Source organism: Zeus faber (assembly GCF_960531495.2).
Source record: "Zeus faber genome assembly, chromosome: 19".
Classification (NCBI taxonomy): Eukaryota; Metazoa; Chordata; class Actinopteri; order Zeiformes; family Zeidae; genus Zeus; species Zeus faber.
Genome location: NC_137206.1, coordinates 7537176 through 7825533, shown reverse-complemented (window position 1 = coordinate 7825533; position 288358 = coordinate 7537176). Strand labels below are relative to the sequence as shown.

General features: G+C 44.6%; 7 protein-coding genes across 11 annotated transcripts; 4 read left to right on the top strand and 3 right to left on the bottom strand.

Moving 5' to 3' along the window:
- Positions 1–29081: 29081 nt before the first annotated feature.
- On the top strand, positions 29082–47632 carry olfm3a (olfactomedin 3a; the record flags this gene model as incomplete). The annotated part of the gene is made up of 6 exons (XM_080019902.1): positions 29082–29150; positions 42190–42333; positions 43763–43918; positions 45402–45621; positions 46453–46559; positions 46955–47632. The coding sequence occupies 6 exons, from the start codon at positions 29082–29084 to the stop codon at positions 47630–47632; spliced, it is 1374 nt and encodes a 457-aa protein (XP_079876028.1).
- Positions 47633–100757: 53125 nt separating this feature from the next.
- On the top strand, positions 100758–113356 carry tecrl2a (trans-2,3-enoyl-CoA reductase-like 2a; the record flags this gene model as incomplete). The annotated part of the gene is made up of 13 exons (XM_080019835.1): positions 100758–100781; positions 104852–104902; positions 105758–105809; positions 107736–107780; positions 109615–109718; positions 111189–111304; positions 111807–111912; positions 112048–112120; positions 112228–112271; positions 112354–112411; positions 112491–112579; positions 112712–112757; positions 113229–113356. The coding sequence occupies 13 exons, from the start codon at positions 100758–100760 to the stop codon at positions 113354–113356; spliced, it is 936 nt and encodes a 311-aa protein (XP_079875961.1).
- Positions 113357–114193: 837 nt separating this feature from the next.
- abca4a (ATP-binding cassette, sub-family A (ABC1), member 4a) lies at positions 114194–180332 on the bottom strand (the record flags this gene model as incomplete). Its single annotated transcript, XM_080020088.1, has 49 exons — positions 114194–115065; positions 115895–116144; positions 119332–119424; positions 119587–119702; positions 120388–120522; positions 121548–121689; positions 122286–122392; positions 122480–122542; positions 122731–122851; positions 122971–123100; positions 125265–125388; positions 127208–127355; positions 127770–127885; positions 129115–129292; positions 131272–131441; positions 132675–132749; positions 132912–133017; positions 133293–133325; positions 133692–133786; positions 138161–138350; positions 139261–139359; positions 139444–139568; positions 140969–141138; positions 142809–142863; positions 142971–143176; positions 143535–143649; positions 144187–144365; positions 144698–144835; positions 145480–145619; positions 147763–147894; positions 147999–148182; positions 150844–151005; positions 151326–151403; positions 152224–152428; positions 153944–154165; positions 155464–155686; positions 156347–156523; positions 156715–156920; positions 160937–161134; positions 162272–162388; positions 165227–165366; positions 165771–166005; positions 167205–167294; positions 174372–174569; positions 177020–177147; positions 178995–179134; positions 179375–179516; positions 179684–179777; positions 180267–180332. The coding sequence occupies 49 exons, from the start codon at positions 180330–180332 to the stop codon at positions 114946–114948; spliced, it is 6876 nt and encodes a 2291-aa protein (XP_079876214.1). The 3' UTR covers positions 114194–114945.
- Positions 180333–180874: 542 nt separating this feature from the next.
- Positions 180875–228479, bottom strand: arhgap29a (Rho GTPase activating protein 29a; the record flags this gene model as incomplete). 4 transcript variants are annotated; one of them, XM_080020348.1, is made up of 22 exons in its annotated part: positions 180875–184637; positions 185005–185113; positions 185241–185538; positions 186037–186272; positions 187324–187461; positions 188866–189054; positions 191868–192031; positions 192509–192607; positions 195008–195136; positions 196592–196761; positions 198702–198904; positions 200028–200165; positions 200928–201131; positions 202263–202343; positions 202457–202567; positions 202676–202740; positions 204427–204582; positions 205412–205472; positions 206583–206655; positions 206870–206966; positions 210917–211060; positions 228179–228479. In XM_080020348.1, 22 exons carry the CDS (start codon positions 228477–228479, stop codon positions 183586–183588), a joined length of 4218 nt encoding a protein of 1405 aa, XP_079876474.1. In that variant the 3' UTR covers positions 180875–183585. The 4 variants fall into 4 exon arrangements, with proteins under 4 accessions (XP_079876474.1, XP_079876475.1, XP_079876477.1 ...); XM_080020349.1 differs by having other exon boundaries at positions 185005–185110; XM_080020351.1 differs by lacking the exon at positions 228179–228479 and adding an exon at positions 225231–225310.
- A 4400-nt stretch (positions 228480–232879) lies between these two features.
- On the top strand, positions 232880–245936 carry abcd3a (ATP-binding cassette, sub-family D (ALD), member 3a). 2 transcript variants are annotated; one of them, XM_080020602.1, is made up of 23 exons: positions 232880–232991; positions 233745–233778; positions 233947–234045; positions 235362–235450; positions 236908–236977; positions 237461–237558; positions 238450–238573; positions 239001–239057; positions 239215–239357; positions 239438–239507; positions 239796–239865; positions 239969–240066; positions 240207–240298; positions 240746–240837; positions 240954–241026; positions 242066–242129; positions 242227–242304; positions 242676–242741; positions 242927–243016; positions 243108–243227; positions 243367–243471; positions 244572–244628; positions 244892–245936. In XM_080020602.1, the coding sequence occupies exons 1-23, from the start codon at positions 232882–232884 to the stop codon at positions 244967–244969; spliced, it is 1977 nt and encodes a 658-aa protein (XP_079876728.1). In that variant the 5' UTR covers positions 232880–232881; the 3' UTR covers positions 244970–245936. The 2 variants fall into 2 exon arrangements, with proteins under 2 accessions (XP_079876728.1, XP_079876729.1); XM_080020603.1 differs by lacking the exon at positions 236908–236977 and adding an exon at positions 235743–235812.
- Positions 245937–248635: 2699 nt separating this feature from the next.
- Positions 248636–253628, top strand: LOC307245079 (tartrate-resistant acid phosphatase type 5-like; the record flags this gene model as incomplete). Its single annotated transcript, XM_080020489.1, has 6 exons — positions 248636–248740; positions 248847–249037; positions 249668–249795; positions 251570–251761; positions 253139–253286; positions 253389–253628. Exons 1-6 carry the CDS (start codon positions 248659–248661, stop codon positions 253626–253628), a joined length of 981 nt encoding a protein of 326 aa, XP_079876615.1. The 5' UTR covers positions 248636–248658.
- Positions 253629–254477: 849 nt separating this feature from the next.
- Positions 254478–260430, bottom strand: f3a (coagulation factor III, tissue factor a). The gene is made up of 6 exons (XM_080020320.1): positions 260074–260430; positions 259773–259884; positions 259200–259399; positions 258475–258656; positions 257401–257566; positions 254478–255269 (listed from the first exon to the last, which is right to left on the bottom strand). The coding sequence occupies exons 1-6, from the start codon at positions 260147–260149 to the stop codon at positions 255130–255132; spliced, it is 876 nt and encodes a 291-aa protein (XP_079876446.1). The 5' UTR covers positions 260150–260430; the 3' UTR covers positions 254478–255129.
- Between the last annotated feature and the right edge of the window lie 27928 nt (positions 260431–288358).

Here is a 288358-nt window from a genome sequence, read left to right as displayed (position 1 = left end):
CTTTCTTTCTTCGTCCCGGGGTTTTTCCCATACAGGTTGTGTCCCTTTGTGTTAGCGTGAAGGAATTTAAAAGACACCTTGAACGCTTTTTCTACTCTGTGCACGGTAAAAAAACAAAAAATCCCATTTCTCAGAAACAAAACATCCCGGACAGACAAATTAATCCTCATTCTCCCGTCACACTACTAAAAGAAATGGTTGCCGCGCTCGCCGGCGCCACATCAAAGCCGCACCCGACCCAAAAAGCCCTTTTATTTCTCCCTTGCCAAAAGTAAGAGGGGGCGGGGTGGCGGCAAGAGACGCGTAACAGCAGTCGACAACTCGAGAACCAACAGAGAATTTGCAATTGTTTCTTTAATCTTTCTCCTTTGTAGCCGCTGGAGTCTCTGCAGAGGACGGACAAAGGAGAGGCCCTGTATGGAGGGGGAGAACACGAAATAAAAAAGGGAAGAAAAAAAAAACCATGAAAAACCGAAGAAGAACACAAGAGATGATTGTCAAGGCGCGGGCGCATTCGGTGAGACGGGCAGGTCTCCAACGGGCGGAATGGGGGAAGAAAAAAAAAAATGTTATATTTATATAACGTACCTACATGCATATTTTATGATCCGTGCATCGCGCGGAGAGTTATTTGCATAACGTATATGAACATCGTTGGCCATCAAAGTGAGGACGTCCTGCGATCTTGCCGCTCGTACTGCTGGTAGGTTCTCCATTTCACGCTTCGCTATCGCTCCCTTTTTTTCCCCCCGCCGCTTCTCGGCTCTGTGTCCTCCCTCCCCTTCCCTCCTCCCCTGCTCCTCTCACCTCCTTCCCCCTTTGTCTCCCCCCCGCCATTTATCCAGCCTTCGCACGTTCTGTCGTTATATTCGATTCTGAGGCAGGTGGCGTTAAAAGGATGGACGGACAATTTTCTTTTCACGGGAATCTCGTACAACAGCCAGACAGGCCCTGTGACACCGCGGGGGGCGGAGGGGGCCGATTTCGGATTTTTTAAGGGTTTTATTGACTCTTATGCACGTGCACAAATCGTCTATTTTGGCTACGTCCGATGCTGGCGTAGGAGACTAGAAACAGGAAGTTGCGCCACTTCCTACTGGAGCCAGCGTTACGTTTTGGACGTGCTATAAGATTCAAGGTTCAAGATTAAGATTCAAGAGGTTATTTGTCACATACTTATACATACGTTCATACATATATGCAGCGACATGTCATGACACCCGGTGATTAAGCCCAATAAGCTCTAAAAATACTAAAAACACTAAAATGTGCGTAATCGACACGAGGCGTTCGCGCAGGCGGCCACAAGGGGCGGCGCCACAATCGCGATTCGGGGTTCTATAATTATATTCACCGTGTTCCAAATTATTATGCAAATTGGAGCATTACATTTTTTGTTTTTCAATTCAACTCATGGATGGTTTTGTGCCTCAGGGCTCTTTGGATCACTGGAATCAATGTCAGACACCTGTGATAATTAGTTTGCCAGGTGAACCCGATTAAAGGAAAACTACTTCAGAAGGACGTTCCACATTATTAAGCAGCCACATGGGAAAGAAAAAGGAAAGAAAAATCTCTCTGCTGCGAAAAGCCTCAAATAGTGCAATGCCTCAGACAAGGTATGAAAACATTAGATATTTCATGAAAACTTAAGCATGATCATCGTACTGTGAAGAGATTTGTGGCTGATTCAGAGCACAGACGGGGCAGATAAAGGCAGAATGAGGAAGGTTTCTGCCAGACAAATTCATGGGATTAAGAGAGCAGCTGCTAAAATGCCGTTACAAGGCAGTGAACAGGTATTTGAAGCTGCTGGTGCCTCTGGAGTCTCACCAACCTCAAGGTGTAGGATCCTCCAGAGGCTTGCAGTTGTGCATAAACCTACTATTGGGCCCCCACTAAGCAATGCTCACAAGCAGAAACGGTTGCAGGGGGCCCCGAAATACATGAAGACTCATTTCCAAACAGTCTTGTTTACTGATGAGTGCCCTGCAACCCTGGATGGTGCATATGGATGGAGTAGTGGATGGTTGGTGGACGGCCACCGTGTCCCAACAAGGCTGCGACGATCGTCGTCATAGCAACCGTCTCCTCACAGCACGCGCTACAACATCAGAACCACTTCCTGTTTGGCTCCGGGAAGAGAGGGAGGAGAGGGGAGGAGGAGTGGTGGGGAGGGAGGGCGGAGGAGGAAGATGAAGGATGGAGGAGGAGGAGGAGGAGGAGGGGGGATGGAATAGGAGGGAGGATGGAGAAGTAGGAGGAGGAAGGACGGAGGTGGAGGATATAACAATAGCTTTTGGCAGCTCCATCGGACTGCATTCAAGCACATTGAGAGGCTGCAGCAGAGTGGTAAGTGTCTCAATGAACTTACCACTACAAACGATAGTCAAGCATTCAGCGATGTCATGAACAGGTGTAAATTACGCGAACCAACTTAGGCAATCCATTAACTGGAGAGTGACGCCAATATCATTTCGCGAGTCCAAAGAGGGTACCCACAGGGAAAAACTCCATTTGCAGCTATCCCAAAAACCATAGCTACGTCGCCTCTCTCCACAGTGGAGAACGGGAACGGACGACACGCACCCCCGGGATCTGCGCCGTGGTCCCAGTCCACTCACTCCTCAGGCTGGGACACAAATAAGTGGAGCCTCTTTCTCCACTCCGACGGAGAACCGGCTCCACCCACCACTGGCGCCATCACCAATCGCTCCTTTTTGAGAGTCGCTCCTTGGCGACACACTCGGTGTTCAACCGACCGAGCTGGTTACTAATGCACGGACGGCGGAGAGGACGTCCGGCGGGACGAGAACACGGGGAGTTCCGCTGAGTCGTGAATGGACGAACCGCCTCGGCCTTTGGTTCCACGGGGCGGTTATTTAGTCCTCGGGAATTTGTTTTCGCGGGTCGCCCGCTCACCGAATTGAAAATCACGGCTCTGTTGCGTCTCGCACACCGACGGATCCTCGACTCGGTTGAGGGCCCGCGTGCCGGGCGGCGGTGATAGAGCCGCCGACAAAATGAGCGACGGCCGAATCCCGATGGATTGAAAGAGAAAATGCGTTATATAAATATTGTTCCCCTGCACCTTTGCCTGGTTTGAAACCGATGAAAACCGGGCCGACACCCCGACCCGACACCTGCGTTGGAGATGGCCCCATGGATTGAAGGTCCAGCAGTACAACCCCAGCACAACACCCATACCATAATATGGCGGCGCACGGTATGTCCCCCCCCCCCCCCATAACGCAACTTTGAAACCCTCCACCTGCGCATCTGAGAGACCTGTTCCTCCTCATCTCGCGCTGAAATGTCCACGGAACTTCTGGCCACGACAGATGGCTTCGTCTGTCGTGGCCATCTTCATCTTCATCTTCATCACTGGCTTCGTTTCTTGACTACTCTCATGCTCACAAGAACCCCCTCCCGGCGCAACACGGCGCGTGAACCACGCAGGGGGAGAACGCTCGGTCAGCGAAAAAACCCCGCTCCGGGGGGAGATCTGTCCTTCATCCTTCGAGGTTTGAGTCTGCCTTGCCTCCCTTAACCAGAGGAACCTGGGAAATCTTCTGTCACGGTCCAATAAATTAAGAGGGTTGTTTTTTTTTTGTTTGTTTGTTTGTTTTTCCCGAGGGTGTAGCGGCGGGGTATCCTTTCTTTGTGCGTGACAAACGCAACGTCAAGGAAGGAGATGTAAAGGAGCGAAGGGGATGTTGACAATTCTTTGTTTGCTCAGATATAAAGAGGTTCCCAATTCACAGCGGGAAGCGTGACGGCGTTGTCAGCCGGGACGCTCAGGAGCAGTTTTTTTTGTATTTTTGTCACTTTCTCCAAAATTGAGGTCGTCCTCTTGCGGAAAGTCTTGCACTGAAAAAGGTCAGAGTGCGAAGGGTCGAAATATTTTCCGTCCATTTCGTCCATTCACTCTGTTTCTCTGCTCTTATTCACTCTGCCACGCGAGCGCCGCCAGGGGTTCCCAGACGTGTTTTTTTATCACAAGGCTCCTCCATGTTATCCACCTATGATAAACTGCCATGAGGTTTAACATTTTACTTGAACCTTGAATTTGGGTATAAATATTACATGGAAAAAAAAGTAAAAAAAAAAAAAAGGATGAATAAAAGTGAGCTAGATGATCAAATCGCAATTAAATTGTAAATTTAAAAAGTACCCGAATTTGTCACTAAGAGATGCATTATTGCTGCTGCAGACCCCTGCAATTCCTAGGAGGACCCCCTGGGAGGCCACAGACCCCAGTTTGACAAGCCCTTTGGCATGAATGTATTGTTAACGCAACAGCCCCTAATAAAGGTTTGAGAAAACAGAATTATTGCTGTTGACTCCCTGCAATTCCTCAGTGGACCCCTAGGGGCATCTAAAAATGTCCTCTCTCATCGGAACAAATTTGCTTTCGCATCCAAATTGTCTTGCTCCCGACTGAACTAATGTTCTGAGTGAGCGCAAATTAAGCGACTTGCACCGGCAACGTTCGGCTCGTTAGAATATTTTGACAGTAATGTGTGATAACAGCTGACTTTCCTCTGAATGTACGCACACCTTACTCGACGGGGAAAGGAATAAGTGACTTGAACTCAACAAATTGAGCGAGTTGTTGAGTTGTTGAAGTGCAAGGAAGGAAGGAAGGAAGGAAGGAAGGAAGGAAGGAAGAAAGGAAGGTGACTTTGATGCGGGACTTTCTATGATAGACTTTGGAGTACTTGGTGTGTAGTGCCACTACAAGTGAAGCTGCAGGATAAACACAGAACTGCTCCAAGGTGACTTTGGATATTCTGCTTTTTGCAGCATTTCTTTTTTCCGCCACGACTTGGATTAATTATTAATTCTTATGAATAATAATTATAATATTTATTAATAATTATTTCTGGTTACTTTTGGGTTCTCCGTGTTGTGAGTTGGGGGACACAGTGAGATGTGGAAAAGTAGATATTGAGGTCGATCTCTCATTATCTCGTTATTTTCAAACCTTTACTTGCTCCCTGATCCATCCCTAAGGAAGGTTGTGTAAGTCACAGATGTGGTCATTATTGAATAACGGATGAAGCAATAGTACTTTAAGTGCTTAAAAAAAAAAAGTATTCATTTTGAATTTCAAAAACTTTAATTCCTGAATTCCGGGGACTTTGTCAACTGCAAATTGCCTGCATTTTCTTTTACTTAGCCTACTTATTTATTTATTATTTTATTATTCTAATATTTTATTTTTTTATTTGTATTTATATATTTTTTTAAAGCATGCTGCACCAGAAGGGTGCACGGACTTTGACGTTGAATGTAAAATTTATTTTGCAACCTGCTTTGTGCTACAGGTTATGATAAAAAAAATTTAATAAAAATAAAAAATAAAGTTTTGACCGTGGGAAAAGGACAAACTCTGGATTCTGGGACACAGTACGTTGCGGCGTCAGATCCCGGTCTTCATCGTGTCTCCTGACTGACTATGAAACGGTAATCGACAGGCCGGAGAAGTGCAGCCGACGTGCCGTTCTGACATCCATCACAGGAGTTGCTCCGGAACATCAGTCATCCTCCCGGCGGCTCAGATCCGCCCAGCGACGCGGCGGGAACGCGGCAACGTCGCGTCCCCCTGCTAACGACCCGATCCGCGAGGCTTACGGCCTCGTCCTTTCCGGGGCTTTGCCTTTCAAGCTCCTCCGGCGGACTTCAAGGCTACCCTCACAGGCCGGAGCGCTGGTTGCGATGGCGAGGAGGGGGGATGGGGTGGATTAAGAAGCCGAGCGAGGTGATCAGAGAGGTGCGCGGAGCGATGCTGAGCGGGCCCTCGGGCGCATGCCAAGGTTTCCCCTCGTCAGAAACAAGCCTCGGAGACCGACTCTTCCGGAACAAAGCGGCGGCGCATATATATATATATATACACGCAGGCCGCTTCAAAGACGCGGCGCTCTCATTTGAATAAGTTCAATCGGTGGGGCCACGCGGCGCCCCTGCACGGCCCCGCGCCTCCCATCCCGGTCCCGATGCCAGCGGGGCTACAACAAATAAGGTGTAGCGCGGTCCTGAACTTTCCAAAGTTATTTGGTCGCTTTAAAGGGGAAGAGAGCTATACCCCACTGTGCACTCCTCGGAGGGGGGGCGGTGTGGCGCCGCGACTCAGCGGTTCAGAGTCTATACCGCAGGGGCGTCGCACTGCTTTCGGGACGCGGTCAGAGGTCTCCGGCGGGGCCCACTCTGAGGTTCTTTCGGGCTCGTAACAGTCAACTGTGAGGTCACCGGCGAGGACGGTCTTTACAGCACATACGTTGTGTTTATCAGCCCCAGTGGCGAAGGAAATATGCTGAAAAAAAATTCAAAACTGAAGGAAAATAAGGGGCGAATATTGTTATGGGCTGGATTAGACACATTCCATGGGTGATGTATTTATGCAAATGTCTGGTATTTAGCAAAGTTGCAAAATTTGTTTTTATTTAACACAATGACTTTTTAATACACTACATGATAAATAAAAACTATATGTACAGAGTATGTACAGAGAAAGTGCCACAGGTCTGATTAACATTGGCCAATGCACGTTGATGCTATTAATTGTTTTCTGCAAAAGAAGCCTTCGACTGGCTGGGACAATGACCATGGAACGCCATTAGAGTCTATATTAAATAAATAAATAAATAAATACATACATGATAAATAAATAATAAATAAATAAACATATGAGGCTTTAAATATATAAATGAATGTAAATATAAATATGTTAATATAGTTAAATAAATCGATTTCTTTATTTTTAAAAGGTTGTTTTTAAATTAGTAAATACAGTTAAATGAATAGTAAATAAATAAATAGTTGTATATTTTAAAAAGGACGTTTTTCAAAAGGCTGTTTTTATCCACTTCAGGACACCTTTATTTCATAATTCCACTTTGTATTTATTTCAGGGGACTTTTATTTCATGATGCCACATTTCCAATCCTTGTATGCAAATGAATGGGGCGTGGTTGTCTCAGAGATTCAGAGTCGGCGGAGAGACGGGGAACACCGCACTGCCGTTGGCAGTCTACTACACAACAGTGGCGGTTGGAGCCAGGGGCCGGTAGCCAGCGAGCGTGGTGGAGGGCCACCACCCAGTTCCACTATACCAGCCGCACCCTGCACACCACGTCCGACAGATTTTCCAGCACAGTGCAAGGGCCGGCCCGCTGGCTCGGCAGCTTGGGAGAGGCCCCTCTTTCTCCCGCTGCTGGGGAATGGACTTTGCACCTGGGACCCAGGTGTGGGTCTACCGTCCAGAGAGAAAGAAGGGCCCCTCCTCCAAGCTGTCGAGCCAGTGGGCTGACCCTTGCACTGTGCTCGAACAGCTGTCCGACCTGGCGTACGGGATGCAGCTGGTCAAGCGGGTGGTGGCCCTCCACCTTGAGCCGCTCACCCCCTACTGGCCGCTGTCTCCAACAAGGAGGTATCGGGAGCTCGGAGCAACAACTCCTACCACTCTTGTGGCGCCGCCCCCTCTCTCCGCTGGCTCTGAATCTGTGAGACAACCACACCCCATTAATTAGTATATATTGGAAATGTGTTATTATGAAATAAAAGTGCCATGAAATAAATAAATGTGGCATTATAAAATAAAAGTCATTTTAAATAAATAAATGTGGAATTATGAAATAAAAGTCCCCTTGAAATGAATAACAATAATCTTTTGAAAAATGTTCCTTCTAAAAAATATATATTATTTATTTATTGAACTATATTTTCGCATATATATATTTTTATATTTGTATTTATTAAAATATTTATTGCCTCATTTATTAATTTCAGGATTTATTTCATATTTCTTATTTGGCATATATATTTATTATTATAATATTGACTCAAATGGCGTTCTCTAAATGACCTGCTGCGTTATTAGCCGGTGCACGCATGGCACTTTTTGTTCATTAATTTCCTCTCTCTCCCTCAAAAGTCAAAAGTTAGTTGGTTAGGCTTTTTTTTTTCAGGAATCTAAGTGGCCTCTCGCAATGAATTATTCATACCCGTGCTTTCGTGATTCTCCTGCTCGGCCCTAGATTTTCCGATCGTGACCTAGTTTTAAGACGCCCACCGCATTATTGTCAGTAAACTCAGGCGCTGCACCAGAGTTGCAATGCACTTTTTGAGGAGCTCCCTCCATCTACAGGTTTTCTGGGCGAGGCCATTTTGTGATTTTGGGGGGAGCAACAAAGACAAAAACCACCATCATTTCAAAAGGGATGGATGGGAAACAGCTTAAACAGGAAAAGAAAAACACCTTGACCTGTCTGATTCATCACATCTAAAGTGTAATTGAAAGATTGTGAAAGTTTACTTCACTGGTTCACACCTTCACTGTTATTCCAGCATGGTGTGTTGCTGAAATTGTCCATGCAATTTCCATCGTGGTCTAAATGTAATTTCTGCCTCCTAGTTGTACATGTAAATCTACTGTCACCCCTGAATGCAAATAATTGTGAATTGAGAGTATTCAATTATGTGTAAATTGTGGAGTTAGTTCTGTCAGTCAACTAGACGGCGCCACATGCTTTCACACCCTTATGGGCCAGCCTTTTTAAACAGCCATTTCCTCCTCCCCTACCTGCTTTGCTGCCTGTTTTGCTCTGCTCTCTCCACCTCCCCTGCATCCACCTGTGGCACTCTACTCTTCTACTTGTATTGAGTATGCAGCCCTCTTGCCTCTGTCCCATTAATATGTATCTTAAACAGATGACAGTGAGAGAAAATACGTTTTAAGAGGGTTGCGGGGGACCAAGGGGCGTGGTTAAGCCGCGGCTGCAGACAGCAGCATGGCTTCCTACCCACAGCCGCCCAGCTGCCCCGTAATCAGCCGAATCAGCGCCCGCGCAGTGCTGATTGGTCCAATTCGGGGCAGGGAGCTTTCTTAAGGTTTGTCTATCTTGAGCCCAAACTCATTGTTTATTATTTATGCCTTTGGCCGGCGAGCCTTTCTGTTCAGGATTTTAAGAAAAACTTGCACCATGTCGGCAAACCCACTGCGAGAAAGACTCCGTCCCCCTCCCTAAACCCGTACCTTTGGGCAGACACTCCCACAAGTGTAATCTGTAAATGCGAAATATGGGATGTAAGAAGAGAAGAATCTTTATTTGTCACATGACACACTACACATGCATATATATACACACACACACTTTTTGGGTGGTGGCCAGTGAAATGTGGCCTCTGCATTTCACCCATCCTGGCTTGTCCTTCCTCTGGGGGGGCAGCAGGCAGTGTTTGACGATGTGCCCGGGGACCTGGTTCCATATGTCCATTGCTGGTGATGTGTGCATGTTTTTGGTGGGGGTGTTCACTGATGTTAGGTGGAGGAAACCCCATGTGAGCACAAGGAGAACATGCAAACTCCACACAGAAAAGCTCCTATTTGGGAGATAACCCGCCGGAGCGCGGTGCCAACAGCGCCCCAGGCGGGAATCGAACCCAGGATCTGTGAGGCAGTAGTGGAATGCACTGCACCACGCGCCACCTGCCACGGCCATAACACTTCGATATAGTCAATACTCATTCAAAGAGAAAAAACAGTATGCTGTTTGTTAATTGCAAACGTACTGACTGGGAGTGTGACCATGATAGTTATAAGTTTGAAGTTGTTTTTCCAAACATAAAAAGTAAACCAATTGTGGGGTGACTAGCATTTCCCTGTCATTTGCCACTAAAGAAAACTGCTGACCAGGTCATTTGCATTGTTGCGCTTACTGACTCAGACAGATGGTGGACCCATAAGCACAACAACACGACAGTCCAGGGACTCTGGTTTTGGACAGAAGGTACAGGAAACAGGTAGTGTAATGCAAGAGACAATTTGGCAGAGAACAAAGGGAAGTGGACTGGCATACTGAGGGACTAATGAGGGACTGAGCTGCAGGTGGGGTAAACCAGGTGAAAGCGAATGGAGTGACAGCAAAGCAGGGAGGGAGGAGGGAGCAAAGCAGGGAGTGGCCGGATCTGAAATGACATGGAGGTTAGTGACGTGTGTTGAAATGATGGGCTTCCACCACCCTGGCCCTGAAGCTGAAACAGGGTAGGCTATGAGACAGGTAGCAGCCCGGCAATTCTTCTCGACAACTAGCCCAAGTATTTTTAGAATCTTGTTTCGTTGCACTGCCTTGCAGGCTAATGTCTCCTGTGCCGGGAGACATTTTTGGCGCCCAATGTGGGGCATGCATAAGAAAAAGAGACTTTTTCTTTTGGACCCGGCACCAGGAAGTGTGTGCGCCTGGAGACCCGCATACGTGAGCTCTCAGTGCAGTGTCGACCCGGAGAAGGGGAACGGCTGGTGTTTCGAGTTCTCAGTGCAGCAGCATTGAGAGTGAAGAGATCGTAGGGCACGCGTAAGAGAAATAGAGTTCGGAACAAGTGATCGGCGGAACTGATCTGAAAGAAGAGACTGATTGTGAAATTGGTCTAGTGTATGTGAAAGGGGGTTGCAATTTAACCCCACAAGTGACCTGAAACCCATTAAAACTGGAGGGATCTGGTTTGAATTGTGCTCAAAGTTCCCCGAACTGAGAATGATTCAGGCGTCCGAACAGCGAGCAACTCGTTGCTGATGAAGAAAACTGAGCGGCTGGCGGAAGAGCCATCCAAGACCGAGCCGGCCAGAATGCCGGCGAGAAGAAAAAGGTTTTCACGCCGTCACAAGATCTGCGGTAGTGCTGCCCGTAGATGAGGGAAGGCAGGCATGCAACCTGCCTGTCCAAGACTGATTATGCAAATCCACCCTCGAAAGTCGTTAGGAGGCAGTACGGTTGGTGAACGAAGGCTTCGACAAGAGAAAAGTAATCAAGGTCGTGTGGATGGGGGAGAACGGCTTGGAAGCCATGATAATATCCCTGAGCCCAACCAACTCATAGAGAATGGCTGGAGTGGTGGGTGAAGGTTCTTGAAGATGACCTTGCCTCCCACAATAACATTAGCCGCGTAGCGAGTCCTCCGAGAAAATGGGACGCAAGTGGAGCCGATATTAATAAAACCTTTAATTAGAGCTTCACGCATAGGACAAGAGCACTACGATGTACGTGGAGGGTGAGCTGTGGGAGGTGGGAAGTTGCAGAGAACCAGCCCCGGGCAAACACCCAAACTTCCCCCAGGCTCTCCCCAGGGTGCAGCAGGTGAAAAAGCTCGCAGAGAGGCGAGAGCCTCTGATCCTAGGGCAGGAGAGGCTGAAGATGGGGATGGCCTCGGAGGCCCTTCAGAAGTTCCGGACAGGAATAAAGAGGAAATCCCCCGAACCAAGGCCTCGAGGAAGGCCTTGAGACCCATGGAGTCATTAGGGTCAGTAGATAATGTCCTCTGAAACCGAGATTCGACCTCTCGCACCTGCTTGGGTTGGGGCTGGGTGGACAGCGGGGGTAAAAAAAAACACACCGAACAAAAACTAATTCTGTGGAAGAGGAACAATTACACACTGATAGGGAGAGGCAGAAGCTGTCTCCTTGGAGAGAAAAACTACAAGGGATTTTGTGAGTCTCGCCTTACATATTAAAAAGTTCTGCTTGGGGTAAAAGTATACCTAAACCACATCTACTTGCACTCGATTACAGAAGAGCTGTCGGTAACTAACCAGTTTTATCCTATTTTTGGTGAATTATGGTGTATAGCCTGAGCTGATAGGCTTCGGGACGGTAGAGAGTTAGCAGCAGGGTGACTGTTCTCAACATCTAGCCTGAGTATCTTAAGAATGCAGTCTAATAATCTAAACCCTTAGAAGGAGGGCCAGTCGCTGTAAGCCGATATTGTGCCAGAAGGCACATGGCTTGAGGAAATGACCCGATGAGTATAAAACATGAAAACAAATATAAATATTGGGAGATCAGGGAGGATTCATGACAGCTCGATGGCAGACTGCCTTAGAACAGTGCACGCGCCCTCGTGGATTTAAATCCAAGTATTAATGTAGCTGGAAAATGGAAAAATGCTTCTTTTTTTTTTCCCACCGTGTCGCTAGCAGGATGCAGGAGCAAATCTCAAAACCTGATCCACTGTCGTAAGTAATGGAGAGAATAGCTGACTCGAAAATTGCTCACAGTGAACAGCGTCAGGCCCCCCATTAATTTCATGTAAATGCCGTTAGCCCCCGCAACGATAAGGGGTTAGGGTTTTAAAGCCCAGCGGACTGAAGCAGTCGTCTGTCATTGTGTCCGAATTCACAGACCACGAAGTTCGAATAGACGAAGATTACAGACCTGGATGAGTGTGTGAGTGTGTGTGTGTGTGTGTGTGTGTGTGTGTGTGTGTGTGTGTGTGTGTGTGTGTGTGTGTGCGGTCATTTCATTAAAGAAAAAAAAAAAAGGAAACATACCGGGCGATTTGACATTGTGAGTTTAAATTAAAAACATTCAAGGACAGCGGTGCATTGAAAGGCTTCGCTGAAAGAAAGTTACATTGTATGAGTATGAGAAAATGACATGAGTATTTGCCCACCAGATAGCCGGGCGGACGTTTAAACGTGATGTTTAAGCGGTAGTTCTGAGCATCGCAGCACTGGGTCAGAGACGAAGCCTCGTCGTTACACTCAAGGTTTTTAAGGGAGCGTGCTGACCCAGGTACGACCGCCACACACACACACACACACACACACACACACACACACACACACACACACACACACACACACACACACACACACACACACACACACACACACAGAATATCACATGTTGTGCTTAAGAAACATTTTTGCAGTCAACAGGTTATTTCAACCCTTCTACCTTTTTCTATAACTACATTTTTGCTGTGGACAAGATGTGTTGCATAATTGCAGCCAACAGGAAAAATAATAATAATGAATTGTATAGAGAATTAATTCAATGGCCTCTAGTACAGAAGGTTTGAGCCTGAGGTTGAGCATTTCTGTGATCTCTGACTAGCCAAGAGCTTAACCAACCCCCAGATTCGTCAGTCATCTACAGTATGTCCTATTCTCTATTCGCTCCCATGACCCTAGATCTTACTCCTGCAACGACGGTAGTGGCCGCAGGCTTCTCTGCCTGCCAGTACATGACCCCACCATGCCAGTCAAAACCAGAAGGCCTCTGCTCCACGCCCCCCCCCCTCACTGTTGGTGATCAAAAGGTTCTCGGGGTGCTGTGCTGACTGGTGGAGCCGTGGCCAGGCTTGGCTATTGCAGGGGCTACTTGGAGAGGTGGCCTGGCTGCTGGGCTGCTGGGTGGTCCCGGCATTGGCTGCTCGGCGGAACAGCTAGCTGCAGGTCCTCCGCCAGACACCCTGGCTGCTGCCCGTTGGCCAGCTGGTGGCTCCAGGGCGTCTTCGGACGGCCCTTCTGTGTCCTTCCCCGTGCCGGAGAGTCCCTGTTCAGGTAACACTGTGGCAGTTTCGTCTGCCACACGCCACCCAAGTTCAGGGCCCTCCAGCACAGAGACAGAGACAATGGAGTCGAAACACACTAGTTTATTGAAGAAAGGGGGCTAGGTGGAGCCCCGGAGCAGATGGACAGCATGTCATGGCAAGGGTTCCTCTCCTGTGTGGGGGGATGGGGTTTTACCTGTTGCTCATTCGACCAATTAATGAGCAACAGGTATACGGCCACTCTGATCCTGGGCCCCAATTATCTATACCTAGGACAGGTATGGCTGCTCTAACCACACCATCCTCACACCACACTCTATGCACCTGTGCTTGCCAGGTCTGGTAACTGGGTTTCTTTCACCAGAAATTTGAGCAATATAAAAATAAACTTAAACTTAAAGTTAAAAAAACTGCCTTTTCCGTGTACATATAAACCGTTCAGCCACAACATTCAAACCACCTGCTTTATATTGGGTAGGTCCCCCTCGTGCCACCAAAACCGCCCTGATGGGGTTGTTGAGGCATAGACTCCACAAGACCTCTCAAGATGTTTGATGGCACCAAGACGTTAGCAGCAGATGCCTTTAGTCCTGTACATTGCGAGGTGGGGCCATCATGGATCGGGCTTGTTGTTCCAGCACATCCCACAGATGATCGAGCGGATTGAGATCTGGGGAATTTAGAATTTGGAATTTGGAAGCAAACCACTTGTGAACTTTTAATGCAATGTGGCACATTATCCTGCTAAAAAAGGGCCACTGCCATCAGGGAATACCGTTGCCATGAAGGGGTGTACTTGGTCTGCAACAATAATTAGGTAGGTGGTACGTATCAAAGTAACACCCAAGGTTTCCCAGCAGAACATTGCCGAGAGCATCACTCTGCTTCCTCCGGTTTGCCTTCTTCCCATTGTTCATCCTGGTGCCATCTCTTTCCCAGGTAAACGACACACACCACCATCCACATGATGTAAAAGAAAGTGTGATTCTTCAGATCAGGCCACCTTCTTCCATTGAAGACACTGACACTCACATGCCCATTGTGGGTGCTTTCTGCGGTGGACAGGGGTCAGCATGGGCATGTGGTCTGCGGCTACGGCGATGTTTTGTAGAAAGCTGCGATGCACTATGTGTTCTCACACCTTTCTATCATAGCGGCATTAACTTTTTCAGACATTTGCGCTACAGTGGGAATCAGCTGAGCCTTGGGCGCCCATGACCCTGTCGCCGGTTCACCGGTTGTCCTTCCTTGGACCATTTTTGGTACTAACCGCTGCATTCCGGGAACACCCCACAAGACCTGACATTTTGGAGATGCTCTGACTCAGTCGTCTAGTCATTACAAATTGGCCCTTGTCAAAGTCGCTCAGATCCTTACCCTTCCCATTTTTCCTGCTTCCAACAGAATCAAATTCATGAATTGACTGTTCACTTGCTGCCATATATATCCCACCCCTTGACAGGCGCCATTGTAACGGGATGATCAATGTTATTCACTTCATATGTTAGTGGTTTTAATGTTGTGGCTGATCGGTCAATAGTATAAAATAGTCTGTTTAAAACTGCCTGAACCCCTTGAATCTGGAGAAAATACATCTACCCGCCCCCCCTGTGCACCCATATGCCGATATCAAACGAAGTCCATTATTTCCAAACCTTCAGAGGGCATAAATACGCTTAATCCCTAATTCAATTTCTACAGAAACATGTACCATGGCGATAAAGCTGTCAACCTTCATTTGGAACATTTAATACTAATTAACTAGTGAACGGCCTCAAATTTGTGGGGGGATCCACAAAACAGGATTGAAAAAGGAGCATGGGGCGTGTATTCAAAGAAAACAGATGAGTCTTAATAGATAGAAGAGGCAATTTCACATGGTTGCACCACACAGCCTAATTAGCTGCACACATTGGGATCGATGTGTTATCATTCCTAGGGTCTGGAATAAAACAGTAACCCTACATCAAGGAGAAGAATGCCGGCCTCCTATTATTTCCTGCAGTGAGCACTCTCCTCTGGTTGTACTTTAAAAATCTTTTTGCTTAACTTGGCTCCTTTCTTATTCTGTTTTTCTTTCAACGACATGTATCTCAAATGGTACCATAACATTGTTCCAACGGCCCATTTTCCAAAACCCCAATAGTCCAAAAAATGTCCCATTGGACATGGACATGACACCTTAACCCTAACCATCTCTAACCTCATACCTAAACTTAACCATCTCTAACCTCATACCTAAACTTAACCATCTCTAACCTCATACCTAAACTTAACCATCTCTAACCTCATACCTAAACTTAACCATCTCTAACCTTATACCTAAACTTAACCATCTCTAACCTCATACCTAAACTTAACCATCTCTAACCTCATACCTAAACTTAACCATCTCTAACCTTATACCTAAACTTAACCATCTCTAACCTTATACCTAAACTTAACCATCTCTAACCTTATACCTAAACTTAACCATCTCTAACCTTATACCTAAACTTAACCATCTCTAATCTTATACCTAAACTTAATCATCTCTAACCTTATACCTAAACTTAACCATCTCTAACCTCATACATAAACTTAACCATCTCTAACCTTATACGTAAACTTAACCATCTCTAACCTCACACCTAAACTTAACCATCTCTAACCTTATACCTAAACTTAACCGTCTCTAACCTCATACCTAAACTTAACCATCTCTAACCTTATACCTAAACTTAACCATCTCTAACCTCATACCTAAATTTAACCATCTCTAACCTCATACCTAAACTTAACCATCTCTAATCTCATACCTAAACTTAACCATCTCTAACCTCATACCTAAACTTAACCATCTCTAACCTCACACCTAAACTTAACCATCTCTAATCTCATACCTAAACTTAACCATCTCTAACCCAACATTTTTCACACTATATGGGGTTTTCAGAATAATGGTCGCCCTTAAATAAAGGCTTGAATTGACCCCCCCCCAACAGAATTGTTTTAAATAAAAACTAAACTAAACTAAACAAAAAACAAATTCAAAAGTAACTCGCTCGCAGTGACAATTTGGGATGAATGAGCTCGAGTTCACCTTTCCACGCATTATTTAAATGCGCCGGGAGACGCAGTTGTTTGATCAGTGAGTGACAGACCGGCTCAGTAGATCGGCGGTCGTGTCGTTTAGTGCCTGCGGCATAAATGACTTCACTGCAGTGCTCGGACAGTGGCGCACCGCGATTTTTGCCACGCTTCGTCGCGCGCCTCCCAATTTCTGGTTCTCCACGCGGTGCGCTTCAGGTAATTTTATATGGAAGCATACCGAAGAAGGGTTGCGCAAAGAGGTCGGCAGGTACAATCTGCACCATCCGACCATGCCTGAACCAGAAAAAGGACCAGGTGGTGTTGATTTCATGGAAGGCGATAGCGCTGTCTCCATCCAAAGATTTGGACTATTGTAATACCTCGGGAACTTCTTCGTAATGTTTACGCCGACAATTCGCTCAAACGAGCTTGCAAGCTGCTTTGTAATGTTCATAGCAGTTCTTCCAGTTTCCCCGCGTGGCTTGCGCACAAGCCTCTGTCCATCAGGAGAACGCTGCCACGGCACCCGCACGGCAACACACAACTACATACTGTACGCTCATGCTCTCTGGCAGTTGCGCGCGCCATGAGCCGCATGACTCGCTTGCGGCGACTTTAACAGAGACCTTAGGGGGCTCCTGTTCAAAGATCTAAGCATGGAGGCTGTGACAAAGGGCTCCTCAGACTAATGTGCGATATTGTTGTTCTTCCCCTTTTCCCGCTCTATTTTGCCCACTCCGGCGGCCTCCACTTGATGTTGCCGAGCAACTAATGCAGGAGAAAGAGGAAAGACGTGGGCAAAGGAGCGGCTGAGAGAAGGGCCACGGCGGCAGCAGAGGCTGCTGAGATGGAGGAGGCTCTCCAGGTACGAGAGAGACAGAGAGAGGGCAGCAGGGTCACACTTAAACACCAAACACTGAGCGAGGCAGAGGGAGGTATAGAGAGAGAGAGAGAGAGAGAGAGAGAGAGAGAGAGAGAGAGAGAGAGAGAGGTGGAGGACAGGGGGGAAGAATGGAAGTGGGAATTTATCTTTCCAGTTCATGGACTGTGGAAGTCCACCTGTAACTATGGAGGTCCACCTGTAATTGTGGAGGTCCACCCGATAACTGTGGAGGTCCACCTGTAACTGTGGAGGTCCACCTGTGACTGTGGAAGTCCACTTGTGACTGTGGAGGTCCACCTGTAACTGTGGAGGTCCACCTGTAACTGTGGAGGTCCACCTGTAACTGTGGCGGTCCACCTGTAACTGTGGAGGTCCACCTGTAATTGTGGAAGTCCACCTGTAACTGTGGAAGTCTACCTCTAACTGTGGAAGTCCACCTGTACCTGTGGAGGTCAACCTGTAAATGTGGAAGTCCACCTGTACCTGTGGAGGTCCACCTGTAACTGTGGAAGTCCACCTCTAACTGTGGCGGTCCACCTGTAACTGTGGCGGTCCACCTGTAACTGTGGAGGTCCACCTGTAATTGTGGAAGTCCACCTGTAACTGTGGAAGTCTACCTCTAACTGTGGAAGTCCACCTGTACCTGTGGAGGTCAACCTGTAAATGTGGAAGTCCACCTGTACCTGTGGAGGTCCACCTGTAACTGTGGAAGTCCACCTCTAACTGTGGCAGTCCACCTGTAACTGTGGCGGTCCACCTGTAACTGTGGAGGTCCACCTGTAATTGTGGAAGTCCACCTGTAACTGTGGAAGTCTACCTCTAACTGTGGAAGTCCACCTGTACCTGTGGAGGTCAACCTGTAAATGTGGAAGTCCACCTGTACCTGTGGAGGTCCACCTGTAACTGTGGAAGTCCACCTCTAACTGTGGCAGTCCACCTGTAACTGTGGAAGTCCACCTGTAACTGTGGAAGTCCAGAAAAATTTCCATATTTTTGCAGGAGGTAAAAAAATTTTGTCAACTGCACACGGCCACGTAAGCCTTTTCCATAGAAACAGGAGATAAAACTACATGGAAATGTGTTTTTTTTTCAAGAGTGCAATACATTTAACTTCATTGTGGGTTGTTATAATGTGCACAAGTTCATCTGATTGGAGGGGAGGTCTCCAGGATAGTGTGGAAAGAGGGGAGGGAAGGGGGAAATAAAAAGCCATCCCAGGTTGTTATTTTCATTTAAAAGCGGCTTCGGCTCCACGGAGGTTGGGTCTGCGCGTCTCCTTCATTGTGTCCGTCTGGTCGACCCCCCGCCGCGCGTCGAGAACATTTTCAAATGTTTGTTATCAAATCATGTGTGTTAAAAACGTCGAAATCGCTGTTGTTTCCAACATTCCTCTCTCTACGACGCGTCTGGGACGCTTCACCCTGGAGCCGGTGGAGCCGGTGGAGAACCAGCCGCGTTAAGCCGCGCCCCCTTTGCTGGCGTCACGGAGCCACTCGGTCTTGTTATTGTTTACCTTTCAGCCATAGCCATTACCTGTGCTATTCAAACTATTCAAACCACAGCCAGTCATTATACCTATTGATTTCATAATCGTATTACATATTAACGATTTATTATATAAATATAAATACCTACTGTAAACATGTTGTAAATATGATATGTACTGTATATGATAATTCACATTTGCATTAATAAATATGATCATTAATTTGAATTATTAGTACCACTGCTAGATCTACTTTTTTGTTGTTAACTAGATCTTTACTGTTATTTACTGTTATAAAATCGAACTGGAGTCAACTCAACCAAATAAATTTCCGTCATCTGACCGTGACACCCTGCATCACAGCGTGCCCGCCCTCTTTCAATATTTAAAGACCTTTGAACCATTTGTCCTGAATTTCATTCCATGGTCCCTCCACGTCATGTTAATTGAAAGTGTATTTTATAGGCTTATTACTGCAACCCAAGCATTAGCATACAATTGTAACTATCAGATCATGGTTGTTTACATTTAGAGAACAAGATAAGTACTATAATATATCAAGTGGTTTCTGCGGTTTGCAGAATAAATATGATCTCTTTCTCCATTGGTAATAGTTGCAGCAAATGTTGTGTTGCACTTTCGTCTTGCAATTTTTGCTGTGGAATACATAATTGCCACCAACAGGCAAAATAATAGTAATGAATTGTATAGTGAATTAAATTAGTAGTATAGTAATACCAGTATAACCGGTACCAACCTTAGGGTCTTATCAGCATTGCTTTCTAACACTATGAACACATTAAGGGCGCGCGCGCACACACATACACACACGCACACGCACACGCACACGCACACACACACACGCACACACAGTCAAACAACATTCCAATGGACATCGGAGCGTATGCCGGTGTAAAGAAGGCATATCTCCAAATGCAGAGTTTTGTTTTGTTTGTGTTTCCTTGACGAAAGCGAGATACTCTGAGCGTGCTCGACTCTCCTCAGTGCAGCTTGAGAGAGAGAGAGCGAGAGAGAGAGAGAGAGGGAGAGGGAGCGCAGGATATGAAGGAAGGCGAGCGAGCGAGGGCCGCAGTGAGATGGACACCTTTAATTAGCTGAACAAATAGCGCTGTCCATTTAATGGCCTCTAATGGAGTGCTGAATAATGCAGTCGCCGTGCATACATGTAAACAGCATTACACAGGACAAACAGCGGGTGTGGGATCGGCGGTCCTGTCCAGCGGATCCGCGGTTCTCCAACGTTTTTCAGTAACGTTCCCCTCTTTGAAATATTAAAAGCGGCGAGTATCCCCCTGACCAGTCCATTAAACATAGGGGGGATTTTTGTGTGTGTGTGCGCGTGTGTGTGTTGTACGATTATTTACGAACAATTTCTAGGCGTGAGTACTTGTGATATGATTGACAGATAAAGTTCAATTGAATACATACACACGCAATACACGTAAGCGTAGGAGAGTGACTGGAAGCATTCCGGTTACGCACGGTGCTTTCTTTAAATTGTAATTATTTTATTTATTCAATAAGTAAACAGTCCACAATAAAATACATGTCCAATAAAAACACACTGTCTTTATTTGTTTCACAAACGGGGCACGGGGGACTAGGAGACCGCGGTCGCTATTTGGCGGAGGCGGACATGAGCAAGTGGAGCAACACAGAAAGTCACACTGTGGCTCCACTGGCGCCTAGTTTCCACAACGGATGTTATTGACACAGTTTGACCACAAAATGTAAGGTTATTTTCCCAGATACAGTACAGTAGGCCTGGTTATTTTCCCAGATACAGTACAGTAGGCCTGGTTATTTTCCCACACGTAATCACCGCGTTCCAACAGACCGTGCCTGCGCTGTCCTTTCAGCACCACAACCCGATACGGCAGCTAATGATTGCCTTGAAAACAGGAATATAGAATCTAAGAAGTGGTTTATTAAACTCACATTCACATTATTTTATTTCTTATAGTATGATTCTTTTCAGAATGATGCATGACTGTTATTTTTTAATTAACATTTAGAAAAAAATCTCACGTACCCGCAAAGTACCCCTAAGGGCACGGGTACCCCCATTTCAGAAACACTGCAGTAGATGGCCCTTTAGCAAATTTAAATGACTCACAATGCCTTTTGAACATGTTCAAAAGGCATTGTGTGAGTAATGTATTGTACGCAGAGCTGCATGGGAAGGAAAATAAATCCTGCTCCTTTTAATCTCCATTACCCCATTTATAAATCTATCTTTCTTCTCCCCCTGATACAAATCGAGCTTGGATTTATTTTCTTTTGGGTTAGCAAAATACCAGTTAGTTCTCGCTATCTAATCGACAGCCTATTTCCATTTTTACAAACAGTATATATACTGAGCATTTTACATTTTAACAATATACAGGAGTTTACAGTATGATATCTGAAAAATGTAACCGCTGTAGATATTACAGTAACAATTCTCATAGTTCCATTAATAAAAGGAAATTGCGAGACAAGTTACAGACTTCAGTCATCATTTGGAGGTATGGTCTGTGTTTTTACATGATCGGGGAAGGAAAGGTCGCCAGGTATTTTCAAATTTAGCCGGAGAACCCTGCAAAGAAAACCTTATTTCCTTGAGTTTTAGAAAGTGGAGGACATCTTTGATCCCCACTGTAGACATTTGCCGTTCGAATAAATGGGGCTCTGTCTCCGAGGAACTCTTTGGACAAGCTTAAGTAAAAGGGGGGAGGGGGGTCTTGTGAAGTGTTTTCAAGGCCCAGAGCTTTCCATGAGGAGGCGTTTGTGCAAAACAGGAAAGAAACACCCCGATACAGCCTGAACGGGGGAGAAAGCGCCAATATACTCACTGAAACACACGTTTTCATGCAAAAAGAAGCCTTCAGAACGAGTGGCTTTCATTGTCATGAATATGGAGTGGATATATTGACGGCTAGTTATTTTTTCATCAAGGTCTTCGTCGAGGTCTTTGTTTGTAGACACGTAAACACGTCAGAATGTGCTAGAAACTATCATCTAAATAATTTTAGCTTCACTGACTGCAACACATTCTGACAGCAGCCGCAGTAACCGAGGAGGGTACTGTGCACAAGGATGAAAGTACTTTGCTTTGGGACCCAGAGGTACCTATCCTGCAGGACATGCCAGAGGCAGGTTTTTGTATATCTATAGAGGAAGACTGGATAAGGAAGCTTTCCTCAGAATGACTCTCTCGGTGGGTGTGGTGGGTGTGTAGAAAGACAGGGAGTGAGACTAGACACTATGTGTTGTAGGTTGTAGGTGCCTTTGTGAAAAGTTCCACGTAAAATGGATAAATTATGCTAATTAGCGCTTGTGTTGCCACACCAAATTGCAAGGCTGTACTAAATCATCAGTTCCAGCCAGAATACCAGCTCTGTGTTAATCAAATTCCAGACTGAATGTGATAACTACTCATAAGAATGAGATTCAAAAAGATGGATCCGTCACTTATATATAGCAGGGTGTACAGCATGTAGTGATTGTTTATTAGGCAAAGTCCAGAGACTGTGCAGGGCAGAGTATTACAATAGTAAAATAAAATAAAAAAATAAAAAGTGTACCTATTGCTTGGGGAAGACGCTCGTTCTGAGTCTCTCTGTTCTTGTCTTGGGGCTGCAGGGGGGTCTGCCTGACCGCAGCCATTTGAACAGTCCATGGTTTGGATGGTGGGGATCCCTAATAATCCTGTTAGCCCTGGTCCTGCACCAGGTGGTGTATAAGCCCTGTAGGGGGCTGTCATCCCAGTGCAATGCTCAGCCGAACGCACCACTCTCTGCAGGGTTTTGCGTTCCAAGCCAGCAGTGATGCATCTTGATAAAATTAAAACTTTAAAAAATAAAACTTTATGATGGTGTTGGAGCTACTCTTGGCCACACAATCATTTGTGTAGAGAGTACAGCAGAGGACTTATGACGCAGCCTTTGGGGGCATCTGTGTTGAGGGTGCGGTGGGTGTGGCAGCCCACCCTCACCACTTTGGGTCTGCTGGTCAGGAAGTCAAGGACCCGGTTGCACAGGGAGGTGGACAGTCCAAGTTCCCTGAGCTTGGTAAGCCATCTGGGGGACACTATGGTATTGAAAGCTGAACTATGGTCAATGAACAGCATTCTTGCATAGTCCCCCCTCCCTCCGCTGTCAAGCTGGGATAGGATGGTGTGCAGCACATGGGTGATTTGGTCATCCATCAATCGGTTGGGGCGGTAGGCAAACTGAAACAGATCCAGGGTAATTGGGAGAAAGGAGCAAATGTAATCCTAAATTCAAGCTGCAAGCAGCGATGACTGGGTCCTCGGTGTGCAAGCATCGGTGGGACGCAAGTTTGAAGTCGATCAGATAAATCATGAAAATGACCACAAAGTGAAACTTTTAATCGTGAAGGTGTCTTGTAGACACTCGCCAAGTTTGAAGTCGGTCCAAAAAAATCGCCTAGGAGGAGTTTGCAAGTACAAAGCATAAAAATGAACAAAAAGTGACTAAAACCGCACCTTTAATTAAATATGGCGGACTTCCTGTTGGGTTTAGGTCATGGTGCCAATATATATAGATTTTTTTTTTCTTTTAAGTCTAGTGATATTACAAATGTGTACTGAATTTCCTGAATTTTCATGGAAAAATGTAAATAGGTTTGATTTTCTTCGGTTTGAAATTTCTAGGGGGCGTTGGCGAGCCATTTTGCCACAACCATGCATGGGACCCATAGAATATCAAATGGCTCACCGGGACTGACCAGTGTGCAACTAGTGTGAGTTTTCAAGTATCTTAAGGCCTCCAAAAGGCCGATTCAAAACGGGCGAAGAATTGGAGGAAAAACAATAAACCGAACAACAATAACAATAGGGTCTCAAAACACTTCATGACCACCGAGGTGAGAGCGACAGGACAGTAGTCTTTGACGACGGCTGGTTGGCTGGCTTGGGCACAGGAACAATAGTGGACATCTTGAAGCAGGTGGGCACTACCGCCTGGGCCAGGGAGAGGCTGAATGTGGTAGTGAACACTGGGGCAAGCAAGTCTGCTCAGGTCTTCAGTACAGGTCCAGGGAACCGGACCGTCTGCTTTCCTGGTATTCACCCGTCTCAGAGCCCTCTCCACGTCATGCTCTGAGATGCTGAGTGTGCACTCACCTCCTGCGGCAGAATTCGATTCTGTTGTGCTAAACAGGGAGCTAACGCTAATGCTAGTGCCGTTAGCCTCGAGGCGTGCAAGGAAAGAGTTTAGATCTTCTGCCAGAGAAGCGTCAGTACTCAACGTGGTGGTAGCTCTGCCTCTGCAGTCCGTGTAGTCCATGGTCCCTGCCACATGCGTCTGGTGTCAGGCAGCTGGAAATAAGACTCCCCTCTTTTCCAGTATAAACTATAAACTTTTGGCACTAAAATAAAACGGACACGATTCACACCTGTTACTCAGGAGCTGCAAGCAAACTCCATGTGTGAGGACACAAACAAGGAATATGTTTTTGACTGATTTGGGTGTGAGTAAGGAATTCAACAGTCAACATCCAACATTCAACATTTAAATTCTGCCAGCTTACTATGCATGTCGCATTTTTCTTATTCATCACATTTCAGTGTTTATATGTGCATATTCATATGTATGCATATATATGCATGTTCATATCGCGATGAGGATGGTAATAGGATTTCTGGTGCTCCAGAGGGCAAATATTTCAATCGACAGCTGGCATTTAAGTGGCACCACCGACGTATAGGAACCGGTGCCATATTGGCACTGGGATTTGGTGCCCAACCTGAGTTAGGACTGGCTCGAATACCGCCAAATAAGGAGGGACATGACACAGGGTTAAATGAGAACATAATGTGCTTATTTACAAAAAGGGCAAAAGAGAAAAAATACCAAATGAAAAGCTGGGTCTTGCGTCAGGTCGTCTAGATGCAACCACTACAGACCGAGACCCGACCCTTAATAATAATAATAATAATATTATTCATAATAATAAATACAGTCACAGGCAGCAAGACACGGGGTCCATTTTAGTTGTGTTAATTACGTATTACATTTTGCAGATTTTCGGCAATCCGGGATCAAACTACACAAATTCTGCCTGATTCTGACAACGCAGTGTCACAGTGATCTACACAAATGCAGCCAGTAATCAGCTCAGGATACGTTATTTGGAATGTTGTATTAAACATAATTTATCTTCTTGGCAATTCTGTTATTGCAATATAATCTCTTCCTGGAACATCATCTTATTCCAGGCTTTTTCATATTCCAATAAAGATTAGTTCCTTTAATCAAAACATTGTCCAAGTCATTTCGTGTGCATGTGCAAACATTCTCTTATCTTGTCTTAAAGCACTGCTGTTAAACTGATAGATGCACACGGCTTGTTCCTGGAGTCTCACAAACTGTGAATCATCCTGATGAAATGAGCCTCTTAATACCGATACGTATGGGGAATCAACAGTTATATTTAAAGGCTTCTCATCTACATTTACTATTTTCATAGACATAATTGCAATATTTCTCAGCCTTTTTTTCGGTTTGTGTTTCATAGGTTTTTAAGTTTTCTTTCGTGTTTTATTTTATAACAGTGTGATTGACCTCTAAGACTGGATGTTTGGACAATTGTTTCTTTATTGCCTAAGACTTTCGACTATTTTTCGGCACCTGGAACAAGATGAAACATAAACTTTGTAATTTTTTTATATCACAAACACAATAAATACATGTTATTTCACACACAAAATAGATGTTACTTTTAATTTGTACTTTATTGCACTTCTTGTGCTAACAATGTGCGATTGACAAACTCAGTTAAATAGAGTAATGCCTGTAATCAGACATTTTTTGGACATAACGTTAACTTGGAAAGGAGTCGTCACTCTGTAATGCCTCCTCCCGTTTAATTGTTAAACCCGCTACGTTTAGATGTAGGAAGTGGCATGTACATACAATTTCTTTAAAACAACCGTCTATGATCTCAATCAAACCTTGTCATTGTGAGAACTCACCGTGTCGTCTGTGGAAATAGAGCGGCACTCTCAGTGACTGCAGGTGACGTTTGGTGTCGCGTGGGGCAACAATGGCTAGCGATTCAATGCCTGGGCATCCAATCTTCTGACGGGTTACGGTTGTTTTGACATCTTTCTGTGAGTAATTACGATTTCCCGGGCACTCGTTTTCTGACGCGTTTCCAGCACATGAAACACAACCAGTGGAGATGATACACACACACACACAGCGTAGTTTGTAACCTCTAACTACGACAGAGGGATTGTCTCTACACCACTCACTGCGCACGACGCCAATGGACGTTTGGAACCACAACCTGCACATTTACAAAGAATCGGATGATGATATCACAAAGCGTCTCACTCCGCACACTGTGGACGACCGGAAGTTTTTGAACGTTTTCGACGTCAGCGACGCGCCGACGTCTGGCTACCTCCAGTCAAATTTTGTTGGTTTTTCACTAATACCTTCTCCGTATGTGGATTGATTTGGACAAAACTTGAACCACTAGATGTCTGTGACATCTCGGTTCAAATGACACTTCAACGTGTCTGTAGCGCCAGTGGGTGTCCTGTTCCAGACACTTTTAGCCCGAAAAGTGCCAAGGAGAGTAATAATAATAAAAATCCAAACAATAACGATAGCTTTCCATCCATACCCAATAGACCCCTAATATTAATAAATATAGCTGCAGACAGCAATACACAGGGTCCAATTTAGTCGTGTTGGGTACGTTTTACATTTTTCCTAGTTTCCATAACACACACCATAGTTTTGTATCTACAGCAATTACAAATTTCTGAATTTCAACAATTCCACAATTCCCGACTATTTCCCTTATTTATCATTGTATGAATAATTTGCTGTAAATGCAGTGAAAACTGAAAGGTATCACGCCATAATACGCACAATTCACAAGCCTATTTTTATTATTGAGGTTTTACAGAGGTTTTTAAATATGGCGGTTGCCGGTGCTATATCGACTCATTTGTTAGACCAATCACCGTGCACTTACGTCACTGCATGTTCCTCTTGTCTCTTTGGTCCCTGGCCTAGGGTAGGAGCCAAAAATTAGCTCCTAATTGTATCAATTACGATCGTTCCTACATCATGCAGGGCGGACACAAAAGAAAGGGACGGTTCCTCCAAAGGTTTTTAGAACTCCCTGTGGTGCAAAAACGCCCTCTGTGACCGATTTTGTTTTTCGGGGGTTTTGTTGGAACGCAGCCAGAGCTCCAGTTTTTTCAGAGTTTCCGTTAAACGCAGCGTCGTCAACTTCCGATGACGATGTCACAAAGCGCCCTGCTCCTCAAACGAACTTGAGACTAAAGTCGCGCCAACACTCTTCAATATCAGTTTTTCCACTCAGTTGGGCTCTAAATGTACGTCAATATCGGTCAAACTTGAACAACAAGACGTCTGAAGCGTCCTGGTTCTAAAGAAACCTCAACCGTGCCGGTGCGTACTGCGGTAGCCATGTTTCAGATACTTTTAGACCGAAAAATGCAAAGAAGATTATATATAATAAAAATCCAAGCAAAAACAATCCTGGTACCCTAATAATGATAAAAATAATAAAAATGGCTGCGAGCAGCAATACAATGGGTCCTGTTTAGGCATGTCAGACACGTAATACAGATTACGGAATCTGCGCTCTGCGATTAAATGCGGGGACGTTTGGAGCGGACGGAGAGACTCCCTCTTTCTTTCTTTGATCGCCGTCCTTTTTGCGGGGGCGGGGCCCACGCCGGGCTCTGGTTGGGACGCGTGCGGGTTTGAGTTCAAATCGCGTCGGCTCCGGGGGGCCTCACCCCTGTGCGCGCAGCCGGGGAGAGAGCGGGCGAAGCGCCGACGCATCCTGCTGTATGATTGGCTGTTTGTGCCACACGGTTGTTTCTCTGCTCAGTACGACTGGCTGAGTCCAAGGTAATCAAACAATTTCATTCTATTTTTGCGACCCGTTCCTGGTACGCGGACGCATCATTCATTCGCACGGGTCACGTGGACTCGACTCGACGTGGTCACAGGTTTCTTTGCATTAATGTTGTTCTGTGTGTTCTCATGAATCCGGCAAAATAAGGAGGAACGGAGAGGTTTTAAGAAAGCGTTCGGAAGGAAGGATGTGCGGAGAGGGCCGCAGGTACAATCTGTGCGATCCATCCATGTGTGACCACCAAAATAACCAGATGGTGTTGAATTCATGGAAGGCGTTAACCGCTGTCTCTTTCCAAAGATTTGGACTTTTGTAATACACCGGGACTCCTTCATAATGTTTGCATCGACAATTTGCACAAACTCACGACTACAAACAAAAAGCCTGCACCGACTACAATAAATATCCATACATTTAACACTTTTTAAAAAAAATTGTACTGTTCTTTTGTAGCCATTCAGATCCTTCCCCCAAGACCTCTTTGTAATGTTTACAGCAATTATTTTTTAGTTTCCCCAGGTGGTTTGTGCACAATGTGTTTTGGGCCCCCCGGTCTTTCAGGAGAATATCACCAGGGCATCTACACGGCAACGCACAACTGCGTATTATACTACGCGATTATAACAGAGCCTTTAGAGAGGTGCGTAAGAGGCAAACCAGCCATTCAGCAAGCCCCTGCAAATAGGCTTGTATCCAACCGTAATCAATCTTCCAACTCCCACCCTTATCTTTTTATTTACATGGTCTTTCGGTCCAAATGATCGAGACATACCTTGAATATCAATGGTTGCAATTTGGTGTGGAAGGCTACGGAATCACATCACACGCACACTCTACACACGCACGAAAAAAGTGACGTCACCATCTCACGCACACACACGCGCGCACACACACACACACACACACACACACACACACACACACACACACACAAAACTTTCTCTCCCCTCACCGCTCCTTCACCCACCGCTTCGCATTCGCTTCGCGTCAGCTCCGCGCAGGACGTGTCCACCGCACCGCACCGCACCGCACCGCACCGCACCGCACCGCACCGCACCGCACCGCACCGCACCGCACCGCACCGCACCGCACCGCACCGCACCGCACCGCAGCTCCAGTCGGTGTCTGTGATGACCGCGGACGCTGCGCCCGCGTTGCGCTCGCAGTTGCAGAGCACTCTGTGCGCGGCGGACACGCAGCAGTGAGGAGGCGGCGGTCGGAGGTGAACGGGACTGGTTGTTGTTTTTTTTCTCCACGCTGTGAGGAGGACTGTTGACGGGAGAAAGGAAGTTGAAGGAAGGAAGGAAGAAAGGAAGGACGGAAGGAAGGAAGGAAGGAAGGAAGGAGAAAAAAGTGAGACCGGAGCGCGTCAGCATGCGGCTCCTGTTGAGCGTCTTGTATCCGCTGCTGTCACTCCTCATCTGCGGCTTGTACCCGTCAATGGTGAGTTTTTATTGACATTTTTTTAAATTGTATTATGTCGTAAAAATAATTAACATATATTTTCATTTATTGTAATTTATTTTTCTATTATTTATCGTATTGTATTGGCATTTTTCGTATTTAATTGACATTGTTCATATATTTTGTATTATTTATTTACATTTTTAATGAAATGAAATTACATGTTTAATCTTCACATTGAAAAAAAAATGGGGCTTTATTTGCATTCTCAATCTTTTTCAATTGAGTTTAGAAATGCGTGCTGTGGTGGCACACGCATTTCCCACAAACGATCCCGTGTTTGTCGGTGTCATAACTGTGATGGCGTCATTGTTTCGTGCCAACTGTCCCGCCCGCGTACGGGAGAGGACGCGGCCGTCTCAACGCGGGGGGACACGTTGTCCCGACTCACCCCTGTTGTCCAGCTTCTCCCCGGCGCTGGAGCCTCCGCCCGCCTCCCCCGCTGCTTCCCATCCGTGCGCGTCCTCGACACCGGGCTTTCGTCGTCGCCCGTCACGCTCGCGTCGGCTCGGCCGCGCGTGCGTGTCCAATTATCTCCCAGGCAATCCATTTTAATGTCGCTTTTACGGCCATCGCCGTTATTTGAATTCTGGGAGAAGGGAGGGGTGTACTTTGGTCGGACTGTGTGTGTGTGTGTGTGTGTGTGTGTGATGGACACAATTAAGTCGGACCAATAGTTATCATAGCACTGAAGTGCTTTAAATGGGTAGCCCTAACCCTAACCCAAACCCTAACCCCTATTTCTAGTGAAGTCATACCTTTTGGTGCGGATAAACCACAGCAACGGACGCTTCAATGGAATGGAGCGAGGTGTGAGGCGGTTTTGTCGTTTTTGCGTTTGGGAAAATAACTCTTTGAAGGAGTGCTGTGTGGTAAAGCTGGCCGGCTCTATGTCCTGACTGACTCAGAGTCGCTTATGAATAATGGATAAATCAATAGGGAGTACTTGCACAATGTGTCGCCCAAGGCTTGCGAGAGAGAGAGAGAGAGAGCGAGAGTGTGTGTGTGTGTGTGTGTGTGTGTGTGTGTGTGTGTGTGTGTGTGTGTGTGTGTGTGTGTGTGAAAGTAAAGTAAAGTAATTTGGTTAGGGTTGAGGTGGGGGTTAGGTGTGGAACTCATTGTTTTTTCCCGGGTGGAGCTGTTCCCTCACGCTGGTGCTGATATTTGAGCGCCTAAAAAGGACGCAGCTGCTTTTTGAGTTGCCTGGGCAATGTGATACGATAGTGGATATTGCCTGGGATTTAGTTACTGTTACATCACCCCACAGTTAAACGCCGTCTCTATAAGGCTGCATTACAGCAAATGAATGGCAGGTTCTGAAATTCCTAGACTCTTCTAGCCGTTCTATTCAACGCCTCTACCTGCTTGGTTATACTGTCACGTCCACATTTCTAATGATTGATTTCTTGTGTGTAAATATCTTATGAAAGCACCAACAGTCACCCCCAAAACATCCTCCAATTATCAATATTGAGGTATATTCGTCCCAAAAAAATGCCATATTTTATTTTCTAAATATCTCACAGCCCTGGGAGCGAGTATATACTGCATATGCATCAAAGAATATTCCATACGTAGAGTTGCCCCAAATATAGTCTCATTTTAGCTTGTTGCTCATCTCATGGAAGGGCTGGCTGTTAAATTAAATTAAAGATGGGATTTTTTTTTGTGTGATTTTAATGTATCCCCGAAGCGAGTTTTCGACGCGGCGCCGCGATCCATACAGCCCCGCTACACTTGCCAAGTTGCCATCTCCGTTCGCTACGAACAGCCTTTTGTTTTGTTTTTTCCATCTTTGAATGCACGTCTACAGACATTGTCATCACAGTGGATATCTATGTAGGTATAATATGCTGTACCTGCTCTATTGCTTGATCTGTTCAAATCAGTGTGTGGAAGTAGTCTCTGGCCCTTGCCCTTTTGCTTTATGAATGCATTACCCACAGTCCTCTCCTCCTTCGCTCACTTCTCAAAGCAGCTTTATTATAGTTTCCAACCCCACAATCCTCTGATCTTTCAGAGCGTGGCAGCTCCGCTTAGGTCCACGGCCTGTGTTGTTTGTTTTTCTTTTTTTTTTCTTTAATTAAGTGACGCGGTGAGATGTTTACAGCGTGGCCTCTACCGAATCGCGCCGTTTTGATGCGAGAGGCTTTCAAAAACCCAGACGGGCAACGGTGGCAAATTTGTGTTTTTCTGCGATTCCAAATGACACCAGTGAGCCAGCAACTTTTGAGAATAGTTGTTGGAAACACCTACCGGAGGATAACAGGGGTTCGGATCGTTGGGGTCTGAGATTTGCATGGTTAGCGGAGACAAAGACATTATACATTTTGGATTTTACCTCCCTTCTTGCACGTTCGTTCCCACACCGCGATGCGCTGTCACTCATTTATCACAGCAAATGTCACGATGGGAGCGACGCTTTGATGTTGTATCACATTGCAGACCTCCGGGGATTGCTTTCCAAGAGCCAGTGGCTTTTGCCGTCGGTTTCCATTGGTGGAAAACCGTCCAGTCACCTTGGATGGGCTTTGGTTGGGGGTGATAAGTCTTCATTGGGTAAAATTTGGCACGGCTTAAAGGCAAGGGAATGTAATGATGTATTTGAGGGTTGGTCGTAGTCCCGCATTATTTTCCTCGGTGTTCAGACTCAGACTCAGTTTCAATCTCTCTCTCTCTCTCCCTCTCTTTTCTCTCTCTCTCTCTCTCTCTCCAACCCCTACCAGGCAGAGGGGAACAAAGGCAGAGTTTCATACATTTTAAAACATGAACGTTTTTCGCTGCACCGGGCCTGGATGAGGAATGACAACTTTTAACAACACGTTGACGCCGACGGAGCCCGGCAGCCAGGCCGCGCCGCGCGCCAACAAAGTCATTAGTTGTGACTCCATGTGTCTGTTTTAAGCAGGGCTGTCGAGGCCGGCGGGCGGGGAAATAAAGCAAGCAAGTTAAAGCCGTGATGGATGGGGGTGGTCGGTTTGTTCCCGAGACGAGCCCGGCGAATGCATTCCCTTCTGTTTGGGCCGAGGGAGTGCGACAGAGAGAGAGGGAGAGAGAGAGATGGTTGCATTGTTTGGACCCCTTGTCAGACCGTAATGGGATTCCTGTCAGTCCCTTGGTGCATAGCGGTTAGGGGATGTCTGATCTACAAAAAGGGGTGTGTGTGGGGGGGGGGGGGGGGGTCGGTTCCCCCCCCCCCCGGCATCTGGAGAAATAATTCCCTCCCATTAATGAGGTGTGGAGCAGCATGCCTGGCGACCTGAGAGGGAAGGGGACCTGCAGACCAGCTCACTGTTTGTCGCTTTCCTTGTCGTACCCCTCACCCAGCAACATACACTGTACGTAACAATCACTGAGTGTTAAAATACTTATGAACAACATGTCGGCGCGTCATTTCACAAGGTGCACTTAATGTTGTAAGTATAATTACTCGGGACATTATGTTGAAATTACTGGGGGCAGCGCTGCAGCGCTGTAATTGCAGCCCTGGAGGACAAATGTGTGTGTGTGTGTGTGTGTGTGTGTGTGTGTGTGTGTGTGTGTGTGTGTGTGTGTGTGTGTGTGTGTGTGTGTGTGTGTGTGTGTGTGTGTGTGTGCGCGTGTGCGTTTGCATGTGCGTCTGTGTGTGTGTGAGCGTGGCCAATTTTGGTCTTAAAACCTTCCCGCTGCACTCATCTTCCCATATGATTATAGGCCACCAATCTTGCTGATCCACTCGTAGCTCTGGGACAAATTGTCACATAGTTTGTTGGATCCGCGTCCCGTGCTTTGAATTTGAGCAACCGCTGCGCCGACTTTTCGACCCTTTTCGCCCGTTTTCCCGTTGACGATCCCCACCCGCGAGATAACAGAAGGGGAGGACTGCCACGGCAGGTTGAGGGCGGTTTGACGAAAGCGACGGATCCTTGATCTCTCGACAGGGCATCTGTTGCAGCTGCTTCTCCTCGACCGGTGGAAATGAGCTCGTCCTTGACCTGACTCGGAGCGTACGGGGCTCATTAACGGGGGCCGACCGGGACGTAAAATCGGCCGGGCATTTCACGGCCAAAGCGGGGCCACCGCCCGACGTTTGTCCGTGAGGGGAGGGGGGCGCAGAGAATTTCGCCAGTCACCCGACGGCAAGTCGGGGAACTTTAAATCAAATTAGACGGAGCTGTTTAGCATTCCGCCGGTGACGGCCTCCTAACGTTACAGTACCGCGCAGGTAATGCCCGGCGACCGCTTTGTCATCTTCCGTCCAGGGGGCTAAGAACCGACGCGTTGCCTCGCTCCAGCCGGGAAACCCATCGCGGCTGAACACACCCGCACAGGAGGAGGAGGAGGAGGAGCAGGAGGGGACGACAAGAATGTGAACAAGATAATAATGTAGCCCGGCCGGAGAGAATATGTCCCGGGCTCCTGCGGGATTATCTATTCAATCTCCTCTCCGGCGGGGTCAAAAGACACGGGGAAGGTGCGACGCCCTCTAGGAAATTAATCTCCCTCCCCGCGCGCACCTTCCGTCACAGTCATCTGAGGGACAAGGAGCCCCTCCGCCCTCTCTTTTACTCTCCTCTTTCCCTCTCACTCTTTTAATCTGTTCTTCATTCTCGCAGCGTGCCCCAGTGGGAATCCCCTCCCGTGATAATAGGCCCTGTCAGGATTCTGTTATTGTCGCCGCCTTTCAGGGTGTCAACATCTGTCATGGCTGGCTCGGATATCTGTATCAGTCCGGTTGCAGAGTCGCGCACGCACGCACGCACGCACGCACGCACGCCGTTCCGCCTCCACCCGAATCAGAATAACGATTGATAAACTCTTTCAGCTCACTCCTCCGCCCACTTAGCTTTTCCGCTCGGACGGTTCGACATGCTCGCCCCCGGAGGACCGCCGCAGCTTTCAGGCGCCGGCGGTGTCATGGGGGGGGCGGACGTCGCTCCCCCGACGCTCTGATTACGGGCTTGGCCGCGCGCCTCGCCGTGCCGACGCTGTGCCGATAGCGGTGCGCCCGCGTGAGGCGGCTTTGTGTTCGGCTCATTACCGTACGTGTCGGCACTCGGCTCCGCTCTTAATGGGCCTGACATTTTGGCTGCAGTGAGGAGAGCCTAACCAGAACATTACGACTAGATTGAGGCTCGTGTCTTGTAAGCTAATTACCGCCTAAGTGAAGGTTTTTGTATTCACCTCACCCTGCCATTCTCTCAAGACTGCCGCTGTTATTTTATTTTTATTTTTTTGGCAGTACAAAAAAATAAAAGAAAAGAAAAACAAAATGGATGTGCATATATCCAAAGTACCGCACAGCCTGGAAGACGTCCTCGAAGATCAACGCTATATCCTGATTGGCAGCTTGATCTCCAGGCTTCTTGTCTGTTGCTGACAGGGGGAAACTAATTGCTGTTGATACCTCCATTTAAAAAAAAAAATACAATATTTTCTATAATTTGACTCTGCAAAGATCCCTGCGGTTTCAATAAATGCTTTAAAGGGAGCCGGGTGCCTTTTTCACGCAAACCAATACAAGCGCCTATACGTGATGGCTCCTACAGCCTGTCATTTAAAAATCATTGAATAAGAGTGTACGGGGTATATCCTCGAAGATGCTTAGACTGAGATTGAGCGGCGCACATAGGGAATAGATCTGACCTCACAAGAAACCACACTGCACATCCCCGTATCCCAAATGTACCAAATGTAAATGTTGATTCACTTGTGCAAATTGACCATGATTAAACTTTTTTTATGCCATTTTTTATGTCATTTACCATATTCCTGAAAAAAAGAGGGGCCTTAGAAGGTTATTATTCGCGCACTTTAGCCTGTGAAAGTTTCACCGAATTGGCCATTTCTCTTGCAAATGTATAATTTTGTGTGAGTATGAAAATCATGGGGATTAAAACATCCATCCCAGAAGCGAATTTAGGAGCAGCCTCTCTGTAAATTGGCTCAGAAAGTCATGTCTGACCTCACCCCGCGTTATTCGCATCTCGAGTTCCAGCTTCTCCCGCCCGGAAAGAGGTACAGAGTCCCGAGGTGGGGGTTAAAACATTATAAGCACTCCTTCCTACCCAAGTTAAATGACTAAATGGTGCTAGGTTAGGAGTGGTGGCCTTGGGGGCTGTGCAGCAGGTGCCACCTAACTTTGGATATGAATATTTTATCTACATATGTGGTGGTTTGTATGACTTTACGATTGAATGCCGTCCTGACTGCATTATATTGGGTGTATTTGTTAAGTCTGTGTTGTACGTACTGAAACCAGCAGCACTGTGCCCAACATAAATTTCCCCAACGCGGCGACAAAAATGTTGTACATCCTATCGAGGAACTGAAGAAAATATTATCGGTAATTGAAGTCGGTTGGTAATGAAGTTGGTTGGTCCGCCTGAAATTTGCCCCAATGGCTTGGCTGGGTTTGGACAGGTTTCACCGATGGTTATTGAGTCGGAGTTATTGAGAACTTTTTTGTCTCCGGTTCCTTGATTCCTGAGGGCCGGCCTGCCGACTGGATAATGCATTGTAACACACCTGTGCATCGCATGGGGAAATGAAGAGGTAAGTGAGAGTGAGAGTAACTAAGAAGAGTAACTAACTGTTGAGTCAAGTCATTTAGGGCCCCGCCCGTCTTCCTAAGGTTCTCGGGACGATTGTTTGGCAAGTGTTCGGGGATTAAGACCTACATTGAAGCGATCGCGAGCCAGCTGCAACAGGAAGCGTTCACAGAAAGCAGTGGACAGCATGTTGGAACCACGCCTATTTTCTGAGAGACCACAGTTGAGTGTTACACTCACGAAACTTTCAGGCAGGTGACTGTTGATTGATAACAGTGTAATAGCGTTGAGGGATATTTCAGGGTTTCCTTCCCCCCCCCCCCAAATCACTACGGGGCTGTTCTCCCAACTTAAGGTGAAATTATGAGGGCCAGGAAACGGCAATACTCACCGCAGAAGGAAAACTTTCAATGGTCATAGAATCTTTGGTGAATTATTTCTTTATTTTTTATTTTTGAAATCTCCTGTCGATGTGCGGGGTGGGGCGGGTGTTTGGGTATTTCTTACACAGACATCCACTTCTGTGACATGCAATTTGTCTCAAGAGGAATGCAATGTCACGGCAAGGACGGAGGGAGGCTCCACTTTTCGATTCCAGCCCACTGAGGATGGCAAACACGGCGGCCCATTTAATAGAAAAATGTTAAGCATTGGCATTCATACGGAATACCTTGAGATGAATGAATCGCTGGATTCTCTCACCAAGTGCACCCCACTGGCAGAGAGAGCAGCGAGACGCGGCCGACGATGAGACTGTGATGTGCCTGAGCAGAAATGTTACACCTTGAGAGCAGGCGCGTCGACGTTCTGGGCCGCGCCTGACCCCTCGTCGGTGTAGCCGTGCACCTTCGCCAACGAGTACGCGGCCGCTAAAAATGTTGAGTCGTTTTGTTTATCCATGTCGTTGTTTGAAAGTTTATTCATATCACACGTTTGGAGCGTGTCCAAATGACAGCAAATTCGACACCCCAGCAATACGCCCGCCAAGTGTGAAGTGTGTCGGATGAACGGCTGGCGAGATAATCGAAGGACATTATAATAGAAAGTCGTACAGACAGACAGACAGACAGACAGACAGACAGACAGACAGAGATCCCTGCCTTTATAGATAGATTAGATGATAGACAGACAGACAGACAGACAGACAGAAAGACAGAAAGACAGACAGAGATCCCTGCCTTTATAGTTAGATTAGATGATAGACGGCCAGACAGGCAGACGGATAGACGGACGGAGACAAATACAGGCAGACGGATAGATGTACTGTACATACAGATGGAGAGAACAATAGACAGACAGACAGAGAAACAGACAGACAAAAAATGTGGTAAAGATATGTATATAGGTATGGTGTAAAGAATTATAGAGGTACTCCTCACTGAACGACCGAGGTCCGTTCCTAGGACCAGATCGTTAAGCGAACTGGTCGATAAGCGAGGACCCGTGTTAATGCACGGTAAGGGGGCGTGGCTGGTATATATGGTGCATATAGTATATATAGTATATATAGTATGTATAGTATAGATAGTGTGTATAGTATATATAGTATACATAGTATAGTGTATATAATATATATAGTGTATGTGTATATAGTATATATCGTATATATAGTGTATATAGTATATACACTATATATACACACCACGTTCCAAATTATTATGCAAATTGGATTTAAGTGTCATAAACATTAAAAAAAAAAAATTCAATTCAACTCATGGATGGTTTTGTGCCTCAGGGCTCTTTGGATCACTGAAATCAATCTCAGACACCTGTGATAATTAGTTTGCCAGGTGAACCCATTAAAGGAAAACTACTTAAGAAGGACGTTCCACATTATTAAGCAGCCACAGGTTTCAAGCAACATGGGAAAGAAAAAGGAAAGAAAAATCTCTCTGCTGCCGAAAAGCCTCAAATAGTGTAACGCCTCGGACAAGGTATGAAAACATTAGATATTTCACGAAAACTTAAGCGTGATCATCGTACTGTGAAGAGATTTGTGGCTGATTCAGAGCACAGACGGGGCGGATAAAGGCAGAATGAGGAAGGTTTCTGCCCGACAAATTCATGGGATTAAGAGAGCAGCTGCTAAAATGCCGTTACAAGGCAGTGAACAGGTATTTGAAGCTGCTGGTGCCTCTGTCCCCACTAAGCAATGCTCACAAGCAGAAACGGTTGCAGGGGGCCCGAAATACATGAAGACTCATTTTCAAACAGTCTTGTTTACTGATGAGTGCCCTGCAACCCTGTATGGTGCAGATGGATGGAGAAGTGGATGGTTGGTGGATGGCCACCATGTCCCAACAAGGCTGCGACGTTTTGGGCCGGAATCATGGGGAGAGAGCTGGTAGGCCCCTTTCGGCAAAGTATATAGAGTTTGTGACTGACCACTTTCTTCCATGGTACAAAAAGAAGAACCGTGCCTTCCGTAGCAAAACCATCTTCATGCCTGACAATGCACCATCTCATGCTGCAAGAATACCTCTGTGTCATTGGCTGCTATGGGCATAAAAGGAGCGTAACTCATGGTGTGGCCCCCATCCTCCCCTGACCTCAACCCTATTGAGAACCTTTAGAGCATCCTCAAGCAAAAGATCTATGAGGGTGAAGGCAGTTCACATCAAAATAGCAGCTCTGGGAGGCTGTTCTGACATCCTGCAAAGAAATTCAAGCAGAAACTCTCCAAAAACTCACAAGTTCAATGGATGCAAGAACTGTGGAGGTGATATCAAAGAAGGCTCCTATGTTCACATGTAACTTGACCTTAAGATGTTAAGATGCTTTTGATTGAAGTAGCTTTTGATGCCAGTAAATATGACCTAATGCTGCAAGTTCAACAAATGACCATTTTCAGTTCTTTACAACCTATAAAATGTTTTGAAACTCTGTTGTGCATAATCATTTGGAACAGTGCATTTTGAGTTTTTTATTTTTGAAAAAAATACTGTTATCATTGAGAGGTTTGTTCAATAACATTCGAATTATACCCTAACGGTTGATGACTTGAAAATTATACCGACTGTCATTTGCATCGACTATTTAGGAAAACCAGAGAAAAATATAATTTGCATAATAATTTGGATGAGCTGCTTGACGCTGAGACGCCGTGGTATTGCGTTGCATTGACATTTCACTGCATATATGTATGAAAGTATGTATATGTATGTGACGAATAAACCTCTTGAATCTTGTATTGTACACAGTGTACAATACAGACCGGTCAGAGAGCTGGTCCTAAGTCTGAGCGGTGGTTAACCAGGTAGGTCCTTAAGTGAGGAGTACATGTACTATGAAAATAGACTATTGACAATTAATTGTCTCCATTCGTAGCCAGAGCGCTCACCACAAACCCACACAAAGTTATGGAAACTCCGCGGAGACAGGAACCGCGACGGGGGTCAAAGTCTGTTGTGGAGTTTGGGTTCGGTCAAGTAGTTCCTCGCCCGCCCCGCCGCCCTGCCATCCAATCCATTAATGGATATGTGGGCTGAGGGCTTTTCGCCCACAAGTAAAATACCAAATTATTCCTCCGATTGTTTTGAGCCATCTCCCCCCTGTACATGGTGACAGTCCAATTTAAAAGTTGGCTCTGCCGTTGAAGTGCGGCATTACTCAGGATTACTCTCCATTTTTTTTTCCTCTCTCTCTATCTCTCTCTGTGCCTCTCCCGCCCTCTCTCTCTCTCTCTCTCTCTCTCTTTCTGAGCTGAATAAGAGAGGATTGACTCCAAGGCTACAGTGGTTTCACAGAGCTATGAGCCGGAGTCCGGCCATTAATCATCCCCCCAAAACGGCGTCCGCTGGCCCCCGAACAGTGCTCCTCAGGTGCGCTGTCTACACGGGCACCTGGAGTTGCCATCGACGGGCACATAGTCCAATGCGTGGACACACACACACACACAGGCACACACACACACACACACACACACACACACACACACACACACACACACACACACACACACACACACATGTCCTTGTTGCCCAGCAACCTTGTTCTCACTCGTCTCAATTGTCTTTGAAGTCTCTCTCTCTGTCCATTTCACCATCCTACATTCCTCGCTCGTTTCCTCTTCAGTTCACGTTGTTGCCCTTCGTTGGTCCATCGCCCCATCTCATCATCTCCTTTCCCCTCACCCCCTCCCTCCCTCCTCAAGCTGGTTATCTCCCTTTCTGTTACTGTCTTCGCTTCTTTTCCACTTTGCGCTGCTTTGTTATACTTTTCCATAGTTGTCGTTTTGCGGGCAACCGTATTTCCTGTCCACGTGTGTCCCTCGGCTGCCTAATATCCATTAGCTTTCACTCTTTTTTTGTTGATTGTTGTTGTAGCTATAGCCCAAGCTGACATGTGGATACACTTATTGGCGTCTGGGTTTATATAGTACATCAGTGATGTGTTTCTCTCGGCCAACCTGGAGTTGTCTTAGGAGACGATCAATTGGCGAGGCATGGATTTCAGCACCACCGAATGAAGGACAGCTCCTCATAAAGATGGATCTCTGAACAACTACTGCATTGTCGCGCTTATTTCGCTTCAAATTAAAACGAATGGACTCGAACATCACTTCCCTGTTGGTTAAGAGCATTTTTCCTGATGATTGTTGTTGTTTTTTTTTGTTAGTGTATTTTTTTTCACTATACCACTGTTCGATTCTAGACCATATAGGGCATGTGCCTATTGAAAGGTTCTTGCGTGTGGCCCTGGTGTTTCATTTGAAACATCCCAACATTTCAGGACTGAACAACAATTATTTGTTCAGTCCTGAACAGTTCCAAAAACAGTTTTGGGTAAATTAGGTTCTGCTGTAAGTCCGTTTTTTTTATCCATTTTGTGTAAAGTTTGCATTTCTCTTGTGCATTACAAATAATATCAATCAACTTAAGTTGTAACAAAATAGAATAAATTAAATATATATATATATATATTATTATAAGGAAAAGATTTTTTACAAAAGCAGATAATTCCACCCTTCATTTCCGAGCACTGAAGTGTGCCTTTAAATAGATATAGGTGACAACTTGGATATTTTTTTGAGAATTCAAACTTTTTTTGATATCATATTTGAAGAGCATGAGCACCAACTAGAACTCAATGGCTAGGATGAATTGCAGGTTATTGACAACAATTCATTGAGTGAGGATCACATCATTTTGACAATGAAAACAGTATATGAACTACTGTCATATATTAGAAATAATCTAATATCATTTTTATCTATATATATATATATATATATATATATATATATATATATATATATATATATATATATATATATATATATATATATATATATACATATATACTTACTACCTTGTGTATCCAGTCCACATCTAAGTTACTGGAGCAATAACAACTTGCTTATGAATTAGGAGTTATTCTGCTGTTATTTTAGCAGCTGGAACAGTCAGGGTTCTTGTTACAAGGAGATTTGTTGTTCAATTCCAATCAAGCATCACGCATGTTCCCTTGCCTGGCTATGTCCAGACCTTTGAATCCGCCCGCTCCACCGAGCGACTGATTCTTCAGGTCTGGCGTCATGACATGAAACAGCGATTTCCCGGTTGAGAAAAGTTGTCAAGCGTTGTCATAGCTGTGCACCACCCGGAGCCAAGGAGGAGTAACAACAACAATGGCAGCCGAGAAAACAGACGCTGCTGTTGAAGCTGTTCACAATCCGAACGGCACTCGTAGCTTGTTTTGCTTTGCTTGCTCCTGCTTGCTCTTGAAACCCCGGGAAAACCAGTATGGCGGCATGGCAACGCATAAGTGTCGACTTAAAATGACCTTAGATTCAGGCGGATACGTTGGTCTCTAGTGATTGGTTAGGGAACATCGAATCCTCAGCAAAAACCCGCCGGCAGTGTCAGGCTGAAGATGGAAACAATGTACGAGTTGACAATTCTGTCTGATATCAGGCAACATGTTCCTCGCTGAGCTTCAGTAACATTTCCCTGCCTTAAACCTATGGAATAAAGGGCCTTTAAATTGTATTAAATATATCTAACCCTCGTGAGAGAAATTCCTTGGTTGCAACGCTGTGATCTTAATTTTTACTCATTTTGCTTTTAAAAGCAAAGTTGAAGCAAAGCCCATATTAAGTTTGAACGGACTGTCGACTCGCCGAATTAAACTTTACCAATAGCAGAGGTTTTTAGGGCTGCTGGGTTTTCCAAAGTACATATGCTGTATTACATACGACAAGAGAACTCTCAAAAGTGCACTCGACGGAAATTACTGTAGGTGCTACTGTGTAATTTAGTCGTATTTCAAAACCAAAAAATAAATGAAAACCGCTTTAGCACAATTGTCGGCACAAAGGTGGATTTATTAACTACAAGTCATTTCCACAGTGCCTAGTTTCATTAAATCGGTCGCTGCAGGCCTGCCTTCCCTGGGACAGAAGCCCAAACAACATTCCTAATTCCGACCCGTTTCACCGACACAGAATCTGAATCGGAGCCCTGTGTAAATAAATGCATTCCCCGCAGACCATCGGACCCAAGGAGGGCTGGCAGGTGTACAGCTCGGCCCAGGATGCCGACGGCAGATGCATCTGCACGGTGGTGGCGCCCGAACAGAGCCTGTGCTCCCGGGACGCCAAGAGCAGGCAGCTCCGCCAGCTCCTGGAGAAGGTAACACACAACGCACGCACGCGCACACACACACACACGCGCGCACACACACCTCCGTACCGAGGCAGAAGCAATGAGCGTTCCCTTGTTCCTTCCAAAGTATTTTGACCTTTACGCATCAACGCTCAATGCCCTTGTATCTTCTCACAGGAGTTACATATTTAATTGAAATCATTATTGAACCCAGGCCCGTTGGCAGAGTACAGTTTTTGTGCAGCACACACACACACACACACACACACACATACTGTATATACACGCACACACACACACACACACACACACACACACACACATACACGCTGACCTCAGACGACCCCTTTCAATTACAGTCCTTCACTCACGTGCGTTATATTGTTAACAGAGCCCCTGTTCCTGCTATACTATACCATAACTGCATTATAACTATACTATCCTATAACTATACTGTACGACAATGTACTGTATTATAATTATATTATACCGACACTAACCTATAACTATACTATACTACACCACACTATACTATTACTATATGTTATACTTCTCTATATTATAACTATAACTATACTACATTATACTACACTATAACTATACAGCACTATAATATACTATAATTATACTATGCTATCCTATAATTATACCTTACTACACTATAACTATATTTTGCTTCTCTATACTATAACTATACTATGTTATACTTCTCTATACTATGTTATACTTCTCTGTACTATAACGTTACTTAATTATACTTATATAACTATACTAGACAATACTACACTATAGCTATACTACACTTCTATACTATAACTATACCTTATTATACTACACTATAACTATACTGCACTATAATATACTATAACTAAGTAAACTATATTACTATTACTGTACTATGCCAAGAAGGTGTGCCTGTTTTAACTTTTGAAAAAAATGGGCCCCCTCAAAGTTTATTTGTATAGCACATTTCATACACAAGGTTAATTCAAAGTGCTTTCCATAAAATAATTTATAGAAGAGCAAATGATAATAAAAGCATCGAGATGAAAGGCCAAAAATTGCTGAAGATTACTGGTTCGTGATTGCTTGCAGCTGCCGCACCTCCAGGTTTGTGTCAGCTGCCGTTCATAACATTGGTTGCTCAGTAGCAGGCCCAAGGTAACTAGGTAACTAGGTAACTAGGTAACTAGGTATCTAGGTAACGGCGGCCTGTGTTTGAGGGGACGCTGTCCATGGTACTGATCCCTGTGGAGAGCCAGGCCTCTTTCTATACCCTGTCACCCCCAAAACACCTCCAATCAGCTCAAACTGTCGGTCTGCGTTGATTAACCGTGAATCTGAAAGCTCCGTGGAGGGACGGTGTGGTTTTAAGAAGCCAACGTTAACCCTACTTGGGCTGTCCAGTCCTGTCCAAAACCAGTGCCCTCCCCTCCCCCCCACTCTCCCTCCCTAGGTCCAGAACATGTCGCAGTCCATCGAGGTGCTGAACCTCCGGACGCAGAGGGACTTCCAGTACGTCATGAAGATGGAGACACAGATGAAGGGCCTGAGGACCAAGTTCAGACAGATTGAGGACGACAGGAAATCCATCATGGCCAGAAACTTCCAGGTACTCCACTCGTGCGTTGTGAAGCAAACGGGTTGCGTCCCGCAGATCCTGTTTCCTATTCTCGCCCCGTGTGAGGATAATGAAAGTAAATAAATTTGATTTCCTGGTGCTCCAACGATCAATTTGGGCACTAATTTTGCGATATACCTCCTATTTAGCACAGAGAAGCCGCAACTGCGATGCGCCTCAGCGACTCTTTGACAAGTAATTGGATGCCGTTCAGCCGGGAGAATTGACATAAAAAAAAACAAAGCAAAATATAAAAGCAAACGCAGGCACCCAACCTCAATCCAAGAGCTACCGCTTTAATGACAGCACGCCGGGCTTTGGATTGGTCTCCAGGTAAACGATTTAGAAACTCAACAGTAGCGGCCTATTTCTAATATTCTTTTTGTGCAATACAACACACTTGTGCAATAACTTGCTGCGTACTAGGTAACTGCTGCCTAAATGTTGATTTATTTGTGTATTTATGGCTTTTCATAGTAGTTAAAAGGCTTTTACAAGCTGCTTCCGCTCATCCATAGTGAACGGGACTTCCTTTTGGTCGCCCTTAGAAACCCTGTGTGTGTGTGTGTGTGTGTGTGTGTGAGCGTGTGAGCGCACATACTTGGCTGACCAGGCCATTGCCTTCTTTTTTCCTCCAAGGGAACATAGCAAAAGAAAAAAAAAAACAACTCATGATCAGTTATAAAATAAGCCAAATTGAAGCCGAGGTCCGTAAAAAAAAAAAGGGCTTGACCGCGCACGAAATGCACGAATGTGGTCTTTCAACACCACTGTGCCTTGACCGGAATCACTGAGCTTCATTCAGGAGGAAATTAAGCAGCAGAATTTTGTCAGGCTTGTAATGAATCAATGCAAATAGACAAGAAAAACACAAATTGTGTTTCCTCTCAGGTGGCGATATCTCAAAGGGTGCACAAGTCCTCGTGGCACGTAGCCCACACTCCCTATCCGCCGCTATCCGTCTTCTTAAATCTCATGAAAAATCTGATTTCGGACAGATTTCTGACCACGAGTTTTACACTCCCTCAATATCTCTGAAATGTCTTGTTGAAAATCAAAACTAAATAATAAACGGATTTAACATTTGTAACAAGTTTTATCAAATATGAATACAGTGGTGCCTCGACTTACGACTGTAATTGGTTCTATAAGAACGGTCGTATGTTGAAACGGTCGTATGTCGAAGCAATTCTTCCATATGAATGATGAAATCATGAAGGGTGAAAATAAACAAAATACACAGATCAAACACAGTAGATATGAAAAAAATATCCATAAGCCACCGACTACGTGCACACACCATGTAGGTCGCCCGCTGACTGACCGCTGACTGACCGCTGACTGAAAAAAAAAAAGGAAAAAAAACGTCCACGTTCCTTACTTTTGCTCTCCTTCTAATCCATGCCATCTCCCCCCTTTCTTCCTCTCCATATTTCCACCCCCCGCCCCCGTCATGGCCGCCCTCTCCCTCCAGGAGCTTAAGGACAAGATGGACGAACTGAAGCCGCTGATCCCCGTGCTGGAGCAGTACAAGATGGACGCTGTGCTCATCTCCCAGTTCAAGGAGGAGATCCGGAACCTGTCTGCCGTGCTGACGGGCATCCAGGAGGAGCTGGGCGCCTACGACTACGACGAGCTCTACCAACGGGTCCTGCGGCTGGACAGCCGCCTCCGCAACTGCATGGGCAAGCTAAGTGAGTGGCGGATACTGTGTTCCGGGTAAACGGACGTAATTGTTTACCTTTGTTTTCCGCACGGCCTCCAGATGTTTAACCACAGACAAAGCAATAGAATATTCTGTTGTCGAAGACTCCAGACAGTCCCCCAGTCAACAGTTGTAGGCATTTTATTCCTCTACGTGTGTATTTTTATTTTATATAACCAAGTAAAATAACGGCAAAGATCCTTTAAAGTTTCTGCAAGTATTAAATCCAATATGTATCCAATATGACAATTAAAGGTTGAATTCGCTATTTTTTATAAGGCCTGACTATAACTCATTTATAGTTCAAGTTCAAGAGATGATTTGTCACATACATATACGTACATACGGTCGCACATATATGCAGTGAAATGTCATGACGCCAACTTGAACTTACACTGTAACTCATTTATAACTCTTTCATCACTGTTCTTAGCACAACCTCGCTGAACGGTTCAATATTGAAAAACGTACCCCTCCGCTGCAGGTTCTCATGGTGCTTGATTGCAGTCCAGTGGGGCAAATCTTTTGAGCCTTAAAAGAAGGCCCTGGGAGATGAAACTCAAAGGATGGCATCCGCTAAAACAAATAGAAGAAAGCGATATTGCATAGACATGCCACTACGAGTCAGAATTTGTGTTGCCTAGAAGCTTTGCTGTGGTGTGATAATACTTTAGCCATAACCAGGTCAGTTTACCGCGGCGGGCGTGGGTTAGTACTGGGGCGAAGGCGAACTCTCGTAATCTGACACAATGTGGTTAGAGGAAGAAGAAAGAGGAAATCCCCTCCGCCCGTCTTACCCACCGCTTTTCTTAATTAACAGCGTGTGGGAAATTAATGAAAATCAGCGGACCCGCTACGATCAAGACATCTGGGACACGCTTCGGAGCCTGGATGACTGATCCCCTCGCATCAACAACAAACAGCAGGGTGAGTTATGGAAGCGGGGCCTTCCGACGGCCCCGGGACGCACCGGTGGCCGTGAGGTTTAGCTTTGTGCTTCCACTGAAGCATGGATTTATCACCATAATCAAAGATTGGCGGGATTTATATCTCAGTGGTGGTGGCGGTATATGTGTATGAGGGGTGAGTTCAGACAGATAAATAAAAGAGATTCTCACGTCCCTTGATTTATTCTTGTCCCGAGTGCAGTGATTCATGTAATATTTATGGACTGGATTATGTGGAGAATAGCCTTTTATTGATTAACCTTTAGAGGTTTCCGTACATCGGCGATGCATGTGAATGTTTTGGCGTGTTTATCGGGCCGTGGCGGCAGCAAAATTTACACTATCCATCATCTCCCATCTCCCCTCCCGGTGTAGGTTTGGTATATGGACAGCTACACCAACAGCAAGATCGTACGGGAGTACAAGACGACGGCAGACTTTGTAGCGGGCGTGGTCTCCCGCACCTACAGCCTCCCGTTCAAGTGGGACGGCACCAACCACATTGTCTACAACGGCTCACTCTACTACAATAAGTACCAGAGCAACATCATCGTCAAGTACAGCTTTGAGACGGGCAGCGTGCTGGCGCAGCGGGCGCTGGAGTTCGCCGGCTTCCACAACATGTACCCATACACTTGGGGCGGCTACTCCGACATAGACGTCATGGCGGACGAGCTTGGCATGTGGGCGGTGTACGCCACCAACCAGAACGCTGGCAACGTCGTCATCTCGCAGATCGACCCCGACACGCTGCAGGTGCTGAAGACGTGGAACACTGAGTACTCCAAGAGGAATGCCGGCGAAGCATTCATGATCTGCGGCACGCTCTACATCACCAACTCACACTTGTCGGGCGCCAAGGTGTACTACGCCTACTCGACGAAGACGTCGACGTACGAGTACACTGACATTCCCTTCCACAACCAGTACTTTCACATCTCCATGCTCGACTACAACGCCCGGGAGAGGGCACTGTACGCCTGGAACAATGGCCACCAGGTGGTGTTCAACGTCACGCTGTTCCACGTCATCAAAACCGAGGATGACTCCTAGAGGTTACCGTAAAACGGTTAAAACGCCAAACTCCATCGTTTGTTATACAAGGACCTCGGTTATTATTTACCATGTTTTTTTTGTTTTTTTTTGGTTAAAAGTGGACTAGCAAACATTTCTAATTTATGGCTCCGGTTACGTTGCTGAACTAAGCATGGATGCCAGTGACTCAAGTAACTTTAGGGAAAAAATTGTTTTGGTACTTTTCCATTGCTGCCGATCTAACTGCAATGCCTCATACGCTTGTGTTGGTTCTGCCATCCAAAGGCTCTTGACGGCTTTTGCATGAATGTCTAACATTTTGTCCGCTGTGGTTTCCTGATGAGTAGCTCTGTTTCTTTTGCCAATATGTTCCGTTCACGGCTGTCTGTGCGTCGATTTAAGACTATTTAAACCCTTGCAAATTTGCTGCCATGTAAAGCTAGCTGAAATATAACTAATTATTTTAAAGATGGGCCTGTACAAGATCGCACTTATGTAATGTCTCTGTGTGAGAAGTCAATTTGTATTTTTTATAAACTCGACAAAAGAAACCATCTGCGCACATCGTTTTTAAACTGGAATGTTGTACGATCTTTCCTATAACACAATTTTCAATAATGGTAATAATCTATCTGGGATTGGAAATACGACTACATACCAGAAAACAGACCACTCACCATTTTTTCAGAACGGGAATTTATGATCAATGTGAACAATGGCGATGAATAGCAGTGATTTCCACTCCTACGTAGATCTAGGCTTGCTGATGCCTTGGGAGTTGTGCTTTGGCATTTCAATCACAGTGAGGCAACAATTGGCTCCGGTATGATTCAAGCCACTCACTGTAATTTCCACATTTTCCCCACCCACCCCTATCTTCGGGACTTGGACAGCCTTTGGTTTATGGCGCCTGATGGCAACTTTTCAATGCATTAAAGGATGTTTGTTGTACAGTAGGCACACACGCTAATATCTGTCTCTCACACACACACACACAGCCCCATATGCGTTCATGAGCCGCACGTATGCGCCTCACGGGGAAAATTACATTTTACATTGTTTGAACTTGCGTCCGTGCCATTTAATAGCCTTAATTCCAATCCCCCTTGCTTCATGGCTGAGTGAAAACAGAACAGTGTGAAGTCTTCCACAGTTATGAATCCATATTCATTTCCCCATCAAAGAAAAGTAAGCACTACACCGTTGAAGCCCACCCATCCCCTTCTGTCAGTTTTCCTCCACCCACCCTGTACCCACTGAAGGGGGAAGAAAAATAATCTCTTCACATCAGGGAGGTGGTATTAAAACTGAAATGGCTCTTATGTGGAACCCGATGAGCATTGATCTCCTTTTTTTGCCCCATTTTCTCCTGTTATGTAGGCATCTGCCTCACACACTCCCTAGCGGGTTAAGCTGAAAGGGGACTGGTTTTATGCAGGACATGGAGGAGGCTCAGGAGTTGGTGCAAGGGTAAAGGTTTTATTGAAGAACAGCTAGGGGCCAAACACAGGGGAACAGTCAGTAGTGAACCAGGGTCCAGGGAAACAGGCAGAGGATCAGGCAGGGAATCAGGGTCCAGTAACAGGCAGGGAATCGGGAATCAACACTGACCAATACAGAATGAATGGGGGACAGAACCAGAGACAGACAGACAGGGAGCCAGAGAGACAGAGGGAGCCAGAGAGATTCAGAGAGAGACAGGGAGCCAGAGAGGGACAGATAACAAACAAGCACAGGGCAGGATCCTGACAACAGGGCTCCCATGCGAAAAAGATTGGAACAATAGATCAAGGTACGCTTGTTTGACCGCGCTCGTGTCTTTATCTGTGCTCACCGGCCGTCACGCCAAAGGACTGACAGCGCCTCAGTGGGCGCTACTTCAGGGTAGACCATTGATTCAGGCGGGAGAGAGTCCTACCTTGACTTTGATTGATCACGGGTGCCTCTGTGGTGGTTCAAGCTTTGTGTTAAGCTAAATCAAGGCTCACTTGCAATTTTGGATATGGGGTGATAGTTATGAGCAAAGGTATGGGCTAGGCAAACATTTGAAGGTGAAAGTTGAAAAAGCACCATTTAAACAGCATGTAACCGCAATGATAAAAGCCTGCTGCTATATTAATATGCAACCAACTGGGAATACTGCGTCTCAATCTTCTGCCACAGACACAGAAACCTTTTATTTGACACAAAATGAATAACACCACTCCAATCTTATTCATTAGTAAGATCCAGTGTATTTTAACCGTGTGTTACATAGGATAACATAGGATGAACTTCAGGTTTTAAGCAGATTCTTAGGGCCTTGTCCACATGGATTTATATAAAAACGCATTATTTCCGTTTAGAAATTAAAAATATATATTTAAGACGCTCACATAAGCATTCCAAGCCAGTAGGGTCGATAATATCTCATAAAACAGAAGAACAATACAATAGGAGCGAATTGAGCTTCTAATATTCTTCTAATAATATTCATACGCAATACCATATTGCCGCGATTCATAAAGTTGGAAAGACTTTTCAACCCTTAATGGAGACACGGTCAACAACACAACTGTCGGCGGTCATCGCTGGTAGGTTCCTGACGCGAAAGTTGAGGTCCTGACGTCAGTGTTTTCAAGATGCTCCGCTTTACTTCCTCCACGCGAATACGCGGAAAACATGTTTTTGAAAATTCTCTATCCTACTCCTCCTTTCAAAATGCTGTTTTCGTGTAGACGGTAGGCCAAATCGTCGTCATCAGATCACATCAGCATATCGTTAAATCATACGTTATGTAACCGGTTTGATTCGGGCATGAAATGGCCAATTCTAGTGCCTTCTGCAATCAGAAGTGAATATAATAGCCATCCCAAGTAGCTTTAAAAGAACCTGTGGCATCCATGTTGAAAGCCATGATTGAATGTCAGTGTGCAATGAGGGGTGGGATCATATGAGCACTTCATCTCAAAGGCTCATTAGATTTCCTATCCTCACACACACACACACACACACACACACACACACACTTAGAAAACCCCTCTTATGAAACACATGGACTATATTCACAAGAGGGCGAGCTGTGACTGGGTTTACATCCCCCACCCCAAGTCTGAGAAACGGCTGTTGGCTGTTGGGAATTTATGTCCGAGTGCGTCCCTCATGCTTGGGTTCTCATGAAGGATTTCCATGAGCCTGAGCGGAGATGGGGCGGGATGGGGGTAGCGGTGGTAATTGAGCTCGCTCCAGAATATCAGTTGGTATTTTTCTATAGCTTGGGGCTTCAGAGGTGGCTTTGTGCGGCCACTGCTCCTGTTCCTTTTCAGTTAAATCAATGGACGTTGCCGCAGAAGACAAGAAAAAAAAAAAGTCAAGAGTCATTTTGTTCACGTGTGGTAATGACTCAGCGGTATCTGTCAATAGTTATGCTTAGCTCATAACTGACCTTAAATGCACCTGCCTGGACCAGGCTCAGGGGCCGGGCCGACTCCAAACTTCTCTTGTTGAGTTAAACTTTCACTTGTTACCTTGGAGGCCTCTCTGTCTGGTCTCCCTGGGAGTCTTTTGCCCACATGTCCTTGTTGTTGTTGGTGCTATAAGCCTGTGTCTCAACGCACAGACTTCTCTGCGATATCTGTAGGTTCACACTTTAGCTCAGGAATAAGGTTGTGTGGTGCAGGTTTCCCAGACCAGGGAAAATTCCCCAGTGCCCGAGATAAAGGGGCCAACCGGAAATGAAATGGTTCTATGGAGCGATGCCATCACAGAACAATATTTGGTTCCGTAAAGAACCTTTCAGATCCAGACTCCATTAAGATCCATTTCTTTCTGCTCCCACCTGAGTTGTGTTCTTGTTTAATTACCCTGCATAGGCTCCGAGTTTCATCTAATAGTCACCCACTGACGGGCCGTGCAGGGCCCTCAATCCCATTACTCAAATTGGAATTAAGGACCTTTTAATATCCCAAAGAACCATACGAGGAGCATGAGGAACCATCCAGTTGATGGAGTATTTCTTGAGTGGGTTCTCCGTAGAAGACAAGCCCCTGTTTTCTTGAGTGCACTTTCGGTCATGTGAGCGACAGAAAAGACTCAACCTGCCAACCTGATAAAGTCATAACGGTGTTGCAAAGTACTCTCAGTACCCTCATCTCCCCGAAGCCCAAATGTAATACAGCGTTTATTACCATGGTAACAAACTGCATTGGGCGACATCCGCAAATCCAGTGCGATGAGAGCCGAGGCGCCACAATGCGGATAATGTGAATTTTCCTCTTCCCCCTTCTTTGGCTCTGAATCGCACTGAAGACATTTAGAAGGTGCTGGCTTTCCGCATTGAGTAAATATCATCACCGCGGGGCCATGCTGTTCTCGCGATATTAAGTAAGCTGTAGAAATGACTGCAATATCCAGTTAGCTGAGGGAATGAAAGTGAATAAATGCTCATTCTCAAGCACGTTCACGTACCGTTGATGTAACTGCAGCAATGTGCGGCATCCCATTCTGTTAGAACCCTGCATTAGTAGGCCAGAACACAAGCAATTTACTGTTTATCTCCATAATGTGTTTACCGGGACATTAGTCAATACACTCTTGAAGATGTGCTCAAACAGAGCGGTGCACCGCAAATGTGACCTTGGCCAGTAAACAAGCTATTGTATTATCCTCCCTCATGCTAGCCCTCCGCCCCCCCGCTGACAAGACGAACCAAAATCCCTTTAATGATCTAATGGGGAAGGACGTCCGGGGAACGATAACTATAGCGTCTCAAGGGGGGGCGAATCAAAGTTTGCGCTGGCCTTGGAAGTGCAGCCACGGGTGTGTACCGGATGAAAGGACACGCTCTTCTTTCAACACGTTTTGCCGCGACGGTTCTGTGCACCACACGGCTGTTGAATAAATGAAGGAAATTGTGTTTCTTGTTTAACTAAGTGACTGAACGCCCTCACACCTTACTAAAGTAAAAAAAAATGATGTATATACAGTATGTACATATCAAATCAAAACCCCATATCAGCACTGAGGCTGCACTTTAACTTGGCATTGAGAAGCAGGTCCCAAAGCCTTTCGCTGATTTCCATATACTGTCAGCCATCGGCATCCGCTTTTTCATTCTTTCCTTCACTCTTTCTTTGAGACTGAGACTCGCGCAGACAGTCAGCTTCTCTTTCTGGGAGGGAGATTTGAAGGCTGCACTTGAATTAAATATTTGTCCAATCTTTCTTTCGTTTGCCCCCCCCGGGGATGGGGACGCGTTCCACTTACGCATGGAATGTATACTGATAGCTGGTACCGACAGTGGCGTCAGATTTCTTCAGGATTTCAGGCGGCACAGAGAGGGCAGCTTCCGAAGCAAGACAACACCACAAGTGACATCATCGGTGAATCACGGTGACTACATGATCCAAGGCACTAAGGCACTCCAGGGGGTGACAATCAAATGTACACACTTAGAAGCATCCTACACTATGTATTGTCATGGAGGAGTTCTCGAGTCCGATCGGACATCTCACAAATTTGATGAAAACTGATAAATTAAATCTATGCTAATACTCTTTCTTCCAGTGTCATGTGCAATTACGTGCTGGAAAAACAGTATGTGAACTAAACAGTGTTACACCGACACACATTTTAAAACCCTACAATAGGTGGAATATATTATTCCGTTGCATAAGGGATGGTACATGACTCTGCTGTGGTTTAGACGTTTACAACCATTTTAACCAACTGAACATTCATCGCTATTTCCTGGAAGTACTCGGCGTACGTGCATGACAAAAGGGGAGGCTGTTTCTTTGCACACAAATTGGTACCAAGCCTGCTTGGCTGACCAAGAGAGAAATGAAGGAGTTTGCTGAATCCTGGATGCTGAATCCTAAATTGAAAAGAAGCTAGATTCAGCTAGATTGAGTGGACGTAAAAGGTTTTTTTCTTGTGTCATCTGTTTTTATGTAAAAATAGAATTTGCACCGTTGATTAATTTCTTAATGTGTGCGTCTTGTCATGGTTCCGGCACAAGGGAACTGCAGGGGTTTTCGATGGAGCCATTACAATGCACCTTTGATCAGGGAAACCATTGTAACTATCTCTGACTTCGCTGTCTCAGCATGAAGAGACATAAATGTCCCATTTTTTTGCTGTAGAACTTACTCGTCCTTCATTGAGGTGGAGTGCAGGAACAGGCTCTCTGAAACGTCACTCCGTGAGCTCAATCGCCATCTACACATGGGCGATCGGACGCAGGAACTCCTCACAGGATATAGCACAAAGAAAAGTTTTAGGACTAAATTAAAACTACACCGAAGACTAATAATTTAATGGAAATTAGATGAAGTATTTCAATTTGGTCAGCATGTGGTGCCTTGATTGTTTGGCTCCGTAAATGTTAATCAGTTAGTTGTTTTGATGAAAATTGTTTTAGGAAATGGAACACTAGTCAGTTTGACTAAAAGAAAACGCCCCCACTCCCAAACAGCAGTACCTATTAAAAATGTTAGTCCATTTGTAAATAATAAATTGAGCTGCTTCATGCATGAACTCTAGACATGTAGCATACAACCGGAGATTGTCCGTGTCAGATGCGTTTACACCTACTAGAAATACTTGGTTTGGTTCCACCGAGGGGGGGAGCCTGGGTAAAGCGTGTAGGAGGCAGGACGAGATGCAATGACGCATGGTGCCGCAGAGTTTTAGCACAGCCAAGATGGTGGATGACGCTACCAACTTATCTTATTTTGCATTGATACTCCATGTGTTTGGACATATCCGCAATATAAACGAAGGAGTGGAAAGGAATATAAAGGAGACTGGAAAGGAGTACGAAGCAGCTACGCTCCGTGGACAGAGATCTGCAAGAAGGAAAATTACCCTTCTTCACCCTCGACGAGCGGGCGTGTTGATGATGTCACCAGTCATATGATAGAGACGTCATCAACATGCGACACACCCATTCGCTCGCTGTGAATGATCCGGACATTCACCTGCTCTGTTCACACATACGGCTCAACTGGACATTATGCAGACTTTGCATTGGGGTGCTGACTGGGTAAAGTCTGGTTAATGTCCGGTCCAAATGATTCAGACATTTGTGTTCACACATACAGCTCCTCCGGGTAATGTCCGGATAATTTCAGGGTTGCAGTGCATGTGTGAAATACTGTTCAGTCTCTGCGTGAAGAGGGTCACAGATTGGAGTGGTGTCCCAAAATGGAGAAGAAGTTGCGCGTGGAGAGAAAATTGACTTTCTAAAAGACAAAGGGTGTTTGTTTTGGGTCTTTATCTGCCGGACACATGGGCAAAGATTGTCAAAGCAGGATGTCAAATTTGTTGGAAGTGGCATTTAGTGGTGAACTGTTAGTGCAAGTTCAATTGGGAAGACTATTCCTATCAATCTTATTCAAGTATATAGAAGAATATCTGTGGTTAAACTTTTCTTCCAAATGTGAAATGATTATCTTTTGGGTGTAAATTGCATCCCTTTTTACATCCATAAAAATGTTGTGAAATATAAAGCTGTTAGGCGCATTGAAAAAGCAAGTTGTCAACACGTTTCTGAATGAAACTACAGTGGAAGTGTACGTGGCGTAGAAACAGTAGGTTTGTTTGTGTGCTCATGGGCAAAGTTGATGCTGGGTAGTGTAGTTCTTTTAAGCATAACTTGCCTCGGAAATACCTTAACCAACAAAAGGTACGACACTGTGGCTTGTGATATCCACCACTGCCTGAATGATATAAAAGACAAAGTCATTAATGTGAAACAAAAAAAAAAAATACGAACGCTACAACATGGTGAAAAGCAGCCCAGATACACACGCAGGCACGGTTGAAAAGCTGAGTGGCTTCCCAGATCCTATTGCCCCCAGCTGTTCACCTGTGACTTCCCTATGTAGGCTACACAACTACTGTGATAACCTGCCTATGCCCTCCAGTGTGCAGGTTAAGTAGCAACAGCCAAATTACACAACTTACCACCCACAACATATAGCACCCAACAAATTGACTGCAACACACCGTCCCCTAATTGTTACTGCAAAATAACATAACAATTCAACACAATACACACAATGGAGCAAATGAAAAGTCCATAGTGCAAGTATGTGTTTTCAGTCCATAATGTTTATGTATGTGTCCAAAAGGTTCGAGGTAACCCCAATGTTGGAATTTGGGTTTTGCATCAGTCTTTATTCAGATTCCTGCAGAAGACCGATCTTTGTGACTGGTCAGTCACTCCAGTATGTCGCGTTTGGTCATTTGACAGACCGCACAAGTCCTCGTGTGTCAGGAAAGTTGTACAGTCCTTTCCCCAACAACCGACCTGCGAGGGGCAGAACTGTCTGCTACAATGACAACGTTTTAGCGTACAAGTCACATTTCTCGAAAAGCCCAGGAGGTAGAGTAGGTTTGTTTTTCAACAACAGGGTGTGATTTGGAGTCAGGGATTCGAGATCATTAGCCCTCTGGAGCTCTGGAGTGCCTGCTGAATTCAGAGAAGGGTTGTGATTTTTGTGTGGTCCGATATTTATCGAAATTTAATCAACTTACCACTCTTACTCCAAAGTGGTCGATATATCTATATGAAGGAAAATCACAGCTACATTGATATGCCATCAATAATTTGGTCAGTATCATTATGCAGCTTTCAGATAGATCTAAAACACACAAGATATTAAGAGTATGTTTTTTTATTTTGTGTTGCTGCCAGAAATGTTGTCATAGCACACACAATATATTGAAGAACTGTTTTGTCAGTACAAAAGTTGTTCATCAAGGTCTTGGGTACATAATGAAGTCAGAATAGTTGATAAAATCTGATGTCTAAATAGGTAAAAGCAAGTTTTTATCACAATTTTATTTCAGTTGACCCAAGGTGTGAAATGGGCCATTGTCGATCTGCAGCAGGCTGGGCCCTCTCTCTGCCAGACTCTCAGACAAAGGAATGAGGCTGTAAGCGAGTGGGAGTGGGCCAATGCAAGAAATGTTTTTAGTTTTGAAAGATTTATTGAAAACATCACACAAACTACATACAAAAACTCAAAAAAATGGTTTTGGGTGATGGGTGAGAAGAGCAACTCTAGAACCAACAATCACATTCAAGTTAAATGAAAATTGGAATTAATCAACAAAAGAATGAAAAATTAAAAATATATATATTTATATAGAGGAGTAGGAGCATGTGGTCTTGGCCTGCTAGCTGGTGTAGGTGCAAGATTATTTTCTGTGTCAGCTTGTAGAGGCGCTCTCATACTGTTAAAACGAATAAATAAAAAAAAAGGTGTAAGGAAATGTGAAATTTCCTTACACCTTTTTCCTTTCCTCAGACAAATCTCTACAAACTACATACATCACACCAGGCAGGGGAAGGCCACATATTACATACAGCTCACCGGCTTATAGACTGCATGCAAACTCACACACATACAGTGCAAACATACCTTCGTCTAGGAAGACTGCGTGGCTGTTGTGTGGCAACTTGGGCAGGGGGGTGTTTGTCACTCTAACCATAAGTAAAACAAAAAGGTTGTAGGACGCAGGCTAGGGCTAAGTGGAGAGGAGAGGAGAGCAGATCTGCATAAAAGCTGCGTGCTACTGTTTTCAGCTATCGCCCGGACGTGCTGTACAATGCTAAGCTGGCTTGGCAAAAGAGAAATCCCATCTCCCTGGAGCTACCGCCGGTATAGCCGGTAACGTTAGCTAACTTGACAGTGTTATCGTCGTGGCAAACAGGATTCCTTGAAGCGGTCTCTAGCTAGCTTTGCTAGCTACTCATCCACCTAGTACTCTGACTAGCTAACATTAGCGTTAGTGAACGGGTGTACAAGACGCAGAAATCATTTCAACGTTAGCTTGCGCTAGTGAAAAAAAAGTTGGTTTGGAAAGACAGATAGAGAAACAAATGCAAGGTCTAACTTAATGCCAAATCGAACTTAATTCAAATAATTATTTATTCATTCATTCATTCGTTAATTAAAAAATTAATGATATTATTCTAACACGGAAAGTCGCGATTCTAAGCTTTCTGGAACTTTTTTTTCCGCCTGCGTATGATAAAATCACGCGACGGAAGAGGGAAATTTACGAATCAGAGCCACTTTTTTTTTTTTCCCCCTGCGATCGCGTGGGCGCGGTGGTCGACCTCAGAGGGCTCATCTGAGAGTTTTGTGAAGGAACGATCATTCAACGCGGTTTCTACCTCATACAAACCTTCATCGTCCACATGGTGCTGACGAAGCACCGGGTTCAGCGCCTTACCTTCACCTTCAGCTCCCTCATGAGTCGCTCAGAGCAGAAAGTGGCTGTGCTGCCAGCATCTGAGAAAGCATTGGTCTTCGGCATTTTTTTCCCCTTCGGGGTGAAACTGGCACAGCTGGGCGATGGTATTGCGGCAAACCGAGGAACAGCCATTCTGTATTCAGTCAGACTCTGTGTGAGCTCACCATTTGGCCACCACGACAAGCAAAGAAAGTCTACATCCGGTTTTCGCACTTTTGACTGAAACCTTGTGAGAAATCCGAGCGATGGGTTCGTCAAGTGGCGTCCCTGGAGTGGCTGACTGTGGCATCCCTTTGAAGCTTGCGCCGCAGTCAGATGTCACACTCAGGGTTCCTTTTTTAGGACGGTGCACGCCATGACGCCATTTCCCCCTACTTGATGCCCTGGCACCCTCTCTGCATACCATTTATCTGACATCGCTGAGAAAAATGGGTTTATTCCTCTTTAAATGTAATGTTTTTCTCCAATTTCCTTTTCAGGCAGGGGACCCTTTGTTCAGCAACATGGAGGTTATTGGGTATGGTAACATTATCCTCTCCGAAAAGGTGATCACCAAGTAATCTCCATCACTCATCCCTGGTGTTTCTTGCTGTGTGACCTCTGATTAGATTTCCTCCTCCTTTGAATGGATATGGAGGATGCGAAGATGTCTCAGGTGGGACAACCTGCAAGGCAGCTGCCCACGACAGTCTTTGCCCATGTGTCCGGCAGATAAACACCCAAAACAAACACCCTTTGTCTTTTAGAAAGTCAATTTTCTCTCCACGCGCAACTTCTTCTCCATTTTGGGACACCACTCCAATCTGTGACCCTCTTCACGCAGCAGACAAGTTACCTCCGTTGGCTTTGCGGGTAAGTTTTCCTCCTCTTGAGTTTGAGTTGTGGTCCCAGAATTAACAGCTCCCACAGCGGTAACAAAAATGCTCCCCTTTTCCTTTGATGTGAACCTGTGAGACTTTGCTTCTACCTTTTATATTTTGGTGGTGAAATAGATGTCTTGAATGTTTCCAAAGGGTGAATTAGAAACGATTGACACTCTCACGATGAGATTGACAATATCACTGACGACGGTGCTTCTACTGCAGCTCATAAGCAGCGTTTCTCCATTTTTCTCAGTTAATATTGTAACTTCAAGATTATAGCATGCATGTTGGATGGCATATTCATCTCTGACATATGCCCTCCATGGTGTTCTTCTGATTTCACTGGTGACCACCCAAGGGCTTTCTCCCATGTCCACAGCGGCTAATTCTTTGCTCATTTCCGCAGCGTTCTCGTAAGACCGTCCTTGCTCTTCTGATGTCCCTTGTCAGGTGGCGTGTGTTGACAGCTCTTGACCCGCTCCCTAGGTTGTCCTTTGGTGTACTGCTCTAAATAGTACAAGCGGTCTACCCTGCTAGCAGCCTCTCCTTCCATTCCCAACACCCTAATGAATGTGCTGTACTCAAAAGGGTCGCCATCAAAAGTTGGTATATCCCTTGGGGGTAATGATAATGAAGACTTTCGCTGCACTAGTAGAGCCATTATGTTGTTTTGCCTGATGCATGATGGTGAGAAGATTACATTATTCCATATTGGTTTGCAATAAACAAGCACTCTGATTGGGTGTGATGTGTGGCGTGATATGTCTGCTGAGATCCCTGAGGCATGCTTGGGTTGCGATTCAGAGCATGAGCTTTTGGTCTAACTCCTTGTGAAATGGTTTCCTTGGGCTGTGCCCCTATTGGCATTGCAGCTTTGCTGCCTCTTATTGGTGGATGATTGAATTGATGGTTTGAACTTTTGAGCGGTGCCGTTATTGGCATTGTGGCTTTGCTGCCTCCTATTGGTAGATGATTGAATTGATGGTTTGAACTTTGTGGCACAAATTCCATAGCAGAGGGCCGGAAAGAAGATTACAGATAAGAATTCATTGCATCTGAATAAGCTCTGTACATCAGAACCTCTGTGGGCAGCAATTTGACTTTGCAATTCGACTTTGCAAGTCAAGCAATTCCTTTCTTTGTCTGATTTGCTATTTTTCTTTGAGGGCAGCTGCCATTGCGAGGAGAGCGGCCTTTTTAGCCTCTGCTTTGAGGCATGTGGAGGAGTGTGATGACCTTGAAGACTGATGGCTGGAGTGGCCAGCTGATGAGCATGTTTTTTCCACCAACATTAGAGTGCTGTCACCTGGACCAATATTTGGAGCAGCATTCTCATCAACTTCATCATCATCATCATCATCATCATGTTTGCATTGCTCCCTGGTATCAAGCAACCAATCTCCCATTTTTTGTATTATTTCTTTGTTGCTGTGCATTCGGGCTTCAGACCATTCCTCTTGTTTCAACATTTTAGGTGTTTAGGTATTAACGGCTGCAACTCTTTTGTTTCAATTTAAAAACGTTTCATACTTGTTCTGTACCTCGGACACATCTTTCTTTGAGAGCTCAGAAAGTTCACTTGCTTGACTTTCTTTGTTGGTTCGTAAAGTTTCTTTTTTACTGGAATTCCTTTCCTTTTGATCAGATATTACTTTTGCTTTCAATGCTTTAACCGTGAGTTTAACCAGTCTTCTACCAAGTTCATGCTCTGTTTCACTTTGATTGACAGGAGCGTTCATTTCCATGTTACTCACTTTGATACTGATTTTGCAAAGCTGGCGAAGGCTTGAATGCAATGTAAATGCAATGGCTTTCATCAGTGGGCCATAGGCTCAGTCACCTTTGTGTTACCTCATTCGCAATAGTTAGTGACTTAATGGTTATTTATTTAAATGAAAATCTTAGAGGCACTTTAAATGCTCTCTATTAACAGTTGCTTCTTGCTGTCATTATACTGAAACGTCCACTCAGCCTCCTCCACCATCATTGTCTTGGCACTTTCACAGTGTAAATATGTTTTACTTCCATGTCCCCAGCGTAATGTCTTTATGGCGGTCAGGAAAATCCTAGGCCTGTTAATTAATGACTGGGGTGAACGTATCTTCTTGCCGTTTGCATTCAAATTGTGTCCCTCCCCTATGCATCTTGAACATTACAAAGCACGGCACGTCCGATTCGCACCGCAAGTGATTTATCTAAACCTGTTGATTTGTTTTGAATCAATGAGTGGGTTTCCTCTACTTTGACTGGCTACGCTCAGCTAAGGCTACGGCTCGCTTGTGGACCTAATGCCGACATTCAGCTCGGTAGCTGTGGTCAGGCCGCGTCGATGTGGGAGCAACGGAGTCTCCGCGGAGGACTGTGAGGATGGTGTCGGCCTTCCTCCATGAGAATTGATAAGGGGGTGTTTAGGGTTAATTGGCCATTAAAACAACGGTGAATGCCATTGTAACCAGCCACTGCGAACTCCAATCCACCTTAACAGGAGCACTGCCAAACTGCAGTCGTCTGCAATGGTATTCGCAGTGCCTGCCTGTGATGTAATTTTTCTGCTTGATTGCGAAAGTAAGGTGGTGTAAAGGAGAGAGGAGAGAGGAAGATGGGTTCAGCAACTTTGCGGCTAGTCTTCATCACAGTAGTAATAACAGAGGGGAGAGCGATAGCATTAATAATGAAATGTGACTTAAATATCTTCAATGGCTCCACTTGAAATTCCACGCACACTTGGCTGTGTGTGTGTGTGTGCGCTTGTGACTTTTCGGAATTAATTGATCTTTCCCGCTGTTTTTTCTTTCCATCCAGCATGTCAAGGGTTGTTACACCCCAATGTTGTTCTTATATTACCCGCTAACACGAGAGTGACTCACACGCCGACGTGTGGTCTTCACATTTGATTCTCCTTCCCCCAACCTGATGGAAATGTTAATTCCTGAAGCATGCAAGCCCTCCCCTCCACTCCCCCACACTCCTTTTGTTATCATCCAAAGAAACCAAACTCAGACTCACGCAAGAGCAAAGCCTTTAATGAGCCTCGTCCCCTCCCTCTGTAAAATACCCCCGATGATTAAACAAACGTCCAAACAAGCTTACTCACACACTTAAAATGCAAATTGGGCAACAAAAATGCAAATAAAGTAGCATTTGCATGGAAATTTAAAAGAAAGCCGCAGCTCACCCTGTGCTTAATTAGAAGCAAATGTGTGGCCCTGGTTTGTTCCCCTGTGGATGGATGGGAACCAAAACGTAGGTGCCTGGTGAACATGAGTGAAGATGATGGACCACCTTTGTTGCCCTCCTGTGATTATGCGGTGCGACGCTCTGACTGCAGGCGGAAGGTTACAGTCGGTCGTTCGCCGGCGGTGAAGTGAATTTGAGCTCAAGGTTTTTCGCCCGCAGCCGAGGGGAAAGCAACAACCTTGAAGAGATTTCAAAGACACCGACGTGCAGGAAGCGCGCACAGAGGGAGCGCCGGCATCCCGTAGCGAGGAAAAGGAATTTTTTTCAAACAGGTCAGTCAAAGTCAGCCGGGCAGTGTCCTGAGTGGGGAAGCGGAGTTCGGAGGATTATTCCGTTACTACGGCAATGTACCCGAAGAGATCGACGCCTGCGCCGAAACGCAGATTCACCCAGAGTCACCCGCACCTCAAGTGAAACAGCCTGCATACGGTGACCAGATGTCCGGGTTCGTCCAGGACTGTCCCCGTTTCCAGCTGTGTGTCCCGAGTCCCGACAGATATCTGTAAAACGCTAAAGTGTCCCGGTTTTCAACATTCACGACCAAATTGTTCAGCACAATTCAGATAACAATGTACAATAAACAATATTATAGTTGTTGATCTCTCTTACCATATATTATATATTGTATGTAGAAGTGGGCGTCGCCATCAATACCACCACTCGGTGACTTGCTTTCAGCGGTGTGTGTGTGTGTGTGTGTGTGTGTGTGTGTGTGTGTGTGTGCGTGCATGCATGCAAGTGGGTACGTGTGCGTGTGTGTGTGTGTGTGTGTGTGTGTGTGTGTGTGTGTGTGTGTGTGTGTGTGTGTGTGCGTGTGTGTGTGTGTGTATAGGGCCGGCGATTCCTACAGGTGACTCGGTTGCACGTCCCTGTGCCTCTCTGTTACCCGGGGAGTTGAAATGTTCAACGGATAGGCTACAAGGTTGCCGTTGATAGATCGACGAGTGAGAATAGCAGGTGAGGTTTAAGACCAGAGTTGGGATCATCCCACTGGTCATCCTACAAACAAGACAAAACAAAGAAAGACTGAGGATCTGAATAAATATCACAACAGAGAAAGCCGACAGCGCTTGCTATGGAGAGAGGCCTCGGAAATGAGCGAGAAATTTATTCATGTGCCAGAAAAGTGAATTCCTTGATAACATTAGGTGGGAATGAGAAAAGCAGATGTAATCCCAATGTCCCAGGCTGTAACGTGCTCATACACTAACATTCTCGACATCCATAGAGCTCAAGGATTAGCGGATAGAACTTTTTAAACCCAGTGTTGCACTTTGAAATTATATTAATAATTGTCCTTCCCAACGTATTATTTACATACACTGCAATTATATGACAGTGCGCAACACTTTGGGGACGAAAATGTAAAATAGAACATTGTTTTTAATGCAACGTGGGTCCTTAACTGTATTTTTCCTTTCATAAATACCCCTTTCCATTTGCATACAGGCAAAGGAGGATTATACTTGCTATTGGCCAGACTTCTGATGGATCTGTTAAACAACGTATGCCATTAGTTATTGTCCTATACACCCAGAATTAACCCATTTTCCTGGATGATAGTTCTTCACTTGGATGGGGCAAAAACACATACAATTGTGACAGCAACTACATCTCACTAAGTGGTCCATTTATCGGGATACGTGTGGCGTTATCACGCACGCATGGCAGAAGGTGGGAGGATTTGCGCTTGCGCCGGCCCTTGCGGTCGCCTGCGCGAGCGCCTCGTGTAGATTACGCACATTTTACTATTTTTACAGTTTATTGCACATAACCTCCAGGTGCGTTGCAACGACATTTAACTGCATATATGTGTGAACTTATGTATATGTATGTGACAAATAAACATCTTGAATCTTGAATCTTGAAAGTTCTGGCGACTCAAACCATCTGGAGGTGAGTTGAGCTCCCTTACTTTTGTCCACAATACAAGTGTTTCTTTTATTTCCTGTATATTTGTGCCTTACAAATCCAACACATTAATAAATGCAATAAAATAAATGCAAATGCTATATTAGACAGAAGCCAGAGATAACATCTGTCACCTAAATAACACTGTCACACTCCCCAGTGTGGTTACTCAAGGCCCAGTCCTAGACCCCCTTCCATTTCACACTCTCCCTTGACTAGATTGCTTGGTGCAATCATCACATTCCCCGACTTTCTCTGCTATAGTTACAGTTGCTGGGACTCAGTTCTGTTGTGCTGTCTATTCACACAGGTCAATATCTCTGGTTGGGTTGTGCACTATGCCTCATATTCAATGTCAACAACTCGGAGCAGTTCTGGGAAATATATTGCTTCATATGACATATAAATAGACTGGACGCAGTCTGGCCCGAAGAAAAAACAGTTTCAGTTAGATGGTCAAAGTTTACTACCACATCATTTAATTCTGGGATATGATTACTGCCACAAAATAACACGCCAATCTCCTTCAGCTCCTTTGACTTCAAAAGCCCTCTGTTCTGAGCCAACCGGCTTCCACTTTATTGATAGCACAACACAATGCACATACGTCACATGTATTAATTTCAAGAACGGATGTTAAATTCACTGGGCCAAAGGATGGCTTGGAAAGGTACATGAAAGCATTCCTCTCTTTAATATATGATGAAGCTTTATTTGTGCTTGACAAGTCCTTGACAATAATGAATACAGTCGTTATAGAGATTATTACTGTATAACTACAACATCCTGTCCCTTGACTGCAATGAAAAGCTTATATTACAGACGTATCCAGACCCCAGCAGACACACAAGGTTTATCGCTGCTGACAATTAAAACCAATATCTTCTTCATCACTCGTGAAAATGGAGACGAGGTGACTTAATGGATATTTTTTCAAGTTTAAGATAATCATTATCAGAGGTAATCATCACCTGGCAAGACTTGGTGAATTATATTTGATTTTCAATTGTGATTCAAGTTGCTGGGTCATAACTTCTTCTTAATCTAATTCAGATTGACAGTCTCATATCATTTCTTATTGCGCCTCAATTTTTCAACTGGCCGAACGCAACTCAAGAGGAGTCACAAAATGATTTGGATAATAGTGCAAAAAGAACTACATCATGGAATACAATTTCAGTGGAATACGGCTTTTTTTTTTGCCAGAATGGACAAGCTCGACTATTTTCTAATACAAGAGTGACATTAGAGTATAATTTAGCATTTTGATGACCTACTTTGTTGCAGCTTTTGTGGATGTATAGATCTTAATCCAGGCTTCTAATTGTTCCGGCATATGTATTGCGTTTGAAAGTGATAGTACATTCGAAAAGGAATGGAAAGGCCTTTACAATAGGTGAAAAAGGCTAAATAAATTTGAAATAGAGTTTTCTGCTCACAAACAAAATCAAAGATGTAATTCTAATAAATGGTATCAAATAGTAGAAAAAAAATGGAAACAAAAATAAAGAAGGCTGAAAACCCTTGTGCCTGGTCCCATCTCCAATGAAATGACTGCCCTTGCCCAAGTGGCCTATTAGGGCACTTAAATTCAACTTCAATTTCATATTAATTTTTTTTAATTTTAACGTAATTTTAATGCAGGTAACAAGAAGCCATTTTGGAAGAAGACACAGTGTTTCGCTCTGTGGTTGAACCGTGGTTATTAATGATGCGTGTGTTTGTTTTTTATGACAATGCGAACACAGCACCACTCAGGATGTCTGTCTCGATCTATCCTCCCAGCAAACAAGGCACACCTTTAATTAGCGAGGTCTGTAAAAGTTGTTCCTCAGGCTGAGAGGGCATATGACATGAGAATTCACAACATGTCACATCTGGAGCAAAACACCCAGATGTCTTCATTATTTCAATCCAAAACTTCGGCTCATTCGCTAAGCTCCTCCACCACCGCTGGTCATTTAGTGGCGCCACCCCGTCTTTAATGGAGGTAATCTGGTAATCTAGGTAGGCCAGAAGGGTAGCCTCATTGACCAACTTCTCTCGATGAAACCACCACTTTTGGGACCACGTTCTATGAAATAAAGAGGGAAATTGCCTTTTCGAAGACCCCTCGCAATATGTATGGGAACTAGAAGCCGACAGTATTAAACTTATCAGCTCCTTTCCTAGACTAACCCTTATGGTTTAAAGAGGATTCCATCTCTTTCTAATGAACTACAAGTCAAGATTACAATCAAAACTGTCTGAACGTATCAGAAACTCAATAAATTCATCAATATAGCCGTAGCAACGTCATCAATAATATGGTACCATTTAAATATTTTGCCCGACGGGCCGCTGTTATGGGGGCTGAACACAGTGGTAAAAAAAAAAAAAAAAGGTCTGAGCAACAGAAATTGTCTTTCGTAGCATAACATGTCATTGGTTTCAAACTAATAAGACGTAGACCAGTTGTCAAGTAACATGACGCAAGCCCCGAATAATGGCTCCAAAGAATTGACCGCGCCTTGACCGTATTTGTTAAACAAGGCTGAGGATCGTGAGGGCAGCTCAAACATTGTTTGCCGACCATAACGGTTTGCTCATTAGATCTTGTTGTCAGATCCGCTCCTGGTGATGAGACCCCGTGGGCTCGGCTGTGTATATGGAAGACATGATATACGGTGTGTGGGAGAGCACGCACCGATTTGTTCCACAGGATCTCCCTACTCTCCATGTATTTGTTTTAATTGATCGTTTCAATACATTTTCTTTGTGCGTAGTTAGTATCTTGGTCCGTCTCGTTCCCTGTGTTACAGTCTCGTGTCATCCGGTTCGGGGGGTTGTAAGAGTGCATTGTCCCATTGTTCCTTCACCGTGTGCGGCGACACAGTGGGTGGAGGAAAGTCAACACTTTTAAAGACTTGCTTCAGAACTGCAATACATACGTACGTATCATCCCACGCAACTTAGTATGTGATTAAAAGAACGATGGCTTCTCGGACGTACTAGATCGCCATATCGCCACTCAGTGTTTCACCAGCTGTGTAGCATGTCATCCTGGTACTTTTCGCGCACCATTTCAGAATACAATGGTTTGGAAAATACCCAACTCCGCCGAAATTTGGCATTCTTCTGTACATAGAAAGCTAGTATGCAATTCTGGAAGCAGAATCAGTGTCAGGAGAAAACCGGAGCCAGGGAAGAAACACACAAGGGGGCGTCATTGACACACACACACACACACACACACACACACACACACACACAGACACTCTCAGAAAGACCAAGCCAATTATAGCACTCCCCATCCTCATCAACAGACCTGTAATCTTGCTCCTTAACTTCCCTTAAAACTTCCCAAAACTTCCCAAAATTCATTATTAATGCCCACTTCAAGGTCCGGGCCCAGCCTTCATGAGGCTAATAAAAAGAACCTCCCTCTTACTTTGTTGCTGGCGTCCACTTCTGTCACGCGTCTTACCCACGGAAGACGGCCGCAAACACTCCATCCGTCCGGGCTTATTCTCAGGTTGGCGGGTTAATGATTAATTAAAAAAAAGTGGTGTTTGAAGAGGTGGAGAACCTGATCCAGCCACGACGGGTCCGTAGCGGTTCGCTCTAATCGCCTCACCTTCTGGAAGAAACACCTCCGCGCTGAGGTGCTGAGTTGGCTCCCAGCCAGGGTACTCGAGCGAGAGGCCACGGGCGCCATAATTACAATCTTCAAAAAACCAGAGTGGCTCAAAGATGAAGGACGTTAGTTCCACATCGCGGGGAAAAGGCGTATTGAGAAACGGGTCTTCTGGGGGATTTTTTTTCTTCCTTTTTTAAAAATTTGGTACATTAATGCTTGAAAATGATTTCCGGGGCGCCCTCATTAAAAACTTCAAAAATACTTGTGATTGAAAAAAAGAAGAAGAAAAGACAGCAAAGGCTACGTCACACTCACAGAACCGGCGAATCTCTATTTCTGAGATTGCTCCAAATTTCATCACCCCTCTCTTCCCAAAATGCTAACATACAATTAAGGGGCGCTGATATGTCTTTGGAGATTCCATAAATTCAAGCTGTGTGTTTGCTCGTGCTTCACCCAAAAAGCTAAGGGGGGGGGGACTGGAGTGCACTGGACTGGAGCTCGAACTGTTTGACAACTGCTGTGCTGAGGATTTCTCTAATTCTACTTAAAAAAAAATAAATGAAAATTTGTTTTTGTCTTGCAAGATTAAAGTTGCCAAGGCTGTACTCATTCATTAGTTTCGACCAGAAAAGTGGCTCTGTGTTCATCAGAACAACAAGTTTCACAGTGATGACATTTAGTGATCGATGACCTTCCATCAAAATTGATCCATTGTTTACAGCTATTTGTTAACTGTTTTCCTTTGTCACTCCAGCATTTGGCGCTATGCATCACTCACATCCCATCAGTATCCCAATTAAAAACAAGGCCCTTAGAGAACATGGTGGATGGAAGAGACAAGGCAATGAAACCCCATTTATATGAACCCCCACTCGACATTTAACCCTCAAGTCCTCCTTGAGCGGCTTAACTCTTTGAGACACTGAGTCTTATGAGGCTTGGTTGTCTCCCCCAATAATTTTACTCAAGGAACAGGACTTGGATGGAAAAATCAGGAGCTGAACCTGTGACGGCAGCGCCTGAACCATCATGCCAGCAGGGACGAGAGTCACGCTTGGACCTCAACCTTGGGCCGGGCCTTCAACACGCCCTCGGGGTCCGGCTATCAAAGGCCCACACCACATTGAGCCCTCAAGTCCTCTGACTGGGGCTTACGTCTTTGTGCCACCGAGACTACTGATCTTGGTCGGTCTCCTCCAATCATTTGATTGAAGGAAAGCAGTTGGATGGAGTTGTCTGGTATTGAACCTGCGATGGAAGGCAGCATCTAAATCATTGTGCCACCATTAGGGTCGACTTAACACTCGACCCTGATGTCCGAGCGCGTTTAAACACACCCTTGAGAGGCCACCTTTCAAAAATTCACTTGGCATTGATGTCCTCAAGCCTGCAACAGCTGCTTACCGCTTTGAGCCACAGAGTCTTTTAGCTTACATCGAGCCTTAAGGTAGCATCTGATTTAGGGCACATTAGTGGTGACTCGGATGGCAAAAACCAGACTTGAAACCGCTGATGGCAGCACTGAAAGGCAGCGTCTGACTCCATCACACTGCAGAGTTCTGCTGGTGGAGATAATGGAGCGAATGTTCACCCCTGCCCCTAGAATGCTCCACTGACATACACTGCAGTACACCACTGCAATACAGTAATTTTATGCCAGAGTATTGGTACCTTTACGTCATTAAAAGGTCTACGTACTTCTCGCATTACAGATGGATAGATAGATTGATAGAAGTGTGTGTCGCCGTCAAGTTGTCTAATAGAACTAGCTATGCAAGCTATGCATAACTTCTATACGCTTTTAGTGGTTAACAGGATAATGATTTGCCATGGGATTATTTCATTTTCAAATGTGTGCTGTGCCGGAAAAAGGTTGGGAAGCAGTAAGCTATGCTTTAGCGCCTGAGCTCTGCTGAGCTACTAGAATGCCAACTTATGCTTTATTGCCTTGAAATCAGATGGGGCTGATTAGCATGCTGAATATCACCCCATCCTGCATACATTCCCACTGATGCTAGCCACACATGCCAGCCGAGAAGCTTCTGATACAAGTTGCTCGAGTCCCGCTGTCGGCGACGCCACTCCGCGAGGATTTGACGATAAGAGATCCCCTGTATATCAGCCTGGGGCTGCTCCACATCCTCGGGGGGGGGGGGGGGGTGGTCGTTTGATCCAACACGGTCGCCCCCTGCTTTGACAGGGGAAACAAAATGTCCACTCAGCTCGAATCATCTGTGGGTTTTCTCAGTCAGTTTCTAATGTAGCCCTGACATGCTTTTTTTTATTTTGCTTGGCAGATGAAAGGGCAATCATATCTCTGTGGGATGTAGGAGGTTCGTCAAACCGGGCCCTTGCACTTGACACCTTGTCAATGTGTTTGATGTCCGTCTGCGAGCCAGGAAATGGCTTTGCATGCTAAACACAACCTTTTGTAGAATTGACTACACCTGTATATAGTTAATATAATATAATAGTTGTTGATAAATAACATGGTATCCATATTTAAAATACTCTTATAGAGTCGTTCTCAACTGGTCTAGCCTCAGGATCCATTTTTGTCCTCAATCATTAGGTCATGATCCAAATAAATGAACTGTATCGGAAAAGTTTGCAACACCTCAAAAAAATATTAATATTGTTTTTTTTGAAGAAACAGAATGTTGCAGTTCTGCCCACCACACTCCACCCGAGTGGCGTTTTCAGTTCCCTCCGGCACAGAGACACAGAAGACGATTGGGTTGTTTCATTGTAGAGAGGAGGCGAGGTGGAATAAGGCCCGAGCAGATAGTACATGTCATGACAGGGCTACTCTCTCCTGAGTGAGTGTGGGGATGGCAGTTTTACCTGCTGCTCATTAGACCACCCAGCGAGCAACAGGTATGCAGCCACTCTGATCCCAATCACCTAGATCCAGGTCAGGTGCGGCTGCTCAACCAGACCATCCCCACACCACACAGACCTATACATCTGCATCCACAACTATTAGAAATGGATGTGCGACCCAGTTTTGGATCGGGACCCACCAGTTGGAAACCACTCCTCGAATGCATCTCTAGTCTACTAGATGGATGTTGGATGTTGCCGGTATTATTGATCTTGTGTGCGCCCTGTGTCGTGTTGTGTCCTGTGTGTGTCCAGATGTTGATCTGGAATTGATAAAAAGTTACAATTCAACGGCAAATGACAAAAGAATATAAAAAAACATATTAAAACATTTTTGCTAACAAGTCCCATATGAATCAGAATGGCATTGATTGCTGGTGTACTTTTCTGAGCCTTATTATGCTCCTGGTGTAAAGCTCTGAAGGTTACAACAGCGTTTTGACGGTAGTTTGGATGAAGGTTCAGCATCCACCAACTACAAAAAAATAAAACACTGGCTATTTTGTTAAACAAAACAGCCCCACTCATTGCTAAAAAAAAAGTAGAGTGTTGACCTTTCATTCCTATAGGACATCCCAGGAAAGGGAGTATCTATAATTTGAATGAATTCGGTCTCAGACATGGAGGGGGATTCTAAATCACATTTGGTAGGAATAACACTTCAGCATCACAAATTTCATCCGGCGCGACTGCTTAAAAATGTATTCAGATCTTTTTGCTGTGAAGACAGATTAGTGTTGCCCTGCATAATGGAACAATTGAGGGTGTCCTTAGAAATAGTCCTCCATCTTATTGGCTAGTGGCAAGGCCACAGCGAATATAATTGCTATTGGATTGTATTACAAACCTGCTATCAATATCAACGTTTTGACCTTTGAAAGAAAACAACAACTACATTAACAAAAATGTAACAAATGACCTCCGATAAATCATCAAAAATCTTTGGGAAATTGATCCGGGGAGCGCACGGAGGCAAGGTGACCCGAAGACCACTGTCCTCAACAGAGTAGAATAAAAGATGGAGACGGCCTATTTTCGGAACCTAGCGATGAGCGCTCACGTCTTTTCTTTCCTCATTGCAAATTATCCCACGTGGGGATCTGCAAACGAGTAACGAGTAACATTCCCTTCTCCTTGTCATAAATACTTTTCGAGCAGCGGTGCAAACTAATGAGAGAGTCGAAGCGAGATAAATAGCATACACAGACCGCCTCGCCTCGACTCGAAGCCGCCGCCATGCTGAGTGCGGCCGCAGATAGGGAGCGCGGCGCGTTGAATTAGTAATGACACGGGGCTCTGTTGTGCTGCGCCATTACAACTATACACTTTCTTCTTTTATGTCGCATTGCAAATACGACCGGCCCGACCAGGCATTGGCGCAGGGTTTTTTGAGACCCGAGTGTAAGCGTGAGATTGCGTTACCATGGCGCCGCAGTCTGGGATTTGAAGGGGCCCCCAGCACTTTTCATCGAGTACGCCGCCGTGCAGCCCCTGAGGATTGTGAGTTGTGAGAAAAGCAGGGGCAAAAAAAAAACAACAAACAAACAAAACAAAGCACAAAGCTCAGCTTAAAGGTAACAGCAAGGCTGACTGAGAAACAGGAAAGTGAAAGGGTGAGAAACATGTCATCGCACCTAGCTTTTGAGAGGAGTTGGGTTAAGAGTGTTGCCAAAATGAGGAAAAATAACGGGATAACTGTGTTATAACTGTGTAATAGCTGTAATAACGGTGCAATATGCGTTCTTCAACCAACTGTGTGCGCTCTTTAACAAGATTACAAAAATATGGACATACACACACAAGTTTTTTGACAATTAAACAACCTTCGATGTTTCCGCAGGGTGTTTAATTCCTTTGTTTTTGAGGGTCAATGGTACAGTATCCTATCGGCTGGATGATTTAAGTGCTTTGGATGTTTGTTTTGAAATTGCTAACGGTCTGACTTTTTTGCTTTGAGCGTGTAATTTGCTGTAACAAAAGGTGATGGAAGGAAATACAGCCGCCTGCTGCGAGACCTGATGCGCGATGGAAGCAAACAGAGGAGCAAAAAATTTAATTAGAAAAAAAACTAAAAAACTTCTACCACCCACCCCCTCCCCTTCTCAGGCTACCAAGCACATTTTTCCCTCTCTCTCTCTCTCTCTCTACTTGACATTTCTCTCTCTCTCTCTCTCTCTCTCTCCTTGACATATCTCTCTCTCTCTCTCTCTCTCTCTCTCTCTTTCTCTCGCTCTCTCAAAAGCTCCAGTCTGCCGGAGCACGATAAGCGGAGGTAGAAACTGGGAGAATAATGATGTTCCTCCATCTCCATCCCCATTTACAGAGCAAAGTCTAATTGAACTTCCCCCTGCCGTGCGCTCCCTGATCCAGCACGGGTGTGGGTGTGGGTGTGTGTGTTTGTGTGTGTGTGGGGGCGGGGGTGGGGGGGTAGCTCGTGATAACGGACCTGCCAACACATACACACTGCTTTCTCACAACGCCAGTGGCCGACCCTAGTACTCAGTCACAATTAGCTGAAGTGCCAATGCCATCAACGCAACGAGAATCATGATGCATGAAAATCACGATCGTGAAAAGCATCGAAGAATGTGAGCTATCATGCCTTTGTCTGCAGCTCACCATCATGCACAGTCAGCTGGCTATCAGTGAGTTCTGACCGGGTAGGGGTTGGTTAGCGCAAGCCCGGGGTTTGGGGCAGACGGGGGAGCATAGCAGGCGTTGTTTTCCAATGACGGATCGAGCCCTCGATTACAAACAGGTTATAGCTCATGTCAACTCAAAAAGACCTTGCCAACTATGAACAGATGAACACAAATTAAGGGTTACTTACAGCATCTATACCGCCCTCCCAACTGCAAACCGTGTTGAGTCTCAAATTTATATTTCAACTTCCTCCGTTTTGGTCTCTGCAACACCGCTTCAGAGGTCAACAGAGGCAAAGCAGATCCGCTAATGGTCAACGCCACGGACCCACATGTCAACTTCCATCAAAGATTCACTATTATAACCAAAGATTTGTTGTGTAATGCGAATAACATTGCCCCACTCGGAATCCATTGCAGCCCGGCCGTCCCGGAAGGTAGATTCCTCCTTCTATGACCCCTACTAAAGGTTTCTTGGAAGTGGTTCCCGCGCCCGGGTGGAGGTTAAGAGGATGCTGATTTATTTCTATGTAATATGTGGAGCTTGTGAAGCCCTTTGAGACTGTTTTATGATTAAGGGCTAGGAGAAATAAGCTTGACTTGACTCGATCAACGTTGATCTCCATGAGCTCAACAGCACCGAAACGACCAAGTTGAATCCGGGTGAAAAACGCCTCCGTCATCAACGCCGCGCGACCTTAACTGTGAATTTTCTCGTCCCTCCCTTTGACTCTCCTGCACACAATTATCCCCTCTCCACCAGTAGTTTGTCTTTCCTCCACTTATGGTTTGTCCTTGTCCTCCCTCTTGTCCTCCTGAGCTTAACCTCCCCCCACCACACCCCCTCGTAATAGAATTGCGGAGCAAAAGCTCTGCTTAGCTCGTGTTTTTTTTTTTTTTTTTTTTGGAGGCGCTTATCTGATGTCTGCTGCAGCCTGTCTCCGTCCTACCTGCTCCTCCCTCTCTTCTAGTTCAGTGTTTCCCAACCTTTCTTCTGCCACGGGACACTTTTTACAATGAAATAACCCCACCGCACACCACTACTGCGTCGACCACGACAAACGCCAGAAACATGTAGAACTGTGCTTATTATTATGCCACACTTATTGTTAGGCTGGACTCGCAAATCTTTTAAATGATTCAGGAGTCCGGCAAAAGAGTGGGCGAGCGAGTCAATCTTCAATTCAGAAATGGAAAATATTTAACCGAATTGAGATCCAAGGCAAAAGTGGCGACTGCATTTGTCACAATTCACATTGAATGTGACCGATTGACTCTTTTTGTTCCATCAAAAAAAATAGTTTTTACAGAATTCACTTACTGTGCATTACACCAACTTAACCAAACTGACCAAGAGTCAGAAAATCGAATCACCCTTCCTAATGAGTGAGTCGTCAAGAACCGAATCTCAAAGAAAAACAGTGCAACCTTTCATCTCCACGTAAAGTCGTCACTTTCTGAGTGAAACATGTTCTGATGAACACAGAGCTGCTCCTCTGGCTGGAACTGATGAACTAGAACAGCCTTGCAATTTCAAAGAACTTTGCTCTTCACTTGCCTCGGCAAAAAGGTTCTGTGTTGGCGGATATGCTATACGTGTTTTGAAAAAGTCATATTCCAAGTGCATAAATACAATGCATGTGCCTAAAGGAACTGTGGCGGACAAAAGGGCCGCGCTGCAGAGGGAAGCGCGGCTTCCTTCCTGCGGCTGCACAGCTGTCCCGAATTGGACAGATAACCGCCCGAGCGGCGCTGATTGCTCCGATTCGGGACAGGGAGCTTTCTTAATGTTTGTCTGTTTTGCAGAGAGTGATCAGTGCACGTGGCTCATCAGCCGACCTGGACCCGGGGAAGCGGTCATCCTCCTGCGCCCCGACTTGATTGTTATTATCATTATTGTTCATTGTTTATCATTTGGCCAGCGAGCCTTTCTGTTCCCATCTGTAATAAAAAACTCATGCCATGGCGACGCCCTAGTGCCAGAAAGATTCCCCCCCGTCTCCCCAGCTAAACCCCATTCCAGCGGGTAGGGACTCCTACAGTAACCTTTATTTGATGATCCAAAACTAATGCCTCTTTGAAGGATTAGGATTATAATCAACCGCTAATGCTGCAATTTGTAACATTTGGCACCACAATTTAAAATGTGAAATTCTTCCTGCAGTGATGCGTTTCCTCGTCCTTTATTCACAAAATCCAAAGTAAAAACGAGGAGAGTGCTTGCTGTCACAGTACAAAGAGTACACAAAAGTGTGCTGCAAAAAATTACTTTTACATCTCATAATTTCTATTTTTTCTTCACTGAGTTGACAGTGACTTAATTGGTAATACATCATCATGATATTAATGAAGCATTGCAGGGATCAGAGAATTATCACTCCATTACTAGAGAATACATCTATTACATCGCCAACTTCCAGCACTTTTACAAATTGGCTACTGTCTGCAACAGACTGCACCTCCATCCATCTTCAAGTTTTGCCAGTTTATTGCTCACACACAGCAGCTTAGTTCACTAACAGCAATTGTACAGTACTGTATATCATTTTGGAAACAGCTCAGAAAGTGTTTTTTTTTTTTGTTTTTTTTTCTTTATGGTTCCTATAACTTGGGTTAGTCTCAATGACGAGAAGATGCCTAGAATATTAGCAAATCCACTAAGACAGTGGTTCTACCCCCTCTTGCATCTTTTTTCAACTGAGTAACCCCTTCACTGGTTTTGGGAGAAAAAAAAAGGAAATTAACATAAATGATGCACTGTATGTGTTGTTTTTAAACATTATATATAACCAATATTTTTTAACACGTATATATTTTTTCTTTTCTTTTTTTTTCTGAGTACTCCCTGCGGTACCTCTAGGGGTACAAGTGCCCCCATTTGAGAAACACTGCACTAGGAGACCCTAAAATGCAAAAGTTATTTTATTGGTTTTTTTACATTTACAATATAACGTCTTACCACGCGAGTGTTCCAACTTTTCTTTAATAAAAAATAATAAAACAAAATGAAATAATTATATTTAACAATATTTTACATTTATAATAGTTTTATGCCAAACCTTGCATTATAAATTCTCATGAAAATGTTAACGTTATCTAAAGCTAACAGGGCAAACATGTTAGGCTCCTAGGCACCTGTCTGCTGAACATGTTAAAAAAGCATACTTCCATTTTCTTTACGGTTTGTGGGCGTGCTTGCTGCTACAGTTCCGACAAGTCCAGTTTAATTATCAAAGCAGTGATGCAAGACATGCGAACGATTCGTTTGTAATGGACAAATCTTTTAGGTGACTCAGCAGTCGGGAGTCACGCCGTCAGTTGGAGGTTCATGTTAGTGTAATGGAATATTATGATTATTATGAATCTTCCATTTGTCTTTGTATTTGCTGTTTGTGTATCTTTCTCTCTGCCTGTGCTGCACACTGCTGGTTGGGTTTGGCCGGGAGTCCAAAGCAACTTACAATTATTCACACACCGATGGACACAGCCATCGGGAGCAATTAGGGGTTCAGTGTCTTGCTCAAGGACACTACAGCACACTAGCAGGACGAGCTGGGGATCAAACCGGCAACCTAGGTTACTAGACTGGTTACTAGACGACCCTCTACCTCCTGAGCTGTGTACGTCATTTACTTTTACGTGAATTTATTTTCATATGTTTTATAGACGTACGTGTTATATATACAGTATAAGCCCTAGTCGGTGGTTAGCCCTAGTCGGACACGTTGACAGGCTGTTATAAAAATCTTTATTTTTACCGCATAAAAGATGGAAATGATGATGGAGGCTGAGTCAATTATAGCACAATGCAGACACAACGCAGAAAATAAGTGCTACATTAGTGAATCAAGGGTCATAACCAGCCAGCAAGCTAAGTGTCCACGAACACTCTCGAGCCCGTGTTCAGAGTTGCCAGGTTTTCCCTCTAATAATCTCTAATAGTACCCACTGTCGACAGACTCCGCGGGACCAACGGCAACACTCTTAAGCCACCGCTTTGGCATGGGCCGCAGCGATAGGATGACGTGCAAATTTATCAAACTTAATTAACTTAAAATTTGCAGTGACGCAAAATAACATTTTTGGCTGATCACCTGGTTTGCTCCTTTGAAGCCGCGGTAATGTCTCCCCTGCCTCTGCTGACAAGGAGACAGGAATTAAGTAAAGCTGACGTGAGCCCCTTATGAGAATTTCACAGGTCTGGGTCTTTTGTGTGCCTGCCTCAGTGACATGTCACCATCAGAAGATATCATTGTCTGGGTGGTATTTTGTTTTCCAACCCCAATCCAAATACCTGGTTAAATGAATGAAAATGTTGCTACTATATAGTACTTATATACTTATTGATACCAGCATACTAATGGGCGAATTCACAAAAGGATTGCGTGGCTTTTGCGGCCAAGAAAGCTGTGCATATAATTCGAAAAGCGATGGAGCGAAAGTGGCTCCATCTGTGCGAAAAGCGTCTAATTCACAATGCACCCGCAAACGGTGAAATGCGCGCTAACTGCACTGCCACTCAAATAGTGTCTCGGATCCCTGGTGCTATTTGCACGTATGTAAATGAGGTATTATTCAAACATTGTGTGCAAGATTGCCCCCTTTCTTTACAAATTAGCCTAATCGCAAAAAACGTCCAATACACGGACACCGGTACTAATGCTGCATTGCCATGGAACACAGTAGACAAGCAAACCGGAAGTCATGTAAGATGGCAGACTGGCAGAAAACACCGGCCATTGTACACAGCATCTGCCATGCAAAGTAAAAATATTTTAACTTTTTGCCATCCTCCGCGACAGAATTACAGCCGGATGATACGTAGGCGAGGAGCCGACTCTACTACTGAGTTTTGGAGTCGGATCCGGTAGATGTTGTTTCCCCTGAAATATTGCGCCTAATTAGCTTAAATAAAAACCATGGATGGATATAAAAATAGTATTTATCTATTTATTAATTGCATCCTGTTTAGTGCTTGTAGCGAGGAAGCAGATGGAGGATTTGGACGCGGTGGTGGCATACTTGGTCCGGTAAAGTTGCTGCTCCAGGTTATGACTTATATAATTAAATATGAATAATAATTCTAATAATTAGAATGGCTTCTATTGCCATGGATAACAGATCATTGATCACTACCAGGAAACATATTTATATTGATGCGCTCTCTCTCGAAGCCCCATAACAATATCCATAAATTTATCCATAATGTGAAATAATCCATTGTCAACCTGTTTGGAGATGAATATGATACTTCACAGCAAGCTTGAGTAAACTTAACCAACTATGAATGACAATACGTTTTGGAGGATATTTAACATTCAGTTAAGTTTGCAATAAAATATAAATAGTAAGGTGCATTTTGCATTACTAAAATTTGAATATATGATAACAGACACAAAATCATTTAGTTTCATATATTTTATTGGAGTCTTTGTACATCACCATGGAAACATATCATCAGATTTTGCCATCGCACCCTCCCTCGCTCCCCTGTGCCGTTATCCCGTGTCGTTCAGAAAGTGCCGTTATTCTGTCTCCCGTCTACTGTGTTCCATGCCAGTGCACCATAATATCCATACGAAATTAGAGTGAAGTCATTACCGTCTGCAAAGAGTTGGTGGTAACCGCCTGGACCGCGTTCCAAGTGCTGTCTTTTAGACTCTTTGCATTCATTAGCCATTGATTTTCTAGGGTGAGAAGGGACCACTGCAGCATGACACATAATGCAAGTAGCAGCACACCTCATTGTCATGAATCCTCCCTGATCTACCAGTATTTATATTCTTTTCATGTTTTATTTTCATCTGGTAATTTCCTCATGCCATGTCAGTAACCTATGTAATTTCAGATCCGTCCACTCTTTTTTGCTTTGCTGTCAATTCCTTCCCCTCACCTGGTTTCCTTCATTCACAGCTCATGCCCGCGTTAGTCCCTCAGTAAAAATACCAGTCCAGTTCCATTTGTGCTCTGCCGGATTGTCTCTTGCATTATGTTGAGCTTTCCCGCACTACTACCTGTTTCCTGTACTTTCCGTCCGAACCGCTACCTGATTCCCTGGACTGAATCTCTATTTCTCTAATTCTGTCCCTGTTCCCTGCCAGATAAGTTTCCCTTTTCACTGATCTCCTGGTTTTGACGCCTGCTTGTTTTTTTCGAGTAAACCTTCTGGACTTTTTACCTGATTGTTTTTGTCGTGCTTTATGGGTTCAAAGCGGTTCTGCGTCAGTGAGCGTCACACTCATTGGCTGTGGCAGGACAGCCAGTCTCCTTACGAAGGCATTTCCAAAACTAAAATGTTCCAAATGCTAAGGTTCGGTTGCTGCGTTGGAGGATGTTAAGCACTGATTTGAAATCAGCCACTAGAGTGTCAGACCGTCGTTTGCCATCCTACAGTCAATGCACCCACACAGCACACACTTAGGGTCCTGATCATGCTTTTAGCTGCATGTCTTTTGTACTAGGAGAACACATCTGAGAACATGAAAACACTTTGTTATCCCAAGATTTATTATTGGCTATTACTATATTGTATGGCTATAATGGTTTGTTTTTTGCTTTTAGTAATTCCCCATTTACCTGAACTCAGGAATATGAAATGCAGTTGATCCAAATGTAACGAGGCCAAAATGCACAGCCATGCGCAGTCGTGGCATTGAGCTGGGCCGACGGACCATCTCGGCCGCACAAAGAGAAAAATCAATTTTATATTGTGTCACGGTCAACAACTCACTCAATCTATTTTAGAGGCCGATTAGGGTCAATTCACACAGTTAACGTGATTCCTTTCAACAATCCATTAGTTTTCTCTAAATTGAAAATAAAAGCATAGCATAGGCCATAGAAGTCTGCTGTCAAAGGCTCTTAGTACTTCAACTCCACTTCTGTTCTTTTTCTCAAAGGTGAGGCCGCTCTTTTGGAGAGAGCAAATGTGGTTAGAAGACATTGTTGGAGAAGAGTTTTGTCCTTTTGACACAGCACGAGAGACCTATTGTTACGCTCACTGACTCAGAATGGATGTGAACCCATATGCACCACACAAAAACAATCAGGTAAGAAGTCAAAGTCCACAAGGTTTATTCCAAAAAACAGGCAGGCGTCAAAACCAAGAGATCAGTCAGAGAAGACGAACTGGCAGGGAACAGGCAGATAATCAGGATCCAGAGAATCAGGCAGAGAATCAGAGTCCAGGGAAACAGGCAGATGTTCAGACGGAAGGTATAGGAATCAAGAAGTAGTGCGGGAAAGCTCAACGTAATGCAAGAGACAATCTGGCAAAGAACCAAGAGAAGTGGACTGGTATTTATACTGGTGGGAGTGACAGGGAAAGCAAAAGGGAGTGGGCGATCTGAAATTACATGGAGGTTAGTGACATGAGGAAATGACCAGATGCAAATAAAACATGAAAACAAATATAAATACTGGGGGATCAGGGATGATTTATGACAGCTATCCTCTTTGGATCCTCAGAAGGTGTAACTACACAACAGTCACCAATGAGGTTGGACTCTCTTGTGCAGGGGTCTTCAACCTTTTTCAGACCGAGGACCCCTTGGTGGATAGAGAAACAAAGCAGGGACCCCCTGGGCTAGATTAAAAAATAAAAATTGTGTTTTAAGCCTGGCCTAAAATAACATGCTTTTTGAATGATTTTTATTAAAACATATTCCAGGCTTGACTACTATAAGATAAATAAGATAGACAATTGTTATTTTTATTTTATTTGTCTTGTCTAGACCTGGTCTTAAATGGCCTGTGTGTAGAAAAAACAGTGAAATGGAATTGTTCCAGGGTGAATGGTTGGAGTTTACGTATACATTTTTTGTCTAAAAAAATACATTTTTTAAATTTAGACAAAAGTAATTTGGACATTTAAAAAAAACTGACGGACCCCCTGCAGTATCTCTGCGGACCCCTAGGGGTCATGGACCCCCGGTTGAAGACCACTGCTCTAATGTATCTTAATACTGAGAGTGCTGACATGTCCTAAAAATGTCACTCGACATTTGAGGAACCTCCGCAACAGATGCTCTCTTTTTTAATTATTTTGCTTTAACATAAAACAATAAAACGTTGTTATAGAGAGTGCAGTGAAATATGTGGCTCCATCTGTGCCTTGTGAACAAGTAGAAACCGGGGCGACCTGGTCGACTGAAGAATGACTCTGTGGAAGCAGATGCCCGGTTGGTCCTACACCAAGACATAAAGTATACAGTATGTTCTACATTTCACCAGCGCAGTGCCTCTCTGTCTCCCCCTAATGAACAGAAATCCAATTCACTGTACAGTACAGTATATTAATACAGTTTGGAAATGTGTGTTGTCGGTTCTACTTTGACTTATGATGGAGTGTAACTGATGCAGCTTACATTTTAAGGGTAGAAACCATTTGAATATTATTATTATTATTATTATTATTATTATTATTAATAATTATTATTATTATTAATAATAATAATAATAATAACCTTTATTTATTTGTTGCACCTTTCATACACGACATGCAACTCAAAGTGCTTGACATTAAAAGAAGGCCAAGTAACAATGAAAGAATTAAATGAATTTAAGACAATGGAAAGAATATTGCATAAATGTAATCACTTTCAGATTTGGGGTCATCAGTTGAGACCAGGAAGGATCGTGATCGTTTCAGGGTGCACAGACAAACTTACACCCACTTGCATGTCCCAGCCCATGCCTCCATGACCATTCAGTGTAATAAATGAAAAAAAATATACACAAACTAAAAAACGCCCGCTGTCCCATGATAACATGTGCTGGGAAACCTCTAATTTTTCTTCCACGATTGTTTTATTTTTTATTTTTTATTTTTTAACTTGCATCAAAACAGTGATAGCCTCCAGGTCCCAGGCCCCATTTACATTTCCCTCGTCTGTTGATGGGCGGGGGCTGCCCGCGTGGAGGAGGACCGACAATGAGAACTTCGAGAAGTAACTAAACAAACAAAATAAATAAATAACGGCCCAGAGACGAGGAATTGGTCCGACAGCCTCAGATGTTTGAGGACGATGCGGGCTGATGGCAAAGTCAATATGGGGCGAGAGCGCCGTCGCTGATGTCCCCCGCAATTCACCTCCTTCAGTTACGAGGGCCATCGATTTGTTGCTTTCTTTCTGTTTTCACATTCTGAAGTGCGCTTCGGAGAGGAAAAGGAGCTCCCTCTCGGCAAAGAACAGAGAATTCATTAATAATAAAAAAAAAAAATCAACTCATTTATTTCTTTAATAAAATATTTATATTAAAAATAATGATTCCCTCAAAAATAGCATTTGTCATACTTGCCATAGCACCAGAGTGGCCATTGACAATTCATCATATTTATTTATGCCTTAACTGACTTCATTGAGTGTTCAAAAATCAATTTCATAACCACTGTATACGCTTTGTTTCTGGTGCAACGTTCCCTCAATTTGTGCAAAATATAGGCCTATTTGATATGAGAGATAATGATATTGAGAGAGAGAGAGAAAGAGAGAGAGAGAGAGAGAAAGTGTTTTATGATAGACTCCTCAATTGCCACCCAAATCTTGTCCGCCACGGATTAAACAACTGCTCAAGCTTTTCGACGATCATTTTATTGCCTCCTACACCAACAGGACTCAATTTAAGATCCCATCGCCAAGTTAGTGCCCCTGCTCTGCCTTGAGGTCACAGTGGTTCTCCACCTCTTTTTCATCCCGCTTCCCCGCCACAGTAATAGTTTTTTAATCAAATCCATTTATTAAGTCCAACCATAAATCGACAAAACAAGGGGCTGTGAGCTTCATAAATAAAAAAATAACATTACATTATGAAGGACATGATGTCTGCATTCAGCCAGATATCGCTTTCCATTAGTTAAAAGAAATTTAAATAAGTTAAAGTGGTAATACGTAATACGTCCCATTGTGTCAGAACTTTGACATGTGCTGTATGCCCCACACTTATTCTGGGTTTTAACCCACACAACTCAGCCAATCTCTGATAACGTTTTATCACAAAAGATAACAATGCATATTTTTTCTGTTTTGGAATGGTACTGCTCTATTCATTCCGGAAAGCTCCAAGGATATCTCATAATGTTTTATTTATATATATATATTTTTTTAAATTTCATTCAATTGTTCATAGTTGTTATTAGTGGTGTAACGGAACGTAGTGGTCGTGGTGGAACGTGATCCGTGATCCGTACTCATCGCCCAACCATACCAGCGAAATACAGTTTTACTGCCGCTGTTACTTTTTAAAGTTATAAACTTCCCCAAATCTCGATGCGTAGTTGCAGTGAAAAGAAGATGGTGCGTCCGCCATATTGAAGAATTGCGCTCGCCCTTCACCTGCGTCCCCAGTAGGGGGCGGGCACCACACTTCAGGAACCACTGCTCATGGGCACGGGGTTCCCAACCTTTTTTTCCTCAGTAGCCCCCCTAAATTAAACCTGATTCAATCTGAGACCCCCACCCCTAAATTAAAGACCCAATACTTTTTCCCCCCATGAATGCATCCACAGTTACAAACTGATTTTGTCTGAATGGCTTCTATTTGCATGGATACAGAGAGCAAGGTTTTAGGTCACTTAACAATCACAAACTTAAAGTTTCTAACTTACTTTCAACCAATATTTGACTATAAGGAACCATACGCCTCGTCCAACATTAATATTTTTATTTACAGGATCCAAAGAAGGCTGACAACCTTTCTTTTGGACCCTTGGAAGTGTAGCCTCTCACCCTGGGGTAGCAAGCTGTACCCATTTGTCACAGCAGTCAAAGAGAGTCAAACCCGCCTACAGGTAAAAGAAATACAATGCCTCTATAATGCTGTCTACTCTTACATTAATTCCATATTCCCACGTCGAGATCAGTAGGTGTTTTACACAGGCGTGCTGCTTCGCTCCTTGTCACGTCTCCCAGTCTTGTCCATATCTGTGTGGGATCAATGTGAAAACAATGGATTTATTATTATTTTCTATGTTGTTATGAGAAATCCTATGAGATATTATTTCACCAAAGAGACTCAAGATGAAGTGGAGATGTATGCAGTGAGTTGGTAACCCTCCTCTCCCCAAATTCAATCACAAGCCATACATTTTTTTTTAAGGTTTTCTAACCTGTGCTGTCAGCATTCTGGGCATACAACACAGAGTATTTGTATGCTATTGTATCTAGGACAGAGTTAGTCTGCAAGTGGAGTTTTAAGTTCTCAACCTGCAATGCAACTCTTTATTAATTCTTAAATCATCAAGAACTGCTGCAATAACTCTGTCCTGTGGACAACCTGTAGGATGACAAGAGCACAGTTATTTGTTATACAGAACCGCCACCAACCCCCCTCTTTGGAGAACTATTATACCATGTTTGGGTCTATAAACAACTAATCATTACACCAAGAGGAGGATAATCACCACGGGTGAGACAGATGAACATAGAACCAAACAACAACATGTATATGGAAAAACACAAACAGTGAAACAAACAACAGCATGTACATGAAAAACATAAACATCGGACGACAACATGGATCAAAAAAACTAGCTAAGACAACAGTTAATTAGGTCCAGGAAAACTGGAACAGCAATTGGCCTCTTCCTGTCATAGTTATGGCAGTGAATGAGGGATGCAACTAGGAGGGTGCTGGGGTGCGTTCAAAGCCCTGCAGTCTCCAGAGAGGTGGGAAGCGCTGGCAGGGGGGACCCCCATGCCCATCCCAAGTAGGCAGATCACAATACAGCGCCTGGGGACCAACTCCCATGTCCATCGCTGGTCAAACGATGTTTGTTGTGCATGTTTTTTTAGTGAGAGTTCTTATGATGTTATATGGAGGAAACCCCATGGGAGCACTGGGAGAACATGCAAACTCCACACAGAAAGGCCCCTAATCGGGAGATACCCTCCGGAGCACGGTGCCAACAGTGCCCCAGGTGGGAATCAAACCCAGGACCTTCTTGTTGTGAGGCAACAGTGCAATGCATTGTGCCACCATGCCACCGAGTGTGTGGTGTGGGGATGGCCTGATCTAGCAGCCACACCTACCTGGATCTAGGTTATTGGGCTACAGTGGCGGCATACCTGTTGCTCGTTGGTTGGTCTAACGAGCAACAGGTATGGTGTTCCTGGCTAATTGGCCAACTCTCTGCAATAAACTGGTGTTTATAACCTACCGTCTTCTGTTTCGGGACAGACGAGAAGCATGTCAAGTCAGGAGCATGACGAGCAAGATCGCGGCCGCCCGCCACATCCCACCCACATAGCTTGCACCCCACCCGTCCCGCAAACCCTCAGCCTATTGTGTGGTGTATGTACTGAGTATGAGTATTGGCACTGGGAGAGGTAGGCGAAGCGCAACCAGATCAACACAGGGGCGCAGCAGCAGCAGCAGCACCCCCCACACATGTCAAACGCCCCACCAAACCAATAACATTGCATTAGGGTTATTGCATCGGGGGATGGGGGCTCCGTCCCCTCTCAGTCAGTGGAGGGAACAGTCTGTAGGGCAGAGAGAAAAGCGCTAGTCTAAAAATGATTTTCTTGCCTAGTCTCGCATGATATTAGACACCTCTTGTGTGAGCATCACGTAATGTATCCATAACAGTCATCTATGTGGGAACAGACTCACTCAGACAGACATACGTACCTTTTTCTGTAAAGGAGGCCAATGTCGAAATGACTACCTACTGCCTTATCCAGCAAAGTTACAGATTCCATGTGGATTGGGGCATTCGTGAAGTCCTTCACCACCAAAACGTACCTGTACCCCTGTGATGTCACAGGAAGAATCAAGATGGCGGCGTGCATGGACACAGTGGCCCCTCCAGGCTTCCACAAACAGTGCTAGTTTTTGTGTTAATGCTTGTTGTAATGTCTGTCCTACCCATCTGCCCTACGACTGTACGACCCTTTTCAAGATGGTTTCATGAAACAGCAACAAAACCACCGGAGAAACCAACAACCTACTATTATAAACAGCACTGACGAAGGAGCTGTGTAGCCACGGGCTACTACGCAGCCGCTCAGGAGAGGAGGCACCGAAAGCAGTGCCAGAGAAGGAAGAAGGGGAGCCGCACCACCACTACGCCGAATGACCCAGCCGCTCAGGAACTCACGTTTTTATCATGTGCCAGTTGCATGATAGAAGGGTCATCAACACGCCTACAACACGCCAACACCCACTCGCTGTTTTCCTGACAATCTGTTCTATAAACACATGGTCTCAATCGGACATTACACGGACTCATATGGGTATCATATGGGTACCCTGGAAAAAACAGAAGCCGCTTTCCACACATGCACTGCAACCCTGAAATTATCTGGACATTACCCCGAGGAGCTGTACGTGTGAACACAGATGTCCGAATCATTTGGACCGGACATCTGGAGGGGACACCTCCCCGCCCCCCGCTCCACAGTGCCCCCCCACTTCTCAAACCAAAGTTATGCCCTTGCTAAAAAAGGTTAAAAGTAATACAGTTTGCCGCTACAATGCCGGTTGGACGTTTTATTTAAAGAACAGACTCACACAATGTTATGCTATTTTTTTTAATTGATCTATTTATCCTTTATTTATGCAGGGAGACCTTATAATTTATGATAATCTTATTTAAGATTTCTTTGCATTCGTTCTGCTGTCCTTGGTGTACCTCTGTCTGTGTGATCTGAAAACAAAAGTATTTTATTTTTTATTCATTATTTATTATTTGATAAAGCTATTTATTTACTATTGCCTAGAGTCTGAATCTGTCCTTGTTTGTTTTTCCATTAATAAGGATGTTCACAAAAATATATATATGTCCTATGATGCAATAAAATATTTGTTTCTTAACAAAGTGTAAGGTAAAGTGATCCCAGTATGTTTTAGTACCATTTTAAGAGTTTTAAGCATATTTTGATAATTATCGGGGTCACAGTTATTTTGGCCAGTATAATCATGACATGAAATTTTCAAATTGCCCCATGACCCCCTCAGATTTCTGCAAGGAGGTCTCGCCGTGCTCTGCTCAAACCAAGCTTACGGCATACTAATGTTTGTGTGTCTTCGTGCTGCAATGACTGCAGTTCAAAGTCACTGAAACAGAGAGTACACAGGCCACTGGCACGTTTGGCCCCCTCAGGGAGCAGAGAGCAGTCCAACTCCTCCACGGAGCCAACAGTGAGCATGCCAGCCGTGGAGCCTTCCAGGTAGGTAGAGACAAAGGCAAGAGGCCAGCGAGACAGCGCGTCCGCATTTTATGGCATCAGCTGTCCTTGTGAACAATGGCCCAGTCTGACTGGGCCAGCTCCAGAATCCCCTGGCCTCTCTGTCCCGTGGGGTCATTGTCCATAGCAATTTGTCTGAGGGCCAGCAGAGGGCAATGATCTGTTATGATGGTGAATGCAGACAGTACAACATAGAGTTTAAGTTCACGCACAGCGCACACTGCGGCCCATAGGTCTCTGTCAAAAGTAGACCATGGTTTCTGTGTGTGTGTGTGAGAGCCTGGCTGGCATAGGCTATGACAGGATGAAGTCCATCACTATCCTGAGCCAACACTGCTCAGAGTCCTTGCATGCATATGTGTAGAATGGGAGCACAAAGTTGTCGGCATCACTGACAGAGAAGAGATAAGCACCTGCTTAAGGGAGGTGAACACTCAGAAGTCCATTCAAACAGCACATTTTTGCCAGCCAGGTGGTTCAGTGGTGCTGCGAACTGTGAAAGGTTTCTCACAAACTGCCTGTTATATGAGCACAGGTCCACAAAGGGCCTGACCTCAGTGGGGGTGTGGGGAGTTGGCCAAGTTCTCACCAAAGTGTTATCTGTGTTCCATGAGTTAGGCTGGAAGCCCTGTCTGGAGACCAAGTGGCCCAGGAACGCCACATGATCTCCGTCAAAGTTCCATGTCCCGGGAGACTGAATCCTGGACAAGACCACCTCTAAGTGGGTAAAGTGGTAATTGAATGTGTGGATGTAAATCAGTATGTCATCTAGGTACACCATGCAGATGTGCCACTGCAGGCCCTGAAGCTCCATCATGCATTGAAAAGTGACAGGAGAATTGGTCTGGCCGTTTGGCATGACCCACCACTGGTACAAGCCCCTGCCTGTTGTGAAGGCCGTTTTCACCTGGTCCTCCTCGGCCACTTCCATATGCCAGTAGCCATTTGAAGAGTGAAGTGTGCTCCACCAGGGCAAGCCAGTCAAGGACATCAAGGCTGTCATGCAACCATGAGAGAGGGTGTGAATCCTTGATTGTCACAGAGTTGAGCCGATAATAGTCAATACATAATCTCCATTGCCCACCTTTCCTCATTTCTAGCACCACAAGGGACGCCCAGAGACTGCAACTCTCTTCCACAACCCCATCAGCCAATAGCCCAGGCACCTGGTGTTCGATCTCAGTCCATTTCTTTGGAGATGGCCGATAGGCGCACTGCTTGACAGGGGGATGGTCACCAGTCCAAATGGTGTTTCACGAGCGAGCACCTACCTGTATTTCTGTCTGACAGGTTGAGAACACCACCAAATCCTTGCAGTCCTGACGGCTACGACCTCTGCTACCTAATGGGTGCACCATCAGGGCGATGGGGAAGTGTGTAATATCAGCCTCCTCAACTGAGTAAAATTCATCCAGATACTTTATGCTAAACAGCCTTCACTTTAGGATTGAACACACGAGCCACTGTTACACCATCCCTCACACCTGTCACTGTGTGCGCAACCACCAGTCCAGTTGTTTCGGGAATGTTAGGCTCCAAATAGCCACCAAAGTCTGTGGTGAGAAAGCCCATGCCAGTCAAGGAAAATACATTCACTGGCACCAGGGCCTTAGGGGCGGAATGGTCATATCAGCCAGGGACAAATTACAGCATTCCCGAACTAGCTCAACACCCTTAAGCGGGGGCACGGTAACATCCCATGACTACACGCCCCGCGTTAAGTCCAGCAGTGCATGGTTCTTGGCTAATGTCCAGGCCTGTAGAACAGTCTGGGTGGATTCCCTCAGCACATGAAATGTGTGTTGCCAGCAGGTGGGGCCCAAAGGGAAAGTCATTGAAATGGTGCCCAATGCATCCAACATCTGTCCATTCACTGGACAGGAGTCAATATGGCATTTCCCCAGGGGCTGGTGCCCTAGTGCAGGGACTGACATACAAAAGCGTGCACTATTCAATGACACAGAAGTCCACTAATATGGAGACCTCGGTGGCTTCCTCCACCCCTCTAACATAGGATGTACGGCAGTTAACCTTGTCTATACCATTAGTGCTCTCAGAAATGTTATGCTGTAAGGGGCCCTCAGGCGGAGAAGCTGGTGTTTCAGCCCTAACCCCAGCTACCGATCGTTTCCTTGATGGCCGCTGTCAGTCTCCTGCTGCTGCGACAGGAAATGCACACCACACTTCCTCGGCTCCTCCTCACGTCGGACACACCACCCTGGACTAGGGCTCCTGCCTCTCTACTGTGGTCACGTGACTGGTAGCTAACTTGAGGCAGAAAGGGCCCATGATCAGGAGAGCGGCCCGATTGCCGTCACGGGACCCCCTCGACGGCCAGCCCATCTCACCACAGGTGCGGTTACAGTATCCCCCTGAGGGGAAGGGAAACCTCCGCTCTCTCCAGACCCTCAGACCCGCGGTCCATAAATTGTCTCTGTCTCTGCCACTCCAAGTCTCTTCAACAGAAGCATAGTCTTATTTGACTGTATCAGGAAGGCTGTCCCATAGCAGATAAGCCAACTTGCTCAAGCAAATGGGAAGAATCCCCACCAGCTCATCACCGCAGTCGCTGCCCCCTCCCACTGTTGCTCTGACGGCAACTTTCAACTGTCTCACCCAGTCGGGGAAACTCTGGCTCCCGTCACCAGTAAAGGGAGCAGGCAGGTCAACTTTCACATCCCTAGTTAAAAAGGGTCTTCGTCTCCACACCCCATGTCCGCAACTTAGTGATATTCAGCCGCTGAAGCTCCACATAAAGTTAGCCGGCCAGCTATACTGAGGAAGCCAAGGAAAGAAAACAATACAGATAACAAAGGCACAATACGAGAGAACGGACCACACTAACAACAGTCTGCAGAAAGAAAGGAAAGAACACCGCTGTCATCAATTTAACCAAGTGTCTCGGTTTTGACTTTGGGCAAGTTTAATAAGAAAATAGTAAGCGGGACATAAAGACGTCGAGCAAGGACCAGCAGCAACCACTTCTTTATATTTCCTTAAACAGATGTCAAACGCAGAAGTCCCCCAGCCACTCCTGCCTTACGACAACCCTGAGGGGACACAGCACCTTAAATACAGAAACACCTAATAAACACAGGACAGTCTGTTACACTGTATATTCATGCATTTCATATATTAAAAAAATGTATGCTGCTTATACAGTATATGTGCATGCATTTCATATATGAAAATATTTTGACTATTTATATGTGCATGTATTTCACATATGAAAATATTCCAATGACTTATATACAGTGCTGTATATTCATGAATTTCATGATGAAATTATATATGCTACTTATATATGTACATGCGTTTCATGAAAACATGAGTGAGTATTGTAGGAGTGGTCATATCTTTATATATCTGGAAATAATGTAACGGCAGAGCAATAGATTTGGATTTAAAAAAACAAACAAATAACTTGTTAATGACACATCTTCATCCCTATACTGTACATCCCTTTAGAAGCAACAGCATAATTTGAATCACCCCATTCATAAAATTGTATTAGAGACATTTGGTACTTTTATTATAGCTGTATTGTTCACTGAATTGTTGCTGTTTTAAACTAAGCCATTAAGTATTAATTATGATCTGACCATGGACCACACTAAGTGTCCAGGTGTTATACAATATCTAGCATAATATGAGAATAAGTTAATTATCTCCTTCTATATAACTGATGTATTACTGATATATGATATAATAATGATATGTTACTGATATTGGATACATTACTGATATACAGTATGATATAATGATATGTTACTTATATTGGATATATTACAAATATTTTGTAATAATACAATATTATTGAAATAATTAAAATGCTCTAGAGGTGTCTGGAAGGTTTGAGGTGAATAGGTCACTGAGCTCCCAAAGCTGAGATATAGTGCGGTCATAATATTAACTATGTTACTATTAGATTTACTGCTTGAGAACGAGAACGTCAAGGCTCTGTTCAGAGGCCCTATGGGAGAGGAATTTTGTTTATTCCTCCAGCTCGACCAGAGGAGGAAATGTTTAGATTTATAACTATAAATAAGGACTGAGGCTGAGCGGACACCTATAGGTCGGGACCAGAGATGGTATGTTATCTCTGTACAGCTTTAAAAGCGAATGCAGAGCGTCACTTGGCAGAGATCCCATCCGGCTCGGGTCTCTCCCAGGACATCCATGGCAAGTCTGGTTTGATGCTGATTTGTGTAATAAAACTATTATTTTAATCAAGTCAGCGTCAGCGGTCACTCCTTCATTCTTCAACACATCATACCCATCAAGAAACTAAACTACTACTACTTAGTTCTATTTCCATTAGTTCAGTTCCATTAAAAGTGGAAAAAATACAGTGAAATCATTTCAATCAATACATTTTCTTGTTTTCACAAAAAAAAATAAAGGTTTCACGAATAAGAAACAGGGTTTGAAATGCTGTTTAGGCTTTTCTACTATAATCTAGTCCAGGTTTGACTACTATCAATAAAGTCTTTTTTTTTTTTTTTTTTTCGAGACCTGGTTTTGAATGGCCTGTGCATGGAACATATAGTGAAATCCACCTTTTCTCTGTCTTCACAAATAAAATAAAATTTGCATGAATTTGAAATAATCAGTTTAATATCAATACCATAATACAAACCATTTACCATCGGTTTAACTGAAGTTAAGCCATGCACTAGTTATGTTTGTCAGAGACACAGTACGTTAAGGAAAATTCAGAGGTTACTTAAAAATTACTCAAAAATCCCAGGTTTTTGAACGTTACTCAAATATCCCAGGTTTTTGAACATCAGGAGCTGTGAATCGGCTCGCTTTCAACTGATTACTGAAATTTAAAAAAATGATGCTGTAAATGATGTAAATTTGTCACAAAAATCATTTTGAAAAAATGTAACCCCTGGAGATGCCGAAAACCAAATAGTCATGCAAGGACTCCAGATTTATCGTATTTCAGGGCAAACTATCATACATTCAAATCCAGACTGGGGTGCAACCGGAACTGCTTTTGCAACGTATATGAATCTGTGCCGAGGAGCCCTCAGTGATGTGATTGCATAATTTATGGCAGCTCCAGGGTCAGTTTTCCGAAATACATTGTTGACATAGTTTACATAGTAAGATGAATAATCAAGCTGGTTCCAAATTGTCTCTGTACCATTTCAATATTATGAGGGGGAAAAAAATCCTGAAAATGTTGAAATGATCATACATTTAGGTTCTTAGAAGTATTGATCCCGCATCGTACAAAGTGCTAAATGATCGCGCAAATATGATAATTATCGTACATCTGGCAATGCTGTTCACAGCAAAATAAATAACCAGAGAGAGAATGAAATGGAAAATTGATAAGAATGTCCTGGGAAGAAAGAGAGGGAGGAAGAAGATCCATTCTCTCGATCCCTGGGGAGCAGTTGCCATTCTAGTGGAGGAGTGAGACCAGCATGCAGTGTATCATATCCATTTCAACCAGCAGCCAGTATGAGACTGCGGAATAATATCTGCTGCTACTGCTGGGGAACTTGCTCCCAAGCCACCGTTAGCAAACCAAAGGGCGGAAAAACTAACTTCCCCCCTGCGGAGATTAAAACCAGTGAGATCTACATGGGCCTCCTCGAGTTTAATGTGGGGAAATAGATTATAGAGCTATAGAGTTATAGAGCAAATTATTTCCAGATGGATGGCTGAACGAAACAAAACTTTAAATCAGACAAACCGATCCTGCAGGGAACTGAAAAAGTTGCCGTTTCATAATGCTTCCCTAACTGTACGTCTAACTGAAAAATAACGTGTCCTGGTCACTGTCCTTTCATGTCAATCCCAACGTCTTTGTCAACCTGAAACCTGATGTAAATCCCCTTTAAAAAATAATCTATATAAAAGAAAAAAACTAAAAACAAAAGAGGCAATGTATCGCAGTTAGACACGCCGCAGACACACTCCATTCATCTGCTCTGTTCTCTTTGCCTCCACCTCTTTAGAGGGATAGTACCAGAGATACCTGGGAAAAGGTTGACAGTGATGACTTGCCCAGTTGCCATTTTTTTTTTAGGTGCACAATCATGAAGGGCCATATAAATACAGGTTACACTTTGCAAGGAATTATTATTTTAACCATAACTCACTCACACTTACTCAAAATCTCATCTAATCTCATATTGTGGTGTGCGTCTATGTGTGCACGTAGACGCACTGACTTCAAATTAGAAAATGAGACAATCAGCGTTAACATTGCCAATTTCTAAGTGAGTGTTTTATCATCTTTTTTACATTGAAATAAAAACTTGAGCTCATTCGGATGAACACAGAGTTGGTATTCTGTCTGGAACTGACGAATTAGATCAATCACAACCTGCTTTGGTAGTCACTCAAAAAAGTTGTATTGCTAGATGTATATATATATGCAGTATATATATATATTTATATATATATTCCCACTCCTATTTGCCTCGAGAGAAATACTCAATCCAGTTGCTGAATCTTCACTTTCACTCATATTAGATCCTTAATCAGCATCTCGAAGCACTTCATGAGCACCGAGGTGAGGGCCACTGGACGGTAATCATTCAAGTAGGCAGGAGAGGCGATCTTCGGGACAGGAATGACTGTGGACCTCTTGAAGCAGGACGGGACCACCGACTCGGCCAGGTAGGAGTTGAATATCCTAGTGAGCACCGGGGCTAGCTGGTTAGCACAGGTCTTCAGAACTCGCGCAGATATGCCATCTTTGCCCACAGATTTCCTGGTGTTGACCAGACCTCCTGACATCATGCTCGGACACCGAGAGTGCGCGCTCATCCCCAGAGGTGTAAGTCCAATTACCCGGCAAGCTAACAGTGTTGTTGCCAGCTTCAAAACTGCGCATAAAAGGACTTCAGTTCGTTGGCTTGGGGGCGTCCACACTCGTGGCTGTGGAGGGGCTGCTCTTGTAGTTAGTTATAGTCAGCAGCCTCTGCCACGAGTGTCTGGTGTCCTGTTTCTCCATCTGTCGCTCCACTGTGTCTCTGTACATCTTTTTAGCATCCTTCACCGCCCTCCTACTTTCCGAAAGCAGGGAGCGAGACGGTGATGTATCTTTTTATTTTGCTGTGTGTAGCAGTGGTCCAAAGCTCTATCTCCTCCCATGATGTGTTGATGGAAATTAGGCAGAACTTTTTTAAACTTCGCCCTGTTAAAGTCCCCAGTCACCACCACATCTGCGTCGGGATGTTTGTCCTGAAGTCCGCACAACACATCATATAGGTCCGATAGTGCTGTGTCGGAGTTCGCTTGCCTTGAAATATATACCGCTGTGATGATGACCATGCTGAATTCCCGGGGAGGTAGAATGGATGGCATGAGATGGTCAACTGTTCCAGGTTCAGAGTGCAGCAGCGGGAGAGAATCTTGATGTTGTTGGGTTACACCAGTGGCTGTTTATCATGAGGCAGACGTCTCCACCCTTGGATTTCTCTTACTCCTCCGTCCTGTCGGCATGGAACACGGAGAACGACTCAGCTGGGCGTATGGCATGGTCAGGTACCAGCAGGCTCAGCCATGTCTACGACAGGAAGAGGACGCAACAGTTTCTCGTATTCCGTTGGAATGTAATCCTCGCTTAAAGGTCATCCATCTTGTTCTCCAGGGACTGGACATTGTCAAGAAGGATGCTTGGTAGAGGTGGACGGTAAGGTTGCATCCTCATTCTCACCCGAATGCTGCCTCGTTTACAGTTGTGCTTCCTCCGTTGGCCCACCCGTGAAACAGCAACTCCATTGTTGTTGTTTTTTCCTGGTTGAGAGCGTGGCGCGTAAAATCTTCTTTAGCCACTCTGGATCAATGGATAAAAAGTCCCAAAGTTGTTCTTACAGGGAAATTTTTATCTCCATGAGTGCATTACGGTCATAGGAGATCACTGCCGATGAGTTTTTGGCAGACATAGTGATATAAAACGGAAAAAAATACTAAAATGTGCGTAATCAACACCGAGTGCCCACTCAGGCAACTGCTAGGGGGAAGTGCCACAATCACAATGGGCACCATGGGCACACATCAACGTCCCCAAGAGGAAAAGAAGGAAATGGGGGGTTCAAGAAAGCCATACACCCCCCTGGTTGGACCCTTAAATGAGGGTACTGTCAAAGTGAATGGCACAAGCTATAGGGCGCTTTTTGATTCAGGCCCCCAAGTGACCACTGTCACTGAAGTGTTCTGTTGCTCACATCCTGAACTGTGAAGACAGCAGCTGCAATGGACCAATACCCAAATGGAAGGGACTGGTGGTCATGCTATACCCCAGTATGGTGTGCCATACATCAACCTTAAAGTTCTGGATAAGGAGTATACCGATGTCGTGACCAAGAAGGTCGAGACCTGGGCCAGTAAAAATTCTGTATCTCTGGACAATGAGAGTCTGATGCGAAAAAGTTTATTGTGTATCTGAGAGCCAAATACAACGACTGACAAACCGTTCTTTTGGACCTTCTTTATATAGCCAAGATGCTCCCTCCTCCTAGTACATGTCCTGCCCCTTTCAGTGTCGGGAACCAATCACAGTCTTGGGGGTGTGACCCAAGGAACCAATCACAGTCTTGTTGGGTGTGTCCAAGAAACCAATCACAGTCTTGTTTCTAGGGAGCTTTTAGTTAGTTAGTTAGTTAATTCCTCCCGTTCCTTCTGGAACATTGGGCGACGAGCCCCCACCATTTGCTCCTTACCAGAATGGCTTCTTCTCATCGGGAGCTTTTAGTAACAAAGTAACTAGTAAGTAACAAGTATCAGTAACAAGTAACTAGTTCTTGAAAGAGGCAGCTGAAGTTTATTTATATTTGTATTTTATTTATGAGTCAATAAGTGCCTTGGAAACTGATGTTATCTTGTGTTTCGAAAGCCAATGAATGAGGGAAGTTTGCTCTCCCTCAACCACCATAGTGAGTCCTGTTCCCTGTCTATCCTCCCGACCCTGGTACACTTCACCTTACACAATGCAGAGACCTCGCTGGGGCTCACCAGCTTGAAAATAGGGTGACATAAATTTTTTTTCCCTTTGTCCAAGTACTTACCATGAGTTTGGATTCCTTGGCACAAAATCCTTGCTATCTTGTCTGTTTGTGTTCTTAAAAATCGCGTTGAGTCTGTAGTTGCCGCAGAGAGTGAAATATGAGGAAATATGAGGCTTTTTTAGGAGCCTTTTTAACATGTTTACCTATTGCTTTTGAGTCCAAGTTTTTAGTGAATAATAGTTGACATCTTAATTTTTCCAAATATAAGATACGATAAGATAAATATACTTTATTAATCCCCAAAGGGAAATGCCAGTGTTGCAGCAGCAATGACATACATGACAAAACACATGTTATTTTTGAATCAATTACTATATATACTGTGTGTATATATATATATATATATATATATATATATATATATACACACATACACATACACACACGTATTATATGTGTATTAACTTAGTGAAAGGTAAAGAAAACTAAATGTGGAAGTTAAATGTGAAGTAAAAATGTGCCTTATGCATTGCCGTTCAGAGGAGGAGTTTTCTCTCTCCTGGCACAGAGGGAAGTCATTGTAGGTAGCTATTGCGGTGGGCAGGAATGACCTCCTGTAACAGCCTTTATTGCAGCGGATCTCAAGGAGCCTCTGACTGAAGACACTCTGTTGTCAGACCAGTAGGTTGTGTAGGGGGTGTGCAGCTTTGTCCATTATGCTGAGCAGCTTATGCAACATCCTTCTCTCCACAACACGCTCTAGGGGCTCCAGAGCAGTCCCTAGCACAGAGCCAGCCTTCTTTATCAGTTTGTTCAGTTTCTTGTAATCACTGGCTCTTATGCTGCTGCCCCAACAGATGACTGCAAAGACAATTGCACTAGCCACAACAGACTGGTAGAAGATATATTTGTATTTATCAATATGTGACCTGCAGCAGATATTAGGTACTTTTTGTGCCATTTGACTTTTTTTTCCATGTCATTTTCATGTCTTTTGAAAGTGGACAATCGGGGCTTTAAAACAAGGTGTCACTTGTGCAAATCTAGCAAATGTTTTTAAAGCTGTGACTTGTTAATGAAGAGGGTGCGGTGCGGTGTAATCCAGAATGCAAATGTTTGGAGGACCAACAAAGCCACATGGCTACTTGCCACATGGCTACTTGACACCATACTAAATGGTAACTTGACGGCCTGCTGAATGGGGCAATTTCTGCATTGTTCTTGTGTTTTGAGGGAATGCGGAACAGCGTCATCGACGCACAACATCTTTGTTTTTAAAAAAAGCTTTTATTCAACAGTATGAATAGAAATGTTTTATAAAAGTGGAATTATTTAGGAGTTTATAAGTGCGGACAACACGACAAATTGTACAGTCTGTCATTATATTTGTCTTTGAATATCAGCCTCAGTGTGTCATTTAATATATTAATGTGCATATGCCAGATATCATGAAAATTCTTTGAGTTATTATGTGGGCTAACCCCAACCCTACCCCAGCTAGTACACTCTGAGAGCCTGTTTGGGGCTGCCTCTTCTTTTTGCCCATGGCATTTGCAGGTAAAATTGAGAATCTTGTCCATTGCTACTTGTCCATAATCTGCATCACCAACCTGAACGGACTTCATCACATGATCAACTTCTCCCATTGTAACAACAACGGGCATGTCATCGGTCTCCTCTGGTGGTTCTTGAAAATATTCAGTTTCATCGTCACATTCAGGATGAAATCCGTGTTTGAAATGTTCACCAAGTATGGGATAATGCCGGTACCAGATTCAGCATCGCTGTCATTCTCAGCGTTGTTATCGGAGTACTGAATCATCGCGGAAAATTAAGTCCAGTACGCGCTGCTTACATTGACCTGGATCTATCGCACTGGTCAGATTAAGGTCAGGGGATATGATTTAGAGCTTCTGCCACCCGCTTCTTATAATACATAACACGGAGATGGAAATTTCACAGACAAGTGAAACTGAAGGCTCTTTGTCTTGTTTACGGAAATGACGTCAGCTTTTCTTTTTCGATGATTTACATCACCTACACAACGATGTATCCAGGTGTGTGTACAAAATACGTAAGATTTAAATGTTGAACTCTATCAAAACGATCGATTGGTATTGTTCAGCGCTGTTTAGTGTCTCAGTAAAGGAACTGCCTTTCCCCATGTAATCTAACGGAAATATTTAACTTGACGGTTTAACATTCATCTTCTATTTATAAATCAAATTCGGTTTTGAAAATACGTTGATAGATAAAAAAAACAAAACAGAAAGGAACACAAATCTGGAAAGGTTTTTACAACTTATTAAGCGGCTCATGGCGATTTTAGAAATGCGCAGCAAGTCGGGTATTGCGTGTGTCACTTATGTTTAAAGGCGGATTTGGATATATATTGCATTCAAATCGCTGTGTGTGTGTGTGTGTGTGTGTGTGTGTGTGTGTGTGTGTGTGTGTGGCATGCGATGGGGTTTTCGGTGGTGGCACAGCGCCACCTATGCTAAACCTGTCACAGATCTCTGAGAAGGAGAAAAACAGGCTCCAGTGAAAGTGTCAGGCCTATTCGGGCTCAATGTGGACACCACCCAAAAATTTGTGCGCGCGGCCGAAGGAGTCGGTAGCATTGAAAAATGTCATGCCCCGTCGGAGCTGGTCCTCGCGTCCTGAGAAACGCGGTTCATCGCAGGAGCATTCGGAAATCAGACGGCCCCCAAGTGCATGGCGGGTCCAGAACCCCACGACTCCGGGCCAGGAGACGTCCCTCTCCCCCTGTTGACGGGATGAGGGGCTGGAACAGGGACCCTTCCTGCTGACCAGCAGCTGCAGGCTTCGGCAATGAAGGGCAGAAAGGCGTGGAGGACCTGAGCCACCACGGAGAGGGGATTCGTGCTGATGGACCGTCTGCTCAACCCCGAGTTTTAGCATGAAAAAGACATTCTGCTGTACCAAGTCCACACACACAGGTGACCCTCGGGCATGTGCGTCGTATGGAGACGCGCATGCGCAGTTTCTCCCTGGGTAGAGAGGACGATACAAAAGGGTTATGTGCTGCAGTTCGCCCTCCGTCCACCGGCGTTTGCTCGAGTCACACAGACGCAAGTCTCGGAATTAACGTCCTTCATCCTGAAACAGGAAATTCAGTCCTTGATGGAGGAGGGCGCCATTTGCCAAGTAATGGACAGGGAGAGAAACTGTGTTTTTTACAGCAGATATTTTCTCATTCCAAAAAACGCGGCTCCTCCCTGAGACCAATTCTCGACTTGAGAATTTCAAGGAAAACATTGAAAAAGCTCCCGCTTCGAGTGTTAAAGCACCGTCGCCTGTTCCAATCTAACCGACGGGGAGACTGGTGCATGTCGGTGGATTTGAAAGACGCTTACTTTCACATACCAATTATGGAAAGGCACGCACATCTGAGGTTCGCCTTTCAGGACAGGGCGTACAAGTTTTGTGTTCTCCCGTTCGGTCTCTCTCTGGCTCCCAAAATTTTCCCAATTTGTGTGGAGGCAGCTAATGCCCCTCTGCGCTCCCGGGGAAAAAATGTTCTGTCATATCAGAATGATCTCCTGATAATAGCGGGGTCCAAGGAATCGGCACACTCCCACATGGGGGTGCTGCTCGTCCAGCTCCGGAGCCTGGGGTTTCTGGTGAATTAAAAAACGAGCGCTTTAGCTCCAGCCCAGTGCACTGTGTATTTGGGCCAATCAGATTCCAATCAGACGCCCCCGCCCCCGTCACTTTTGCCTGCTCAACGCACTCTGCTGCAGCTTCCGACTATGCTCCAATGCAGTCCAAAGGGGCAAAACTTTAAGCCTTGAAATGTTCTAAATAATAATTTTAAAATAATACTAATAATGCTAAAAATAGTCAAATATATACAGATAGCCCCAAAAAAACTACAGAAATATAAGAAAGCCAAATATATAAAAATATACACAATATGCAAAATGCAATTCGAATTGCGACTGCAGGATATATTCTTGGTATAGGTTACAAAAACAAAAAATCGAATGACTATTATGTACTAACTCAGTTAACGGTGTTAAAACAGTGTTATGTCAAAATATGTATGTAGTGCTTGGCAGTCTGTCCCTCCCTCAATCCCCAAAGCACCCAACCTTGTAACACACACACACACACACACACACACACACACACACACACACACACACACAGGCATGCACGCGCACACACGCACACACACACACACAGAAGGGTTTCAGATAGAGAAAGCGAGGGAGGGAGGGAGGGAAAGTGAGACTGAAGAGAAACAGATATAGAGACAGGGTGGGAAAGAGAGAGAGAGTGAAGGAGGGTGGCAAGAGCAAGACAGTCAGAGCTGGTCATTGTCCTTGACAGCATGAGGAACTACTCCTGCATGCCCGAGCGTGTGTGTGTGTGTGTGTGTGTGTGTGTGTGTGTGTGTGTGTGTGTGTGTGTGCGCGTTAGGGGATGGGAGCGAGGGTGCAAGGTTATGTGTGTGTATCGCTAAAGGGCATTTTTTTTAAATCATTTTTTTATTATTATTTTCCACGCAGAAGAAAGCAGAATCGGGACATCCACACACACCGCCATGAGCAGAGCCACCTTCTTTGAGGTAAGCGATGGTTTGACCCTTCCTTTTTTTTTTGTGGGTGGGTTTGGGGGGGTTGGTCAATTGCAGAAACTTGGTAAAATTTGTGCGAAGCGTGAAAGTGTCCCAGTCGTGCTGAGGGAAACGAGTTATCTGCGTTCTGGCGCGGTCAAGGCCTCGTTTCGGGCAAAGCAGGGAACTTAATCCGGTACTTCTCAGCACGAGTCACCCAAGAACTGGGGCAAAGGCAGGACGACGGTTTGCTCTTGGAAATAAGACGCAAGAAGGAGAACATGTTGAGGAATTTTAAAGAGGAAAAGTCGAAGTCATTTATGGCTTTGGGCACGGGCTTTTGTTTGGGTATGTATTCTTTCATTGTCAAGCGGAGAGGCATGCTGCTCGTGTGTTTGACGGTTGCCGTTTCCCCCGTCAACCGGGGGGGGGAGAAATAGCTCCGCAATTATTTTTTTTGCATCATGGAGCCATGGCGACTTAAAAATAAGAATGTCAGTGTGACTTTTTAAGGGGGCGATCTTCTGCCCCTCCTTACAGGGTGGTGGGGGCCTCGTTACCCAATTATGGCTCTCGCCGGGTTCCACAGTCACCCGTACGCTTTGAGTTTCCTCTCCAACACTCTGCCGTGTTATAGCCTAGATCACGCACTTTGAGAATGATGTGATGTTTTCTTTCTCTTCTTTGCCGCTTTTCCTCTTACTCCGCAGTGCCTGACTCGCATGACCACTCCCAAATATTTGGCCCAATAACTGAAAACTGGCGGAGGAGTAATTTAATATAAGTGCATCTCAAACTAATTTATGACACACTCTGGCATTTGTGCCGTGCTCCCAGCGGGGAACGTATTGTATAGCAAAGGTGCCCAACCTTGAGCCTGAGGGCCCCTAGACCCCCACAGAGTAGCCTCCCAATGGATGAAATTAAGATTTATAATATTAATAATAATAATAGTAATAATAATCATCACATATATACATCTAATATAGTATTTGTAATATTATATACTGTATGCATTTAATATATATAACTTATAAAATAATAATAATAATATTAATAATAAAAATATATTTAGATGTATTTTTATTTATATATTATTTTCTTTTTTGATATTGGTCAAACAGGTTAGTTCAATATAACGCATTTGAACCATTATAGGATACTTTGGATTCGTAGGCCAAAAATTGACTGAATGGAAAGTCACAACTGGAAGAAATAAAGTTTCAAACACACAACACGAGGACATTGACAATTTCCTTCTCCTGTTACTGTTACTTTCGAGGGTTTTACTCCTTCAGCGTGATTTCTCATCTGCGCTACGTCAAAGCTGTTCTTCACTTTTGCACCAGCTACCCGGCACTTTGGACACATCAGCAGAGCTGTCAAATCACTTACCTCTCAGAGCACATTTGAAACATTGCAGGGGGGGGGGGCCCCGTCCATCAATCAATCAATCGTCCTTGACTCTGTGAACAACAGCCCCCTCTTAACAGCCGGAGGGGGTGGAAGGTCTCGGCAAATTTGGGATTGGCAGTCCATGAAAAAATAAAGGGAGAGAAAATCAGCTGAGTGCCTCATTGATTCACTTGTCCTGAATTAAGAAAAGAAGGTTATCGACAACGAGGATTGCGTCCAATATCTGGCATGCTGTGGAAGGAAAATCGTCCGGATGAAACATGGCATATGCCGGCTAAGTTGCTCTCGCGCTCAATTAAGGTTTAACGTCACAATTGATTCCAGGGAATTAGAATTAGCCGTTGCAATAATCAGTTAACGGATTAATATCAAGACTTTAAGGAACCGCCCCTCCCAACCCTAACCCAGACCCTAACAAGCTTCTTTGTGATTGAACAACACCACTCTTAACAACAGCCATGAATTTTTCATTTGCATTAATATACTGTATTATATGTCGCTATACAACATGTTGTACTAAGAAATATAAATAGGTATGAATATTTAATAAAACTTTCTCCTGACACACACACACACACACACACATAACCTGTGCTGTCAGCAGCGCCACCCCCCCCCCCCCCCAGACGCCAGAGACATCACTGCTTATCAGATTTAAAGGGCATGAAACCACTAAGCAAACACTATTCCACCCAGACTCCGGCCCCAGAACAACTCACCGCCTCAACACAAGCGCTGTGCAAAGAGGCATCTCCCAGCATGCACTTCTCATCTCGCAGTGATGACCGCGTGCGCCCGAACAGAAAGAGGGACCTTTGCAATTCTTTGTATTCCATTTTTGCTCCATCTCTCGCTCTTTACAACCCCCCGCCCCCCAACCCCCCGCTTCCCTGTGTCTGGTGTACTCCGCTCTCAAAAAAGTCTTTAGGTATCCATTAGCGAGTTATTACACTGCCCAGGAAAGGCAACCAATCCTAGCTGGCGGCGGGGGACAGCTCTGCTGAGCAGCACACTACAGCCTGCTTTCAGGGCAAATTGTACCTTGGGGTGGGAGGGTGGGGGAGGGGGCACATATGCTGTATATCACTGCTGAGGGGGTCTAATTAAGATGGAGGAAAAAAAAGGCCGGAGATACAAGTCTCCATCACTACCACCGCTACCATCACCACCACCCCGATGCTCCCCCAACACGATTGACTCGGGCGTTTCTCATTATTCTGATTGGGACGAACCAATCAGGAAAATGAGCCCGGTGGGGCCCGCACAGCAGCGGCGCCAGTGATTTCAATGCCGAAAATGTTGTTAAGGTTGTTGTAGTTGCCTGGTCGACTGTAGGCTGAGCTGGCCGCGCGTGGCGTTGCAGTCATATGTGACTAGAAAGTCACATGAAAATGGAACAAAACAGATAATCGTCCAATAACGGAACGGACAAAAGAAAGAATCAAATCATATCACGTATTTCCATGGATTCCCTCAGCAGTGTCCTGTAGAGGTAGAGTGGAGGTAGTAGACGGAGGTGGATGTAGAGTAGAGTAGAGGTAGTGCTAGAGGGAGGGAGGGCAGAGGTAGCAGGAGGAGGTGGAGTAGGGGTAAAGTGGTGGAGCTGGAGTGGAGGTCATAGAAGGAGGTAGAGGAGAGGTGAAGTAGTGGAGGCGGAGAGGAGGTCGTAGACGGAGGGAGAGGTGGAGTAGAGGTTGATGGAGGTAGAGTAGAGGGACAGAGGTATAAGAGGAAGATCGCGTCGTGGTAGAGGGAGGTAGAGTAGAGATTAGGTAGAGGTAGAGTAGAGGCAGGTAAGGGCAGGTAGCGCAGAGGGAGGTAGTAGAGGAAGGGAGAGTAGTACAGAGTGGTAGAGGTAGAGTGCAGAGTGGTAGAGGTAGAGTACAGAGTGGGAGAGGAAGAGTACAGAGCGGTAGAGGTAGAGTGCAGAGTGGTAGAGGAAGAGTACAGAGTGGTAGAGGTAGAGTACAGAGTGGTAGAGGAAGAGTACAGAGTGGTAGAGGAAGAGTACAGAGTGGTAGAGGTAGAGTGCAGAGTGGTAGAGGTAGAGTACAGAGTGGTAGAGGTAGAGTGCAGAGTGGTAGAGGTAGAGTGCAGAGTGGTAGAGGAAGAGTACAGAGTGGTAGAGGTAGAGTACAGAGTGGGAGAGGAAGAGTACAGAGTGGTAGAGGTAGAGTACAGAGTGGTAGAGGTAGAGTGCAGAGTGGTAGAGGTAGAGTGCAGAGTGGTAGAGGTAGAGTGCAGAGTGGTAGAGGTAGAGTAGAGTGAGGCAGCATAGAGGTAGAGTAGACTACAGGAGTCCTATAGAAATTGTCCCAAAATATCATAGTTTCCAAAAGGATCCTTTGGGACAATTCTATAGAGACAACATACTACTGTGTATTACTATGGGATTTGGGTTCAGGATTTTTTTTTTTTTTTTTAACATACTACCTCTCCATTTGAGCTGTGCAGGACTGAATGTTTCATCTACTTTTATGTCAAAACATTTCACTTTGAACATTGTCAAGCCCAATTTTAGCTCTGTGCAATTATTGACATATAGGGAAAAGGAATTAATTCCTCTAAAATGTCTAAAGTGTTGATTCATTTATCCGTCTACGTATTTATCAGTGGACTTAGGACTTACAATGGGGACCTTCGTGTTTGTCATGGTTGATTGACAGGTGGAGGTCCTGGATGCCAGGACAAAGGAGCAGCTCTGCTTCCTAGAGAAGGTAAGGTATCTTATAGCGATCTGAATGCTCTAATGCTGCGTTGGAGCACCTCTATTGCTCTTCACTCCCAGATAAAACACACGAAAAAACTTCGAGCGCACTTCCATCCCGTTGTAGTTCTGGCCAGTGGAGCAAGCTTTGAGGTGGAGCAGATTTAATTATGCGTACCTTTATACAAAAAACGTTATCGGCTACAGTAATGTGTTCAACGTGGCTCATTGTAGTATCATTTCCTTTAAACCAGGATGTACCAAACCCCAGACTCACAAGGAATTGTGAGCTACTGTCTTCAATGATGTTTGGCATTGGCCTCCAAAAACAAACGTGTAATTGTGAGCGGTCGGCTGCATTTCCCGCAACTATTTCCTGCTAAACCATTGATGTTGAAAAATGATCTTGCCACTGCCCCCTGATGCTGGACACCACCCAAAGTGTCCAACCTGGACGGCTCACGCCCCTCCTGCCCCGCAGACCCTGGTCTGGTCTTGTGTTGTTTGGAGAAAGTTTGATGCGGGTGTGTATGTGTTCTAAGCGAGTTATGAGTCGTGTAAAATTTGTAGGATAGTCATGAGGTGCAAGCAAACCAAGGCCGGAGTGTAAGGGGCCAGATCGTAGCTGCCCGCCAAGCCTCTACCCAAATACCTCGCACCCCACCAGTCCCACAAACCTTAGGCGTATTGCATGGTGTATGTGCTGAGTTTGACTTCTCTCTTGTCATCTTAAAGATCACCATGAGTCTTGTAACTGAGAGTCAACATTTGATTGAGAAGAAAGGAGAAGTGACAGCACCTTATCAAAGCCCATCCATTCACCCTCGGAGCACACTTCCATTCCTTCTTGCCTCTCTTCTCTCAGGTGGAGCCTCACTCCACCATCGGCGAGATCAAGAGTCTTTTTCACAAATCATGTAAGTGTTGACAAGTTGATGGCACTCTGGTTAAGCAATTCTTGTGTCCCTAAACCTAACAGTCATGTTCCTCTTATTTTTAATATTCATTACACAGCTTTGTGGAATACTCAATTCTGATTGGCCAACAGCAGTAATGAGTGGTTAGTTATCTATGAATAACAGTTGCTGATCTGTTAATAATAACCGTTGCCACAGGCAACCACTTCTGCGCCTGGTGTTCGTTATGCTGTTATGTACTATTTGTCTTTGCGTAAGCTCAATAGACATACTAGTTAATAACTCAAATAATTTGAAATCAATGTTCCATCTCAATGTACTCTTCTATTTCGTGAGTAGCTGTCATCACACGGTCACGAGTGCTGTCTGGTGAACCCAAAGGCAGGACACAACAAAGGCTCAGGGGCGCAAAGGATCAAGGGTTTATTGCGACAAAACAAGCCGGGGTCAAAACCAGGAGATCCGTAGAGCTAACAATCCAAAAGGGGCAGGCGAAGGGGTAAGTCCGGGATCCAGAAGGCGGGAACTCTGTCAGGACCAGGCAGGCCAGGACATTGGACAGCTGGGTGGAGGAGACTACACAATCTGTCACCGGGAACCGGACAGGGATATATAGACAGGCCTAGACGGACTTGTTGTCACAATGCTATGATGTCACGGTGTTGACGAGGGGGGAAGCCGATCGGATGGGGCAGAACTCTCGGGAAGACCGAATCTGAAACGGCAGGAGAAATAAACAGAGAGACCGAATAACACATGGCGTCCAAAGCTGTGACAGAACTATAACAAAACAGCGCAAAGGAAGGAACAGAATAGACTGATAACGAAACAAGGCAGAACCGTGACCATAGCCATGTAATAAGCGGGATAATGTGCCTGCCAGTCATTATTGATAACAGCCCTCAACAGGGTGATCAGGACTAAGTTACATAGATACTATTCAGTTTTTCCTGATGGAGAAAACAACAATAGACTTGACTCAGTATCCACTCATATTATTATAGATCGTACTGGATATATATACAGGGATCATTTCTATGGTCTGAGGCTTGAGAAATGTCATATGAAAGGCAAGGCTGAAGCACGGCTGCCCCACAGCAAGTAGGCCCTGGGTTTGATTCCCACCTGGGGAGCTGTTGGCGTCGCGTTGAGGCGGGTTCTCCCCCGATCAGGGGCCTTTCTTTCTGTGTGGAGTTTGCCTGTTCTACCCCTGCTCACATGGGTCTCCTCCAGCATAAAATATTACCCCAATTAAAAACATGCAGAACACTTTGCTGCCCTGTCCCTGACCGCAACACCAATACACCACCCGGAAATGGTCCCCGGGGGCTGACGTAGTGAAGGCAGCCCTCTGCTTCTGGCTGCCCCCTGCATGCGTGTGTGTGTGTTTGTGTGTTAAGCGCAGTGGCACCTGTGAGACGAATAATAAATGATTCTTGACTCACGATATTTCAAAAATTCAATTCAGTCTTTAGCCTAAGTTGCAATATCACAAACGAAAATTCCTCCCGACGGTCAATGTTTGTAGCACTTTAATAACGAATGTGGTCATGAATACACCGCTGACGTGGCTTCAGCGAGTGGGGGAGTCAATGTCACGTCCCTAACCCCCACCACCCACCATCCCCACCCCAACGGAGAGTCGCTCTACGAAAAACATTATTTCTTGTTTACTCTCCTCAAGCCCACTGTGGTTCTAGGTTGGCGAATGTTTGCCAAAGCCCGGGGCTCTCCGAGTCCGTCAGAAGTAGCCAAGCTTGACGCCACTCCATTGTGGTTAATTATTATCGGGCCTGAAGCCAAACTGGCGTACTCGCCTCACGCCTTGCTGTCTCGCCACAGCCCGTCTACCTGCTTCTAGCGGCGCACTCATCCCTTGTTTGTGTGCTTCCCATGTTTGTTTGGTTCTTTGTGTGTGTTTTGCAGATCCTCAGTGGTATCCAGCCCGACAGGCCCTCAAGCTCCACCCCAGTAAGAGGACGTGTTTTGATAATCTGTCGCCGTATCCCCAAACGAGCCAATATTGTCAAAAAATAAATAAAAACAATCCAAAAGTTTTAGTAGTTCTAGTACAGGTACTCCTCAATTTACTATCTACCCGTTTAACCACCGTTCAGACTTACGACCAGCTCTCTGACCAGTCTGTATTGTACACTATATATACTAAATACACTATATCTACTATATACACTATATCTACTATATACACTATATACACTACATCTACTATATACACTATATATACTATATCTGCTATATGCATTATACTATATACACTATATATACTATATACACTATATAAACGATATACACTATATAAACTATATCTTATACACTATATATATATATATAATATATACACTATTACTATATACACACTATATATACACTACATATACTATATACACTACATACACTGTATACATCTCATCTTATCACTGTTCTCAGTCTCGCAGTCTGTCAGTATTCACTACACCAGCGTTCCCAATGGCCACGCCCCCTTACCGTGAAATAATACTATATACACTATATATACCACCATATATACCACCATATATACCAGCCACGCCCCCTTACCGTGAAATAACACGGTCTTCGCTTGTCGACCAATTCACTTAACGACCTGGTTGTAGGAACAGAACTCGGGTCGTTCGGTGACGAGTACCTGAAGCCCAATCCAATTATTCCGTCACGGGCTACACCACGAGGAATGGAGAGGAGTTCTGTTGGAGATTCTAAAAAGGTGCCTGAAACAAAATATTCCCCAGGCATCGCCAGCACTGACCTTTCACCTTTCACGGATCGCTGACGCAGCGTCGAAAGCGTGCTAAATTATTACAGAGCTTCTGTAACCAAGGTTACCACACGAGGCGGATTGAAAGTTATGACTTTTGTGCCGTCACGTTGCCCGGATATCTCCTGGAGCATATAAAGAACGACCTGCTAGGAAGCGCTGCGCCGCACTCTCCAAATTCAACACAGCGAGCCGATCTGGATCCTGCAAAGCACGGAGAGCAGCAGCGTCTCGTCGCCGCTTTCTCTCTGAGAGCGGGAGACGTGCTTCTTTATCGTTTGGGGGAGAGAAAAGAAAAAATAAAAAAAGAAAGCTTTCTGGGACAGCGCCTCTCCCTCGACTACACGTTCTAAAAATGTCATCCAATTATCGCACCCCTATTATCTGTTAAACAGGTTAGCAGCGCCGTCACCCTGAGCCTTTGGGAAGGGCAGACTTTCCGGCCACGTGCAGGCGCGCCCCTCCGCGCAAAATAGGAGGGTTTTCCTGAATTTCAAATGTTTCAATTCGTGAGTGTTGATGGCCCACGACCAGAGCCCGCAACCCCTGGGCCACGACTTATACTGTCGATGGTTAAATAGATTTATTTAAAACGGGGAAAAAATATTTTTATCCAATTGAAAATAGAGTTCTCTTTGCAACGCCTCCCCGTACAATACAAATACAATACTTAATGATATTTATGATATTGTTATGTCAATATACAAAATGGCCCCGTTTGGACGCTAATATATCACATCACCTCATCAGCTGAGAACTTCCATGAAGCCTCCATGAAGTCATGTTAAAGAGCTCGTACCTTTCCTAACGTGCTCTCTCTCTTCTTCTTCTTGATCGATGACTCACTTTCTATCACACCACATAAAGTCAAGCAGCTCAATCCACGTTGGCTCATGACGGAGCGCAAGCTATTCTCCATCCCATAATCCATAATCCATTCTTTTATAAGTAATATTGTCAGAAAAATTGTTGAACGCTTCATTAACTGAATGAGTCATTGGTTGATTTCAGAGGGAAAACCTCTGAAAGACGATGAGGTCCTGCAGAGCCTTCCCGTTGGGACCACAGCCACAATGTACTTCAGAGACCTGGGCCCCCAGTTCGGCTGGACCATGGTAAGAAGGGAGCAACATTTCAAAGGACACACCAACGCCTCACAATGGCAATTCCCAATGCGAGGAAGAAAATATCGATTTAAACGGTTTCCCAGCACCAGTTTGAAGTTTGGCTGAGGTATGGTTGAAGTTATTATGGCAGGGTCGCACCATAGGCGACGGAGCGCTGCAATGTGACAGGCTGCAAAGTGACAGGCTGCAATGCGACAGGCTGCAATGTGACAGGCTGCAATGTGACAGGCTGCAAAGTGACAGGCTGCAAAGTGACAGGCTGCAATGCATTTCAAACAGAGTTCGGCTTCATCCCGCCGCAGGGGGTGGCGCAACGACCACCGACGAGCTGGCAGCTTCTTTCCTGCTCAAGGAAATTTGAGCAGGCTGCAGCTTTATGCAAATGAGCAGCGCCGAACGCCGGGCGACAGCCAATAGGAGGGAAGATACGCTCTCAATGCCGCCAAGCTTTGGAAAATAGACACCCGGAACCACAGCGTATTGTTCGTGATTAGGCTATTTTTTTAAATTAAAAACATCCCTTAAACTATCGACAAAATAAGGAATGCGTCATTTTATGTTTCTCCAACAAGGATCATTTTTTATTTTAAAATAAAAAATGTGGCAAGTTTATTTACGCAATTTTTTCGAGAGGTTATTTTATTTCATTAAATAAACAGCCACACCATTTAAATAAATAAATCATAAGTACACAAGGCCCCATCTATGTATATAAAGTATATTAAGTATGGAAAAGGAGAGAGGTTTGAAATGTTTGGCATGCCGACAACAGCCAGTCGGTTTTGAGCCAACACGCCCACAAATGCCAGGGTCGCAGAAGCCCCGTCGCCGGCCTTGCGACCATACAGCGGCAAGACGAGAGCTGGTCGGCTTCGCGCTGCAGCCCCGTCGCTGGCGGTGTGACCCAAGCTTCAGTGTGTTTTCAAATCTGAGGTTAACGCACACTGTCTAAGTCAATTTGGCAGCAATATTAATAACATGAGAGTCGTGAGTGTTCCCAAGCGGTGGTTTAGCAATTGCGGCGGCATCTTTCGCAGTGTTATTATTACTGACTTACAGCAAATTGGTACAACTACACTTAATTGGATAAAGAGAGAAAGGTCACCACCATTGACAACCACAAGCAACAAGCTGTGATTGGTCCATAGTTGTGGCCTGACTGAGGCGGAAAGACGGATTTGACTGCATCTGAAACATATTTCTTCAATCTTCTGAGAAAAAAAAAGATTACCAAAGTACATTTAAGTAGTTACCACCCAACCCTGTACGACACTGGAAAACATAGAGGTATTTATGTACTTGGGTATTGCCACTTCTGACAGAATTCCTGCATGTAAGGTGGCTTTAACAGTTTTTTCCTGTGGTGATTTTTAGCATAACGTGACTAAAGATAACATTTGCTGTGGTGGGCCCTCTGGATTTCACCCGTAGTTTTGTTTCATACGCCCTAATTCGCAGGTGTTTCTGGCAGAGTACATGGGGCCCCTGCTTGCCTACCTCCTCTTCTACTTCCGTGTGCCCTACATCTACCCACATAGATACGCCTTCACCTACAGCTCCTACTCTGTTGTTAAGTGAGTAGGAGAATTCAACAATAAAGGGAATTAAAGATGGAAAAAACAATTCATTGCTTAGTGGATTTGAAAAGCATTAGTGCAGCTTTGTGCAGGAACGTGAGGCAGCTGTACGACTGTAAAGGCGACGTGAGAAGAAAAAGAAGGAAGGGAGACAGGAAAGCTGGCTACCGTACACAAGGCCTTCAACTGGCCCATAATACAGAACAGCCATTTGAATAAATGTAAAGGTTAGCGATGAACTCTAGATACATCCATTACAGAAACACCCGTAGGGCTTAAAGAACCACCAACACACAACCATGACTGCAGAAGCAGCAGGCATTTAAGAATACAAGACCTGAGAGAATATTATCTAGAGAGGGCTAGAAATCTCTATGTGTTCAACCAACATTTTAAGGCCTGGGTGGAGAAACATCAAACCTATCTCCATCACTGCCCGTTTCCTCCCTTCTTCACTTCTCTTGCCCTCCATCCCTCACGTACGCTCTCTTTATCGCAGACTGGCCTGCGCCTGTCACACCTGCCATTACGCAAAGAGGCTGATTGAGACTATCTTCGTCCATCGTTTCTCCCACGGGACCCTCCCTCTCAGGACGATAGTCAGGGTAAGGGCCGACGACGAGCTTCACGATAACAGCTGTCGTCCATTTGGCTGTTTGTTTCAAAATTCAATACATAAAACACAGACGTACAGTATATGATACAGTACATCAGCCATACCTAACGTATGTTTTCCTTAGAATTGCGCCTATTACTGGGGCTTCTCGGCGTGGTTGGCCTACTATATCAACCATCCACTTTACACGCCGCCGTGTAAGTCACATATACACACTACACACACGGATTCACCACCATCATTTTCAATCGATGTCACTCAAATTCCTATGGCTTCACCCTTGGACATCCATCTCTTTCCGCAGCTTATGGAGATCTACAGGTCAACTACGCGCTTGTCGTCTTTGTGGTATGTACATTACCGCCGACCTGACGTTGGCACGGCCAACGGTTTTCTAAGGTGTTCTAATGTCTGTGTGATGTGACCGCAGCTGTGCGAGCTTGGCAACTTCTCCATTCACGTGACCTTGAACGGCCTTAGAGGAGACGGTAAGAAGAGTCCACAGTTCATTCCCTATGTCAATTTAGAGCAGACGGTTGATTTTCAAAGGGTTTTCCTGTTCCACAGCGTCTAAGTGCAGAAAGTTCCCCAATCCCACGAAGAACCCCTTCACGTGGCTGTTCTTTTTTGTATCCTGCCCCAATTACACATACGAGGTAACACAGAAGACGGAAAACAACACCATGGAATGCCCGACAGTGTTGTTCCCATGTGTTTGCTGAGTGGAATACAAAAATGTTCGTACGCCTTTGGATTTTCAAACATATATCTGCTCATTTAACACACAGATCGGTGCTTGGGTGAGCTTCTCCATCATGACACAGTGTCTGCCAGGTAAAGGACCTCCCATTGCTAGAAACAGCAGCAGCAGCACATCTCCCTTAGACGAGGAATGTGTCAGCCATATCCTGACAGATCACACATAGCAACATGGCGCAGGGAATGTACTGTATCCGCAAAATACGACGTCAGTCCGTCTTCTCCTTTCTACGTTGGTGAGATACACTGGTCACAGACAGACAGACAGACAGACAGACAGACAGAGGGGCAAATCTGCTTTGCACCACAATACTGGGTTCAGGCTCCACTTATCAGTGGCGGGACGTCCATGTTCAGAGAGGAAACATCAATAAAGGAGTAAAAGTAAATAAAAATAATGCTCAGTTCAACCCAAAACCACAGTTGAAACTTAGTGAATTCAGCTAGCACCAGATGTGCTCTCCTATAACATTCACCATCCTTTTATTTTATTAAGTGCATTTAAATCTTCCCTTTTTGAATGCTTGAATTCTGTCTTCCCTGCAGTGGCATTGTACACGGTGCTGGGGTTTATTCAGATGACTATCTGGGCCAGAGGGAAGCACAGAGCCTACAGCAGGGAGTTCAAGGACTATCCCAACCTCAGGATGGCGATCATCCCGTTGATACTCTGATACAGCTCCGAGACCATGGGAATCGCCTTGGATTCAGGACTTTATAAATGCCGCTACGCCTCCGCTGCACTACTGAGATTATTTTAGTGGAATTTGTTTTTTTTACCAGGAAAATAGTTTAAATGCAGCGATATCCAGGGAAATGTTATCCTCCCTTTAGGAAGCATTTCTTCTGATGTTTGTAACTTTTATTAATAGCTTTATAACTTTATTATCCCTGGATGAAGCAAGGAAGTGTGTGTAGGGTCTTTGAATGTTGGCAGAGTTTGTGGTAACTTTCTATGAACATCTGTTTGGATATATAATTGGATTTCCTTATATATTTTTTGCATATTAGGCGGCATTGTGTTGAGAGACAACTACCCTTTAATTGCTGCAATATATAACGTTTTTAATTAGACTATTGGACTAATTAGTCAAGCCTTTGTATTGCGTTCCATATACTACTACTGGGGATATTTTGAGATATTTCAATTTAAACTTATGTTAGGGAAGCTTTATGTAATGGCACTTGTGTTAACTATGGCACATTTCTGGCATTCCTTTGATAAAACCCTGGGTGCTACGGGCATTATCAGCTTGTCAGCAACATTCAAATTGTCAAAGGCTTAATTAAGATTCTTAGAATAATGAACTAATAATGCGAAATCATGGTAATTACCTGGGATATACTAGTCAAGTATGAAGTACATATACAGCCATTTTCTAGACATCTATCCAGACAGATGTTGGTAGATATTGCCTGATCTCATAATATTTGTGCCACAAACCTTTAAAACTATGCAAATAATATTTCAGAATCTGTGATTTTAGATAATATTGCTTTATTTCCTGTAATGCCCATCTCAGGATCAGCATCTCTTTTTACACTGTTATCTTGTACTAATGAGATTAACCACAATGGCGGACATGTTACTGATTAAAAAGCACCAGGTCTGGACAGTCATCAACATCTGAATTGAAAAAAAAATACATTTGAATTTCAAATGCGAATAATTAGCAGCAAAAGCATTTTATACCAACAGAAAACTATAATGCGCTGGCAGTTATCTTTTAATCAACAGAAATCTGGTACACAGATGTTGATACTTCAGTTCTAATTCTGCATCAATAAAGTGCTAAGTCTACACCTTTCTGCAGCTCATATTCCATTTCTAAAAAAAAGGCAAAACCCAAGGATTACCTTGGCATCTGAGGCAGGTAGAAGCGCTATGCAGTTTAGATTTTCTTTGCCGGCTGGAGGGAGGAGGGAGGGCAACGTTCACACTAAGCTCTCCTTGCGAGTTCAATTTAGAATCTGTTCAACATTATCCAAATCAAAAACACGGCCCTTGCGTGTATTTCGGTGGTTGCCAGATTTGGGCCACATCACAGTTCAAATTCCGCCGAGAGTGAACCCTTGATTAACTTCCACATTTTTGGGTGACTGCTGCTTAATTTATCAGAGGAAACACCGGAACCCACACCGCGTCACGCTCAACGCTTCAAATCCGAAAGAACGACCGTTGGCTCCGTTGACCTGGCGGGGGTCGGGCGCGCCCCGCGAACATGACGTCATCTCCCCCCGTGGAGGTCGTGCAGGGGAGGGTTCACTTTCCCAGAGCCTTGAGGGGCCCCACCTTGACGTCTCGCCGCGCTCCCGCGGCTCTGGGATGCAGCACGATAGACTCGTCCTCCCTGGACTGCTGCTTGGCGAAGTTCACAAACACCTGGAGGTCAGAACACATGTTGGTGAATGTGTCACAGCTACCTCAACCTCAAAGGATATAGAGGAAGGGTGTACAAGAAGGATGTAGAAGAAGGAAGTAGAAGAAGGATGTAGAAGGATGTAGAAGGATATAGAAGAAGGATGTAGAAGACGGATGTACAGTAGAAGAAGGGTGTAGAAGAAGGAAGTAGAAGTGTGTGCATGAAGGATGTAGAATAAGGATGTAGAGGAAGGACGTAGAAGGATATAGAAGAAGGATGTAGAAAAAGGATGTTTGAGAAGTGTGCAGAAGAAGGAATTTAGAGGAAGGATGTAGGGGAGGGATATTTGATTTAGAAGAAATGTCAATATGAGCTCAATATAGAATGTACTATTTTGTGCAATTATAAATATATATATATATATATATATAAATATATATATATATATATATATATATACACACACATAATATTAATATTATAATATTTGTACCATATTTAATTTTTTTTTAGTTTAAATAATATAATTTGTATCTCAACACTGCAGAAAACCAAGCATGGCTCCCATTCATAATTACTATCTAGGATCATGATAATCAAGGACTATAGGACATCACATAGGACTTATATATACACAATATAGGTATAGAACATGATAGGCTAAAATTTGAAAAACATTGTGTACTATAATCCCTTCATATTGAACCATATCGTAATTTTAAGTATTATTAGACCAAAACGTATTGTTCATTATCTTCTTATTAACATCCACTTAGCCTACAGAACCGGACACAACAATATCACAATATCTCAATTTGGTGGTGGCCGGATCCCACCCTCTCAACGTACCTGGTCCAGGGTGGTCTGGGACACTGAGTAGTCCTCCACGTTGAGCGTGTCCTTGTTGGCCAGGACAGTCTGGAAGATCTTGGCCAGGGAGGAGGAGCAGATCTGGTACTGCAGGGTGTTGTGGTGCTTCTCCCTCTGGACGCAGCCGGGGAAGGCGCTCTCCATGTAGGCCTCGGCAGGGTTCAGGTCCGGGGCGCAGCCGGGCTTGGGCGCCGCAATCTTCATGGTCACCACGTAGCCGTCGCCGAATCTGCGTTACAGGCCAACGTCTGTCATTAACCCCGTGCTTTAAAAACGGATCTACTGCCTTTTTGTTCCGTGTTGACAAATGCTAATTTTGGGGTCAAAGAGTGAGTTAACTGCTATTAGTGTTTGAATTGGCCCAAATAGTAACAAAACAAAACACAGCGAGGCTCTTTGGATTTGCAGATTCTGTCTTTGAGGGCACAAGATAGTAGAGGGAATAAAAAAACGTTGTGCTTCACAGATGCTGAAAAGGGAATACAGTGGAAACTGCTTATAGTGATCACATGGATGTCCATTATAACCAATTTATTTTCTTTTTCTTTATTTCTCATGCACATTAACATCTTAATGACATTTGTTTATTCATTACATGAATATAAAGTGATGAAACGGACAGCTTCGCTATTAACTGAATTTTATTGACTGTTTCAAAATAAAGTACAACTGTTTCAAACGCTTTTCAAGTTATTGTACCAATGAAATGACTGTACTGCGCATAATTCAAATACACTATAAAACAGTACAGAATAAAATATAGCTTACTGTAGTTCATTATATTATAATAAGGCTATAGCCTAAAACAGTATTGTGCATTAATACATTTCTAACAAGGATGCCGAACTGGAAGCAAAGTTTGAAAAGAAACGTATTCATAAAATATTCTGATCCGAGTCAAAAAATAAAATCTTCAACAATAACAACAACAAAAAATGAGGCTACCTCTGATTTGCGTGTCGGCTCTGCGTCGCCTAATTTCACAAACCTGTCCATTGATGCCTGAATCGTGGTTTTGCCCAAAAAACCAAGTTCACTTCTTTTGCCAAGTGATGAAAAAGGTCAAAGTTTTTGAAACCCACATGCAGCAGACCAGTCTTTAAAATATGGATTGCATTCCTCAACTCAGCCCCGGGATGGTAAAGTGCTCTCCTCTTCCTCCTCCTCCTCTTCCTCCTCCTCCTCCTCCTTCCCCTCCTCACTGCCGGCAGCACTGGTACCCGCACCCGCTCTCTCACCTCCGCGGTGATGTCCTCGCCAGTAGCAGGCTCCGATACAGGGGGGCTGTCATCGCTCGCAATCCACTGCTCAAACTCCTCGGGGCTGAATTGGGCAGGAGGATCGACATTTTTTTGGGTTCCTCCTCTGGTGACATGACCAGACCCCCTTTCCTCCGGCAATTTCCTATCGTGGAGGCCCCCACATCAGGGAGGGGAGGCAGATTTTTTTGGCGACGTCTGCAGCAGTAGCTGTGTTGTGTTTTTCACATCATGGGCTGGTGCAGCTGTCCACAAGCAGCAGAATATCCTTCCTCTCTTGGCCCAATCTGCGATCGCACTGCTTCGACCACTCCACAAAGAGATCCCCAGTCATCCATGCAGAAGCGGCCTCAGCAGCCTCAACGTGCACTTTCTTAAACACAATGTTCTCTCTCTTTTTGAATCCCTCAAAGCGGCCTATGGAAACTTGGAAAATTGTCCCCTCCCAGGCTCGCCGCCAATTCTTCTGCTTTTTCCCTCAGCAAGGGCTCCTTAAGGGGGCATTATCAATCCACTTGACGAGGGCGGCTTCCACCACAGGTGCTTTCCCCGTGTGCGTTCGTTTTCCTGTCTCCATCGCTCGCAACCATGACTGCTTCTCACTCCTTGACAAGTTTCCCCGCTGCATCTTGTTGGCTGGTTTTTGGCAGTTTGTCATAAGCTTCGAGGAGACAAAGTTTTTCACTGAGAGAAAATGACTTCCTTTTCCCCGCCATGATTTCAACGTGCACGCGGCACCGGCCTCAGGTAGCCAGCCGGAAGCAGACGCGTTATCGCGATGCAAAGCATCATGGGTGTAAAGTAAAAAAAGATTATTACCGTAGTTTCAAAAATGTTTTCCTGATTACAATAAACAAATAATTTAAACAGCATTTGTACAGGAATGACTCTGTCCCAATCATTTTGATCCATATACAGTAAGTGGTTGATCACTGTAACTGTGATCACTTTACTGTGAGCGGCTTCCACTGTACATGCAACAACCTTCAAAACCAACGTCAGTGTCAGATTTGAAAGATGGAGGGAAAGCAGAAATTGTTACAGACACCAATGTAAGGTTGGCTTTATTTTTTTGGACCACGCTACGGTTAGACCCCCCCCCCGTCAGGACAGCACTTGCAATATGGCGACACAGGTAAGAAGAAGAATCTTTATTTGTCACATTACACACCGCACTACAACAACACATGCGCATATATATATATATATATATATATATATGCGCATGTGTTGTTGTAGTGGCGTTTTCAGGGCCCTCCGGCACAGAAACAAAGACCTCGGGGGGTTGTAAACACCAGTGTATTGTAGAGAGTGGGCTAACTGGAATTAGCCCAGGAGCAGATAGAACATATCATGACAGGGCTCCCTTCCTGTGTGTGTGTGTGTGGGGATGGGGGTTTTAACCTGTTGCTCGTTAGACCAAACAACCGGGAACTACCTCACCACGGTAAGAGGGCGTGGCGATTGCAAACGCTAGTGTAGTGAATACTGACAGACTGCGGGAACGAGACTGAGAACTGTGATTAGATGACATGTATACAGTGTATATAATGTATATAGTATATACAGTATAGTGAATATAGAGATGAGATGAGATGCTTGATGCTGCGGTAATGTACGCAGCGTACAATACAGACTGGTCAGAGAGCTGGTCGTAAGTCCAAACGGTTGTTAAACAGGTAGGTGGTTAAGTGAGGAGTACCTGTACATTAAGAGCGGTATTTCTATATTTGTTACACTGCATTGGCTTCCCGTGGTAAAGTGAAGTCCCCTCAAAGTCTTTGTGTAGAATAACATTTTGGTGAACTCCTATAGACAAATTTATGGAGATGACCAAAAGAAAAGTTGCTTTTGGCGTTGCCATTTGGGGAGTCCAAAATGGAGGAACTTCACAATTCAAAATCACCAATTAATATAATTCTGCCCGAAATATAAAGCTTGGCTAGCTTTGGTACCTTAACACCTACTTTGAAAGGATTCCCAAAGAAGCCAAGAACGGGGGCCTTATCATGTGTAACTTCGATTCACTGCAAGCTATTTTTATGCTATTTAATCTATTATAGTGATTAGCATTATTGTCTTCATCAATAATACTATTTTGGAGAGGAGAATCAATTTTCTTTTCACAATGCCGTGGGATGGGGGGAAATGACATACTTGTACTTGAGATGCTGAATGGTTCCCAGACACTTGAAGGAGCCATTGACCATGATGGCCAGACGGGTACACAGCGCTTCACACTCCTCCATGCTGCGGAATGACAAGGACAACGTTACGTTATAATCACACTATGAGCACACACACACACACACACACACACACACACACACACACACACACACACACACACACACACACACACACACACACACACACACACACACACACACACACACACACACACACACACACACAGGGGCTTGCCTGTGCGACGTGAGGACAACGGCCCGTTTATCCTGGATGACGCTCATGATGGAGTTCCAGAGGAATCGTCTGGAGTTGGGGTCCATCCCTGTGGTGGGCTCATCCTGTAGAGGCAGCAAACATTTCAACATCAAGCAAGAATCATGAAAACAATCAAAAACCACATGGGAAATCATAAAACAATATGAAATGCATAAAAAAAAAATCGACAATGTCTCTCTGAGTTGCTTTCTCCGACCTGTTTGTTTGGAGAGACAGAGTCTTTCTGCATCAAATACTTTAACTTATTTGCACGGATTCACATAACATGAACAAACACAATCAATAAATTGGGATTTGGATTAATAAGGATTAGGGCCGCATGAGAGAAATATTGCCCTGTGAAAATAATTATTCTATTTGTTCTGAGATTCGTGTCAGAGTTAATAGAATTAAATCAGATTTCGGCAATCCTTTTCTGACAAAAGCCTATTTGGAGGCTGATAGCCGCCTCCTGGGCACAGAAGCATCCATTGCAAACCCTTTAGTGAAAGCAGTAATGGATATAATCTTTATAGAAAATTAAAGGATATGATCAACATCACGACTACTGCATCAATCGTGAAATTGCACTGATAGCTGGATGAATCCGCACAATTTAAATTTAGTGTGCGAAAAAAAAAAATTTAAATCAGCATTTCAAAGCTGGATGGACGGACGGGCTCGGCAAGACATTTCTTCTAAAAGTTAAAATGTTTAAAAGTGTGCGACTGCCCGGAAACAACCAATGAAATGAATCAACGGCCTCACCAGCAGCACCAGGGCGGGGCAGCCGATCATGGCGATGGCGGTGGAGAGCTTCCTCCTGTTTCCGCCGCTGTACGTCCCGGCGCTGCGTCCCGCGTCCTCGGACAGCCCCAGCTTCTGGATGGCCCACTCCGCCACCTGGTAAAAAACAGCAAGGTCAGCAACGTGAGCGGCAAGTGCGGCGACGCACCATGTCACACCTGTGGAAAGACGCTCATTATCACAGAGTCTGCAGCCATATAAAGCAAGTGGAACCTTTCTTTAAAGCACTGGGCCTTTACCCCCACCGGAAGACAAAAAAGACAACACCACTCACTTGTACGTGTCTTAAGTTTAAGCTTACATTTTCAACTTACATGTCATGTCAAGACCCGACTTAATGCCATGTTCAATCACACTACATACTGTACAAGTTATCCATGTATCAAACTGGATCATGTTTTCTTCTTTTTTTTTTTTTTTTGCAGTTTTAACTCGCTAGAACAGACCACCACAGAATAATAATTAGTACTTTTAAGCTGAGCACACCATCCTCATTCATTGTGCTTCACCCCCTCAGCGTCAACAAAGGACGGTCACCTCTTCTTCGTACAACTTTGAAAAGCGTGCAAATCTTTGCTATGTAAATGTTTAGCTTTGTGTAGGGTTCGTTTGTCTGTCCTCAAGGAGGATTAAAGCCAGGATTAGAATCATTGATATTTAAAGATATCAATTAGGGTCCAGCCACCTCCCAAATCCCATTTTAGGGCTAGTTCTGTCAGACAACTCGACGGCACCATGTGCTTCCACGCGCTGATGGGGTGTCCTGTTTAAGCAGCCAGTCCCTCCTGCCCCACCTGCTTTCTGCTTTCTGCTTGCTGCGTTAATGCAGCAACTTGTTTATCCAACGGTGGGATTCAACCTCATCACTCCTGGATTACTAGCTTACTAAGTATGCCTATGTTTACTGTACACCTCCTCAGGAGTGATTGGCAGTAGAGCCAAGCCAAACTCAAACAATGCAAAATAAATAAAGATAACATAAAAGTAAATCTGAGACTCTGTTTATACAGACTTGGCAACTACACCAGGAGGTAAGACTCGAGACACAACACCATTACTGTAGACAAGGAGACCTTTTTGATCTCCTTTGACACAGAGACCTATCATAAGGGATTTCTCACCCTGGGGATCTCGTACTCCGGCACTCCCCGCAGACGGGCATACAGGTGCAGGTGCTCCCTGCCGGTCAGCAGCTCATCTATGGCGTCGAACTGCGGACAGTAGCCCATGTTCTGGTGCACGTCCAGGATGTTTGTCAGGACGCTACCGAGCAGAAGGTGAGGGGGAGACAGAGGGTGACGGGGGAAGGCGGTGATTATCTCTGATTTGAAACCAAAGTGGTCAAACGTCTACCGATCGTCTATGGTCAGATAACAAATATGCAATACAATACTTTTTAACCAACAATCTAATTATAAGCATTCGCTTAACATATATTAGAGGGGTTCCCAAACTAGGGTCCGTGGCCCCCTAGGATGTCCTCTGAAAAAAATATTGTTTTAAATATGTTGTGCTTTTTTAGTATAGTATTTCATGAAAACAGGATTCTTAGTATTAGTAGCTGGCTGAGTGCAAAGGAATAGTTATATAGGAAACACGAGAGATGTTTATAGTAAAAATGCCATCACAATACAGTACATTTTGTATAACATTATTTTGTTTTTCTGTTCTCAATTATCAAATTAAGACAAAGACAAATATTTGTTGAAGGCAAATATTTATTTAGGGTCAAATTTAAATACATTTGAAAATTGTGTGAATGAACTACACAAATATTGTGCGACTGATTATTTTAGCCGTTTGACAGCCCTGGTAAAAACTCCTGTTAACCTTTTCCTCTCAACATCCCACCCACCCACCTGTGACCGCTGACCGAGGCTTTGCCAGAGCTGACGTCGATGTCTCCCGTCAGCATCTTGAAGGTGGTGGTCTTCCCCGCCCCGTTCACCCCCAGGAGACCGAAGCACTACAGCCGAAACGAGGAGAGAATGAGGAGAAAAAAAAACGATTCCACCTCCACCGCTGTCGTCGCACGGAGCAGTGCAGTACGTACCTCGCCGGGTGACACCCCCACACAGATTCTGTCCACGGCTGGAATGGTTCTACCCGTGTATGTCTGGGAAGGAAAAAAGCGGAGGGCCGAGAAAGAGAAAGGTAAAGAAATTAACATGGCAAGTTGAGGTGCGTTATGGATCCCTGTGTTTTAAGTTTAAGTTTGCGGTTATGTCATTCTTTTGGCAGAAATTCCTTTCCCCTGCTCCTTTCCATCACAACGTGGAGGCTCGAGATGAGCATCCACGGTACCTTGGACAGGTCTCGTATCCGTAGGATGTCTCCTGCGTTGCCTCCCTTGTAGATGCGCTCCCTCTCCTGAGCCACGTCCAAATCCTCCTCCACGCTAGGAGGGTTTGTACAATCTGGAATCCTGTCCGGGAGAACAACAAGGAGCCAGACGATCGTAAAAACTTAACAGTCGTCAAAATATATGATTCGATCACCCAATAAAGGACCTATCCATCTGTTTTTCCATCCGCCTCTACCTACCAGTGGTCCATGAAGAAGCGGTACTGGATGAGGATGTTTAATGTGAAATAGACAAAGCCCTCCGCCACCATGCAGGCCAGATTCTTCCCCAGATAGTTCCAGTTGTATGGGTCTGGATTGTGTTCCTCACCTTAGACAGCACATACAGTATGTACATGAATCAACATCACACTCCTGCTTTGCTAGGCTGATGAACGAGATAGATTAAGATGGAAAGTAGTTTAAATGAATGATGAGAAACCATCTAAAGTTTCCTCAGATATAGGCTCTGAAATATTGAGTTTCATTTGAAGAACAAGGAAAAAAAAATGCGCTTGAACCTCAGCAGGTTACTTGAACATGGGATTCTGAATTCATAAGCAGACATTGTGACACACATCCAAATTGCCAATGACTCTTGAGGAAAATTCTTCAAATCAGGCAAAGTGGCAGTGGAAGAAGAAGCAGCCTTGGCGTCGGGGCGTGACAAAGTACAAGTAACGTACTTCCTGCATGGTCTGTTCAACCTTTCTTGTTATGGTATGCTGTGTTTACTTGAACTGATTTTTTTTCCACAGGGTGATATTTGACTGATATTAAGTGCAATGTTTATTAATTTGTCATTCTGTCATCATTTTCAGTTCATTCTTTTCATAAAAAAAAAAAAATCACTATAAAAGTTTGTATGAACCCTGAAAGGTGCTGATCTGCTTATTTCTGTGCACAACCTTTTGGGGAAAGCGGTTGTGCTATGAACAGTTTCACTTCATTTCGAACTCGAGCTCTTTCTATGCTTTAAGCTGTCTCCAGACATCTCCACTGAATAAAGCTGAAAACCCCTTTAAACCAACCAAGTCTCAACTTGGCCTTGACAGGCTGTGATTGGGCAACACCCACCATATGGCCTGCCCCCCAGTATATATACTGGGTCACCACCTGCCATACGTCTTCTTTGCTTATTCAGCTCCCCGCTGTTCGAAGCAAGTCCTCTTTTCAGATATTAAGAAAATTAAAGAATTATTATGTCGGCTGCGGACTTGAAGACATGTGCGGGCTGCGGCGCGCACATGTCCTGCAGGGATTCTCATCCATTGTGTGGTCGCCTGTCCCCTGAGCGGGACCTGCTATTTGACAAAGGTTTATCCATGGAGGTGGTGGAAATAATTCAGAGTGCTCCCGTTAACGAGGGTGCTTTATACTGTACATTCAAATGGCTAGCCTTTGAGCGCTGCTGTGTGGTGCGTGGAGATGACCCCATTACGCTGTAATATTGGGGTCATACTGAGTTTCCTCCAGTGCCTGCATGTAAAAGGATTGGCACCATCCACCCTCAAGTCAGAAACAGCTTTTTGTCTGTTATGGATCTCAGACAATTGGGAAACCCCTGTCCAAAGATAGTCTCTCTCACTGGATAGTAGAAGCCATCTCATCAGCCTACTCATCTGTAGGGCAGGAACACCCAGAAGGTCTTAAAGCGCGTTAGACTAAGGGTGTGGCTACACCGCGGGCGTTGTTATGAGGGGTTTCGGTCGGGGAGATGTGCAGTGCTGCTTCTTGGGCTACCCCACACACGTTTACCGGATTCTACACTCTGTTACGTGGTTGAGAGTGGTTACAGTCAGGTGATACAAGCTTAGCTATATGTGGACCCGCGAGCATGGCGGTGGGTCTCGGGTGGGGTGTAATTTACCTCTGCACCCTATGAATGGGTTCTTAAATGGTGAAATTGGGGTTTGAGGTCACATCTGCCAGTTGGTCCTTGGAAAGGACTACCCGGACCTAGGGGTCTCTGAGGGTGGTGGGTATACAATATGACAGAGTAAGAACTCAAGTTCGAAATTAAGTAAAACCTTTGTGCTACAAACCTGGTTCTATGAATGAAGAACGAGAGTTTTACCGGTGGCCTCACTGACCAAATCGCTCAAGAGCAAAATGATATGACAGGCGGTGACCCAGTATATATACAGGGGGCGGGCCATATGATGGGTGTCGGGGTGGCCCAATCACAGGCTGTCAGGGCCAAGTTGAGACTTGGTTGGTTTAGTTGGGCTTTCAGCTTTATTCAGTGGAGCTGTCTGGAGACAACTTAATGCATTGTAAGAACACTCCTTCTACATTCGTAAAACCGGGGTTGTAGCACAACCCAAACGTTACAAACGATGGGAACCAGCAATTTGATTAAAAAAAAAAAAAAAAAAAAAAAAAGATTTTTTTTTGTATTTTGCAAAATAGCGAACCCATCCATTAACCATATCTATTCAAACCCTGCTTCATGGGCGCGTGGGTATGTATCAGTGTGTATGTTTTCAGCTCACCAAAGCGGGCGTACACCTCGGCCACAGCCTGGTTCATGGCCATGTCCATGAGCCCGCGGCCCAGGCAGTAGTGCGGGAAGATGAGAAGCAAGGTTTTCAACAGCTGGTTACACTTGTACAGAGCCTGGGAAAGACGCCACACACACACACACACACACACACACACACACACACACACACACACACACACACACACACACACACACACACACACACACACACACACACACACACACACACACACACACACACACACACACACACGCGGGCGCGCGCGTGCAGAAAAGCAAGTTTCAGAGAGGTAGCAGAGTTTGCAGATAAGATAATGGAGTTGGTTGATTGGAGAATTCTGAGTCCCCTGATAAGGTATCAGTTGTGTATATCGCTCTTCCCTACAAGATTGGATGTTAAGTGCATTTAAGGACTCTTACATTCAAGCACTCTTACATTGACGAACTCTTACATTTATTTGGTATACATCCCACTTCGGTGGGACATATACTAAGCGCATATATAATGAGCTCAAACGTTCCCCCAAAAGTGAAAACTATCAGTATTCATAATAATAAGCACAGTGTTTGTGAAGCTATTTTTGTGGTTGACGGGATAGTGGTGTGCCACCGCATAAAAAATGTTGGGAAACACTGGTCTAAATGAATCGCAATAGGAAGATATGTCCTGAGTTTACCGAAAATATGACAGTTTACATATCTAAGCAAATACCAATACCATCATACCAATGTAATTTGATCTACTCATTCATCTGTTGATTAAAACATGGAATTTTGAATTCATAAGCAGACAATGCTATTCCCATTCACTTCAATGCCTCATCTTTTCAAAATTTTTGGAGAGGGTGGGATTTTGAATTCATAAGCATGGTGTTAGTGAAACACTGTGACGTGAGATGTGATTGTAGTTGCAAAGAATATATATATACTGTATATACACGTGGTGGGTCGGCCACGTTGGGGTACAAAATGGACGAGGCAACGGTTTGTGCGGCTTTAACAGCTCACGGGCCTAACATAGAATGTAGAAATAATAAATAAACAATCCCCCTCCTTATCTCTCTCTGCCGAGGTCTGGCTCACACGTCTCCGGACCCCCGCACACACCAACCTCACTTCTTGCCCGAGTCAAGCCAATCAGCGCCACTGGGGCACTGGTTTCCCCGACTCGAAGCAGGTGTGCCGACGCAGGGAAGAAGCCCGTGCTGGCGTCTGCAGACCACGGCTTAACCGCGCCCCTCGGTCTGCCACATCCCCACACTGCCGGGGAACCCGAATGGAAGTGTGAGAAAGTGGTACAACCCGAACGGAGTGGAGAACTGCGACTTTTCATATCTTGGACTCTGGCGATAAGGGAATCTGCCAGCAGAATTTTGTTTAATCCAGTGTTGTGAAAGATGGAGCTGTACCTAAACAATCGAGGAGTTTGTGGGGAGTAGCGCTCTCTGTCCCAGTACGAATTGTCGTGCCCCACTGTCATAAAACCGGGCCATTATCCGCTGGAGTGTTTTATCGTGTCCAAGGCAACTGGCCATGGAGTTAAGGTGAGCCGCCTGGAAAAGCATTTCCTGGCAGCTTTTCAGAACCGGCAACTGGGTTATTTCCTCCCCTGAAATGCAGTACCTTTGAGCATTTCTGGACAATATTTATCATTGTTTTGGGTTGTTAATTGATTTCCAATAAACATACATTTGCATAAAGCAAGCATATTTGTCCACTCCCATGTTGATAAGAGTTTTAAACACTTGAAAAATATCCCTTTAAGGTATTTTGACCAGATAGAAAATGTGCAATTAATTTGTGATTAATCGCAATTAACTATGGGCAATCATGCGATTAATGACAATTAAATATTTTAATTAATTGACAGCCCTGATATATATATATTATATATATATATATATAAAATTGTTTTTAAAGAGGTGACCATACGGTGGTGCTTTCAAACAGGTCCAGGATGAAGGTGACGGCACTGCTGTTGATGCCGATGAACAGGTTGATGCAGGAGAGCCAGACGTAGGCCGTGCTGGGCACGCTGAACACGTAGGACATGGGATACATCATGGGCGTCACGGACCACCTACAGGGAAGAGATAAGGTTTTTCATATGGGTGAAACATTTTTTTTGTGGGAAAGATTATTAAAATTCGTCATCTCTAGTCAATCAACCTAAGATTAAAAAAAAATAGGCAACAATCAAACAAATGAACCAATTCAAAATACGGAATGATAAGTTCAAGGACATTTTGGGAGTATTGGGGCTGTGCTGAATTTCTCTTTCACCAACATGACAACCTGCCGTCCAGGGCCAAACAAATATATGTGAAGTATATTTGAAAATGTGTTCCAATTCGGCCACAGAAGGCCATGAAAACTGTCTGCACAGCCCTGTTTGAAAATGTCTGTCTGACCAGGTTGCTGAGGGTATTGCTTTTCGTTAATCCTATACAAATACAGTTCTGTATTTTTTAAGGAGAAAGAATAACAATCTCACCCATAGAGCATGAGCAGGGCGACTAGCGGCTGGATGTTGGTGGGCGAGGTGTAGCACTTCTTATCAAAATAGATGAAGATCCACACCACCATCGCTGCACCGATGGAATAATTCACCTGGACAGAGGACACAGTCGGGAGAGAAAGACAATACAGCCGTTAAAACATCACGAGGGGGAGGTTTGAATATCAGCACAAGTCATGTGATGCTACACCCCTAATTACTAATAAAGACACACACACACACACCCCCTAATCACACATGCATAATCCCGTATCACAGGCTGCTGTATCAGGGCACTGCGTATGACGAGTACTTAGTTTTACTTTTAATACTCAAAGTCCATTTAAGAACAATATGTATATGCTTTTACTTAAGTACAAATGTCAATGTGGTACGTTCACTTTTACGAGAGTAATTCTGTGTCAGGATATTTGTACTTTTACTTAAAGTCTTAAAGGTCTAAGTAAAAAGTCTTGTATATTTCTTCCACCGCTGATGCTTATGGAAACATGAATAAAACTTGTATAAGTACATTGCTAATATTATTAGGGCTGTACCCGACTCAGAATTTTGTCAGTCTAATCGGATTCGCCTGTTAAATGCGAATATTTGACTATTCTTCGGCCGTGGCGGGGTGGAAGCGGGCCAGGCCAGCTCGCCCCTTCCTAAAGGCAAGATAGGCGGCCGCCTAGGCCACCATCCCGAGAGGGGCGCAGAGAGGGAGCGATTGGGGTGCTCTTTGCGCACCTGGTGGTACCGAAGATGCGCGCGCCAGCTATGGGGTGTGTTTTTATTTTAGATGTAGGTTATTTTATTTTACGTGGAATGAAACAAGCGTGTATGGAACAGTATGGAAAACTTTTAGCGTGACTCTCTCTCCGATCACCCCCTCTCCATGCGTTATGCGGCGATCCTCCTTGTCCCGCCCCCACACACACTGTTTTTAGTTGTTTTATTTGGAAGAACGGGGGTCGACTCTCTGTGTTGCTCTCCACCATCGGGCCGCACGGAGAGCCGCGTTCGCGTCCGTGTCTGGGCGCGGACGATTTACACACATAAAAATATATTTATGATTCCCTTCATTTATAATTGCTCGTTGAAATGCTATCCCTGCAGATTTTATAGTGGCCCCAAATACTATGCAAAAAATGTCAATATGAATTATTTATTTAGTATTATTAAGTATCGTACAAATCTATAATTCATAATAATATATATTATTTTATAGTAATTATATTACATTTTATATGATTTATTTTTGTATGCTTGTGTTGTTTTGCGTTCTATTTGCGTATGCCAGCCACCATCGCGAGGTCAACAGGAAGTGGCTGCCGTGCGTTACCATGTCCCAGAGGAAGTTGGCCGCCCAGTAGACCAGGGGGCTGACGCCGCTGACAAACTGCAGGTGCTTGGCCTGCGTGACCCGCTCCTGGATGAGGTAGAGGATGAAGCTGGCCGGGATGAAGGACATGGCGAAGATGACGCAGATGGCCACCACCGCGTCCACGGAGGTGCTCAGCCTGCGCAGGGAGTCGAGGACAGGTTCTCTGTTTCTACTTCCATCATGTTTATCAATTATGGCTAAGTAGCAAAATAAGAATAAACATCACAACATTTGTTTGATTCTATTTCTTATTGAGGCAATAAAGGAGCTCAGACGCTTTAAAAATTAGAGGAGTTGGAACACGACGTGAAGGGTTGTATCTCAAGGTGATTAGGGACATCGCCTAGAGACCAATCAGCCTTGATAAGCGAATTCTTTACCCTCGTTAAAAAATGAAAATGAACAAATCTCGTGGCAGGAAAGAAAATACCAAGTTATTCCTTTAAGTAGGGTCTCTGGAAAATCAAATGAGGAACAGATTTGTGTGGAACGACTGTGGGATTCTGGCAACCATGGAAGCATTATTTCAGAGCTCCTGCTTTTGCCTGGTTCACTTCTGTTATACAGTAACTACAGGGGAGTATAAATTGTGCATGGTTGAGTTTGGAGGAAATGTGAAAGGCGTATATGTGAAAATACAGATAAAACAAAGAGTGGACATAATCCGTTTCATCTGCTAGTCCATTACATGGGCCATTTCAGACCAGTGAAAGGGCTGAACATTACCTTCACGCAAATTCACACACTTGTCCCTATGCTTAAGGAGAGCACCTTGGCCAGTGCTCGACTGAACCCAAAGTAACCCCAACTGAAGGGTTTGCTTCTCATGCACAGCCAATGAATAGCCACGAGCCACGATCCCTCGTCTTGGTTACTACATCTGTAAGCTTTAACCTCTTCCTCCCAAAGGGTTCCTCCATTGCATCCTCAAATTGAAGGTTTTGGCGGGTCTCAATGTGCGTCAGCCATTATGTTTCTTCAATCGATTAATATCGCCGTGGATAGCCAAAAGATAAAAATGTGCATTCTGTTTACAGGGTCGGACTTTGATTTCACTAACTAGTCGTTTCATTTACTACACATTAATGAAAAGTGATCGCTTTTATTCTGTAGTCGCCCCCACCACGTCAGGTGCAGGAGCTGGAGAGAAAAGCCTGACGGGGCAGCTGGATGACTGGGCTGTACGTGTTAATTTTCTCCATTAAAAAATACCCAGTTGGAAGTTGTTTCATTTATAAGGGAGCAAAGTTTGAGCATGGCTTCCGGGTTTCTTTGTATTTACTCACTTTCACTGATTTCACCTGATCAGCCCACCAAAATCTGTTTCTGAACAAATCTGAGGTGAGGAAAAAAAGCAATCTAGTTTCTGAAACTTCGCTCATATTAGATCTACGAGGCCTTATTTAAAAGTTAGTTCCGACTTTGGCTGCCGTCTCCAGCCTTGTGGGAGATATTGACAACACACCGCGACTCTCGAACGTGGGGATTTTTTGTTTTATGTAAACGTGGGAAAACAAGATAAAATAAATACATCTACATTTAAGAAAAACCCACTATATTTATTGGTTTTGAGGAATGCACAGCGGATAGGACGGAACAGATGATCACATAAAGAATTCCGGCACAAGCTGACATCAGCTCGTGCCGAGAGTAAAAAAGAGCCTTTGGAAAGCGAGCGTTCAGAGGCGTCGGAACCCTGAGTGTTTGGCTCACAGTGATTAGTTTGTCCTAGACAAAAAATAAGGAAAAACAAAATAGGTCCCGTTTAACAACTTTATTGTGAAGCCAAGTGTAGCGACCTCGGAGCCGACAACCCGACGTGTGTGTGCTTCAGCGTAACTGTGCCAGCGCAAAAGCGACTACTTGAGTCTTCATCTACTCACTGACTGAGGTTTTGCCTGAGTTCGGAAGCACACTTTATGCCACCGGTGCTCCCCAACTTCCCGCCAGCCAAACATCCTTCTCTCTGCACCTTTCACAATTCCTCCACTCCTATCGGCCTAACCGCGGCATCCCTAGAATCCCGTGTCAGACTCGTCACAGGCAGCTCTCATAACCCCCTCGCCACACAGGGCTATAACACTTGGACAAAGTGCCAGGGCACGGGGCACTCACACTGTGATCTCAGAGAGCTGTTCCTTGGTGAGGTTCAGCGGGTGGTTGATGGCGGTGATGCCGTACTCGTGCAGGTCGGCGTCTCTGGGCAGACTGGCGCGGAGGATGGCGTTGTTGGCCACGTTCATGAAGGAAACCATGGCGTGCCAGCCCTTGTTGTTGTACCACACCTGCGAGTGGCCAGGGGGAACGGCCGATCAGAAAGCGGCATTAAATGGATTTTTCTGCCGTTTTTGCAATATCCCCATGGTATTTGCGCTTCTTACTGTTACCAGTGCAACCCGTGATAATCATTCCTGACTCCCGGTGTGTGGCTGTTTTTTTTTTTTTTCAAAACCGAGCCGCAAATTGTCATTCCCGCTTCAGTTTCGGCTTCCTCAGCTCAACAATGACAAAAAAAAACAGACCCTTGTAGCAAAGATTGAATTTTAATATCTGATGCATTTGGCATGGAGAAAAAAAAAACCCTGCACTGAAAACGCATTTGACTGTACACAGATCAGCCACAACATTAAAACCAACACTAATAAACAGTAATATTGTGACGCTCCCCCATGTGCCACCAAAACAGCTCTGACCCGTCTTGGCACGGACTCCACAAGACCTCTGAGGGTGTCCTGTGGTGTCTGGTACCAAGACGTTAGCAGTAGATCCTCCAGGTCCTGGATCGGGCTTATTGTTCCAGCACATCCCACAGATGCGATCGGATCCCATGGGCACCCATGACCCCGGTTCACCGGTTGTCCTTCCTTGGACCACATTTGGTGGGTACTAAACACTGCATACCGGGAACACCCCACAAGAACTGCCATTTTGGAGACGCTCTGACCCAGTCGTCTAGCCGTCACAATTTGGTCCCTGTCAAAGCCAACTCAGATCCTTACACTTGCCCATTTTGCAACACATCAACTTTAAGAACTGACTGTTCACTTGCTGCCTAATATATCCCACCCCTTGACAGGTGCCATTGGAAGAAGATGAGCAATGTTCTTCACTTCACCTGTCAGTGGTTTAATGCTGTCGCTGATCAGTGTAAATCTTTTATCTATGGTGTTACGTGTGTAGGTAACAGTCCTACTCAGTTTATAATTGGGTTGGACTCCTGCCATGTTTAACTGTTTAGGCCTGTTTTAAATTGCTCTTTATATGTTTTTTGTTTTTTTTAGCTTTTTATTTCTATGCTTTTATATAATGCCCTTGATGCCTTTGGACTTTGAGGCCTCAATGCAAATCACTTTGAATGGCCCTTGTCCATGAAACAAGCTTCACATAACTTGCCTTGCTTTTTCCAAAAAAATGGAATATAAATGTCCACTTATTTGTCCCTTATGGCATTCAGCCACGTGGGTGTTTGTGGCACCGTACTGAAATGAAAGTAACCTTTGAGGTGTTTCTGTACTTGCCTTGACGTTGTTCTCTGTCTCCATGTACCTGAGGAACGTTCCAATGTCCTTCAGCGTCTGCTTGCAGTACTTGCCCTGCAAGGAGAGGGGGTCCACAAATAGAAGACGGGAGGTGAAGTAAAATGTACCTATCGACCTATAGATCGTTCACGTTTCGTACAAACGCAAACACACACACAGACAGGCACACAGACACAGACAACACACACACACACACACACACACATACACACATACCCCGGTAACATTGAGTAGGCGGCCTAGTTGGCCCGCTACGTCCTGGATGGTCCTGGGTTTTACCTCCAGCAGAGGAAGCTGCCCTCCCACTGAAATGCCCCCGTACCTGCGGACAGCGCAGCACATAGTACAATAATCAATACACAATATCATTTGTTGGATCCCATCGGAATAAAATAAGTGATTACAACCGGCAGGGAGCGCATAGCACCACCTCCAGTTTATTCATCATAAAATAACACAACATAAAAAACACAATTAAACTGTTTATTATACACATGAGATGGGTACAGTGATGTTTTGTGTGGTGACGTGAAAACATCGATGACTTCGTAACTAAAAGTAATTCAGTCGTAAAAGAGTTTAATACAAACACATTACCTTTGCTCGTTAACCCAATACTTGCTCTTCAAGCTGGAAAGAAAAGTAGGGAAAGCAGGCGGTGACTAACAGTCGGCCGTCACAGTGAAAGAAGAAAGGAAAAAAATCCAACTTGTGTATTTAAAAACTTTATCTAATGACTTATGGCAAGACTTCAGATGATTTCAGCTCAAGTTCATTCTATTTTTAACCCTCCCTTCGCCCGGCCTCCCTTTCTACAGTGATTCTCTGTTCCACTCCCTGTCTACGTTTCCAGAGACAGGGTGATGTGAAATGAGAGCTATTCCGCCAAACCGATATCAACTATTACAGACGTATCACTTTTGACACCAGCATGAATTATGGGCACTTTCAGGCCTGCTCTAGTCTGGCCGGCTGACGGCCGTCGAGCATAGTTACCTGGTTCTGATGAGGCTGGGGTAGGTTTTCACCAGGTAGTCGGAGATGTTTCTACCCGTCAGGTCCATCAGAACGTCTCCCGTCGACTGGATCCTCTGGCGGCGTAAAACGCGCGTATTTGATTGTTTGGAACACAACTTGCACAACTTCCGGAATGTCAATTTGTTGGTATGGAGGTGGATGCTTTGTGTTCATTTTTGAGGTTTACTGCCAATTTTGTTTACAGTTTCAGAATTTTCGGCTTATTTGTCCATTTTACTGGGCTTATGTTTGATGTTTTGTCATTAGGTTTATTGTACATTACCATTATTTTCTTATCTTTAGGTTTATCTTTCTGATTCATTGTTTATTTCATTAGTTATTGCATATGACCACATTTTTCCAGTTAACTGTTTTTTGGGTCATAGTTCATTTTTAAAGAGGTTATATTTTGTTGTTGATCATTAGCTTTAGTGTTTATTGCTATATTTTATTGTGTGCACTTACAGTAGGGTTGGTTTATATAGGGTCAGGGTTATATAGCGTTAACCATTTTTATTTCCACATTTTTTCATATACTGCTATTATCTTTTCTATATTTTTATTCAGTTATCTATCTATCTATCTATTTATATCTTATTATAGGTGTACATAGCTGTCTGTATCTGTATCTGTTCAACCAACAAAATGACAGGTCTCTGTAGAACCCGGAACTTGTGCTCAAACCAAGGACAGAACTCGTGGCCTCAGGCTCCTCCCATTTAAATAGAGCGTCAGGAACACAGTGGATTTAGAGGCACGTTAGAATGGCTAGAATGCATATTCCGAGTGGTATTTTCAGAAAAAAGCTTCAAACACATGTTTTGGGCACCTCAGAGATATATTAATTTGTGTAAAAAGGAGTAGAAATGTCCACATTAAGTGTTTGATGGGCGTGGTTGAAATATAGCGTAGCGGATGGAGCAATCGGCCTTGTACAGGAGGGTCAGAATGCCACAGTTCAAGCTCGTAGTCGTAACTTGAATAAGGCAAGGGACTGCAGTAGAGGTGTACAGACATCATTATTGGTATCTGTTTTTGGATTTTAGCCAACAAAATTACTTGTCTCTGTATCTGTATTCGGATAGTAGACAGGAAGAGACCGTGGTTCAAAGTCACCTTAAATTGGGCAAAAAAAAATATTTTCTCACCTAATATTTCTCACCTAATATTCCGATTACAGTTTTTGTTCCTTCAAAGCATCAAATTGATATAATATTGGCATATTATTAATTATGTTAAGATATTTCCACATGCTCATACTGTACTTTTCATCTCTCGGTTTTTTTATTTTTAACTAAACTATGTTTTGTGAACTGTCTGAACCCAACCCCCCCATAACGTTACTGCACTACGCTAGGGAAACATGGAATTACTACTTTACAACAGTAATTACATAACAGTATTACACAAACTATTTTTTGGTTATCGTTACACAGCGGAGTTGAAAACATAATTTTTATTATACATAGGTTTCACCATAATTAAGCATCCCAGGATCACAATGGTTATAATGGAACTGTTCTGAAGTTGTGGTTACTGCGGGTCGGCCTGTGTTTTGTCCATGTGGTTTTGCTGTATTGAATGTACTGTACTGCATGTGTTTTGTCTATGTGGTGTTGCCGTACTTCTCCAGAGCGGCGTTGCTTTGATTTCAGGGGTAGGTGCAAGAGGAAGGTTCTACCGTTATTTTATTTTGTATAATAAGAAAGTTGTAAACTTGAATGCAAAACGTATATTATTAATTTTAATATGCATTGTGATTAATTGATGACAGGCAGAGCCTGCATTGTATGGAAGGCCATTTGAGTCAATATTAAATAAATAAATAAACATGCCTATGAAATAAATCCTGACAAATAAATGAGGCAATAAAAATTTCAATATATAAATAAATGTAAATATAAATTACTAAATACAGTTAAATAAATAAATAAATAACTAAATGTTTTTATAATTCCACATTTATTTATTTAAGGGGACTTTTATTTCATCTTGTTGCATTTATTTATTCCAGGGCACTTTTATTTTATAATGCTCCATTTCCATTCCTTGTGTGAATTAATAAACAAAAGTCCCCCAAAATGAAAAAAAAAAAAATTTGTCTTTTGATTACTTTTATTTACTATTTATTTAACTACAATTACTAATTTATATTTACAGATTTATTGCCTGACTTACTTGTTTCAGGATTTATCTCATAGGCATATTTCTTTATGTATTTATTTATTTAACAGTGAGTTTGAGTTGAGTACGCTTTGTATCTTCTACTCCAGTCATGCTCCAAAGTGCAATATGTGAATTAAAGCTGCAAGCAGTGATGACCAGGTCCTCCACGTGCAAGTGTCGGTTGGCGCAAGTCTGAAGTCGACCCGATAAATCGCCAAGGAAATGGCAAATGTGCGGAGCATGAAATGACCAAAAAGTGACTAAAATAACGCGTTAACACTGCCTTTTTTCAAAAGAAAATAAAAATTAAAAAATTAAAAAAAAACTCTAAGGGGAGCCAGCGAGCCATTTTACGACGACCATGCACGGGACCCATAGAATATCAAATGCCTCACTGGGACTGACGAGTGTGCAAAGTTGAGTGAGTTTTCGAGTACTTTAAGGCCCCATTCAAAAAGGCTGAAGAATCAGAAGAAGAAGAATAACGAGAAGAATAAATGGAGCAATAACAATAGGGTCTTCGGCCAAATTCTGTGGGCTCGGACCCTAACAAGTAATTCTATGTATATCAATTGAAATGAATGCTGCTATTTACTATATGAAAATACGAAGTGGTCACACTATCACCAAACTAATTCACTCCAATCTGAAAGTCTTGGAAAAGACAAGGAATTACTCATCTGGAACACATTTTTGAAAACAATTTGCTTGTATCCTTCCCAACCTTGACCCAAAGGTATAATATCGGTGGCCAGAGCTTCCTTCCATTCCTTCAACTACAGCGGTCTCTAAAAGTTAAAATCAAATTGACGAACAACATCCCACAGCCACCTCCAATGCTTGAACATCTTACTCATATTGGTAATTTAAAAAAATCCCTTTTACAGAAGATACAAACTTTTATTAAACACAGATGACACTTCATCTTTACCTTCCATGGATTTGGAAAATACCTTGCTGTTTCCACTGATATCAACCTGTGGAAGCTTATTTGCAACAACACCTTTTCTATGACCTGCAATTCCAAAATGCAACTCAATTCAAAACTCCAATATAAGATTCTGCACAGAGCTCATATCACCCAACACAAAATGTTCAAAATGTTTTTTTTGGATAAAGACTTTTGCTCTCACTGCTCCCTTGATAGCAAAGACTACTTTCATTCCTTCTGGCTCTGCCTCCCTAAGCAAACATTCCGGCACACATCACCAAGAAGCTATCAACCCTTCTGGCTCACAACATTTCAGTCTGTCCATACCGGGTCCGACGGGGGTGCCGGTTGCAGGTTCGGGACTTGGCCCTGTGATCAGTGCGCCGCTGGGGTCGCTCCTTCAACTCCTTTCCATTTTAGATTTTTTTAAACGCTGTTTTTAAATACTGTAAATGCTCTTTAATTCTGTTTTTAAATACAGTTTTATTTTAATCACTACTATGCCCTTATTTTATTTATTATGTAAAGTTGAGCTGGCTCTGATACTAAGAATGTTATTACTGGTAATGATGCTTATATTTTGAAATTAAAAAGCTGTGCAACACATAGATTAGAATAAAGAAAAAGACCTGTTCTCATTCATATGACAAAAAAAAACTGAACTTTGAAGGATGACCTCTGGTCAAAATTCAAAGGACAATATCTCAGGTCCAATGAAACCTCTCTCTGAAATAAAACGTTCGTATTTTTGTGAAGTTAGCGCCATCTGATGGTGACACACTGCAATTGAATAAATGAGCGCGTTTGCGGAAATGAAATGAAACACGCAGGACACATGAGGCGGTGGGGAGGCGCCTGGTAATTGACTGGGAACTGGCTGAAAACTGACTAGAAGCTGGTTGCCATTCGGCTGTCAGCTGAAAGACCTCCGGCTGGGACAGCCCACTTCAAGATCTTCCTACTGTAATGGCTGACACAGACATTTTCCCCCCCAAATAATAAGCAACTTCGGGTAGAATTATTTGTGCTTTCCCTAATAACGTGTTTGGGTACATTCCTACTATCTATCTATCTATCTATCTATCTATCTATCTATCTATCTATTGGTGTGACCTTATATGCAAACAAACATAAACTGATGAAGACAATTGGCTTAACTGTTTTAGGGGATTGCATAATTTATGGACACAAATATTAGAATAATAGAATAATATAAAAATGAAAGGATTTCACATCAGGTTCATCTGAATACCTGACAAGTTTGTTGAAACATCATCTGTGTTCCCTACGTGTGCTTGGGCTGAACATCGCTCTGATTGACGTTCTCTCCAGCTCGGAGCGAGGCTATTACCTGGGGCGGTGGGAGTCCCCCGGCTCCCGGGGGACACACAGGGAGCATGGTGAGTTTCTTGGGCGTGCTGCATTGGCACGCGGGGGAGGGCCTGAAATCATGCCACTCGGGTCCTTCCAGAGACTCCACAAGGGCTGGACTGACCAGAGGCATCTCCCACTCGGTAGTGATGTTGTTACAGGGAAAGTCTCTACCAAGGGGAGAGGGAGGGGGAGGGAGAGAGAGAGAGAGAGAGAGAGAGAGATCAGCAGGGGAATGATGCAGGTATTTTTGTATTCTACTCATTCACCATTTCCCAGCTCCAACCATACAAAAATCGACATAATACTGATTAATATGACAATATCTCACTGACAAATTCAAAATCCTGCATTGAAGAATCACACTGAACTTCATGGTAATGTGTGATATAAACATCTGGGCGAGCACATTCAAAAGCGGCCTCCATTATTCTGTCATCAAGCTTATTGCATACTCGCCTTTTTTGTCTCTCTTGCACCCATAGACAATTTATTTTATTTTGTTTTAAACAACATTTTTACTCTTCTCCTGTTATTTCTTCTTTCACTTTACCCAATTGTTCGACCGGCCAGCCTGTGTTTTTTATGAGCAATAAATTAAACAAAATAATAAAATAATAATAATAATAATAATAATAATATTGATAATAATGAATTTATTGAACATGAGTAGGATATCAGAGCAAACTGGCACTGAAATCGAACTATCCCTTCTATTTCAGAATTGATATCACGTTAAGACATCACATTGTTATGATTTATATCAAATTATCCTCAAGCTCTGCCTAGCACGCACACTAATGCACACACACACTAATAAACACCCATCACTTATACGTCTAAAATGTGACTAATCCCCAGATATCTTTTCAGGGCTCATTCTGGCATTATTATAAAATGACATTCAAGGACTTTTCAAGCACTTCAGCACAAAAGGGGCGATCATTTTCAAGGTATTCCTGCGCTTACATTTCTGAGGCCAAAATGCAAGCACTTCAAGCACATCAAGGACCTGGTAAGACCCCGGCCTTTTTTTTCTAAATGAATCAAAACGTGATCTGCATGGTGTTAGGTGCTCACTCCAGCGGCTCGTCCACCATGCAGCGGGTGCCGAAGCCCGGCCTGTTGAGCAGCACCTCCCCAAAGTACTTCATCTGAGCGTCCAGCGGCCTCTCGTTGCTGCAACAACAGACAGAAGGTCTCCTCACACGGAATCTTGGGGTATTCGCACTCGGTCGGGCCCACGACACCGTGTCGCTGTACCTGAAGAAGGTGAACTGCCGCCCGTACATCCAGGGGCTGAGCGTCAGGCTTGGGTACTCTCCAAACGGAGGCACGATGAGCGTGAACATCAGAGCCAGGAAAACAAAGCTGGCTGGCAACACAATCTGATAGAGACAGAGAGAGAGGGGGAGGCAGAGGCAGAAACAATGAAAACAAAAGAGAACATTTATTTTGAAAAAGTATCATATTGTATTGATATTAGTATGCGTAATCATATACGGTAGAATCCTCTGATAAAGTGATCAGGCCCATCCGGGTCAAATTGATCACTATAAGCATAAGCGGATGACTGTTATAACCTATACATTTTTCTTTCCCTTTATTTCTCATGCCGATTACCATCTAATGGCTCTGCTGAGCCTGACACCTTTTTTTTGTTTCGTTCAAATTAGGAAACGGAGGAAAATGAATCTAAAATAAAAAACACACCGTTTTAATTTTTATTATTTGGGGAAACTGGACGCCCAGCGGAGCGAAGATGGCTCCCTCCGCCTCATGCCTATGCGCCACTGCCTCTACACCTGCCTGTCTTACGAATTATCGGTCTTAAATAAATGTTAAACTTCAAATTATTGTCGGACAGGACTGAAAGTGTTTAATGAAAATGTAAAATTTTAGGGAAATCCATGGGGGGTTGCGCCGCTTCTATGCAAAATCCTGACGGGCTTGACGACGCTGCCACTGCAGACGGGTTTCCGCGAGCCAAAGTATTATTGGAGTATAGTAGTAGTAGTAAAGTAAATTTTGAATTACTGTCGTTAAAAAAAATGTTTCCATATGTTGTCAAATAAAAAGACCTGTGAGCCGACTACCTGATTACTAAAAGCAAATTATTTAAACAGTATTTGTATAGGATTCCGTCCCAAAATTTGATCCGTATAAGCGTTGATTACTGTAACAATGTACATTAAAAGCAGTTTCCACTACTTAACCTAATTACAATGTGAGCAATCCAATCCAATCAATAAGTTTAATAATAATATAGGTGTAATAATAATAATAATAGTTAATTTTATGAAAAAAATATTATTGGTTATTGTTTGGGCGGATCATTTCGTCACAGGATAGGCAGACTCATCAAGACATTTCTGTAGCAGACTACACACGAAGCTCAATGGACCGAGGCTACCCAAGTAAAAAGTAAACACACACACACACACACACACACACACACACACACACACACACACACGCACACACGCACACACACACGTGTTATCTAAAGGTATACTTGATATATTTAGCAGTCTTTTGTATTTACTCTTAATATACTGAATTTGTGTTGAATTAAACCATTTCAGTCACACTTAGTGTGTTAGAAGTTGTACTTTTATTCATTAAATATATATTTAATGTATTTTTGGTAACTTTTGAAGACCAAAGTAGTACACTTTTAAGTATACTAAAGTAGAGCTTAAGTTCGGTTAATGTTTCAATACACCCGTACCTCCCGTTAAGTGTCCTTTCATTACACTTTCATTACACACGGGTGCAGCAAGGTCACCTGCGCACAGAAGTCTTTGTGGGAGCGCGTGGTGTGATGGAGCCTCTTGATCAGCAGAGCCATCAACTGCTTGATGATCAGACTCAGGCCTTTGACCTGCATGGACCCTCGGCCCACAGCCCCGTCTCCGCCGGGGCCCTGGCCATTGGTGTGGGAAACCCTGTCCGTCTCTGGGACAACAGGATAAAACAAGGTTGGACGGTCGGAATACACCGGATTAGATAGTTCCTAATGTTCTACGCCGGAACATCTACTTGCGTTGAGCGTTCTGTTAAAGCGTTGCCTGTGACACAATCAGATATTCCGAGCAGTTCTCAGTTTCCCCAATGGTGGCGAGCACACGAAACCTTGTGCTCGCCACCATTGTTGGGGAAAAACTAGAACCAAGTTCAGGTATTAAGGGTAGAGGGAGGAGGAATACGCATCAGATTTATTCCTCTACGGGCATCGCTCTTGCCATCAGTCCTTTGCGGAGGTTGCTCTGGCCAGCTACAAAGGGGCATTTCATGCAAAATGACTTCAATGTTATTTTGTGGTCGAATGTCCGTTTCAAGTTTCTCTCCCAGCCGCGTAGCTACTGAGCCTTCCACTCGAGCAGAAGCAAAAGAAAGGAGTCTAGAGGCCAAGCTATTGTGGTTTGGTTTGTTATTTCCTACAGCTGCGGTTTGGAAAACCAAGCGCCACACGTCACCTTTGGTGGGCTCCAAATTAAACACCGCTCTGTCGTCTCTAAACACACTGGCTCGAGTCGTCTGCTGCAGAGTTCTGAAGTCTGTGTGTGCGCTCGTGTGTGTGTGTGTGTGTGTGTGTGTGTGTGTTGGGGTTACAGAAAACAGAAAACACACATTATAGGTGAAGAGAAGCAGAGTCGAAGAAAAATATTGAGGAGGGTTATGGCAAGCTATTTTAACATTTAATCCATAGGAGCAACGAGTCACATTTTAAAAGATAACGGTGCTCATATTTTAGTTACTAGTTGCTATTCCAACAGCATGTGGTGGAAAAAGTCTTCGAAAGCCACACTTGAGCAAAGGCAGAGCTATCTTTCTAAAAAAACGACTCTAGTAAAAGTGAGTCACTCTAGAATACTACTTGAGTAAAAATCTTAAAGTAGCTGTTATTTAGTACTTAAATTTAAATTTAAATAAACTACTGAATGACGTGACACAAAGTGGATTGTGCCTGAAATCTGCAGTATTATCAGTATTAAGAACCAGGTGTCAGTGGCGACATTCCCGCCATGTACTCAAATTCATGCATTCATGTGTACTGACGACCGCTAATGTTATGGAGGCGTGGCCCAGGTACCAACTCCCAACTGACTGACGTCACACAAGCGACACTGTTTTGATCTCTCGGGTCCAAAAACACACTTGCAATTACTGCCTTTCACCATAGCTGACGCCAGACTTTTGAGGGGCACGGAGAGGGAGCGATCGGGTCACACTGAGAACCTGTCTCCCTCTGACGATCACCCCCTCTCCATGCGTTATGCGCAGAAAATCATCTTAACGAGTCTATGAGTCGTGCCCTGTCCCTACTGTTTTTAGTTGTTTTATTTGGAAGAACGGGACACATTGATCGAGTATATAATACGTTTTTACTAGTAAAACTGAAGTAGTTACTAGCAACTGTTTGAATAGCAACTAGTAACTAAAATATATATACTAGTCACTTTTAAAAAGCGACTAGTTCGTCCTAGGGATTATGCATGACTTGCACAAAGGAGGGCGGGCTAGAACACAACACATCTATACGTCTAGGCACACAACAAACAACTGGAGGGAGCAGCGTTCAAAGGAACCTTCTGCTTCAAACTGTCAGTCGGTGTGCTGTTTACCTTGTGTACATTTGCGGTTCGTTGAGTTCCCGTCGGCGGTGACTTTGAGGAAAATCTGAAAGAGCGGCACATGGGTTCAGCCGTCTGAATCCAGCCCCTGACTGTGCTGCCTAGAGCGACAAGCGGAGCTAACAATCCTCATTGCTACGGCTCTTTTCCCACCTCCTCCAGCGAGGTGTCGGACACCCCGAAGCTGCTGAGGCCCAGGTCCGACAGGGTCTCCTCCAGCTCCCTGAAGAGGCTGGCGTAGGCCCGTGGCTGGAAGTCACGCTGGGGGAGCAGGTAGGTCAGCTCCTGGCCCACCTCCTCGATCAGACGGGCGTCGGCCACGTGGTGGTGGACCAGTGCGCTGAGGCGCTCCACGCTGCCTGCGGACGGTCCAAAATATTAATAGAATTTAAAAGATGAATAATATACAAGCAAATTAACAGACGGACTGACTGGAAGAGGTTTCCGTTGTGTCTTGAATTAGCTTTTTACCCATTTTTGTTTTTAGCTATTATTCCTTCTAAAGCAACAACAGTAGGATTTGGTATTTCCCAATACGGTCAATGATTCCTTGACCTCCAATACTGGTTCCTAAACAATAATTTTTAATCCCAACCCTGTTAATTCTCACACTCAATTAACTTCTAGGTTTGGGCATACTCCAGAGCTGCAAATCCAGAGTTATGTCCATGAACAACCTCCTAAACGGTGAAATGCGGCTACAGGGAGGGTCCTCACCGTCCATCTGTCCTACTGGGGGCCCCCTGGGTTCCTGGCTCTGCTCCTGCTCCTCTTTAAAGGTGGAGCACTTGGTACACGTACAGGAGCACTCATCTTTGCAGTCACACGGGGGCTATGGAGGACATCACCCAGGGAGAAATTTCAGCAACTTCAGCTCTGAGGGCAACTAGAACTTGTTGATGCATCTGGAACTACAACTAGTTCAGAGTGTTTGTCTCCAAACCTAAAGAAGGTTCTGGGTTCGACCGCAGGCCCATCTTTAAGTTGTTTTCACATATGGCCTGTTCAAAAGAACTATACTCCAGCCATGTTTTGGTTTGTTATCTGAGGGCTGCCGAACATGCTCAGTCCACTTATATTGGCTGAAACGATTCAAATTTAGGTACGCTTCGGCAAGGACAGGTAATCACTGGGAACTATCCAGCAGAGGTCTGACTCCTCACCTCAATTAGGGTGTTAGAAGTGCATTTAAGCACCAATTATTAGAGCAAAACCAAAGCAAATTTAGCTTTAGTTGTAAATTTCTCAGGTGACCGGTCGTTTATGTACCTTTACAAGCTAACTTGGATTGAACACTGCGGTCGAACATGCGCCCACACCCACACAGACAAAGCCACCCAGAGGCTTTACAGCTTCTCCTCCTTCCCACCTTGGGGGCTTCGTACTTCATGCGGCGCACCACGGTGAGGTAGAATCCGGCGCCGAAGAGGTTCTTCAGGAAGAGTGGCGAGCCGCAGCAGCGGAGGCGACCCCGCGAGATGATGGCCACGCGGTCGCTGAGCAGATCGGCCTCATCCATGTGGTGGGTGGACAGGATCACCGTGCGCCCTGAGGAGACGGGAGGGAAGATGTGAGGACAGAAGGAATGACGGACGGAGGAGAAGGAACAATGTAAAGCTTGAGGCAAGGAAGAAAGGAGGGAACAACGGACAGACAGGGGGGAGGGAGGAGGGAACATAAGATGGAAGGAAGGATGGACGGCTGGAGGGAAAGATTGAAGGATTGAATGAATGAAGCATTTCCGACCTCTAGAGGGAGCACAAGTCTATCATAATCTCATCAAGACAAACCAAATCTCAATCTAGAGAGCCAAAAGCTGATTCGTTCTAGCCGTTTCTCTGATTAAATATTTAAAGTGTAAATAATTTAGGTCCTTCTACCATTGCGGTATTTCAGCAGCAGGTCCCAGATGGAGCGTCGGGAGTAGGGGTCCACTCCTGTCGTGGGCTCGTCCAGGATCACAACCTTGGCCCCGCCCACAAAGGCCATGGCGACAGACAGCTTCCTCTGCATACCCCCTGTGAAGAAAATAAGTCAGAGAGAGGAGGCATATAATGAGATGCCGGCTGACTACTGTGTGTGTGTACTGTTAGCGGTTAGTGTGCGTGTTAGTGTGTTTGCTTAAGTCTTTTGTTAGGGTTAGACGATTACAAAGAACCTGTTTGTGTATGTGTTTCTGTGGGCCACGTACTCATGGTCCTGTTTAAAATAGAATATATCTTCACTGCCCAGTGAAGTTGACAAAAGTGGACACCCTTTAACTCAGTCAGTAATATTATAAATATTTTCATAAGAAAGAAGTTCTGTACAGGTTCTTGGTGCCTTTAGGGGCTCTGGAACGGCTCCTGAAGGGACACCAGCTACATCATTACTGTGAGCGTGATGCGGTCAACAAAACAATACATAAATTGAATTTCTGTCTTAGTCACTTTGAGGTTAAATTCAATTGAATTAAATTAAGTACTGGAGCACATTTGAAATGAATCACCGTTTAGATGACGAGTTGAATTGAAGGTACCTGTAGAGGCTCCGTAAAAAAAAAATTGGTAGTGTGAACGTCAGCCCCTGTGATTCTCATTCACTTCAGGAGCCCCTGGAAGAAGGATGATGCGGCCTTTTCGGCAAAACTCAGTCATTCTATTTTTTGATCGAGCGGACCGACCTGAGAGGTTCTGGGCCAGCTCGTCCCTCTTGTGGGGAAGCCCCAGGTCCTGCAGCATGTTCTCTACCTCCTCCTGGGCCTCAGCCAGGGGTTGGCCCTTCAGCAGCGAGTAGAAGAGGATGTGCTCGGCCACGGTCATGCTGACACAGAAAGGAGGAGAAAGAGAGAGGAGAAAGAAAGGATCTGAAGAAGCCTTGCTGTTTGGATTTGTGAAAGGGGAAACTTTATTTTTACCTCAAATTCGTTCGACAAAAGGCTTTGGCCAGTGGGTGATGTAACTAGTAATCATGAGCATTTCATCTCCTTTCATATATAAATGCTTCGCACAGTGTCTGATGGCTGTGCCAGCCGGCGTCCCAGCGGCACTTACACGTGCCGGATAATGGCTGGACCAGATTCGCAAATTCCTCCTAGGCGATTTATTGGATCGACTTCAAACTTGGCGAGTGTCTACACGAGACCTCCGCGATTACTAGTTGTTAAAAGAAAGAGTTTTCGTCACACGTGTGGGCGTGGCAAAGCGTCGAATTTCATGTTCAAAAAAAGCCAGTGTTAACATATTTTAGTCACTTTTTGGTCATTTTTATGCTTTGTACTTTTGCAAACTCCTCCTAGGCGATGGCTGTGCAAGCCGGCGTCCCACTGACACTTGCACGTCGAGGACCTGGTCATTGCAGGTCTTATTAATTATGAAATTATAGACTTCATAAATATTAAAGCCTTGCAGCTTTAATAATAGTTTCATATTTGAAAACGACAGTTTTGTTGTTGTCCGCATGTTTTTAACGCCGGATGCCCTTACTGACGCAACCCTCTCTATTCATCCGGGCTTGGGACCGGAACTCTGATGATACACTGGCTTGTGCACCCCCAGGGGCTAGATTAACTTCAGATGCAATGTTTGCTTTAAGAATGCTGATGGAAAAGTACAGGGAAGGCCAGAGGGAGTTGCACTGCGTCTTTGTGGATTTAGAGAAAGCATCCGGCTGCCGAGAGGTGGTGGTATTGCATGAGGAAGTCAAGGGTGGCAGAGAAGTACGTAAGAGTGGTACAGGATATGTATGAGGGCAGTCAGACCAAGGGATTCAAATTGGAGGTGGGATTGCATCAAGGATCAGCTCTGAGCCCTTTCTTGTTTGCAATGGTGATGGACAGGTTAACAGATGAAATCAGGCGGGAGTCTGCGTGGACTATGATGTTCGCGGATGACATTGTGATCTGTAGCGAGAGTAGGGAGCAGGTTGAGGAGAGCCTGGAGAAGTGGAGTCGTTAGAGAGAAGAGGAATGAAAGTCAGCAGGAGTAAGACAGAATACATGTGCCTGAATGGGAGGGAGGGCGGTGAAAAGCTGAGAATGCAAGGAGCGGAGTTGGAGAAGGCGGATGAGTTCAAGTACTTGGGGTCGACCAACCATAGCAGTGGAGTGTGTGGGAAAGAGGTGAAGAAAAGAGTACAGGCAGGGTGGAGTGGGTGGTGAAGAGCATCCAAATTGATCTGTGGCGGAAGGGCTCCAGCAAGAGTGAAGGTGGAAGGTCTCCAGAACAGTAGTGAGACCGGCTATGTTGTACGGTTTAGAGCCGGTGGCTGAAGTGGAGGTGGCAGAGTTGAGGAGGTTGAGATTTTCATTGGGAGTGACAAGGATGGACAGGATTAAGAATGAGTACATTAGAGGGACAGCTCAAGTTGGACAGTTTGGTGGAAAAGTGAGAGAGGCCAGATTGAGATGGTTTGGACACGTGTGTAGGAGAGGTGAGAGTTACACTGGGAGAAGGAGGCTGAGGATGGAGCTGCCAGGCAAGAGGAAAAGAGGAAGGCCAAAGAGAAGCTTTATGGATGTGGTGAGGGTGGACATGCAGGCGGTTGGTGTAAGGGAGGAAGATGCCCAGAACAGAAGGTGTTGGAGGCAGATGATCCGCTGTGTCCACCCCTAACGGGAGCAGCCCAAAGAAGAAGAAGATTTGAAAACAGTTTTGGTCTTCTTAAAGGAGTACCGTGTAAGATTCTCTCGTATTCCACCTCTAAGCACTGAAATGCAAGTGATCCATATTCAGACGTAAAATGATAACTAATGACACAAAATGATAACTCAAATTAATAATGATGATAAATAAGGCTCAACAAACATCCAATAAGTAAAAGTGCTGTAAGTTAACATGTCCCGAGTGGACTCAAAGATCAGCCTCCTATGCTTGCACGGTAAATCGATAGATGCAATGCAATTTAAGGTAGTTATGGTGTTGTACAGTATATAGTATATATTATGTACGACGATGACAGCACGTACTGCTGGAAGAGGATATTGTGCTGGGGACACATGCCCAGGGACAAGCGGATGGTGTCCATGTCGACGCGGATGTCCTTTCCGTACACAGTGGCAGTCCCGGAAGTAGGGGGGTACATGCCAGTCAGGACTGACCTGGAAAGAGGGGGAGACACTTACTTACATGCTTACATGCACAATGTAAGATATATGTACATAATTTGTGCATTCACGCATGTGATGTGTGGGCCCGTGCGTACATGGTGGTGGTCTTGCCGGCCCCGTTGTGGCCCAGGAAGGCGGTGATCTGGCTCTCGTAGAAGCTGATGCTCAGGCCGTCCACGGCAGGCCTGGCGGAGCTGCCGTACACCTTGACCAGGTCGCGGACGCACACGCCTTCCACCAGGTCCTTGGGCTCGTCCTCGAAGAATGACTGGTCTGTGCCTGCGGAGGGAGAGGAAGGAGAGGCTCAGGCAGCATATCGGGTGGCGGTTCAGGAGTAGTTTTGTGGATAGATTGGATCCATAAGAATTGATTACGTTAAATGGTCAGTGGATCTCAACTGGTCTAGCCTCGGGATCTAGAAGTGCAATAAGAGATAGAGAAAAACCCAATTAAATAATAATAAAAAAATCTATCTATCTTGAAATGATTAAACTAATTTCTCGAGTTGCTTTATCAAGACGGCAATGAAACTCAACAAGGCCTTGCGACAACATCAGAAGGCAAACCAGTGGATTGCTTTGCCATTGCCTTGTCAAAGTGGATATACGTGCCCACGGTCCACCTCGAGATGGACCGCGACCCAGTTTCGGAGCTGAAATCCACAGGTTGAGAACCACTGGTAAAGGACTTGGTTGGGGCAAAATCTAAATTAAAAAAATTCCCACTTACAGTATATGCATGCAAAAACTGCTCTGGCTGTCATGCCCGCTCCACTTAGTGGATAGAAGGTCAACACATGAAGACGCCACGGGAGGTTCACCGATCTTCTAAACACGAAACAAATTCCCGAGGCCGGCTTGGAAAGCGCACGTGGCAGCACCTTTACAACTTTTCTGCAATACCTAATACCCAAAACTGTTGTACATATCACTCCACAGTCCATATCACTCAACAGTTCATAAACGGAATTTCTGTTGGGGCCAACGCTACTCTTCCAGGTGGAAACAGTCATTGTCACCAGGGGGCGCTCTTGTTCTCCAAACCTGTCATTGATTCACTGACTGTCTTTCATTATTTTCCTTTGCATTTATTTAGGAGTTCTACAAATAAGTTTGGACTAGATTGTCTTAAACGTTTACCTTTTCCATGGTATATGATATCTTTATTGATATCCCTGAATTAAACTGGACACACATACAACTATATCATTCCTATCTTTTATCTTTGGTTAAATTTCCTTTCATAATATTTCTGAGTGTGACACAATAGATCTTTGGGTCATTTCCTGGCACGCAGTTAACTTCGATTACAGGACCACAATGTGAAGTATGGCATTTCTTTGTGCCCATCTGAGCTGCATCTCTGGTTATCAGCGCCGGGCAGGTGGCTTTCCCAATGCCGCCGCTTGGCTCAAATATCCCCGCCAAAAACAGCAGTCTGCATGCAGTATCGGCTCCGTAAAAATCAAAGCGATTTAATATTTCAAGCTTCAAAACGCTCTGTTTTCCTGGAGTAAACAACCGATAAAAGAGCAGTTAGGAAAAAACTTAATAGACTGATAGAATAAATCCCTGACTCAAATAACACATTTTGAGCATTTCGCCATCAAAAGCGGGAGCGTCTTGAATTTCAAACTGGCCTTCAAACTGATACCATGTGTGTGAACAGGACTCCCCTTTCCTTCCTTTATCAACAAGCCACAGTTTGAACCAGAGCTCAGATACCAATAACGGAGGTCACAATAAATGTGCACCAAACCTCAACCAAATAAATTCCCTCGTCGATGCAAATGTACCTGCCAATCATAAAACCCATTCTGGTTCTGTTTGCGAAGACAAAGCAGAGCTGGGTGTGAGATTGGAGGATTGGAATGTAGGATACGGAGAGTTTCTGTTACTTATTAACTAAGCGCTAAAGGCGAGATATTGCCCGTGTGTGTGTGTGTGTGTGTGTGTGTGTGTGCGTGCATGCATGCGGGTGTGCATGTGTGTGTTTACTCCTAGTCATTAGTTCAAGCAGGCCATGAAATGCAAACACGCTCAAGGGCATCGAGTTCCCACATTGGAAAATATGATTGGTGATCGGAAAAATGGAGCAAAAAAAAAAGATATATATATACATATAAATAATAATAATAATAATAATATTTGTTGTAGTGAAGTGAGAAAAGGAGACGGTGTAGAACTCCAACTGGGACCCGCTCATTGCTCATGTGCGGCACAAAAACCTGACGATATACAGCACAGTACACGGTTAAGATGGAAAAGTGGATTGCCATATCAACTGCGTGTACTCATTTTCTAAATTACAAACTTTAACCACAAGAGGGCGAGACAGTCAACCCCACGTTGCTTGACTGGCGCTGATGTTAGAAACCCAGATCAGGGGTGAGCAATTCATCTTGGCTACAGGCCAGTTTTTCCGCAGCATTGATTGACAGCTCAGGTCCAGGTCAAATGCAAAAAAAGACCCCTAGCCAGAGCGTCGTCGTTGACAAAAATGAGTTTTAGAGCGGAATGGTCGGAAAATACCGTCCTTCCCAGATGCCAGGCCAGTGTGTCTTGTCTGTAACCAAGCCGTCGCCGTGTGTAAAGAATACAATCTCCGCACAGTGATTTATCGTTATTTAAAAGTTATTTATTTTGGCCTATTTATTTTTCTCTCTGAATGCCCCTGTTCTATATGTTTGCCTTTGAAAAAAATGACGTGGTTTTATTATTCCTTTGCCACTGTAGGTTTATGAGGCCTAATAGCTCGCATTCAAGCACCGTGCACTGATGCACTTGTAAAATTAAGTACAATTTCGGTTAGATAACCATACCTAATTAGCATTTAAATTTAATTTTCAGGATCCGGAGGTGTAGCGCCAAGCAGGGCACAACAGCCGTAGTGTAATGGGACGGTGGCTGGAAAAGGGACAGCAGCCACGTCGGTTCTCACCAGCTCCGCTCGCCGCTCTCTCGCTCTCGTTTCCTCGCTTTCCCCCGTGTTTGCACGAGTCGGGCCCCCCGGGAGCCACGGGCTTGGCGCCAACTCCCTCTCCCGGGGCCTTATTCGGCAGGCTGTCAAAGCCCTGGTTCTCCGGCGCCGGCCTCACCGGGCCTTGGGAACAAGAACACACAGGTCAAGATGAAAAAATGCTCTCGTGAAAAAAAATGGTCAGGGACATCGCTTTCGGATTTTCAGCGTGTACGTGTGTTTTAGACATTAAGAAATCACTGATAAGGTGACACGCACATAGAATTTAAGATTTCAATTTTAAATTTAGATACGTCAGTTACTAAGATGGGTAAATACAGAGAAATTGCAAATTTCCCCATTTGTGGGACTAATGAAGGTATATATAAAAAAAAAATAATAATAATGATAATAAATAAATAAATAAATATACTGTTTTGAAATCATGATTATGAGGAGCTTACCAGAAACGGTTGATGTGGTATTGAACCAAAACGAAGGAAGGAGCGGGAAATAAAATGGACGACCGATTCCATACTGCCCTGTATGTCGAGAGAGAAAACCGCTTTACCTCTGGGCTGAATACAACAATATTCAACAATATTGGACTATAGTTTTGGGCTTAGTCATGTTAATTATTAGTTAATGTTTGCCTGCAAAGCAATTTTTGGGAGACAATACATTTGGGAGAATAACCCTGACATAGAGAAGCGCACGTATCATCAAGCCGTACGGAAAAAAGTGACCACCGCCGTGCGGTTCCAATTGTTTTTCACATCTTCGACTTCATTGGAATTCTACACAAAGGCTGCAGCACTTTACCATGCAGTCCACAGTTCTTCCCAAACACGGGCTTTTCAACTTTTCCCCGATTCTTCACACCATCCTCCGGCGGATAGGCCCCCGATTCTATTTTCGTTTTTTTCCGGAGTTCAATCAAGCGCTTCAAACCGTGCCGCTCTACACGAGTCCTCCAGTAGCGGGGGCTCCCTCCCCAACACCACTAGATGAGTTCAAAGGAGCCGAGGGAACAACGATCACATAGAAAATAAATGAAATCCCAAGCAATGCATTCATATCAAGGACCTAAGGAGAAGTAGAACAATTCTTCGCTTTGGGAAGAGCCGCAATCCTTGTTGGAACTCCGCCATACGAGTCGAATATTATTGGGGTGTTCTTCAAGAAGAATAGCCTCCGGTTCTTTGGGAGATGAAGGAGGAGGTGGAAATCTTCGCTTCCGAACTTCCCGCGACGGTTTCGGCGATCGTTAGGAGCCCCGGCGTACCAGCCCCCATCAACTGATTTAGGGTTGGAGTAGCGCGATTCGGAGCAAATGCCTCGCTGGGAACATTTTCCACTGACCGGGGAAAACGTTGTCCAGGTACCAGGCCAGCAGGGCGTACAGCACGGTGTCCAGGCTCATCATGCAGATGGAGGTCAGGAAGGAGAACTCATCGCCTTCCAGGGGGCTGGTCCGGATGTTGTCCCACTGCAGGCCCAGGCCCTGCTCCTCGTACCGGGACAGGTACTCCGTCCCGAAGCCAAACGCCACCTGGGACAGCAGGCTCTGGGATGACCGAAGCGTGGCGTAGTTTAGTTGAGAGGAACACAGGTATAGTGTGCAATAAAAGAACAGAGTCTTACATGTAAAGATTTTATGTTCAGGGATAAAAAACACTGTGAGTAAATAGCGGAGGATATTGTTTTAGGGACAGTTTTCACGCATATTCATTTATATTTCAGGCAACAGAACACTAAGATGAGGTCCTTCCACACGCTAACCTAACCCGGGCTCAGGTGAAGGAATTGCTCAAAAACTAACATTTTATTTTCGTCAAAGCTACGACACTATCCATGTATGGGGATTACATGTATCGACCTTGAGCAAGGATTAACATGAATGCTTATGCATACATGCTTATATCAAGAGATGTCACTGGCATATGATTCAAAATAAATATAATCTTCATCATTTTTGAGGAAAATAATCAATAATATATGTACCCTGCTGACCATAAGTAGTTGGACAGTGACTACTAAATGTATTAAATGTTTCGGTTAACAATCAAACGATTAATGAGTTTAAAGTACAGTTTGCCGGCTTCGATTTGAGAAGATTAACATGAATATTGGTTTCAGAACCTTGAAATAACCCTTTTCATGCATAGTACCAACGGTATTTGGACAAATCACTATTATGTTCAAATTAGGTACTATTTTAATTATTTGGCTGGATATCTTTTTATATTTTTAGTTAATAGTCTCGACCTATCACCTGACTTTCAATGTCTTATCCCACACACTCTTCCAAGGCCAGAAAACCTCTTTGACTTGCAGTGCATCTCAATTATTCCACTGTATTTCAAATAAATAATTTGCGCAAATATATGTTTGTACTTTACAGGTAGTTTCATTAAAAGTATCAATAATTGGTATATTCACCAATATATTGCATATACTGTACATACATGCAAACACCATACATATATACAGTATTATCCAAAAATATAGAATTAATAATCAGAACTGTGAATATGTTAATACACAGGTGTATGTTTACTGTTTATTTTTGGCAGGTATGTAATTAAGTTAACAGGTAAGTAAGTAAGTAGGTAAGTAAGATGGTAAATAGGTAAGTAAGTAGGTAGGTAGGTAGGTATGTAATTCAGTAAATAGGTAGGTAAGCAAGTAAGTAAATAAGTAAGTAAGTAGGTAGGTAAGTTGGTAAATAGGTAAGTAAGTAAGTAAGTAGGTAGGTAGGTAGGTAAACTGGTAAATAGGTAAGTAGGGAGGTAGGTAAGCAAGTAAGTTAGTAAGTAGGAAGGTAAGTTGGTAAATAGGTAAGTAAGTAGGTAGGTAGGGAGGTAGGTAAGTAAGTATGTATATGTCTGTACAGTATTAATCTAGCTATCTATTTAGGTTATATATTTCAAACATAGTGAAATCATGTGTACATTGATGTATCCCAAAATATGTGGAGTCCTTCCATATCACTGAAACGTATTTCTCGATATTATTATATCGAGAAATTATATCATCCAGCATATGTCAATAAATTGTTTGACAAAACAGGGCCCCCCACCACCAGGATCTTCATGTCGCGGGTGACGCGGTCCTGCCAGGCGAAGCAGAGCAGGTGCGGCAGGTAAAGGGCGAAGTAGATGATGCCGCTGCAGGCCGCCGCCAGGTTGGCCCGGCCGAAGAAGACGCTGAGGAGGAAGCACTGTGCCACGGTGGCCGTGGTGAAGCTGAGCAGGAAGAGGAAGAGGATGAGCGGGTCGCTGTAGTTCAGCACCCGGCCTCCCTGCAGGTGGAGGTGCGGGAGACGGGGGGAAGACAAGGTAGAGATGTGCAAAAATGGAGGTATGTGAGGCACTTTTAAAGTCATGCTGCTAGTAAAGTAACATGGGTAACATGTATGTAGGTAACATAAAATACAATTGAAGAAATTTAAAACCTTAGAGTCTAAAAAAACGGCATAAAAACGGCAATAAAATTGAATTAAAGAGAAATATACTGTATATATATATATATATATATATTTAAATAAAAAATAAAAATAGGAATGTGTGCTTGCTCTTTTTGATATCCATATGATTACTGACTTGGTTAATTAGAAAGTAAATCACTGCATTGGAGCGTTAATATATTTTTTAATCACTTTAATTTGTTAAACCTAAATTATTTGGTTTTCCCAACATAACATTTACAATTTCATTTCTCAAATTTAAGTTGAGAAAACCTAAAAAACAATATAAGTTTTACGAATGTAATTAAATTTAAGCTGATTTAATGGCAAATTTCTTCAGTGCAAGAAAAAATGGGTTTCATTATTCGGTTTTTCAACTCTCACTGCGACCCGAAATTCCCTCACTGTCCATCAAAGAAGTTATTTACTTTCATTCAAATTGATGGAATTTTAATAAATATAATTTATTCTAATATAATAATTATATATCTAATATAATTTACTCTAATATGATGACTAACTTTAAATTACAGTTGCGTCTTATTGACAACTAACTTTTTTAATATATACATATATATGTAATCCAATAAAATCCCAAATCTGCAGGCTTATTAGGCCTTCAACCAGACAAATTTTAACAAAACGCAAGAGGTAAATTACAATCCACAATAGGCAACTCTGTGACATTCCTGGCGAAAAATGACTTCCCGTGTCTGGAGCAGGGGATGTTGCATTTGGGGATGTTTATGGCTTTAACTACTGTCTATGGGAGAGAGAAGAGCGCATTACCAACGACGACCACAAGGGGTCCCAGCAGCACAGCTGAAGCCTTTTAGGAAGCAACTCTCAAAAGAGGGGTTTTGGGAGTCATAACGGAAGTGTTTAGGTTGATAATTCACTGGCTCAAATTCACTGGCTCATTCCGATCAGATTACCTGCTGGACTTTCCATGAGTCATGGGACGTACAAGCCCTTCATTAATGTTTCCTGATATAAGGCCTGTGTTCCACTATAAACACCTTATCAAAATAAAGTTGCAAATGATTTACTATGGAAATGTCTAGGACAGCTACTTTTTAGACCTGATACTTTTATGGCAACAAAAAGAGAGAAGATGAAAAGAGTCTTTTCACCATGATGATGGCGGTGAGGACGGCCGTGCTGGCGGCCATGGTGAGGAAGCTGTCGACGAACCAGGTGCACCAGATGACCCCGTTGGTGACCCCCGCCGCCTTCAGGGTCTCCTTGAGGCGCAGCTCCTTCTCCAGGACGATGCTCTTCACCGTCATCGACACGGAGTAGACCCAGGCCAAAACCATGAAGATGGGGAAGCAGCGGTTCAGCGTCAGCGTGAAGCTGCCGGGGCGGAGAGGGAGAGATGAGCCAAGGCAGATGAGTTCCTACGAAGTAGTTACTGGGTGGTGGCTCCTAACGCCTCTATCTCACTACGCAAGCCAAAAATGTCAAAAGAGCTAAAGCTGAACGTTAAAATGATCACAGCTATCCGATACGAGGCAATCAATCTGTATCAGTGTTGCTAAATATGGCCAATATACAAATCTACAATGTCAAACATGTAAGTTATACATTTTTATTTTATTTTTTTAATTTTGTGTATGTTAAATGGCTCTCATAGCGAAAATGGATAAGTCTATCATTATGTTTAAATTACCAGAAACTAATCCAATCCAATCTACGAAAACAATGGATTGAAAGTTTAGGATTCAGAATGAGTAGTGAAACAGTTCTACAATTCCACTGTAACAAAACATTCACATGTGTGACACTTTCATGTGCATTGGTGTAATTCGGCTATGAAAACAAAACCAAAAGAAAAAAAGTAAGAGCACTTCCCGATCGTGCCTTTGCTTCCCTTCTACTTGACCACAGAGACCCTGAATTTCCTTGTTAATGGAAAAGCTATTCAATTCATTGTGATTGTCGGACATCTCGAAACCCCAAATAGCCCGACACCGAATGGTTTGACGAGTGTGCGCGTGCGCGTGCGTCCCTCACAGGTCGTCCACATAGCAGGGGTAGGGCATCTGCTGCATGTACACGCCCATGGGCCACTCCTTGCCGGTGTGAGTTTTGATGACCCCGTGCTCTATGATATCCTGCAGGTAGGCAAAGCCTCCCCACACGTAGCGGAGGTCGTCCATAGGATCAGCTCTGGGGCCCGGGTCCCAGTACCTGCAGGGTTTCAAACACAAGACGCGTGTAAGTCTCACTGAGGACCCCTACTGGCCGGTGTGTTGCGGTCGTAAAACGAAAACCAGAGCGGAGTCCGAAATATCGGGAAGGCATTTATTAGGGTATAAAGTAAGCCTATAGGTATATATTATCCTTGGATTCAGACCTTTTATTGCCTTTTTCATTCTGACCTGTCTTTGATTTTATTGGTGCGTTCCACGGCGTCGATGTCCATGCGGATCTTGAACTTGACGTGGGGCGGGACCTTGGCGCTCCAGGGGTACATGTCCACAAAGACCAGGCCCGCCCAGAACTTGCCCTCGTCCAACAGGTCCAAGGCCCGCTGGGTGACGGTGTCTTCGTCTCGCAGCGCCACAAACTTATCCAGGATCAGACACTGCGTTTGGGAGAACAGACGTTCAATGAGCCAACCCAGGAGTCAAGGCAAGGCAACATTTTGACTTTCTGGCTATTCTGTTTTTTAGTTTTATTCAAATATTAAATTTCCCCCGTAAACCACAGACTTATGTAACAGACTTAGCCAGAACCCAGTAAAAATGCGATGTATTTGTTTATTGGGTATTTCTTAGATGATTCGTTTCAAGTCTGATTTGGTTTTGTTGCATCGCTGATACGACTTTAGATAAGATAAAATTCAGATTTATTCCCGGAGGATGAATGTTACCAAAGTTGTCCATAGCGCTAAAATCAATGATCTGATTGGCAGAAACGGCTCGTTTTTATTTCTGGTGGTTATAACACAGCGGTCAAAAACCTAACACCCAACCAAAAATGCCAAAAAGATCTACAAAATTGACAATTAATTCATTCATTCATTCATTCATTCAAGATTCAAGAGGTTATTTGTCACATACACATACATTCATACATATATGCAGTGAAATGTAATGACACCCAGTGATTACGCACAATAAGCTCAAAAAAATACTAAAATACCAAAATGTGCGTTATCATTGAGGAGGATTTAAATGTATATTTAATACAACACAGACAATTCTGTTATATAATTATAGAAACCAGAATCGCGATTGTCAAGTGAGCGTCATCATTGGCAGACAAGGCAAGCAAGGAGGGAGCTCCTTCTAAGGTATCTCACAATAATTTGCGAGAGCCGCCAAATCTCTCCACCGTGCCGCCCCTACCTACTTCCAAAAACTTCCCCAAAATTGAGGAAGCGTGAGGTAGACGGACAGAGGAAGGCTTTCACTCATGTATGAGGTGCAAGAACACACACACACACACACACACACACACACACACACACACACACACACACACACACACACACACACACACACACACACACACACACACACACACACACACACACACACACACACACACCCTGGTGAAGCCCGTCTCAAAGCAGACTCCTCCGAGGTGAACTCAGCTCGGTGGGGGAGACAAAAGTTCTGACTTCGTCGGGCGACGACTACGCAATGGACGCAGCTGCCCCCCCAAAAACGAGACGGGCCCAAGGTCAGACCGGGCCACCGTCGGCTAGGGGGTCCGCCCCCCCGCCCCGGCCCGCCCCACACGGACGCACAAACACACAATGCCCAAGTGGCAGAGTTCAGCAGGAACACTCTCATTGGCGGTGACACCTCAGCGGCGGCCTCCCGCTCCCAGCAGAGCGTGTCTGATACAGGGCTTCACGGCTGGCGGTCGCAGGCGGGGAGGGAGGAGCTGCCAAACAGCGTTCTCCCTGCCGCTCGCACGTTCACATGCTTTTCCACCCCACTCGGCCGCACACCCCAGCATGAACACATGCAAACACCCGCAAAACACAAAACAACTCAACTGAATGTATGAAAACAGGGGTCCCCCCCAAGATATTTTTCGGCGAGGTCCTAAAAAAGTATTGAACTGCCATGTCGTTACCATTAAAATACAATTTTTTTTTAAAAATATACCTTTATTCGTCAAACAACGGGTAAATTTGCAATTCCTCTGCATTAACCCATCTTAATAATTAACGTATCTATATTACCATTTAATTTTTTACTTTGCTGTCAAATTGAAACAAGGTTTATTTTATATTTTAAGGTAAATAATACATTAATTTGTAAAGCAGCGACAGACAATTTCAAAGTGCTTAAAAAAGCAATCAAGCAAAATGCATTTAATAAAAATAGGTAAATATTATCATCAATCGACAATTTAGACCTCGAAGAATTATTCCTCAGCCAAAGGTTGTCACTCTTGAATTATTGATCTTGAAACATCTTCTTGAACTACTCCAAGCACTTTTCAATTCTCAAAATAATCCTCACCATAGTTTAGCTCAAAAATAAAATTTCCCTGGGGACCCCTTGCTATTCCTTCACCGGGCCCCTAGGGTGGTCGCGGCTCTCAGCTTGGGAAGCCCTGTGCCAGAACGTTCAATTCCGACTTATCACACAAAAAGAAACCTTGACAAACACTTTTAATGTATGTGCACGCCGGCATGCCACCGGGCGCATGGCACGCCGGGCCAGGAACCACACACACACACACACACACACACACACACACACACACACACACACACACACCCTCCCCTCCGGCCCCCGCAGGTCATTGTCGCTGCTCCGTAAAGGAGAATGACTGGACTGACAGCTGTAGCTAATCGGGCCTCGCTCGTTCCCACTCTCTCTGTCACACTCAAGTGCTGTAAGCTTCAAGTCGCACAAAAACAAAGGACGCCAACCATCCAGCCAGCCGCAGCCCCGGGCCCCCCAACCCCATTAGTACCCGCAAGGGTAGTGGGAGGGAGGGAGAGAGAGAGGAATTTATCTGTCTTTCCAGTGTGTTAGCCGTCTGGGGAAGGGAAGAGGGCCAAAGTGTTTAGGAGCTTTTTTGTTTTTGTTTTCTAGAAGTCTCCACTCGATCAACAGTAAACAAAGGAGACATGAAGGCTGTTTTGCCGCTGGGCTCTCGCCCACCTGGGTAGATTTCTATGTCCTTTTCGACAGGGGGAGACAAATTGGGGAGGCCGGGGGAGACAGGCTATCTAAACGCTCCCCGTCCCCGTCAAGGGCGGTATTGAGCGCGCGGCATGTTTGGGCGAGCGGGCGTTTTCTTTTTTTTGAAATGTATTGAAATCAACAAGTGACTGAGCGTGCACTCAATGGGATTATTTGTTGAATGGGGCTCTCTCTGCGGAGAGACCTTGACGTCCTCAGGTGGAAACAAATGGAGAAAGAAACACTTGCTTACTGTGCTCTCGGGGTCCAAGACGAGAGAGATAGAGAGAAAGAGATATCAATAGAGTGGCAGAGGCATTCCGGCCCTTAGAGTTGAAGCTAAGACAGAGGTGAATGGAAAACTAAGACACAAAAATGCAAAGAAAACACACCCGACACCCGTCGTAACACTCATCTGCTGACACGTTTACAAAACCCTCCTTGGTGTCTCACCTACCTGTGTCACACCGCTGTGACAGCAGGCCTTTTAAAAAGGTCCCCGCGGTACTCTGTGAGAAAAGTGGGGAGGCAGCTTTTCACTCACAACGCCCCCATAGTTGTGGAGCACCAACCCCACAAGATATGAGAGAAGCAGGCATAAAGTGGACGTCTTTAAAAAGCAACCGAAAACATCCCTTTACCTGGAGTGTTGAGGTGTTGTTCTTACCATAGTTTTTTGATTTTATTTATTTATTGTCTTCTCCTCAATATGCTATTCATTCACTTTAACTCATGAATTACAGTATTAATTAAGCTGCTACAAATATTTATTAGGGGTCCAGATCATCGATTCTCTGAATTTTGAAGCCTAAAACTACCTGGAGAACCAACTTCGGCATAACACACGAGCGCGGTTGACGTCTTGTTTGAACCGCGCTGTCGCAAAGACCTCGTGGTTGAAGCTTCATGCAAATCTATTCATAAACCGAGCAGATATTAGGGGAAAAAACAGCCAATTATTTCTGGGATTTGAACACGGACGAGCCAGTACATCTGACACCGAAATATGTCCAACCCGGCTAAGCCTTTCGGGAACACATACTTCGGCATAAGCTAGAAACAGGGTTGAGGTGTTGTTTAGACCGCTACGTCACAAGGATCTCGTGGTTTAAATGTCATCCAAATCAATCCACATACGGAGCAGATATTAGTGAAAAACCGAACAATTTGGCAAAAAACAAAACGTATTACGACTTATTTGCGTAGCCCGATTCCCCAAACCTTAACTCAGTCCCATCTCGGCTTTCGAGGGCCGTGTCACGGACACCCTCAGACACTCAGCAACCGCTTTCCTGCCTAATTGCACCCCCGGTTTTACGGTTTCGTGCATTGATGTTCATGCCCTTAACATATTTTCCAGAGTTGCTCTTCATGGCTTCCCTGGTCAAGTAGAGGTAAAACGAAGACAAACAGTCCAACTGAGAACATGGCTTGATGGAGCACCGACCTCTCCGTACTGGTTGAGCATGCGCACCACCCTGTCGGTGAGGTTGAACACGTCCCGCCAGTCGAAGTCGGCCGCGCCGTCGGGCCGGCCCTCGGGCGGACCGTTGTGCAGGAAGTTGAGGATGTCCTGCGATGAGAACGGAGCGTCCTCCAGGCTCCTGTCGATGAAGTCCATCACCGTCGGGTTACAGATGGATTCCTGGGGATAAATGGGTGGACGAGTAAATGAAGTCGTAGGGGAAAGCGGGGAAAGGGGAGCTCAAAGTATTCATGGTATCCGTGGAATAATAACAACGATAGGCTTTTAACAGCTAAGCGAATGCAGACACTGAGGAAGTAGAGGGAATTACAGACCGTCAATTACACAGTAAGTCAATTCAAAGTAATTATACTAAGGAACTGCGTAATTGAAAGTAATTATAAAAGGCAATTCTGTAATTTAAAGTAATTATACAAAGTAACTGTGAAACTGGAAGTAATTAAAAAATGTCATTCTTGTAATTGAATGTAATTATACAGGAAGAGTTTATGAAAAATATTAAGTCAGCCTTATGGATGCGGGGCAGGGAGACCGTGTGAACAGGACCTTCTTCAAATGCACGGTTACGCGCGCTGGTGCTGGGCGATGTTGACAAAATCAAATATCATGATTCTTTTTTTTTTGACAAATACCTCAACATCGTCGCAATATTTCGGTGCTTTCATAAGATATTTACACCCAAGAAATATCATTAGTAAAAAACATTTTTTACATTCTAACTTTCAATATGTGGGTGTTGGTGTGTGATTTCACAAGTCAAGTTGAATAAATTGCACAAACTGATAATTACCGATAAGAAGATAACATTTGATGAAAATGTGATATTGAAAAATTATATTAAATAATATATAATTACATTCACGAATAAATGAAATATGACATTCATTAAATGAAAAAATATTTTGCTTTCCATTCCATAGCGTTCTATTTCTCCTGTTATTCTGCCTTGCTAGGGGTGCACAGACACATAGCTCTTGCTACGCCATCAGTCTAATATCCCCAAGTGGATTAATTAAGTGCTGCAATCTGATCTAATCTGAGACGATGAGGCTGAGGCTGTAAACCCGCTGGTAGGCTCTGACGGCTAAAGGGTGAACAATGCAATGAGCGTGTGTCATTCCTCCAGCGAATCACAAAGGGTGTTTCTGGAAGAGCATTACCCAGTCAATGTTTTCCCAGAGCCTAATGACGCCTGTTTTTACACACTCGTGCATCTTTGTAAATTTGGTGTTTGTCCATTGTTTCCCTTTTGTTGGTCTTTCTTTGATGTGCGTTCGTGCACTCCGGTCGTCATACCCGCAGCATGTCCACCTGGACCCCGTCCTGGAAGAAGGCCCAGAGCTGCGGCGCCGCCTCCTCCCAGGCTCGGCCCATGTTCCTCAGCCGCTCCAGCTCCTCGAAGGTGGTGTTGGCCTGCGGGGCAATGGGGGGGGGGGGGGGGGGGGGGGGGGGGGGGGGGGCAGAGGAGGTGAGGAGGAGTCGGGGTGGTTTGGAGCGAAAATTGGGTCGGTTGGTCGTTTTTTTTTTTGTTTTTTTTTGTGCTAAAATAGAGCAATAAATGTTAATTGACAGAGATTATAAGCATGGGATGATAAGATAAGTTTGGGTTCAACCCAATAGAGTAGATGGGAAAACTCTGTATTTTGCTGTATTTCGCATTCGTTAAAGCAATATTAAATTACTTTGACAAAATGACGCATTGGCGTGGACAGGGAGTTCGTTTTCGGGTCAATTTCTCACTGCATTGCTCAAATTTCCCAAAAACCCGAAAAGGCAAAAATATATTTCTATAAATGTGACCTACCATCAGGAAAATGGACAGGGGTGATTTAACATGTGTACGCTGGCTAGTAAACAGACTAAAACACTTTTTTTTTTTTATTGTTCTCTGTTTAAATTTTAGGTCTATTTCATAGTTTTGTCAATATATAGGTTCATTTATTTATTTTTATATACATATATATTTTTTCTTTAAATTGGTTTATATTTAATGTTAATAATTAGGTTAAGCGTACATTACAACATTACATTCTTCTGTTCATTATTTACTTTAGTTCGTTATATATTTTATTAAGGTTTACTGTACATGCCAAACTTATTCATTTCTATCTTAGTTGTTAGGTTGTTTTTTTTGGCATTGAGGTATATTGTGTATTGCCTTTCGTCATTCATCTACTCTATCTACCTATCTTCATGCAGGTGTGGTCCTTTCACATGTTTAATGGCATGTACTTCACTGAATTCTTGAGCCTGTGTTTTCGAATTGGTGGAGGTGCAGTGGTGCACACACACACACACACACAGGCGCGCATAAACAAGCCCACACACGTATCCAAACAGGCTGCACATACCTGCAGTAACAGAGTCACAAGGCGGAACACTATGTACAGACATGGACACACACACACCCACACCCACACACACACACACACACACACTCCCTCAGACAAACACTCCCTCAGACAAACACGCGCTCACACACAAACAGTGTCGCAGTGTTCCCAACCTCCCGCTACATACCATTCCCACATTAAAGTCCCTGTGAAAACAGGCTTTGCAAAGACAACACACACACTCTCAAACCAAGAATTCCCTAGTGCTTCTCTAGATAACCCGCAGCTAAGGGTGTGCCAAAAGTGTCATGTGGTCCATGACAAATTTGGCAAATATTTACTGCACGCTTATCATCAAATGCTCCGTGTGTGTGTGTGTGTGTGTCTGTGGGCACACTGTGTGTGTGTGTGTGTGTGTGTGTGTGTCTTTGTGGACAGTGCTTTTGTGGTCCGTACCCGCAGCCTGCGTAGTGCCGCATTCACGGTGATGTTCAGCCGAGAGGACAAAAGTGTTTTTGGAAAAGTACACCTAATTAAACGCCTTCCTCTTTTGTGTGTGTGTGAGCGAGAGAGCCAGAGAGCCAGAAAGCGAGAGAGAGAGAGAGAGAGAGAGAGAGAGAGAGAGAGAGAGAGAGAGAGAGAGAGAGAGAGAGAGAGAGAGAGAGAGAGAGAGCAGGAGGTAGCTAGCTTTGGTCAAAGCATCACACGTTTCCCCAACCGCACCAGACCAACCCGGTGACCTTTCATGATAGAATCCAAATCCAGAATAGAGCGGGAGACAATTGGCACCAGGGGTAGAATGGAGGCCGCCGCTGACAAGTGGCTGAGCTCAGTGAGCCTGACTAGTCAATCCCCAGCTGGGTTCCCACAAGCCATCGTTTCCTCATGCCCCCCACCCCCCTCCCCCCATCCCCCGGCAGCGAAGGAAGGATGGCGTCAGAAAGCGAGTGTGTCAGCAAAGGACGGTGGGTTGGGTCCCCGGGTCTTTCCCATCACCCCCCGGGGGACTTCTAAATCCCTCCAGGGGGACTCCACCCCTGTCATCTAACCCTGAACCTAACCCTCCAACCCAGGCCTCCTCACAATGTTGGTTCCCAGAACCTTACCACTCTACTGCACATGCCCCGTTGGTCTGCCCCGTCCTTCAACATGAGCCAGTCAGCCCCCAGTGCAAGGAATTCTACACAACAGTAGGCGTGTACGTACACGGGGGCCGTGACGCTCGGCGAGGTGGCTGCTCCTGGTCAAGCGAGCCAACGGGAGGTGGCACATATACAAAGGCAGCTCAACAGTCCGTGCCGTAGGGTGGGTGGGGTGGAGTGGGGTGGGCTGGTGTGGGTTGGGGGGGCACATATTTGCTACTGTCCAGGCAATAGTTCAAACCCTTAGTTATTGTTTTTCTCTTTCAATGCGATTAATTCCCTTGAGGACTAAAGTTGTAAATAAAGAGGGTGTTTGGGGGAAGAGGTGGGAAAGTAAATGTGCGGATGTATCGCACTGTATCCGCCTGAGGCAAAGGGCGTGTTTACCATGAGGGGTAAACGTTCAGATACAACAAAAAAATAAATTTTATGAGGGAAGGAAGACTCTCCATCCCAGCCAGCAAAAAACACAAAATTTAAAGCAGCCTGCGCCTGCGCCTGTGTGTGTTGTATAGTGTATTGATAATTGGATTGTATCTGCAGTCTTTTAATAGTTTTGCTGACTAATGGCGACGTGGGAATTATGTTTCTATCCCCACTAGTCTGCACCTGCCCTGGTTCTCTGCAAGAGAATAAATTGCTCTCGAGCTTCTCGTTCGATTCGAGGTGAGATTGACGAAAAGTGAATTTCCCAAAAGCTGGTGCATCCCTTGACTATTATGATCACCATTGTGATTATTATCATCATAATCATAATCATAATGGGTGTTGCTTACGTTTCGTATGATCTGCCTGACGGCAGGTGAGTCCGGGGCGTAGAGGATGTATCCCATCAGCATGGGCTTGACGGAGCGCCACACCACCCTGGTGAGGGGGTCCGACTCCAGCTCCCGCATCAGGTCATTGCAGAACGGAGCTGGAGGGGAAAACGGAGGCCATTGAAATTTGGGTCCGTGGGCATTTATGGGGGAAGTGCCGTGGTATATGTATTCTCGACTGGCGGGTCTGGATCCAAACCTGGGTCACAGGTCCCCTACGAGTGGACCACAAGCGTATGCGTCCATATAGATATATGTCTTTGTGTGTCTTGAATCTTCCGTTGCTGTGCTTTTATTTTGAAACACCGTTTCCGACTGCGGCGTGTGGCTGTCATGACCTCATATCACGAGCGCCCGAAGCAAATCTAATGAGATCCCCACTCGCGACACAGTGCATTTAAACATAGGCTCTTGTTACTGAGTTCAAGCTTAATTCCGTAAGACACGTGGCCCGACACCCACGGCCACGTCCTGGGCGGACCAGCCAGGGCGTCCCACTCACTGGTGCCGTTGTCGTAGGTGTAGCGGCCCCCTCCTCTGGCGCTGTCGATGCCCAGGAAGGCCTTGTAGTTGTTGTCCTCGTACCAGTTGAAGGAGGCCACCCGGGAGAAGGCGCCCTCGCTGTAGCCGCACACCAGGCCGGAGGCGGCGGCCATCAGCCGCCCCAAGGACGGGCTCTCCTGGAAGAGGGGCTTCATCACCCGCAGCAGGTCCTTCCAACTGCTCCTCCCCAGCAGCTTGAAGAGAGAGGGGGGGGGGGGGGGTTATCATGAGCAAAGCCTGCAGGGAGTAGTAAAATAGTTAGTAAAATAGGTTGACTGTATGTATGTATTTGTAAGCGTTTCAAAATGGTTGTTCATTATATGAGGAGTCACCCAAAGTTTGGGAACGTTTCCTTATTCTAACTTGAAACTCAGGGCAGCTATGCTGAAGCAAATTCCCTCCATGTATTAAAGGCACAACACACACCAATAACGATGAGGGAGGATGAAAACAGGTTGCGCTCGCTAGTGTTGAGAGGAGATTCTGGGGGTTAAAATTAAAAAATCTGAGTGCTTGATGTCTTTGGGAGCGGGAGGCGGGACAGTGGAAAAGCACCGAGCGTCGTCACGGAGGCAGCAGACAGGGAGTCGCGTCTCGGCGACAGGATGTCACCTCGGCATAAAAGCCCCTCGGCCAAGTCCAGCTGTCGTGGTAACGCACATACACACACCCACAACAGCAAGGACATTCCCAAATATACAGAATATCAGTCTGGAGCCCACGGTGTTCGAATCAGAGCATCGAGGTCCAAACCAGTTGAAAGTTGTGCTTCAATGTGTTTAATGTTTATCATAATGTTTTACTGTATATACATATAGGTTCAACACCCCCAAGTAAGCATACCTCCAAGTCAAACAAAATAAGATAAGATTAGATAACTTTATTATTACTACTTTAAAAGTCAAGTACGACCGTATGAATATGTATGTGACAAATAATCTCTTTAACTTGAAGTAAGAAAGGGATAAGAAAATAAGGAAAATTAAATACAAAAATAATAAAAATAATAATATAAATAATATAATTACACACACTCCATTCAACTATTAAAACCTTTTAATTGATGTAAAAATGGCCCGAAATTTTACTATTTCAGTCAAAAAATGTATTGTGAAATGCACATTTAAGTCATTTAATTGCGAGTTAATTTCTTAACTTTGTTATTTATGTACAACTAGTCCAGTTTATTTAAACTGGGGCCAACTGACAACTACAGCAGTCGACTATTAAAACATTTTCTGAAAATATCCCTGATTTCTATCTAAAACTGTTGCTTTTGGATTCTCCCCCTCGGGCGAGGGGAAGCAGCGGTTTCCTGAGGAGCTAAAAATACTGAGCCCGCGGTGAACTTTTGGGATGGAGGGACAGGATGATGGGGCTGCTGCGGCCGCACCTCTCGCAGTTTTTCAGAGATGCCGGTGAGAACCCTGCCCCAGAAATGGATGTCGATGCCGTCGGAGTGGTTGTCGAGCACGCGGGGAAGCTGGGGAGAAAAAAAAACAAACAAGCATTAATCACACAAAGACACATAAAAAAAAACACATATAAATGGAAACAAAGGGTCGTCGTGCTCATTTCTTACTTTTTCCATATGATACCATTTTACTGCTTTATCGCCGGATATGGTAAAGTTTGTGAAACATTTCTGAACAGTTTTCTGAATTTCTTCATAAATTTGACATAAAATATGATCACAATAAGATCACAATTAGAATAAAAAAACAGAAACTTGATTTTATAATGATATTCATTTATTCATTGAGCAAAACAGTCAATGTCTTGGTTAATGGATTGAATCATGTAAAGTATTGTAATAATATTAATAACAATTATTATTATTATTCAAATGATAATTAGAGCTGTAATTATTATTTATTATTAAAATTATAACTATCATTATAAAATTAATATACCAAACAAAAAGTGCAACAATAAACAATAAAAATAAACAGCTCAGTTAATTAAAAACATCACGCCACAACATCCATTCTGACAAAAACACACTTTAATAAGATTATTATTATTATTATTATTATTATTATTATTATTATTAATAATAATAAGATTATTCCATTTACTCATTTAGCAGACGCTTTTGTCCAAAACTTTTCAACAACAGCACACTGGGAGACACCTGGACATCTAAACTTAGAAAATGATCTACTGAGCTTTCCGATTCCTCGTTCCTGTTCCATTGAGCAGGGCCTGAAATGTGCTGAGCACGGAGAGCCCACATCCTGGACGTGAAGCAGCTCAGTTCGTATCAGTCTTGATTCTCTTTGCGGTCTTTCTTTCTTTCTTTCTCATTCCTCTTTGTCCAACCGAGGACCTTCAAGACCGCCGCCAGCACAATAGAGCCGAAGGTCCAGGAAGCGGCGTGAGAGCGAGACCCTAAACAAGGAGGAGGGAGGGAGGGCGGCATCCTTCCTTCCCAACATTCACTATCTCCTGAGATCTGAGAACATTTCAATGAAAGTCAGCGTGTGTGTGTGTGTGTGTGTGTGTGTGTGTGTGTGTGTTTGTGTCTGAGTCCTCTTACGATCAAAGGGGGAGATTTTATTTCTCCGCCTTTTTTTTTTTAACCATCAGCTGGAATCCAGTATTTATTTCTGGGGGGGGGGGGGGGGGGGGGGTTCTCTTTGTTTTCAGGCGTAGCCAACTGTGGAGTCATTTATTTAATTATTTAGTCGTTTCTAATCTTTGTTCTTTTACGATGTTATTACTGAGAGAAGGCCAAACACCAAAGCAGCTGAACCTTGCCGTGTTACTGTGCATCTGAGAAACATAACATTGAGACGTGAGTGGAGCGTTTGGGCTTTTTGCTTCTTATTTACATTAATTCCAGAAGGTTTTCTTAACCCACAGCGCTGTTAGCCTGCTTTAAAGTTAAATAGGTAGCGTATACACTGTGGAACTAAGTGGGGGCACGCACTACAAGACAATCAAGACGATTTTGGGTCCGCCAGTTCTCCACTTCCAACAATGGTCCAACGAGTCCCGATTTTTTGGATGGTTCTAAAGATCACATAGCCAGATGTTCCTGTAGTGTGAGGGTACGGTGGCCGAGGACGCGGGCTGTGGATTGTCACGTAGTGGAGAGATCGATGGCAAATTGTCATACAAGTGGACTGAAACTGAAGGAGTTATAAACACAAGCATAAATTAAGACAGCCCTTAAAAACAGAGGGTCAACTTGTTGATTTGTGGCAACAACACGATGCTTTTGGATTTTCTGTAAAAAAAATAAAAAAAATTTAAAAGAAGTGTAAAATCTAGCATAGCCAGTTCTCGCAGCCCGTCGTCCACCATGCTTGCTGCAAAGTCACGTTTCCTGCGAGAGCTCTGCGGATTTGCGTGTGGCGGTCAAGCACCGGCTGCAAACAACTGCACGGTTCCCTTTCCCACGGCCGCCAAGCTGCCTTGAATCGGCGCCGATTGGTCCGACTTGGGGCAACGAGTTTCCCTAATGTTTGTCTGTCTTGCGGAGGGGATCGGCGCAGGGGCTCGTCAGCAGCCCAGCAGCGGAACGCCATTCCTCCTGCGGTCGAGACGATTACTATCCACCTCCTCATTATAATAATCATCATTTTGTTAATTATCCTTGTGGCCAGCATACCTTCTTGTCTGAAGGGACAATAAAAACTCTGTGGAGCAAAGTCCCCCACACACTGTTCTCCCCACACTATAGGAACAAAACTATAAAATGTATAATATGTTGTTATGTGCACATGTTATGTGCGGAGTCTCTCGCATTTAAAGATTTGAAAAATCTTGTTGTGTGGGTCAGCCTTTAAGACGCTTGTAAGACCTCTCCGTCTTCTCCAAATGATGGCAACAGAGTGCCCATCCCGTCGGGGCACTAGATGCCTGGCTCAAGGGGAGGGAGGGTTGCAGTCGTTGAGAACCGCTGATGAATCAACTCTGCTGCGGAAGTTTAAATCCTAATCACCGTGGTGACTGAATCAGGCTGTGTTCCACACACAAGGCCGCCTTTGAAGCCAATCCGCCGCTGCAGCGCCGCGTAAAATCCTTCTTAACTGAAGCCCCTGTGTGCTCCCAGGGTCAGCGAGATGTGAGAAGAATGTCTCGCTAACACTCTGACCTGCACGAGGCGGCGGGCGACATCTGCATGTCATATTTTAATAACCAAATGCGCGCATGACGAAGAGGATACGAAGGAAAATATTTTACTTTGTTTTAAATTTTCCATTGCACACACACAGACCTACGTGCACTAACATAGGAGTTTGCATGGCGCGGGTTAATAAACCCTTGAGAAAGGCACTGGACCGCCAGTTATCACCAGTTCCCCCGACCAGTGATGAATAGTAGAAGATTATATCTGCAAGGGTTCATTTTAAAACTTTAGAAATGTGAAGTAGGGCTGAAGTAGAGCAGCAAATACCATTTCTCCGCAGACATGGACAGAAACGGTGACTGTTTAGCTATTTTTCCGATGCAGCTGATCGTATGCGGCGTCAGCATAGGCTTACAGCTGGACACACTCGGCCCAGTCCTATTTACTGACACAGAGGGATAAGGGTGTTGCACCACATGATCCGCTCCGCGAAAAGTAACTACAGGAAAAAGGTGCCCGGTCGTTTAGCCTCCAGAGGGGGCGTGGCAGGGCCATAAGCCTCTTACAGTATGGGCTCAGGTCTGCCTGCTTGCATCACTCGGACGAGGGCTTTCCAGGCTGCGTGGTGGCGATCTAAATACGCGTGGGACGCCTCCATCTAGGGTGCTATTCAAATGTCCGGAAAGACTTCGTATTCTACGTATGGCCAATCAAGCTAAGCTTTAGTCGGTTCAAACATTGCATAAAGGGCTCGTAACTGAAGCCCCTTTCCCACATGGAACCCCGTAACGCTGCTGCATAAAAAAATATCCAGCAAAGGCAGTAAGTAGTCATTCCCACACTGGCCTCCTTAACAGAAAAGTTCAGCATGGAGTCTGTTCCCACATAGATGACTGTTCTGACGAGGTGTCTAATAGCAAGTGAGACTAGGCAACAGAATCGGTTTGTAGACCAGCGCTTCGTTCCCCGTCTCCCCGCCCCGCGGACCCCTCCCTCCGCTGACTGAGAGGGGACAGAGCCGCCCTCCCCAGAATCAATAACCCTGAACCTAAAGTTATTAAATCCGTGTGATCATTTTCAACCTGTGCTACACTCTCTGCCTCCGGAGAAGGAACGTTATCTCTCTTTAATTGTAAAAGACACTGAGTCTAGTGTCTTTTCTAAGAGGAAAAATATTAACATCTAAGAATATAGAGACCTGTCTCCTGGACATGTTTGAGATTCTCGTCAGGCTCCCCATCTCGGATCTGACTCGCCATTTTTCCCAATTGATTTCTTTTTTCTTCCCGAAAACAAATCATCGAAATACATATTTATAAAAACCCACTATCTTTGCTTTATTTGTATTCGGCTCCGACCCTTCTTCACGGAAATGTTACTGCTTCCATTCCCACACACTTCCATTCACAGACATTCCGGCAATTTTCCTCAAATGACACTACTTCGAGAATGGGGAAATACACGGAACGACTTTTATCGAACCTTTCGACCGGATCCCTTTGCCACATGACGCCAATGCGGAACATTGCCAGTAGATTTAGGGCTTTCAGTGAGGGTGGGAAAGGGGCTTAAGTAAGTGATAGAGAAGAAAAACATCAGCCTGCCATGTCAGACGCCATACCTCACATGAAGTACAAATAGAATAACTGTTATTATTGACTGATTGTTAGTCGGCTGGTCGGCGTAACATTTTTACTACGACGACCGTCTCTCAATCACACATTTGCATGAAGTAAATAAACAAGATTTGGCGCCATCCCCAATGGGAACAATCCAACACTGGCCTCAGGCTTTTACTTTTCTATTCCCAAAAATAGAGAAAACTGTCAAAGCCAATTCACGCATAGCACTAAATCATTTGGACGTCTTAATGTGCTCGGCGCTGCCAGGGAATATAGCTGACGTCAAGAGCCCTCAACCTCGCCTGCATGCATATTTGGTGAACTTTCCAGCAATGAATAGTGGAATGCATTATGATGAGTAACCCATTTTTTTATGCAGGCGTATAATAAATACAGTTAATTGCTGTAAGAGCTATGCCAAGTCACACACACATCCACCGGAATGTGCCCGAAAACGCCTGCTTAGCTGCCGACGCATCAGTTGAGAGGATGATTCCAAAAGAGAGCCAACATGAAATCCCCACGCTTGGGGGCGGGGGGCGTCTACTTAACAGAAAATTTGGGAGACTAGACCAGAATACATATTCACTCTGATTTATGTATTATTTAGTATTCCCTTTGGTGTCTCAAATGTAGAGAAGTTTGCCCTTAGAGGAGGGGTGACCTCCAACAACAATGTTAAAGAACAAGGCTTACGGTTTAGAATCCCCCCACGCTGGCCAAGGAATGACTGTAAGTTATTAAATGTATTAGGTAATGAAAGAAACTAAAAATATATGAATGCATTTATTAATAAAAAATATAGACATTTGCATCATCTCCCTACATCATTCTAATTGTTACACAAATTACAACACAGTATTTTTCTGTTTTGGCTGAGGATAAATATAAAATCACTTCATTTGCTCTTTTCTTGAAATTAGAAATCTTAAAATGTTTGGCTGCCACAATCTAATATTTCGACCGATCATACAAATTTTATAATTTTGTTGCATGATTTTATCATGCAACTTAGCCATATTATGCGATGCCCAAACATCCGATAACAGCCTTTTTTTGCGAGTAGGCTACCTCACTTAGGCCTGTACTGAAGGTAACAATATTTGCATTACTGCTTATAATATTATATACACCGATCAGCCATAACATTAAAACCACCACTAATAACCACTAATATTGTGTAGGTCCCTCTTGTGCCTCCAAAACAGCTCTGACGCGTGGAGGCATGGACTCTACAAGACCTCCGAAGGTGTCCTGTGGTATCTGGCACCAAGACGTCAGCAGTAGATCCTTTAAGTCCTCACAATTTGGTCCGTGTCAAAGTGGCTCAGATCCTTACGCTTGCCCATTTTTCCTGCTTCCAACACATCTCACAAGAACACTTCAAGAACTGACTGTTCTTGCTTCCTAAATATCCCACCCCTTGACAGGTGCCATTGGAACGAGATGATCAATGTTATTCACTTCACCTGTCAGTGGTTTGAATGTTGTGGCTGATCGGTGTATATTAAGTGCAGGGCCGGCCCGAGTCTTTATGAGGCCCTAAGCGGGGAGGGGGTTTAAGTTGCCATGCATCCGTGCTGCATAGGGTGTTCATGCCAGCGGCCGGCTCTGATTAAGCGTTAAATGATGTGATCAATATAAATATTAGCTGCCTGTACTATACTGTATATGTGTGTGTGGCGGGCCAGGGGGGCGTGGTCAAGCCGCCACTGCAGACAGGTGGTGCAGGCTCCTATCCCGGGGCAGCTCAGCTGCTGCAGATCGGGCGAGTCAACGGAGGGACTCCGCTGATTCTTCAAATCTTAAAACCAGTAGTAATATATAGTGTGTTGTCCCCGCAGTGAGTATCAGTGTGCTTGCAGGACATGGTACGACTGGGCGAGAAAAGCCCGCTATCCAAGCCGCCGGGCACGTCACGGCGGGAGCGCCCATAAGCGCAGATCTAACGGACTATTTCCATACTGGTCTGCGAGCCTTTCATTTATCATTTTGGGCCACGAGCCACATTTTTTTTTTTTTAAGACTGTGAATAAAAACACGCCAACCGGCGCCGTTTCGCCTCCGCCTGCCTCCTCGTCCTCATTCCCTGGCCCTGCGCCAGAACACACCTCTAAAATGTGTATGCATGCGTATATTTTAAAGTCTTACATATGGCGCCTGAGCAGTGCAAAGAGCAACAACATTTCACAAAACACATGAATAAGCATGTATTTAGGGTTGTATTTATGGTTTGCTGGGACACTGCTTTATGTAATTGATAAGTTGAAAGCATATCTGAAACAACATTATATGATGCGGTTGTACCTGGAAATATCCTGTAATTCAATTGATCTCTTCTGCCACAGCTTGAATCAGTGTTCAAAATACGGCTCAAAATAACAAGAGTAACAGGAAATGACGCTACTCAGGGACAGTGGTGGAAAGTAATGGAGTAACTTTGTTACTGTACTTAAAATTCTGGACTTAAATAAATATGTATATTATTTATGATTTTTTATTTTGTTAAATATGTGTAACTGTACCAAAGTTACATATGTGAAAGTAAGCATTTTTTGTAAATTGGAATCAGGATATGCCTGATCCGTATCATTTATACTGTATTATCGGCTCTGTTATATCAAGGCGCCAGATAAGACAAGTGAATCTAAGAGCAACTACATATAATGTTTGACTTCAATAGAAAGATCAGAGTGGTACTTTCGCTTTTAAGAGTGTCGTTTTGGGAATTTTTATTTAAGTCAATGGAGTACTTTTTCCCCAGCACCACTCAATGGCAATATGTTTGTGATATGCTGTTGTGTATTCCAACTTTAGTGTTTCCTGTGTTGCTGCGTCGCCTTTGGAAGCGTCCACTGACCAGCCTGAAGAGCTTGAAGAAGTCCACGTTGGCGTAGAACTTGTCCTCGATGATCTGCAGCCTCTGCGGAGTGAGGGTGCAGATGGCGCTGCGGACGGCGTGGAGCCCCCTGCGGCTGGGGAAGATGAGGAAACGCTCCAGCAGGCTCAGGTTGCAGGCGATGTCCTTCAGGTGCAGGTGTGGCACACCGTGGGCGAACTGGGGGGAGGCGGAGAGCGGGGTGCACAAATTAGGAGAAAGAGTCCTAGATGTCCTACGGTAGATCTGTCTGGAAAAATAGGATATATAACTCATGTTAAACTTCAAATCCAAATTTTTGCTGGTATTGAATTTTGAGATACACATTCACCATCCACTGCAAAACTTAAATTTGGTGTTAGTGTATATTACTATAACCCTTTAAGCTTCATGTACATGAATCATTGCAATATAATGTACATCATGTAACGTGAGCAATGTTATGATAAACCCAGCTCACGATTTGACACAGTAACAAGCTTTTTAATAATGTTTGAATGGAAACAAATTGACTGTATTCCAATACCAATGAATTCAAGAATAATAATTTGAAGTACAAACCATTTTTTATAGTTTCATCTATAAGTAAATTTAGTTTTTGTATTTTGCTTCTTATAGAAAATAATCTGCTTTTAAATGCAGATGCTTGTCTTAATGAAATAATTTGCAAGTCCAACAATTTGCATTACACCTTTTATCCGTTACACACCTAATCATAACCATGTTTATGGAAATCCTGGTCTGGCGGTCCCACATTGGGAGCACTGGTTCAGATCATTTACACTCAACACCATTATTGCTGATTTGCTTATTTAATCCAGTCTACAGTTTACACAGGCAATGCTTGGGTGTAGCTTTTGGGACAATTTCCATGCGGCACTGTCCCTGCGCCGCCCGTCTCCCCGTTATTGCAACAGCCCAATAACTTCCCGGCAACGGAGGAAGTTTAAACCGATACAAATCCAATCGCACAGCCACAGTCACTTTACCCGTCACTGAGACGCAATCTATGCAATCTGAGTAAGAAAGCGCTCCACCCCATGTTTTACACACACACACACACACACACTTTGTATTTTTGCTTCATCAGTGTGTGTGTGTGTGTGTGTGTGTGTGTGTGTGTGTGTGTGTGTGTGTGTGTGTGTGTGTGTGTGTGTGTGTGTGTGTGCCCGTCTCACCAGTGCTGCTTATAGCGTAAGTCTCACATCTGATGAGTGACCAGGGAGTTAACCAAACAACACGTTCTCGGGGCTGCACTAAATAAAACAAAACAAACTTCAAGATGAATCAGTGTGCCTTCCCGCCTGTTTCCTCCCGTTCCCTCAGACTCCTGCTTTCCATGTGAAAGCTGTGATGAGGGCTTCTCTGAGATACTGATGTCATTGCACACGGGTGTCCTCTTTGTCACATGGCTCACAGGTCGGCCTTTTCCCTTCCAACCCTCCCACAAAGGAGAGAACCCGACTCCCCCAAAAAATGAGAACTTGGTGAACGTGTGCATGTAGATGAAGAATGTAACCCTTTACGTACAAGTAGGCACAACTTGTGCATCTGTTTGTGTATGTAGCCGTGTGTGTGTGTGTGTGTGTGTGTGTGTGTGTGTGTCTCTGACTCTGCCAGAGGGGAGATTGAGGCCAACAGTATCACCAGTGCCACCCAAACAACATGTCAAGCCAGCATTATCGACAGCCAGAGAGGGCCGGCGAGGGCCATCGATCCAACCAGGCCACATGGCAAAGCCCTCAGACAACAACAACAACCACCACCACAAAAGAACAACAGCCCTTCCAGTAAAACAAAATCAAGGAAGGTAGGAGTGTTGATTGCATATGTTGTTGCAATCAAACAGAAAGGCCATTCACGCTTTCCAAGGCACGTCTTGAAAATGTGCTCCCAGGAGCAACAAAGGAGTCTGACTCTACAAGATCACGCTAACTTTCATTTGAAGCAACAAATCAAATGTGTTATATCTGTCATTGTTCTGTTTTGTCTTACTAAATGACAAATCACCAGTTTGGCTGAAAATAACATAACAATTGGGAATTTTGCAATAAAAGTGTCAGATTTGGCACAGATGTAGATGTGATGTAGATGACCCTAACCCTATATGTAGATAGATCTAGGGGCCATGGCAGGTTGTTGTTTTTTTTTGTTTTTTGTTTTCTTAAACGGCCACCAAATTGGGTTGAACGTTGCGGGAAACCGTGTTCCTCGGCTGGTTATATCAGATACCCCCAACCCCCCACTCTTTTAAAAAGGATGCTTTTTAAAAAAACTTTTGCCCCGGGGGAAAGCACAAAAACAAAATAGAGGAGACACGGTCTATTCAGGGTAGTACTTCTCCACCTTGCGTTCATGCTCTATACACTTCAATACACCTAGAGAATGGCAGGACCCTCAGCTTTCCATGGGTACATTTCTTTTTTCATTCACAAAGGCTGACAAAGATATCGTCAGGTAAAATAGAGAGTCGCTTCAACCTAGTGTCAGGTTCTATGATAACTTCGAGGTGTAGGTTTATGGCATCTCGGGTTCCTAGAAGAATGGCCCTCAAATCGGGAAAGCAGGAGAAGGATCAGCTGGAGGAGGCACTGCCTGAAAGGCCCTCTTCAGCACAGGGAAGCCCCTACCTGCTCCGGCCTGATTTGGGCGTTGACCAGGTGGTAGACCACGGACTCGGTCAGGGGAACGTCCCTGAGTAGGAAGGAGGTCAGCAGCTCGTCGTCCTTCAAGATGTCCTCCACCTTCACCCCACGGCCTATGCGCGGAGAGACGGGAGAGAGGAAAGACAGGAAGTCAGCTAGGGAGGAGGGGAGGGAGGGAGGGAGGTAGGGAGGGAGGGAGAGAGAGAGACACCCGGTGACAATGGAGACAATTGGGGCCAGGGGGACAATGGAGGCCGCTGGTGACAAGTGGCTGAGCGGAAAATTAAATAAGGTGCGCGTGTGTGTGTGTGTGTGTGTGTGTGTGTGTGTGTGTGTGTGTGTGTTTGTGTAAACAAACATATATAGACAATCTAAAATTGTCCAGTTGTCCATGGGAGGACCTCTGGAAATAGAAAAGGAAAACAGGCCTCTCACATAATCTCTTACTCCAATTTCTATTCCCTCCAACCAGGCGGTCCCACTCATCGCCACGCTGTTCAGAGTCAAAAAATCCCCAATTTATGTCAGAACTTGTTTCTCACTACGCTCTAATTTTCCTCAGTGGGAACCCATGGACACGGAATGCGGGCCCCTAGCTTCTTCACTCCCGTCTATTTCTCCACAGCAGCAGCGGCGGCGACTTTTTGGAGACTTTACGTAAGCAATGGCGGTGCTGGAGTTCGCCCAGCTCCCATCCTGACAAATTATTTTTCCAGCCTGGACTCCCGTTCCCCCCTGACAAATATGTAAACGCTAATTCTAGAAGTATGCGTTAATGTTCGCACAGTCCTCCCCCACCCCGCCTGTCTAGGCCGGAGCGGTGTTTACATGCACCCTCTCCAGAAGGCATTTGCTAAATACACAGCGCACTGGCTGAGAAAGTAAGAGGCTTATTTTCCCACTATCGCGCGGGACTTCCTCAAGCTCTGTTGATGTAAAGTCAGTCGTACTTTTCACCTGGCGCGGTGCGCTGACACACACAGTGGCCGTTGTGGGATATCAAATAATATGGGATCAGTACGGGTAAAATCTTTCCTGGGAGTATCAAAGTTGACTCCATGATGAGGTGCACAGGTCCGTTAGAAAACAATATGTATCTATGATGTCAAGTTTATTGTTGCGTACATGTTCCCCATTTCAAAGCGCCAACTACAAAGCACAACAAACTGTACGATCGGTTGTTTTTAGGCATAAATAAGACTGAAACGGACGAGGCCTGGAAGCTCCTTGTGCCCTTGTTGCTGTCGTATCAACAGCAATTTAAGTTACTGGCAACACTGCAGAATGTTGGCAAATGCGTAATGTTCATGAAAAGGAAAGGGCTCTAATAGGCATGTCGTTTGTCGTTTGTGTTTCTATGACGGTGACAGCGTTGTGGTGAACAACCGCCAATCGACGGTGTGATGGGCGAATCGATGAATGCCACCACCACCACAGCCTCCGCTGTTTTTATATTTCAGACACACCCACAAATCTTACCGGTCATGAGTTTTTCCGCTTTAAAAAAAAAAAGTTTGGCCTTGGTTTTGTCTACTGGTAAAAAAACATATCCACACTGGATATAATGAAGGTCAATGGAGTGTATAGTTTGGTGAGGACAATGAAAATATAAAATGATTTCAATTAAAGAAACTTACAACTGATATAATAACTGATATTTTCAATGAGAGAAGAGGCATTGAAAAAAAAAATGATTAGGAGACTGTCAGGAAAAGATGGCAATGCTACATATAACTGTACTCAAGTCATGGCTGATCTGGATTTCAAGCAAGGATAGTAAGAGTGACAAATGCAATGATCATCTATTAAGCAATATGAATTTTTTTTAAATGAAGGAGTAGTCTGTGCAGGGCATCCAATTCACATGTGTCTCAGCGAGAATAACCACCCATGAGAAAAAGGAAAAAACAACACCAATGGCCTCAAAGTCTCTGTTTGATAGCGTCCCAGAGGCACTGACCTGAGACCAGTTCCGGGTGGGTGCGTATGGTGTCCATGAAGTTACTCATGGCCGTCAGCTCCCTCCACATGCGACCCAGCTGGTGGAACTCTGGCTCACTGAACAGCAGCTCCTGTGCATCCACATAGAACCGAGCCAATCTGAGCGGGCCGGGGGGGGGGACGGGGGGGGGGGGGGGTCAGGTGAGATCTCATGCACTCTCACAGAAACACACCTTTGAAAACAAAGGAATACCTCCAGCCCACAACTCTGGTCCCTGGTCATTTAAACACATATATTCTCTTGACTTGCTGTTATGCAACTCGGGTCCCTATGAATCATTTGATCTCGGATCAAATGATTCGTGGCCTCGGACGACTTTCTTCTCATGTGGGACTCACATGGAGTTGTTGTAGTTGGACACCAGGCCCGGGGATTCGCCGCGGGTGGGGTACTGGAAACAGGGGTTGTTGGCGTTGCAGACGATCCCCTGGATCCAGGGCAGGATCCCCGTGGAGGGCATGGCCTTGTTGGCAAAGTGGCCTAAAGTGCCGGAAAAAAAAAAATAGCCCAATGTAACAGTGTCAGCGATGACTTGAAGACATTCGGTCAGAGTCGTTGGATTTCAGATCATCAGTCAGTCCTTTCGAGATCACTGAAACAGTGTAATATATTGATGAGTATCTGAACTATTTTTTTCTCTTGCATACATTCATGTTGGCGGTACAGTGGGTTCGCTCTTCTCAGCCACACCAGTCCAATGAACAGCATGACCGGCCACATGATCTCCATGAAGAACCGAACCTTGGAGAAAATTTAAAAAAATACAACGTTCACCTTGTACCTGTCAGGGTTGCTCATTAACTCCACGGGGATTCACATCATTGGAGTCATTCATGTGACAATATAACACCGGGTGGACTGCACAGGCTGCGCTAGCGAGTGTCATGTCCGGCTTTCCCAATCCCAAATGATTCAATTTGAGACAGGATGTGGGTTTTTTCCCTTTGCATAATCTGAGTCCATCGCCTCACGTCCCTAGACGGAAAATTATTGTCGACACATTAACAGAAAATGAATCATCTACAACGTATTACTAGCATCATTTTGTCTTGCTAGTTGGTAGTTTGCCGGTGATGAGATTATATCGGTTTCAGATTTTAAATAAGACATTTTATCTGATGGTTATTAGTGGCCTCTAGAAGAAAAAAATATGAAATAATATGTACTTTATAAACAGGCTAAAGTAAAATGACATGCATCCAACCAAGTGGAACGTCAGCTCTACTGTACCTTCTGCCTCTTACGGGCCGTCCAGTTCTTCCACAGTAGGAGCGTCACCTGGCCGCCCACCCCCATGATTGTCCCTTTCAGGCCCCCGTAGGGCTCACTGCCAAGCCACCGACCTGCGTTCAGCGAGCCGCCATTTTTATATTCAACTACACGCTGCACTTAGGTGCAGGGCTACAACAACAACAACAACAACAAAATAAAAAACACAAACATGTCTTCATGTTATCCAAGTTTTTAGTTTTTTTTTTTTTTTTATAGTCTTCCATATAACTCAACTATAAGTTTAAAAAATGTACCTTGTTCACAGCTGTATTGATGTGAGAAATGCCCGGCGGCAGAAAAGGATTCAGATTAACGGCGACGACACAAAGCGGGATCAGTAATAAACGACAGGACAGTCATGATTATTTAATGATGTTGGTTTCTGCACATTTTATTTTTCTGGCAAGTGTCGCCAAGCGGAAGGAAAGTATACGTAACGGTGATATCTGCAAGTTATACGGAGTGTATTATTTTTTTTTTTGTAATTTGTATTCACAATTAATATACAAAAGATGTTTTGAATTGAACCTACGCTGTACCAACCCCTTGAGTTGTACTCGGTGCGTTAGAATTTGTACCACTATATATTTAATATATATTTTGCATGTATTTGTTACTTTTGACGACTAAAATAACACTTTTAACACTTACACTTAAGTACAGCTTAGGTTTATGTTTCGGTATTATTTTTCATACGTGCACTCCAATGAATACCATTGAAATACTCTCGCCAAAAAAACAAAACATACAAACGGGTCGAAATATACTTTGAAGACACTTTATCTACTGAAGATAAACTTGAAGTATGGAAAAGTACATTTCATTTCCCCAATGAACCCTGAGCTTGCTCGAACGGAACGTGCGTGAACCGCCCTGACACGGGACACAGCTGCTGCGGCGGCGGCGGCATCGTAGCCCAGACGTTACGGTGCCGATACGCGGACACGTCCGTGTCGTGTGGACGTTCTAGCGGGTGTCGCCATTGAAAATGTCGTGCGCACGTTCTAAAAAAAGAAAAAACCCGCGACAGAGGCGGTGAGCGTCACCCCGGCGGCGGCGGGCGGGTAACCGCCCCCAACGGAGCTGTCGCTGGGTTCAAGAGCTCCCACTCAACCCCACGCGGGTGCGGGGTGAACGACGCCCCACGGGAGCCGCAGCTTCCCGCTCACGTCTAGGACGCGGCCGTAGAGGCCACACGTGGCTCTGGCTGTGAGCGATTGTTTTTCAACGAAATAAGTTAAAGTCCTCTCGACGACATCGAGGCACCCGACGGAATTTATGTATTTATTTGTTTTGGGGTTTTGTTTTTTTTGCGATCGTACGCCCTGACGCTTGGACCTCCCGCGGGGCGTCCCGCTGCGACACCCGGCCGGGTGCCGAGGACCCCTCCCCCCAACCCCCGCGGCACGGCGCAGTCACGGCCGCGACACGTGGCCTGGGGGGCGGGGAGGGGACCTCACGCCGCCGGACGCCACGGCGACGTCGGCGCGGAGGCGCCACTTACCTCGGAAGAGCCCAGGAAGCGCGCACCGCCACCGCCAGGAGCCCGCATAGCCCGAGACGACGCGCCGAGTGTCCCGCGGGGTTTGCGACCGCGGCTCGTCGCCCCGGACCTTGTGGGTGGTTAAGCAGATTGATATAATCTTCTTTCTCGGCAGCGAGTGGCCACTTAACCCACTCGTCCATGTGCAGGGCGCGTCCGCGCAGCAGGGCCCGAGTGATATAATCCTACCTTTTTTTAGGGGTGATTTAAAACAATAAAAAGAGGGGTTTTTTTTATTTTATTTGACGTCGTCTTCACGGGGTCCCGCTTTCGGTTCCCCCCCCAGGTCTTTTCTCGAGGCGGGGAAAGGAAACGCGGCTCCCTAATTGAAACGTTCATAGCAGCAAGATGGAACCGTGCGTTAATCCTATTAGACCCATTAGGGGCTGCAGGGTCTGCGGAGCAATTGGAAAGGAAACAAATTCCACAGGTTGCGGTTGTCAGAATAGTTTTTTTTTTTTTTTGGTTTTTTTTTTTTTAATAAGTTACAAAAAGGTTTGTTTTCATGTACCTGTTGTGTACACCAAACATAATGCAAATGTTACATCCTGTCAATAAAGCGGTTTGCCATCAAAGATCTGATACTTTCTTTACATGAAAGACTCCATGACGATGAGATCGGAAAATGATGGTCGTCGATAAAAAACAAAAAATAATAATAAACCACCACGTCGGCATTTGAGACGGGAAGAACATCCGTGTGGTAACCTGGTAATTTACCGTAAAATGTGTACGTACACACACACACACACACACACACACACACACACACACACACACACACACACACACACACACACACACACACACACACACACACACACACACACACACACACACACACACACACACACACACTTCAATTACCGGTCAACAATATAATATTCATTGGATATTTTCTACGACTGTAACTCGTGGAGATTATACTGCCACACGCCTGCTTACAGAAACGATTAGACCCGATCCAACGGTAGCGCGGCAACATTTCTATTTGCCCGAAGCAGAAACAAAGTAAAAAAAAAAAAAATTAAAGGTTAAATAAAAACCTTGGTGGAGGACTACTAAACCGGGTTAAGTGCACCTAACATCTTTCCATTGCAGTGGCTACGTACACTATTGTAACAGTTGAAATCATACTTTTTTTTTTTTTTTGATTTATGTGAACAAATACACACATGTTGAGCATTAAAGAACAAGATACAAAAAATATGTGAATAAAATGTAATTGCACAGCTTAAAAAAAAAAAGGTTATAAATATTCTGGCTAGCTGCCAGAGGGCAAGTGATGACAGATTGGTTTGATCGTGAGCTAAAGCAACTTAAAAAAAGATGCACGGCTTTATAAGTGCATCCCGTTTATCTTTTGAGGACAAATGGTACAATTCTGCTCCATCGGCCCCAAAACATTGGACGTCCATCTAGATTACAGAAGAGTGTGTGTGTGCAAATATATATATATATATATATATATATATATATATATATATATATTTATATATATTTATTTATTCACACACACACACACACACACACACACACACACACACACACACACACACACACACACACACACACACACACACACACACACACACACACACACACACACACACACACACACACACACACTTCCACAGGTCATCTTCTCAGTCTTTAGACAGTGTTTCGCTATGTTTTCTCTTATACAAATATGGTACAGAATATACACATTTGGGAGCTACCCCGAGTGAGAGGTCACACAAAATGTGCCTCTCGGTGTTCCACCTCCTGGAGGCGCCTCGGCCTCAGTCTCTGGTACAGCGGCTTGGCCTGGTTTTGTCCCAACTCCTCTGGGCTGGAGCTGGGGGAGCGGGGCACCGGGGGAGAGCCGGCCGCCTGCTCCTCCTCCTCAGTCTCCTCCCCATCCTCCTCCTCCTCGTCTTCCCCCTCCAGAGGCTCATCCACAGACACCTCTATCTCAACTCCCAACTCCTCATCCTCCTCCTCCTCTCCACCATCATCGTCATCATCATCATCATCATCATCTTCCTCCTCCTCCTCCTCCTCATCCTCCTCCTCTGCACTGTTCGTCAGCATGGCCCTTTCCGGGATTTTGGCCCTGCTCCTCGTGGGGGGCTTGTAAAATGTACCAGGTGGAGGCTGAAGTGTCCTGGGGGCCCTGAAAGCCGCCGCCGCCACGGGGGCACCGCATTCGTCCACATTGTCCTCTCTCCTCAGAGTCCTGCTGGGCCGCACCGCCACGACGTACGGCCCATTGGGGAACATGCCATCAGCAGGGCCCCCGGAACCTCCCGGAGAGAAGGCGGAAAGGGACGCCGGCACCGAGGCCGACGACAACTTGCTCTCCACGGGGGAACCAGCGGCGGCCCGGGCTGTCCTGGAGGCGCCGTCGCAATGCTTGTACTGTTTGTCCCACGTCCGTCGCAGTGTCTGGGTGTCGATGAAGGTGCTCCGGTAGTGCATGCTCACCCGCGACTTGGGCGCCTCGTCCCCGCCCGCCTCCCCGATGGACCGGCCCCCGCCGCCGCCGCCCTCCCTGTCCGCCTCCGGCGCCGTGGCGCTGTTGCGAGCGTTGTTCTCGTCCACCTGGCTGCGGGCGGCGGGCGCCCGGTCGACGGGTGCGCTGGCCGGCCGCGAGTAGAGCTTGCTGCGCGGGTGGCGGAGCTGGACCCTGGCCACCGTGACGTGGTTGGAGCGAGTGAGCCCCCGATCGCTGGACCGCTGGGCCCGGTGGACACCGGACGACAGAACCGCGGCGACCGACTCCGGATCCGCGGCTTCCGCAGCTGGGGGGGGAGGGCACGAGAGGTGAATGAGATTTAGAGTCAGAGGGGAGGGTTTGAGAGTAGGGAAGAAACACTGTTGAGGAGATGCAACTGGCTTCTAACCCCCTTCCCGTTCACACATGCGGCGACAAAAGAGACAAAGAGACGACAGGATATCATTCATTCTCTATGGCAGCCGGCGACAGGAAGGCACAGCAGGAGGGCGAGCGTGACGATAAGAAAAGTGGAGCTGGGTTCTGCCTGGCATGAACTCTAGAACAGCAAGTGGCAGCAAACTGTTGTTTTTTTTGTTTTTAATCACAATAGTACAGAATAAAAAGGCTCCAGAGATTTCTACTGGGGTTCTAGCGTCGCATCAAACACCTACCAGGTTCAAAGTCCGTCCGGTCGACTCCCGGCATGGTCTCCTGGACCTCAGCCAGCAAATGGGAAGAAGGGATTATGGAGGAATGCCTCTTGTACACCTTGGAGCTCTGCTGTAACGGCACCACAGGGCGTAGGCACGGGTCAGAACGCAAAGAGTTGGGACGCTTGAGTTGAGAAACCAACTTTCGAGGCAATTAAAATTTAAAAAAGGGGGGGAGGTGGGGGGGACCCGCTCACCTCCTTGATGTCGCTCAGAGACTTTGAGTGCCTGCTCAGCTGCTGCTCCTTCTCCCGGGAGGGGGCACGGCGGGCGGCGGGGTCCGCCGGGCCGGCCGGCCGCGGGCTGAGGGGGGCGTCGAAGACCATGTGGTAGTGGCGGATCAGGAGCTCCACGATCAGCGCCTGGTAGGGGTAGTCCACCAGCGAGGAGAGCGACACCTCGGCGTCCGTCTGCCGCGGCTTGATCAGCGTCGGGCCGAAGATAATGCCCAGGTTGCTGGCAGTCATCTTGTTCTCCTCGGAGCGCTCGCTCACCCTGGCGGAGGGCCGAGAGAGAGGGGGGCTCAAAACTCAATAACGGAGAGAGGCAGGGGCAGTCTGGGTTCAGAAGGTAAAAGTCCTGTCGTGTTTTTTCTGCTCCACCCCTGCACTGAACCAGCTGATGGTGGACCCAAAATACTGTCCAGGCTACTACATCCCTGTTTTCAAATCATGTCATTGCTTTTGAACGGAATTTTTGGATTATACGGATGCCACCGCTGAGCACGCTCCAAAGCCTTAAATAAAAATAAGATAATAATAAAAAATAAATAAAGTCTTGGCTTCTCTTTGCCATGTTACGGAGAACGGCGCCGTAAAATCTTGAACCCTGACAAATAACTGAATTTCGCCAAAAAGTTCAACATTCAATCCCAAACTGCACCCTCATGAGGCAAAAACATGAGTTTGACGGGATACCTTCCTTCCCTGCTGAACGATGAATCAACATGAATCTAATCGTGATAGTTTTAATGGTGATATCTTCGCAGCCTACCGGTGCAGGTGCTCCACCAGGAACTGCAGGGTCTTGTGGTGGGCCGGCGGCAGCTGGCGGAGCAGGTCCTTGATCTTGAAGAGGACCCGGTTGAGCTCCACGCTGACCTGGCTGAGGGCGGGCGGCGCCGGGTGGAGCCGCGAGGCCTCCGCCTCCTCCACGATGACGGCCTGGCTCTCCTTGGCCAGGCCGATGAAGTCGTTGTAGTAGCGGAAGAGGACGAGGGGCTCGGGCAGCTGCCAAGGAAAAGAAGGGAAGGGAAAGAGGGGGGCGCGCGTTAATAATAAACTCCTGCTGGACAGAATATGAGGACAAATAGACAAACGGAACGGGATTCATTATAAAAGAAAGAGAAAAGCAGCACGGCGGGGGGCGGGGGATGTGGGGGGCGGGGGGCTGTAACTAAAGTAAACAGAGGGAGCCTCCGACCGTCTCCACGCGCCGGATAAACGTTACATTGAACGAACGGCCCCACGCTCCAAACGCCAGAGAGCACGTTTTGTCAAAAAACAGTGGAGTTATAAACATTTACTGGCCCCGTAAATAACGGCACTTTTCGGCTTCCAGCTTCACCGGCGATTATCCGGATCAGACTAAAACCCATCTGGGGGCTTTTAAAAAGGGTATTTGGGGATATACAAGGTTAATAATATCATGTTTTCTTTATGGATTCCTCCACACTGCAATGCTTTGATTCAGAGGAGGCCGCCGCTTGGTTCTGACAAATGACTGAATTTCTGCGACAACAAAAAAAGAAAAAAAACATTTTTGGAACTCTTCTAGGACCGATTGTTCAAAGTCACACTGCACCCTGCGTTTGATGACTGGAAGAAAATAAAAACATGGGGGTGGAGGTGATGCTATCCTTTCCCCCTCAATCATTAAGTGGCATCTAATCAATAGTTTTAAAGTCATATTGTTTGTCAACATTTGAGGTTAAGTTTTGTATTGGTTTCACTGTACATCACCAACTTTTCTCTCGTTTACTGCTTGTCAGTCTGTCTGTCTATCGGTCTGTCTGTCTGTCGGTCTATCTGTCTGTCTATCTGTCGGTCTATCTGTCTGTCTATCTGTCTGTCTATTTGTCTGTCTATTTGTCTGTCTATTTGTCTGTCTATTTGTCTGTCTATTTGTCTGTCTATTTGTCCGTCTATTTGTCTGTCTATTTGTCTGTCTATTTGTCTGTCTATTTGTCTGTCTATTTGTCTGTCTATTTGTCCGTCCGTCCATCTGTGTGTCTATCTATCTATACCACAACTATAAAAAAATACAAATGGCCTAGCTCACCTGTCTCAGGTAGAGCTTGAGTACGTTGCTGATGTCATGGGGGTAAAGGTCGGAGAGCTCCACCAGGTCCTTGCCGTTCTCAAATGCCTGGCACAGCTTCTCCACCCGGGACTTGGCGCCGTTCACACGGTAGATACCCTTTTTTTTTTTTTTTGTGGACACAGGAAGGAAGCAGCAGTTAAGACTGCGATTCAAAACCATTTCAACATGTGACTAAAACAGGAACTTTGAATGCACTTATAAAAAATAAAGAAAATAAAAAAAACATTTCAGTGACAGGACAATAATTTCCTATTTTGAACATAAAATGAATATGGGACACATTTTCGGGTGCCGTCAAACAAAAATGGCATGAATCCTGCGGCTCTGTTTTCATTTGAGAAATGCACTGTAATGCGATAACATGAGATACAACTTCGTTAATCGCGGATGGGAAATTCGGAAGCGGAAATCAAAAAAGTATTTTTGCCTACTCTAGATTATCGAGTCCCTAGATAATCATTGTATTTTGGCAATTTTTCTTGTTTATCTTTACTTTTTTTTTTTTATTATTGCTGATTGATTGTTTACATTGTTTATATATTGATTGTTTATTTTTCATTTTTAACTCTATCAGGGATAAGAAGTACGATGGAGATAAAAATAGGATTAGCACTATGAGCACTATGAGCCCAACGTGGGCAAATGGCAGTTAAGCTAATCACGTTACGCTAATCGCGTACAGGGAATGTGAAGTTTGATGGTTGCTATGGGTTGCTATGGGTTGCTATGGGTTGCTATGGACTCCGGTGGGCATTTTTCGGAGGATCACGTCCATTCAGCTGCATCGGGAAACAGCCCAAATTATCTATGAAATGTACAAAAGTGAGGGAAAGCAAGGGGAGGAAAAAGAAGGGTCGAGGTTTCACACCAGATGGTCGCGAGATTTTCTGCGGCAGCTTATCACCTCAACAAGACTCCTGAGCCGTGTTTGAACCCAAACACGCCGGCAGACGCCCAGTCAACGCGGGTCAACCCCCAAATATGGCGTCTCGCTCCAGCAATGTGCAACAGCTTCACATTCCCTTTATCAATAGCGTTACTGCAAATTGCCAAATTTGTATTGTTATTGTTCATGGTTTATTTTTTATTCCTCTGGTTTAGTGTTTATTTCTTAAGGCATATTGTATTTTGCCCATTTCTTTATTTTCTAATATATTATTAGGTTTATTGTACGTTGCCATCTTCCAGCCAAAACTTTGTCAATCCCCGACGGGCGGAGCAGAAAACCTGTTTTTGCTCACGCTTGGTTTATTGTTGCTCATTAAGAGAAGATATAACTTTAAATCATCCCCGTGGGGGAAATTTAGGTTTTACAAGCAGCAGAAAAAAAACCCCCCAAAAAAAAAAACCAAAGGATTAGAGGATGGAGATGAATTATATATAAGATGAAAAAAAACAACATATGTACATAGTGAGATACAAGCACGAACAGGGTTTTCAAATGAAACACAAACACGAGGGCGAGCAAGCGCAATGCAAGCGGAGGGGAACCCAAAGCACCTTAATGTTGAGCGCCCTGGTCTCGATCTCCGACGTGCACTTTGTGATGATGAAGGGCACGCCGTCGGGGCTGTTCCTGGCCGCCAGCGTGAAGTCGATGCCAAACAGGTGGAGCCGCCCCTGCAGCTTCTTGTGGCCGCACTGGATGGCCAGCGTCTCCAGACACTTCTTGTGGCACGCCAAGGAGCACTGCGGAGGTAATTATATTCAGTAACAATGAAACAAACAAAAAAAAACTAACGTGTATAAAGAGAGGGAGCAAAAACGTTTGAAAGCAAAATTATGTAAAAAAAAATTAGTAAATAAAATTATATGTATGTGTTCTGCTTTCTGCTATTCTATCGATAAGATGAATAAAAAATAAATATATAAAAATAAAAAACCCTAACCCAAAAATAAAAAAAATGTATATGTGACTAAATATTAATGAACCTTATTACTTTTTCTTTCTTTTTTTTTTTTTTTTTTAATTCTTTACCAACCTTAAGGGTTACACAAGATGGTCCATTCCAATCAAACACACATCGAATTTGGGAACAGAAAAAAAACATGTTTGTGTTTATGGAAGACAAACTTGGCCAATAGGATAAAATCATTGACAACATATTCAAGATATTTACATTCATGGGTGAGCATCGCAGCCCTCTCGTCACTGGCATACGCTGCCTGTATCCACTGAATCTCCGACTTCAACTCTGCTTCACATTCTCTACTTTACTTTACTCTATTTTTCACTTTTTTCCTCTGGATATGGACACTTTTCATTCTTATATTTTTATTCAAGTGGTTGTAATTATTATGGCCCCTTGTTTTTTGATGTGATCTGCTGAAATATTGCAATCTATCAATCTATCTATCTATCAATCTATCAATATATCTATCTATTTATCTATCTATCTAGTGCAACTAGTATAGAGCTACTAGTTAGCACAGTGCCACCTCATGTCAACTCATGCCGAGTTCAGACTACATGATTCTGGCCTGATTTTCCCGCTCGCCGACAGGTTTTGGGTAATGGTTGAGCAAAGCCCCCGATGGGAGGAAAAGCGGGACAGTGACCGGGAACGTGTCCCCATGACGCAGAGTTTCGTTCCGCCCATCGTCCCCGGGCCCCATTTTTAATTCCTACCCGAGCGGCGGGGGCGACAAATTCAACGCACGGCAACGCTTCGGAAGTGGCCAAATTCCGCCGGAAAACCGCGGATCCGGCAACACTGCCGACGAAATATCCAACGTGTTTGATAACGGATGGTGTGGGGGTGGAGTCAGGAGTGACGCAACGAGCTCCAGCTAATCAGAGCAGACACAATATATGAATATATTTCTTATTCAAATTCTGCTTTTAATTTGTTTTTTTTTTTCCAGTGATGAAGAATCCGATAATAAAATAAAAAATAATAATCCCGTCCCGCGCATGGTACCCTGGTCGTTTCCGGTCATGTCCCGGTGAAAGATGTTGTGATGTGTGACCGACCCCCCCCCCCCCCCGTCGCCGATCAGTCGTGTAGGGTTCAGACCACAATGGCTGCAAGAGTTCCCGATCACAACCTCTTCATTTTCGCTTTCTCAACTCCGCCGCTATGACGCTTGAATTCCCCTACAGGGGTCAATAAAGTGTTATCTCATCTGATCTATCCTACACCGGAATCCCCGACACGAGGCTCCAGTTAAAACATGAGTTCTACTCATTTACATCAGCGTTACATGGGTCACACAAATTATGGAGAAGCACAAATCCCAAAATGTTTTTATCCCCAGGATAAAATTCTGTGCAAAAAAAAAAAAGTTGTAATTGCTCAGCGTGCAAAGGGAGACGGCCGACTTTTTAGGGTCTGTTTTTACGATAGCTCGTCTCGTACATGTTCGTAGAGATGGAGGGGAGGTGGATCTCGGACAAGCAGATGAGGGAGAGGACACCGTTCGCCTCAAACGGATGAACTGAAAGGTCGTTATTTTCCGCCGCCCGAGACCCAAGGATGGACCCCCCTGGGGCGGCTCCAGGCCAGTCTAAACACTTCCTCGTACTGGTTTTTGTTCTATTTCGGAGGGTTGGCGTCGGAGGCGATTATTTTCTTATTGTTTTTGCTGACTCTGGATTATCTAGACTCTATATTATATGTCCTTTTTTTTTTAAATCCTTACATCGTTAGGTTTATTTTGATTGTTTATAATTCACTTTTAAGTCTATCAGGGATCATAATAATAACAATATTATTATTATTATTATTATTATTAATAACAAAAATATTATTATTTGTGTTATTATTAATGATAATAATAAACTTTATTTATATAGCAAGTGTTTCAGAGTGCTTCACAAGACAAAAAAAATGGTGGACAAGAATAGTGAAAACCATTTAAAACAGTTTAAAGGTTATACAACACTGGGAGCATTGGAGCTACATATGAGGAAGACTATAATAAGTCAAATCAAACCTTGTATAAACGTGTTGATATAAGTTTTAAGAAGTGACTTAAAAGGTGAAAGTGAAAACAGACCACAAGCCCTGAGAAAGCACACTAAATACACACAAAATACTTCTTTCAGGGGGATTTAGAAGAGGATGAGGAGCTCAACTCATCTCCTCAGGGAGGTTGTTCCAGAGAGTGGTCTATTTTAATCACTCCTTTCTCACCTCCTCACACTCGGCGCCCTGGCAGAAAAGACCTGCCAAATGTTCTGTTGTTGTTTATATCAGTAGTTAAAAAAATAGTTAAAATTGTGTATTTTGTGGATCTTATTACTTTGCTCTACTTTTATGTGACACTGCAATTTCCAAATGAAATTTTAGTTTTTGGCTAATAATTACAGGTATTATTATATTAATAATGAATATATATATATATATATAGTTGTTTTTATTATTTATTCTAATTTTATTTATTTATTTATTTATTACAATTACATTATTTGTATTGTTTGGATGCGAGTCCCTGCTTCAGTGCAATTTCTCTCCGGGGGTGAATAAAATATTGGTCTATTTTAATCACTCCTTTCTCACCTCCTCACACTCGGCGCCGTGAAAGACGACCAGGCTGTCGCACTCGCGGCACTTGGACGGAGCGCGGAGCTTCCTCAGCTTGTGGGTCTGCGCCGCCTTGGACATCTGCGTGTTCCTGAAGGGACCCGGCGAGCTGGCGGCCTCCATCACCATCTCACTCAGACCTGGAGAGGGAGAGGCGGAGGTGGAGGTGGAGAAGGAAGGTGAGTCGTCCAGATGATTAAGTATCAGTTTCAAGTATCACTCATCTCATTTGGCCATAGAACTCAAGATGATGGCCTCCGAGCCGTTTTACAATCAGAATGCGTTCAGCGTTCATGCGTTCCGCCGTTGTACGTTTTCACATGTGAGGAATATGTCCCATTGATGAACAGAGGATTGACATAACAATAGTTATTGATAAGTACAGCCAAATGTACGCGAAAAAAGCGCCACATTTCCCAAGAAAAACCAAAATGACTAATTAACAAGATATACTAACTAAACAAAAAGGTGATTCTATGCACAGGATGAGTAAAGTTAAAAGGTAATACTGTAGCTGGGGCTCAGTGGTAGTATGGACATTGGTACAGAATATAAATATTTATTGTGGATATACTGTGCGGGGTGAAAGCCAACGTCATCCCCGGCCGCTGGCTTACCGTTATCCGAGGGCGACGAGGGCTCCCTCTCGTCCAGGTCGTCGGCGGACGACATGGTGCCGGTGGAGGGGGTTCTGGGGAGCCGCCGCTTGAAGTCCCCTGAACAGGAGACGAGCACACACCAGTTAATCCTCATCTCTCCGCAGGAGCCCAAGGAGTCAATACGGCGGGCGAAAGTGCATCCTCTACCTCCTCATCCTCTGCCCGGAGGGGAAAACTGACGGGGTACTGAGCTCCAGGGCGGAGAGGCACTTTTTAAAAAAGATTTAAGTAAAAAAAAAGAAAAAAAGGCGTGGTCCAAATTCAGGCCGTTTTTAAAAACCCACCACAGGGCACGGTCGGGTCATTCGCACCTCAATTCACTGATCAATGATTCTTACTGCTGAGTCCTATTCAAGAGACTGGGTGATTTCTTGATGAGGCACATGAAGGTGCTCATCAGGATCAACTTTGCTGTAGTAGGACTGAAAAAGTGGACAGATTTTATTTGCAAAGCAAATAAATATATCAAATAATAATATATTATTTAATATAATATATATAACTGCAATATATTTTTATTATAATATAATAAATATATTGCAAATATAATATATTCATTTTTATTTGTCCTGCCTTTTAAATTATTATCTCAACCATGTGTTGGACATTCTCCATCTTGAACAAACCTCAATAAATGTATTTGTAAAAATGTGATAGAATAAAAATAAATTATTGTAAAATAGATTATTGTAGTACAACACTACACGCCGGGGAGTGGTCCAATCTTTCAACAAAGATTTGTTTTTTGTTTATTCCCCAGAGGAGTGAATCATATGGGACAAAACATTCCACTCAAAGTCAGCAGAATAATATTGCCGTTGGTAGCAACGAAGCCCCAACCCCAGAACCGCACGCACCAACACTCCCTGCATTTCGTTGTGACTTGTTTTCACAGCTAAGTTTGGAAACCTCTCGTCGGTTGTAACGTGATCGTTACAATAACATAACACTGTGACACTGGGCGCTGTAGCGCGGCAACAGAGGCAAACTCTCAAGGAAGCTCATCCTGTCCCTGCGTTGCGAATGGAAACATAATGTGTGTGTGTGTGTGTGTGTGTGTTTGTGTGTGTGTGTGTGTGTTTGTGTGTGTGCGAGATTGGGCACGTTCAAGATGGAAGCGGTTGCATAACCCTCGGCGGAGACACCTCCAATGAGCTGCGTTGCTCAACCGCTAGATTCTCAGATAACATTGTCAGGTCGCTTGGTGAACGTCAAGTTCCGTGGGGCCTCGGGCGCATCGAGACGCGCCCCCTCCCGTCTGTCGCCTCGAAAACTGCTTCATCAATATCATAAGGCTGGTGACCCCAGTCTCAACTTCTACAAAAGTTCAATATGAATCGTGTTTTTTTTTTTTGAGTCTGACAATGTACCAATATTTTATGATTACATTTCTATAATAACATCATGCATAAATGTAAACGCATACATGTATATACCGTATATATCTCCATTTGTAGAAAAACTTTTTAAAGTCATAAAGAATGAATCTTTGAAGAAAGTGAGAACGACTTCTTTATTTTTTTATTTTCTCCTTTTGGAGGCGACAAATTACGGTTTGTAATTTGAAAGGTTACGCTTGCCATTTTGTCAGTGATTGACTGACGGCGATTACGCATCGCTTTAAGAGGCAATAATGATCACTTGTAAATCAAAACATAATGAAAGTTGTCAGGTGACAGAGGGGGGAAAATAAATCCATAAGGGGGGAAAAAAAAAAGTTTAAAAGTTTTCTCCACTTAAAATTGAGAGGGGTGCGTTTTAAATCTCTCAAGACTTTATTCCGTTGTGTATGTGTTTCTGTATCTCATTGTCACCTCTTCGTAGTGGTAGTTTGGCTGCAAAGACGTAATTGACGTTATGTGCGTTATAATCTGTATAAAGCAGTAACTTGTTACTGTTTTACTTTTTAATTTACTTGGGACAAGAATAAAGCCTTTTTCTCTTAAACTGTAAGGAAAAAAAAAAGCAACATAAGGAGCAATGATAAGGCCAACACGGTACAGAGCTTGTCTTTACGGCGATTGTCATGTAAATGTCAACTACTCTACTTGACGCCTAAATAAAGCCACGCAGCCTTCCCTCGCGCTCTCTCTCTGCCTCTTGTTAAAGGAAACGGAATCAGGCTGATTGTGCTGTAGGGATCATAAAAACTACAATGACCTGGATGAGTACAATGACCGTGTAGGTGGCTGGTGGTTTTCAACCCCTAATGATTCAGGAAAAACATCCTAACCTCAACTTCGGTCTATTACGGCAGTGCTGGCCTCATGTTACCACAGTTAATGAGAAGTTGATGGCTGTACAGACAGAAACATGAGGTCCATGACCTATGAATGAAATTTGAAAAAAAATAAAAATAAAATAAAAAATAGAAAATAAAAACAATCTGTGAATGAACTTAGAAACCTACAAGTTCGGTATGAAAACAAAAAGTAAGGTTTCAGGCGAGCCCCTTACCTGGACTGGCGGTGGGGGAGTCCATGGACCGGGACTCGCTGCTCCCCCCGGCGCTCTCTGAGTCGCTGCACATCCCCCCTCCCTGGCTGACCGAGGCCCAGGGCCGAAATGGACCCTGGATCCGAAGCGCTACCGCAAAGAACGCAGACCAAGATGCAATATTTATATGAAAGAAAGAGGATTTGACCGAATGAAGCCCCGTTTTTACTCATCTGTTGGGCTCGATGAACTCCTACACTAAATTGGGCTTGAATGAGTGTGTAAGGTCTCTCATCACTAAAGCTGCTTTCACACATGCACTCCGGACAATATACGGATAATCAGGGGCGGACATTGAGTTACGCTTTCACACATGCAGCACACAACCGGAGATTGTCTGTGTCGGACACGTTCAAACTACCTGGAAATACTCTGTTTGGTTTATACGAGGGGCGGAGCCTGGGCAGAGCCTGCAGGAGGCAGGTGGAAAGGAATATAAAGGAAAGCAAAAAGGAGTACGAAGCAGCCATACTCCGTGCACGAAGATCCGCAGGAAGGTAAATAACTGGCACATGATAGAGCATCGACACGCGACACGCCCACACACTCGCTGTAAATGCTCCGGACAATTACCTGCTCTGTTCACACGTACCGCTCAATTACCCAGACTTTGTACAAAGGTGCTGGCTGGGTAAAGTCCAGTTTATGTCCGGACCAAATGATTGGGACATTTGCGCTCACACATACAGCTCCTCTGGGTAATGTCCAGATCATTTCAGGTTTGCAGTGCATGTGTGAAAGCTTGTCAAGTTTCCTCTAACGCACACACACACACACACACACACACACACACACACACACACACACACACACACACACACACACACACACACACACACACACACACACACACACACACACACACACACACACACAGTGTTGGAATGGCACTAATCAAGCTTAAAGCATTGTTTTTTAAATCAGCCATTACCCACGCCCCAATTCACCTTCATCTTCCCCCAAATGTTATCAAGTCACTTGCAGCAGATGCAGCAATTAACAAAATAATCCCCCGAAAACGAATTTTCAAAGATTTGATAATCATGATGAGCAATAGGAAGTCAACCATTGTTCCCGTTATTTAATCTCATGCAGCGCATAATCCACAACCCTTTAGCTGCTACCAGGACTACCAGGGCATCAAACTCTCAACAATATCATACCAGTAACAATTTGTTGGGTTTTTTCATGAAGCTATTGTCGTGATGTACAGATAATATTCACTTTCAGACAACATTTAACACTCCAAACGACCCCGTCTGATTTTCATTGACCGGAAGTCTGTAAAGAACGGCTCTTTTTACCGAGTGACTCGTCAGGACCTCTCATCCCCATGTATGGTCGTCACTTTCAGAGGGAAACATCCATAACAGCAGAGCTGCTATTATGGTTGGATGTCATTACTACAACTAATTGTTACAGCGTTGCAATTTTGATCATGCAACACAAAAGCTAACACTGCTCTATATTTATACTTATATACCAAATATGTTTTTATAAGACAATCATAAACGACACATCCAATTATTGCGTCAATCGGCCCACCTTGGATGTCGGTGCTGCTGTTGGAGAGTCTCTCCGCCATCTTGGCGGGCCGCCCGTGGATGGGACTGTCCACCTCGTCTGCACCCAGGAAGTCGCAGGTGACGGACACCTGAGACAGGTTCCCTTGGGATGAGTGGCTACCACTCAGCGGGCGCTTGCCAAAAAGCATCCTGCGGATGGGAAAGAAATATTGAAAAATTAAAGAAATTAAGAAGAAAAAAAAAAAAAAGATTTTGAAAAACGTATTGATTTGGAAAATTTGGAAAATGTTCAATCATGAAAGAAGAAAGAACTATTTGCAATGAGATTTAACATTAGAAGAGACAAGTTCACGGTGAAGACCTATCAACCTCCAATAATTTTGAAATGACATCCACCACACAAACATACAATTAAGTGACTGAACGGTCATAGCTTTGCAACATGGAAGCCAAACAGAGAATCCCATCTTACAAAATACTGTATGTAGGTCAGAGGCCTATAATTAACCATTACGTGTGTGTGTTTGGTGTGTGTTTGTGTTGTCTAATTTCCTCTCCTCCCATTCTCCATTCTTAAAAAGAAAAATATTATGAACAAAGCTCACGGTAACTAACCCCCGTGTGTGTGTGTGTGTGCGCGCGCAAACAAAGTCAACAAAAGACGGCTTTAAAAAGAAAGTGTGTTTCACCCCTTTGTGCCGCATCAACAATAACTGGGTGAAGGGCCAAATCTAGATGCCAACTAACAGCTGTTAAAATAGACAAGTGTGTGTGTGTGTGTGTGTGTGTGTGTATTAAACCATAAATACCAACATTTCTTCACAAAGAAAAACTGCAGGCAGGTGAGAGGTTTGTGCATGAAATCAGAGTGAACGTGTCACACACACACACACACACACACACACACACACACACACACACACACACACACACACACACACACACACACACACACACACATACTTTGTTTTCTGATGATATTAGACACAGAATATGTTGATAATGCAGTCTAACCCCCCACCCCCCCAGGACTAGCAGTTTTGTTTCCCCCTCTCTCCCATGACCGCAGCCGTTTCCTGAGGAAGACCCCGACCCCGGCAGCACTCGATTGTGTTTGCGCTCTCCAAAACAAGCTTTCCCACTCAGTCATCCCCCCCGCCCCCCCCCCCTCCTGGTCGCCACAACACAGTAGCTCTGATTTCTCAGCGACCCTCTTTGCTCACGTGTTCCCAGCGGAACAACAAACTTGAATTTCACTCGGATCCAAAGATAAATAAATAAAAGTTATTAAATATAATAATAAGATAAAAATAACTCTCCACGTTCTACGGGTAATAGGGCTTGTCCACCGCAGGGACCTATTTTAGGAACTGGGAACTTAGTTCTTCAGTGTTTTTCCACAGGAGGCAGTGTTTGTACACCAGAAACAGCCTGTTCCCTTCATACTACATTTGGGTGTAGTATGTACAGACTCCACACAGACTAGAAATCAAAATGGGTAAAAAATGGGTATTGCCGAACAGTGCCAGTGGAATACATTTTGCTCGGAAGTGGGGAAAACAGGCTCCAAACGACCAGTTTCTGAGCTCCACGGAATGCAGCGTTCCATGAAAAAAACATCATAACATACTGACATAATATTACATAATAGTGTTGAAGTGACGATCGTCAACTTCTTTTCTTGCAACGTTTTTTTTTGGTTGTTTTCATCCCCGTAAGTTGGTCGTCGGTTTTTATTTATTTTTTTCACAAACCTGCCAAATGACATGTGCAGTCGGCGTGGTCACAAAATGTGGAAGGTGTGCGGACATGGGTAGGTAACGGAATTAACGTCAGAAAATAAGTATAGAAAGCATAAATTGGCCTTTAGTTCTTATTGTTTGCAGAAGAAGATGGAAAGCCAGAACCCGACATACAGCGACTGACGCGACCGGAAAAGTGACCAAAACGACCCAACCGAAAACCAAACCTTAGGTCCTCTGTCTCCGAGGGAAAGCAGCCGAGGACTCTCCTAAAGGGTCTCCCTTTCAGAAGGTTCGGGGTCTAAACTGTTCCCCGTTTCGTTCCAACGTCCTTCAAAACCTTCTTTAGTTTCCCCCCCTCGAAGGGACTCCGAAAGGACGGCTCACCCCGCGCTGTGGGCGACGCCCGAGTCGCAGGAGAAGGAGTGGGACTCGGCGCGGGGAGGGCGCTCGGCGGCGGGGAGGCTCCTGACAAAGTCGACGTAGCGCCGGCCCGGCTCGTACAGCTTGGCGCTCTCGCACAGGCTCTGGTGGTTGACGGGCAGCGACACCACCTGGGCCTGCTGCAGCTGGAACCAGTTGACCGTCACCTACGAAGCAAAGGAAGGGAAAAAAAGTATTAAAATTAAAAATTAACTATTAAAAATATTTGCTTCCGTCCTTCTTCAACACAAAGACGCAATCTTTTTGTTATCGTACAGAAGTTCTATGTGTCAACCCAGTAATCACCAAGTAATGCAGAAGTGGGTTGTTATACTGACGACATTTATAGATTCGGGGAAATGGGCAATACAAATAAATAAATAAAATAAATAGGCAATAATAATACATTGATAGAATAAAATAATTGCCAATATGCAAGAAACCCAAAAAGTAAATATACAATATAAAAATAGGCAATATACAATACCTCAGAATAAACAATAACAAAAAGAATCTAAAAATAAACAAGAAAAAAATTGGCAAGGATGAAATAAACCCAAAAATTATCAACAATCAATAAAAATAAACCAAGAAATTAAACAATTAAAGAAATGTTAAAATACAAAAAAGTATTTTTTATACAATAAACTTCTGTATCATTATGTTAATATTTATGTCATAATATGTAACCAATCACAGTCTCACTTAATCCCCACAATTACTCGTCAAGTATGATGGAAAAAAATAGGTAAATATATAAATAGGAAATATAAAAAAATGAATAGAAGAAAATCAAAATTTAATTGGCAATATGCAATAAACCGGAAAAATAAATGATAATATAATAATTGGCCATATACAATAAAAAAAAAAATCAATACTCAATAATCAATCAATAACTCTCTGTATCATGATGATACATATGTACAATATGTAACCAATCACAGCGGGTCATTTAATCCCTGCAATTACTGGGAGTATAGTGGGAAAAACTAAATCATTGGTCATTAGTAAAATTACATCTTGTAATCAATATGTAATTTTACATATTGTAAATATAAATGTAAATCAAGTCAATTTCTTTACATTACGGAGCCTTTTCGGCGCGCCACATACAGTAAACGTAGGTACTGACCGTGTGATTGATGGCCTGTAACGCAAAGGGTATTATCTGGTGTGAAAATCTGGAGGTTACAATGTTTACCTCTCGGACTACAAATAAGCCGTTTACTCATTGGGACCCGAGATCCACTGCGAGCGCCCGATTCGACGACGGGTGCTGGGACTTACGGCCTTCAGGGTGAGGTCGCACTGGAAGACCAGCTCCCGGAGCTGAGTGAGGATCTCGCTTTTGGTGCTGGCCATGTCCACCCGCTTGTCCCCGACGTCCACCAGACACGCCCTGCAGTGATCGCGGGCCTCCTCGGCCTGCCGCGCGTAGAGAGATGGCAGCGTTAAAAGGTTGGCAAAACCAAACGGACTAGACCGGAATTGCAGTATAGGGACTGAAAGCAGCACGGTGATTTAGCGGCGTATTCCCCCCTCTTTGGCGTCTTTAAATCAGTTACAGAATTGCGGCACATCAATATCTGACATGATGTTGATACATACCATGACTGATGCTTAAGAATCCATAATCTGTGTTTCACAATCCGACTTTACATATGCTAATGTAAATGTCAATATTAAAAGTAAAACTGAAAGTTATTATTATTATTATTATTATTATTATTATTATTATTATTATTATTAATAATAATAATAATAATAATACATTTGATCTATATAGCACCTTTCATACATGAACGCACACTTAAAGTACATAACACTTAAAAGCATAAAAAGATGATTCAAATACATAATTATGAATGATAAAAAGTAAAAAAAAAATAATAATAAAATGCTGCTAGGAATAGTTGACATTTAGCAGCCCTTTGAAAAGATTTCCACTAAGCCCACTCTGACATCTTTTGGAATGGTGTTCCACAGTTAAGGGGACATAGTTGAGAAGAAAAAAAGAGCGATATTGTGAGATACCTTCCCCTGGTCAATAACTTGGCCTATAAACAGTATATGAAGACATGTCAATTTCGTTAGAATATGAAGAAAATTAGACACAAAGATTGGTCCCCGGGCACTGGGTGACGGTGATGATGGCTGGTGGTTTGGGAGGGTGGGGTTCCGTCTTACCTTCTGCAGGGCCTCCTCCTCCAGCCTGCGCCTCTTCTCCAGCTTGGCGCCCACGGTTCCTCCTCCGCCCGCCAGCTGCTGCTGGTGCTGCTGCTGCAGCTGCTCCTCCTCCGCCCGGCTGGTGGACAGCCTGGCCTTGTCGTACTCCTCCTGCCGCTGGGCCTGCAGCAGCCGAGCCTTCCTCAGGGCGCTGTCCGCCTCGTGCTGGGGGGGACACGGGGCCACAAACAAATAAGTAAATGAACTCGGGGGCAGGGGCTCAGGCGCTAGAGCGGGCAGGCTAGAAATGGGAAGGTTGCCGGTTCGATCCCCGGCTGTGTCCTTGAGCCACTAGAAACCCCTCAATGCTTCAGATGGTAGATAATAATAATAATACATACATTAGCTTGTAAATATAATAATTCTGAATCCCTGTTCAGGGTTGTGGGGCACGTATAAACATTTTAACAATTCCAGATTTTTATTCTATATTTTCTCATTTTTATTGTTCATTTTAGCCATATTCTTCTTGTACATGTTTTGATTTATTGTAAATTGGCAAAACTGTATATCTCCTATTTTCTTTTTAAGGTTTATGTTCGTTGCCAATTTCTGTCTGCTGTCGTTTGTTTATTAGGTTTATTTTTCTTGCTGTATTGTTCATCATTAAGTTCATTGCAAATTGCCATTTTTTTTTATTGCTTTATTATTATTGCCTGTTGTTTTGTGTGCGAGCTGCTGTGACACCGCACTTGCCCTCCGGGAATGAATGCAATATCCATATCTATCTAACACATAGTCAACCAAATAAAAATAAAAAAAAAAGAGCTCACGTCTGCACAGGGGCATAACTTTGGTTTGAGAAGTGGGGAGGGGGTGCTGTAAGAGAGTGACGGAGAACGTGCCCCCATCACCCACAGTGCTTATTCCGTACATAAGGAAACGGAGTAAAATAAAATAACCTACTTCTGAATTAAAAACACAGTTTTGCCGCGCTGTAGGCGCAGTCGGTACCTTCAGGGAGAGAGCTATCGGGGCGCAGAGCACTGACTATTAAAAATGATATGGTTATGTTTACAATTATATATTGAGGGGGACGACTCTTTTTTTCCAGGAAGGGGGCGTCCGGCCACCCCCCTGTCCCCCCTGTAATTTACCCCCCGGTGCCCGCACAGAGACCCAAGCAAACGTCCAAAACACAGTTGAGATGAATTGATGAATCTTTTTTCCCCCTCTGGTTTTCTCAATGTCATCAAAAGCTGTCAAAGTGTGCAAATGCTTCAAAAAGCTTCTGTGGGATTTTTGAAAAATCGAATCAGAAAAAAGAAATCGGACCTTGCTCGGCGGTTGACCTACCATTTTCTTTTGCTCTCTCTGCCACTGCTCCTTGACCTCTTTGCGGAGTTTGTCCAGCTCATTCTTTCTGGCCAGGAGAGGCTACAATGAGAAAAACACATGCGCACACAAAAAAAAAAAAAAGTATTATGTCTATCCAAGGCACTGCACGGAATAAACCCCAATTTAAATTCCCAGACGTTTAAATAACGCACCTGCATAAATTTGTTGGTTTGGAGGGCGGCCGCCGTCTGGAGCAGGAGCTGGCTGTATTCAACGTCATTTTTGAAGGCGGACGTGTAGATCTCGCGGAATGGCATGAACTCCTTGGGAAAAAAACAAAAAAAAAACATTTTTGATTTTGTTTTAATGAGAAAAACACGACTGAAGGTCCACAAAAATACAAAACTGGTTTTCAGTAAAATAACCGTTACCTGTTGACTCGCAAGGGTCTTCGCAGATTCGGCCATTTTGGCGTAACTCTTTGCGCACTCGATATCTGCGAAAAATAGGGTAGAAATCACACAAATTAATGTCAAATTTCAATGCATTGTATTTAGACCGGCTACACAAATGTTATTTTAGACCAGAAGATTAATTTTCCAAGTCTGTCAGAACCATATCGTCAGAACCCGGCAACAGTCGAACCGTCAGTGTTCAAAGCATCCTTTGCCAAACCACAGGGGAATGTAATATATGCAACGTGAGCATTTCGAGGGGCGGTGGAGTCGTCGGAAACCAACACAAGAGTTGTTTTCACCCAGATATTTTTGTATTTTAAGAGATGTCTTTGCTGAGTTTGGTCGAAAGTATTTCAGGGGAAACTAAACTTTTATTTCTTGTCGTTATAATGTCTTATTTAATTAAATGTTTTGCTTAATTGGTAGGGTATTCTTGCGCAACTTGTTCAATAAAGGCAGATTGTAAATCATTTATTTGATTTCTTTATTCAGTGGGCATAGGCTATTCAATGTTAGCAGTGTATCTATTATTATTATTATTATTATTACCACTTTACTGCACACATCTTTATATACAAACAGCCTACCCCATATACATAACTCTATTCCCTTTACTTCTATTTTGTAAACCCACTATGTATTACCTTTTTGAGTTTTATTTTATATTAATTTTATTGATATTCTGTTCACTAACTGCATTTCGTTTTAAGAATTGCAAAGACATTTCGCTGCATATATGCATGAACCTATGTATATGTATGTGACGAATAAACCTTGAATCTTAAAGCCGAAAGACAGGAACTGTATAGCAAACATGCACACTTCAATATTCGTTAATTGCAAGTCATATTGTCATCGCAATATTGAACAATGTTATCGCACAACGCTGATTTCGCTCAGGCCTACTTAGAAGTTGGAAGTAAGTGCTTCTTGGCAGTGGCTGCAGTATCTCCAGGTGTGATTCAGGGAATGCCCCCCGGGCCACGAAATGGAGACAAAGACAGCAAGTGTTAGAGTGTCGGGTACGGCCCGGCGGAGGAACCTTGTGACACCCGGCAAGCCCGCACTTGCCGGGTGTCTGCGCGGCAGACTTCAACCGCTCATCAACCGGCGTTCCCAGTTCCCCGGTTGCATCGCGCACACACAGACTCTGACAAGCGCCCTTTTGATGAATAAATATTCGTCATGACCCTAACTGTCATGAAACTGAGTTCTAACGGACCATAGATTTACTGAGAAATAATGATTATCTATTTGCATCGTTTGAGTTTGGCGTCTGGGCTCTACCGCACATCACTCTCTGCGAACGGGTGAAGCAGAACTCGAATCCCCCGTTGGAAAGAAGAACAGACCCCAAAAGACGGATGCAGGGGGGGTGGAGGGAGCGCGGCAAAGCGGGCAGGACAGGAGCGCTCGGCGGCCTAAGTGGGTGGAAGCGTGCGGCGCCGTCGGGTTGTCGCTCCGAATTCAAATTCTCAGAATTATTTACTGGAAAATTGCCATAAAGCGCCGGTGTGAATGAATGCGTTCCATGAACGCAATGAAGTGCAGTCAAATTCATGAAGGATTCAATCCGGAACCTAAACTAAAACAAGTACAAACACTGCAATAACACTGTAAAAACAGTGATAACTTAGTAATCATGTATGCCTACTCACCCTTTGTTATTCACGCCTGTATCATTGCATATATATCTACATCCATCTATATCTGTATGGGCTCACCCATGCTGAGGCGCTTCTCCACCCAGGCCAGCAGCTCCTTGGTGTACTTGGACCAGGCCTTGGCGTAGAGCAGCGCAGACTCCACGCCGCTGTCGCTCCGCTGCAGCGCTCCGTCCACCTCCTCGGCCCGGCGTCCCGGCGGCGGCGGCGGGGGACCTGTGAGCGCCAGGGAAACCGCCCCGCGGGAGGGGGAGTGGGGGGGGGGGGGAGCAGCCGTCAAGCAGGGACCTGAGCGCGTGTGGACGTTTGGGATGGAGTGGGGAGGGCCCTCTCCGACCTTGTAATACGCAGCTGATCTGCCGCGGTGCTCCGCAGCTCGTGCGTGTGTGCCGACGGCGTGAAGAGCCCCTGCAAACTCTGCTCCATGGTTTTTGGACAAATCACCTCCGTCTTATTCACTAAAGCACCACAGCTGCGTATTAAAGTGAAGCACGATATATTCTGTACACGGCAGAGGGGAGTATTGGGTTGCAATAGGGGTGGCTATGTTTTCGTTAGATTTCTAAGCAGGGTAAGAGATCTGGCACCGGAATAAATCTAACCAGTACTTTTTTTCCGCAGAATGTTGGGCTTTCTTGGATTTCTCTCTGCGGGTCTCTCTAAGGTAATATAAGATTCTCATCTTAATCCTATTTTTTTTTTTTTTCCTTTTCTATTTGTAATACTCTGCCCAGCAAAGTCCCTTGGAGTCTGCCAAAAAAATAATTTCACTACTTGCTGTACACCGTGCAATATGTATGTGACAAATCTTTAGAATCTTTGAATCTCTGAAGGTGAAGTCGGGTTCATCTCGAGGTGTGGCAGGTAAGTACACTTTGAATCCAGGTATTAGGTTCAGCCGTATGCTTGGGCTTTTATAACAGAAATGTCGACTCTGATGCCGGAGCATCAGAAATGAAGCCTCATACAGCCTCACAAATTCAAATGTAAGACTATTTAATGACTTTCGCTGCTAGTCGTGGTGCTCTAGGTACTTGGGCCTCACCTGGCGGGTCATCTTTCTCCGGACCGGATCCTCCAGATTCCACGGGAAGGTTCTCGAAAGACTGGGAACAAAGATCGGGCAGAACAAGTTAGCCCTCCGGACAGAGAGGGAGAGAGAGAGAGAAATGGGGGCTCCCGAAATTCGTAAATCGGTGGCACTTTACACAAGGTTAACTAGACTCTCTCAAGCCCTGTTATACTCGGTTAGGAAACCTATGGAGAAGAGCAACGATACGAAAGCCTGTCCACTGACCGCGGACGAGGTCATTTCGGGGAATAAACGTCGACTTCTCAACGAGGAGAAGCTGTTGCTTGACCCGTTGACCCGACCCTGCGCTGTCGCTTGGGCGTCACCTCTCACCTCCCTCTGTCTGATTAGGGGCAGTGAACCTCATGCAGGGGGCCCCCTATTTAAGAAAATGTCATTCCCCAATATTATAAGAAAGGACGTGCATTCTAAAGCAGTGCTTTTACAAACTTTCCAGGAGACACGCTGTTTAAAAATGTCAAACTGTCGAGACCCAATCAACAACGGCCATTATGCGTGAACTGTGAGCAGAGCAAACTTGTGCGGAAATTAATATTTATGAATCTATTTTTCTCAAGGCAAAGTTTTCAACTGCTGGGCCACGGCTCACTGGAGCGACATCAGCGTTCGCTTGGTGTGCCGTGATTTTCTATTTTTTATTTAATTTTTATCACACATGATTGCGCTTATATCCAAATATGGAAATACGCTCTTGTGCAGACTTGGCTGCGCTAATTCATCGGTTCTAGCCAGGATTACCGGCTCTGTGTTCATCAGAAGGAGCTCAACTTGGGAAACACTGAGACAAGGAATGTTTGACAAAGCTTTGAAATCCGCTTTTAAATAGACTAAAGGAAGAAATTCTGCAGTTTGTTTTGCTGGACCCAACTAATATCCACCCACGTGAGGGGCCGCCAACCACACTTCGACAAACGCTGGTATTGAAAATACAATCTATACTAAATAATGCTTCGGCTGGTGGACACAATTTTTCTTTTTTTTTTTATGTGGGTGGGGCTGGGGCTCCACAACACATTGCCTTCTGCTGCAACGGGCCCCGCATCCAGCAATTAGCCAGTGACGACAGCGGTTCATAGAGACTTTGATCAAAGCGGTGACACATGAACTCTGTCCGTCATCTCACCCTGCTTCGCTTAGTCAGGGGCAGCCCCAACGCTGATCCGTTCTCTACATCTCCCATAAGGAAGTCAGACACTCTGAGAACAGAGAGAGAGAGAGAGAGAGAGAGAGAGAGAGAGAGAGAGAGAGAGAGAGAGAGAGAGAGAGAGAGAGAGAGAGAGAGAGAGAGAGACATCGTCATGTTGTGTCGAATTTGTTGTTTTATAACATTTGACCACTGGGGCAATGGAGTGAGGGAGTGAATGCGGCTTGGCACGGCATCGCTGGCACAGTGCGACCGCCAGTACTCACACATTGCCAAAGGTGAACGCCAATGTGTCGATGGCGGTGTAGATCTCGCCCAAGAGCTTCTGTTTGTTCTCGTCGTTCACCTCCTTAAAGTTCACACCTGTCAGAGAGTGATGAGGGAGGGAGGGAGGGAGAGGGAGAGAGAGAGAGAGACAGTCAGTCAGTCAGTGGGTTGGGTGGGAAAATCTCTAACCCCGAAACTGTGACATACTGCCTCCCGCCCACCCCCCTGTCAGCGGCCGAAAAAACCTCCTGTACCGACGTGAATGTTGGCATCAACGGCAAACATTCCCAATTATGACTCATCATGGTCGGAGAGGGAAAAAAAAATGTGTATGTATGTAAAGCGCGGCGCCGCCGGGTGACGTTAGAGTCTATAGAGTTGCCATCTAGACGGACAAAAATTATACCGTTTATTTCTAACTAACATAATGACCCATTTCAACAGGTTTGACCCTTCAGCCTGGTGCAAAAATCAGAGCCAAGGATGATTTTTGACTTTTTCGGGAGCGGATATCCTTTCCTCACAACTTGAGGACATTTAAGATCAGAACATATCGAATCAAACGACCCAAATACTCCACGGTGGCCCTTCCCCAATGGATGTACTGGGAACATTAACCGCCCGTGCACGGTGCTACCTGGCCCCAGAAACCCCTGGAGGGGGGAGATGAATCCTGGCTGAGGATCGACATATTTGTCTGCAATCTGAAAGCGGTATCGGTTTCCTGCTGCGAGTCTAAACAGGGCGATGAGCGAAGGAGAGAACAGGGGAAAAACAAGCGCTTTGAATAAGGGCTTTTGCAATCAGTCTGCACAATAAACTTCCTGTACCCGACTACGGCGGAGGGAGAAAATAAACTGGCTTGGCGGGGTCAGGAAAGACGACAGCGAGCACCAAGAAATGACCAGGGGTGACGTCGGCGATTCCTCCTGCGCTTTCCGTCAAACCCCCCCCCCCCTTTTCTCTCGGAAAACAATGGCCGACTTCACGAGAAAAAAAAAACGAGTAGTAAAAAAAAAAATGAAAATCCCAAAATCCAGTCATGCTTATTAGTGAGGTCAAAACTTCCCTTCAATTGAGAAGATTATTCACCGACCTGTCTGGTTTTTTTTTTCTTCTAAACTGTTGTGCGAGTGAATGGCTTTATTATTTTTATTATTATTATTATTACTATTATTATTATTACTGAATAATAATGTAATAAAGAGTTTAAAAAATATTGGGGCGACCATGGAATTGTCCATAAGGGGACCGCTGAACTACTGTTAATGACAGATTCATAAGTGCGCGCACACACACACACACACACACACACACACACACACACACACACACACGAGACCTACCACTTACCTCAAACTAAGATTCCTTATTCCGTGGGCTTGAAAATTACCATCCAGTCCTATTAAAGAGATCCACAAAGCTGCCGAAATCTTGAACGACAAAATCCAGTGTGTGTGTGTGTGTGTGTGTGAGGGAGGGCCGAAAAGACTAGTCTTGACTTTCCAGGAGAAAAGGTGGCCGGATAAGTCAAACTGGTCCAATTTGAGACTAAGTCTCCTCTTTCATTCGGCTGCTCCCGTTAGGGGTCGCCGCAGCAGATCATCTGCCTCCAGACTAAGTAAAAAATTTAAATGTAAAAAAAATAATAATAAATAAATAAAAAATAACTATTTTAAATAGGGAGTACGGTGACAAAACGGGCCCTCTTGAGATCTTGAAGGGGAAACCTCGACCGACCGCCGCCGCTTAGAACCTCAGACTAATTTGGCTCTTCGTCTTGCCGCCCCCACCCCCCACCCAAACCCCAACACACTCACTATAACCCCCCGACCACACACCCCCTCCCCCAAAACAGGACATCCTGAGGCTCGCTGGAATACAATGCCAGTGTTCGCTTAGGGCCCTGACCAGCGGGTTACATCACCGTTAAAAAATGGCATTGTTTTTCGCCGAGAGAGTTGGTGGTGGTAAGGGGTGAATGGGGGGGTGGGTAGGTGCGGTAGGTAGGCTGCTGTGAAGCCCTACGTTAAAAAAAATAAAAATAAAAATCTGGGGTGGGTTTGGGGGGGCTGACAAGACATAAATGAGGGGTGGGGCAATGGGGGGGTTTGACAGTTTTATGAATAAACTGATGTCGGCCTCAAAAGAAAGCTTACTATGGTCTGTTCATACCACCTTTTCATGCAGGAGGGTCTAAAAAGGGGTTCAGGTTCAAGGACTTCCTCACTTGACTCAAAAAAAAAAAAAAAAAAAAGAAATCCTTTGCTTGCTTTCCTCATCTTTGTGCAATTTGTTTCCCCTCATTTCAGTAAATATTTCTTACAAAAAAAAAAAAAAAAAATCTTCAATTTTCTTTTTAACTTTTCACTTTTCCCTTGTTTTGCTGCCATTTATCTGCACTGTTGACAATCGGCACGAAGATCTCGCTGTAATATTACCTGCACTGACAAACAGCCTAAAACTTAGGACTCCCCAGCCTTGCCTCTGCTGTTCACTGTAACCGACGAGGCGGTGATGGACGTCAAGTCGGAGCACGAAACCAACTCCCTTAACGACACGAGCCCATCGACAAGTCTGAAGCTACAAGCTGACGAGCGGGGGCCGGAAGAAAACACCTCAACGCTCGACATTTTGCTGCTCTAAGGTCGGACGCCTCCAGGTTCGGCTCCAGTGCGAGCGACCGGCGGCCTCCACCTGCCGCTTCAGCGAGCTGTGAATTACCTGTGGGGTGGTAGCTCTGGCTGCTGAATCGGTGCGATTTTGACGGCAAGATTTCGCAGATTTGCTCTCATCCAACCTCGCATTCTATAGACAAGAGGACTTCACTGTGAGGTCCCCACACACACACACACACGCACACGCAAGAAAGTGACAAACAGGCTTTTTTTTTTTCGACTTCCAGCCTAAACCAGGCAGCATTCTCTCCACCTCCAGGTCCACATTTCTCTCTCTCTCAAAAAAAAAAAAAAAAAAGGTCTATTGCCCGTCTTGTAGCGTTGGAGAAAGGCACCAACAAGCCTTGTCATCAAGCTGTGGTCAGCCAGTGAGCGATCCAGGCCACCTAGCGGAGGGACTAGAGCCACACTTGGCTGCAATCCAGGGACATTCCGGGAGAAGACGGTGGGCTGTTTGTTACTTCTCATGGAAGGAGTGACTCTTAAAGTGGTCAATGCTCAAATATAACGCTTTTGGACAGAGCTACGAGCGATGTTTATTCAGCGGGTGAGGGTGGCTAGACAGCCATACAGAAAAACTGTCAAGCTGTTGCATGCTCCGCAGAGAGAGTCTGCAGGCAGGTGAGAGGTTTTTGCATGAAATCAGAGTGAACGTGTCACACACACACACACACACACACACACACACACACACACACACACACACACACACACACACACACACACACACACACACACACACACACACACACCAAGCCTGAGCTTAGTATAGCATGTCAGGCTGCTTTATTAACTTGGAGCTGGCGCCTCGCAGATACTATACAGCCAAAGCAGCGCGGTCCTTTTGCGATGCAAATTGAGACAAAGTATACTGGGGGAGGATGCCTGTGTGCGGCCTGCAAGCTAAGAATCTACCTGCGTGCCTGATCATAATCTGACAGAGTGAGAGAGAGTGAGAGAGAGAGAGAGAGAGAGAGAGAGAGAGAGAGAGAGAGAGAGCGAGAGAGAGAGAAAATGTGATTCCTAAATATACAGTAGTTCCCCCACTGGACGGGCGCACCAAGCGCAAAAGAGTTCTCGCAAGTACACCCTGTTCGGCCCCCTCCGAGCGTAAGAATCAAATGAGATGTTCAAAACGAATATTTGCACGGCCTCCGCACTGTGACACCACAGACTGAGCCCGGATCCACTGGAGATCTGAGACAACTTCTCCGGACGACTCCAAATGCTTTGAGGCCGTGAGACCAGCCCCCTCCAACAAGCTCTCTGAAAGTCACCCAAACCGCACGTTGTTTTACGGCTAGATTGCGTGGAAAGGGCGGTGGGAGAGGAGAACCCAAGAGAAGATCTGAGAGGGTGATGGCTCACCTTTGACCCTGGCGATGACGGTTCCGGCCGCGCTGAGGATGTCGACGGAGTTGAGGCTCTGGTGTTTGGCGATGACGGCCTTGAGGACGCGCAGCAGCTCCCCCAGGCGCTCGTGGACCGCCTGATGGAGGCAGTCCTGGTGCTCTGGAGGAAAATCAACCGATCGATCAATCAATGGAAAAAAAAATATGAACTGCGGAACGCCCTTCCCCATCTCTCTCTCTCTCTCTCTCTCTCTCTCTCTCGCGCTCTCTCTCGCGCTCTCTCTCGCGCTCTCTCTCGCTCTCTCTCTCGCTCTCTCCTCTTTGCACTCTCTTTATCAGGTTTCTCTGCAATATGGAAGTGCCTGTTTGTTTACCAATGGCGCATCAAATTGGAGCAACATGACCAGAGAGAGGGGGGGGGGCTTTACATGTCAGATTGAAGGGGGGAGGATTCATTTGTTTCCATGGCGCCGGGATAGACCGCTACTTCACAACGGTCCCTGCCACCCAGCGGTCTGCGCTGCGCCCTGACTGGCCGAGGACAAAGCGCGGGGGACGCCGCTGGGATTTCACAGCCTTCGGGGGCGAAGTTACTCACGGCGCTTAAATGGGGCTGACCTGGCAACCTAATGCATAACCAAACATGAACCGCAGAGATCTTTCAGCGATTAGTGGTTAGCTAGTCAGCTATCCAAAGGAAACTCAGCGTCTCAGGTATGCGCGCCCCGATGTGATAAATGGAGCGGACACCGGGTCAATGGTCACACGGAGTTTTTGGATACTGGGGCAAAATGTACTTTGCTTTCAAGTCATTAGAGATTAGTGATAACATAGTATTGGCAAACCTAAGAAGTCAAGCCACGATGACGATGAGAAATTAAATTGGAAATCACAAACGAGTAAGAAAACTACATTCTGTTTTAAATGCAATACTTTGTAAGACCTTGCTCAAAGATGATTTCATGAAATCAAATAACTTTCCCTCTCATTCAAGAAGCATTGCAGGTAGGTGGAGGTGTATTATAAGTATTATATATAGGCTGCAGGGCAGGGTAAGAGATATTTCATGAACTACGTGATTCTATGACTTGTCATGAACTGTAACAGAATGCAGGGCGAGCGATCAGGTACTGGAATAAATCTAAACAGAAGGTAAGTGCAAGGATTTTCTTGGATTCCTTGGTAAGTATAAAGTGAGTCGGGTTAAGCTAGAACAGGTCAGGCTGGGTTCAGCGGTAGGCTTAGGTTTTTTTAACATCAGAACTGCTGACTCTGAAGCGCAAGAACTCGACTCATTTTGACAAAGTTATATACAGTTAAACAAAATCAAACAAAACGTTTGCGGTGAAATTACCTTGTAAATTAAAATTTAAGACTATTGAATTTGAATGTATTGACAAATGTAGTGTGTCAAGAGCTTTTAAACTATGCACCGTGGCCCCATCGGTACGAGAGGTAAAAGGGGCAACACCGGTGTGTTAACAAAGACCCTCACAAACAACACACACACACAAACTCAAGAGCAATAATCACTGCTTTTAAACACACACAACAAATAAAGGCACACACACACACACACACACACACACACACACACACACACACACACACACACACACACACACACACACACACACACACACACACACACACACACACACACACACACACACACACAGTTGAAAAGAGGCGGTGAAAGCCATATTTGTGCTGACGGCCAAACCGGGATTACACCTTGTATGGAAATGGGGATCATGGAGAATTTAGCCGTCTCCCTTTTTGCCTTTTATTTGTTGGTTCTCTTTTTTACACCGGGACAAAAAGGGCCGGCAGTGGGACTAACGATGCCGGGACGGTGCGGCCGCCGGGACAATGCCAGCGGCCGCGCAGCCAGGAAATCCAGCCAGTGGACCGGCAGGTAAACAGTCTACGCTGAATAACCGCCGGTCACAACACCACCACGACTTCCAAACATGTGACTGAGTGTTAGTGTTGCTTTATAAACATTTAATATGTACTGAGGTCCCTCGAAACCGACGGGTCTTGGTGAGATTCAAAGAAAAGGGATCTTACAATAGGACTTTGGTATGCAGGTAGGACAGTGGTCTGCGACACCCTCCTCCCCATCCCATTTCACTACCAACAAGTCAACAAACACCATGAACACAATGGATTCAATGACGGCTTCCAAAGAAGCCAATCAGCATGCTGGGTAAGCAAATGTCCACGGACTGTAAACATGAAGCCAAGAGGGAGCAGAATTCGGGGAGGAGGCATAACTGGAGGGTGTATACTGTATAACATACCACCGTGAAGTCACAAGGTCACCTCAGGTAAATAACAACTAAGTAATTGGAACCACATGTAGAGATACACCAATTATACTTGTAACACAACCCAAGCACACACCACCACAGTCCAGACAACTCCAGCGATGAAGGGAAGGACATGGACCACAACACGCCAACATGCCCCCGCTGCACACGGCCTCGCCTGCCAAGCGCCTCACCACAGGACGGAGCGGGCCCAGGGTCTATTCTATAGCAACCGTCTTCATCTATCTTCATCACATGTCAGGCGGCGTTCCATCCGAGGCGGAGAACGCGGTGGCTTCCAACGAGCGAAGCCTCTTGTTCTATTATTTCTGCCTTTTTGCTTCCAGGCTGGGGGTGCCGGGGGGGGTGGAGGCGAGGGCGGATGTGAATCAAGTTTTACTGCACAGCATCCTCAGATGCTTTACATGGAGATGTCTGGTTATAAGAAAGTGTCAGGCTACTGGCAAATCTGAATTCTTTTGTCACAGAAATAATAAATTATGGCTATGAGATAATTCCTACGGGTGTGGCCCTGACAGAACATTCCCAGCTGTGTTTTGAGACCTCCTTCCCCGTCAGATTTACACTAAACTTTGGGACAAATGCCCAATAAGGTACTCTATTTCATCCCTCCTTATGGCATACCAGACGCAGTACCATTAATTATAATGGCGCTAATTAAAGTTTAAAAGGAGAAACGTCCGCTGCTATATTAGTGCAAATTTTAGGAAGGGGGTAATTTATTAAAGTTATTTAGCCTATTTATCCGTTAGTTATTGTATCTTTTCTTGCCTTCGGATGAACTTGTGCAGTGGCCGTTCAAAACACGCCCGTTCATGAAAGTCGCAGCGACTCACGGTGAAAAACAGCAGGAAAATGCGCTACCTCGCGGGGATAAAAACACACCCAAGTCGTGCTTTGGGATAAACTTGTTGTTTGCTTGTTTATTCAAACTTTATGATTATTACATGTGTCGCCTTTTAGTTTATTAATATGTCACGTGTCGTGTGGAAATTGCACCAAATTCAACACTGCACGTCCTTGGGTCCAGACGATAGTCAAACTTTACGTACCCAATGGTTTTGGGCATTTCTTATGTCGGTATACTGTATGTTTGTGTCTTATGTAGTGATATACGTAGATCTTTTCCTCAACTCAGCTATGTAGCGAGTCTGCAGGGCCACTGGAGGACCCCCCGTCCTTTTACGGCCGTATACGGGACCTCAGCCGACAATGAGTCAAAGTTCAGGAAGAAGCCTTCATACCTAAGCCCTTAATTGGCCCGGTTCAGCTTAGTTCCCATTTATGAACATTACCCTTCGCACAACAAAACCTACAATGGCCTAAATTGCTGTACATACACAGCTCTTTCTCCAAGGGTAACTGAATCCTGAGACTCGGAGGCATCATCCTTTGGGGTGGGAGGTGGGATGTGATGGCGGGGGGGTTATTAAGGACAAGTCTAAATCCAGAATGCCCGTGCGTGAGAGAGGAGGAGGCTCTCCCTCATAAAGGACTATTGGCTTCAGTCTACAATGGCTGTTGTGTGGCCTATTGAGCAAATTGCTAACGTGGTCTAATTAGCAAGACACTACGATGGCCTCCACCAGCCCAGCAGGACATGGGGCAGTGTACAGAGAAGGACGATTTAACCCCCTAACTGACAATTTGAGTGGGACACAATGGAAATGGTGCTTGTTCCCGTCACGGAGGGCCATCTAAACGCACGCCATACCGGAGAATTTTGCCTCAACAAATCACCTCACTTTTAATAGATTCGATTTCAAAGAGTGCCTTTCAATGTTTCCCAATTCAAAAGTTGGTCAGAAAAACGGGGAGGGGGGGGGGGGGGGTGGAGCTGTCTGTTTTTTCTTTTCCTGGGAAGACCAAAGATTTTTAGTGGGTCCTTGTTTGAGTGCGGAAACACAGCTATTGTCCCTGGGGCCAGTGGCAAATAGTAGAGGCGGTCACCTTATGGGCCTGCCACATGAGGGGTTTATGGAACAATAAATCACAATGCCAGCTTTTCACATATTTAACAGAAGAAGAGCAGCGCTGTAAGGAAGTGTGTGTGTGTGTGTGTGTGTGTGAGAGAGAGAGACAGAGTGGGGGGGGGGGGGGCGGGGTGTACGGTGAGAAGATAGATGGAGCACCAGTGGTGGGTCTGGGAAAAAAAATGGCAAGAGGGTTGCAAGGTATTTGTCACAGAATGGTCCATTGATGTTCTGTCCTGAATTTCCCCTCGCACCACCGGGGTGCAACGAGAGAGAGAGAGGGAGGGTGAGATGTATAAGAAGTACTGCGGAGACAGAGACTGGAAGGGGGACCAGACTCGGGTCCCAGCGAGGATGAGCCCATGGATCGGGAGCTCAGGGCTGCCGGCGTCCACCTTGCTGGGTTTTTAATTCATCACCGTCATGGAAACGCGACATTCCAGGCTCTTGTTAGGGGAGCGGGGATGGGAGTCGCAGGGAGAGAGGGGCAGATTGGTTTCCATAATGAAAACATTGTGAGATCATTCGACACTGAGATGACACCTCGACACCGAAACATTTGCCCACCCCTCCCAGTCTAGAGGGCATCAAGCTGGTGGCTTTCAACTCACTAAAGACCAGCGTTTCCATTATTCGGGAATTGCAGGTTTTTGACCGGGAAAATCTGTTGAAGTCCGACATATTTAAATCCCTCCGGTTATAATGTCCGGTGAAAATAATTCCCTCCAAGCACAATTTGAATGAGTGCTGGGAGGATCATTTGGATAAAAAAAATCCGCAGATCTGTTCATTTCCGCGCTCGGCAAGTTGCAAGGGAAAGCCAATCAGCTTGGGCGATCTAAAGCTCACCTGTCACCTCTGACCAATCACATTTGTGGATACAGAACTAAGCCCCGCCCCCCTGCCTCGTGGACAGGTTGCGCTTGTAAACACAGACAGAGTGCAGACAGAGCCGCAGCGTAAAGAACTCTGAGGAGAAGCAGAAAGATGATGTGTCGTCTGGACACATTCATCCATAGTTTGCCGTGTTTTTGGGGATATTTAAGTTCTGACCCAAAGCAGACGGTAAATATTCATTGTGTAAAATATGTCGACGGGTAGTGACGACGAAGACGGACACCACAACATTTATTGGGTTTTTTTTAGACCTACTTGCCATACTTATTTTGTTTTTGATTTGATCAAAATCTTATTTTGGTGAAATGTTAATTAAAGCGGCTGCACTTGTTACTTAGAAATAATTTGATTTAAAGTTGTATTATTCCTAATATTTGACTAAACTGACGATATTTGACTAAACTGACGGGACTTCTTTTATTTTGAATATTGAATAAAAAATATTATACATCTACATGCCTTGATGATGTCATTCTCTTTATAGCCTGCGTATCAATTGTTTTTAAGCTCAATAAACACAGATCATGTTTAACCGGAATCTCTCCCATTTGAAATTGAAATCTTCTCGGACATGTTGACCGATCACCAATTTTTTTCTAATGGAAGCTCTGCTTAAGACATGTGGTGAAGACCGCCACATTGGCCAGTCATTCTAGGGGCCGACAAATTAACAAAGTCAAAGATGCTCACTGTACCATAAACAAAATATATCACCTTTTGATATCGTCTCAACAGCACATCTTTCTAATGGCGTGAATCTTTGACAGCTTCCTGATACATTATGACTTGGCAACATTCCTTTGGCTGCAGCCCTAGCTATGCCCAGTCATGCATTGCAAATCGTGGGAGCAATGTATTATTTATGCTTCAAAACATTCGAGAGACCGGAGGGGAGCTTATTGCCACAAAGCAAGTGTGAAATCGCTAAACATGTCACAACTAGGACCGCAGAGGTCCAATCAAATGAAAGGAGCTGATGGCAAAGGGGACTTAATATGGTGTTGGACAGCCTAGCCATGACTAATGTCAATCAAAAAGCTCAGGGTGTCTCCTATTAAGTCAGGCCACAGCTGGACATTCCAGTTACTCACCCGATGAATAACAAACTAGGGCTTTGGCATGGTGGCTGTTTAAAAGAAAAGGTACATTCATCAAATGGCGGCGAGGCCGTCTTTTGATGGGGAACCTCTTAGTCTCCCTTTCCTCATTGAGAAACAAGAGCCCAAATGCCACCCTAATAATCAATCACCGCATGACTCATTAACGCCTCGTTTTTGTTTAAATGGATTCCTCAATTTTGTTGGGGGGTGAAAGCAACATTCCAACATCCCACACTCACCAGCATCTTATAGCCTTTCTGGGAATTCATGGGCGGAGTAATATCAGATGACAAAAAAAAAAAAACATTCCACTTGAAAAAAAAAAAAAGACAAAATTAAATAAAAATCACCAACCATTTTGTCTGATCGTGAGGGGCTCATGCAAAATGGTTCCACTTCACCTGTAACCTGTGCTTGTCTTGACTGGCGGGGTCATTTCAAATGGGTGGCCGCACATCTCAGACCCCCCAAGAAACTCCCCATTCCCCTAAACACTTCCTGTGGCCAGCGGGCCCTGGTCCACCTCTGTCGACAGACCACCAGTGGTCCCCTCCACGGATTAGAAGATTACATGCAGCTGGTAAAAGGCGGGGGGACCTTTGCCTTCAGAGACTCCGGCGCTCATGCCAGGGCATTCCCTGCTGATCCACCTTTGAAGCCCTCTTTCCCATGAGTGCATACACAAAGAGCCGGCGTTTAAAAGGAGCCCCGGGCTGCACGCACACGCACACGCACACACCTTCCGCCTAGCTAGGGGGGCTCTTATGTACCCTCTCCGTAGGCTCCTGCCTCAGCCAAGCTCGTGAGCCATTTTCAAAAGACGACCAAATTTTGCCGAAAATAAAAGAAAGTCCTCGAAGCCGGGACTTCCCTTTTGGGATAGCAATTTCAATGTAATTTAATGTAAGAGGACATTTAGTTTCAATGTCATTTGAGGACATCAAGCTGAAACTATTCAGACCTCAAATCACACGTCGCCGAAAAATTCCAGAGAGAGAGAGGGCTCATTTAATATTCCCAAATCTGTTTTCAGCCAACAGCTGTGTTTGCTGTTGGATATTTCTCCCCTCGGCTCTTAGCATATGAATGAGAAGCCTAGTGTGGAGTCAAGAATCCACTTTTTCCCCACTCTTTCATTTCTCCTTGGAGCTGTCTATCACAGTGAGGAAAGACAGGCCACCTTTCTTTGCCCCCCCCCCTCCTGATACAACCCCCTCCACCCTCCAAGATTCCCCGCTTGCCACCATCTCTGGCGCCCCCACCCCCACCCACCCCCGTTGATGCACTGCTCAGACGGCTGGCATTCCAGCGATGCTTTTTTCTTCAAGAGAAGCTGAAAAAAAAGAAAATCCCCCCGTGGAGCAAACTCTCGTCGGCGGCCAAAATGGCTGAGGCCTCGGAGCCTGGAGAGACAGGGGCGGCCTCACCGCGCTCTTTATAAAGGGAAGTGCAGCCGAGCCGGGAGGAGCCGGGCGATCAGCGAGATCTTGTCGACCGAGCGGATGCCTGCGGCATACCTGTCAAAGGGGGGGGGGCACATAACACTGAGCACAAGAGGGCATTGTTTAGGTTCACCAGCAAACTAATCCTGGGTGAATGGAGTTTCTGGACTCGCAGGCTCTCACAGTTGATGGTACCAAAACACGATTAGTTCCATATTCGGTTGTTTACATTTGTATACCAGAGGGACGAATTTGACTTTGAATTACAGTTGGTCGAGGTCAGGGGTCACGCTGGCACATTTCGACACGACCCGAAACCTCTTTCGAAACGGACAAAAAAAACAAACAAAAAAAAAAAACATTCAATCTCGTTAAATGTAAATTTTATTAGCGCTTCAAAAGAATATTCAATGGAGAGATAAAGCACAAGAGCCCCACCCCCCTTGAAAAACAAGAGCCCCGGCTGGGTTCAAAGCCGTGTTTTGTTCCTCAGCTTTATTCCGTCCATGCGCGCGGCGATTGATTGGCGTGCACGGTGGCCACGGATTGGCTCTGAAGCCCTTTCGGGTCCCTTTGCCCGTGGAGTGGATGTGGATTTGCACATGTGTCAGTCTCACTGAACATCTAAATGCCGACAGGGCCTCCAGCCCAACGCAAAAAAAAAAGGGGGCCCCAATCTCCATTCATTGGCAGTTATGAAATATGGAGATTTGGAGGCTTCTGGGTTCTACTGCAACAATGGTGATGGATGGAGGGGGGCACATACACATTTGTTGGAGAGGCAACTGGTAGAACCAGAAGAGGTACTGGCATAGTTTTTAGAAAGTCACATTTTAGTGATAAACCCATATGTAATATATTGAAATATTTTTAAGTATCTTTTTTATTATTATTATTATTATTATTAAAAACGATACCTGATGTCAAGGTCCAAGAATGTTTGTTTTCCCTTGTAATTAAAAAAGAAAAAAAAAAAAATCGCACTTAAAACTTTTGTTTAAATCTTATTCATTTAAATACTTGTAAATTCTGCATTCACACTTTTGAAATGAATACATTCGGCAAACACACAATGCATATGCATATGCGCTTTAGGCGGGTGAACACCAAGCCACAGACACCGTTCTAGTTCCCAGAGAAGGACAGACACCACTGCGGTCCTAGACGCGCTTCACGCTCAGTCTGATTACCTCCACATCCATCCAGCCCCACCCAGCCCCACCCCCGCTCCCACCCCATCCCGGTCACACGCGACCGTGCCTTGAGGGTTCAGGCTTTGGCAGGAAGGCAGAAAACAAGGCCAATTAGGCAGGGTGTATTCCCTCTTTCAAAATGACATATCTGTCCACAACAGGGACCACAAGCAACTTCGAGCAACTTCTAATTTTTTCCAGAAATAAATCAAATTATAGTTTCCATCTCTGGTTTCCACGCTCAAAAAGATGCCTCGCTGTTCGAATACAGTGACAAAGTTAAGTGGGGAGTCGGGTGGGCAGCAGGGACGCGAGTCTAATGAGCGCACAACACTCGCGGTGGAGGCAGACATGATGCCAGTCTTGCAGGCAAAAGTGGCAGCCAAATTTTGCATTCAGAGTTGGTATAATAGGGGGGAGCATTTAATGGATTAATGAACATTTGTAAAGGGTGCAGGATGCCACATTAATACTGCCATGCGTCTAATTCTAGACGGCTTTAATCCACTGGATGGTAGACGGGTGGGTTCGACTTAAGCTTATTTTGCAGGATAAATTTGCCATCCTGGTTTCCAAAGCCTAATCCAAGATGGGCGATGGGAGGTCTCCCCAGCCGAGTACCACTTAACGGCTGCTCAAAGCTATCTGGCTAATCTGCAAAAGCGTAAACAAGGCTGTGGATGTTGATTTTGGGAAGATGCAATCTTACGTTTTTCCGAAACGCTCAAAAACTCACTGCCTTGCAGGTGAACAAATGTTTAGATAAGTTGATACAGCCTCCCAAAAATCTCACTTCTGCTTTCTACTTGTTTATCCATGATGGCGGGCTGTGCGGAGCCCTCGGGTTTAGCGAGGGCCACATTGTTGTCCTTGAGAGTCACATCTTAAGCATGAAGGTGAATTGAAGGTTATCAAAGACCCTTCGCCATAAAATCAATCGCCACCGAATTCTGATCCAAAGTCTGAGTTGTGGCCTGAGTAGAGTGGTGATATGTGCCGTGTACGAGCCCCTTTTGCCGGCGGGAATCAGCTGACCTATCGGAGAGAGGCCCGAAGTTATATTTTCTACTTGTCCTGGGGCCCTGCCAGGGAGGGCCGACAATTCCCAGTTCATCACGCGCACTGTGGGAAGCTGGGGGGCAGACTTTACTATGATCTAACCCTTTCCTCGAAAACAAATTCACCCCTCGCCTCAACAGCGGCCAGAACTATAAATCTTGTCATAAGGAGAGGGGCGTGGAGGGTGGGGGGGTGGGGTGGGGGTGCTGTGAATTGTGAAGACAGAAAAGAGAAAGAGAGGACGAGAACTCTTGGGTTTGTACTTGAAAACAACTTGCAAATCTCAGAGTACAGTGGAGTCGTTAAACTTGACAAATCGGCGTAGCGCGGTCATAGAACGGCCACCGCAGGCACCGCCGACTCACTCCCGGGGGGGGGTTTCGCGTCTTAGATCAACTTCAGCCCGTCGCTCCTTGTTTACTATTATTTCGGCGGCCCCCCCCCCCCCACTCTCTTGCATGAGGGATAATTGCACGTGCCATATGTCACCCAATCCCGCAACTCAATCCCCGGAGCTCGTAATCCAGCACCGTGATTGCTCCAGATAATAGGAAAGGAATAGAGTTGCTTTTAAGCAAAGAACCCACAAAACAATTAGGGTAATGTAAGAAATCCTTTCAAGAAGCTTTGCAGAGATAACCATGTGTTCCACGCGAGATCTCCAGATCTGACATACAATTTCCGAAGGCTGGGTGGGGGATCCCTTTCTTTTTAAAGCTTCTGGAAGGTTTCAGCACTGTGCGACTTGATCTGCAGAGGACACACTCTGCTCTGCAGCCCCCGGCTGATTTACAAGGGTTTTCAACGCAGATACATTTAGAGCTACCATAAAAGGAGTTTTTTGGGGGGGATGGAAGACGTTTGTGATGCTTTACAGTTGATACCAGAACCCAGAGGGATAGGCCGTCTAAAACGGAGCGCCGTCTCAGCCATTGAGAAAGCCTTTGGAGTGGTCAGTGAAGAGAACAAGTGGGGCTAATTTTAGGCTGCCATTTCACAAGGGGTGAATTTGACCACAAATCACAAAAAACAGCATTTAGGTTTTCTCTGAGGACCCACTGCAGAGCGACTTTCCCACAAAGCTTTGGTCTCACGGAGAAATGCCCATCCCCTCTACTTGAAAAACTACTCCAAAAATTGAAAGGAAAACATCCCCCAGACTTTTACCTTAAATACTTAAATAGAAATAAAAAATAAATATAAAATAAAATAAAATAAAAAATTTAAAAAAAAAACATAAAAAGGAAACCTAAACTCCGAACATTAGAATTAGGATTTAATTCAGATCAATTTGTTTAAACATTATTCGGAGAGACAATAATGCCTTAGGAAAGAACAAAAGCAATGATTGCAAAAAGACAAACAATTTTTGGCCAACTGCCTGGAAGCCATCACTTGTTGAGTCATCACGGGCATTACGGCGTCATATTATACATTATGCAACACCTGTTCTGATATTATGAGCAGCTAGCTGGCAATCATTGAATTACAGACCACATAGTCACAGGGCAGTTAAAACCCACCATGATTAACACTCTGACATGAGGTCATCAAGCAGTTAATGAGTCACAGCCCTCCCTTAAACGAAATGAACATGGGATTTTGTGCACAGTCCAGCTGATCTGAGCGCAAACTGACAGGACGTACCGTATGTGAGTCATACATGGCGTATTGACAGCAATTACAACCGTGACTAACACATTGGAATTGATAAAGCAGGAATGTGAAACCTGAATCAGAATGACATGTGAAAGACGGGCCGATAGGAATAAGGCCATAAGAATAGAAACAAGGTACAACCAATACATTTTGACTAGTCCTTAGACTATTTCCATGGTATATTATATAGATAATGTACACACACACCCCTAATATATACACACACACGCCTAATCTACACACACACACACACACACACACACATATACAACACACACACACACACACACACACACACACACACACACACACACACACACACACACACACACACACACACACACACACACACACACACACACACACACACACACACACACACACACACACACAAACAAATAAAAGCCTGCCTCAAATACAGACCGGGTAAAACGAAGACGGATAAATTATAACGGTCCGGTCAAACCCCGGGGGAAATTCCGGGGTCATATCAGCCACAGCGATGACAATGAAACACAGAGGTACAGGTGAGAGCACTGCGTCCGGGGACGGGGGCTCTGTCAGCAAAGGGAACAGAGCTTCTGGGGGAGACGGGAAGCCAAGCGCTGGTCGAAAAACAACGATTCTGTTGCCTACACCTCTCGTTTGAGCGTTACGTAACGTATCCGTGACAGTCATCAATGTGGGAACAGACTCCACACGGAACTTTTCCGTAAAGGAGGCCAACGTGGGAACGACTGCCTTTCGCCTTTGCCGTTTTTTGATTTTATTTTTTATTTATTTATTTTTTTTTAAACGCAGCAATGTCACGGTTTCCATGTGGGAACGCGGTTTAATAAACAACCCCCCACCGACAACACAGCGGCCAACGGAACCAGCACCTTTCCCAGAGGCAGCGTTATCAGAGATTGGTAACTGGCAGAGCGCCTAAAACAACAACTCTGAAGGACATATGATGTTTGTCCACTTGTCGCATACAGTATAAAGGCGACGGCAGCCCTAAGGTATAAAAGACGCTCGGGTGGGGGGTGGGGGATGGGGGCGGTGGGTGGTGGGACAACCAAGCATTTGTTCTGTTAGGAATGCAGGGTATGCGAGACAAGGGGAGGGGCGGGAATGGAGGTGGGACGGAGGGGGGGGGGGGGGTTGGGGAGCGCGGGAGCGCGGGAGCAGTCTGGCTGTTGGGGAGACTGGAGAACCCCCGGCCCCCGCTAACCCCGGCAGTTTGATCGAAACGATTAGGGCTCTGGCATCGGTCAATATTGAAATAGTAGTTAAAAGTTGCTCTTGGGTTCATCTCCGGGGGCATGGAGGAGAAAAATGCTGCGGCTGGAAGACCTAGAAATAGCAAGAGATAAACCTCGATGGTCAAAGCTTGGAATTGCATTTCGTTATTTTCGGTCATTCTGATTTGTTGGCGGTCGAGTTGGATATTAACTGACGGAAAAAGTGGTAAAAAAGTGATGGTGGTAAAGAGTTACCAGAATCCGCCCAGGTTATATTTGGCTGATGTTAACTATTATATTAGTCATTATAATTTCATTTTTAATGCAAAAGCGTGCAATGAAAAGAAAAACACTGAAACGCAATGCCACCAAATGCAACAACAACAACAACCAAAAAAAACTCCTGATAAATTCAACGGTCCCAAGAAGTTCAACCCCTCCGATTGTTTTTGTAGGTTCCAGACTAAGATCGTTTTCTGCCACCAACCAATTATACCTTCTACAGTAAGTGGCCCGTGAACGTTAATGGTCACAACGTCCTGAAAAAGGCTCCCAGAGTTAAACCCAGTGGCAGTCAGGTCGTGACCCGCCGTCCGCACGACGCGGTGGACGAACCGCTGACGTCTGAGGCTCTGAACGAGCTCCCATGTCTGCAGGAAAGACGACATCCCGAGAGGCGGCTTCTCTTACCGATAGTTTTTACCTCCAAAGCAGTCTCCTGCGAAGGAAACACTCTTCTCTACCAAACGTCCGAGCCTATGCTTTGACTTGATACCGAGAGCGTTTTGTTTAAAAGCCCCATCTCCTGGCTGTAGAAGTTTGCTGTAATAACCCAGCCGCTTTCAGCTTCATGGAGTAAATCCACCGCCGGTGTTGTTTACATCCTTAAATGGCTGATGCATAAGACAGCCTATCATTTTCCGCTTGGCAGGATAGGTTATAAACACCGGTGACACACCTCTCTCAGCCAGCCGAGCACAAACAGAACAATCTACTGTTTAAAAATAGCACTCTGGCTCCCAAAGAAGCGAAAAGAAGAGGAATAAAAATAAAAAAAAGAATAAAAAATATAAAAACTCCCAAAAAACACTCGGTCTGCATTCGACCGTGTGAGGGATTTTTTTTTTGTATTCTTTATTTGAATACAATAAAGATGTACTGCGGACAAACCTTAAAGATAGACCGGCCTTTGTCATGTTAATTCTCCGACGTGGAGCAGGAGATGTTTTTTTTGTTTTTTTTAAGTCCCATTCTTACCGTCTACCACAAAAGGGTGCAGAGCTGACCTCCGCAACTTATCAGGTCACCAAGCGTCCTCGGCGATCCCGGATAAGTCGAAGCCCCCCCCTCCCCACACCACACAACACACACACACACACACACACACACACACACACACACACACACACACACCCCGAACCCCGACAATAATCCCATCCAATTACCAGCAATGTTCTCCACCGGCGGCCACTGGACAAGTTCAAAACTTTCCAAAAAGTAAAAAAATAAAAACAAAAGCTTTGAATAGGAGCCACGGTGTGGAAATGTGACGAGAGCTGTAAGGCCTGCGACGTCCACTGACTACAATTGAAGCACATGGAAAGAAAAATATGGGAAAAACTCTGCCGATGTTCATTTTTGCCGCCCCCCCCGCAACTCCCCATCAAAAAAAGATGTACGTCACAGGCCCAGACTACAACCGTCCAGCGAGTAAGAAGCAGTTGCCATTTAAGGGCGAAATGGGTTAAAAAGTCTTAAAAATAATAAATAAACGGATCTTAATGAAAATGGCTGAGGGTCAGTCCGTCCATCTGTCCGTCGGTCGACCCCGCCCCTCCAGCCCCCCAGCCCCCCCGGGACCAATCCCAGCGGCTGGGGCTATTCTTAACATGGGAAAGTATCTTCTCGGCCAAGGCTGCCGGTTAGCAACGGCGTGCCGGTCCGGAGAAGCTTCCTGCGACCACGGATGTCAGACTCACATGGGTGACCGTGCGCGCCGACCTCATGGCGGCTGCTTCACCAAATTCTACACTGGATACTGCTACTCGGCCCGTGTGGCAAGAGGAAAAAAAGATAAAACGAAAGAAATACATTTGAAAAAGACTCACAGAGCTCCTTTTTTTGTCACACAAAGTGGCCAGGAGTAATGAGACCGGCCGACAATTGTGAAGTGCTTGCGGAGACAATATGGCCATAAATTCGGGGGCGTGGGGTGGTGGGGGTAAAATCACATCCAATCACAGCACAAGCCAGTGGTTCCCAACAGTCTGTTATCGTGCTTCCTCCCCCCACTTTGAAGAGGTTCAGTGACCCCGAAGCACAAAACTGTCCACATGCAAAACAACGTCGAAATGAGGCCAATTCCTACGTTTCTGTCTCTTCGGCGTGCCCCACGGCTCGCACGTCAGTCCCCTTGACTTTCCCATGTTTAGCATCTTGATATTTGTTATTGTTGTAGTCATTTTTTGGGTAAACTTGTTGAGAGATCCACTACTGAATCTTTTGTGTGAGACATAATATAGAAATAATAATAATAAATAATCACTAGCCTATGTGTCGGCAGCACCATATAAAATGCAACAACACAAAATGCTTACACCAATCTAGTTACTCTGGAAAATCAATTTGAGGTGCGCTATTATGGCTTCCGCTTTCCTGATTACTGGAGCTCGCAATTACCCTCACTTCCCCAATAAGCATCATTTACCAAATATGCCATTTCCTGTATTTAGGCTAACTTAACTATATTAATGGAATAAGCTGCAGTCACATGTGGCAGTTTTTGAGTGAGTGTTTTCGCTTTACTCTCCATTGGACCTGCATAATCTGTTCGGTTATGTCCCTTGAATGATTTGGAGGAACTGTTGTCTCCCAGTAATTTCAGCTATTTGTAATGGTGCCATGCAGGTGTGGACAGCACACACATTGTAAACCGGTTTGTCATGGACAGAGCAAATCAGAGTCCAACAGCGAGAACACAATTTCTAGTATGCCAGCAATGTAAACTTGTGTCACGCAGAGTGCCTCCGTGCACCGCCACTCGCAATCTCCCATCAAACACATCAAACTTGCCATTGTACTGATAGTATATTAGTCTCAACCGAGGTCGCTGATTAACTAAACCAGACCATTTCATGAGCTGTGCTTAAATAGGACAACAATGATGTCAAGAAGGCATTTTCTTTTAAAGCTCAGAAAACAAACAAAGAAAATTATATAAATATATTAAAAAATCAACACTTCTTCCACTCCATAAACTGAGTGAGACCTCTGCCTCTCACACTTGTTGAGTTACTGCTTTGATCCGCGCGGCGCTGACAGACGGCCACTCAAAAGTCCCTCAAGCTTGAAAATGTGGCGGTCGCAAGTCCACCTCTCTTAAACCCTCCTGCCCATCCGTCCAGTCAGGTCAAGCACCCTCACTGACCTCCCCAGACAAAAGGCTCGGGATTCCTTATTTGCACACGGACCCCTTAGCACGGCACTAATGGAGGGAAAAGGGGGAGAATAGGTACCACCACCACCACCACGCTGACAACCCCCCGGCCCTCCCCCCACCAGGCGCTCCGTTCTCAGGCAGGCTGGGGGATTAGGGAATCTGGGCCTGATGAGCCAAGAGCCGTGCCCGACTATAACCAAGCCACAAATGTCACAACCAGACACGCACAGACGCACAAAGCCTTTAGGATTTGGCTCTGTGACTATTTGAAATTCACTCAAGGGTATGTGTGTCGCTCCTGAGAGACTGTCTTCGTCAAATTAGAAATTATTGTCAAGTCCTGCAAACCATCTTCCGTCGTCGTCCCCCCACAACACCAAACGCCAAGCGAAAGAACCTTGGGTAGAGAACGTCATCCTGCTGAGCGTTTCTCTTTTTCCTTCTCTTCGGTGAATCGACGTACTTTTGCCCATGGATAATGGCTGTTAGTTAGCTGGAAAGCAACTCATGGGTCCAGGAATCATCTCATATACCGTAAATGTCATATTATAGACCGGTAGTCCATGGAAAAGACCAAAAATAAATGTATAATACAGTCTTCGCTATTTCAAATGGATCGGCAATATGGTAAACTGTGAAATATTATTGTTCAATTGTCTTCTGAGAGACAAACTTTTTTGGCACGTTAGTGGCGGTCAATGACATTTTACACGAGAGGGAGAGAAAGAAAGAGAGAGAGGGAGAGAGGGAGAGGGAGAGATAACTAATGAAGGAGAGATAAGGTTGGTTGACTGACCGTGCAGCCAAGGACAGAACAGGACAAAACAGGTGGACAGGTTGCACACGAGCTATGAGAGGTAGGTGGGGGTGGGCGGTCGGCGGTGTGGGGTGGAGGTGGAGGGGGTAAATGTGGACACGTGTCGTTATTCAGCCTTCCCGCTTGCTCGGCCTTACCTTTGGAGCAGAACACCTCCTTAAGGTGCAGGAGGACATCTGCGAACTTGCGCACGTCGCCGACGAGCTGCATGATGTAGTCGGGCTCGGCCGCCGCCGGCACCTCGGCGCCCTCCGTCCCCGACCCGGCCGAGCTCCGGGAGGGGTTCTTGCCGCCCGTGCCAGCGTCCGACGGGCCCACGGCGGCGGCGGCGGCGGCGGGGAAGAAGTGAGAGTTGGAGAAGCGGGAGATGCCCAGGGACAGTTTGCCGCAGCCAGCGCCGCCGCCTCCGCTGCTCTGCTGCAGCATGGCGGCCAGCATGCCCTCTCAAGCCCGTCCGCCCCTCGGGGCCCTGGCACCCGTGACCTTGCGGATTTGGCTCTCCCGCACTCAAACCGGAGGCTGCACCAGAGCGGGGATGGCTGTCCCTTGGAAATAAAGAATAGGGCATGCAGGTGGGGGGGTTAAACCTCAATGAGAATCTACCGGATTCAAAAGAAAAACTTGACAGATTGGTTTTTATCAGTCAATCACTGTCAGCAGCAGACAGGAACGACAGCGCATAACTAACTCATTTCAGCCCTCATATCGTATCTCATCACCTTTGACAATGATGTCAGTCGCACCTGCTTGTTGACAACATTCCAGGTGTGATGCACGGTCTTTCCGTCAGGTTTTGACAATAACCAACTAGGAGACTGACAGCTCAGGCGAACCTAAATCAGGCTGATCGCATTCATTCGGAGGTGCCACTACTGGTAATAGCTGTCATGACATCCAGGGTCCAGGAAAAGAGCAGATGTTGATAAGAGTTAAGTCACATCATCATCATCACCATCAAAAAAAGAAATTACAAATAACATTCACAATATCTAAGGGATGGCGATATTTCAGCAATGTCTTTCTGTGATTTCTTTTTGACATTTATTTGGTCCAAATGAATAATAATGATGATGATGATGATGATGATGAGGCATTAACTCCGCTTTTTCCTGAATTAGTTGATCGAGATGAGGCCTGAATGACTCAAATGTTTTATTCAAAAACGTAGAGTAATAGAGAGCAAGCAGCGTAAAAATAAGAATACCTGAACACGCATAGCAAAACACATAACAACCATCTCGTACTGAAAATAATGATATTGATTAATATGGGTCTATAATATCGGCGAGCTGGTGTATAATCAGTAGTTCAGTGTTATTAAACACGTTGTCTCATCTGAAAACATGTAGAAAGTAATGGAATTTTTTTTTTTTAAAGTTGACTGACCATGTGTCGTCAATGTAACAGTGGCATTTGGAGTTAAACGGCGCCTAACGCCGTGATACACACCTGCCGTGGATTCCTCAATCATTGCCGGGGGAGCCCTGGGAGTGACGGCGGGGGGCGGTGGCGGTGAGCTGGTGACAAACGCGATTTTTATTTAATCCAACTCCGCGTAGAGACGTGACTGCGCCCCGTTCATCTTTGAGAGCCGGACCAGGGGAAAACAACAAAAAAGAGAGAGAGAGAGAGAGAGAGAGAGAGAGAGAGAGAGCGACCTGCGCGGACCTGTGCTCGTCGGCCGGGGGGGGGGGGGGGGGGGGGCGCGACCCTCACTGGAGCCCCGCGCGGCCCGGCGCGCCGGTCCAGCCTCCTCCAGCCACGTCATCCCCATGGCGGCCTGTGATTGGCCGCGGCAGGCGGGGCGCGAGGCGGGGATGACAGGCGCGCCCCGCCCCGCCCCGCCCCGCGCCCCGCCCCCCTTGACTCCAGGTGTGTTGTGTTTGGAGTTGGTGCCTCGTCTCTAAAGAGGACGATCATGTTTGGACAGTTGGAAAAAAAGTATAAAATTGAAGAAAAAAAAATAAAATATATATATATATATATAGAATTCAGAAACAATACATTGCTCAGGCCAGCTACTTTTTTTGTTTTATTTTGGTTTTGTAGAATGTGAGAGAGATTGCTTCTTTTTTCAGGAATGACTAATTGTAATCTGTAGTATAGTATCTATATATATATATATAGTATCTATCTATCTATCGATCTATCTGTCTGTCTGTCTGTCTGTCTGTCTGTCTGTCTGTCTGTCTGTCTGTCCGTCTGTCTGTCTGTCTGTCTGTCTGTCTGTCTGTCTGTCTATCTATCTATCTATCTATCTATCTATCTATCTATCTATCTATCTGTCTGTCTGTCTGTCTGTCTGTCTGTCTGTCTGTCTGTCTGTCTGTCTGTCTGTCTGTCTGTCTGTCTGTCTGTCTATCTATCTATCTATCTATCTATCTATCTATCTGTCTGTCTGTCTGTCTGTCTGTCTGTCTGTCTGTCTGTCTGTCTGTCTGTCTATCTATCTATCTATCTATCTATCTATCTATCTATCTGTCTGTCTGTCTGTCTGTCTGTATGTTTATCTATCTATCTCTGCATCTATCTGTCCATCTGTATGTTTATCTATCTATCTATCTATCTATCTATCTACTGATCGATCAGTGTTTTGGTTGATCCCTCAGGTTATCACTCTGTTATGCAGTTCTGAAAATGACATTGTATGAAAGATGCGTCTAAGTACTTTTTCATAGACAGGAGAGGACTGCAGATAAGTAAGCTGCGTATGTGTAAGAACTATGCAACTAAATTATATGTATATGCCAGAGTCTACTTTTTAGAAGCGCCCTGCTACTAAAAGTAGCAGGGCAGTTCCCTTAGTGGCATAAATTATGATTTATTATTATCATAATTTTTATTATAATTATCATTATTATAATCATTATTATTATTATTATTATGCTTAGTGGCATAATATTAGGTCATATCCTTCCCATTGCACATATTCGTTGTGTTCAAATGTTGATCTTCCTTCCTTTAAGTTGATAATCAAGTCTTATAGGCAGGGTCTCAAAATACGAGGGGGGTGCAAGACAATGTCACCAACATATTTATAATATACTGTTACACCTGACCCGTAAAATAATTGGAAAATCACGACGCTTTAATGATCCATAAATGTTTACTTCACGTTTTAAAACTTTAACACAGAATAAAATATCACATATCAAAACGATCGCCTCTCTGCGGAAGGAAGACGTGTGAGAGTTTTCCCCTGGTGTTCAACGGCCCCCGGGCCACCTCGCTCCAACGTCCCTGCTTGGAGGTTTAGTCCGACGCCGCCGCCATGCGAGCGCGCCCTGCTCTCCGAGCGTCCCCTGCCGGTGCGACGGCAACGACGCGCAGTGTTGGAATGACAAGGCTGCTTCCAGGTCTTTAGTCGTTTGCTTTCAGTGGAAGAGAAGAGAGAAGCGTTTGAGCTAAAAGAAAGATAAAATAAAAAAAGAAGAAGATTATGCCAGACTATATATTGAGGTTTTTAGTTTTGAGCGTTTCTATATCACTTGGGCGTCTAATTTCTACTACTACTACTCTAATAATAGTAATAATAATAATAATTATAATAATAATAATTATTATTATTATAATTATAATTATAATTATAATAATAAGAGTTGACAGTGACGCGTGAAAAGAGCACGAAAATGATCCATAAAAAGATTTCGGGGTTTTTTTGGTTGTTTTTTTTTTCAATCCAATTCAATTATTTGACGGAACCATATTTTGTTAAACAGGCTGCTCAGTACTTTTAGTGACTTTCAGCGCGAATTACTTAAATATGTCGTCTTCAAGACCGCATGATGAAGTTGTTTTAGTCCACAAAGCAGTAGTTTAAGAACGACACGTAGTAGTTTTATCCCACAAAATCTCTTGACATAACATAATAATATAGTAACTAGTTTTTCAAGTTACTTCACGTCCGTTGGATCAAGTTTCAGTCCGGTTCCTACCTACATCTCAATGCGACTACCTACTATTGTATTGATATCTGATTTATTTGTTTGTTTATTTTTTTGTGGTTTGATATTTCGGGAAACATTAATGTACTGTCTTATCTTATCTTATTGTATATTTAACCCGGGAAATTCTAATAGCAGAGCCAGTGTGCATGCACATATTCAGAATTAAAGTGTAATTAAACTAAAACCACCCAAAAAGAAATCAGGTAAGAAATGCATGGGTTATTATATAAAATGGGCCAACAGGGTTTTGTTTTTTTTAAGTGCCCAAATAATGTAAACAATACGAATAAAATACGTGAAAGATTAAATAATATATCCTTTATTATTTAATCTTTCAAAACTAAATAATATACCCTGCGCTTACAATCAGACGATCCACCAAGTCATAAAGTGTTTTATATGACCTTATCTTGTCTTTGGTACTGATGTATTTTTCCATTTTGAAAACCCGAATGACATTAATCTGAATTGAATAAAAATTTATTGACGCGGCATTTATTTCATTTATTTATGTATTTATGTAATATATATATTTTTAATTCATTCATTCATTATTCTATCATATATCGGGTGTATTTGGTTCCATCTCTGGCAGCTTGACTCTCCCAGTCTCTCTGTCACACAAAACGGACAAGAAATCGACACGGACGGAGGCGCAGCCGCGGCGGGGCCTCGGGGTCCCCCTGGGGCCTCCCTGGGATCCTTTAAATCGCTTGCCGGAGGGATCCGCCGGCTCTCCGCGCCCCCCTCGCACCCGCCGGCTTGGTTGCTCCGTGGCCGCCGCTGGTCCCCTCGCCGCTAAGGGGAGGCAGCGACACCCTCCGCTTCCCTCCTCCCGCATTACCCAGAACGCACCTGGCCGAGCACTAGCCGGTCGTTGCCGTCGGGAAAACATGGCGGCCGTCAGTAAGTACCTGACAGCGAAAAACTCCTCCATAGCGGGCGGCGTTCTGTTCGTTCTGTACCTGCTCAAACGAAGACGACGGGCGAGCAAACTCAACAGGTGCGTGTTCGACCCCTTCCGCGGCCGTCGCGGCGGTTTGAAGCTCGACGCGCCGACAAGTCGGAGGCTGCCCCTTGTCTGTGACTTGAACGGTGCTAAGTAAGCTAGCATCCAACTTAGCTGCCCTGACAGCTGCGCGGCGCGCTGGAGCGATCACACCTAACTTGACCTATTATGACTTGTGTTACGGTATATATATATATTTTTTAACTGTTGATTGTATCAGCGATGTAGTCACTGCCGCAGTTTCTCGCTAATGTATTGTCATTTGCAACGGAGCGGATGTTCATAACGATGACTTCATGAATGGCTGGGCGATATATCGATGTTATAGTCACGTCCAGATATCAAGTCTCATGTCGCTTTATGGGCATCGACACCAGATTGTCTTTCTGTTTTTTTGGTTATTATAGTTTCGCCGGTATTATTAAATGTTGCCCCTAAGGTATCTCAGTCCGTTGCACTTCGTTAAAATAATGCATCTTTCCACTCCGTAGACGGTTCTAGCTGTTCTAACCGATGTCTTTACCTCATTGATAGCAATATCTGATACAATAATATTGTTTCTCACACATTTCTTGAGTGTAAATGTCTCGGGAGAGCACCGATATATCAAAATATCGTCCCATCATCAAAATAAAGGCATTCGTCAAAAGTATTAAAGTAGTGACATGGGATTTTGTTCACATTGCCCAGCCCCATGTGAAATCGTTTGTGTATCAGGCTTCATTAAATATATCATTCTTATTGCAGTAAAAAAGGAGGATCCGAGTTGGTCGTGAACGACGTAAGTTTATTTATTTTTTGTTTGAAGCCTTTGTGTAATTGCACAAAGGGGAGTAAATGAAGTGTGTACAATATCCATTAAATGTCCTGTTGCCCCCAAAGTTGTGTTGTCTGCCTCAGACATGCCTGGAAGACTGCCTGATATCCTTTGCTGGCTCTGTTCTAACAGAAAGATGGCAAGAAAGATCGGGCGGCGGTGGACAAGTTGTTTTTCCTCCGAATCTGTCGCATTCTGCGCATCATGGTGCCCCGTGTTTTCTGCATGGAGGTAGGCCACGTTCTCAGACGCATTTCTTTTTGTCAACCACTGTACCATCTCATTTTGGCGTGACATGCTTTCACGCTGCAATCATTACAACCATATTCCTTTCTTTGCCAACATAAAATCATAGAACTGCTGCTATCGCATCGACCCCGCGGCACGTTACGAACATGTGAGGTGTTTTCAATCCTCCACTTCAGCCTGTTCAAGGAGGTCACACCGAGATAAGCGGCACTGAAATATTCTCTGACGAGAGCCGAGGGTGATAAATTAGCGGGGATTGGCCTTGAAGTTATTGCTGCCATACCATGTTGTATCACCTGGCCTTGTGCTCTCTAGAAATATATTTTGTGTCTCCATTGCGTAATCTCCACTCTTGACTCATCATGCCTTGTCTGCGTCCTGCAGTGAGGCTCCCCAGACATGTGTCCCCGCCAAACCTGTTGGGTGCGAATGGCTCATTCGAGAACAATTTGCAATTTCTCTGTTCCCCGGGCCAAGGCTACACCTCGGGTGAAGTTGCTGTTCAGACAGCGGAGAAGATAAACAAACAATCTCAAACAGAAAGGCGTTAGTCGAGGCGCTAGTGTGCCCTTCGCAAAACCGAACATTTAAATGAGAAAAGGCACGGTGACATAAGAAACAAATAAACCCCCAGGGCGACCTGTTTACCACTTCACCAACAGGTAGAGCCGACCTCCCCCCAGTATACTCCCTCTACCAAATTGAAATTTGACATGATCGCTAGGGCAGATTCTTTTATGGCTCGTTGTAATGCTCGTTTCTAGGTTTTGGATAACACAGATTGCCCGTCTCACCCGCTTGTAGTTCCTTGACGTGGGTATGGTGCAATGAAACCCCAGTTCAAGGTACAGAACTTATGCAAAACATTTTCAACTCAGCAATGCAAAGTTACGAGACCTGAGTGGGGTAAATCAATATTTGGAGAGGAAAATACATTGTGGCGCTAGTGGCTGTTTGTGGTGGTGATGGTGAGGGAAATTGGGGCCAGGTCTGAGATTAACTTGTGTGGTAGAAAATGTAGTCCAGAATTGCAGCAAAGAGTGCTGAAGTTCACAGAAGTGGCAGGCACCCTCAACGGCTCGTTTTGGCCGTCAGCAAGTGGTGATCGAACGGCGTTGCACATCGTCCGAACATGGACCGTGAGCGTTTCTAAATTGTGCAACACAAGACGGGGGCAATTATATAGCTGGCCCTCAAATAGAAGGGGGGAAAGAAATGGGGAAAGCAGCTCAGGCAGCAGGAGCCCCCCCCGGTCTTCCTTTCAGATACACTAAGGTGGTTTGCCGTCTCCCCCACAGACGGGCTACCTCCTGCTCATTGCCTCCATGCTGGTGGCCAGGACCTACTGCGACGTGTGGATGATCCAGAACGGCACCATGATTGAAAGGTTCGATTCCACACCACTGTCTTATTGTTTTGTATTTTTGAACGACTCTTTGGAACGATTGAATGAATTCCTTTCGGGTATGTGTGTGTGTGTGTGTGTGTGTGTGTGTGTGTGTGTGTGTGTGTGTGTGTGTGTGTGTGTGTGTGTGTGTGTGTGTGTGTGTGTGTGTGTGTGTGTGTGTGTGTGTGTGTGTGTGTGTGTGTGTGTGTGTGTGTGTTCTCGGGGAGTGTCCTGGAGTGCTGTTCAGCTGCCTCGGCAGGTTATTGATTTGTCTCGTTCTGATTCTCCACAGCGGTATTATAAGCAGAGATATCAATCTGTTCAAGGAGCACTTTTATTCCTACATTGCTGTCATTCCTGGGGTAACTGCTCTTGTGCCAAACCAATAATCGGGGCAGGGGTTAACATCAACTGTGTTTCATTTTGTTAATTTTTTGGTGTGGCACTCAACCCATAACATTGTCCTGAGTCAACATGGGACCGTATTATTAACCTGTGGGCCTTTGAGTGTCGTGCTAGCACCATGTGCCTCACTGTAACAGCTGGGGGATCGAAATGTAATAGAGGAATACCACTGAATTTAAATTTCCCTGTATTTTGTCAAGACCCCACAGAATTCGATTCGATCCACAATTCAACGACAAAAGAGGAGTTTGCGCCCCGGTGCAAATATACAGTTTGTTACCTTACGGAAACCCGGGAACCGACAATCTCCGAAAGCTCGTGCATGGAAAGGGACAAACTGCTGCGCCGCTGGTTTAAGCAAGGCCTGCACTTGAGTGCAAACAGGCTGTAGAATGTAGAAATATATCGGTGCATCGGTACATAAGTTAATCTGTAAACCCAGCAGTAAATTTTTTTTAAGCTTTTTAAATGCTTCAATTTTGTGAATTAGATAACCCCATGTCAAGTCAGCTCAAGGTAAATGGTAGAATACAATGACATATCAATGTTTAAATTCCGGCGCGACTATCCATGTGCCGGCGTTACAGTAAGAAACATTATCTCCACTGAAAGTAACTAAAGAGGAGCACAGTCAACTGAGTAGACGATGGAGGACGCCGGTGTGGAACCTTGTGGCTGTCTGAAGCCAGGTGTGACCAACAGAAGTAGACCTCGACATGAGCTAGAATGTCCTTCATAAAAGTTTGCTGGCTCCTAGTGCCTTAGGACCCGTGGGTGTCTCATGAAGTGCCTCGGTGCCAGAACACCTTATGCTGGTATGCCGCACAACATAAACATGAGTATAGCATTATACATATTGCTAAATTGAGTGGCATTCCCCTATTCATCACTGTCAGGGCTCCTCTGTTTCTGTGTATTTGTTTGTTGTTTATTATGAAATAATTATTATGACTATAAATGCTTCCATTGGACAAAACAACAGTGAGTTGAAATGGTATCACCTGCCCTTGCCATGATATGTGCTCACCCTCTGTGCATGTTGTGGTTTGCAGTGCAATTATCGGTCGCTCGACTAAAGATTTCAAGACCTACTTGTTCAGCTTTATCAAATTCATGCCACTTGTAAGTTTTGTATTTCTTTTTTCTTTTCTTCCACTCCTTCCTTGTATTCTCTGGTCTTGCGCGGGCTCAATTGTCCCCGATGTCCATTTGTACTGAGACTTTGTAGCCTCTGGCCGCACAGAGCCAACCAGTTGAATTTGATCAAAGCACTCACAGAGGAGACCTGATTGTAACGCCATAACATCAGCTCTTTGTGGTCGTCAACTTATTAACAATATCAATGTCTTCTATTCAATTTAAATGTCCCACTCTCAATTCATTATAACCTTTATGTAACTGAGTACAGTAGTTTCATTAATTTTCCACTTTTAATGCAAGCGAATCTACTCCTGATCTTATCTCTTTTGTGTAGATCATCAGACTTTCCCTACTTTTAATTCCGAAATCTCTTAACAACCCTATCCTGTCATTCACTCTTTAACTGTTAGGTTGGTATTATAATGCCTAATTCTAATTTCACATGCGATGCCTGCCCCATTCCAGATAGCCTTGGTGAACAACTTCCTGAAGTTCGGCCTGAATGAGCTCAAGTTGCGGTTCCGTGAGAGGCTTACCAAGTACCTCTATGACCAGTACCTCCAGTGGGTACACACACACACACACACACACACACACACACACACACACTCACACTCACTTTAATCGGCTTTAATCACTGTGCTTGTAATTAATATGTGAGGTTGTGATCTAGATTTGTAGTCGTACTGGAAAATGGCTTAAAGTATAAGGAAAAAAAGAAATATAAGTTTATTCATCCAAATATCAAATTACACATTTGTGATTTTTTTTTTGATTTTTTTTTTCCCCCCTTCCTGTCACTTCAAATTCAGAACACAAGTATGTGAATGTTTTTATGTGAGTCAAAATTTCCATCTGCAAGTTCAAATTGAATATACAAGTTCAGATTTTTGTTCTCGCATCCTATTCTGAAAGCGCTCACATTTTGCAACCTGTTTACCTTCGTATTAAACACACACCTGGTGTGCCCCTTTGCAGGAAACCTGTTTGCACAACAGGAATTTCCTTCAGAACGCCCAGATAAACCCGCAGGAATGGGTTGTAGAGATTTGGGAATTCGAACACTGCCAAAATCTGTTTCCCCTCCATAGTGTGCGGATACCTTCTGTCTGCGCCGCGCAGATCAATACACACCGGTGGAGTTTAGAGCTCTGCACAGCGTGCACCGCATCCTACGTGAAGGGCCCTTCAGTCTGACAAGAGCGACTTGACATAAAAGGGTTTCAAAACCTCTGATCTATACAATATTATACAACCAGTATTATAAATAATGGATTGGATCGGTGAGCTTTAAGAGTCTGAATCAGTCCCAGAAATGAAGAAGTGGTATCTGTTCAATACTCACAGCTCACAATTAAACATAATTGCAGCGTGAATTTACTGTAGCCAGCCTAGGACATCCATTTTTTTTTTTATTAAATAAAAATGCACTCCGTCCCATCTTCTCCTTCTAGGGGCTACACATACTACAAGATGGGCAACCTGGACAACAGAATAGCCAACGCCGACCAGCTGCTGACCCAGGACGTGGAGAGGTTCTGCAACAGTGTCGTCGACCTTTACTCCAACCTCAGCAAGGTACCCAAACACTGCGTTTGTCGCATCCCACCAAAAGGACGTCTCACTTCCGGCCTTCACCTCGGCAGTGAAATGATTTAGTCAAATTTTTGAGTGTCTCCGTTTTTTTTCCCCTTGACTCCGTCTCATTTGTATTACCACGTCAGTTTGATCAAAGTTATTGCAAAAACGTGCACAAGCGAATGAGCTATTAATGTGTGATGGTGCCAATTCAGAAAACAAATCCCCCTTATCACATGCACTTTTTTAAACGGAGGCCTTCAAGCCCTTTAATCTGTGGAAAGATTTACCCTATTATCGCCCCCTGTCATATGACAGAAACTCAAACAACTGTGGTGAACTGTTCCTCCCTGGACGACTGCTCAAATAGTCCCCCAAAGACTGACTTTTCCCCAGAGTTTAAATGGCTTTGTCCCTTGTCCCGCAGCCACTCTTGGACATCGGACTGTACATCTTCAAGCTGACCAGCGCCATCGGAGCCCAGGTACTTTTGAATGAATTTGCCGCTTCTCTATTTCTGCAACACGTCGACCCGAAATAAACCTAGGTATCGAATGTTTTCCATCGTCAAGTGTTTCAAAATAGAACAATAAAATGGAATCGTCTTTTTTTTTTTTTTTTTTTTTTCCCCCCCGCCCCAGGGCCCGGCCTGCATGATGTCCTACCTGCTGATCTCCGGCCTGTTCTTGACCAGACTGAGGAGGCCCATCGGCAAAATGACGGTCACGGAGCAGCGCTACGAGGGCGAGTACCGCTACGTCAACTCCCGTCTCATCACCAACAGGTAAATAAATAAACAAATCCCTACCAAATTCCTACCGACTACCCCCCGCTGTCTGAATAACGGCGCTTTCTTTCCCCCAGTGAGGAAATCGCCTTCTACAATGGGAACATGAGGGAAAAGCAGACCATTCACTCCACATTCAAGAAACTGGTGGGTGAAGCTTTGAAGTACAGTGCAGAATTATTATTATTTTTTTAATTAAATTTCACTTGTGTGTTTGAGTGGGGAAGGGGAAGGGAGGGGGAATCTCTCTCTCTCTCTCTCTCTCTCTCTCTCTCTCTCTCTCTCTCTCTCTCTCTCTCTCTCTCTCTCTCTCTCTCTCTCTCTCTCTCTCTCTCTCTCTCTCTCTCTCTCTCTCTCTCTCTCTCTCTCTCTCTCTCTCTCTCTCTCTCTCTCTCTCTCTATATAATTTGTTTATTTTTTGCTACAACTTTGCAGGTTGACCACCTCCATAATTTTATCTTCTTCCGCTTCTCCATGGGATTTGTGGACAGCATAATAGCGAAATGTAAGTTGACGGCCATCTTGTACATCTGGAAAGCGCGCGGTAAATGGTGTCTGTGTAACACTGTCCGTAACCGTAACCTGGTCCTTCTGCATCTCCCACCCAGACATAGCCACAGTGGTGGGCTACCTGGTGGTCAGCAGGCCTTTCCTGAACCCGTCCCAACACCGACACCTGCACAGCACACAAGCTGAACTGCTGGAGGTCAGAACACACACACACTCACACACACAATTGCTCTAAGCCCCTGCCTAAGAACTGACTTGAATTATAATGTATTAGAATGTTTAGTAGCCTTTATTTGCTATGAGGCCTTAAGCTGCCGAGGCCTGCGTGTCTTGCAGGACTACTACCAGAGCGGCAGGATGCTGCTCAGGATGTCCCAGGCCCTGGGCAGGATCGTCCTGGCCGGCCGAGAGATGACCCGCCTCTCGGGGTGAGAACCCAGACGACCGCCCCAGACAATCCCGTTTACATAGTCGGAGCAACCTGTGTTTGTCGTCAGCAAACACGTTATTTGACTAAATTGTATTTCAAATCATTTTAATAAAAATGTTTGCCGTAATTCTACCTTAGATAGGTTTGATCCCGCAACCACGCCTCCACTTTGATACCTGCTCCTTGAATAGCGCTTCAAGGAGCACAACCTAATAGCAATTTTATTTTTATTTATTTATTTATTTTTTATTCTGCAGATACGGATTTCAATTACAAAATGTGCTAGCGTCATGCCTCTACCTTTTTAAGATGTGTTTTTTATTAAACTATCTGTCAACGTCTTGTCAAATGAAACATTGGTGTAAACACAGCCGTCCATAAAACTTTTAATTTGAAACCACGCGACACGGAGTCATCGTGTGCATGTGCGTGCGCCTCCCTGCAGATTCACGGCTCGCATCACCGAGCTGATGAAGGTGCTGAAGGAGCTCAACGCCGGCAAATACGAGCGCACCATGGTGACCATGCAAGAGAGAGGTATGTAGTATAGGTTGTCGCCCCCTCCCCCCCCCCCCCCCCCCCTGTTGAAACGCAGATACATGCACGCAATGTTTTACCCATTCCGGTTTGTTTGCATTTGGTTTGCGTTTCAGAGTCCAGCGCCTTGGATAAACTCATGCTGGTGCCGGGAAGTGGCCGCATCATCAACACAGACAACATCATCAAGTGGGAACCTTTACTTTGTACCGTTGGCACCGAATGTGGATCCCCGTCGTTTACTGCGGTCAAATTAATAGCAAAATAGTTTGCAAGGGTTTTTGGTTAATTCCAATCAATGCAAATGTATCGTAAGGCGTGAAAGCAGGGAGAATCATGAGTCGACTATATAAATATGGAGACGGCTTTGCTAAAGGACGTAACAATTAGCATGAAGTCCATTACAAATTTAAATATTGCTCCGTGGCTGGCTCGCCTGACTCATCTCTTCAGATGAAATGGCCGCAGGCTGCGCAAACACAATTTACAGTTGTTGTGGTTTATTTGCCAAACATAGCACATATTTGAATATTCTGAGTTTCTCTTGCAGATCATTATATAGATCTACAACTCTGCCTTTGTAAATTTGTTTTGTCGGTGACAAATGAACCCAGTTGACAGCTCTGTAGATGTTTGTTTTTGTTGTTTATATTTGTTGTTTATAGAGTCATGGCCTCAAGTATTGGAAATTTCCTACATCAAAGTTTACATATTTGTGTAGTTTTACTCTGTCTCTCAATATTTCAACTGCTTTGGGTCTGAATTAGAAAATGAGGGGTGTTTAGAATGTGCAGTGAATCTTAATGTGCTGTACTCAGACATGTCGAACAATTGATATTTTGGGGAAAAAAATAATTGTTTGTATTCAAGATGGGAATTGACCGATGTGCTACCCAATACGACGACAATATTAACTCACTTTCATTCTTACTTTGGTTGAGTTTGTGTGAAACATAATATAAAGGTGGTAACTGCAGTGTTACTACTCATATATCAGTAGTAAGCTGTTGTATTGTATTCAGCAGATTCCGTGGTAGCGGCAAATATTGAATCATTACGTTAAAGCCGCAATCTGTAACATTGGACAATTAGTGACAAATGGCGGAAGGAAGGCGTTAGAAGAAGCTACTCCGTGTAAACTACGCCAACATTGCCACGTCAAAGTGGTGTGAACTCGAGCCTTCACTCGTTATCGCACTGACTGGATGTGCCCCGTCTCCTGCTGCAGGTTCGACCACACCCCTCTGGCGACCCCCAACGGAGACGTCCTCATTGAAGACCTGACGTTCGAGGTCGGTCCTCCTCCTCTGTTTTCCGCCCCGCCCTTTGGGTCCCTTTGTTCCCCTCTACCGCTCAGTCATTTATTCCCTTCTTCCTTTTAACGTGAAGGTGCAGTCCGGTTCCAACGTGTTGGTGTGCGGGCCCAACGGCTGCGGGAAGAGCTCCCTGTTCAGGGTCCTCGGGGAGGTGAGGAGGTTTTTTCCCCCCGAACCACGGACGGCTTGGTCTTACCCGGCCAAAGTCCAGTCTAGTTTCAGTTCCTAATCCAAATTTAAATTCAGATTTCCAAAGGTATTAATTAATAAACACACACTCCATGTTTATTTATAATTAAAAGAAAAGTGTGTTTTTTATATATATAATATTTGTTTTATACATGGTAGTACAAAAATAAAAAATTCCAACTGCAGGTATGGTCTTCAATATCAAGCGCAAGTGGTTGGAAAAAGGTCTTTGTCTTTTGAGGTATTTTAATCTAACTTGACTCCTACAGACGACTGAGAATCACTGTTGGGAATTCGGAATGAATTCCTGTCTTTGTCTGCGTGTGTTTTTAGCTTTGGCCTTTGTTTGGCGGGCAGCTGACGAAGCCTGAGAGAGGGAAGCTCTTTTATGTTCCGCAGGTAAAGAATTATTTTCGTTCCCATTGTTCCGTTGATCGGGTGAGAAGCAGAATACAAGCTGTTAAAAAAAACAAATGGGGAGAGAAATGAATTGAACCCTTTTCGTGAACTAACTGGTGGGTGGAAAATATTCCGCACGCGGAGGCAAATGCAAGATTGAAATCTGTGTTTGTGTCTTTCCCCAGAGGCCCTACATGACCCTGGGCTCTCTGAGGGACCAGGTCATATATCCAGATACCTACGAGGAGCAGAAGAGGAAGGGCATCTCCGACCAGGTACAGAAACGCACTCGCAGACGCCATCTTCGGAGGCAGGGGGGAACCAAGGGGTTTTTGGGATCGGTTCAGGCATTGTTTGTGTGTGCAGGTGTTGAAGGAATACCTGGATAACGTCCAACTGGGTCACATTCTGGAGAGGGAGGGCAGCTGGGACACGGTGCAGGACTGGATGGACGTCCTGAGCGGAGGAGAGAAGCAGAGGATGGCTGTAAGACCACCACACACACACACACACAGCCTCTGCGCCGTGTATGGTTTCGTTTTGACCATAAGACGCCCCAAGTAAAAAGCTATCGGCATAATTTCGGCCTGACCCACCGACCTTGACCTTCCACAACTTTGTGCAGATGGCCCGGCTGTTCTACCACAAGCCCCAGTTTGCCATCCTGGACGAGTGCACCAGTGCGGTGAGCGTCGACGTCGAAGACTTCATCTACAGCCACTGCAAGACGGTAGGACCGGGCCACAAACTGAGCCCTGACCCGTATCCTGACAACTTAACCGGGAATGCCTGTCGTTCCCGTGTGAAGATATTTCAAATTTGGGTTCAACATAAACGAGGTACAAAGATGGTCTTTGTTCCGCCTCACGGCCGGTGGCCCTGCAGGGGGTGCCACTGAGAGCACAGACAACCTCCTCTCAAATGAGAAGACAATTTAGAGACCGCACAGGCCCGGTCTGGCCTGCAGATGCACCGCATTGTTTCACTTTTGAATGCGAGTCGTCTGCCGCATTTCTGTCGAACGCGCGCGCCCCCCAAACCCTGCCGAAGTCCGCCCCGCTTACGGCTCAGTTTATTGTCATTGGAGAACACAGTTAAAATGCAAATTATTCTTGTTTTCACAAATCTGAAAAAGGGTTTGAAATGCTCTTTAGGCTTTTTATTATAATGTAGTTCAGGTTTGACTACCATACGTACATTAGTTCTTTATCTAGACCCGGTCCTACACGGCCTGTGTGTAGAGGGGGAGGATAAATAAATAATAACTGTGAAATCCACCCTTTCTCTGTATTCACAAATAAAATAATGTTTTCACGAATCTAAAATAGGATTTTACATGCTGTTTAATATCAATACAGTCACACAAACCATTCATCATGTCCTGTTATTGAAGTTCAGCCACGCACTAGTTATGTCTGTCAGAGGCAGTGCGCTATCGAAAACTCAGAGGTTTTTGGACGTTACTCAAAAATGTGGAGTTTTCCAAAGCACCAAAACGTCAGAAACTGCCAACCGGGTCGCTGATTACGGAAGTAAAACAAAACGCAGCTGTTGTCGTGTTAGCGGTTAGAGTTTACGCTGGTGGACCCCCCCCCCTCGGCGGACCCCTGGCTGGCATAGCATCTCGCTGTCACAGTGAGGGATTAGTTCTCATTTTGTTGCAGTTGAATCCCATCAACGCTGCTAACACACATTCTGTCACGCCCCTGCCTTTCACCGGTTTGATTTGATTTGTGACGGAGATCAAGGTGGAGGAATCAATCTCAACCTGTTTTTTTTTTTTGGGGGGGGGGGGTTTTCCCCTCTCTCTTCTTCTTCTCTGTCCCACAGGTGGGCATCACCCTGTTCACCGTGTCCCACAGAAAGTCCCTGTGGAAACACCACAAGGTAAGAGACCAATATCAAGCACCGTGATCGCTCTGGGGAGGAGTGGTTGTTGTTGTCGTTGTTGAGCGGAAGATAAAACCCAAATGAGTGTGAGAATCCATTGATTCATTTGAAAGAATTTGACCAGTACAACAAGGCCAAAAACAACGCGCTTGTACCAAACGTGTCGAGCCGACGGGAACGACGGGGGGGACGCTGCCCGTGCCGTCCGACTGGTGTGACTGCCCACGTCATGTGACCTGTGTGTTTGCGTTTCTTTCAAGTACTACCTCCACATGGACGGGAGAGGCCACTACGAGTTCAAGCCCATCACGGAGGAAACGGTGGAGTTTGGCTCCTAGGGCGTCGGCACCGCCCCCATCCCTCTCCTCCTCCCAACCCTCAAGTGAAGAAACGCCCGGTCCACTAACTTTCTGCAGTCAAAACAGAAGTTGCTAGAACTAGGAGAAACTGTTTTTAATCAATTGTAACCGTTTGTGTGTTTGTTGTTTCCTTATTTAAAATGGGTGAAATATGAATGATCTTCCTTGTTTAAGCTGATTGTAAATAACTTGTAATTTAAGTCCCCAACACTGGGCAGAAACTTGTAGCGATTGTAGAAAAAGGCCAAATCCAGACGCCTTCCTCCATGTGCCTGTAACCTGCGTTCTCTTCTCCGGACGGTCATGACGTAGATTGTACAGATGCCTTTTTATGTGACTCTGCAAGCCTATCTGGTCCCGTTGCGTGAGGCGCGTACGCGTCGCCTTGAAGATCCTTCCCGAAAACGCTGGTTGCACAAATGGAGCCGACCCTTTTGCCCTCTGCAAGGAAGAATGACCACGGCAGCACAGAAAATCAAATGTATCAGCGCTCGCTAAGCTGTGTGTGTGTGTGTGTGTGTGTGTGTGTGTGTGTGTGTGTGTGTGTGTGTGTGTGTGTGTGTGTGTGTGTGTGTGTGTGTGTGTGTGTGTGTGTGTGTGTGTGTGTGTGTGTGCGCACGCACGCGCACACTGGGCGCGAGGTTCGGACGATGGCAATTTCGGGTAAGGACCGGTTGCTCACGAATATACAGATGTTGCCGGAAGCCTTCAACTCCCCCTACCCCACCCCCTTCTCTCAGCTGTTATTAACGGTTGTTTCTCTTCTTCTCAATGTAATGTGTAACACTATTTTAAGTAAAAAAAAATAATTTTTTTTAAACAAAGTGTAAAGAGGAAGCCTCCGTAGAACTTTAAGGGTTTATATGGATGGCGGATGCTACTAATCATGTGAAAGGGTACTCAAGAGGAGCATGGACCTGCAATAAACTAGAATTCCTGTACTCTCTTTTCACCTGTTCTTGCTTCTCTTTCGTGCAAGGGTTGGACTGCAAATTGCACATGTGAATGAATGCCGAGGTTAGGTGAGGGAGCGTTAAATGATCGACTGGCTTAGCGAGCTCCAGGCGACGGGTAACCCCAACGGCTCATCCCTTGAGAAAATTGGGTTTTTGGGCTACCGTCGCCTGAAGAGCGTCAGCTATTCAGGCAGTTCAATCAAATTCAGAAGGGGATGAACTGAGGAGGAAAAGGGAAGTCTGTGGTCTTCAAACACCACAAATTAATTTTTTATGTTTTTTCAGTAAATCATATTTCTGTAGTTTGCCGTCAGAAAGAAAAGATTGGGGAGATGATTCTCAGGGCTATCAACGGTATCTACCAATCCTTCACATTACCGGGAGTCTTGTGATTCAATTTTGTTGGTAGAAATGTTGCGCAGTGCAGCCCGCAGCCTGGTATATGAATTGAACATAGAGGTGTTGCAGGATCTAACACAGACTAAAGATGAGTCACTTAATAAAGAACCTTTGGTCTCGTGTCCAGTACACGCCTCAGTCACACCTCGCAGCCCAACTGGGTGAAAAGGCCCAAACGAACGCAAAAGTCAGCCACAGCCGAGCTATTTGACTTTTTCGATTCTCCAAATTGGCTTGATCTGCTGTCGGGCTCCATAAAATATTACTTCCTTTAACAGATGAACCAAGGGTGGCAGAAAATTCCCTTGAGGATTCTCATAAGTGAAGCGGCACGATCATACCACTCTATGTTTAGCGGGCGGATTTCAGTCCAAAATACCAAATTTTATGACAAAAGTCAAGAGGAGGGGAAACTCCCAGTTGAGAGTCCTGACGTTTTTCGATCCAGCCACGCACTAATTCCACTCACTGGTTGGAGCTCTGGGACTAAACAGCCCTGCTGTTGACTCAAAATCCCAAGAGTGGAGTTTTATTTCAGAACCCGGATTCCCAGGGCCGTTTCTAGCTTTTCTAGCTAGGCCCCATGCAAAATTTTGTTTGGGGGCCCCTGTTTTGTGAGACTATGGTGGGGGGATTCCAAACCCTCTAAGGTGCTCTGGGGGCACGCATTTAACATTTACATGCATGAATCTGCTGCACTTTTAAGAGGAAAAGAGGCTAGATCCGTGGAGAAACTCTTAAGCCCCGAGCCCCTTTTTTGGGCTCTGAGTGAGTTGGGGAGTGGGTGGGTCAGCAGTTGGTGCTACATACAAGTGCCTTACACCATCAGATAGCTGAGACCCTAAGGAGTCATTTGACACTGTCTATATATTGTCACTATATATTTTTTTCTATCAATAAAAGGTAATAAACATATTCGTAGTTGCACCCAAAACAGTTATTAATATTTTGGGTGTAAAGACATTTGAACATTATACTCGTGCCGAATGATGGCCATTCACATGTGATTAGTTGCTGCACTAAGTCGTGGGTTGATACCAATAATTAACACAGTTTTGGTACACTTTCTAGCCATTTTGACCACTCGAGAATGGGCAAAATGGGTCAAAAATCACCCCAAAAGACCACCTGAGACCTCATGACCTTGACAAACACGTTAGAACACTTGCTGTGATGCAGTATCAATAACTTTTAGAAGTTGGAGATTTGTGCAATTTTTGAGATTTTGACGATTGGACGACAAGCACTTTTTTTCTGAAAATGGTGAAGAAAACCCCACCTATCTTCAATGTACCTGGACATCCCAATACATTTTCTGATTGGTCTAGATGTCTAGATTCTGGGTCTAGAGTTTGATGAGGCTGTGATTATCCTAGAGGTCACAATAGGTCATTTTATACAGTCAAAGTCAAGTTTTAAAAAATTACTATGAGGTCATATTTCATCGCATGTGAATGCAATTTGACTCTTTGCATTACAAGAGTCTCAGCTTTGTAGCCACACCCACGTTGTACAATCCTGTGACTGTTTGACGTCCTATTACTGTTTAGGTACTAGGAAGGGAAAATGTAAAAAAAAAAGGAGAAACATAACACATTCTCACTGCATGCAGAAACTGTTTAGGACAGTGAAGCTCAAATACCCTATGAAGCTGACATGTGTCAGGCATGGCTGTAAAGGTGAGAGTTTTGCGCTTCTTGGGAGCCCAATTAGCATTCAGAAATTTTGAAAAATAGCCAAGCCCATTAACTTTTGTCAAATAAAGATCGGCGTTTTTGGAGCCCTGTCACGGCCCCCTGGCCGCCCGAGCTGCTGGCTCTGGGGCCCGATAAAACCGCATAGTCCACGTATCGCAAGAAATTGTCCCGTGGATTCCGTACCTCCGCACAATGGTCAAAATATTGGACCTGCGGAATTCAGCTTCCGGCTTGTTCTCTGCACTTCACACGTGTGTGTGTGTGTGTGTGTGTGTGTGTGTGTGTGTGTGTGTGTGAGTTGACAAAACAAGTGTTTACTGTTTAAATCGGCTTCCAGCGTTTACTTTCCCAAAAAAAGAAAGCAAAAGCCCGGTGGTTTCGGACAAGAGTGGCTCGATCGATCTGTGTTTATTTAGTTACGCAATCGACCTGCGTGTCAGCGGTTTTTTTTTTTTTTTCCCCCCCGCTCTCAAGACTGTGACCCCACGCAGGAAGCGACACCTGCAATGCAGCTTCCGTGATTTAGTCGTTTCATTTTCCCTTTCGCTCACAAAGAAGCTCCACTTGTTCAGCCAGTCTGGCAGGGTGAACTCGGCCCCTTCCAGCATCCGCAGCCATGGGCAGGTTGAGATTGGCGCTGTGGTTGTGTTGCCTCCAAGCCCCGTGGCCGCCCTGCCGGGTCACCGCCGCACCGCAAGGTACCGTACCGGCGTCCGCCGCTCGACCGGCTCTCGGACTCGCAGGCGTTGACGGATGTTTTTGTTTTTTTCCCCTATTGTTTGTTTTCCTCCGCTGGCTTGCCAGAAAGCCTGCGTTTCATAGGTGTCGGGGACTGGGGCGGCGTACCCCTGCCGCCCTACCACACCGCCCACGAGAGGGCCGTCGCCGAGGAGGCCGCCCGGTTGGCCGGGAGCGAGGGGTTGGACTTTGTCCTCAGCCTCGGCGACCACTTCTACTTCAGTGGGGTCCAGGATGCGGACGACCCCCGCTTCAAGGCAGGCTCCCCCTCCCCCCCTCTGATTTATAAACTCCTTATTTTCAACGCCTGGCGGTTTTCGATCATAGTCCTCGGCGGAATTTGTAGCGTTAGACTGGGAGAAACGCCCTCCGCCATCTTGACCCGGAGAATGGCCGGCCATTCCGCCGGTCGGCGGCGGATCACGCAACTGCGTTTGAAGCCAATCTGTGTGAGGTCGATGCGCGCTCGGGGAGGAAAGTGACAAGGTTCAACAAACTGTATTACCCCCCCAGGGCCCTTCTCACCGCGCCCTCTCGCAGGTGTGGAAATGACGCCCCCTTGTGTTAGAAATTTGTAAATGATAAATGAAAAGCCTGGTCTCAAGTCAATGCATTTTTCCCCATTTACCCTCAGAATCAGAATAAGTGGATCCCGACAAGTACAATTACATATACCAGGAATTTGATATGGGAGGATTGGTGTGTTTCTCTATATAAAGCATAATAATAATCTTTATAATAAAAATAATAATAATAACAATAATAATAATAATAATAATAATAATAAAAAAAATAAAAACAATAATAATCACAATCATAATCATAATAACAATCATAACAAATTCATACAAAATATTTAACATTTTTAAAAATCTTCCTTCCTGCAGCACACATTTGAGAATGTTTTCTCTCAACCGTCACTTCTGCCCGTTCCGTGGTACCTGGTCGCGGGAAATCACGACCACTTGGGGAACATTTCCGCTCAGGTTGCCTACTCTGAAAGATCTGAAAGATGGTAAAAAAAAACAAAAAAACACTTACCTTTATTTTTTCTACTGTGTTTTTTTTTTATAATTCTTTTTTTCAACAGAATTGAAGCCGGTGGTCCTACTCCAATTCAATTAAAGGACATTTGTTTAGATGCTGTGACCCTTCAGAGACCCATATACACCGATCAGCCGCGACATTAAAACCACTGACAGGTGAAGTGAATCACATTGCTCATCTCGTTCCAATGGCACCTGTCAAGAGGTGGGATATATTAGGCAGCAAGTGAACAGTCAGTTCTTGAAGTTGATGTGTTGGAAGAAGGAAAAATGGGCAAGCGTAAGGATCTGAGCCACTTTGACAAGGACCAAATTGTGATGCTAGACAACTGGGTCAGAGCATCTCCAGAACAGCAGGTCTTGTGGGGTGTTCCCGGTAGTGGAGAGGTTAGTACCTCCGAAAAGTGGTCCAAGGAAGGACAACCAGTGAACCGGCAACAGGGTCATGGACGCCCAAGGCTCATTGATGCACGTGGGGAGTAAAGTCTAGACCGTCTGGTCTGATCCCACAGAAGAGCTGCTGTAGCACTAATTGTTGAAAAAGGTAATGCTGCTGTGATAGAAAGGTGTCAGAACACACAGTGCATCACAGTTTGCTGTGTATGGGGCTGTGTAGCTGCAGACCAGTCAGAGTGTCCATGCTGACCCCTGTCCACCTCTGAAAGCGCCTACAATGGGCACGCCAGTGTCAGAACTGGAGCATGGAGCAATGGAAGAAGGAGGCCTGGTCTGATGAATCATGTTTTCTTCTACATCATGTGGATGGTTGAGTGCATGTGCATCGTTTACCTGGAGAAGAGTGGCACCAGGACAGAAGACAAGCAGTGTGATGCTCTGGGCGATGTTCTGCTGGGAAACCTTGGGTCCTGGCATTCATGTGGATGTTACTTTGACACGTACCTCCTACCTAAACATTGTTGCAGACCAAGTACACCCCTTCACGGCGACAGTATCCCCTGATGGCAGTGGCCTCTCAGCAGGATAATGCTCCCTGCCACGCTGCAGTAAATGTTCAGGAATGGTTTGAAGAACATGACAAATCATTTAAAGGTGTTGACTTGGCCTCCAAATTCCCCAGATCTCAATCGAGCATCTGTGGGATGTGCTGGAACAACAAGCCCGATTCGTGGGGGCCCCGCCTCGCAACTTCCAGGACTTAAGGGATCTGCTGCTAACGTCGTGGTGCCAGATACCACAGAACACCTTCGGAGGTCTGGTGGAGTCCAAGCCAGAGCTGTTTTGACGCCACGAGGGGGAGCTACACAATATTAGGCAGGTGGTTTTAATGTGGTGGCTGATTGGTGGACGCTCATAAAACACATTCGCCGTGTGCCAAATAAGTAATAACTAATAGCATATTCACCTTTTGAACATACAATAAAACATATACAATTTTTTTTTAATGTTAACATACTAAATTATTTCATTTAGAGACATAAACCAATCACTCGGAGATTGAGATCTGGTTTATAATCTATTTTCTATAACTATTTTCAAACATTTCAGAGCTTCTCAATTTATGCACTTTATGAATGTTTTACCACTGCATTGGCGCTTTATAACTTTTTTTACATTTTTTTTTTGTTGTTGTTTTGTTTTTTTACTTATAAATACAGTACCAGGCGTCCACTCTGTTGTCTTGGAAATGAGGGACATCATTACAATACGAGCGTTAAGGGAACAAAATAAATTGAATCAATTAGTAGAATCACTGTTGGTGTTCATTGTGTTGTATATTCCTAGGAACTATCCGGATCTCTACTACGAGCTGCTGTTCACTGTTCCACACACCAACGTGTCTGTGACCGTCCTCATGCTTGACACGGTGGTGCTATGTGGAAACACCTACGGTAAAGACCGTCCCGGGGGGCCCGAGGATCCCGAGGCCTCTCAAAAACAGTGGAAATGGATCGGTTCTAGACTGGCAAACAGCAGGTGAGCCCTTACCTACTCTTTCTTTCCCTGTTGGTATTCCACAACTTATTTTCTCACAGAGGACACTATATATATATATATATATATATATATATATACACACTGTATATATGCATTGGAATATTAATTTCCTTGTGTAGCTGTTTGAAAATCAGTGTTATTAATGTAAAAGAGTCAATGACAATTTTTTTTGTGTCCAAATCAATTACCATTAAAATAACGTAGATATCAAGACGAGTGTAAAAAAGTAAAAAATCTTGATGCAGTTCATTCAATTTAGAACCTGCAGAGCAGGTTCCTTCATTTGTCACACCTTTCACTACTTATCAGCCGGGTGATGTAAATGGCGTCGACCCGACATTCGTTGGCTCAGCCTGGGCCTTTCTTCTCTGGCGGAGCAGAAAGAACACGGTGTACGGAACACACCCCGTGCCACCGCCGCCTCAGCGGCTCAGTCCTGTGGAAGTACTAAAAAAAAAAAAAAAAAAAAAAAGATTACCGCTGTTGCCCAAATAAATACAGACTTGCACATTGCATACTGCATACTTTTACGCTCGACCGGCGAAGAAAAGTCTGGGAAGGGATTGTTTTGTCGCTGGAGTCTGTTGCGAAACAAGGGGCCCGGGCTCACGTCTGCCGGGGCCGCGGCCCCGCCCGGGACGGGGTGCCCGGCGGAGGTGACCTTCATACCGCTGTCCACACTAACACATTCCTCCAAAGTATCTTAAAAGTAGCTTCAAATGAATCGTCCGACTCCTCAAGGGCCACCAGAGGATTCTGTATAAAGCCACGCTACGTATTAAAGGAGGCTTAGAAAGGCAGCTTTGTCCCGAGAAGGAGGTCTGTTTGCCATTCGAATGAAGTGACGTGATGTAATGATTTATAATAAAAATAAAAAAAATACTGACAAATAGTGACGAGATGTCTATCAAATAATACACATTACCTTGTTTACCAAAAATTCCATATTACCCATATAAAGCAGGCAAAAATAAAATCCCAGTTTACCTACCTCCTGTACCTTGTTTATGAATATTGATGTATAGATGGATGGACAGACAGACAGATTCGGGCATGGATGGATGATAGACAGATGGATGAAAGATAGATGGATGGATGGAAAAATGGATAGATGGATAGAAGGACAGACGGGTGGATGGATGGATTGATATATAGATAGATAGATAGATAGATAGATAACCGGAAAAATTAACTCGAGGATGGAAAAAAATGTGAAAGTAAACAATCCACACCAATATAGCATCATACAATGAACCTATGAAATGCTTAATGCGGTCACATGTGCAATAAACACAACATCCCCTCAGCAGCGTGTGCAGCGTACGTCATGTTCCCCACACGTTTCCCCGGCTGCAGGTCAGAGTACGTCGTGGTCGCCGGCCACTACCCCGTGTGGTCCATCGGTCACCACGGGCCCACGTCCTGTCTGGTGCAAAGACTGCGGCCGCTGCTGAAGAAGTACGGTGTCACCGTGTACCTGAGCGGCCATGATCACGACCTCCAGGTGTGTGTGTGTGTGTAAGCGCGCCGTAATGCCCCTGATGGCCCCTAATCTCCCTCCCACACAGAGTTTGAACTCACTAATCCTGAATTTGCACATCAACAGTTCATCAGAGAGGAGGACGGGAGCGCCTACATCGTGAGCGGCAGCGGTGCGGCCAGCGACCCCGGCGTGCGCCACGCCAGCAGCGTTCCGGCGCCGTGGCAGCTGTTCTCCAGCCCTGTCAATCATACGTACGGGGGCGTGGCTTACTTCGAGGTCACGGAAAAGCGAATGACCGTCAGCTACGTCCAAACGGACGGAAGGTGCGTGTACCGGGCGGAGCTGGACAAACGCAAAGTCTGAGTGACTGGTTTTCTTTTGAATATCTTGATGCGGAAAAAGACAATTTGAGCGTTATTTGGGGATACTTCAGTTAAATGTGATTTTCTTTTTTCTTGTTTTTCATTTAGTTTGCAATTCAATTGTGCCACACATAAATGAGGTAATTAAGTCACATCTCAATCAATATAAGTGAATTGATTGAATTTTTTTCCGCACTTTGCAAACACTGTATGAAGGAGTTCTTCCAACTCTCGTTCAGGGAAGTGTTCACTGTCCAGCTGAGCAAACCACTCGTGGCTGAACTGGAAGAACACCAGCTCTCCCATTTTGCCAGACATTTTCTGGTGCGAAACACAAGACGCAGTTCATCCGGCGGCCACTAGGAGGGAGGCTCCGACTTCTCAGATGCGTTTTCGGATTCGGTGTGAAGTTCGCTTACTGGAAATAAAAGGCCGAAGCGTTTGGCGCTATTCATATTGAATGTGACTGATCACTTGTTTAATTTAGAAATGCTTATTTAGCGTTTATGGTGTTGCATGGTTATGTAACGACTATTTCAGCCATTCTAAGAAAAAAATATGTGGGCTTCATGAACAAGTATTAATAATAAAATAAAAAAGGTAAAAAGAATAATAATAAAAAATAAATTTCCATTATCGGGCTTTTTATGTGAATGTATTGTTAAATTACTATTAAAATCCAGTTTTGCACATAAACTTGATACAGTGACATGATGATTTGTTCAAATCTGTGGAAATGTTTTTATTTTCTGTAGAATATCTTAATACTAAACAAACATTTCTCCGTGTCATAAACAATTCCCTTTCAATCCCGTAGGGAAAAATAAAATAAAAAAATCAAAAAATATCATTATATACATGGATAGCAATTTAATTGCGGTTTCACACAATAAATAATACACGTAGATAGAAAAATAAATCATACCATTCTTAAAGTTTCTCATACAGCCTAGTCGTAGAGACCAGTATCCACAAAATCATGTTGTGTTACAGTATATCCTATTTTAAGTTAGAAAAGATATAAGACAAATAAATAATCCTCGTTGGTAGTGTTAAGGAAGTTTCAAAATCAGCAGTACCGTCCACCAAAAAAAAATTATGTAAATAAAAAATATATATTCACCACAGAATGTTCCCAAGTTTGAGCAGTGTTGAGTAGTACACACAAAATCCTCATAAAATCGGATCCTACATAAAAGCATTAAAATACCGTTTTTCCTACCCCTCGGGTCCAAGGACTAAGAAGTTATGATTAGTATCTTCACACACGTACTGGGCAGTTTCACAGAAACCAAATCTGAGCGTTAGATTCCAGTGTCCAGACAGTGGAATGTGTCCACCCAAAGGGGCCGTTCAGGCCACTCCAGCAGCTATACCTTACTTCCCCACAACACACACACACACACACATACACACACACACACACACACACACACACACACACACACACACACACACACACACACACACACACACACACACACACACACACAGGCTGATTTTCACACAACTGAGACGGCATCTTTGCTGTCCTTCTGGCCGTTCTTCCGGTGCTTGCAGCACGCCACCGCCACGCCGACCACGGTGGCCAGGACGGCCAGGATGATTGCGATGGCGCCGGCGATGACTCCCACGGAGTACACTGCGGAGGAGGGAGGAGAAGAAGAATTTAGGAAAAAATGGGATTGCGTTCTACACCCATGTGTTTTGTGTTTGTATACACGGAGAAGCGGGCACACACACAGCACACACACTACACACACACACACACACACACACACACACACACACACACACACATCCCACTCCCACTCAGCGGTGACTGGGGAGTGTTGCTGAGTAGTGTTATTCATTTAGTCCAAACAAAGGGATGAGCCATTCATTACGCCCCCCCGGCCCCCCACACTCGCTTAACTTCCCATGACCTCATTGTGATCGCTGCTCTGGTCACTCAGGGTGGACGTCAAGTCCTTTTGACATTGAATCCACGGGACCAACTCCTCACTCTTTTAAAGTTACTAGTACTTATATTGAAGTTACTAGTTGCTATTCCAACAGTTACTAATAACTATTGAGATTGTTACTAATAAATATTCAGATTGTTACTTATTACTATTGAGATTGTTACTAATAACTATTCAGATTGTTACTAATAACTATTTAGATTGTTACTAGTATCTATTCAGATTGTTACTAATAACTATTCAGATTGTTACTAATAACTATTTAGATTGTTACTAATAACTATTCAGATTGTTACTAATAACTATTCAGATTGTTACTAGTATCTATTCAGATTGTTACTAATAACTATTCAGATTGTTACTAATAACTATTTAGATTGTTACAAGTATCTATTCACATTGTTACTAATAACTATTCACATTGTTACTAATAACTATTCAGATTATTACTAGTATCTATTAAGATTGTTACCAGTATCTTTTGCAATGTTACTAGTTTCTAAAAATGAAATACTAGTACTTCATTAGAGAATAGTTCCTCCTCCTGTTGTTACTTGTAACATTTTTATTTTTACTAGTATCAAGATGTTGTGTCTCGTCATTTCTCATGACGGGTAAAAAATACATTGTTACTGGTAAAACAAATAAAAACGTTACAAGTAACAGCAAGAGAAGACACTAGTTACTATTCTACTATTCTATTCTACTACTAGATTCTAGTAACATACTCTTTAGAGGAAAATAGTTAAATATGGGGAAACAGAGAGGATGGAGCCTTCCTCAATGGGGAAACCCCCCCCATGTCTTTCCACCTCACTGCGGTTCTTCTACTTCCACTTTTTCAAGTGGCTTCCTTTCCATGCAATTGAAATTCATTCTTCTACTTTCATTTTCTTTGACTACTTATTGTAATCCCTTTGGCCATTCTAGAAACCTATTTCAGTTCTGTATTATTTACATTTTTTAATTTTCTTTTTTTTCCCGTTCCGTTTTAGTTTAAGCTCAATTTAGAATAACTAAAAAAATAAAGTTCTTAAATCAAGGAGAAACAAATAAAGAATTAAAGAATAGAGTTAAAAAAGAGAGGATGCAGTGTTTGGTAGCGAAGGCTTGCTTAATGGGAAGCGGCGTGAGAAGCAGGTTATCATTGATTAGGAAAACGGAAACTAAAATGAGGAAAAATTACAATTTTTGCATTCAAAGCAAAGATGTCGTGGAATCAGGTTAAAAATAATTAAATTTTCATTTTTTTTTATGCCTTAAATCAATGAGTTCTTAGATCAAGGAGAAACAAATAAAGAATGAGACAAAGGCATAAAAAATGAAAATAATAATAATAATAATAGATAACCTGCTTCCCATTACGCAAGCCTCAGCTACCAAACACTACATCTTCTTTTTTTAACTCTACTTTTTCAGCCTAAACAAGTTAGCTTTACATTTCATTAGTTATTAAATATGACCAAATTCTTCTAGATTATGTTTTTTGGGACACTGCTCTTTTTATTTCTTTTTTTTTTTTTTTTTATGTGTTTTTGGAGGTCATACATTTTTTCTCATACATTGTCATTTTCTTCTTTCATTTTTTATTTAAATTTTTTATTTTATTTTTGCCTACATTTTATGTAAGCTGCTGCTGAGACTGAAAATGTCCCCCCATCTATCTATCTATGTCTGTCTAGCCATCTGTCTGTCTGTCTATCTGTCTGTCTATCTATCTGTCTGTCTATCTATCTGTCTGTCTATCTATCTATCTTCTGTCTGTCTATCTATCTGTCTGTCTATCGATAATAACGCAGTTGAGTTTACCATCTGTGAAGGACTTCTCGCCCTGGGAGCACTTTGTCTGGCTGAGCTCTCCCAGCTGCTTGCCGACCTCGCGGCTGGGTATGAAGGCCTGGACGTTGAAGCAGTAGCTCTCGCCGCGGTCCAGCCCCGTGATCTCGATCTCGCTGCTCTTGGAGACGTACTCTTTCTGTGGAGGATTTGGTAAGTATTTAGTTTAATTTTGTTGGACGCTGAGGAAACGCTCACCTACGGTCAAGTTAGTAAAGTGGTGTATACACATACATACATACATACATACATACATACATACATATATATATATATATATATATATATATATATATATATATATATATATATATATATATATATATATATATATATATATACTGAACATGCGGTATAAAACATGAAATGGTCAGCAATAAAGTTCCCTACTTCCAGCAGCCTCAACGTGATGCAAAAGGTGAAATAAAAAAACGCCGGATAAATCAGATTTGAAAAACAAAATCCATTTCCTTGTTTACCAGAAGGAGAAACTTCCTTCCTCTGTTTCAGAATAAACACACTCCAGCTTTTCCCCAGAACTCCACTGCTTTGATGGGTGTTTTGGTCTGAGATGGGTTTTTTTTTTCTTGCCAACCCTTTCCTTTTCCTCTCAGGAGGTGATGGTTACCCTGTTATTGTATGTCAGATTAGATTCATATTTTTAAATGGCCTTTCTGGGTCCATCAAGGTTACGTTGAGAAAAAACAGCGCCCTGTTGTCGTGTCGTTGCTTTGACGTCACTCAAAATCCCATTTTCGGGCAAGGAATCTGACTTGTTTATTGGTGCATTATGCATTGTGCACAATGGCAAAAAATGAGAAAAATTTGAATAAATATATGACTTCTGCGAGCAAAATGGTGGACACAGTGGTGAGGCGTGATAGAGCCAGAACACTGGGAAGTGGCAAAAATGTCTAAAAAGAATATAAATAAATGAATAAGGACCCCCCCCCCCCACCTTAAGCAAGTGCTCCGTTCCACTGGGTAGCTTTGGTAAGTGAAATAATATGCAGGGGCCTATTTTGGGAAGTGGCTCCCTCCTCTCACCTTGCCGGTGCTGGAGGCCCTCCGGTAGGTGACCTTGTAGTGCAGTTCGGCAGCGAAGATGTCGCGGATGGTCAGCCGCCGGTCCCCTGCCAACACGGCGGTGGGAGGGTCGTCCACGTACAGCGTGGCCCTCCTGTCCGCGTTTCTCTCCTTGATCTTGAAGTCGGGTCTGCCGATGTCAGCTGGCAGGGGAGGGGAGGCGGAGACAAGCGTGAGTTTTGGCCACCGGTGCTACGGCACGCACGGCAAACTGGCCGCTTCGATCCGCGGGATGAGCGCTTTGGGCGCACGTTTAATCCGGGACAACCTGAAATGGCCTTTTTCTCGGTCACGGTTTAAAGATAGTCGCGGACTTTGCACCGGTCTTGGTAAAAAAATAAATGAAAATCTGATTTCCAGAAGGAAAATTAGAGCTCGTCTAGGTCTCAGTGACGGCTTAAATTAAAATTGAATCCGCGGATGAACGGACGTGGGACCTCCAGGTCGACCAGGTCGATCTGGACTGAGACCGGCGCCAAGACCAGACAGAAGGAGCTGACTAAGTCCTTCATGATCTTAAGTCTCGGACTTCCTAGTCTACAACTAATTCATCTTTGACCGAAGCAACGTCTCTGAAAGGCATTTTTAAATTCTGGATGAGTTCGGCTCTTAGTCCCGTCAACCGCCCCACAGTGTTGCGTCTCGTCCTGGGGACAGCCTGTGTGGACAGCAGTGGAGTGACTTACTGTCTTTGTATGGGCAGAAGCGCTTGGAGCGGGTGAACGGGGGCTCCCTGAAGTCGGGGTCGGGCTCGGCGTAGCCCCGGGGCTCGGACAGGACCTCCGCCACGTACATTGCCCTCAGTTCGGTCAGGGAGTCGGACAGGTCACACACGGTCTCCGTGGTCCGGATGCAGTGAGGGTTTCTCTTCCTGTCATGGCCGATCCTGGAACAGCCGAGGGTTGCATTGCATTGCATTAACAATGATAATGGATATGATTTTACGACAAATCTTTGCGTGGATTGATTCTCTTCCGCTGACTCAGGCATGAAAATGAATCAGAACAATGGTGAGTTCTTACAGGAATGGCTCTAAACGAGTCATTCCAGTAAGAACCTTTTAGTGGATCGATAGCAGAGTCTGAACACGCTGTATTAATCGTTCCTCCAAGGTCGCTGGCTGCAAAGCCTCAGGGTTACAAGTGTAACGTACGGTTGTTTTTTTTTGTTGTAACATGGTAATAGAATTAAACCCACTTCAATTCTCAATGCAAAAAAAAAAAAAAGTGGGTGGCTTGGATGGTCGCGCTCGCACTTACTCAGAGTACTCCACGGTGTAGGAGTAGTCTAACGAGGGTGTGGGTCCCCAGGTGAGCAGGGTTTTGAAGTTAGTGGACGTCCAGCTGACATTCTGCGCCTTGGGAAACGAACCTGCGCAACGAAAGGAAAGGGAATATCACGGATCCACCTCCAGAGAGAAAGCCATATATTTGGGAGTAGTGCGTCCAGTAATAATATATACACAACACAGGCACAATCGTTCATCAAAACACATTTTAAAATCCATACACACACACACACATATATATATATATATGCATTCATGGGCTTTGAACTCACCGGAGGCTGAATGTGTGAAGAATAAAACATGGACATAAATCGCCAAAAAGGCAAATCTTGCTGCAGATTGAATCATGCTTTTCTTTTTTCTTTTTTCTTTTTTTAAATCCCAAACCCCGTCAAACGTGATAAAAATCCGGGCGGGGCGCGTCTCCTGTCCAGGTAAGAGCGGGTTTCAACGGGGTGCAACGGAATCCCCTCCGGGGGGTGGACAGCGAAACGAACAAAGAAAGAAAGAAAAACCACTGCGGTGATGAGCCGTTGGACAATCGCTCCGGGAACCTGAATCTCAATCAATTGGGGTTTTGTCCTTGACAGAGGTCGGCGACAACCTAACTCCAGCCTCCACACGCGGCGGGATCGCGGCTCGTTCTCCTCCGCGGCGCCGGCGCCGCGTCTATTTAGCGGCGGCGCGTCGCGGCCGTATAAGGGCTTCCTGGGTGTTCCGCTGCCGAAGCGGGGCGGGGCCAGACCGCGGCAGCAGACCTGGGCCTTTTGCAAGAAGGTACGTGCACGGAGCTCTGAGGTCATGGCACCAAAAGAAGCCAGGCCAGGCCAGGCCAGGCCACGCCAGGCCAGGCCAGGCCAGGCCAGGCCACGCCAGGCCACGCCAGGCCACGCCAGGGCTACTTCTGACAGTTTTTCAACGCTCTTTTGACACCTGATGTCATGTCAAGACCCAGCGAGGGGGCGGTTGTCTCTTCCACAGTTCAACGATCCAACTGAACTCACTCCTCAAATCTCTCGTGCCAAGAGTAATAACATGAAACAGTAATAAAAAGCGGCCGGTTTATTGATCCGTCCTCGAAAATGCGTGAAAACGAAATTACGTTCTTCGGTCTATATGTTATTAGTTCATTTATTTTACTTTTTTTTATTATGGGTTCCCTTTTATTTATTATATTCATTTTATGTTCAATTTGAATACTATACTTCAAAATAAAAAATACTAAGCATGTTAATATGCCGGAAAAAAAGGTCGCTCTCTACCCATATTTTGCAGACAGGTCGAAAGCGGACCGTGAGGCCAAAACAATAGCTCTATTCAGCCTTAGTGCTCCGTGTAAAGTGAAGTGGGTGCGGCTGGAGGTTTAAGCTTTGTCTTTCTCTATGTCACGCATTCCCACACTTGTTTCTTTATTCAAATGTGAAATGTAATGAAGCATAGGTAATAGCGCATGTAATACCCATTGTATAGGAAAACATTGATGAGGTTTTTTTTCCACTTTATTATTTTCATTTTCCGGCTGTGTAAGCCTTCTGGCAAATACATATCAATTTGATACATTTTGATTTCCACTGGAAATAATGAATAATGAATGGTGGAAAGACACCTTACACATTAATGCATTACAATGATCAACAGGAATGGCACTATTGCACACAAAGAATTTTTACGTGCTTCAGTCACACCGCTCGGAGTCATCGTGGTAGTGAGAATGAGTGTGTGGACTCCGGTGGTATGCTGACTGCACAACTGCATGCACACGCGCATGATGTAAGGCCACAGCGAGGAACTGAGCAGCCCTCTTGAAAGCTATAGCATCTGACTCATATACCACGGTGACACCTCGCTGCTAAACCACCCGCCGCTCAAGTCCAGTGGCAGGCATTAGTCTGTACAATCAGAGTAGCTCCGCATCTTGAATCAATTATCCACATGCGCCTAAAATTAGATCCGCATCTGCGAAGGGCTTGTTATTCTTCCAGACTCGCAGACCCGCCACCTATAAGGTTTAAATACGCCGTTAAATTTAATTTTTCGAGAGTAAAAGCGCATGTATGGCATGTATATACAGTATATAAAGCGTGTCTGGTGTTTGTATGAGGTGCCATGGCAACATGTAATGCGTGAATGATCCTTGGCTCAGAGAAGGAATGACTAGTTCTTCCGAATGTAGTTGGGGGCGACGAGGATCGGGGGAGGAATACAAATGCATCTCAGTTGGCTCGGACGCCGTTTCGAACCATTTCTAAGAGAGAACCCCCCCCCCCCCCCCCCCCCCCGTTTCCCCTTTGAATTTATGCTAATACCAGTCCAGACAGTAGCACACTGCTCTGTGGCTTGGAATTCCGGGAAAGGGATGAACGCTCAATCCAGAAGCGGAGAAAGGCCTTTCAGTGAAGTAAAGCTCAGCATGTGCCAAAAAAACAGACAGGGGGACCCAGCTCTGAGGTATATCTTCCCTGACGTAATCTAAGTCCAGTCTAGCCACATTTTTCTCCAAAGCCACTCACAATAAGTGCATAGATCGGTAGAAGAGGAAGCAACTGTGTATCACAGTCACGGCTAAAGCTTCTCTAGGAATAAGTAACATTAGTAGAGTTAAAGATTTTTTTTTTTCCAGAGGGGGGTAAATATACTTATGGGATAGATCCAGAGAAGAGTAAAGGGGAAAATATATTCTTATGAGATAGAGGTAGAGAAGAGTAAACGGGGATGTTGATCCCTGTGAGACGGAGGTAGAGAAGAGTAAACACGGACATAGATCCTCGTGAGCGAGGTAGGGAAGAGTAAACAGGGATATACTGTAGATCCTTGTGAGACAGAAGTAGAGAAGAGTAAAGTGGGATATAGATCCTTGTGAGATAGTGGGAGAGAAGAGTAAAGGGGGATATAGATCCTTGTGAGACTGAGGTAGAGAAGAGTAAAGGGGGATATAAATCCTTGTATATATCCTCTTCTTCTTCTTCTTCTTCTTCTTGTGAGATATAGGTAGAGAAGAGTAAAGGGGGATATAGATCCTCATGAGATAGAGGTAGGGAACAGTAAAGGGGATAGAGATCTTGATGAGATCGATCTAGAGCAGTACTTTTTCAAATTCGACTTAAATTCCAATAAAAATAAGAATGGATATGAGCTCTTGTGTTGCAAGATCAAATTTGCAAGGCTGAACTAATTCATCTAATTCATCCCCAGACAGGATAGTATCTCCAGCAGAAGAGGTTTCACTCTGAGAGTGAGGACTATTCGTAGTGATGAAAGGTTCAACTCTTTTTTGAGACTCGGTTCATGACGACTCGCTCAGTGAAAGAGTCATTTGATTTTCTGACTCGTGGTTCATTTGGTTCAGTTGGTGTAATGCACAGTGAGCGAGGGAGGACTTCCTGTGGACAGTAACCGAGAGTCAGAACAGTCGGTCACTTCTGAGTTGTGAGCGGAATTCTCCCAAGAATCATTTAATTCTGATGATTAACTCTTTGGTGAAATGCAAAGAGTAAATCAGTCAAATTCAATATTAATTGTGTCAAATGCGTTGGTTTTTGTTGCCTTGGACTTTAATTTAGCTCCTCAGTGATTATTTTCAGTTTGCGAGTCAGGGACTCTGGAATCCCGACTTTAAAGATTTGTTCACTGCGGACGATTCCTTTGAGTCTTGCATCACTATTAGCAGGCCAGAGTAATAAACACAGTTCTACATGTTTCTGATGTTTTTTGGATAGTGGTGTGCCGCAGGATTATTTCATTGTAAAAAGTGTGCCACAGAAGAAATAAGGTTTAAAAACACAGATCTAATGAAGAGTAAAGGGGGATGGAGGTCTTTATGAGATAGACGTGCCAGTGGAAGTGTGGTCCAGGTGTTGCCTTCCAAGATGGATCTTCACTCTGCGATAAATTGCCATTCGATGGACACTGAATGCAATTATAATAAAAATATAACATCTGCCATGTACTGTTGTGAATCCTGCTCAACCTAATCACTCACTATGCCATTTCAAATACCTTTAGGGGTTTAAAAGTTTAAAAGCCGCCCACTGTCATCACAAAATCACGTCATTTTCAGACACCGCCAAAGAAGCCGACGGCAGCAGCTGGATCCGCGACAGGATCAGTGTTCCATGCATACCCGTGTGTGGATTTCGGAGAAAGAATTAGCTCTAGGAATGGAGTGACATCACTCGTCTTTCCCCCTCTCTGCCGCCCCCCCAACCCCCTCCCTCAATTGTCTAAGAATAGAACCCAGATAGGCCGGTGAGACTCTCCACAGCCGCCCTTGCCATAATGTCCCTCAGTGGTAATTACTTTCCCAGACTTCTTCTCCTTCTCCTTCTCCTCAGGAAGGAGAGGGAGAAAGCCCACACAAGGTCCGAGAGAGAGAGAGAGAGAGAGCGAGAGAGAGAGAGAGAGAGAGAGAGAGAGAGAGAGAGAGAGAGAGAGATAGCGAGCTGAGACAATAGTCCATCTGCTCACCATCATTTGGCTACATTCCTTCCTAGTGGAGGAAGCACCAACAGAGCATCAACTGGACCCGACTGCAGCTAAGATGAGTCAGCAGCCCGAGCCGTCGTCAATCGGTCTATGGTTGGATCCCAAACTTACTACCGTATCATGTTGCTCTGCCTCCTAATTTCTCCCAGAATGACTGGGAGAACGTTTGAGGGATCAGGAGTGAGTCATAAAGTGATGTGCTGGTCGTCTCTGACAGACCTGGAGACGGCCTGGTTGGAGGACTGGCGGTGTCACAAAGTGTAATAGTCTACTGGAAAACCCTATATGGTCTAAATGAAGCCCTGAACTTGTATGATTAAAATGTAATCTATGGGTTTAGCAGCTGAAATTAAGCTGGGTTTCTAAGAGTTGCATGTTGGGCAATTTCAGTATTCAGCATAATGAGCTAATTAATTGCCAAAAACTGGATATGGCTATATTTTTGCTTTTAGTAAATTTAGAAAGGTGATCTTAGAGTCCAAGTCTATGCTTGGATGTCCCGAAATTAATCTCTTACCATAACTAAGACATGCAACCTTTCTTCGTCAGTATAATCTGGATCCATGTCCATTTAAAAGCGACATGGTATAAGATATTATTTTGTTTTTATTTTTCATTATGCTTTTTATTCCCGACCCTGAACGTTTCATAACATGTTGTAAAAAATATTTTATAAGCAACAATGTGCAGTTCCCCCTGGGCAGAAAACAACGACTTCTACTCTTCGACTTCGCAAGTCCGAATAGAACCAAGAGCATACATGCCATAGTCCAATTTTACACAACATCCAGCCAGCATCATCAAGACCGAACATTGGGGCTGAAGATCCAACGGCTGAAGAGGTCTGAGGCAAGTCCATTTTGACTCACTCACCAGTCTCTACAACTGGAACCAGCACTTCCTTTGAAATTTCTTTCTCCAGAAGAAGCGCACCAGGTTCACACCCGGATACTGTGCTCACAACCCTTGTCTACTGAAATTACTGAAGAGCTTTGGAATGCACACACCACACTGGACCTGTATCTCTTCATCGTGACATTTCTCATCTAGTGGAGTGACCCAGTGCAATGGAGGTCTGTCATGATCTATCCCGGCGTCATGCACGCGCTGATGTCATTGGGGTTTTAGGGGGGAAGTAGCTCAGGTGGTAGAGCAGGTCGTCTAGTATTCGGAAGATTGGCTGGTAGCATGCTGAAGTGGCCTTGAGCAAGATACTTAACCCCCCAACAGTGCATATCGGATGCTTGTGGCTGTCCTCCAAGATCTTCTGACAGATGGACTGCAGACTGATGCTGCTATCCGCAGAATATCTGGGCAAGGCATGTAAGCATCCTACATGCAGGCTCTTGGTGGACTGCCTGATTGTAACCACCTTCATCGCACTTTGTTTCCATCGAAGATAAAGAGAGGGAGACTTCCACCTATAGCGGCACTGCCTCGAGCAGATGGTCCTGTACTTCTTCGCTGCTGGACACAAAAATGACACACGGTTCATCCCCTGGTACCTGAGGATGGTGCAGAACCTTCCAAATCAGGACCTTTTAGCTGGGGCTCACATCTGCTGCTACTCTGATTGTGGAACTGCTGTACCTGCTGACCAGGTTGGCGAGCAGACCTTACCATTAAACAAGGGAAAGGACAAGGTGGGTTGAAAGGCATCTCAACCAATGACGAGTAAGCTGCAGTGTGGATCACCACCCATTCCACCATTCCATTTGTTCCCATCTTTCCCAGACAGTGGAGGAAATATGCACAAGTGAGAACACGCCAGAGAATACAGAGGAGGAAAAAAATGCACATGTGGATGGAAATGAGAACCAGAGAAGATGGAAACTTAAGGAGGAAGGTGAGAGAAGACGAGAGCTGGATCAAAGGGATCGAGAGGAAAATCATGGAGGAGTTCCAGAAACCCTCTCATCCCTTGAAAGAGAATCAGTAAATCCTGTACAACACCGTAAATCACCATGCTCAACAACATCACCAACCACCCTTCAGATTGGTGAATAGCGGAGAAAGATGTTGCAGCTTCTCTTCCAGAAGGCTTCCATAGCACCATTGAGAAGAGAGTCAAAACCGTGTAGGTGATGAAGAAAGCTATGACTGTTAAAGGCAAGCGCATCTAGGACATGGAGGCCCTTTTCGCTCGACTCTTGGGGTCCTGGGGCAGTACGGTGGCATAGAATTGAAAGACTATGATCTATGAAGACTAGACTATGAAGATTATGATCAGGAGCTCAGCCCTGATCCACAATCACTCGTTAACCAGTTTGGTTGCCTGAGGAAGGGTGACAAGTCTGTCCTCGTCAAGAAATTTTGGAGAACCTGATGAAAATGCTTCACTTCCCAATGTTGTCCTAGTTGATGCAAGTCAGCTGCTCTACTACAGTCTGGCCTGTGGCAGGTATTATATGGGTTATGCCTCCAGAATCAATGCACACCTCGCCAATGCCTTTACTGCAGCTGGAGCTGATAAGACCCTTGCCATCTTAATACAGTGCTTGGGGAACATGGTGCCACTCACAGTGACCTCAAAGATACCGGAACCAAGTTCGTCCTCGCACTCTATAGGCAGAACAAGGCCAAGTCAATGAATTACGCTCGCTACCAGATCTACAGACGGAGGAAAAAGCTACCTGAACTTAGAACGCTTCCTCCAACTGATGTCAACGTGATGCTGCACATACTGCAGGCTCATCTCAAGGTCATGTTGTGGAAGGCTGTAGATCGTTGAAGGCCTGCAGCCAAAAAGGCTGCAGCTGCCATGCTGTAAGTCTCAGTTGCACTGACTACTGCAAGTGTGAAGGAGATGAGGTCTTCTGCTGCAACTCCTTCCACAATACATGAAGACGAAGACAAAGCCGATGAAGAGACTGAAGGAAATGAGGAGAGAGATGATAAAGAGGGTGAATTGAGTGTGAGGTTGTGGATGTTGTTATTAGTTAACTTTAAGTGACTTTATTGCTGTTTCCTGTGTTTGATGATTTATTAGCTAAATAATCTAATTTAGATGTTACAACTTTGTTTTTTGTCACAATTTGCATATTTTTACTTTAGCTTAGCTTTCAAATGAGCTAAATTAGGCCAATTTCTGACCACTTGCGAATTTTCACTTTTTTTTTTCATTAAATACAGTTGTTATAAATGATTATGCTAATAAGGGCATGCCCATGAGGCTAAAAATGTTTTCTAATATTTTATATGCACTATGCAGTACATTGCCATTAAAATAAACTTACTCTGGGAAGCCTGTGACAATTTTTGATTTTCTACTTTATTTTACCTGATAATGACCTTACAAAGCAGAACAGAAGAACAATCTTTATTTGTCACACGGCACACCACACTACATTACATTACATTACATTTAGTCATTTAGCAGACGCTTTTATCCAAAGCGACTTACAATTGTTCAAACACCGACGGACGCAGCCATCAGGAGCAATTAGGGGTTAAGTGTCTTGCTCAAGGACACTACAGCATGCTAGCAGGAGGAGCCTGGGATCGAACCAGCAACCTTTAGATCACTAGACCACCAGCTCTACCTCCAGAGCTACCATCCCCATCTACTACAACACATACACATACTTTTGGATGGTGGCCACTGAAATTAGGCCTCTGCATTTAACCCATCCTGGCTTGTCCTTCCTCCGGGGGCACAGCCAGGAGCAGTGGGCAGCATTCGTGGACGCGCCCGGGGACCTGGTGATGAGTGTCCATCGCTGGTCAGACGATGATGTGTGCATGTATTTGGGGGGGGTCCTTACTGACATTGGAGGACACCCCATGTTAGCACGGGGAGAACATGCAAACTCCACACAGAAAGCCTCCTACTTGGGAGACAACCCGCCGGAGCACGGTGCCAACAGTGCCCCCGGCGGGAATCGAACCCAGGACTTCTTGCTGTGAGGCAGCAGTGCAAGTTTTTTTAATCTTCTCCTTTAAAATGTCTATTCTGAATAAGTAAGACCTTGTGATTGATTTCACACGGTGTGGCCCTCTTTCCACGAAAGGAAAGTCGAGGTCACAGTGTTTTCCGCCGACAACTTTAATCTTCTGAGCCATTCTTTCCTGTTAAGCCATTGGAATCCATTCACGCCATCCATTTTGTGTAAAGGTAAATCAATTGGATAGGTGGATGAATAGAACAAAGTTGGGACTTGAGAAGAAGAGGTAGTTGTAAATTAACTTTCTGAAGGATATAGTTTTGCTATTTTTCAACCCAGGCCACATTAAAACATTGGCTCCTATCATTTATCACTGAGAAATATGCCGATCCAAAGTCTTACCCTTGAGTTTTTAAGGAAAGAAATCTTTCTTCAGTCGCCAGTTGACTCCCATTTAAATGACCTTGACTGAAACACGGACCTTACGCCCTATAGCTAAGAGTCCTATGGGAACTTCAGCTTGTTAGTTTATGATTAACAAATTCGTCACCTTCATATTTTTACATATATACACAGTTAGAAAGTTACACAAGAGAATAACTTCACACCAAATTAGTCCAAATTCAACAGTTAATCGCCAGTCCTCGCTATGTGCTTAACTGGTTTGATTTATAGTTTAAAATGAACAAATACCTATCAATATAAAATTATATCAGGTTTCTTATACACATCCACCATTTGCATAACAATAATATTGTTATGACCCCATTGCAATTGCACCGTTGCACGAAGTTGCTCGAAGTAGTTAAGATCCTTATAATCATATTATGATTATAAGGATCTTAACTACTTCAAGCCATTCAGGTATTTCTTCCATTAATCTAACCATGAACTAGAAGCGTTTCCTTTCAATGATAGATTATATCATATTTGGAAGCTTTGTATTACTTTTGATTATTACCTATTTTCTCTGTATATGTTCTTCTTCTGTCTTTTCTCTCATACACTTTTCACTTGATATGATGCAATGACCCATTCTGGACTGGGAAAGGGAGGAAAAGTTTAAATGAAGGGCTGAAATGAAGTCATGGGGATTCTTAGATCAAGCATCTGTGGGATGTGCTGGAACAACAAGCCCGATCCCTGGAGACCCCACCTCACAACTTCCAGGACTTAAAGGATCTGCTGCTAACGTCTTGGTGCCAGACACCACAGGACACCTTCAGAGGTCTTGTGGAGTCCATGCCTTGATGGGTCAGAGCTGTTTTGGCGGTACGAGGTGGTCGCAGCAGCTTTGGCTAATGATCTAGCCTTTATGCTTCACATTTATACACAGAGTATGGATCGTTTGTGTCTTTCCTAGTGTCTTCACTTCCTGGTTTTGTGTGGTTCCTCATTAAACCTCCCTCCCCAGTATTATTTTGACTTTGTTTCCTCGGCTTTGCTAACTTTATAGACGGCCATCGAGAGAAACTACAATATTGGGAACAGAGAGCTGCTAGCTATTATGGTGGCCCTAGAGGAGTGGCGGCACTGGCTGGAGGGAGTGGAGCATCCATTCCTGGTTTGGAATGTCTCCTGCGCCCGCTCCCTGCGCCCCATTATCCTCTAACATCTCTTTGGACTTTGTCAAAGGATTACCCCCCTCTGAAGGTGCCACCACCATTCTAATGGTGGTCGACAGATTCTCCAAGGTGATTCATTTTATTCCACTGTCTAAGTTGCCCTCCGCCAAGGAGACAGCAGAGGCAGTTTTGTCTTCCATCTTCATGGATTCCCTAGCTATGGGGTTTCAGACCGGGGGCCACAGTTCATCTTCCAGGTCTAGAAGGCCTTCTGTTCACTTCTCAGCGCCACTGTCACCCTCTCGTCCGGGTACAACCATTGGTCTTATGTCAGACCGAGCGGCTGAACCAGGAGCTGGAGACCGGTCTATAATGCCTTGTCTCCCAGAATCCGGCCACCTGGAGCAAGCACCTTATCTGGGTACAATAGACGCACAACACCTTACCCAGCTCTGCTTCTGATCTCTCTCATTTCCAGTGCACCTAGGGGTACCAGCCACCATTGTTTCCTGATCTGGAAACAGAGGTCAGTGTCCCCTCTTCCCAGGCCTTCATTCGTCAGTGTCACCGAGGTTCGGTCTTCACCGTCAATTGACTCTCGTGGTTAGCAGTCGCAGTCATGGATGCAGTACCTGGTGGACTGGAAGGGATACGGTCCTGAGAAGAGGTCATGGGTGGCCTCCAGAAACATTCTAGATCCAGACCTCATCTGGGATTTCCATCGTCGCTGTTTCCCTCTCTCTGTGCCATTTCCTCTTTGTACCATGAGTCAAGCGTTCCAGTGTATTTCCCTAGTGTCTCAGTCTCCTGGTATTCCTGATTCCATTCCACTCCATTTTCTGGGCCTAACCTTCGCCTTCTCCCCGTCGGATCGTTTGCCTTATTTACTGCCCATCCTTGAACCGAACCGCCTCGTCTTGCCTATTCCCTGTTGCATTGTTTGCTCCACTGACTGTCTACCTGTGTAGCGATCCTGTTTGAGTAAAGACTGTTTTCTTTTATCAAAGTTCCTGTCCATGCGATTGAGTCCTCTTGTCTGTCTTTCCACCAGTCGTTACATCGTTCTAATAAAACCGGTCATGCTGGTGGATGTTGCAGGCAGCAGAACGTTCTCCACAGCGTCCCCAGACTCTGTCATGTCTGTAACATGTGCTCAGTGTGAACCCGCTTTCATCCGTGGAGAGCACAGGGCGCCAATGGCGAATCTGCCAATCCTGGTGTTCTCTGGCAAATGCCAATCGGGTTGCATGGTGTTGGGCTGTGAGCACAGGGCCCACTTGTGGACGTCGGGCCCACATACCCCCCTCATGGAGTCTGTTTCTGACAGTTTGACCAGAAACATGCACATTAGTGGCCTACTTGAGGTCATTTTGTAGGGCTCTGGCAGTGCTCTTACTGTTCCTCCTTGCACAAAGGAGCAGATAGCGGTCCTGCTGCTGGGTTGTTGTCCTCCAACAGCCCCCTCCACGTCTCCTGGTGTACTGGCCTGTCTCCTGGTATCTCCTCCATGCACTTGACACTGTGCTGGGAGACACAGCAAACCTTCTTGCCACAGCGCTCATTGATGTGCCTGGATAAGCTGCACTACCTGAGCAACTTCTGTGGGTTGCAGACACCGCCTCATGCTACCTCTAGTGGTGAGGGCACTGGCAAAATGCAAAAGTGACTAAAAATCAGCCAGAAAAGATGAGGACAGGGAAATGGTCTGTGGCCACCACCTTTAGAACCATTCCTTTATAGGGGTTGTCTTGCTCATTGCCTCTTATTTCCACCTGTTGTCTGTTCCATTTGCACAACAGCAGGTTAAATGGATTCACAATCAGTGTTGCTTCCTAACTGGACAGGTTGATATCCCTAAGTGTGATTGACTTGGAGTTACGTTGTAATGATTATGTGTTCCCTTTATTTTTTTTGAGCAGTGTATATGTAGGGGTACACTACAGTTATACATTTTTTGACATGAAAAGCACAGAAAAGAAACACAAAATAATATTGTTAAAAACCACATATAGACAGTATACATTATACAGTAGTATAGCCATTGTGTACTTTAATATTAAAATGAATTACATCACATTCTCTGTCAATCAATGTGTATCAATTAATTTTGGATATGATTAATGGTGGAAGGACCCATATTTTGTAAGGGGCCAATAAAATCGTGGGCGCTTTGATAAGGTCGATTAAGACGTGTTCGTGAAAGCAGTCTCCTGACTGCAGATTCTTTTACGAGGAAAACATTTCCTCACACTGTCATTTGCTACAACCCTCTCCCGATCTGTGAGGGGCAGGATGGCGCTAGGTTCTGACAGATCTCTTCTGAAATGGCTTGTTTTTTGTTTTTGTTTTTTTATGGCGGACAAGTTGTTGCACCGCTTGCCGCTATCTATAAGGCCCTCTTTTGTAATCATGCTTCATATGTCGAAGCAGGTTTAGAAATGTACATTGTGCATGGAGCCCCGGGGGATATCCTATAAACTTCCCCCTATAAGTCTTAAAGTTGGGGAATGTCTTTGGAGACAATCATCTCTTGGAGTAGGGTGTGAGCAGGAACACATCCTGTTTTTCTCCTTTGCTGCTGCGGCAATGTGGTAATTTCTGCCAGGAAGGAGGACATGGCCAGGTTCTTAAGCATTTTTTGGCATGCATGCGCTTTCCCACCGCCAAAATCGATGTATCCTCTTTGCTGACTATCTAGGTTTTGACAAGACAAATATGAACATGTAAAAACATATCAGGGATGTTGCTGAGTGAATAGAGCTTGAGACAAAGAAGGGACGGGCCGAGGTAAAAAAAGGAATGTTTTTCAAGGTTCAAGATTCAAGATTCAAGATTTTTATTTGTCACATACATATACATACTTCCATACATATATGCAGTGAAATGTAAGGTGTGCATATATGCACGACTGTATGTGTTTGTATGTGACAAATAATCCCTTGAACTTGAACTTGAACTTTATGAGGACACTTTCAACAGCGGTGTCTGCGCCCACGCCTTTATATTTTCCCCTGTGTTTGTTCAAATTGATGTTTTTACACACTCCACTCATAATGCACATGCACACAATTTTATTTATAATTTTTTTAATTTGGACTACCACTGCTGCCAAATGCCATCTTGCCTTTTTGAAAACAACAACAACAACAACAACCCCACAGCTATAGTATCTACTGGCGGGCGTTAACAAGCAGTGGAGGGATCCATTCTGTCGTACCTCCAAGGGGGGGTGGTTTGCGCTCATTTAGACATGTGCAATTAATGTTATTTAGACCCTTGTTTGATAAAATTTAGAGTTAAATCATTTTCTTTCTGATATTTCTCTGATGTTTCATCTCTATTGTGTCCATTTTGGATTTGCTGCATCTCTATACACTGATCAGCCACAACATTAAAACCACCACCAATAACCACTCATTTTGTGTAGCTCCCCCTCACGCCGCCAAAACAGCCCTGAACCAACGTGGCTTGGACTCCACAAGACCTCTGAAGGTGTCCTGTGGTATCTGGCACCAAGACGTTAGCAGCAGATCCTTAAAGTCCTGGAAGTTGTGAGGTGGGGCCCCCATTGATCAGACATGTTGTCCCAGCACATCCCACAGATGCTCCGTCAGATCGGACCCTAACCCCGACCATCCACGTGATGTAGAAGAAAACACGATTCATCAAACCAGGCCTCCTCCTTCCATTGCTCCATGCTCCAGTTCTGATGCTCACAGGCCCCTTCGTATGCACTTTTGGCGGTGGACAGGGGTCAGTGTGGGCACTCTGACCAATCTGCGCAGCCCATATGCAGCAGGCTGTGATGCATTGTGTTCTGAAACCTTTCAGTCATAGCAGCATTAACTTTTTCAACAATTTGTGGTACAGTAGCTCTTCTGTGGGATCAGACCAGACGGCTGGACTTCGCTTCCTTGGACCACTCTTGGTAGATTCTAACCACTGCATACCAGGAAAACCCCACCTCCCTGCGGTTTTGGAGATGCTCTGACTCAGCCATCGGCTCTTTTCAAATAGATATTCCGTATGAATGTATAGTTTTATTTAGTTAGTTGCCATGTAATGTGCAGCCAGCCGGAAAATGGGCAGCCAGCCGGTCATTATCGCTAAAGGCCCTGTCGGACAGTTATTTTTAACAACAATGCGATAAAACGCTGGCTGCACGTTATCCCTTCCTACACGTACACGACCCTGCATGCACAGAAACACAACACGGTGGAGGAGGAGAACTGCATTCCACTTCCTTATTCATCGGACTCACCTCAATTTCCTTTTTTCAATTTAACGGACTAAAAGTGCAGCCAGACATGCTGGCCCATGACCATGAGGCATTGCATAACAGACACAAAGGGAACAAACTTATCACCAGGCAGGACTCAGATGACTGATAAGGGCTGAAAACTGGGTTTACATTCCTGCCAAGTGGAGAGGCGCTTGTTCTGATGTATTCCGATGCACATTTGCCTTTCGTGTATTCGGTAAAACCCATATAATAAGTACTAATTTACACAATTGCTAACTAATTAACTAACTGAACTAACTGATTCCTAAAACGTTATTCAGTTAGTAAATAGAATAAAATAAGAGTAAAAAGGTAATATACTAAGTAGGAATACAAACTAGAAAGAAAAGGAATAGACTTATGAATATCCAGATATGTGCAGTAAAGTGGCATTTCAGTAAGGAGAGATAGTCTGTGTTTAGATCTATAGAACAGTATACAACAGTAAGGCAGAGCAATATAGTAACACGGAACAGAAGTCACATTTGACTAATTGTCCTCAGTCAACGGGTTCGGTTGTAATCAAATTCATTGTTTTATTTGGTACGGAAACGATCATGTGTGGGAAAGGGTGTGTTGCGTTCAATCTCCAGCCCTTTTAAATAACCCAGTGTTATTGATAAAGAACACACCCTCCGTCATTGCTGTTTGGCTAAGGGTCGCGTAATCGGTGAACAATCTGTAATAAATATTGTCGCGCACGTGTCAGATTTACAACATTTCTTATCTTGATTGGTTTGGGGAAACATATGATCAGACCCACGGGGTAACGGGCTATCCCCGCCTACCGCTCCTAATAATCAGGATTCGTGAAATGCATGGCACAAATTCAGAGTATATGCAAAATGTACAAGTAAATTAAATTATTTTTTATTTATCTTCACAATTTTGCTTTAAAACTGTTTTCAGATTTTTATGTTTATTTTATATGCATTTCCCGATTTACTATTCTCGCCATTCCAAGTCTAGTCCCAGGTTTTATGATTCTGGATGACCCTCAGTGACTGTTTACACGTATCTGTGTGTGTGTGTGTGTGTGTGTGTGTGTGTGTGTGTGTGTGTGTGTGTGTGTGTGTGCATGTTTGACCAATTTTTTAGGATGATTTGGGATGGAGGAGTGGAGCTTTATGTTTAGTCACAGTCACTATTCATAGTTTCGTCCCACTGCAGGAGATCGGTATGCTCGGTCATCCAGCCATTTCTGAGAGAAAAATGAATCATCCAAGTGAGCATAAAATTTTCACACACACACACACACACACACAGGGCCGCTGGACTTTGAGGTATTTTCGGTGCCTCGGCCGCCCTACGAAACAACATTTCAGTTGTATTTACCATTCCATGCTTCTCTCCCCTCCGAGACGTCACCCTTCACCCCGGTACCGAAATCCGAACGGGACTAAAAACAAATCTTCCCTCAGGGAACGAGGACTTAAAAAAAAATAGGAGCCTGAATCACTGCAGTCACCCCCAAATACAGAGTTGCCTCTTGTGATGTTACATCAAATGAAATAACCAGAGAGTCACTTTGACCATAATATTTCACTCAAGTTTGACTTGAATTTCACCGTCCAATTGATAAGACTTTCTTGAATATATATATATATATATATATATATATATATATATATATATATATATATATATATATATATATATGTAAAAATAGACAGGCAGACAGACAGACAGAGTAGGAAAAATTATAATAAAGCAATACAATAAAAATCAAAAAAAAGAAAATGTCAAAATTTGGATAAATAGAAATTGAAAATTAAAAAAGAACAGTTAATACACAATAAAAAATACGGCAATATCCACTGAACCTAATGATAAGTAACAAATATAACTATAGAAATAAAAGATCAAGACCTAAAAATATATAAAGGTAAGTACATATAATATACTAAATATAATAATAAGTACACTTTTTATCAATCTAAAAATATATATTTTTAAATGTTTCTTGGTTGAATTCATATTTCTTAGTTCGCAAATCAAAATAAACCAATGAGAAAAATAGAAAATATACCACAAATAAATGCAAATTTGCCAGAAAAAACATTGGCTATTCTGCTTATCACCATGAGTTCCATCTTGTTTAAAATCTCTATTAGATGCTATGGCGTGGATGGGAGCCAGCGTGAAAAAATGCAGTACACACAGAGCTCTCCAAACGATAAGATCATAGTCGCTTTCATGTCTTTCTCTCCTTCTGCATTACATCGCTGCAGTTCACTGCGAAGGCGGTCGTGTGAACTTCCGCAGCGAGGTGATTTCATGGCCGCGCTCGACCAGAACCGCCGTCCCTGACACTGACACAATATACTCAGTTATACGCTAAAATAGTAAATGGCTAACAAATTGGGTTGATAGTTTGACTCACAGCAAACCTGTTTATGGCTGTTTTATCAGAGGTGGGAGTGATTTTGTGTCACGTGTATGTCAAACATTTTTCTTCCTACGTCATGTTTGCACCACTTCCACAATCATATCTGAAATTCCAAATTCTCCCAACTCCCCACCTACACACACCTACACACACACACACACACACACATTTTCATAATTAACCTGTTTCCATTCTCATCAGGCTTAAACAATGTCTGACCTTTAGTGCTGATGTTATATCCAGCGATCTGTCTGATCTGCGCTCTTTTAGAAAATAATTCCTGGCAACGCTGGTTTTTTGTCCTTTCTGAGCCAATTCCACTTCAGTCCCGAGGAAAGAAAAAAAATACTCAAATTCCACTTAAAATTATAAATTATGGAAATGAAACTTGTGGGTTGCAAGATCAAAATTGCAAGGCTGCGGCGGGAATGGCGGCTCTTGTCTTCAACGCGTTCGAGTGTCTCCTGGAAAATGAGCACCGGTGTTGCCAGATGCCAAAAAACAAATTAACAACCTTGAAACTACGGCATGTCGAAACGATCCTACAGTTGGGGGCTTTAAGAATGAATGATTGTACTTCTTGCAAAGAGGTACATTATGGTACAAATACGATAATTGTCATGCATCTGCCAACACCGATGAGCACCACTACCAGGCTGCGTTTGACACTGCAGGTCTTAATGCTGGTTTCGGATTTGTTGACTGTGTCCGATTTTTTTTGCCCGCCTTTTTACACCGAGGCGTGACCTGTGTGCGATCCTCGTGTTTACACCAGACAGCAGAACAAAAACACTTCAATCAACACTGCGTGCGTAACTTCGCCGCCTGCTATTGATGCAAGAGAAATAGAAATGATAATTCCAGCCATTGTTCTCGATGCATCTTTGGAGGTACACAACGTGTCAAAATCTAGTTTTACAACAAATGAAGAAAGCGGAGCACCTCCGGTCGGCGCAAGCCTGGGCGCGCGCCGCGACCACCGCCGCTCCTCGGGACTCGTTGGAACCTTTGTCAGTAACTTTCGAATGCGCGAATTAAGTCAGGTTTTGTTCGAGCTGCTGCCCTCCGCACCCGTCACGATTGTCGCATTGGTGTCAATCGCAATGACCATCAAATTTGGACCTCTGCGTGCAGACGGGGGCCACATTGGCTGATACGGCCCCAAAACGGCGATGAAATGATCCGAATCCATGTTGTTTCTTTCCTGTTTAGACGTTCACAATACATCCCATCTGTGTCTCATTTGAGCAAAAAATCGGAATTGGGTCATTTCAGTTGGCGGCAGATGGCAGCTGGCGCAGCCTTAGTCGGCCACAATAATAATAAGCACAGATAGTGTTTGTGCCGTTTTGTGCCCTTATTAGGGGTGAACAGAATAGTGGTGTTTAGCCGGGGGGGAAAACGGCTCGCAAACACTGCACCTAAATGACCCGAATTCAACCCAGCATAGCAAAGCCGCTTATGACATTTCACTGTAGCTTGTCCCTAAATAAACACCCCTAAAAGGACGCACGCCAGTGGATTGTGGGGAAAACACAGAAATCTTCACTCGGTATCAATCAATCGCTCAAATATTTTAGCATTTTTCGCAATGTGTTGAAATATTTCCCTGTCTACCGCAATTACACTGTTTGCTTCACAAGTGTGTCTGTGTTTGTGTATGTGTGTGTGCATGTGTGTGTGTGTTTGTGCATGTGTGTGTGCATGTGTGTGTGTGTGTGTGTGTGTGTGTGTGTGTGTGTGTGCGTGTGTGTCGCCCCTGCTTGCCCAGGAATGTGGAAAGTCTGTTGGTGCCGGGGAACGGAAAAAGGGGGCGGGCGAGTTTGGCAAGACGCCGCGCGGTGTGGCGAGGCAGGTAGCGCCTTCACCTGTTTCAACACGGAGCATCAGCCTCGCACTCCCCGAGGAGTGAATAAGACCTGATACCAGACTCTGATAACGGCTGGTTGAATCTGCTTGCGGTAGCGCCCGCATTGCGGTCGGTTCGCAGCGGCCGACGTGCTAGGGTGGGACGGGATTACGGTCATTGAAAAAGGGACTTTTGTTTTATCAGGCCGATTGCACAGCACGGGTCAAAAAGTCAGTTGTTAACTTTGCTGAATCATCTTTTCCTGATTAACGAGCTAAAACATCGCAACGGATTGAGCGACGTGACACGGTGTCGGTCGGTGTTTGGGAAAAAGGTGGGTGTTTTACAGTAGGCAACCGAAGACTGAAAGGAATGTCCAATAATAACTTGTCACTCATTGTGCAATTGACCGCAGGTTTAAGTCATTCAGAGGGTGATCAAGCTTCCCCTTTCTCCCCTTTCAACCCCCCACCTCCCTCGCAGAGGCCAACAGATGAGAAATGCAGTACATATCCTCCTGCAAACTGTACTTTGTTGTAACGGTTAAGTCCCATTGAGATCGGGATCTCTCTTTTAAAGGGAGACCTGCTCACGTACAATGTGCAATTTATTAGACGAAAATCAACCGTTAAGAAATCTAAAACGCAGCCGAAGGACATGAGTTTAGTACCGTTTTCACACTGAAATGAGTGTGTGTAGGTTTTTTTGGGGTTTTTTTCTTTTTAAACGCGGTTATACCCCGCTAAAAGTAGGCGATTGACACATTACTCATTGCCAGAACAGGAGTACACCTCCTGTCTTCTTTTTTTTTTTCACGAACATGCTGGAAAAGGGGCGTGTCAGGCTTGCAGTGTGATTGGGAAAAAAGATAGAAGTAGAAAGCAGCATGGAGTATTCATGCCCGCACCGGCAGCGGCCAATGCGTAGGCCGTCCTCCGGTGGAGGGGAGCGGAGACGTTCCTCCGGTTCGGAGGCCGGCTTGGGGCCCTGCTAGAGTGGCTTGGAGCCCGGTGGGGAGCGCGGGGGTTCTCGAAGCGGCCCCCTAAGGAGCAGTCCCCACACTCAAGACATTTCATGGTCGTGCATGCGGGGGGAAAAAAGTCGATAACTTTTGATTTTTCATTGTAAATCTGATATGAAATGATCCAATGACACACGGCTATTCCCGTCTGTCAATGCCTCCGGAAACAGGGCGAAAATGAGCGCGTCCACTCGGGTGTCTGGAGCCCATAAAAACCTACGACTACTGCAGAGCCATTTGTCCCGGGAATGCATGCCGATTGTAACCTTTCCCACTGACAAAATCCAGATGTTAACGGGTGTTAAGTTCGGGTTTCTTGTCCAGTGGAAAAAGTGTATAAGGTCAAAGTTCAAATGTCATTCAAAACGAATGAATCGAAATTTACATTTTAAATACAATAAGCCCTTTTTATATTATAAACTAAAAGGCCTTTTTTTCCTCCCTGAGCTTACTTTTACTTAAATGTCTGGTCACATCTTTTAACTTATAGACATCTTTTGAATTACAGTCCTTGATCTGGATGTACTGTAACTTAAAAAAAAACCACCAACAAGCCCAGACAGCAACATGCAGGTTCCAGCTCCTTGATGCTGGAGATACTGAGCCTGATGGCTTCTAGTAAGCCCTCACCTGCAAGGTACCTGCACGCTCTATGAAATTCTGATCTTTAGGGAGATAGATTGTTGGAGGCGTGGGCCCGTCTGCGTGTGTGAGCAATGATAGATAATCTTTTCGAACAATATGAGTAGCTTGGATGGCTGCTGACCCCAAATATTGTGTCTACTGGGACATGTTCTGGGTCAATATTTCCAGTCATCTTGTACATTTCAGCCCAGACCAAAGCCACAACTGCTGACTCACCTGCTGCACTTGCGCTTATAAACTACTGCATAAATCATTCAATTCCCAACTGAGGTGTCACATTCACCAACCACACCAAGTCAGTTTGTCCTTCCTAAAACGGAACATGTTGTGCATGTGTCTGCAAAAAAAACAACTCAAAACACCTCAGCTCATTTGTTGGAGGCCAATATCTGAGGTAGTTTCCTGAAAGCCTGAAAGCTTTTTGAGTAGTTCTGGCATGTGAATGAGTGCAGAACCCTTGTTAATTCACATTATGCTTAGAAATGCAACTCAGGCTTATTTGTCATCCGCATTCTTTCATTTCCCACAATCTCTTCAAAGCAACTCGTTAAAAATGAGAGTCTTCCAACATGGTACCTGGGATCGCTCCACACTTTTGTACGGTGACGGAAATAATTTAATCAAACTCGGGGGGAAAAAAAACACCCGACTTCTGCTAACGAGACAAGAAAATGGAAATTAAAAAACCGCGAAAGACGAACAAAATGATAGGACGGAACGCTGTGGTCGAGGCCCTCGAGAGAACATACTGTACTGTTCACCTCGGAAATCACTGCATAAGCTGGAAATGGAGGCAAAACACATTGGCCCTCGGCACCAGGGAACTCCCACTAGCCACACTATTAGCCAACTCATCTGGGATAACAAAAATGCTTAAACAAAGTGCTTGTGTTTGTTATCTGTGGCTCTCCCAGGATGGCGGAGGGCCTCGGAGGTCCGAGTGCAGCTGTGGAGTCGCAGTGATTCGACGAGACCAGCTTGTTTGAGCGTTCCACTCCGATCGCTATAAGAATCATTGCTTCCGCACGTGAAAAGCAGCCAAATAAATGTTGTCTGTAATTTTGTGATAAAAAAAAAAGAGGTATAATTCACGACTCGGCGCGGCTCCTCCCGTGGGATCTCTTCGTCTAGGGGTTACCAAAGGCGATCAACCCCCGGTGCGAGACTCAAGCTGGGTCTACAATGTTGATGCCTTGTGGAAAACAAACTAAATTCCTTTGCCGCCAGTGTCTGTTACTGCTCAGCCACAGGTGACCAATGACTGGGGGTCTGTATGCATCTTTAAAGTGCCGTGGTAATTACTAACAGCCTAAACCACAACAGTGCTCACTGGATACAATTACAAACTCCCACTTGCCATGAGAACTTAATGTTTCCTGTAATTTTGTGATGTTCTCAGGCCAGGAACTGTTGTTCCAGATGTGTGTTCGCTAAATATGGCCAGACAACAGAGTTCACGCGAACGATCGTGTAATCCATCTTTTTTTAAATCTCTATTAGACGCTATGGCGTGGATGGGAGCCAGGGTGAAAAAATGCAGTACACACAGAGCCCTCCAAATGATAAGATCATAGTCGCTCTCATGTCTTTCTCTCTTTCTGCATTACATATTTCATGGCCACGCTCGACCAGAACCGCCATCCCTGACACTGACACAATATACTCAGTTATTCCTAAGAAAACTGAACTTTCACATACAATTTTCACTCACTCCTTCTGGTGGGACAGAAGCTCGAGAGGTGCAGTAGATCGTGCCGAAGTGTCCATTAGAAATACATTTAAGTGATGAATACTGTAATTGTAACTTGCTTTGGTTAGAAGCGTGATATTTGCTACATGACATTTGTTCATCTACAAGTGAAGTTCAAATTCTCAACCTGCAAAGCCAATCTTTATTAATCATAAAGAACCACTTACAATAACACCGTCCTTTGGATGACCTGTGGATTGACATAACACAGCAAAACACCACCAGATCCCTCTTCAGAGTTCCACCTGCATGTATATTTATATGTGCATAAATATAGGTATATTCACAGAATGTTGGGTTCTTGTTCAGAAACATCTACTTTATCAACAACAGGGCAAGCTGATGAATCAAACAATCAGTCTAATCCAGTCAATGAATTATTAATTCCTGTCCGAATCCAGTCGGAATAACAGCATCCAACAGTGCACACTTTCGTTTGTGTATTATACTGTTATAACATCAATTTCTGATAAAACTGATGCTATGGCTGCATTGGCACCATCGTCTTTGGGGGCCGCCATTGTTCCGAAATTTGGCGCACTGTTGTACGGCCTTCACCAACGAACTCCTCCCATAACAACGGCAGCCTCGGATTGGTCCATCATAGGGCTGGATGGGCTGAGAGGAACCACTGAGGACAAATCTTGTGCCGGTGTATAAGGTCAGAAACGTATCATAGTGCCTGTGCCGAGCAGCAGAAAGGCTCCACCGCCACCCACGAGCCCCACAGCCATACAGCCACACAGGCACCGCACAGCCAGAGGAACACTCCAAGCCCCAAGCACTGCAGCCCCAGAGAAGCCAAAAGCCCATAGAGCACCTACCAGACCTGCAAAAAATGCACAAGAGGATTGTGCACTCCTAAAGCACACACACAACCCACCCCCATATGCAGCCATAAGATGCCCCCGCAAATGCACCGGCTGTGTTTGTCCCCTGTTCAACCTGCCTCTCGTGTCCATTCCCCCGTGGCTCCCGCAGTTACCAAAGCAAACATAGTTTTCATCTCTTTATGTATTTATTTATTTAAGCTTAACTGAAGTGTTGAGCCGACTGGCCCCAGTTGCAATGAAGAAAGCCCCTGGTCCGTTGGCAGATTGCTGAATTCCTCCGCCAGAGTGGCCATGTGGGAGATTAGGGAGGCTGGCACAGGGCTCAAAACAACACCCTGGCACGATATGAACTCACCACTCGCACAGCTGACAGTGGCTTACAACCGGTGCCAGTTTCCCAGCACTGGCGTAAGCCGCTTTTAATTGGCTTGATGGAGAGACAGAGCACCATGTAGAGGCTGTTGTGAACAGGCCCAGCCCTGTTGTGTCAGCATGGGAAAGGATAACCCGGCAGGTTGAATGCTTCTGTAATACAAGTGGTGGTTTCAAAACCTTGGAGTGGCAATCCACGCAATTTTCTGTGTTGGCTGAATTACACTGGAGGTCCCAGAATTCCAATCACAACTGCAATGTTTTCTTCCAACATCTTTCTTTGCCCTTTTCTGATTGATTGATCGAATTCAAAACCACTTCTTGCACGTCCACAATGAGGTCATTCTTGCCGGGAAAGGCCGACCCTGCCACCAAACTAATGCAAACAGCCTAAAGAGGAGCACGTGCATAACAGCATTGAATGGCTGTTTCTTATAAAGTGGCAGCAAAAAAATCGATCAAATATGGGATTTGTTTTGCAAAACGGATTACCATTTTAGGTGAGTATCCCACTCTGTTGGTGGCATTATTTTCACATTCTTCTCCTGAAATCCTCATTTGTCATCGTCATTACAGCCCACACCAACACAAGCCTGCAATGCAAGACTCTTGCAGACACGTCTTGCAGGACTTTGCCCAACGCTTGAGGCTGGAGCATGACTCCACCTCCCACAACGCTCCACCATATCCGGGACAGGACGTCACTGAGGGTCCCTCCTCCCTTCCATCACCCTGCTGCGACAGCCTTTCATGGAATTGTAAATATACTGGCAGCGGGGAATTAAGCAACTTCCACTTCAGATTTCGACACACACACACCACAAGGGGTGGCTTTCACGTTATAGGTTGTTTTTTTTTCCAAACGCTGAAAGTAAAGTCAAACCTCTAATCATAAAGCAATAAAACATCTCTATAAACCAACAGTGCCAAGAGGCGTGATTGGAAATGTCAGAGTGTTTCAGCCATCCAAAAACGTGGTGATAAACAGCTTGATACATCCGTCAGACCTATAGTTGCTGGCATCCAAAACATCTTTGACGAGCATCTAAAATGTCTTCATGTTTTCATTTAAGACAGAATCACAAGAGTTCATTCTGTTATACCATAATACCAAACCATACCATTGCATAATAAAGAGGAAAGAGGAAAAAGAAATACAGAACATAAACAGCCAAATATATTAAAACATAAAGAATATACAAAATACAATTCCATGCACAGGAAACATTATTGGTTTAGGTATATAGGGTGTCAATTATAAATTATTACTATAACAACAAAAGTTGTTACCGAGTCGACTGAGGTATTTCAATATGTTGCACAAGTTTATTGATAAGAGTGATTCCTATTGAGGAATTCAACCAAAATCTCAGAAAATTGTAATACTACAGGACTACCATAAATCTATAAAAGAAAAAGTGCACAGGAAGAGGAGTTTCGTGTGGGCGCAGTGAGGTCCCGGCCATCAAAGTAGGTAGGCCTCAACTTCATCTGATATGACAAGAAAAAAAAAATTACACATACTTTTTCAGTGGAATTAAAACTCAAATTCCTCATAATTCATTCAGTCACAACATGCATGTCCATCATCAGCTTAGGCACCCACATTCCTGCTCACATCCTCTTCTTATGCGCTTGGGGAAAAAAACCCTCTTTCGGTTTGTTACTTGCTGACGTGTTTGCGTGCATACAGTACTTTTCCAACGTTACTCTAGGACCAGGAACGTGATAGGAGCCCGGCGATGTGGAAGTGGATTATTCACCGTCACATTTGGTAATGTGGAAATTGAAAAAAGGAATGAAAGAGACCATAAGCGCTGAGATATTTAACAGAGCCCCTATAAACGGTTTGTTTGTATAGGATGTGGAATAGTTCTCGTGGCCTTTTTTAAAAGGGTCACGCGACGCTTTTGCTGCCTTTGAACGGAACATTTCCAACCTCGTTTAACTGTTTGCAGAGACTTTGCGTCGACCAAAAATGTGTAAAAAGAAACATTATACTAAAATATTATTGTGGCTCATTGGACTCATTATTGTACTCATTGCACTCACTCACTTATGTTAGGATTTTCAGCACTCTATCCACCGTTTGTTATTAAAAATATCAATCTGCTTTAATCAAAGCTGTTTTAACTCTCAACTTCGTACTCAGAGAGAAAGCCCTCATCGCTAAGCCAGAGAGCTTTGTCTCTCGCTCTCTCTTTATTTGCTTTGTTGGTATGACAAGCATTGTGACATTCTGTCAAAGTGTACCAAGGCACGTATATAGCAATTATGATATTACACATCATCAACCACATAAATAAAATAAAATAATAAATAATAACAACAACATGAATGATGACGACAGCGACCTATAAATATATATTTATTATTATTATTTATTAGTTAAAAGTATGTATTAAAAATGATACTTCCTTTACAATAATAAAAAAAAATACATATATATGTATATAACAAGTATTCTATTATATATATATATATATATATATTGTGTTATACAGTATATTAAGTATTATTATAGTTATTGTTATTATTATCTGAATGAAAAGTGCACATAAAGGTGTGTGTGGGTGAGTTGTACAGCTCCCTCTCTCTCTCCGTTAATAGTTACCTACAGTCAACTGCCTCAAACTGCTCCAATGTAGAGACAAATCAACATTGATATCCCACACAATTGGCCTGGACTATATGTAATACTTTCACCGACTTCACCAGACCTTGTGCAAACTGGGGACATTTATTTATTCCAATGGATTGGTGCTGTGAAAATAAATGTATTATTTTCTTGAATGAGGTAACATGTTTATGAGGGTCGGTGACACATTGAATTACAGAAATGCCAAATACCCCTGGTCTGTCACGCGGCTCCCGTGTGTGGTCTGAAAACCAGGATTCCTCGCGGCCTCATCGTGACAACAGATCGTCGCGTGGTGAATATTTCATCACGCACAAAACCCCGGCGGGAAACTTATTTCGCAGACTCGCCCGCGAGCGTTTCTGCTATTTTTACTTCACAGGAAGTTCCGTTTGTAAACGACGCTCTAGAAGAACCGGGGGAGATTCACGCTGCGACTTACGATGCAGACTGACGGAGCCAGACAGCGCGAGACGGAGAGGAGGTTTACAGATGGAACCAAATCAAACGAAGGAAGAGTCCGAGGAAATTGAACGGATCTTCGTTCCGAGTGACACGTGAAGAGCCGAATCTTCAATAAATTGAAGATTCGGCTTTTGACTTAACGTATATCATTTTTATTTGTATGTTTTATTTTATTTTTTTTACCAGGGACAGTGCACATTTATCAACATTTCAGTTTCCAGATCAAAGTTAATGTGCCAGAGTTAGCTAATGAGCCCATTTTCATCCGTAGTCCATGGGCAGATCCCTGACATACATGTCTTATGGTGTTTTTATATATATATATATATACACATACATACACACACACACACACACGCTTGCCCATTTTTCCTGCTTCCAACACATCAACTTCAAGAACTGGCTGTTCCCTTGCTGCCTCATACATCCCACCCCTTGACAGGCGCCATGGCAACAAGAAAGGCAATGTTATTCACTCCACCTGTCCAGTGGTTCTAATGTTGCGGCTGATCGCTGGATCCCCGGGTCACCGTGGCGCTATCGGGCCGATCTTTGAACAACTACCCATGGCTATTGGATTCCTCCTTTACTTTGTGTCAATGCCAAATCCACCGCCATGAGCGGCCCCGGTTTGTGTTCTCGTCTTGGCTGGTGTCGGACAGACTTCATCAAACACCGTTATATATATTTATTTTTTCTTCTTCGAGCACTGAGACCAGGTGCACTGTACATCTGCGGATCACTTTGATGTGTTGCCATTCTCATCTGCTTCAGGGCTGCAATAGATTTCACCATCATTCACGTTTGGGGTTTTTTTTTTGGCCAAGGCCGAGGAAGGAGGGCAACCGGGTTTTACATCATCAGTGGCTTCTCAGATGCAGAACATTAGCTCCGTTCATGCAATGATTATAATCGAAACGTGCGGAGGCGGGGAGTCGGTAGATAGATATATTCCATATAGACAGTATCAATACACTGATACAAATACACAAATACACTACTACAAATACACTGATTATAAAGTCAAGACAATAGCAATAGAGAAAAGGCAACAGCCGGATGCAAAATACTGCCTGGAAGTTTTACACGTAATAACACAGTACATGTCAATCTAAGACTTAACAAAAAGCAATGAAATAACCCTAAACCTACGACGAGCCATAAAATATATATATATCATTATCAGCAATGACTAATACAAGGACCTCAACAATTAACAATAAATAATAATAATTTAAAAAAGGAACGAGTGGGTGTCGGGAATGTGGCGGAAACACCCGAAGCGAACGTTCGAGGTGGGACCGGGCGCAGCGGTGGTGACGTAAGGTCAGAGCGACCCCTGGTGGCAGGAGGCTGTCACGACGCCCCCGTCTCCCGGGAGACGCTCATGGTCCAGTGTTGTTGTTATTGTTGTTGTTGTTTCGCTACCGTCCGCCACGTGGCCTCCTTGCACAGGGGAACTTCTCTCTTTTCTGTTGTTTCTATAACTTTCACGACTTTGCTTTGTGAAGCGTTCCCGCGTCAACCAGACCTCAACTATTGATTTTAGGTTGTAATGTGAAAGTGTTTAGCGAGATTGGGCAGTTCTAAATAAGTTCTAAATAAGTTCTACATCACAGTTCTAAATAAGTTCTACATAACAGTTCTAAATAAGTTCTACATAACAGTTCTAAATAAGTTCTACATCACAGTTCTAAATAAGTTCTACATAACAGTTCTAAATAAGTTCTAAATAACAGTTCTAAATAAATTCTAAATAACAGTTCTAAATAAGTTCTACATCACAGTTCTAAATAAGTTCTACATAACAGTTCTAAATAAGTTCTAAATAACAGTTCTAAATAAGTTCTACATCACAGTTCTAAATAAGTTCTACATAACAGTTCTAAATAAGTTCTAAATAACAGTTCTAAATAAGTTCTACATAACAGTTCTAAATAAGTTCTACATCACAGTTCTAAATAACAGTTCTAAATAACACATCTAGACAACAGTTCTAAATAAGTTCTACATCACAGTTCTAAATAACAGTTCTAAATAACAGTTCTAAATAACACATCTAGACAACAGTTCTAAATAAGTTCTACATTACAGTTCTAAATAAGTTCTACATCACAGTTCTAAATAAGTTCTACATCACAGTTCTAAATAAGTTCTACATCACAGTTCTAAATAACAGTTCTAAATAACACATCTAGACAACAGTTCTAAATAAATTCTAAATAACAGTTCTAAATAAGTTCTACATCACAGTTCTAAATAAGTTCTACATAACAGTTCTAAATAACAGTTCTAAATAAGTTCTACATCACAGTTCTAAATAACAGTTCTAAATAACACATCTAGACAACAGTTCTAAATAAGTTCTACATAACAGTTCTA

Excerpts from the sequence above, each read along its gene's own strand:
- abcd3a (XM_080020602.1), top strand. The coding sequence starts at position 232,882 with ATGGCGGCCGTCAGTAAGTACCTGACAGCGAAAAACTCCTCCATAGCG. Across the intron at positions 239,508-239,795 it reads ACTCCACATTCAAGAAACTG|GTTGACCACCTCCATAATTT; the intron begins GTGGGTGAAGCT and ends ACAACTTTGCAG. Across the intron at positions 242,742-242,926 it reads AGCTCTTTTATGTTCCGCAG|AGGCCCTACATGACCCTGGG; the intron begins GTAAAGAATTAT and ends GTCTTTCCCCAG.
- f3a (XM_080020320.1), bottom strand. The coding sequence starts at position 260,149 with ATGATTCAATCTGCAGCAAGATTTGCCTTTTTGGCGATTTATGTCCAT. Across the intron at positions 259,885-260,073 it reads CTTCACACATTCAGCCTCCG|GTTCGTTTCCCAAGGCGCAG; the intron begins GTGAGTTCAAAG and ends TTCGTTGCGCAG. Across the intron at positions 258,657-259,199 it reads CTTCTGCCCATACAAAGACA|CTGACATCGGCAGACCCGAC; the intron begins GTAAGTCACTCC and ends CTCCCCTGCCAG.